Consider the following 253660-nt stretch of genomic DNA (forward strand, 5'->3'; position numbering starts at 1 on the left):
TGAATAAATCCTTCTCAGTTCGCTAGCTCTTGCTTAAAACTTTACATGTGAATTTAATATTCAACCTAGCCATCCTTAAATCCTTAATGTTACACGTTAACCCTTCTGAAATCAGATTGGACATTTTCTTTGCCATATTTTGCTTCTGCCCTATCCTAAACTACAAATAATTTCAATTACTTAACATTTTTCATGAATATCCTTATCGCATGGTTATATTTTTACTATAAGAAACCTTTCATGCGAACTAACCAACTTTTACTCGCATAGAACTCTTATCGCAAACTTAAACTTGAAGGCTTCTTCGCAGACTTCTCTATAAAACACTTGATTCTTCTCGTGAAGACCACCCAAAATGCCTAGTCTAGCACTGTCAAAACTTTCATTTCTTAACTTACTCGAAGACTTTTTCTCTTCTTATCGAACAACTTCTTTCATGAACTACCCACTTAATCACAAAAACGTATACTTAACCATAAAATATTTTATCGCTTAATCTTTTTCGCAGATTTATTCAACTGCCAACTTCTTAATACTTAGCTGAATTTTACTTCCTTACTCAAATTAGAAATGGGTCTCACATGGATACATTAGATGAGAATGAAGTTCATGTTGGTGAAGTTCATGCTGACTTGTGTGATAACATAGGGACCACTTTGGCTTTATGATAAGCATATGAGTCATGTGATTTAAAAGATGTTACTTTTACATGGGAACCAATTGAGATGAACAATGAATCGTTTGATATCCCATAACAAAGTTATGTTCTTACAAAAGATTGCAAAGGAAAAGCTAAAGTTCACTATGACTCCACTAGCTAAAAGTTGAAGGCAAAATTAAGTGATTCGTCTGAAGAAAGCTCTACAAGTGAGGAGTTGGATGTATGACAAATATTCTTTTTGTAGTAAAATAGTCTACAAAAGATGTTCTTTTTGTTAGATGCATTAATAACAAGTGTGGTTTGGAGATTGCAAACAGCAAGATTAAAGGATTCAAATATAGACAAGCAAAATATTGGGTTGTTAGAGAAATAATAAAGTCCAAATTCATGGGAGTTCGTCGCCTATATAAACCACATGATATAATAGAAGACGTGAGGTAAAACTATGGCATAAATACTGATAGAACTAAGTCATGCACAGCGGAAAAAGAATCGAATTTCTACCCTAATTGCCACAATTAACATGTAACCATAAACTAATCAAATTAGGGTTTTAGGAAATATTACCTTTGAAGCTTTCAAAAGGTTTGATATCTTCTTACCAATTCTAACCGAGACCACCACTAGTACTCAACTGCTATCCTCTAGACAAAGAACCGGGTTGTGGGACCCAATTTTGGTGTAGAAAGTAATGGAGATAAAATGGGATTGGAAGGTTTCTTTTTTTTTCTTTTGTTGAGATGATGAAAATGATAAAAGAGGCAAAAGTCCTTCAACATTTGAAAACACCTCTATTTATAACCTAATTACATGCAAAAATGCATGCAATTCATTTGCCAAATCTCAACACCTAATGTTCCACTAACAATTAGTGGAACTTAGTGGGCTAGGTGTCTATATCTCATATAGCCACATATCCCACTAACTTAGTCCAAGGGTAAAATGGTCATTAGATATTTCTAGTCAAAAGTCAAACTTTGACTTTTCTTAGTCAAAAGTCAATATTTTGACTTTTTACCATTTTGTCCGTCTTGACTAATTCCAACCTCCCGAGCATGAATCCGCATTCATTTTTCCAAAATTCAAATCACATTTGAATATAAGGCCGGTCAAAGTTTGACTTTTCAAAGTCAAAAGTCAACATTTTGACTTTTTACTATTTTTGACCAATTCCATCAATTCCGAGCTTCTTAGTATGAATCCGCATTCATACTTATAGTATGTAAAACATAAAGCTCTATTTCTAATTAGAAGACCGACGATTATATCACTATATATGTCGGTTTCTCCTTTCTTCTCTCAATTCGAACAATTCGACTTATTTCATCACACTGTTCTAAGTTTAATCCATATGAGCTAGCAGAGGAACCTAATGGACCTATAGATCATGGGCTCCAACGATTCAAGATTAACTAGCTAAACTCTTTTAAACCGAGTTAATCAACATTCGTTAACTAACGGGTCATTCCACTAAAGTCCCGTAGTTGCACTCCCCTCACTATAGATATATTTGTGTCCATTTGATAAAACCATAATCAGTAAGTTAATCCTTCACAGGTTGCTCGTAACCTTGGCTGGGTCAAAATACCGTTTTACCCCCAAGATTACATCTTGCTCCTTAAGTCCCACTAATCCACTATTGAACAATTGGTTTAAGGTTCAACCTATAAACTTAATCCCTCTCGGGCCAATGAGAGGGTGGGGCCCCTTGTTCAAGACTTGGATTCAGTGCTTAAGAGAACAACCTATCTACTAACCCTAAAGCGGGTAGGAGTGAATTCCATCTTGTACCCTATGTTCCCAGCTATCCACCCGATCTTACCCCTGAAATGGGAGGCTTATTGGACCAACGTTGATGAGCTGCCCTCACCTATGCAAATCTAAGGATAATCTGGTGTGAACAGGAGTTCATAGTTAACTCAGGATTAAGATTAAGTTACCTAGGTCATCAATAATCGAGATAGTAAGTTTTAAACAGTAAACGGTGTTATAACGTAAAAAAGACTAATTCATGGTTCAGTCTTATGTAAACACTTTACATAGGATGCCCCCACTTTCATGTCTCTACATGAACGATTCAGGATCACCTCGTTTGTACTACAAAGTGGGCCGCATCCATAGTTTCTCTAAATAAGGCGCCCAACCTTTATTTCATATACTATAGACTATTTAGGCTATATATACTCGAACTTGATCCACGTTTATGTTTACACATAAAGTTCAAGTTTATTTAAAAAATAGCCTTGGAACTTGATTTATTGGATTTAGGATTATAATATTTAATTTCTCAATAACAACTTTATTGAAACAGAATATGATTACAAACTACGAGTTTTAGGACAAAAAATTCCAACAACTACGAGTTATGAAAAAGCATAGCATGCCAAAGAAAATGAATATAAACGAGTGTGAAGGTCTTCTGAAGAGTCATATAATCTATTGCTTAGGTATGGTGAAACACTCAAACTTACAAATCCAGGTACAATATTTCATATGGAACTTGAAGATGAACATTTATTTAAATATATTTTTATGGTTATTGGTCCATATGTTCGACAATTCTTAAATTGCATTAAACCGATCATAATCATGGATAGAACATTTCTTTATAACAAATAGCAGGTTAGTTGATAGTTATGTTTGCTTAATGGTAACAATCAGATTTATCCTCTTGCTTTTGGAGTAGTTGATAAAGAAATTGATGTCTCAATACAGTAGTTCTTAGAAAAATTGAATGGTGCAATGGGAGAGGTGCCTAATCTAGGCTTCGTGATATATCAAAAAACATGCTTCTCTAAGGGTATTTCATTGGTTTTCCCCTCTGCATTTTGTAGTCTGTCCAACATTTGACTTAAAATTAGATTGGTAAGTATAAGAATGACATGGTAGCTACTTTGTTTTACAATGCATCAAGAACACATATCGGCATTCAACATTTCTAGAAATGTGGAGAAGTATTCTTGCATTTTCTAATGGTTTAGAAAAATATTTAAACGACATTAGAATAGCATTGTGGTCTTGTGTTCATTATTCAGAAAGAAGAAATAACATGATGACAACAAATATAGCGGAGTCCATGAATTATATTCTAAAGAACATAAAATTTTGCATATTGCTTCATACCTTAAACATGTGAGAGCTTTGATACAACGTTGGTTTTGGAAGCGTCAAGAAGGCATTAAAGTGACGTCTACATTGACCAAATGGGTAGATTAGTTCTATAAAAGAAACAAGAATGAACTTTGACAATGAAGGTTAACCTAATTGACTGCTACCAATTCTATATAAAAGAATTAGATATGGAGGAGGTTCGTAAATCTTCATATTCTAGAGTGCACTTGCTAGAAGTTTCAAGCTGAGCAACTACCATTCTCATATGTCATTGTTGTACCAAATGACTACAATATAAAATTTTATAGTTTATGTGTGAATTGTTACACTGATGAATATTTGTTGGTTGTATATTCAATGGTCATCTACCCAATTGGGAATCAGTCACATCGGAAGACAAGTGAACATTGGGTGCATATAACTGTCTTACCTCTAAAAGTAGTCAAAAGTGTTGGTCGATCGAAGAAAAAAAGGGTTTTAAGTGTCGATGAAGCTCTCAAATTGCATAGTGTGATCGATGTAAAGAAATAGGTAACAACATATTAACATGTACCAATCCACTTACATACATCGAGAAGTCGAGCATTCAAGTTGAGTCACTAAATCAGACTCCTGCAACTAGGAGGGAGTTCTTTTGCAAGTAGATTTATAGATTTATATGGTTCTTTAGCTTTTTTTTTCCTGGTCTATAGTCATTAAAAGAACTTTTTTTATTAAAAGAATGTGATTTTTGAAACTAATGTAAAAAATATGGTAGGAGCAAAACTATTAACAAAAATAGTTGTTTTTATATATATCAATAATGTAAAAATGGCAAGGCATGGGGCCCATGTGGACACTTCATTGAAGTCTTAGACGGGGTCCACGACTTCACCCAAAAACACCTATTTTTGTCAATAGTTTTGCTCCTACCATATTTTTGACATTAGTTTCAAAAATCACATTAGTTTTTTTTAAAAAATCTCATTAAAGACAAGTGTCATAAGACACATTTTTTGGATTGAAAGGATTTGAGTTTAAAGAACACGTGGTCTCTTGGATTCAAGTCTTAAAAATTGTTCTGCATTCGTCGTTTCAAATTATCAAGAGGACCAAAATCGTTCTTCTTGACAACCTGCTTACTATAGTTACAACTTCCAATATTAAAATTTATACCACAATTTAAACAAATACCTTTGCATCTCGAATCACACATCACATTCATAGTAATTTCTAGATGCAAGATGTCTGATGTTCTTTGATATATCTATCTCTGTGTCCACAACAAGTTTTTGACTTAGTATAATGGAGAATTTGAGAAAATGCATTCAATAGCATGTTCACAACACCTGCAATATAAAGTGAGTAGCATGTCATGAACTTCATGCATTGATAATAACATAAGCGGTATAGTTCAACTTTGTAAGCATAGAACCATCATGTTACCATATATGATTTTTGTCTATTTTGTTTTCTTTTTTTCCATGATGAACTACTTGAACATGCTAAACAAAGAAGTAAATTGATGTTGAGGTGTAAGAGGAGAAATTAGAAAAAGCAAATATTTCATCTCAGATGTGAGAACAACCAAAACAACTAGGCTTGTATACAATTGATAAACAAAACTATTGAAATCAATTAAGAGACAATCTAATGCAGACATTGAGTAGCTTGAGTAGGTAGTAATAGTACGGTTACTTTTTTCTAAGTTAGTTATAATAAACACTTTGAACCTTGTTCTTTTGTTTAAAAAAGATTTCTTGTGTGTCGATAATCCACATATCCTAGCAAAGAATCCAATACTATTTAACAAATATCGCATCAACTCTTGAATCAGTAATAATATGCTTCTCATCTCTTCAGTACTTATAAGCGACATAAGCAAATTCCATACTTTGACTTGACAACTTACCAAATCCAAGCATAATAGAACCCAATGATTATCATAGACATTTAATGGAGGTAAACGTAATTAACACTTGTTCAATGATCTTGAAAGTCATCTTTCGAGTCGAAGACATAATCAACCAATCGATACTCTTCCTTCCAATCAAATGGGCAATTCTTTTTAATACATTTTTTGTATTCAATCGCAACTAAAATTGGCTACGCAAGAAAAAATATATATGTATATATATTTATGTCATACCAAAAATCAAGAAAAACATTCAAATGCAAAAAATATATATCATAATAACATAAATAATAAGAAATGCTCTTACCTCATCTGCCAACCTCGGTGACACATAAACAAGTCTCTAAAAAACATCTTTTATTTTTTTCCATAAAATGTGTCACGCACCTCATTATTTGTACTCTTGTCAGTAATCCAAGCTCTAAGTCTATCTAAATTGTGTTAGTATTTTGTGCATGATATCATTAACAAATAGTTGAGACTAAGAGGTAGTGAAGGTTAATATCATAGATCGTTTAGTTAGAGTTGTGAATGAGGTTGAGAGGTAAACACTTGCACACTTCCTACGTACAGGTCGAACATATGGTTGTTGATTGAAAAATGGTTATATCTCTGTGTCGTCTGAATTCAAATAAGTAACAATTTTTTTCTAGCTTTCTCAACCTAAATCTCATCGTCAACTACGTCTATTGACTTCTCAAAACCAATTTGAACCTTCTTTTCTGACACGTCATTGACTTATTTAACTCAATATGAACCTCACTGTTGAATGCATTCATTTATAGCTCATCACCCATCTTCACTTCATTATTTGAGTCATCCTCCTTCGACATTCTCAACCAGGGGTACCAACTGTGTCAACCTCTTGGTTCTCAGCATCAACTTATTCATTTTGCATTATATGATCTACCATGCCTTCAAACCCCGTGCAGACTCCTTCATTAACATGTATTAGTAAGAATAATGATAGAAACTAAACCATCAAAATTAGCGAGAACATGGAACTACGTAAGAGTAATTACCAAGTATTAGACAACTAAACTCGATACAAAGATCAAAAGAATATTAATAGTTTTTAAAAGTAAGACTTTGATTCGTAACATTTTTCTATGCTCAATGTGTTTGAAAATTGTGGACACCATGCCTTCAATTTTGCAATATATGATTTTAGACATGTAAGTTGATTTTCAACAACTATTACTCAATCCTCAAAATTCCTAATAGCCTCTTTCAACTTAGAGTTTGACTTACATTTCCTTTTTTTTTTTTAAGTCACCTATTTCATTTCTAATTTCTCCTACTCTTTTTTAACCACCATTCTTCATATCAACAATGTTAAATGAGTTGGATTCGTCAAAAAGTTTGTCTGAATTAATTCGCAATTGTTCCTCTTTAGGTATCATCTCAATGACCCCTTAATTATTAATTTATAAAAGAAAAAGCAAGTGTATTTAGGACAAACAAAAAGGTACAAAGTCAAGCTATCCTCAAGTTAGTTACTAATGTTTGCTGCTTACCATTGGTGAGTCAAACACCTAGCTTTATATAGTATGTGACTTCAGTAATTGTTGGCACACTCATCTCAACCTACGTGGTATGACATGATCGTTTACTTTCGCTACACCACATCCAATGATAGTTGGTATAAACTTATATATCCAAACTTATTTCACATTTGACAAACAAAACAAAATGGTGTAGTTTAACAAATGCCCCAAAATATATATGCATAAATTAGAAGTAGAAAGTAGTATACTTGTAATGCATACGAAAATCTCGTTATAATATATCTCATCTCAGTAAACTTCCTTCTTTTTCTTAGCATGTTGCATGTCCAAGGCTCTTTTTAAGCCACTAAGTGTGCGTCCGAACACAATCCCACCTAAATCACAATATCAAATTTGTCTCAATCATCATCAATTTTTTAAAAAAAGTTTGCTCCACTCTAGTTTTTCTATCTTTTTCGAATAAAGATAGCTCTGTAAAATATACCAAAGCTGATTTTTTTAGTTCGAGATTGAAAATTTTGAATCAACCCAATCCAACATGAATTAATAATAATAATAATAATAATAATATAATTATGATACTAATAATAATAACAAAAATTTGGACCCACCTAACATTCATTTTTCTAATTTTTTTTAACTCACATTTTTTCTTAATCACCTAATTTTGGATGAAGAACAGGGGTAAAAGAAAATGTAGCTTCCTTTTATGTGTTTTTCAATAGAAGAATAAGAAAAAGATTATTTAGAACAAAAATCATTTTTTAAAATGGCTAAAAATTCAAAATTTTAGTTTTTAAAAAAAATTTAAAATCATACTTACACCTCAAAATGACATAAATTCTTTAACAACCAAAACTAATTTCAAAATATTGTCACATTTAGTATTAATTCTCCTTACAGTAACTAATTGATTTAATTACTTTAACCAAATTACCCACGAAAATTGGGCCATAAATAAATAATATTTTTGTTATGAAAAATATGTCTAATCACAAAATTAAAAAATTAGTCCAACAATAATATAGCAATTTACATTAATATTAAAAATGGTCAAAGAAAATTAGCTATCTATAAAAATTATTAAAAAAAAATAATGTTAAAATAGGGAATATTATTTTATCAAATATATGTATGTATATATTATCAATACATATATGTATATTTGTATGCATATTATATGTATATGTTTATATATTATATATATCTTATACATATCTATTATTTTGTGTTGAAATTTATATCATAAAATATGTATTTGATAATTTAAAATTATATTGTATTCTAAAAAATGATTATTGATATTAAATCAAACCTCATAGTATTTACATCACATGTAGACGCTATGCCCTCAAAGAGTGAGTGAAATGTGAAGTGTTAATCAAATTAAAAGTTTTAATATGCATTTTACATGTTTGTTATTTTCAAAAAGAAAACACCAGTGGTAGTGTTTGATTTATGTTTTTAATGAGATTACATAAATTGAATCAACTTTGTTGAATTATTCTATTTAATTTTAGAGCATGTTAATTTCTAAATTATTTAAAATTACTAGAGTAAAATAGCTTATATATTTTCGTGTAAGTTTAATTTGTAGCATGTCTCATTTTCTATCATATAAGTATGTATATTATATACATATACATACGTATGTATGTAACGATATATAATGTTGCTTGCATCTAAGTTTTTAACCCAAAATAATTAAGAATATAACAAAAGAATTAATAAATTATACAAATAGCAAAATTAAAAGAAAAAATTACTCTTACAATTTTAAAATAACTCATTCAACACTTAATCTTTTCCGTTTTACATTTAATTTGGTTTTTTTTATCTTCATTTAGATGTATCTACACCATTTATGATTTCTTAATTTAATCGTTTACGATCTTTTTCATTTTTGTCATAGTAAATGTAAGATATTTATCACTCCTAAACTTTACTTTTTAAAGGTCATTTGGGATGAAGAAAGGAAAGGTATAAAAAATGTTCGAGTTCTTTCCTTATTTGGTCCACGGATTACGGGAAGGAAAGTAATTATTCTTAATCCTTTTATTCATTCTCTTTCTCAATTTATTCTCCCATTTTTCTTACTTAATTCTTTCATTTCCCAACGTAATCCTTCTATTTCTTCTTCTCTTTCTTGTTCTATTAATTAATTTTTCTCTATTCCAAACATATTAAGCGTCTCTCTCTTCTCATTCCTCATTTATTTCTTTTTCTCTCCAAATTAATCCCCTTATTTCTACTTATTCTCAAATAAATTAATTATCTTTTTTTTTTCTTTACTTTCGCAAACAAATCATTAATTTCTTTTGTTGATGTGTAATTTTTTTCTCATCTTGCATTTAAATTGATTTTTTTGTTTTTTTTTTCATTTAAATAAATGTTCGTATTGAGTGTTTTGGTATATCAGCACTATCTTTTTATCTCTTATAAATTGTTAGAGTTAGCTTGTTGAGTTGACATGTTATATTCTCGTTTCATATTAAGTTGTAACCCTATTAAAATATATTTAATATTTTCTGTGAAATGTGTATAAAGAAAAAAGCTATGAGCAATAGATTGGGATAAACGATAAACTATTCTTTGTATTATTAATTTATATGAGCGATATTGTTCTATCACTGATAAACTATTATTAGATCTTAAGTATGATTGAAATGTCTATCAGTACTAGGATATGGACAATTTTTACAATTATTTAATTGTTACACTTGTAACGACCCAACTTTTTTAAGTAAGTCGAAGTCATTAATTTCAAATAAAGACCTGAGTTTACACAAAATCTCAATCTCAAATAATTTCAAAGTCTCAAAGAAAACAAAAATTTATATTTGGGCCCTATTTAAAATAGCCAACACTTTCAAGAAATGTTTACTAATTCGTGAATACAGTTCAACTATAAAATTTTCTAAACAATCTCAAGTAAGAAAACAAAACACGAGAAACAAAACATTAAGCGGAAGCAAATTAAAATAACCCCTATGGCAATCACGTTTCCTTCCTGCCCCTCGTCGGTTTGCCACCTTTATTACCTTTGCCTGAAAATTAAACATAAGAAAGGTGAGTATAAAAATACCAAGTAAGAGACCCTCTACTGGTCCCGTCAGGGGAAAATAAATTGTTAAGATTCTATTGGGACACCCTGTACAGTCGCAGTCTTGTGATCTCGTAGGATGCACATTTCAGTCTAACGCCCCGAGGGACGTACATTTCAGTCTAGTGTTCTGCAGAAACACATATCAGTCTAATGCTCCCGAAGGTGCAGAATAATTGGTGATCCCGTGGGACACCTACAAGGCACACATCCCAATAAAAGCTAACAATTTTTCCCCTCAGTCCATTCTAAACATCTTAACAGTCACTCACAGATCAATTAAACATTCTCATCACGTAAACTCCTTATTTAACCTCAAACAGTCGTCTTACTCTAATTTAGCCCAAGGTCAGTAAAAAAAACATATCATTACATCAGTTAACAAGTTAAACAATCATAACCTCCTCCTCAGTCACCAAGGGCACAACCATGACGTTTCTTCCGTTCACAAGCACACAACATAACAGTAGATTATACATTCAGTCTAGACAACAATCAATCTACTAATCAAATCCACACTTTATATAAGCAACATCTACGAGATTCAGTCGTTTCCACATCCTTATCTTTGTACATATACATAACCAGACAGTCACAACATATACTCAACCATAGTCCACATCAATCCATGCACATATATATATATTAATTTCTCCCAGTCAAACACAGCAAACATACATCATAACTGTCGTCCCTACTCACTTCACATATAATGTTTCGATCCGTACAGTCAATACATCTTAATTAGTCAATATATCTTAATTTTGTTGTTGAGTCCAGTAGAAAATCCCTTACCTCAAGGTTGCTCAATTTCTTAAACAAACTATATCCCACGAAAGATACGAAGTATTGGCGAGCCAAACTCCAAAATTCACAATTTCGGTTATGAACACGAGGGACCCAATGTCACTTCCAACACCTTCAAGAACAGTATTAACCAAACGTTTCATTTGATATTTTATCTTAACAATCCATCAAACAGAAACTATCAATTTTACTTATCAGAGAACTCACAACAAAAACGGCGGCAGCGACGATCGAACCTAACAACGAAGATCGTACAAACAGATTAGAGTGTACGTCGGTTGTGAATTGCGGCTGGAAGAAGAGGAAACGCGCGGCTGGAAGAAAACGGGAGGAAGAAGGAAGGAAAAAAAATTATTTTTCTTTTCTTTTATTTAAATTAAATAATAAAACTAAAATAAATAAATAAATATATATATATATATATATATATATATATATATATATATATATATAATTATATTATCACATTTTCAAATCTTCTTTCTCCCCCTTCAACATATTTTCTTCAAAAAATAAATCTTGTACAAATCGAAAAATTTTCTTAAGATAAATTACCTTCGAGTTTTGAGCGTTACAACACTGCTATTAATATTTACCAAATATTGAAGATAATGAAGAAATTAAACAAAATGATGACAATAAATGTGAAAGTAATGTGAAAAATAGTGCATGACACATAATAAACTAAAAGTATTATAAAAATCACATTTGTTGTTTTGCAATATCTGCATATGTATAAATTCTAATTCAATATCATTTTTCAATTTTAATAAAACTCAAAAGTAATAAAGAATATTGAAAATATTAAGTTAAAGATACATAAACCAAGAAAAATAATGCTTCAAAATAAACAAGACATTCTCATAGTTTGACTTGCAAATTTCTCAATATTTAAATTTAAGGATATTTGTGATACAGTTCACATTAGCATTGTCGTACATTAGATTAAACATTATGAATTATGTTTATTTATGTTCTTAAATCGTTTTGACTAATTATTCGATGTTAAAATTTAACAACGATAGACTCAACAGTGACATTATTCTTTTATATGTAGTTTATTTACTATATTAATAGAGAAAAATGTTAAATTATCAGTTGAATAATTGCAGATTATTTATTACTGTGTTCGGATTGAAATGTTAACATATCACATGAATCACAAGTTTGACAAATTAGAATCAATCAGTGTATCCTTGTAACGACCCAACTTTTCTGGGTAAGTCGAGGTCGTTAATTTTTGACAAAAGACTTTGGTTGATACAAATTGAAACATAAGTCAATTTAAAAACAAAACATGTCAGGCCTGATTTTCAAATATTCAAGAAAACTTAACAATAACACTATTTACAAATAAAAGTTTGTAAACTAAGTTTTAGTACATCTTAAACCTTAAAAGAAATCATAAGCAGAAGCAAAATAACACATTCCCTATGGCAATCACGCTTCCTTCCTGCCCCTCGCCGGTTTGCCACCTTTATTTCCTTTGCCTGAAAATTAAACATAAGAAGGGTGAGTATAACAATACTCAGTAAGAGACCCTCTACTGGTCTCTTCAGGGGAAAATAAATTGTTAAAGTTCTATTGGGACACCCTGTACAGTCGCAGTCTTGTGATCCCGTAGGATACACATTTCAGTCTAACGCCCCGAGGGACGTACATATCAGTCTGACGCCCCGAGGGACGTACATATCAGTCTAACGCCCCGAGGGACGTACATATCAGTCAAGTGTTCTGCAGAAACACATATCAGTCAAATGCTCCCGAAGGTGCAAAATAAATTGGTGATCCCGTGGGACACCTACAAGGTAAACATCCCAATACAACCTAACAATTTATCCCCTCATTCCATTCAACCCATCTTTCAGTTACTTCAAATCACAAAGTCCTTTCTTTCAACATCCTAACAGTCAACTTATTTTACTACAATCATATGTCTGTCAATAAAATGCTAATACATCAGTCAATCCACTATACAGTCAAGTCAATACACCCCTCAGTTTACCAGCACAAACCACAGTTCAGTATAATCCACATCCAACCGAAACAAATTCACTAGTTCACATCCAATCTTTATACAGCACAATCTAATAATATCATCATGTACACATAAGCATAATTTCAGTCATTCACATGTATACTTTCGGCAATCCACATCAATTTATATATATATGTTTCCAGTCAAATACAACATACACTAAACATTTAGTCTGCAATCAAACATGTACATCTTAATCATCATCCATACAGTCCAACACAACTCAAAAACTTTAGGTGAGTCCAGTAGAAAGTCCCTTACCTCGAGTTTACGTAAAGTTCTTCAATCGTACTAAATCCAATAAATTAAATTCCAAGTAGAATGAGGCAACAATTCCAATGAAGTTCACTTCGAAACTTAAATATCCAAGCACACCTCTCCAATATCACCTTAAAATCAAGCAATACCCAAATCAATTAATCAATTTCAAAACTTACGCTAGCCAAGAACAATACTACTAAATCCACAATTCCTCCTTACCAATGAAATCACAACATAGCTTTGACGATTGACGACAGAACAGAATCAGCGACAATCGAATGAAACTGATGCGTGCAAAACAGATATGCACTACAATAAAGATGGACGTCGGACCCGCGACTGGAAAACGAGGAGTTGCACAATAGATGAGGACTTCACAATGCACAACTGTTGGATGCTACACGGCTCGTATCTGAACGATAAGCGTCGGCAAAACAATTGGGACGGGGCTACCGGTGGGGACCCGGCGTTGCAGATCTGGACAACGGCGCGGAGAGACACGGCGGTTACAGGTTCACGCGGCGGCCTTGGCTTCGACGGAGACAGAGACAATTGGGACGGGGCACGGCGGCGCCAGAAAAATGAAGGAGAAGGGAGAGAGAAGATGGTCGGCGGCGGTTGCTGCGAACGGGAAGGAGAATGGATAAGGCGGCGGTTGCTGCAAACGGGAAGGAGAACGCACGGGGAGGAAGGAGAAGAGAGAAAAGAAAAGAAAAAGAAAAGAAAAGAAAAGAAAAAAAAAGGTATATATATATGAAGAGAGAAAAGAAAAGAAAAAGAAAAGAAAAGAAAAAAAAAAGGTATATATATATATATATTTTTACCTTTGGGACTTTACAATCCTATTGGGCAAATGTAATAATAATTGAATGCACAGAGAAAATCAAGGAAAAAATTGAGAAGTTTGAGGCAAAAAATATAGTGAGAATCAAATAAACAATTGTGAGAAAGTGAAGTGATATTAGAGAATAAAAATGATTGTGGTGAAGATGTAAAAACGGTTGCAATATACAAGTTGTCTTCGAAATTTCAATGTAAAATGAAAACGTTTATGAAATATATAAAAAATTGTTATAATTATAAATTATCATATATCTAACAATGCTTTAAAAACTTCTTAATATTTTATCTAAAAATTGTTATCTGATATAGTTTGATAAATTCTTAAACATATATGAATAGAGATATAAAAATATATACTAATGTATATACTATATATAACATATATGCGCATTATATACTCTTTATTGAAATATATACAGTCTATTTTATCTAAGATATATATGATCTATATATATTCGATTAAATATATACAGTCTCATCCAAATAGAGTTGTATTGAAAAAAACTTTATAAATATTCATATAACAATATTTACAAGTTATTACTCTTTCCTATCAATATTTATGAATATTGAATTAGTAGTGTTTTCTCCCTCTCAACTTATCTTCATTCCTTGTCTACTTCTCTTTAATTTCTTCTCAACACTCACTTCATCTTCTCCTTAACTCGTTTAATCTTTTTCAATTTTCAAACAAAATCATCTAATTTTAAAATATTGTCACATTTAGTATTAATTCTCCTTACAGTAACTAATTGATTTAATTACTTTAACCAAATTACCCACGAAAATTGGGCCATAAATAAATAATATTTTTGTTATGAAAAATATGTCTAATCACAAAATTAAAAAAATTAGTTCAACAATAATATAGCAATTTACATTAATATTAAAAATGGTAAAAGAAAATTAGCTATCTATAAAAATTATTACAAAAAAATAATGTTAAAATAGGGAATATTATTTTATCAAATATATGTATGTATATATTATCAATACATATATGTATATTTGTATGCATATTATATGTATATGTTTATATATTATATATATCTTATATATATCTATATATATATATCTATTATTTTGTGTTGAAATTTATATGATAAAATATGTATTTGATAATTTAAAATTATATTGTATTCTAAAAAATGATTATTGATATTGAATCAAACCTCGTAGTATTTACATCACATGTAGACGCTATGCCCTCAAAGAGTGAGTGAAATGTGAAGTGTTAATCAAATTAAAAGTTTTAATATGCATTTTACATGTTTGTTATTTTCAAAAAGAAAACACCAGTGGTAGTGTTTGATTTATGTTTTTAATGAGATTACATAAATTGAATCAACTTTGTTGAATTATTCTATTTAATTTTTAGAGCATGTTAATTTGTAAATTATTTAAAATTACTAGAGTAAAATAGCTTATATATTTTCGTGTAAGTTTAATTTGTAGCATGTCTCATTTTCTATCATATAAGTATGTATATTATATACATATACATACGTATGTATGTAACGATATATAATGTTGCTTGCATCTAAGTTTTTAACCAAAAATAATTAAGAATATAACAAAAGAATTAATAAATTATACAAATAGCAAAATTAAAAGAAAAAATTACTCTTACAATTTTAAAATAATTCATTCAACACTTAATCTTTTCCGCTTTACATTTAATTTGGTTTTTTTTATCTTCATTTAGATGTATCTACACCATTTATGATTTCTTAATGTAATCGTTTACGATCTTTTTCATTTTTGTCATAGTAAATGTAAGATATTTATCACTCCTAAACTTTACTTTTTAAAGGTCATTTGGGATGAAGAAAGGAAAGGTATAAAAAATGTTCGAGTTCTTTCCTTATTTGGTCCACGGATTACGGGAAGGAAAGTAATTATTCTTAATCCTTTTATTCATTCTCTTTCTCAATCTCAAATAATTTCAAAGTCTCAAAGAAAACAAAAATTTATATTTGGGCCCTATTTAAAATAGCCAACACTTTCAAGAAATGTTTACTAATTCGTGAATACAGTTCAACTATAAAATTTTCTAAACAATCTCAAGTACGAAAACAAAACACGAGAAACAAAACATTAAGCGGAAGCAAATTAAAATAACCCTATGGCAATCACGTTTCCTTCCTGCCCCTCGTCGGTTTGCCACCTTTATTACCTTTGCCTGAAAATTAAACATAAGAAGGGTGAGTATAAAAATACCCAGTAAGAGACCCTCTACTGGTCCCGTCAGGAGAAAATAAATTGTTAAGATTCTATTGGGACACCCTGTACAGTCGCAGTCTTGTGATCCCTTAGGATGCACATTTCAGTCTAACGCCCCGAGGGACGTACATTTCAGTCTAGTGTTCTGCAGAAACACATATCAGTCTAATGCTCCCGAAGGTGCAGAATAATTGGTGATCCCGTGGGACACCTACAAGGCACACATCCCAATAAAAGCTAACAATTTTTCCCCTCAGTCCATTCTAAACATCTTAACAGTCACTCACAGATCAATTAAACATTCTCATCACGTAAACTCCTTATTTAACCTCAAACAGTCGTCTTACTCTAATTTAGCCCAATGTCAGTAAAAATGTTCGAGTTCTTCCCCTTCTCCCCAGCCGCAACTGCCGCGCCTCTTCTCCTTCCTCCCGTACGCCGCGACGACTCCACCGTCTCCTTCTCCCTTCCCTTCCGTTTCCTTCCCGCTGCAGCCCAGCCGCAGCCAGCCGTCTTTCTCTTCCGTTTTCTTCCCGCCGCAGCCCAGCCGTAGCCCGCGATCTGCCGTCTCCATCTCTGGTTCGCGAAGCAACTTTGCAGCAGTCGTCCCGCGCACCGATCTGCCGTCTCCATTACCGGTTCTGTCTTCGTCGAAGCCCGAGCCGCCGTGTGAACCAGTAACCGCCACGTTCGCCGCTCACAACCGCCGTGAAGCCAGCCGGGCAACCTTCGTTCCTTAAACGTCAAGAATTTAAAATTTTAAAATTCAAGAAGCGTATGAATTCGACATGCTTGACGTTTCTTAAACGTCAAGAATTTAAAATTTTACTTGACGTTTTTAAAAACGTCAAGAAATTTATAAAATATTCTTGACGGTTTTAAAACGTCAAGACTATTGTAAAATTTGCTTAACGTTTTTAAAACGTCAAGAACCGTTATATATATATTTTGTTTTTTTATTTTATATAAATATATATATATATATATATATATATATTATTTATATTTAATTTAAATAAAAAGAAAAGAAAAAGGAAAAAGAAATTTATGGATCCTCATCATCGTCCTCTCTCTCCCTCGCGCGCCGCGACCCCCCCCCCCCCTTCCTTCTCTTTTCCCTTCTCCTTTCCCTTCTCCTTTCCTTCTCTTTTCTCTTTTCCTTCCGCCGTTCCCTTCCGTCTTTCTTTCCGCCGCAGCCCAGCCGCCCCATCCTTCCCCTTCTCTCCGTTCGCCAAGCAAAACCGCCACCGACCGACCTCCATTCCTCTTCTCCTTCCCGTTCGCAGCCCCGCCGCAAACCGTCGCCTCACTTCCCTTCCATTTTCTTCTTCCGTTCGCAGCCCTGCCGCAACCCTTCCCTTCCATTTTCCTCTTCTCTTCAGTTCGCAAAGCAGCCGTACACGTCCAGATCTGCCGCCGTCCAGATCTGCACCGCAAGACCGCCCGTTGCCCTTCCGCCGCTGCCCGGTCCAGATCTGCACCATTTTCGCGTCTTGTTCTGTCTCCGTCGAAGCCGAGCCACCGTGTGAAGCAGTAACCGCCACGTCTGCCGCTCACAACCGCCGTCCACCGATCCCTTCTCCTCCGTTGTCTGCACTGCCGCGCCGGAAGCCTGGTTTCAGCCAGCCTCTGTCGTCGTTGAGACGTGCCTTTTCACTTTACGATCAGATCAATCTCATCGACAATGTCCCTAAAGATCAGCTTCGTTTTCAACGGTACTGCCCTAACTTCTCCTTTTTGTCTTTTGCATCGATTTCTTTCCTCAATTTTATATCTTTGACTCTTTTATGCGGGGATTTAAGGTATACTGAGACGGGGTTCACTGTGAATGGAGTGGATTATGAGGGCAGCTTGCTTTGTGTTGGGAATTTGTTGATGTCTTGGACTCCTAAGAAATTTTCGGAAATTACGTCTGATAGGTTTGCTTTTCTTGTTCCTAACTTACAATACTCAATTTACTTCCTTTGTTCTTTTTGGTGATTGAAAATGAATGAAATGATGGAAGTTCACGTGGGTGTTCAAACTTCTATCTTAAGTGATTGAAGATAGTTGATGTATATTTATTTTCTCAAAAGTCACATTTTTTGCAAGTTTGGTTTACTTTGGATTTATTAAAGATAATACCAGTTCACTTATTGATTCCATTCATTCCCGAAAAAATTCTTTAAAATAATTTAGTTTAACACCAAGAATCGCTTTGAGGATTTATCTCCTTAAGGGTTGTCGGAACCATATACTGAACATCTACAATACGTTTGATCATAGTTAACTTTACAATGATCTAGTTGATAGTCTTCCTATTTGTTGAGCTTCTCTTTTAGATTGAAGGAAAGGGAAAGACTTGGCTAGGTTGTGGCAAGCAAACTTCTTCGCTATTATGTGGAGAAATTTAGAGGGGAGGATAGGGAGTTAGAGAGTTTTTTTGGAAAAAAAAAAAAAAAGAGACGGGACTTTACATTAAGAGAATGAAAAAAAAGACCAATGTTCAAAGAAGTGAAAAAGAGCAACATAGCACAAAAAAAAGACATAGGAACATAATGCAAAAAGTAAGCTAGAGAGGTGATAAGGATAATTAGTATATTTTAGTTAATTGGTTAATTGTCTTATTTTCCTGTAAGGCTATAGATAGCCAATTTAGAGTGTATTTGAACCTCTTGAATATCTTTCCAATATAGAACGTTGTTCTTGGAGAGCTTTTTCTCATCTCTAAGGAATGAGATTTCTCTTGTTCCAGAATGGATTTGGCATGGTACTCCAACCTGCTGCATCAAGAGGTTTAATTATTCAGTTTGGGCATTGATCACTAGGACTTTTTGTAATTGTGATAATGATCTTGTTCTTTTTTATTAGATTGTTTTATGTGATTAGTCATTGACTCCTTTTTATGAGTATTACGTCTTTTTTTTGTTTTTCTTATTGCAATTGAGAATTTAGCCATTGTGCTTACTCTTTATGGAGTATCTAAAGACAAGAAATCGACACTCCAATGCTATGAAAATTTTCCTATAAGGTAACATTTATAGTCTCATGTTCATTTGGTATGTTATTTTATTTGCTTACTTTGTAATACTATTCTATTTTAGAGCTATTTAGTCAATTGATTGTAAATTCTGACTACAGCTGATGATATGTGGGGAAGATATTCATAGTTCATCTTTATTGGCGATGATTGCATAATACAAACTGTTTAACTCTAAGGATTACAAATTGTCGTACATGTATTGTCGTAGGCTGTTTTGTTCTAAGGACTAGGAACAACCCAAGAAGTTGTTCAATTTGCAGTGGCCATTTGGTTGGACGTTCTTCTTCTCCTTGATCTCTTTCTCCTCTTCTTAGGAACTTCATTTTCATTATCAGATTTGAAGAGGGACCACCATGAGTGGGGTAGTAAAATGAATAGAGAATGGGACAGTGAGCTGGGTATGTTTTTGGTATGTGTATTCTAGAGAGAAAGAGTGAGCTGGGTATGTTTTTGGTATGTGTATTCTAGAGAGAAAGAGTAGCAGTATGTTTTTGTTTGCTGTGTTTGCCTAATATAGTCCTCATGGTCTTCTCTTTTCATTTCATGGAATCAAGTGTTGAAGTTCTTGTTTGTGTTCTGTATTTTGTTGAGACGTTGATTTAGTTATTCATTGACTGTACGTATGTGTTATGGATTCTTTGTAGGTTCAACTGGAGTCGACAAGTTCATGAGTTTTGTTTCAAATATCATTTCCAGAAACGAACATTCTCGGTTGGTCCAGTCAAATATATTCGAATGCTATTTAAGATATTTTTTGATTAAGGGTTAGTATTTCGTACATGTGGATTACTGAAACTTGTATTAAGATGTACAAATATTATAAATCGTATTATAGTGTATATATATTAAAGTGTTGGCTATTTTCTTGTACATTGGTGTGAAACTTGTATAATTTCAAATTTGTCATTCTCAGCTACATTATTGTCATTCTAATGGTTCGTGTAATGGTGGAGCTGCATGGAGAACAGAATAAAACTATAGGAAATTGAGAAATGTGATAGTTAATAGTTGTTGTAAATTGGAGAACGATGACAGTTATTTAACAAAATAAATTGTCACGATTGCTCTATATGTGACAGGAATAACATGTCGTCATAAGATAAACAATGACAATTTTTTTAAAAAAAAAACTGTCACGATTGCATTATATTTGACTGGAAAAAAAATGTCGTCAATGGCAAAACAATGACATTTAATGTTATCGAAAAACTGTCACGATTGCACAATCGTTGACTGGAAAAAAATGTCGTCAATAACTAAACAATGACATTTTTACAAAAAAAAAAAAAAAAAAACTGTCGCGAAAAACATATTCATGACAATTAATACATGTCACGATAATAGAATTCGTGACAATTATTTAACTGTCGTTAATAAAGAAATGATGATAGTTATTGAATGTCATAAAATAAATTATGATAGTTATTGAATGTCGTTGAATGTTGATTAACGACATTTATTTCATGTCATAAAACAACCTATTGCGACAGTTTTCAAAAACTGTCGTCGAAGGCCTTTCTATGACTCCCGCTTCTATGACTGAAAATAACTGTCGCGAAATCCGTTCGCGACAGTAAATAACTGTCGTCGTAGCCCACTTTTGTACTAGTGTAAAAATCACATTTGTTGTTTTGCAATATCTGCATATGTATAAATTCTAATTCAATATCATTTTTCAATTTTAATAAAACTCAAAAGTAATAAAGAATATTGAAAATATTAAGTTAAAGATACATAAACCAAGAAAAATAATGCTTCAAAATAAACAAGACATTCTCATAGTTTGACTTGCAAATTTCTCAATATTTAAATTTAAGGATATTTGTGATACAGTTCACATTAGCATTGTCGTACATTAGATTAAACATTATGAATTATGTTTATTTATGTTCTTAAATCGTTTTGACTAATTATTCGATGTTAAAATTTAACAACGATAGACTCAACAGTGACATTATTCTTTTATATGTAGTTTATTTACTATATTAATAGAGAAAAATGTTAAATTATCAGTTGAATAATTGCAGATTATTTATTACTGTGTTCGGATTGAAATGTTAACATATTACATGAATCACAAGTTTGACAAATTAGAATCAATCAGTGTATCCTATTGGGCAAATGTAATAATAATTGAATGCACAGAGAAAATCAAGGAAAAAATTGAGAAGTTTGAGGCAAAAAATATAGTGAGAATCAAATAAAGAATTGTGAGAAAGTGAAGTGATATTAGAGAATAAAAATGATTGTGGTGAAGATGTATAAAACGGTTGCAATATACAAGTTGTCTTCGAAATTTCAATGTAAAATGAAAGCGTTTATGAAATATATAAAAAATTGTTATAATTATAAATTATCATATATCTAACAATGCTTTAAAAACTTCTTAATATTTTATCTAAAAATTGTTATCTGATATAGTTTGATAAATTCTTAAACATATATGAATAGAGATATAAAAATATATACTAATGTATATACTATATATAACATATATGCGCATTATATACTCTTTATTGAAATATATACAGTCTATTTTATCTAAGATATATATAGTCTATATATATTCGATTAAATATATACAGTCTCATCCAAATAGAATTGTATTGAAGAAAACTTTATAAATATTCATATAACAATATTTACAAGTTATTACTCTTTCCTATCAATATTTATGAATATTGAATTAGTAGTGTTTTCTCCCTCTCAACTTATCTTCATTCCTTGTCTACTTCTCTTTAATTTCTTCTCAACACTCACTTCATCTTCTCCTTAACTCGTTTAATCTTTTTCAATTTTCAAACAAAATCATCTAATTTTAAAATATTGTCACATTTAGTATTAATTCTCCTTACAGTAACTAATTGATTTAATTACTTTAACCAAATTACCCACGAAAATTGGGCCATAAATAAATAATATTTTTGTTATGAAAAATATGTCTAATCACAAAATTAAAAAATTAGTCCAACAATAATATAGCAATTTACATTAATATTAAAAATGGTCAAAGAAAATTAGCTATCTATAAAAATTATTACAAAAAAATAATGTTAAAATAGGGAATATTATTTTATCAAATATATGTATGTATATATTATCAATACATATATGTATATTTGTATGCATATTATATGTATATGTTTATATATTATATATATCTTATATATATCTATTATTTTGTGTTGAAATTTATATCATAAAATATGTATTTGATAATTTAAAATTATATTGTATTCTAAAAAATGATTATTGATATTAAATCAAACCTCATAGTATTTACATCACATGTAGACGCTATGCCCTCAAAGAGTGAGTGAAATGTGAAGTGTTAATCAAATTAAAAGTTTTAATATGCATTTTACATGTTTGTTATTTTCAAAAAGAAAACACCAGTGGTAGTGTTTGATTTATGTTTTTAATGAGATTACATAAATTGAATCAACTTTGTTGAATTATTCTATTTAATTTTAGAGCATGTTAATTTCTAAATTATTTAAAATTACTAGAGTAAAATAGCTTATATATTTTCGTGTAAGTTTAATTTGTAGCATGTCTCATTTTCTATCATATAAGTATGTATATTATATACATATACATACGTATGTATGTAACGATATATAATGTTGCTTGCATCTAAGTTTTTAACCCAAAATAATTAAGAATATAACAAAAGAATTAATAAATTATACAAATAGCAAAATTAAAAGAAAAAATTACTCTTACAATTTTAAAATAATTCATTCAACACTTAATCTTTTCCGCTTTACATTTAATTTGGTTTTTTTTATCTTCATTTAGATGTATCTACACCATTTATGATTTCTTAATTTAATCGTTTACGATCTTTTTCATTTTTGTCATAGTAAATGTAAGATATTTATCACTCCTAAACTTTACTTTTTAAAGGTCATTTGGGATGAAGAAAGGAAAGGTATAAAAAATGTTCGAGTTCTTTCCTTATTTGGTCCACGGATTACGGGAAGGAAAGTAATTATTCTTAATCCTTTTATTCATTCTCTTTCCCAATCTCAAATAATTTCAAAGTCTCAAAGAAAACAAAAATTTATATTTGGGCCCTATTTAAAATAGCCAACACTTTCAAGAAATGTTTACTAATTCGTGAATACAGTTCAACTATAAAATTTTCTAAACAATCTCAAGTACGAAAACAAAACACGAGAAACAAAACATTAAGCGGAAGCAAATTAAAATAACCCCTATGGCAATCACGTTTCCTTCATGCCCCTCGTCGGTTTGCCACCTTTATTACCTTTGCCTGAAAATTAAACATAAGAAGGGTGAGTATAAAAATACCCAGTAAGAGACCCTCTACTGGTCCCGTCAGGGGAAAATAAATTGTTAAGATTGTATTGGGACACCCTGTACAGTCGCAGTCTTGTGATCCCGTAGGATGCACATTTCAGTCTAACGCCCCGAGGGACGTACATTTCAGTCTAGTGTTCTGCAGAAACACATATCAGTCTAATGCTCCCGAAGGTGCAGAATAATTGGTGATCCCGTGGGACACCTACAAGGCACACATCCCAATAAAAGCTAACAATTTTTCCCCTCAGTCCATTCTAAACATCTTAACAGTCACTCACAGATCAATTAAACATTCTCATCACGTAAACTCCTTATTTAACCTCAAACAGTCGTCTTACTCTAATTTAGCCCAAGGTCAGTAAAAAAAATGTAACGCCCCAAACTTGAAGGTAAATTATTTTGAGAGAATTATTTCGATTTGTTCAAGATTTTTTGTTTAAATATGTTGAAGGGGAGAAAGAAGATTTGAAAATGTATTAATATAATTAAATATATATATGTATTTAATTCTATTTTTATTATTATATATATTTTACATTTTATTAAATAAAAGAAAAGAAAATGAAAAAAAAATTTACTTTCTTCTTCCTCCCGTACGCCCATCCCTTCCGTTCTCTCCGTTCGCGCAGCAACCGCCGCCGGCCATCTCCGTTCCTCTTCTCCTTCCGTTCGTGCCCAGCCGCAGCCCAGTCGCCGATCCTTTCCCTTCCGTTTCCTTCCCGCCGCAGCCTAGCCGCAGCCAGCCGCCGGTCCCTTCCTTCCATTTTCTTCTTCCGTCTGCAGCCCCGCCGCGAAGCAAGACCGTGCCGCTGCCAGTCCAGATCTACGTTGCAGTCGTCCTGCGCGCCGATCTGCCGTCTCCATCTCCGTTCGCGAAGCAAAACCGTCGCCGCTTGCCGAACCCAACCGCCACCCTCTCTTTTCTCCTTCGGATCGAAACCGCCGTCCATCTGCATCGCAACCGCCGCTCTTAACCGTCGGCCGGTTCGTGAAGCCAGCCGCGCAACCTTCGTTCCAACCGCTGCACTGCCGCGCGATTCTCCAGCCACGTCTTCTTTAGCCGACCGCTGACCGACCTACACTTAGGATTTTGCTGCGAGTCGACAGTCGTGCGTTGAGGTGTTGGGAGTAACCTTGGGCTCCCTTAAATTCACAACAAATTTGTGAATTGTTGATGGTTCAGTTCGCCAGTATTTCGGTAAGTTGTGGAATTTACATATTGAGTAATTTGAAAGGTTGAAACTATTTAGAACGATGTTGATTTTATGATTGATTATGTTTAAGATTTGATTCATTGGATTTAGTAGATTGAAGAATTTGCATAGAAATCGAGGTAAGGGATTTTCTACTGGACTCACCTAAAGTTTTTGAGTTGTGTTGGACTGTATGGATGATGATTAAGATGTACATGTTTGATTGCAGACTAAATGTTTAGTGTATGTTGTATTTGACTGGAAACATATATATATACATTGATGTGTGAATTGACGTGGATTGCCGAAAGTATACATGTGAATGACTGAAATTATGCATATGTGTACATGATGATATTAATAGATTGTGCTGTATAAAGATTTGGATGTGAACTAGTGAATTTGTTTCGGTTGGATGTGGATTATACTGAACTGTGGTTTGTGCTGGTGAACTGAGGGGTGTATTGACTGTATAGTTTGATTGACTGACGTATTAGTATATTATTGACAGACATATGACTAAAGTGAGATAAGTTGACTGTTAGGACGTCGAGAGAAAGAACTTTATGTTTTGAAGTAACTGAAAGATGGATTGAATGGAATGAGGGGATAAATTGTTAGGTTGTATTGGGATGTTTACCTTGTAGGTGTCCCACGGGATCACCAATTTATTTTGCACCTTCGGGAGCATTTGACTGATATGTGTTTCTGCAGAACACTAGACTGATATGAACGTCCCTCGGGGCGTTAGACTGATATGTACGTCCCTCGGGGCGTTAGACTGATATGTATGTCCCTCGGGGCGTTAGACTGATATGTACGTCCCTCGGGGCGTTAGACTGATATGTACGTCCCTCGGGGCGTTAGACTGAGATGTGTATCCTACGGGATCACAAGACTGTGACTGTACAGGGTGTCCCAATAGAACTTTAACAATTTATTTTCCCCTGACGAGACCAGTAGAGGGTCTGTTACTGAGTATTGTTATACTCACCCTTCTTATGTTTAATTTTCAGGCAAAGGAAATAAAGGTGGCAAACCGGCGAGGGGCAGGAAGGAAGCGTGATGCCATAGGAAACGTGTTTTTGCTTCCGCTTATGAGTTCTTGTGAGGTTTAAAATGAATTGAAATTTAGTTTACAAACGTTTGTTGTAAATAGTATTATTTTATGTTTTCTTGAATATTTGAAAATCAGGCCTGACATAAATTGTTTTTAAATTGACTTATGTTTCATTTTGTATCAACCAAAGTCTTTTGTCAAAAATTAACGACCTCGACTTACCTAGAAAAGTTGGGTCGTTACACAAAACATATCATTACATCAGTTAACAAGTTAAACAATCATAACCTCCTCCTCAGTCACCAAGGACACAACCATGACGTTTCTTCCGTTCACAAGCACACAACATAACAGTAGATTATACATTCAGTCTAGACAACAATCAATCTACTAATCAAATCCACACTTTATATAAGCAACATCTACGAGATTCAGCCGTTTCCACATCCTTATCTTTGTACATATACATAACCAGACAGTCACAACATATACTCAACCATAGTCCACATCAATCCATGCACATATATATATATATTAATTTCTCCCAGTCAAACACAGCAAACATACATCATAACTGTCGTCCCTACTCACTTCACATATAATGTTTCGATCCATACAGTCAATACATCTTAATTAGTCAATATATCTTAATTTTGTTGTTGAGTCCAGTAGAAAATCCCTTACCTCAAGGTTGCTCAATTTCTTAAACAAACTATATCCCACAAAAGATACGAAGTATTGGCGAGCCAAACTCCAAAATTCACAATTTCGGTTATGAACACGAGGGACCCAATGTCACTTCCAACACCTTCAAGAACAGTATTAACCAAACGTTTCATTTGATATTTTATCTTAACAATCCATCAAACAGAAACTATCAATTTTACTTATCAGAGAACTCACAACAAAAACGGCGGCAGCGACGATCGAACCTAACAACGAAGATCGTACAAACAGATTAGAGTGTACGTCGGTTGTGAATTGCGGCTGGAAGAAGAGGAAACGCGCGGCTGGAAGAAAACGGGAGGAAGAAGGAAGGAAAAAAAATTATTTTTCTTTTCTTTTATTTAAATTAAATAATAAAACTAAAATATAAATAAATAAATAAATATATATATATATATATATATAATTATATTATCACATTTTCAAATCTTCTTTCTCCCCCTTCAACATATTTTCTTCAAAAAATAAATCTTGTACAAATCGAAAAATTTTCTTAAGATAAATTACCTTCGAGTTTTGAGCGTTACAACACTGCTATTAATATTTACCAAATATTGAAGATAATGAAGAAATTAAACAAAATGATGACAATAAATGTGAAAGTAATGTGAAAAATAGTGCATGACACATAATAAACTAAAAGTATTATAAAAATCACATTTGTTGTTTTGCAATATCTGCATATGTATAAATTCTAATTCAATATCATTTTTCAATTTTAATAAAACTCAAAAGTAATAAAGAATATTGAAAATATTAAGTTAAAGATACATAAACCAAGAAAAATAATGCTTCAAAATAAACAAGACATTCTCATAGTTTGACTTGCAAATTTCTCAATATTTAAATTTAAGGATATTTGTGATACAGTTCACATTAGCATTGTCGTACATTAGATTAAACATTATGAATTATGTTTATTTATGTTCTTAAATCGTTTTGACTAATTATTCGATGTTAAAATTTAACAACGATAGACTCAACAGTGACATTATTCTTTTATATGTAGTTTATTTACTATATTAATAGAGAAAAATGTTAAATTATCAGTTGAATAATTGCAGATTATTTATTACTGTGTTCGGATTGAAATGTTAACATATTACATGAATCACAAGTTTGACAAATTAGAATCAATCAGTGTATCCTATTGGGCAAATGTAATAATAATTGAATGCACAGAGAAAATCAAGGAAAAAATTGAGAAGTTTGAGGCAAAAAATATAGTGAGAATCAAATAAAGAATTGTGAGAAAGTGAAGTGATATTAGAGAATAAAAATGATTGTGGTGAAGATGTAAAAAACGGTTGCAATATACAAGTTGTCTTCGAAATTTCAATGTAAAATGAAAGCGTTTATGAAATATATAAAAAATTGTTATAATTATAAATTATCATATATCTAACAATGCTTTAAAAACTTCTTAATATTTTATCTAAAAATTGTTATATGATATAGTTTGATAAATTCTTAAACATATATGAATAGAGATATAAAAATATATACTAATGTATACACTATATATAACATATATGCGCATTATATACTCTTTATTGAAATATATACAGTCTATTTTATCTAAGATATATATGATCTATATATATTCGATTAAATATATACAGTCTCATCCAAATAGAATTGTATTGAAAAAAACTTTATAAATATTCATATAACAATATTTACAAGTTATTACTCTTTCCTATCAATATTTATGAATATTGAATTAGTAGTGTTTTCTCCCTCTCAACTTATCTTCATTCCTTGTCTACTTCTCTTTAATTTCTTCTCAACACTCACTTCATCTTCTCCTTAACTCGTTTAATCTTTTTCAATTTTCAAACAAAATCATCTAATTTTAAAATATTGTCACATTTAGTATTAATTCTCCTTACAGTAACTAATTGATTTAATTACTTTAACCAAATTATCCACGAAAATTGGGCCATAAATAAATAATATTTTTGTTATGAAAAATATGTCTAATCACAAAATTAAAAAATTAGTACAACAATAATATAGCAATTTACATTAATATTAAAAATGGTCAAAGAAAATTAGCTATCTATAAAAATTATTACAAAAAAATAATGTTAAAATAGGGAATATTATTTTATCAAATATATGTATGTATATATTATCAATACATATATGTATATTTGTATGCATATTGTATGTATATGTTTATATATTATATATATCTTATATATATCTATATATCTATATCTATTATTTTGTGTTGAAATTTATATCATAAAATATGTATTTGATAATTTAAAATTATACTGTATTCTAAAAAATGATTATTGATATCGAATCAAACCTCATAGTATTTACATCACATGTAGACGCTATGCCCTCAAAGAGTGAGTGAAATGTGAAGTGTTAATCAAATTAAAAGTTTTAATATGCATTTTACATGTTTGTTATTTTCAAAAAGAAAACACCAGTGGTAGTGTTTGATTTATGTTTTTAATGAGATTACATAAATTGAATCAACTTTGTTGAATTATTCTATTTAATTTTAGAGCATGTTAATTTCTAAATTATTTAAAATTACTAGAGTAAAATAGCTTATATATTTTCGTGTAAGTTTAATTTGTAGCATGTCTCATTTTCTATCATATAAGTATGTATATTATATACATATACATACGTATGTATGTAACGATATATAATATTGCTTGCATCTAAGTTTTTAACCCAAAATAATTAAGAATATAACAAAAGAATTAATAAATTATACAAATAGCAAAATTAAAAGAAAAAATTACTCTTACAATTTTAAAATAATTCATTCAACACTTAATCTTTTCCGCTTTACATTTAATTTGGTTTTTTTATCTTCATTTAGATGTATCTACACCATTTATGATTTCTTAATTTAATCGTTTACGATCTTTTTCATTTTTGTCATAGTAAATGTAAGATATTTATCACTCCTAAACTTTACTTTTTAAAGGTCATTTGGGATGAAGAAAGGAAAGGTATAAAAAATGTTCGAGTTCTTTCCTTCTTTGGTCCACGGATTACGGGAAGGAAAGTAATTATTCTTAATCCTTTTATTCATTCTCTTTCTCAATTTATTCTCCCATTTTTCTTACTTAATTCTTTCATTTCCCAACGTAATCCTTCTATTTCTTCTTCTCTTTCTTGTTCTATTAATTAATTTTTCTCTATTCCAAACAAATTAAGCGTCTCTCTCTTCTCATTCCTCATTTATTTCTTTTTCTCTCCAAATTAATCCCCTTATTTCTACTTATTCTCAAATAAATTAATTATCTTTTTTTTTTCTTTACTTTCGCAAACAAATCATTAATTTCTTTTGTTGATGTGTAATTTTTTTCTCATCTTGCATTTAAATTGATTTTTTGTTTTTTTTTCATTTAAATAAATGTTCGTATTGAGTGTTTTGGTATATCAGCACTATCTTTTTATCTCTTATAAATTGTTAGAGTTAGCTTGTTGAGTTGACATGTTATATTCTCGTTTCATATTAAGTTGTAACCCTATTAAAATATATTTAATATTTTCTGTGAAATGTGTATAAAGAAAAAAGCTATGAGCAATAGATTTGGATAAACGATAAACTATTCTTTGTATTATTAATTTATATGAGCGATATTGTTCTATCACTGATAAACTATTATTAGATCTTAAGTATGATTGAAATGTCTATCAGTACTAGGATATGGACAATTTTTACAATTATTTAATTGTTACACTTGTAACGACCCAACTTTTCTAAGTAAGTCGGAGTCATTAATTTCAAATAAAGACCTGAGTTTACACAAAATCTCAATCTCAAATAATTTCAAAGTCTCAAAGAAAACAAAAATTTATATTTGGGCCCTATTTAAAATAGCCAACACTTTCAAGAAATGTTTACTAATTCGTGAATACAGTTCAACTATAAAATTTTCTAAACAATCTCAAGTACGAAAACAAAACACGAGAAACAAAACATTAAGCGGAAGCAAATTAAAATAACCCCTATGGCAATCATGTTTCCTTCCTTGTAGGTTGTTGAGTTTATGTAGACACACATATCGTATAAACTTATATCAAAACCCAGCCTAGATATAAAATCATGAAATCTTCTATACTAGCAGCTAGGTGATTGCTTCAGTCCATAAATTGACTTCTTTAGTAAGGTTTAGAGCTCTTCCTTACCTTGAACCTCAAAACCTTTGGGTTAAACCATGCAAATAGTTTCATTTAGATAGCCATGAAGAAAGGTCGTCTTTACATCAAGTTGGTCTAACTCTAGATTATTTTGAGTAACTAGGGATAGTTGAAGTCTAATAGAGGTTTGTTTAACAACCGGTCAGAAAATTTTAAAATAGTTTATATCTTCCCTTTAAGTGAAACCCTTAGCTACTAGTCTTGCCTTGAACCTTGATTATGAGTTCTTGGTGACTCCCTCCTTGAGTTTATAGATCTAATTAGATGATATTGGTTTGCATCCCTCAGGCAGAGAGGCAAGAGTCTATGTATCATTCACTTTTAGTGAATTTATTTCTTTATTCATAGCTTCAATCCACTGTCTAGCATCATTACTGTTTACAACTTCCTCAAAAGAACTAGGTTCATTGTCATTAGGAGCTACAATAGCGTTTAGAACAAAACTTATATAGTTAGTTTCAACATACCTAGTTGGAGGAACAATTATCCTTCTTTGTCTGTCTCTTGCTAGGGAGTATTGGCTCAAGTCAAGTTGTTCTTCAACTATTTCAGTTTGTTCTCCACATATGTTCTCTACTTGTTCTTGATCAATAACAGTAGTTTCCTCAGTAGACTGAGCACTGTTTCTAGTATTCTCCACCTCAATCTGAGTAGTATAGGTTTCTGTGGCATTATGATTTCCTTCAATATTACCTTTTCCTTGCATAAACATCTTGGTTTCTCTGAAATGAACATCCCTATTGATTATAAACTTCTTGTTGGTGGGGTGCCACAAGTTAAAACTCTTTACCCCTTCTGTGAAGTCAACAAACATACACTTAATACCTCTAGCTTTTAGTTTCCCTTGGTTTTGATTGACATACCCTACACATCCAAACAACTTGAGATCATTTAGATTTGGTGAGTGTTTGGACCATTTCTCCTCAGGTGTTAAGAGTCCTAAGGAGGTATGAGGGCTTCTATTCAGTGTGAACACAACATAGACAGCAACTTCAGCCCAAAACTTTTCATCTAAGATGGCATATAATAGTAGGCATCTTACCCTTTCCATTATAGTTCTGTTATGTCTTTCTGCCACCCCATTTTGTTGAGGTGTGTATCTCACTGTTTTGTGTCTTTTGATTCCATTTTACCTGCAAAAAATAGTGAACATCTCTCCACAAAACTTCAAATTATTGTTAGTTATAAGGTACTTAATTTCTTTATCAGTTTGTTTTTCTATCATCAAATTCCATTCTTTAAATTTTTCAAAAACTTGGTATTTTTTTTTAGAAAATAAATCCAACTTTTTCTAGAAAAATCATCAGTAAAGAATAAGAAGTACCTTGAGCCACTTAGACTTGGAGTTGAGGTTGGACCCTATAGATCTGAATGGATGTAGTCTAGAATTTCTTTAGTTGTGTGTTGTGCTTTGGTGAAGCTTTCTTTCCTTGCTTTGTCTGGCATACAATGTTCATAGAAAGATAACTTACTACATATATCTTGAGGTAGAATGCCTTATTTAGATAGAACCTCAAGTCCCTTCTGGCTTATATGAGAGAGTCTTTTATCATTTGCTAAAATAGCATTTGTTTCCTCTATCATTTCAACCCCTTTTATTATAAAAAGGTCATTTATCTTTTCCCCAACCAATACTTCTTTAGAGCCCATAAAAACTTGGAAAACTCCACATTTTCCTTTGTATTCACACCCTAAAGAGTCTAGCATTCCTAGGGAGATTAAATTTCTTTTAAGGTGAAGAACATGTCTTACATTTCTAAGAAGTTTCACAGTCCCATCTTTTAGTTTCATGGTGACTAGTCCAATTCTTGCAATGTTACAAGCATTATTATTCCCCATAAATATAGACTCTTTGCTGATTATTGAACCATACTCTAAAAGGTGTCATATGGTAGGTGCAACCGGAATTTAGGACCCAATCATGCTTTTCAAATGGGTTAACATGATTGACTTGGTCTAAGGTTGATGCTAAGGCATCAGTATAGGCATATGAACTTTCTACTATGGAGCCTTCAAGTTGCTTTCCCTTTGAGTCATTTTCTTTTTCTTGATTCTTTTTCTTGAGAAAAAACACTCGTGGATCAGGTGTTCCTTCTTTTTACAATACTTACATTTATTTTTTTGTTTGACTTTCTTTTCTTCATTTGAAAAAGATTTGCTACTATTTTTACCCTGATTAATTTGATATTTTCCTTTGACAAATAAATCATCTCCACTGTGATGCTCTTTTTGAGATTACTGTATTTTCAATTCTCTAGTTCTTAGGGCTAATATTATAGCATCTGTTTTAACTGAGTCTCTGTCATACTTTAGTGCATTTTTCACCTCTTTGTATGCCTCAGGTACAGAATTTAGGAGAACAAATGCCTCATTATCATCTATGAGTTTGTCTTCAAGACTTTTAAACTCTGAAACTACGTACTTCTCATCTAAGTTGTCTGTTAAATTATTTGAAGGGTCCATCTTGTATGTGAAGAATTTCTCCCTCATATACATTTTGTTTGGGAGATCTTTAATGGCATATAAATTTTCTAATTTCTTCCAAATTTTATGTGCGGTATCTTCTTCTAATATTTGCCTTATTACGTTGTCACTAAGATTTAGTATTAGAGTGTACCATAGACATTTAACTCCATTTTTTCCTTTTGTATTGTTGTGAGTGTTGTTGGAAGTTCTTAATGATCTAAAAGGGATTTGTGAGTCTTTTGTTGTCCTAGCAAGGCCTTGATTTTTGCCTTCCATAAGACAGCCTCCATTGCCATCGAACTTCTTGATTTCTACACTTGCCACTGCCATTATTCAAGTTTGCTTTGCTTTAACTCCTCCAAGATTCAGTTTCTTAAAATCAAGATTTGCTTTGATATCAATTGTTGGGCCTTATTATTTCTAATTTTACTTTGGGCCTTATTTCGAGTGCAGGATGCTTTCGGATGCTTGGAGGAGAAGGTGTCACGTCTTTGCAGTATGATCGTACATGCGTGTGGAGGTAAATTTTGTTTATCCCTGCACGTTAGTGAGAAAGGAAAATACGAAAAGAAAAAGATAGAGGAATTACTTTACCGTTACTTTTTCTTTCGTCTTCTTCGTTCTCTATCTTTACAAACAAAACCCTAATGAATTTCTTTCCTATGGTTTTGATTGAGTATATGGTGCTCACAGGGATATGAAGATGAAAGGAGAAGAAGAAAGATGCTACAAGGTTTTTACGTGGTTCGGCCAAAATTGAAGCCTACGTCCACGATGAAGGATCCTTTCTTTATATTGAAGATGAGTACATTAGTTCTTTCTTTTTCTTTTTCTCTTTGTGTGCTTTCTTGTAGATGAAAGAGTATGTCTAAAAAAAATCAGTTAATTTTTTAATACACTTATATAATTATAGGTGTTTACAATGACATAAAAAATTAGGGAAAGTTGAATAACTAATGCGGTTGGAATTTAGTTTCTTTAGAAACTCCGTGCAACTTTGGGAAGCTTTGAAAGTTGAGCTCACTGCTCTAATTCAAAATCGTGGGTCTGATTATCCTATTTGGAAACCAAATTTAGATGGCCTTTTTTATGTTGCTTCTATTAAAAAGTCTACACTTTCGATTAACCCAAGTGACATTTATAGCACGAATCCTATCATCTTCAAGAGCCCCTGAAAATCTGGCATTCCAAAAAATGTAAGTTTTTTATTTAGTCACTTATACATGAATGTTCCAAAAAAAAATATATATATATATACCTCCTAGCTGGTATCTCAACCCTACTTGGTTCTATTTACAAAAGTCATGCGGAATAGACTTGGACCACCTCTTCATTACTTGTCCAACATCCTAAGATCTTTGGAAAAAGGTTGTTAATTTGTTGAATTGGAGCCATAACTTTTCTAATGTTGCTTCTCTTTGCAAGGACTTATGTAGCATCAATTTAAAAAATAGAAAAGGGACTATTGCCTTCAACACCATTGTTGTTACTTTGTGGATTATTTGGCTCGAAAGAAACAACAGGATCTTCAAGGGCTTGGAACAAAACACTATTGAGATTTGGGATGATTTACAAGCTCTCATGGGTTTTTAGAGTAGCAGATCGAAGCTCTTTACTAATTATAGTGCTAGTTCTATTGCTTTGAATATCAATGCTTTTGTATAACTCTATCATTGGGCTTATCACTGACCATGTACTCTCCTGACTTCCTGTATTATTTTCTTATCTTTAATGAAATGGGAGTGATGAGGGTGTTATGGAGTGTCCATCTAATAGAGATGTCCGGATACACTTTAACTGACCCCACATATCTTTTATATATATATAAAAGAAAAAACTACTTGTAAAAGTCAATACTAGTTAGCTTCCAAAGTTTCTTCATTCTAACATCATAAATGTCTTGGGAATTTAGAGTAGGTCAAGAACAATTTGGATTAGCTATTAAAAATTAGCGGCAGATGTAAGTAGGTGCAATGTGAAAGTTTCAAGAATGAAGGTGTTTTGGTGGACAAATCAACCTCATATCCATTTCCAAATACCAAGTATTGTTTTTGTATTTTGTTTGAACATTCAATGTGCTATGTGTACTTTTCTATTTTACATATATAGTTATAAAGTTGGGGACATAACAAATATGAATAGTTATATTATCCTACCCGATGGTGGAATTGTAATGATAAAATAATTTATAATTGACAAATACATAGTTTTTATTTGATTTAGTTTTGCACTTTAGATGGTGGGTGAAAGAGACACCAAAACATAATTATCTACCTTTTATTTTTCATGGGATACTCTAGATTAATATTTACTTATTGCTACACTAATTTTTTCATATTGCTATACTTGTTTCTTTTCTTTTTCCTTAATAGTTGAATTCTTTTGAACACGTATGTGTAACGACTTAGGTATTTATGATCATGTTAAAATTATTTGTTCAACTTTATTAATTTTGTGAGAACTAAAAGTTATTTTATCACACAATATTTCAGCTTTCATATTTGAAAATTTTATGTATATATGTTTTTTATATAACCTTTTAGGATTATATTTAATGGAATGGTTAAGATTTTTATTTTTTATTTTTTTAAAAGCTAGTAAAATTAAAAGTATTTGTTGTTTCTTTTTAATTATAGTGATATAATCTTTAGTTGTTAGGATTTGAATATTAGATACAGTTTGTTTGAATTGGTTGGGGGTATTTTGGTCAATCATTTAAAATTTATTTTGACATTTTTATAATTTTAAAACCAAATATTTTATTTTGTCATCTTCTATTAACTCTAGAATTAATATACTTTTAAATAGATTTTTATTTAAGTTTGACTTAACTTTTGTCATCTTTTATTTATAGGGGTTTACAATGACATAAAAAACTATGATGTATAACTTTCCATTTCGTGGTTTGCTCACTGTAGAAAGAATGATACTTGATATAATTAACTGTCTTGTATGACAATTTTATTTCTATATATATATATAAAAAAAGAAAAAAAAAACCCTAAATAATTAAGTAATACAAACAAGTGTTAGTTGGAATATGTGGGTGTGTTAGAGGAAATGAGAGTTGCATAAAGAAGTTGATTCCAAGTATCAGGAAGGCCAGCAATACACCAATGTGTGCAATCCATTCCCCTGAAGCCATTGTAGGAGCTTGGATGTGCATCTTTTCTAAGTTGAGAAAGTGTTGTTATGTTAAGTACTTGAATTGGCTTTGAAACTTCACTCAACACTTTTTCAAGTGTCAACGATGCTGCTGGCAAACCACCTGGGTATGTTGATCCATTTATTGGAGATGTTTCTTTAAAGCAGTTTCTTACTCCTGGCTCATTCCACTCATTGCCACTGCCCAAACAAACAAAAAATTGTTAGTTTTGAAAAATAAAACATTTAATTAATAACATTTTTGCTATGTCTCCCAATCCAAATCCAACTCTCTTGAAGTTTCAATTTAGTTCTGATATTATTGTATTCAATCCTCTCAAATTCATCTTAACATTACTAAATGTTGATATGTTGATAGTTTTACTAAATGTTGATAGTTTTGATCTTACCAATAGGGTTTCTCTTCAAAACATACGTGTATACATTATTTTATGTGTCTTTTTTTTTCTTTTACAATAATTAGGGCTGGAGTGTCAATTATTATTGAGTCAATTTCACTTACACGTGACATGTAAAAATTTAAGCTAACAAAAATAATATATCGAAAACGATAGATATTAAACCAAAAATTTTAAATTATAAGAGTAACCAAGTCAAAACTCTCAAGGGAAAAAAGTTTTAACATTTTGACAACAAATTATCCAAAAAAAACATGCATATGTCACATTTTTTAAGCTACCAAAATAACAAAAAAGAGAAGAAAAGTAATCATAAGAACAAGTAAGAACAATAAAATGAGAAAAGAAATTGAAAAGAAATATATATATATATATTTACTTGTAATGAGATGGAGAAATTCCTTGGAAGAAGACTTTGGTTTTGTTTGTATCAACTTGTGAATCAACCCAATTTGCCCATGTTTGTAATCCATGTCTAAAAGCTTCCATCCTATCCATATCCTTCACTCTTTCGTTGCCAACTTGAATGTAATCCCATCTACACATTTTTTAAAAGAGAAGACAAAATATAGCCATAATTAGGTTAAGATAGAGTCTAAAGACGATTAAAAAACTAAAGTTTTAAAACCCTAAACGAGAGTAGTGAGAGGTTTACTTACGGTTGACCAGATCCTTTGCGGTACCACCAAAGCCAAGTATTGAAAATTAAAACATCCATTTCCTTCCATATATCTCCACTTTTCATTGAATCAAGCTTCAAAACTCTTCCAACGCCTTCTTCTTCTTCAATATCAACCAAGTAATGACTTAGAAATAGCATCACTGAAGTCCCGTATTCCTGAAAAATTAAATCAAAGCTTTCTCTCATATCCTATATACAATTTGTTTTTAGTTTTAGAGATCTCACCAGTAGAATATACCTAAAATGAGTTGTTATGTTTATCATCTGTGTATTCTAGTTCTATGAATTTTAATAAAGATAGGATTTGTCAAAATCTTAATAGACGCGTAATTAAAAGTTTAGTTGTATTGACATAAAGCTAAAGGAAGCCATCAAATCCCCCACCATAGTAAATATAAGAAATAGCTAGAAAGGGATGCAGTAAATTAAACTAACCTTGAATTGAATAGTACGAAAGGTGTCATTGGATTGTTGAATAATGGTGGAATTAGGAAGTGCAGCATGAAGCAAACATGCAAGTGATTCCCATTGGTTTATGCTTATTGAATCTCCAATAAACATTATCTTCTTCCCTCTAAATCTCTCTAACAAATCTTCTCCATCAAATCTGTGCTTCATTTTTTTTTTGCATTTCAACACAACATCATTACTACTTAACATCATTAACACTATATATATAATACATAATATGCATATAAATTCATCATCTTTTCATAATTTCTTACCAACATTATTGCTTTATTTAAAGAAAAACCATAAGTTTTAGGTGATGATATTCCATAAGTCTCTTATTTTTTTAAAACGAAATATAGGTTTAATTTTAAAATTTTTTTAAAAAAAAACTACTTTTTTTTCTTGATATTTAACTAAATTTAAATATATTTTAAGATAGGTGAACACTATATTAAAATTAATAATTGAGAGGAGAATTAAAAAATATTAAATAAAATTATTGTCTGAGTTTAAAATTTTAGACCCGTTTGGTAATTTATTTTCTTTCGTTTTTGGTTTTTAAAGGTTTATTTTTTCCACCTTTCATGTCATAATTTGTATCTTTTTAAGCACAATAGTTGCATTTTTAGCTACATTTTTAGTCAAATTTAAAAAACAATTATAAATTTTCAAAAAGCTATGCTTTTAGTTTCCAAATTTTGGCATGAATTTATTTAAACCATTGAAAAAGGAAAGTAGATAACATAGGAAGATCTCCCTTGAGTAAGAGTAGTGTCCATATCGTATAGATTTAATTTAGAAAATAAAAAACAAAACCAAAATAAAATGGTTATTAAACTGGGTGAGTTATTGTTAATATAGGATTTTAGAAAATTAGCTTTTTTTTCTTTTGTTGGAGTATTCTGAATTCTTAAAGGTTAAAAAATTATTATACAGACTACAACAAAAGTAAAAACAAAAAATAAAAGTCTAATGAAATTCGCTCTAATGATTTTATAAATAAAAGACATAATTAGTGATATATATAATTCTTTTTCTTAGAAAACAACAAGTGAGATATAATGAAAACATTTTCAAAATATGATATTATTTTAATTTTTTAAATATGATAATATGTAATTTTGATTTTATGGATGTTTTTAAATATTTCTAAGAAAAAATGAATTCTGCCATTCGAAATTATCGAAACCCTAAACCACAGCGCACCCATATAATAAATCAATGTAATAATACTATTTGAAAAAAATAAAGTAATATTTGATGATAATATTCAACTCGATTACGCTTTTTTAAAAAACAAAATTGTTTACTATTATTAATGACTTTATTAAAAATGATTGTTTAAATCTATTTTCTTTTTCTTTTATGAAAATCATGTCATGACGTGTTATTATAATAATTTCAATTATATATTATTTAGTTAAGACTTCCAAGTAATAATAATAATAAAGTTTAAAAATCTCCAACTTTTTTAAAATTCTTTTATAGGCAGAATTATTTAAACTTATCAAATTTATATTAATAATTTAATCCACTACTAAAATATTAATAGAAAAAAAAATTCCTATATACCCTAAAAAATTCCTTCAAAATCTCCTAACTTTTCTCAAAATTTCTTTTACGATAAAGAATTATTTAAACCTATCAAATTTATAATAATAATTTAATCGATACTATAAAATTGTAGAAATTTTAATTCCATAGAAAACAAGTATCCAATTTTATCATTGTAACAACTCAATATGTCTCCATCCATAGCAATGGATCTTAACAATACTCCTATTTCTACATTCATAACAAATTTCATTGGATATCTTAACAATAATTTCACGATCTAAAAAGAAAAGTGAACTAAATTGTTGCAACTTTCAAAATAAAGATACAAACATTTTTCCTCTTAGAAACTAATTCCAAATACAAGCAGTAAATTAGTTTATTAATTCCCAAAAAGAATTAGGGACTTTTAAATCATCAATAAAAGTATAAACATTTTCATGACAAAATCTTTCACGTTAAGCAAATAATATAAACATTATGTAGTAAATAAACCGTTCATACCTATTCATTCATTCATCCTCAACTCCATCTCACCTTGTTGGTGTAAACCAAATGAAACAAGTCTATTTCTCGAAAAGTTAATTTTACAAAAGAAAAAGAAATCCAATAAAAGTCCTTTTGAAATACACTTAAAAAACAACACTAAAAATGACTAAAGTACCCTCAATAAATTTGAAATGGTAGATAGAGAGAGAGAGAGAGAGAGAGAGAGAGAGAAAGAGAGAACCTGGGGAGATCACAGTGCAATGGCTGCCATCTGAAGTGAAGATAAAGACGATCTGGACGCCCATATTTGATACAATCAAATTCCTTCCTTATGAATGGACACTCCGATGAGTTATACATCGGATACGAAGAATCCAATTCCCATTTTCCACTGTATATATCGCATTCGGTCTCTCCATTTCCATTTCCAATTCCAAATCCCATCGTAATAAATCCAATCAACAAAATCACCGCTCTTATTCTCTTCCCCATTTGAAACACCTTCATTACAAACTCAAAAACACACAGAGGAAGTGAAATACGGGGGAGGTTTTTGTGAGGAAGAAGAAGATGAAAACAGGGTAGATTTAACAAAAACTCGCTCTTAAAAACAACTTAGATTTTGGTTTTTCTTTCTATTTACTCTCAAGACATTAATACCATTCCCTTCTTTTCTTCAAAAAAAAAAAAAGAAAAAAATCTTTATTTCTTTATTTCTTTATTGTTATTATTATTATTATTATTTGTTTCCCATTTGTTCAAGTAAACCGACTTGGTTGGTTACGCTCTGCCTTTTATTTTTCTTCTTTTTTTTGGTTTGTGTAAATGTGTTTTTCTAATATTGTTTTCTCCCTTGGGATTTTTTTAAAATAGCCAATTTTGTTTTCTAAAGATTTTTAACGTAGGAATTTAAATATTCATAAATTATTAAATCTCAACCATTTATGACTATTTTAATTTTGTACTATCCACCTTTTTAACAAATCTTAAATCTTAATAAATACATTGATTGATTGTGATTTTAAACTTGTTAAATTTCTGTTTGGTCCTTCTACTTTAAAATTTGTTCATTTTGTTCCTGTTTTAACTTCAATGCTTAGTAAATTTTAAATTTAGTCTCTTCAAGTTAACTTTGATTGAAATTGATTAAATAATAGTAATAATTTTCATGTAAAGAAGGATGTGAATAATTTTTTAAAATTTATAGTGACGATGTTAATAAAAATAAAAATTAATGAAAAAATTTAACAATTGAATTAAATTTATAATTTATTGAAAGTAAATAAAATTGGATATATGGACTAAAACTGTAAAGCATAGGACCAAATTGTTATTCTAAATTATTTTGACATGTTTTGAATTATGCATTTAATCACTCAATCAATTCAATATCCAAGGCTTGAGTCTACACTTTAAAATGCAATATTCGTAGTATTAAAAATTGATTTTTAAAAGCAATATAATTTCACAAACATGCAATAACATTAAATAAATTGTTACACATTAATGATTTGAAACTAAGGTGTAATTTTGATATTGATGAGATATATATTTCTTCCAATGAAACGTAAGATTAAAATCTCTTATACCTCATTTTTATTTTCTAGATATTTTCAGTGTTGTTGTATCACTTTTAGGTAAATATTTCTAACCAACAGTTGATGTAATGTCAAACTTTCACTTCAAATATTTAAACTATGGTTAATTATGCTGTTTGATTTTGTACTCTGCTATTAAATTTTTGTTCAATTTTAAGTTCAAACCTACATAAAAAAAAGTGAAGGAAATATTGAAAAAAAAATGATAAACTATGAAATTTCAATCCTATAAATAAAAATTACTAATTGTTTTTAAATTTTATTTTAGATTCAACTGAAATTATCTTGAAGAGATGTAGTCTGTGTTGACTCTTTTGTTTCCTATTTTGGTCATATTTATGAACCTAACAAAAGTATTCTAAAATGTTCTAATCAAAACCCTAAAAGATAAAGGTTGTTGAAATTAGTCCAACAATAAGTTTCGTTTTTTTTTTAAATATTAAATGATAGAGCTGTGTTTTGTATTTTAGAAATATTATAAGAGAATATAAATGAAAAAATGATTGAAAAATATACTAAAATTTCAATCTATAGATTCTAAACAACAATAAATATAAACTTTAGCTATAATCCATAAATGTTTTAATTAATTTTGTTATAATTGGTATTATGTACTTTTTTTTTTTCTCCAAGTAATGTAATGTTTTGTAATAGAAAAAACATTAATTATTATTTATTCGACCAAAATCGAAAAGTGAATTCATTAAAATAATTGAACAAATGAGCATATTACTTCTTGAAGAGAAACCCTATTGGTAACATCATATGTATTCCAGCCCTAAAAATTGCTTTTTCTTTTCTAATTTTTTTCCCCTTTGTAGTAAAGTCAAATAAAAGCAACTTTAATTCATGATAACTTTATCATTCAAAAATGATTCAAAGTAGTTTCTTGAAACAAAATTTGAAAATAATAAACAAACGGTTTGTTTGAAAAAAAAAAAAAAACAAACTCCTTCTTTAAAAAGTTATTTTTAAATACAACTTGGGTAGAGGATTTGAACTCGATATCTATTGTCCTTGAGAGCATCAAATGTATCGACAAAAAAACAAAAAAACAAATTCAATATCTACTATTATTTTCTTTAGAAAGATATATCAAATTATGTTTTAAAATTAAGGTATGATGTAATCAAATTATACCTCGCTTAAGTATACACCATCTCGTTTTCTATACTAACTTAATTATCTAATATTTGTACATTATCTAAATCATACAAAGCTAATAATCCAAATTAATATATGGTAGAAGACTTAATTCACCCGTCAAACAATATATTAAAATGCAATCTAGAATACTTTTGATGGCTATTTGACGTACACATTACTCAATAGGATTCTAACCTTAGAATTAACTACAAACTACATATGTTTGAATTTATATATATACATAATTGAAACAAATTATTCAAAATGCTAGAGTTTAATACTTTCCTCATTTTTCTTTATGGGGTTTGAATTATATATAGTAAGAAAAATTTAAATGGTAATGATTAGTTTTTTTAAAAAAGGAAGGCTTAGTTGTTAGTGACGGATGTGCACGTGCGTGACACATGGATTACCATATTAGTGCTGCACTTCATGTTCTTTTTTCCAATAATAATAATTTTAGTCAACACAAAATGAAATAACAAAATTATGTATGTCACCACTTTAATTTCATATTACTATAGACTTTTAATTATGGTATGTTAATTGGAATTTAGAGTATGACAAAGATAAATTAGTAATCTAGTTTTAAATGGTATGTAGTTCTAAATTTGACTAATTTAGTTTTTGGAAAATACTTTCTAAAGTAAATAGAAGATTTGAAATTACTTTGAATTTCAATTCAAAATCATTCATTTCTCCTAGAAAAAAAGTAGTTCAATTCAATTCGGAGCCAATTACGAATTACTTGAATTTCTCAAAAACCATGAGGTCCAAACAGGCCTCTAATTACAAATTTAATTAGTAAATTTAAATCATAATTAAGTGTCCATTTGATAATGGTTTTCTTTTTCTTTTTGAAATTTATATTAATTGCTTACAGTTTATTTGTTACGTTTTTCGAACAAAGGTTTGAATTCTTAGTTAGATTTTCCTTTTTTAAAAAAATGCTTTATATATATATAAATTTTAAAATTTTGGCTGATCTTTTTTAAAACATTTTTAATAGTAATAAGTAATAATACAATGAAACTTATACCTCAAATTAGTGTTTCTACGCTTAATTTTTCGATAAAAAATTTAAAAACTATCATATCTAACCTAAAATTTGTAAAATTAAATGAAACATGGTAAAATCAACCTATATATATATATATATATATAATATAACAAAATTTGAGAGATAGACATTCATAAACTTTCATATCTATTAATTTATATGAATGACAATGAAAAAAATTGATATAAATCTACTGGCATTTATCAATTTGTGTTTTATTCCGTAAATATTTGGTTAATTTTTATTCCTTTTTACAAATCTCCTCAACTATATCCAATTTAGTTTCCACACTTAAGCTTTTTTTAATCAACTCTTAAATTTTCAGCTTAACAGATGGACCTTCTTTTAACTCGGTTTGACTTAATACATTATCACATTTATATGATTAGAACAATCTAAGAATTCACTAGTAGAGATGTTCATTTTTTCTGCGAAAATCAGTCTTTGGGAGAACGGAGATTTCGTGCTTAGTGGCGAATGGGAGACGAGAGGAGAGGAAGTGGAAAGACGAAGTTTCGATCAAGAGATGAATTATGTTTGAATTATTATATTGTTGTTGTTATCAATGTTATAAGTTTTTTTTTGTTGTTAGCTGATCAACTGGATCAATTGAATATTTAAATTTATATCGTGTATAAATATTTTATAAGATTAGAACTTTGAATAATTTGTTAGTAATTATATTAATTATATTAATAAAAGTGAGAAATTTAACAGTTTAATTATAAGTTTTCGATAGTTGTTGGTTTCCATTAATTGGTTTTTTAAAAAAGAAATGAATTCTTTCTCCCATCTCTAACTTCTCAAGTGAAGAATTTTAGAAGGAAGAAGAATAAAATAGGTGTGGGTCTGTTGCTATGTCCAACCCATCTATTATTGAACATCTCTAAACATCACAAATTGTTGCAAACTAAATAAACTACTATTGTGCATGTAACAAAAATTGAAGAAATAAAGAACTAAATTAGATAAGAGCTACACATAAACTCCAACCCCTTTAAAATGATTTAATTAAACTTTAATGAATTGTATAATCTTACAAAAAAAAATTATTATATGAGAATTCAAAATGGAGACTATTAGTGCATTAAATCAGTTGTCTAACTAATTAAATCTTTGGGAAGACAACAAAACAAAAGTGAGGTTGAAGTCTCCTTTGAGATTGTGTTGTATTGCGTGCATGTGTTATTTCTTGTATGTTCATTGTTCTCGTTCTTGTAATTTTGTGGCTCACAGTTTGCTTAGATAAAATTTTTTGGACGTATTCTATTGAATTGTGGACATAGTTTTTTCTTTGTATATGATCGAATATAATGCATTTCATTGCTCAAATTCAGATCAAATAATAAACTGAACTATCTACAAGAGTTAGTCTTAGTAGCATAAGATCGAAGTCGAACATAGAGAGCACAAATAATTTCTCAAGTAAATAATTTACAACTATATATACGAAGCAACCGATGGAATGCTTGTAATTGTTTTGTTGCAAAGGAATAAAAAATTATGACAAAATTAAATTGAGTTGAATTCAATCATAATAGAGGTGTCTTAGATTAACCTAACCCGATCTCGTTTAGTTAGTGTATTCAACCATATGTTTCTCATCATTAAACGGAAGTAATTGTTACACCTAACCAAATCTACTGAAAAAGTCAATCAATTTGTTCTAATCAACTCATTAATACAAATTCAACCAATGAAAAGCATGCATACTCAATTAGTATAAACTACACGAAGTTCTAGGCAAGCAAAAGGTTGAACTCACCCATTTTAGCTAAATTTCGCTATTATCACTTGGATCCACCCTTGGTGTGCTCAAATCCTACTAAATGTGCTAGTGCAAATTGCTATTCTTTTAGCCATTGATCATTTCAGATTAATTTTAATTAATTAATGTTTTGATAGTAATAAATATAATTTTTTTTATATACAATTTTATTACGAAGAGTTGTTAAAAATAACAAATTTGATAAAATATTTATAAACTATAATAAAATTTTAAATTCCGTCGATAACAAACCTTTGATAGACATTAATATCCATCTACCAGCTACATTGATAGTCAATAATAGAAATCTATCCGTTTCTATTTTTGATAGAATCCAAAAAATTTCTATAGCTTGTAAATATTTTAATTTATTTTGCTATTTTAAAAAATGGTCATTTTATTATTTTGAATACTCTATAAGATAGAGCTCAGAACAATGATTATGATACCTCTTGAATCACCAAAATCGGAGTTTAAACGAAAAAAATATTAACAAAAAGATATCTGAGATGGTGATGTGGCGGTCAAATAATCAAATATAACCAATTAGAGAAAGAGGGACGAGTAACAGATATGACTTTTGTTTTATTTTATTGACTTTGAAAAAGGAAATAAATTTAAATTATTATTTATGTATACAACGACTAGTTCTTTAAAAAGATTGGTGAACTTGAGCTTTAAAATAAATTATTTTTAAAATGATATATTATTATATTATTGTATGTGGGTGTGTCTAATGACTAGAGTTTAAATCTCAACAATTTTATTTTATTTTACTTACCTCTAACCAAAAAATAATTGTGGATTTTAATAATTTCCTCCTTTTTAAATACTTCATTTTTTTTTCAAATTTTTAAGAACTTAATTTAACTTTGTAATTCTTATTGTATCGTAGTGTGAGGATTAATGGTTGTGAACGACTTTTTAGGGAGTTTTCTTTTTATGTGATTTAAAGCTTCAACATATTGTGATGGTCGGATCCTAACCCATAGAAAGGATTAGGTTTGTTCTTAAACTCGAAAAAGAAGCTAATAACGGTTCAATTCTTATTTGTGAAAGAGGCAAAAAAAGGTTTTTAATCAAAATCTCCAGCAGTGCTTGGAAAAGTGGATGTAGGTCGAGTTTGACTGAACCACTATGAAATTGTGGTGTCTTCTTTTCTAACTCTTTTCTAATTATCTTTTTCATTTAATTTTGGTTGCATATTTTTGTTGGTTGGAGATTGATTCTATAATTTATTATACATATTTTTTTTTTATCAATTTTGTGTAAACTTTAGTTTCATTATTATACAATAAAACTCTAACATTGTATATAACAATAAGTGCCAAGATATTTGAACTAGATGATTTTACAAATTAAACTTAGATAAAGAATCACATACCTTGATCCATGAATGGTCTTCTAAAAGATTGTGTTTCTCTCATTTGGTCTCTCTTAACCTAATTAATTTTCTTGATAGGAAGAGTTGGATATACACCGTATTTAATTAGGGCATTATCTTTTTATGTAATAGGCCTAATAAAATAATGGCTCCAAAAATATAAAATGACCTATAATGCGCTACATTAATGATAATATTATATTTAAAATAAATCTAACATCTTGTTATTTAACATAAATTAGCTAAAGTTTTGTATTTAATTCAAAAATTATCTAATTAATTTAGTTTGGACATATTTATTAAAAAGTTTAATTAAACCCTATTCACCCCTCTAGAGTTGCCATATTGATCCAACATTGAATATAAAATCTAAGAACAATTCAAAATTAAGCGGGATTCGATAACACGTTTTCAGTACTATCAAACACTGTATAAAAGGAGTTGTTCTTTAGTTTTCAAATTATCTCAATTTGAAATGTGTTAATTAAGTTTAATATACTAGCTCAATTGTGTTAATGATACAATGCTACGAGAGAGTCTGCGATCGTAATAATTTTTCAAATAGTACAATTATTTTTATTGAATGGTTGGATTTTCTCATGCTAATTCTTGTGTTTCCTATCTTATGACTTTCTTTGTTAGTTTATTTGTTTATTGTGTGGTAGTAATGGAAGGTTTTTCCAACAAGTAACATTAAAGCTTGAGGGTTTTGTAGTTTCTTAAATTTCTGAGTATGCACAGTGTTTGTTGCATTGTATAAATTTTGGGATCATGAAAGAATTCTTGAAATTCTTCGTAGACAAATTTAGTTATTCTCACTAAATACTAAACCTTAAATCTTAAACCAAGAAGCTTGAAGAAGAAAAAGTATCTCAATGTTTGTACATGATCAAGAAGCAAAACACACTAGGATTGGTAGAAGTTACAAAAACTCATATCAATCTAGCGTTATTCTCAATGCATGACATCGTCTAGAGATGATTTGAGTGAAGATAAATGATGAAGATATGACACTAAAATGCATCTTGTCACTTCCCCTCTTTATGAATACTTGAAGCAAATCTTGATGTTAAGAAAGAGAAAACTTTAAGTTTTGTTAAAGGTACTAATCAACTTTTATCGATGGAAAGAAGAATGAAGAGTGAAGGTGGTATTTGTTAAGTTTTAATAAAATGTTAGAAATGTAGTTGTTTTACGAGCTTCAAAACAATGTAAAATAAGTTTTGAGTTTTGAGTTTCAATTGAAACATATTAAGCGTGGAAATACTAATGCAGTGATATAATACTTTGAAAGAGTGCTATTATAATTGGGGTCAAAATAACTTTTCACATAGTAAAATTTTTCTTTGTAGTCTTTCCTTTAGTTATTCCACGTCTTTTTCTCAATCTTATTATTTTTGTTAATTAGTATAAAAGAAATCACTCATATATAAAAATATTGTTACATAAAAAGAAAATGAAAATGAATTTGTATTCACATAGGTATGTGTGTTTTGCCATTTTGAAGATAAATAGCAAGGGGAGCACACTATTAATTGAAGACCACCGTGTAAAGAACAACTTCAGAAAGGTAAAAAATAGATTTGTTCCAATCAACAATATGGCCTAAAACTATGATACATTAAAATATGAATGAAAAAAAGAATGTTGGTACAACATTAGCTCCACCTATCTTTTTGCAACTCTTTTTATTGCCCAATTACAGTTTCTCAATTTTTTTTGTTGGGTATAATTGGAGTGTGTTGCAGAAAGACGGGTACAACCAAGAATACACTCAAGTATTGCTCTTAAATTATACCAAAATAAAAACACTAAAAATGGATGTAATTGATTGATCATTGTTTATAGAATGACCATTGTTGTTGTTGTTGAACCACCAAGGTGGAGGCTTTAAAATGTGAATCAGCAGAGGCAAGCATGTCTCCAATGATCCCAAGTTCAGGAAACTCATTCCATTCCATCAAACCTGAAGTTTGTGGTGAATCAATTCCTTCTCTTCTTCCAACTATGATAAGATCATATTCATCACCAATAGATCTTATTATTGTTGCTGTCTCTGATCCCTCATCCGCTCTCCTTTCCACATATCTGAAAGGTTCGCCCCCTACAAAACTATGCTTCACGTCGTTCAACAGTTCCGTGTCAAGAACCATCTCCCAATGGCTTATGCTCTCATCTTCTGCAATTAACCGTATCACTGTGAGTTGAGCACTACTCACCTCTTTAACCATGCGTCTAGCAAACGAAAATGCTTCCCTGTCGTCTTGACCACCAAGAAAAACCATTGCAACTTGTAATAACGATGCACAAGAACCTCCAAACGAACGATAGCTCGAAAGATGGCCACGGTCAATGAGGATTCCCACTGAGCACGGTGCTCGCTCAAGGACTTGGCAATTTAATGCCCTTATTGTGCTATCCTCTGAATCCACGAATCCTTCTCTTGTCCATCTTCGATGAAATGGAAGAATTATAATGGAAGTGAGCTTGTTAACCGCTACGGTGCAGATGTCGTCGTGCATTAGTTTCATCGGAGCAATTGCTGTGAATACCTCAATCGATACAACACCTTCGTTCCTCATTTCGTACTTGCGAAGCATTTGAATAATACTATCTGAGACCATCACTTCGGATGAACTTTTTTGTTCATGAAGCTCATGTGTGATGAAAACCGGCGTAGCTCGACCAACCAATTCTACAAGGTGAAGAGCATAAAGAGAAATAGGAGACTCCTCGGTTGGGCATGATGCATCGAGAAGGTTAAGCAAAACAGGAAGACCATCCTGCGTATGAATGCATCCTAGTATGCTCAACTCAGCATCAGGCTTCAAATTGAGAATGTTCTTTTTCTGGTAGTGAGAATATTTTCTTGAAGGATCATAGAACCATTTCACGACCATCGGCATCAGTATCGAGAAAATCAAAATATCAGCAATTAACACTGCAAAAGTCTGCTCATATAATAACTGCAAATTTCACACCAAAAGGACCAAAAGTTACTTATAAATCTAATGTTATATATAAATATATATATATATCTAATGTTATGTAAACCCTTACATTGCTGTCATAAAAGTAAGAGCAAGCAGCAAGCTCTACAATGCCTTTGCTACACATTATGAGGCCAAATGCCAAGGCATCATGAGAAGACATCTTGAAATATAGAGCAGTACCAACAGAAACAGCCAATTTTCCAATACTGGATATAAAGATCACAATAATAGAATGGATCAAAAATTCTCCATCGTAGTAAAGGAATGAAAGATCAACCTTCATCACAGAAATAGTGACAAAGAGCGGAACGAAAACCGATGTAATAATGCTATCCAGTTTCTTCACTAGACTGGCTCCTAAAGGTGGTCCTTCAGGCACAGTCAAACCCAAGATAAATGGTCCTGAATAAACGGTTCGTCCCATAATGTTAGAAGTTACACTAGATACAAGCACCAATAGAATGATGATGCATATGTATCCATCCGGCACAGGCCTCCCACTTGGTGTAGACCTAACAATCCAGAGCATCGCAGGACGAAACAAAAACACAATAAGGACCAACGATCCAATCGCCATAGCAAAAGTCATCAAGCCATTCAAAGCACCCTGGCTTCGAACATTTTCAATAACAGTAATTATCAAGGAGAAACTCAGACCCACCAAATCAGCTACAATTGTAGTAGAAAGTACCAAACGACCAACTTCAGAATTCAGAATTTTGAGATGGTCAAGAAGGCAAACCATAACAGCAAATGAAGTGTATGATTGGTGTGCGGCTATAAACTCCATGTCAGCCGTTCCATGTGTCTTACTAAATCTTGATAAACCAAATGCTGTCAACGAAGCCAAGTATTGCAGGAATAACTATTGATAAAATACCACCTATCAAAGATTGCCTTCCTGATCTTTTAACCACACTTAAATCCATCCTAACTCCAATAAGAAACACAAAAAGTGTGTACCCAAATCCTGCCAGCAAACCCACTATTTCTTGTGATGCAGTGGCAAATACACCATCTTTGAAGTTGTCAAATGACTCAAAACTTCCCCTCCATGATGATCCAAGTATCAAGCCAGTCTGTGGCGAAGCACCAACAAAAGAAGCAGAGAAAAGACAAGCTAAATCATCATCACATTCGAAACCTCAGCTTAAAATATTACTTCTCTATACATTCAATGATCTTCACTTATCATGAATAAACTCAAACATTAATCTAAGTTACAAGTTATTATCTATATTATATTTAATAATTTTGATGCAATCTGAGTGTTTTCCAATTTTAACTTTTTTTTTTTTTTATCATAGGGGTATTTTTGTCATTTTACTATGATATGATATAAGATGTGGCATTAAGATTTTGATCAGGAGATTATTTAAAGTCTTCCATTAAGTTGTTTGATATAAAATGATAAATTGAATAAGCCTTTGGGCTTTTCCTTTTAAGCTAAGCTAGAATAGCTTCTTAAATTTCATCAATCATCCTTTCTTGTAAGTTGTATCGTTGTTTGGAATTCGTGTGAAACCAATTTTTAAAGTGAAAATGAAATAAGTGGTTTCTCGTACGAAAAGGGTTTCTAATTCCAATTCGTTAGCATAATTTTGATATCCTACCATGGTGTAACATAATATATATGTTCCAAGTGGAAAAGGCAATACACATATTTATAATTGAAAGCAAAAGAGACCAGATCATTAAATAAGGAAATCTAAAAGACAAAATCAAAAGAAGAAGACAATAAGAAGTAAAAAGAATAGAAAAAGAGGAAGAGAGAGACTTACAATTATTTGAGAGACAAAAAGAGGGAGACCAAAGAGGCGAAGGAAGGAATGGAGGATGATATTGACAAAGAAAATAAGCAGCATTTGAAACTCCAACAATGGAAGAGGAGAAAACCTAAGTTTACGAGCAGCCCCAAAAACAAATTCCCAAATGCCATCGGAATTAATCTTGGGAGGCGTATTCAAGCAAAGGGTTAGGAAACTCCCATGATCTGAACCAAAAACATCATTGTAAATGGTGACATTGGAAGCCATTGCTTTGTTTTAGGAAAAGGGAAATTTGTTGGGAAGAGCTGAAAGAGCTTATGGGTGTGGATAAAGAAATGTGTGGATTTTATAAAGAAGAAGAGATGAAAAATAAAAGTATGAGAAATATGAAGAAGAAAGAAAGAGTTTTTTGAAAAGTGGTTGGAGTTTGAGGCAACAGAATTGAACTAACAAATAATGGGTTCTTGTTGCTAACCATGTTTGTTAGCATTCAAAGCTCTTCTCATACTGTTTTTTTTTTTCATTTTAAAAAGAAAATCTTTGCTTATATTTAGCAAATTTTTTAAACCTTACCCTCACAGTTTACAACAAAATTCAAACTCCCACTCTTTACCAAATTCTTCATCTTTATCATTTTTAATCCTTTTATTTTATTTTTTAAAATTTCACTTACCTTACCTACCTTGCTTATTTTTGTTCTACTTAATATAACAAAAAAAATTAAAACTTTTGTACCCATAGTTTTTATGATTTGTTTGGATTAAGTTACAAAATTTGATCAATTTGAAATTGGAATAGTATTTTATTTGCTTACAACAAACAGAAGTGAATTACAATTTAAAGAAATGAACATATGTCCAACATCTTAGGAGATATTTAGTCTATTAGAATCAAAGTTATTACTTGGTTTGTGAATTAATCACTAATGAGGCCCTTTAATGGAAAATCTAAAGTGTTTCTCTATTAACCCACTTCATTATGTTTGTATATAGCCATTTGATCTACTTTTTCTCTTTCTCTCTCTTTGTTACATCCAACTCTAGATTATGTTTATCAAATTGAGAATTTGTAGGGATAACTAGCTTTAACTAGTTCATAAATTTAGAAATTTGTTTAAAGAAAATGTACGGCTATCATAATGTTTTGCTTTAGTATTCAAATACTCAACAAACAGAGAAGTTACTCAAAATCGTTGCAACAACTTACACTCTTACCTCCTTTCCTTCTTACCTCCTTCTCTCATTATTTCCTTTCTATAAAAATTTAAAATGTCAATTACAATGACATACTCTCTTGATGTCTATATCTATATTTTAGATATAGATGACCTTATTGAACATAGGATAAAATTAAAGAAGTAGCAAATTCAATTATAGTTAGAAATCTCAAACAAATTAGTTTTATTCGGGCGAAAATGAATTTATTTTACATATGTTTTATAATTACATTTCGCTCCTAATTCTCAAGGTTCTTTTGAGCTCAACTTTGATGCATGTTTCTAAACAGCGATGTTTGGGATTGACACCATTATTTAGAACTTGAATGTTGATATGTAATGCCTACCTTAGAAAATTACTCCTTTGGCAGGTTTTGTTAAGCTTGCCAAGGCCATCAAGGGCCTTTGTAGAGGTCTTGAGGCTAATATATTCCTGTTTTGAGTAGAAACTAATTCTCTTATTATTTGTAAGTTCTCTTCTTATTTGTAAGTTTCTTTTGTTGGAAATTCCAGTTCTGCTAACGAGATCATCCAAGCTTTCATATACTCTATTCCTCATCTCTTCCACAGTAGGTGATGAGCTAGCCACTCATGCTCAAACCTTTGGTTTTTTGACTCTCACTTGAAAACAATCCTCCTTGGACAGATTTTTCCCTTCATTTCGACTCATTTTGTTTAAGTTACCATTTGCTACCATTGTGCCAAAAGAAAATTACAATATCTTCAATGTAAGTCTCTAATTCTCCATTTTCAAATGTAAATTTGGTCGAAAGTCACAAAGTTTTGGTTTGATTACCATCATGTTTTCAAGGTTTCAAAATAGTTTAAATTTTAAAAGCAATTTACCATTTCGAAAGAAAAATAACTTCGAGTAAAATGTGATTTTAGTCATTAGGGCGATTCAAGTTTGAGAGCATGAGAGTACGAGAGTATCATTGGAGAATAAATTTTTCATGAGTAAAACTAATATGTTATATATATCCTTAGGATATCAGTAGAGATGTGAATTGAAAAATGAAAAAATGAAGAAAAGAAAAATGTTTATGAAATTAGCTGAGGGTTTGAAGGTTTTACTAATACACCTTCATCACAAGCACACACATGAACAAGTGACACCATAGCTTAAATTATAATTTACAGACATCAGACATTACTCAACTGTTTTCCTCTTTCATGCCCTTTGAATCAAACACACACAATGACAAACTCTCAAACCTTGCAGTTCACCAACAGGGATGTATGGAAGCAAAGAAAATTTCCCTGCCACTCATTCTTCATCTTTAAAACCATCGTCAACGAATACTTCTGTGTCAAGAAACTGACAATTTTCTAACACACTCAAGTATTTTTCATACTCCTATTACACATCATAATTAGTTCATCTTGCCTCTCTAACATCCTAAACATACAAGCAAGTTGTTGCTGTTGATCATCTGCTACAAACCTTATTCTAGAATCACTATATATATAGTTTTTTTTTTTTTTTTTTTTTGCCTTTTTGAAGTTTTAGTTTCATTAGTCAAACAAAGTTAAAACAAATGAACTTGGTAAGATGGTGTTTGGAGGTTTACCTCTTCTACTACCATCAAAAACAAGCTTGGATGCGTTTGGCAGGAGTAAAAGCTCCCGAAGCATTATTCCGAAGATGGATTTCGTAGCGAGATGTTGGCATGACTGATTCGAAAGCCTCAACCAGAAGTGCCACCTTCTTCTTTTTAGCTGGTGCAAGTTTGGTGACGGTTCGTTGAAGTGCATAATCAACCATCCATTCTTCTGCATTTTTCCTGTCATCAATCAGCTGATGCTTGAGATCCACCTTTTCGCCTTCCGGGTCTGGCACCATAGGCAAGTAATTTGGTTCTCGTGGATTGAAGTCCCGATCTTCTGATTCATCTCCTAATCTCCTGCATTTTGCATTCACTTCCCAATTCTTGGTTGAGAGATCAAGTTCTTGGCTGGATTCGGCTGCGTTATGGGATACTTTTGATGCTTTTAGTAATGAACGTGCTCTATCTTTTCCTTCCACAATGTCGACCGGCACGATGCTACTATCATTCATAGAAGTTTCTTCTATCTTCAGATCACTGGGCTCCTCATTACCTGTCATTTCTAAGACTATCGAAGATTCAGTTTCATCTTCTTCACCAACAGAATTACTGTTTCCAGTAGCAGAGATTTCTTGGAATTGTCCATCAGAATTTTCGGCCTCAATAGCAACCTCATCTCCATGGCTTGAATCATCAAGCTGTTTATTGCTTTCCATTTGATTATCAATATCGGCATCTAGTAATTTCTCTTGCAAGACAAGATCATTGTTGGGGAGCTGGTAATCCAACAGCAAAACTTCTTCATCAGAAACTCTATCAACTTGAAGATCTTGTCCTTCCTCCTCTTTATCTGAAGCTTCCTGTGTTACAAAGGGAGTTTCTTCAACCTCAGCTTCCAGTTCATAATTCAAAATCATCTCCAGATATTCAATTTCATCTCTTTCAGAAACAGCTTGTGTAGCATTCTTCTCATCATATTCATCCTCTAAATAAGAAAGTTGATCAAAGCTTAAGCTCTCCGACACTTGGCTAGCCCCTTCCACCTCCCAATCCGGATGGCGATTCAAGTCGGAATCCTCAATATAGAACTGTTCTTCAAAGTTCCCACTATTTTTATTTACAAAGCCAACAGATCCAGCAAGTTCTCCATTCTGCAAATGAGCCACTTCTGATAAATCCTCAGTTACAGCATTTGATTGATCTTCAACCTCATCCAAACCATCATTTTCCATGCTCAAAAACTGTTGCTCCTCCCATTTTTCCATTTCGGAATCCGTCGAAGCAGCATCATCCTCATACTCATCCCCATGGAAGAAGGTTCCTTCAGTCACTTCTTCACCTACACCAACCTCATACTCCATGGATCCATCAGATATGTTCTCTGCAACTGGTTTATTGTCCTCTTCATTGCTCGATTTCATTTCATATTCCACGGTAGAAGAAGAAACACCAGCACGATCTCCACTCGTTACCCTATCTTGATTAATTGATCCAGCATCATCAACCTTATTTTCAGCATAAACTTCAATGAAAAAGTCCAACCCACCGTCATTTTCCAAATCCTCTGGGACCATTTTTTCTTCATCTAGCACTTTCCCACCAGCATCATCAACTCCTTTCACTCCAAGACCAGAAGGCTCAACTTTTAGATTCTTCAACAAACGTCTCCTTGCAGACAAGAAACACTTCAAAGGAGGCAGAGGAGCATGTCTATGACCATTAAGCGAACAGTAAGTATAGGGACAGACTTTCATGGCTGATGTTCCTTCATACTCAGTTGCTCCAGGGCTCAGCATGAGGTATGCTGGAAACTTAGAATCCTTGAGAGTGGAAGAACATGTAGCTCTATGAGAATCCATGTCTGCACACAGAGCCACTCTTGAAGACTTCTTAAAACTTGGTGCCTTCTTCAAAGTTCTAACCAGTTTCATACTGGAGGATTTTGTCAAACTCTTAGTGGGCTTAAGGCCAGTAACAGACCCATGAGTAGAATTCTCTGAATTCCTTCTTCTGGGTTTCTTACTATCACCACAAATTCGAGAATTCCGAGAACTCACCTGAGAAACCTCTTTCCTTGCATCAAAACAGCTTGTGGATTTCATGTAATTAGGCGAGCCATCGCTGGTTCTAATCACGGATGCTTGATTTTGCTTCTGTTTGATTTCCAAAACATTAGAAGAATTGGGTGGTGGTTTACCGGGCAGAGAGATATTCTTCCTAATCGGCGATGAAGTTAAACTGATCTCGAATTCAGAAAGCTGAATAGCTCGTGATGTCTTCATCATCTTCTTCAAATCAGCTGCTCTGTTTTTACAATCTGGGTTCTGAGAAGAAGAACAAGATGAACTAGTTTTGAAACTCGCAACTCTCTTCTCCCCTTTAACACCACCACCACCACCACTTTGAACTCCAAATTTGTTCGCTACAATTCTCTGAACCATCTTCTGAAATGGGTTTTGATTCGAAAACAGGGGAATATTTCAATCTCTAGAAGAAACCCAATAAGCTTTTTGAAAAGTTAAATGAAATGAAAGAAAAGTCGGAGAGGAAGAAGATTCGTGAAAACCAAAGCGAACCAAAAGGATTCTTTTCTAATTGGAGATGCTTTGGGAGAACAGTGGGATGGAATTTCTTTGTCGATGATGATTTATGAGAACAAAATTTGAAAGTTTCTTTTATTTTTAATTTTTGTTTCTATTGAATTGAATTTATATTATTGGATTTGTGGTCGTGGGATTTGACCTCTCTTATAGCTTTGTTCTTCATTTTCTTCTTCTTCTTCTTGTCTTTTAAGTAATTCAACTCGTTCTCATCGGTTAGGCCATTCTTTTCTTTTCTTTGCTCCTACATATACCGCCATCCATTTTAATAATCATACCACCTTTTGTTTTTCTTTACATATTATATCAGACTCCTATTTTCTATTCATAATCTAATTACTATTTCTACTCATGATATTGGTACAAATTTTACTATTAAATTAATTGTTTTTCTACCTATTATGAGGTTTAATTTTCAAAATAACTTAATATAACTCTACTTCAGTTATGTTCCTTTGATTCACTCAATAGATAAAGACATGATTATCATCTCAAATCTTATAATCTTATATGGTTTGATCACTCCCTCCATAATTTGTTTGACATCAAAAAGAAAATAGATCAATTGTATTTATGTTCATGATCTCGTATTTGTTAGAACTCTAAAATATGCATAATTCACATTTTTTTCTTTTTCGTTAGTAGACCAGAGATTCAAATTGATAGTGCTAATTTTCTTTCAAATATGAAAAAATGAAGAAACCAATTTTCAATCTATATTATTTAACCTTTCCCTCCATGACAATTAATTCTATAGGTTGTGTATTTACTTTAATTTTTAATTGTTTTGGAAGCTGATCTTTTTTATATAATATGTTGATTAGAGGTCATATCTAACTAAAACCATTCATTAGATGAAATAAATATAATATATATATAATATAATATATATATTTGGAGAGCTAATCCTTAGAAACAAATTTCATAAATAAATAAAATATGAAGGGTAAATAAAACATTCCATTTTTTTGTTTAATGAATAAATAAGAAAACATAAAAGGAAAATAGAGTGTTTAAAAGAAAATGAATAAAAAGAGAATTAATTTTGGTTGAATTTCCATTTTGGAGTCATAATTTTCCACAACAAAAAGAATTTTAAAAAAATAATAAGTATAATAAGTATAGTTTTAGAAAGGGTAGAAGAGTAATTTGAGATAATAGGGTGTTGGCATACTTTTACTTTGATACGTAATATTCATAATTGGACTGTTGACGGAGAGGAGAAATGGGCGGTGCCGCTCTTTTACAAAAGATGGAAAGTGGTCGGCTTTAGTGGGCTGCTTGTGGGCCTCTGGTCCATTAACACACGCTCCCCTCCTCCTCCTCCTCTCTTCTTTCAAAATTATTCATTTTTCATTATTATTATTAAATATTCTTTTATGCTTACTTTATTTACATCTCTTTTTTCTTTACTTTTCTTTTCTTTTTATAAAAAAAAAAGAAAGAAAAGCATATTGTTATTATTATTATTTCTCTCCTTTTTATTTAATCTCAAATTCTAATCAAGGATTAGTCAACTTTGAGTAGCGTAATATGAAAGAGACAAATCTCCTATTCTAACCTTATTTTTTACATTTTTATATTTATACAACTATTATTATATATGCATATATAAACCAACCAATTAATTAATACATGTATTACATATCCTCTACAACATTAACATTAAATTAGTTTAAATATTTTTTTTTTTTTTTGGCAAACGTCCTGGTTTATGAAAGTATGCGTTTACGATATTATTGGTAGAAAATATTGAAAATATAAATTTAAAACTAAGTGATTCGAAAAAAACTTAACTATATTTTATGATTTTAAATATGTGTTTGATAGCTCTAAAACAAATTCTAATTTAAACCAATGTTTAGATGTGTTTAATCTTATATATTTATAAATAATAAAACTAATTTTTATTTATTTATTTAGATTTAGTTGACAATAAATTATTATTAATCAATTTATATTTAAATTTTAGTTAAATTATAAATTTAATAGGAGAAAGTGCTATTCACCCGATAAAATTTATTATATATATATATATATATATATATAATTCTTATGGTTTAAAAAAAACTTTTGATAAATAGTCCCTACTGATTAGACTGTTTTGTATGATTTTATTAAATCAAACGACAAGAATAAAATTTATAATTTAACTTAAAATATTTATATATATTATTATTTAATAATATTTTATAATTTATAATCCATTTCATAATACATGTTATAGTAAAATAATTGAGTTTATAATATAATATATTGTATTTTATATGTATTTAATAAAATGCATTTTAAAATAGTATATTTCAAATTCTAGTTACCTTGGAATCTTAATTTTTTTTTTCACAATATTGAATGTTTGGATTACAAAGTCTCGCCAATTTTCATAAACATAATTCAAATTGTCGATCAAAAGTGAATTTGAAAACATAAAATAGAATCTGAATTCTCTGTCAAACAAAATCTTAATTTCTCAAATATCATTGGTTAGCCTAATGGTAAATAAATAATATGTGTGTTTAATTTGAAAGATTTATTGATATGATTTAAAACAGACAGTTATATCTTTGTTTGTTTCACAGAATTTCGTTTTTTAAAATCTAAAATATTAATATTTAGAAAACTGATTTTTTTATACTCTATAAAATAGAGGTATTCTTAGATGATCAACATAACTATAGCTTAATTAATTTATAAATTAATATAAACTATCTGCTATTATTAATTTAAATTAATTATTATATAAATATATTCTTAATAAATTGCAACTAATTGTACTAAATATTTTATGTTATCTTAACTATGTAATATAATTATTATTAACATTTTAATTAATTTATATTACTTTTTTTCTTACTTTTAGTTAAAATGTAATTTTTTATTTTATTAAGCAACTAATTGACATTATTTAATTCATCTACAGCATTTAGTTAAGTAATTAATTAATTTTACTTTTTACAAATTATTGAATTCAACCAAAATAATTAACTTTCAAACATCAATTATCGGACACATCCAAACATAGATATTATTTATTTTTTTTAAAAAAAATGTATTATAATACAATTGAGTTGGAAATTTAAATCTAGAAAGAACCTCTTGTCCTACGTAAATATTCTAAACATTCAAATTCAATATATTTAATTTCTATACCATTATATTGTGATCACCTAAGAGATAACTAATATTGAATCTATGGTGACAACCTCTACCTCAGATTTAATATCTTACGAGCTTTTTAAACACTTAAATATTGTAAGGTCAAATAGGTTATTTCATGAAAATTAGTCATTAGGTTCAAGTAAGTTAGCTTGAACATTCACGAATATCAAAAAAGAAATTAGTTTTGGAAGTTTAATGAATAATGATTTAATATATATAGTTTACAATTTGAAATGATTAAGCGGTTGTTGTAACAGTTTTAATGAAAAATAGGGGTCAATTTGTATTGTGTAGCTACTTAGTCATTATAGTTCATAAATAGATTTGATTTCCAATTAGTTTATTAATGTAGACGTAAATGTTTAAAGATTAAATTGTGATAAATTGATTAAATATACACAAAGTTGGCCAAATTAAAAAGAGTTAGATTTGTAATTTTAGTAGAAAGAGAAGTTGATTATTGGTGCAAAGATGTGGATGATTTCACTAACTTAAGTGGTGGGGGTGCAAAAGAAAAGGAAGTTTAACGAAGAGAACAGGAAGAGGTTTGTGCCAAAAGTAATTATGTTGTTTGTGAATTCCACATTATTGTGTTTTTCCTCATCATTGTTCTTCATTCACATGAACACTCCAAAAAGTACCACAAAAGGCCAAAACCATTTCAATACATTTTCCTTTCTTTTTTATTTTTTAAATTTCAAATTTGAAAACATAAACTAATTATGGAGCTGCACTACTAATTTATTTCATTATCTGATTGGATACTTGAATCTTTTTTTATCTGTAAAATATTGCATTTCTTAATAACCTTATCATTATAAGCAAGCATGAGAATATGAAATTGATCAAATTGTTATATATATATATATATTTGGTGCAAGATTTTTTTGTTTTCGAATTTAGTTAAAAATTCAAAGAAAATACAAACCATTTTAAAGAAATGTGAAAAAAAAAAAAAGAAAACTTAATTTTCAAAAACCTAACATCAGAAACAAAAGGGTAGACAATCAAGACTTAAAAATTTTCAACTTTTAAGGACTTATAACAGTAGACTTATATTTAAAAGAAAAAAAAGTTAAAATAGGAAACAAACACAAACATTAGAATTTATAGTATAAATTTGTAATTAAAAAAGAAAGGAATGAAATAAGTAAAGTAATTCAAAAACCAAATAAACATAAGCATCAAAGTTTGTTTGCTAAACTTGTGATTAAGAAAGAAAAAAAGAGAAGAAACCATTCATAAAATTTTAATTTCATGTCTAAAAGGATAATAAAGAATTTAAATTAGATCAGGCTTTTGCGTAAAATAATATATAATCAAATTATTTATATGAAAAAAATAAAAACATATACTTAGTTGTGTAATTTGATTTTTGAATCTAAGATTAAGTTCGGTTTGATAATCGTTTCGACTTTTTTGTTTTTGTTTTGAAAATTAAGCATATCTTATCTACATTTTCTACCATAATTACAATAATTTACAATTTTTTTAAATACAATGATTGAATTTTTAGATAAATTGAAAAAAATACGTAAAATTTAATTTTTTTTAGTTTTCAAATTTTGGTTTGGTTTTTTAAACTGTTGATAGAATATAGATAACAAATAAGAGAGTTGAAGGTAAAAGTAACGTTGATAGGCTTAATTTTTAAAATAAAGATTTTCACATAATACTTAAATTAACTATGAAATTTCGTAAATGTTCTAAATTAAAATGTATTTTTTAAAATAAGAATACGTATATTTTTTTGAACAATTAAAACCTTATCATCATTATAATTATAACCTTATCATCATTATTAATGATACATAATATTCCAAATTAAATTTAAATTATCTCTTTATTCAGGTTACATTCCACTTATTATGATTTTGAATGTGTACCTTTATTCTAGAAATAAATTAGAAATATTTCTTAATTAAGTATAAAGTAAGATATTTTGTAATATAGAATAATATACTAATTAATTATAATTGTATAATCGTATAAAATAAATTTTTTTAATTTCTTATATGTAAACATACATAATTCTCGTTTCAATTTATTTTAAAATATATATTTATTTAGTAAATATCATTGCTGCAGAAAACTATAAAATTCTTACATACTTATTATCATTTTATAAATTTTTTAAACTAACAATATATAATTTAATATACTAGTAAAATATAATAGTTGTTTAGTGTGATTTATATATATATATATATTCTCATATTATTGTCCACTTTGCCATTTATCTCTTGTTTTTATTATTGTCCACTTTGATAATTGACGTTAAATTTTAGTATCTAATTAAAAGTAATCATGAATAGTTTTTTAATTAATTTTAATATCGATAAAAAATTAGTAAAAATAATTTTATTTTAGAAACATTTTTAAATATATCAAAATAAACTAAAATATTTTTAAAATATAACAAAATTTTAGATTCTACGTAGACACTAATAGACATATCAGTATCTTATATTACGGATAGAAATTGATAAAAATATATTAGTATCCATCAATGTCATTATTGATAGAATTTAAAATTTTATTACGTTTTGTAAATATTTTTTCTTATTTTAAATTAAATACTAGAAATTAACACCAAAGATTAAAAATGAGTATTTAATTGAAACCAACTGTTATGAAGGTAAACTCTGTAATTGTAAAAATGTAAAAATTTGAAATTTATGGGCCAAATAAAAGGTATGCCAAAAATCTTAAAACCAAAAATTAAAATTAATTTTAAGGTTAGTTATATTTCTAAAGTATTAATTGGGTTAGATGTTTGCATTGAAAGTTTGACTTATACCCAAACTAATTGTGCTTAGTTTTTTTTGTTTGTTTAGTCCTAATTTAACATTTTTATGTGTTTTATTGTTATAGTTTCTATTACTTTCTATAAACAAACAAACAAAAAGAAAAAAAATTTGGCTTGTCCTTATCATTATTTTTTAAAATAGTTTATTTTAGTTCCCCATATAATCTATGTGCTCTAATTTTATTTATTTATTATGTGATCTTGATTGACAATTTTCCTAATATTTGATAATCAAAATAGTTGAACCTAATCATTGACAAGTGAAGTATTCATATACCAACTAATTGATGATCCATATCTGATTGCTTTACACAATTGGCTTTTGATATTCTATCTCTAAAATTTTAAATAACAATATTACTATTATTATTATTATTATTATATAAACGTCATTTCATTTCTTTTTATAATTAAGGTCCACTTGAGTCATTTAGAAAAGATATATATATATATCAATCGAACCATCACCACTAAAATATACAAATCACTCATTTGCATCTTGCTTCCCTACTTTTATAAAGCAAATTATGTGCTTTTGGTTCATTTAGGAAGTACCAACAAATCAACTCTTTTAACAAATTGGTTGAGTTTTTTTGTTTACAATATTGTTTTTCTATTTCATCTTTAATATACCATCATAGATTAAACCATCAATAGAGTTTACAACAATCTTTTAATGGTGTTCTTTATTTGTAATGTTTAATTTTTATGCCTCAATTTTAGTTTTAACTCTTTTTTTCTTCTTGAGTTTGCCATATATACTCATGTGTTTGACTCATATGATTCAACTAAATCTTAAACACCGTCTTCATTGTTAATAGGTATTGCAAGTTTTCTTCATGTGATGTGTAGGGATGGTAGAGTTGGCGCTAGTTAAGGCTTTATAAACTTTTTTTGCAAGCATGCTATTATGTTCGTTTAAAAAGGTTTAAACAGTTTTATGTTTAGGACTTTGAGTCCCATTTCATTTAAGTTTGTGAGTCACATTTCATCTTATCAAAATATTTAAATTTATCTCTCCACATTAAATTTCTTTCAATACTTTTTTCAACAAGATCAAACCTTCAATTATTTTGATGTTGATAGCATAAACACTTGTCAGATTGAACATCTTACTTCAAGATTGATAGTACAAACATTATGCAAGTTGAGCTAGACCCATTTGTCAATAAATCTTAAAATTAGTCTTTATTATTAGTTTGAAATAAATTGATGTCGAGTTTGGTTAAATGATATTTATAATTTCCATACAAGGGAAGACACAATGTGAATGTGTTCTCGAGCGTCACATAAAGACTGCATTTTTTAAATTGTTTTAAATGATAAAACCGCTAAATATCTACAAATATAACAAAATATCATTATCTATTAGTGGTGGTAGCCATTGACATCTCTACGATGATGTTTTGGTACATTATAAATATTTTGATTCATTTTGTTATATTGTCAAACAACCACTTTTAAGAAAAAGCAAACAGTAAACAAAATCTATTAAAGTTACACTTAGGTCATCGTAGGTCACAACAAAATAGAATGGAACACTAACCAAAAACTAAAACTATAGTTCCTCATAAAAAAAAGTATATATTAAATGTCATCGAGGACTTACATGAAACACTTGATTAGTATTTTTCTTTATAAATATAAAGAAACAAAAGTGTTACATATTAAAATACTATCAATCCCACTTTAGATTCAAAACTTTGTTTCATTACTATAGATCTATAAATCTTATCATGGTACAAAGATTGATTTAGAACTTTCATATTATGGTAGGAACCCTAATGTCCCTACTTTATTTAAAGAGGAAAATCTTTAAAAGCAAACAGAGACAGCAAAGAACATGAAAGTTTACCAACTCCTCCATGTGCTTAATGAGATATATAATCAAAAAAAGGCCCAAAAAGGGACAGTTTCTGGACTCTTTATGATATAATGCGCACCTTAAATCTGAAAGAGGTTATCAAAATTTTGTTTCTAGCATTCTCAATCCAAAGCTTCAACAATATAAATACATTAAGACAATTTATAATTCATAAAAAGGAATTCCATTAAATATCTGTAAAGTAATGCCTAATATAAGATTAGTTCCTTATTCAAATGGCATAGCAGACCTGGAAATGAGAAATCTGAACAAAAAAGAAAGTTGAAGCTGAATTACAAGTATAATATGCAGCCAAAAAACAGTTTGGTGTAGGCCTAATATACAGCTGAAAAGTCTCATCTATCATTGACATCTCAACAAGACTCATTTTGTTCCTGAAGATATTGAACCAATCATAGAGAGCATAAACTTTTCCACCACAGTAGCGCAAGAACTAATGAAAAGAAGCTATTTCAGATACAAATCATATACAGAATTATATAGTTATTTTGTAGTGTTATGATTTAAATGTACAAAAGAATATATAGATGACAGGGTCCTATCCATTTCACATGATCTATTATAATATGAAGGAAATATGAGAGGGCCTTATCAACTCAAAACTCCAAACCAGGTCCATCTTCTTGGAGGTTCTGAATGTGATATGTTGAACAGAAAACAGGAAGTAAGCAAAATAGGGGGAAAATACATATTATAAGACAACTCGAGTTCGGAGAATTCTCCGGCTAAATCAATATGTGGGAGTGAGATTCAAATCTTTAACCTTCTGGTTGAGAAATCAAGGATGTTTGTAATACTATAGCATGTTTTAGTTGGCAATTGAATTGGTACTCTTTAGACTTGCATCATCCATTTTATACTTTTTCTACCTAACTTGGCTGAAAGGTCACAAGGTCCCAAGGTCCCGCATCTCCAATTCAAAAAGATGCCCCACAAGGGCTTATTAACTAACTATTATGGATAATGAAATTGATAAAGTATTGACACTATAAAGAGAGGATGGGATGGCATTGATTAAGAATAAGATGGTGAGACCATAGTCGTACTTAATCCAGTTACTATAGCAGGACGAGGTAGATCTAAGAGGTAGAGACAATTTTCATTAATCACTCACATTTAAATACAGTATGTTTATTTAATCAGTTACTAGCACAGAACAACAGATGTATATACCAGCACCAACAGTATGACAGATATGTAAAATCTTCGATTTGAAGTAAATAGCTAAGTTGATTGGCAGCTAATTACCCAGTTGCAACCCTTTGGTGATGCTGCCATTTTCATTGACTGCTACCTCAATTCTGCAAGAAGCTTTGAACTTCAAAAATAACAAATACTCTGACATTACAATTGAAGGATACCAATCCCATTGTATTATGTTATGTGTGTTAATGTATGATGATTTTATTTTCTGCTGTACAACATAAAAGAATGCCTCTATATACAAATGGGATTGATCCCCATATATTTTGTTATGAATCCTCTATTGTACTGGGTGATTTTATATTCTCTTTTGTACAGCAGCAAATAGCACCAGAAGAATCGGAGAAAGAAGAAAAATGACATAGGGAAGAGATTGATTAAGTACACCTTCCCCAATCCCGGACTCGTCAGCAGAGTAGTTAAGCTTGTTATCAAGAAAAGCTTCAAAATAGTTCCGGTAGCTGCTGTCATTTGAAAGAAAGGATGAGCTTGTCGTTACCTTCATCATTTCCATTGCCTGTACATGGGAAAAGGTCCAAAGCCATAAACATCCAACAGAAAGAATCCCATAAGATAATAGTAATGAAGTTACAAGATATACTTCAAACTTTGAACCATTAATTAATTTATTAGTATAAGTGTTGTTGATTAATTGAAGAACTAATTGTTTTATGTTTAACTTTGTTGGTGATATATAATTAAATTTGCCTTCAACCACCAGCTTAAGCTTTTGGATAAATTGGTGGTTTAATATGGTATCAGAACAAGTAGTCCAGGAAGGTCCTCTGTTCAAGCCCCGGCATTGTCGTTTCCTCCCCAATTAAAATCGATTTCCACTGGTTGGGCCTTTCAAATATTTCAAGCCCACAAGTGATGTGAGTGTTGGTGATATATAACTAAATTTGCCTCCAACCACCAGCTTAAGCTTTTGGATGAATTGATGGTTCAATAAACATCATACTAAACAAGTTTATCTACAAAACAGTCAATAGTTACCTGGAAACTAAACATGAACTGCCTTGCTTTCTTGCTTACTCGAGGATTTGGATGAGACTTAAGCTTCTCATACATTTCTCGAGCCACATCTGGCCTGTTAAGAATGCTAATTGTGATATCATGAACCAATAAAAAAAAAGAAAAAACTAATTTATCCAACTCTTTCTCAGTTTTCTATACTCGTTTCCCTCCTTTCTTTGATATCGCCGTTTATCTAACTCCTATTTAGATGTTTATATTGTTCCACTAAGAAATTTTAATTATATTTTGAGTAACTTCATATTCATACTTGCATTGATTTTATTTTATTTTTTCCATTTAGCAAATGGATAAAATAATACACTAATAATAATTTATACTCAAATCTTATCTTCACTTAGCTTTTAACTTTGAAACTTTTTGAAAGGACACATTCTTAATTGATTTGATGAGGATTTAAAGCATATTAGGATGTGATTTAGTTTATGTTTCTTGATTTTAGATTCGTAAACTCAAATGGACTTGTAAACTTAAAAAGAGAGAGAAAAACGGCATTTAGTTTCTAAAGCTACTACCGAACACATTTGAGAATACCAAAAAATATGATACAGAACTCTATTATAAGTGAATCCCTATTTCCAAAACTTTCGTTTTCATATCACTTACAAAATGCACCCTTACTTTCACAAAAACTTCTGAAAAATAATTCAAAATGTAAAGTTGATGAACCACATTACATAAACAATTATTCATGTTAAAGAACATTTACTTGATCTTGACTTATCTTTTCTAGTCAAGATCTGATCTTGACTTAAAAGCTTAGCTATTATACGTGAAAAAAATAGATTATCTTTTCTAGTTATGAAGTTTTAAAGCTTGCTGGAGATAAAGGGCTTTGTTGATAGTCTATAGGCCCAAGCGTATTTTAGTATTTTACTTTATCCTATGTTCATTTCCTTTTTTGTATTAGGACTTGCTAAAGCCTAAGTTGACTTCTTTTGTAATTTTTAGGGTGTGTGAAAATAATAAAATGTGACTCTATTGTGGTTTTTTCCCCACTACAGGGTTTTCCACGTAAACCTATAGTTCACTTTTTTACCTTTTAACAAAGCTAATTTGAAGGCCATGAACGTACCTACTAAGGGAATCTTGACAGATAGACCACTGCAAAGCAGCAAGTCCATGAAGCTCACTCTGCATAAACATTATTTTCAAGTAAACAAAAATAATCAGAGAAGAAAGCAACAAAGCACGAGAATAGTTATCCAGTTTGTATACTTCTATTTAATTTTAACATCAAACCAACATCTTGAGGGAAAGACCCATCAATATATTAGACCCATCAATATCTTAAGGGGTCAGTCTAGACTCTAGAAACCTTAATAATCTGCAATAAAACAATACCACACTGGATTGAGACCCCTGTGTGAAGATATTGTTCGTTTATATAGGAGAATCTAGGAAGACAGCCAGATGGTTGACTGAGAAAAAACCAGGTTTTTGCTAGGAAATCTATTGTATATGTTTATTCCTCGGTAGTTAGTTAGTTGGTCTGAATAAAATATATTTTGTTGAAAGGCACTTGAGAGAAATGTGGATGGGAGAGAATTAGACATCTCAAATTGACTGTGTAACTTAGTGTGCTGCCTAGGCACTCTTTTCTCTCTGTTTTAAATAAATGAAAGTCTCCAATACCCATTTGCAAGTTAAGGAAACGAAAATTGATTACGGCACATTATGCAAGGCGTGTATAGATATTTGAGTCAGTTCAATATTGCATTCTGCCAAATCTATTCTTCTAAGCTGTTCATTAAACTCAAGGTACAAAAGACCTACCTGGAAATTTACTTTTTCCATAATTGTCTCGTAATATGGTAAGGCTTCCTTAAGTTTTCCATCATTCATCAATGAATCGCCTTCCTCTAGTGCCTGCAATTATGAGATGCTGATAAGAATATGTTTAACTTTAGAAGTAGGGAGAGAACTTCCATATGCAAATAATGCACAAATTACTTTGTGAATTGCATTATTTAAGCTTGGAGAATAGTCTGAAAAATCAAATTACAAATTTGATATAGGAAGGCCACAACATTGAAAAAAGGTTGTTTATTCGTGTGAAGACATAACAAATAAAAGTTAATAATGTTTGTTTTTAACTAAGCTCACCATTTCACATTCGGACTTCAGTTTCGCATCTATGGTCAAGCCAAATTTTTTCTTATATGCAGCAATCAGTTCTTTTGTGCGTGCTTCCTTCACAGCTTTTTCTTCATCTGTTTCAAGCACATCTCCAGGGCGTATAGTTCTTCCACCTCCAAACTGAATAAGAAAGAAAATAATTCTAAAAAATGTGTTGTGAGAATAGAATACTAAATAGGGATACATAGAAAATATAAGGCATAGTAGCTTTTAGCTAGGGTTGGCTTGGTTATAAATAGAGGGACTTGGGTACCTTTGAGGTGGGGAAATTATTTTGGAGTTTGTCCAAGGTGGGATAGCCCTCTTGAAAGGTTATTGATATTGCAATATATTCATATTTTTGTTTCCTTTTATAGGAACTTAATGTATGCCCCCATAAATGAGGCCTTAAGTATGATATCGAAATACCATTCGTCTAAAAATGTATCAGTGAAATTTACCAGAATCTAATTGCACCATTATTGACGAATTTCCTTTCAAGGAGCTTTCACCGGCCATCATTGATGAAGTAAATATGCCAATGAACGAAGTCGCTGTTTTGTTAGTACTTGTTGAATTGTTGAATGTGTAGTACTTTCTGTATCGAGATAGTATGTATATGCTGCACCCACATTGCTCACTCATTATCAAGTCGTCCAGCATATATGATGAAGTACATTTTTTAGTTAATATTTTCTAATTGCGAACAATGGTACTCTATTATTGTTCTTGATAAACCAACTTATGAGTTATGGCCACACTCCATCTTCAGGTGTAACACACCTTCACACATTATGATATTCCAAAATAATCAAAGAGGGAAATAGCACTTTCTCCATCATGTGAGAGTACTAGTGAAGGTAATCTTTGTTGTCAAAAGGTTAACATGTATTCAGGAACTTCAAGTGATATATGAAGCCATCTGATGCAATGCACAATCTGTCACACATTTTATATAGTCCTCAATTCCTTGTATACAAACACTAGCTTACCTTTCAGACAAAGATGAAAAAGGTTTTGCATGGACAAATTAGTTCATGAACTTAGGCTCCCTACTTGGATTAACACATCATTTGTTAAGAAAAAAAAGGACGTAAGCACATTCTATTTTCCACAAGAAAATCAACAAATGGGGGACAATGGATTCTTTCTCACCAAAAACACTATAAAAGCAGATGTCTTACCGTCTTTGAAATGTTGCCAGGTCTAGGAAAGACACCCCATGTAGAAACCTTGGGCTTGTAAAAATCAGAATCATCCTCCTGAGTTGGTTTAATTTCGGATACTGTTGCATCGTCAAACTTGCTTGAATCACCTACAATTATTTCCACTTCAGGCAAGTCTTCTACAGAAAAGGGGTCTGAAATTGGAACCAATCCAGCTGGTAATCCCCTGCTCTTTTTCTTATCCGCAAAGCCAAGCCCAATAAAATCAATGCTTGAGATAGAAAGCTCTCCCTTTTTATCACCCTTTTGTTTATTTCCCAAATTTCCCCCATCTCTGTCGTTCAATCCTGAAGATCACTTTCACCATTAATATCAACTCAAGTTACTTACGGAACTCTTTCCTTATCATTGTGCACATGAAAAAGAATAGAAGACCATCATAAGATCATAAAGAGAACATAGACCAAACCAAGGAATTAACAACTCAGAACTAAATAATCCATCTTTTGAATTGCATAAAAACAAAAATAAAATCACAACCTATCAGTTGGTTGAGGTTCAGTTCAGACACCATGGCTGTATTTGTCTGTTAATTACGTGAGCTTCCTAACGCCAATAGATTTACTAGTCCAATCAGGTATACAAAGTAAGGCTATTGAAACCCAATTCTCAAACTATGCATATTCAAATAACAACATAAATCCAAACTTTCTTTAAACATTTGGACCATTTTTTGACCATTTCTTGATTTGTGTTTGTCATCCTTGCATAAGGATCATGATAATCTTCTTTGTATCATTCCAATTTAATCGGATGTCCTCGAACCGGCAACATAAATCCAAAATTTTTAAACATTTTCCTCCCTACATCTCTAGATATAATACATCAACTACACAAATCAAATTTCTATAATAAAGCGTTCAATTTCAAGTTCAGAACAACAACTTATCTCGCACCATACATAGGTAGCAACCATACCGCACTACAATTTTGAACTGAATCAGAATAATTCCAACACTCAATCAAATCAACATTAACAAAATTTACCTTCATTGGTGTTGATTACCCCACCCTTCGTGCCATCAGTTACAACCTTCGCCTCCCCCTTCACTTCATTAGCACTCTCTACCGCAACTCTAACCCCACCCTGCATTTTCCTCTGCTCGTCAGCGCCATCGAAACTCAATACACCCGATTTACCAGTTTGGACAGAGTTGCCTTCAGAACCCACACCGGGTTTCAGCTCAACATTCAAATTGGAGCCCGATTTAGACAATTTCTTGTAGGCCTTGGCTCGCTCGAATGCGAGCTTGACAGGGTCGAGAGGAGGCGGTGCAGCATCAGAGACAGTTTCAGGTGAATTTGGTGGAGGAGTTTCAGGATTTGGTGGGTTTGGGGATGATGAGAACTTCAAAGATTTGGAGGGAAATGGTTTGTTGGAGGAGATTCTGGAGATGAAGAGGGAATGTTTTGTAGAAGAGATGATGGGGTTGAGAGAAGAGAGACATGAGGAAGAAACAGAGGCCATTGCATTGATATTTAGCCAATTTGGAGATTTATGGTTTCAACTTTCCATTTGGTTGGAACTTGAAAGAAGAAAATTTTGTGTATAATTACAAATAAAAATAAATATCTTTAACAAAAATGTTGTAAATACAACAAATAAAGGAAGGAAATATCTCAAATAAAAAATCAAAATTAAGCATTTAGCATGATATATGTGTTCATCAATGAACTTACATAGTAAAAATTTTAGAAAGGAACAAAGCCACCTATTAAATATTCTAATGCAATTTCGTTAACTACACGTACGGAAAGATATATTTCGATCTCAAGTTATTAACGAAGAAATTCTTGGTTTTGAAGAATGTATCTTGCTAATAATATAAGACCAAATATTACACTTTTAATAAATTTGTTAGCTAGATACAATTTTTCAACAAAAAGACATCGGAATAGAATTCATAACTTCATTATCTCCAAGGAACAATGGATATGTGTTTGTTTTATTCAAATAAATTAAATTTTGATCAAATTAGTTACATAGATTTTTTATATTTATTTGATCCACACAAAACTAGATCTCAAACAAATTGTCTCTTCACATGTGGAAGAATTGTTATATAATGGAAATCACCGTAATACTCACTTTCTCAAATCATACTAAAATTCTTGCAATTCATAAGGTAAGTCGAGAATGTGTTTGGTTAATATCAATAACTCAGAACATTCAAGGAACATGTGACTTGTTTTCTAGTAATATTCTTTCAACGATATTATATGAAGACAACACAGTATGTATAGCCCAATCAAAGGAGAATATATTAAAGGAAATAAAACCAAACAACTCTCACCAAAGTTTTTCTATACTCGTGATCTTTAAAGAAAAAGACACAATAAATTTGTTTGAATGATACCTAGAGAGACTTCTTTACAAAATCATTACCTACAACCAACTTTGAAAAATTGGTGTGCAACATTGGAATATAGCGACTTCAAATGATATTTCCATGAGAGGGAGCAAAAATTAGATTATATGAAATATGTATCATTTTTTTCGGTTTTTCTAAGGTTTCAAGAAGCTCAAATATGATGGGCATCTAAAGAGAGTATTATAAATATTAATTAGAATATTAATTATGAAATCTAATGAATAAGGAATGGTTGAAAATCTTTTAGCAATTTTTAGGGAAAATCTTTCTTAAACATCTTTTATGAATTAAATAAATAAATGTTAATTAATTTGATTTAAATACTAAATCCAAAAATTTGTTATGAATTATAGACATATATTTAGGAGATATTGGGGAAATCTTGTCAATCCCGAAAATATCATTGTTAATATTTTCCAATACTGATTGTAGTTTGCAAATACACTATATGTGATATTTGGCCGCATTATTTGCATGCAAATATATTGTATGTGTAAAACATGTATTATCCTACATACATGTATAAACGAGCAAACAAAATTTCTGATACATTGTGGGTAGGTTGTTGTGTATTTACTTCGTTGTTCAAACACGGTGTATTTCTGACCGACCTAGCAGGTACAAAATCAACAACCACAATAAAATCATTGTCAGGAAATTTCGACATAATCGACATAAGCCAATACATGTTTTTGTCTTCAACAATCCAAATAAAGTTTGAACTATTGCATCCATCTCATTAAAGAGTAATGCGACACACAGAAAGACCTAAAGATGAAAAAAGTATATCTTGAATGCACTATACGAATACTTGTAATGAAGATGAGCATGGAACGAATACATCAACCACACAGTAGTCAATGTATCGAAAAGATTCCATTCATCTACCATAAAAAAGAGTTTTCACACGTTGCATTGTCATTAGAAGAAACGATAGAGGATAAAGGTAAAGGAATTAAAAGACAAACGAACAGTAAAGTCAACAGCTACCGTGAAAAATTTTCAAAACAGGCGTACGATAAATGCGAAATTATTCACCAAACTGAAAATAAATTCATGTGAATACTGTTGTACCTCAAAATAAAAGTCTAATTAAAAAACTATGTACTGTAAATGATCCAATTAAATAATTTTAGATAAAAATCATATTATTCTCACGGATTTTTTGGAATATTGACATTTGAACAATATTTTCGAGTGTTTTGGTGGTTTTAAATCAAACTTTTAAATAATAGTAAATAATATCTATGAAAAATATATCTTATTTAACGATAGTTCTATAAAAGGATTGATTATATTAACATTTATTTCCGTTAAATAATGTCAATTCATTATTATTAATATGACCAATCCATTTATGGAATATTCGTTACATGCATAATTACAGGGATGATACACTTTTAATATGAAGTTGCTATTATATCAAATGCATAATTTTAGATAAATATATAATTTTAAATTCAAATTTTGGAGATGTTGCAACTAAACTTTTAAAATCAAATGATAAAATAAATATTTATTACAATATACATAATTAAAAAACAATTAAGGATAAATATGAAAAATTGTGAATTTGTATGATATCTTCAGATATTGTTAAGAATAAATTATATAATGAATTGTTATATGAAAAATTATATATTTATAAGATATAATAACATGTTATTAAGAACTAAGCAAATGTTATGAAACGTATGCTAACGAATAATATTATCAATAATTTTATGGTGTGAATTAAATAGTGTGAAATAAACAGATATTATTTAAAATAATTGGATTTAAAGTGTACAAAACTGTTATAAATCGAAACCATGAATCTAGCCATCAATCTAGAAAATAAATATCTATTTAATATTATTATATTATAAAATTGAATATATGCAAATACACTATAATTGTAATTCTCTATTATATTTCATTATTTTACTCTACACAAATACACTGTAAGTGAAAAAAAAAAGAGTTTAAGTAGTCCAAGGAGTAAAATCGATTGAAGAATTGTAAATACATATATATATAGCTCAGACGATTTTGCTAAAAATCAAATTATTTTGAGAATTTGCTATTTTCCAAATTGTACTCTTAAACGGGTTTAAGTCTATTTCTTGGCACAACTGAACTTTAATCGAAATTTTGATATTCAATTGGATAAAAAAATAATTAATTTAATCCAACGGTCAATACGAGAACATTTGACATCATTCAGATTCGTCAATTTATATCTTCGATTTAACTTTTAGACCTGCGTAAACTTTTACTTATTAGTCTAAAATTTAATTATTTATAATCTTGTCATTATTTTAATAAACGATAACCTTTGATTTTTCATTAAAAACTATTATCCCTATCTGTTTCCTTAATTTGTTTTCATATATATATATATATATGTGTGTTGGTGATAACGTTTAATGAGTAAACATAGTATGGACAATTAATGTTAATGCAGTATTAGAAAATGTTGAAGAAAATATGGATGAAATTCTTTTTATATAGTTTATACTTTAGAAAAACTAACCGACGCATGTTGAAATCCAAAAAAATGAACACTCCCAAGAAGAGACACGTTCAAAGGCTTTAAAATAACACAAATTTCATATTTTGCCTCAAAATTTAGAATAGATTTTATAATGCCTTGTTAACATAGCCATCCTTATTGTATCTTAGTTAGACCCTACACCTAAAACATATATACACACACTTCCCTATACATTGGTTAGCCTTTTCTATATATTTTGTTGGACACTATTAATAACTCTACAGTGATAGATACGACACTGTTTACCGTGTTTATAATTTATATTGAAGTTGATAATACAAATTTTATGAAAATTAAGATAACGTACACATTGTTGCAAACTAAAAAGTGGGTGTAGAGTAAAAGATGAGTAAATAAAATATCCAATAAGGTGGCGTGGACATCATAAGTTCAAATCATGTGCAAACTGGCGTTTCCTGCCATTTAGACAAAACGCACAAATAAAACACACATTTTGTTCACTTTGCATTTCTCTAAAGAACAGCAAGTAAAACAAAAACAAATACAGAGCAACAATGGCTACTCCTCCAATTTCTTCTCTCATTTCTCAAAGGTGATTTCTTTATCTTTTATTTGATTCATCTTTCTGGCTTTTAACCTCTCTTACTGTGGATTTGGATCTGCCCTTTCTCTTCTTTTACTTCCATAAATTTATTACCCTTTTTTGGATTCTTAAACTTTTATGCCAAACAGTTCATTTTTTAGTTCAAAAAAGGGTAGATGGGCTCTCTTTCTGATTGAACTCACTGTTTGTTTTTATGGGTTTTTTTGTTTCTAGATTTTTTTTGGTTCTTAGTTGCTATTTTTGAGTGATTTTGGTTCTTTCAGAGTGGATAAATCTGTATTAAAGGATAGTTTTTTTTACAAAAAAAAAAAATTATTATTATTATAGGATGTTGCTGGAATGTTTTAAATCATGGCAGGTGGGGAAAAATTAGCTAAAAATAGAATATTTATCAAACTAACCTTTCAAATGTTTTTTTGAAATTTAGTTTTCTAGTCATTTTCTTAATTTGTATTGCTGTTGAACATTTGTGAATAACAATCCGAGAGAGAAAAAAGTTGTATCAGTTGAAGTATTGATATGATTAAATTTACCCTAACTATAAGCTTAGCTGGGAGATCTTGTTTCAAACTGAGTTATGTAATTAGTATTAACTTTTTGGGTCCAATTGCGATTTAGCGATATGAAAATATAATAAAAATGAGTTTTTTTTTTTTCCTGTTCTTAAAACATGCTTAGTTTGTTAATTGTGCCAAATAAAATGAAGTTCTAGCTGTTGGCTGGATTTGGAACCCTCAATTGCTTTTGTTTGGTTCTGCTTATTTCACACCTGAAAAATCAGAGCAAAAGGAAGTATTTTAACAATTAGCACTATGGTTAGTTTTGGATTACATCGTATTAAATGAGGAAAAGAAAAGATTGGTCCCCTTGCAGTATGTTTTGGACTATGATTAAGGTGTTGGTTGAGAATAAACAGAGGATTTCTCAGCAAAATCTTGATGGAAATGAGGTTGATTATGATTTCATTGATGCGTTGATACATTCGATTTTCAATTACCTTTCCATTGGTTATGACCAAGTTTGATATAAACTCTTGATTGATGCTTCCCACTTTCAGGTTATTAGGGAAAGTGGCATTGGTCACTGGTGGAGCCTCTGGCATTGGAGAGGGCATTGTGCGCCTCTTCCACAGACATGGTGCAAAGGTTTTTTTTGTCGATGTGCAGGACGAGCTCGGTTATCGTCTCCAAGAAAGCCTCGGCGGTGACAAAGACTCAAACATTTTTTATTCTCACTGTGATGTCACTGTGGAAGACGACGTTCGTCGTGCAGTTGACTTGACAGTGACTAAATTTGGTACACTTGACATAATGGTGAACAATGCTGGGATCTCAGGCACGCCCTCATCTGATATTCGCAACGTCGATGTATCGGAGTTCGAGAAGGTGTTTGATATAAATGTGAAGGGTGTTTTCATGGGAATGAAGTATGCTGCCAGTGTAATGATTCCGCGCAAGCAAGGATCGATCATATCACTCGGCAGTGTTGGTAGCGTCATAGGAGGAATAGGGCCACATCATTACATAAGCTCGAAGCACGCCGTAGTGGGGCTTACAAGAAGCATTGCAGCGGAGCTTGGGCAACATGGAATTCGTGTAAACTGTGTCTCTCCTTACGCGGTTCCAACGAACTTGGCTGTAGCTCACTTGCCTGAAGATGAGAGAACTGAGGATATGTTTACAGGTTTTCGTGAGTTTGCCAAAAAGAATGCAAATTTGCAGGGAGTGGAACTTACAGTTGAAGATGTTGCAAATGCTGTCTTGTTCTTGGCTAGCGAGGATGCTCGATACATCAGTGGAGACAATCTCCTCGTCGATGGTGGCTTCACTCGTGTAAATCACTCGTTTCGCGTTTTCAGATGATTGACATAGCGGTCTTCAACATTCGAAAATAATAAAAGGATGACTTGAAAGAAATGAGTCTATACCATATATGGGGACTCTCTATACTTATTAAGATATGTTTACGATCCACATTCAAGTCAAGAAGCGTGTAAACTAGCCGTATAAGAATAGTTTTGAATATTTAATAAACACATATCCATCGTTTCTGCTTCATTTAATGTTATAAGCTTACATTATTGTTTCTATATATGTATATATTCCTTACTTTGTAACTTCATATTTTAAACAATTTTATTATGCAATGTGTTCTTCTCTGAGATGTGATCATAGTGAAGTGTTAAATTATTAGGAGATAATTCATTATTCAAAAGGATACTCTGGTGATTGATTGAAAGTTTAAGTGCATATGTATTTCTATATTAGTTTTATAATGATTAATTATTTTAGTACAACCAGAATTGGAATTCGGACCTAAATGAAAGATGATATTTCCATTGAAAAATATAGGAGTTATTTTTTTCATAGATATATACCACTTTTTGTTATTATAATCTTAAATTGTCCAAGAAAATGTGGATAATAAGTTACCATTGCATGTGATTTAACCTTATTCTCATTTGCATGGACTAAATATGTAAGTTTGTGGCTGTCAACTATATATATTACTTCTTAAATGAACAAAATATTGGAATCTAGGTAGCTAGTTTCCATGCAAAGTGATGGATATGTAATGACAATTGGAGAGGTATGATGGCATTAGATGTGGTGTGTAATGTAAAACAAAGATAAACAAAGATTTGGAATGCTGAATAATATATGTTTGTGCCTTTGTGTGGTAACTCTAAGCTTGTTAAGGTAGGTGAGGTGCACCACCAAACTCACGTTTTTGTCCTGACAGATAGCCATTTGTTTCACTTCAAACATCCCACCACTTTTTCATATCTCTATATAAGGTAGGACTCCAAATAAATTGATTGCTCATTTCTTTCATGCAAATCATTTTTCCGTTTTCGACCGACAACCTACGCTACCCAACCCATATTATATGGACTGGGTTGAGTTAGTTTAAAATATGGGTTGGGTTAGCTTAAAAGTTTTGAATTTTACATATTGGATTAGGTCTCGAGTTGAAGGTTGAAAAATTCAGTTCAACCCTATATTATTTATTATTTTTTATTTATTTAATAAAAATAATGTTAGGAGTATTTTGTTGAACGATCGTGTAGAAAATTAAATGATCGTATAGAAAATTGGCCGATCGTGTAAGAAGTAACAATCGTTTGAAGGTAGAAAGCTAAAATGATCGCGTAAGAGGGTAAACGATCATTTAGAAAGTCAAACAATCGTTGGGTTGGAAATGAGAGAAAAAAAAAACAATACGACCTGATAATCCAACCCAACTCAACCCGTAGAATATGGGTTGGGTTGAAAAATTAATATGGGTTATTTGGGTTGTCAATCTAACCAACCCGAAAATATGGGTTGGATTGAGAATGTGAGAATGTCTCCCAACCCAATTCAACCCGTTTACATTCATAATTCTCACTATGTTATTTTAGTTTAATTTTATGACTTTTAGTTTTTTTGTATCTACGTTTTTGGAAAATTGCAATGAGTAGCACTTTGATTATGCTATTTTGCAAGGATATCGTCATTGTTTGATATTTTGCAAACATGGCAAAAAAAATTTAAAAAAATTATAATTTTTTTTCATATTTCACTAAACAATCGAGAGAGAGAGAGAAGAGACGACCGACGAATGGACACACAACAATCGATGAAGGTGAAGCGGTGGACGATGAGAGATGGTGTGGAACAGTGTTAGTTGGTGGAGTACATACATTGGAGGAAAGAAAGATAGAGAGAAAGAGATAAAAGTTGTGAATGACAATCGTTGTCTAATGATCAACAATTGAACATGCGGCCATGGACGGAGTTAATCGACAAGGAGTATTTAGAGCAATGTTTGGGCAATTGGTGTGGAGGAATGCTAGTGTGAAAGAGTGATGCAAAGAAGAAGAACTCAAATCAGAACTCGAAGTTTTTCTTTAATCTAAGTAAATGAAAGGTTACGAATAGTAGTGTATCAAAACATACATCAATAGCATATTAAAGGTATCAAATGTAAGTGTATAATGTGTACATCAGTGGTGTATCATGGGATATGATGCGTGACTAATGCATCAGATGTCATACTTATTTTTTTATTTTAAATTGTGGATTTGACTTGCTTTGTTGCTATTTTTTGCAAAACAAAAACGTTTGGACTACAAAACTAACATTAATAACTTTTTAATTGGTTTCATTTTATAATTTTAAACAATTTACCATAGTTTTGTTATATTTATAAATATTTTGGTTCAACTTGTTATATTTTTTAAAAGAATCCTCGTTTAACTATGATTCTAATGTAACAATCTTCTCAACATTTTCATGATAAAGCTTTAGAATTTGGTCGTTTCTCCTCTCAATTTGATATCGTATTTTCTCCAAATATGAGTAACAAACATGCCTCAACTAATTAAAAATACTTTTATACTTTTCTCATTACACTTTAATTTAATTTCGAAAAAAAAAAAAGTACATTTTCCATAGTTGGTTCCTAAGGTTCAGCATTTAGGTCTAATTTCTATTTGGTCCAGGAGGTTTCAAATGTTACAAACTTATATATTTTTAAGTAATAACTTGATTTCAATTTAATCCCAAGCTCTATTTCATTTTACCACCTAGGTTTCATGATTGTCATTTTTTAACTCGGTTTAGTGAAAAATCAAAAATGAAAATGTAAATCTTGAAATCTAACACCAAATTTAAATAAAATTCAATTGTGAAGAATGAAATTATAACATCTTAAAATAAGAACCAAATAGAAATTAGATCCAAAATTGATGACATTTTCCTCTTAATTTTTTTTATTTTTTTTCATAACTTAAATTTCAAATGAAGAAGGGCTAACAAAATAAATAGCAATTTTAAAACTTTCATTTTGAAAAATAGCAAGATGTATTTAGATTAAGAGAATTAGCAAAACTAATTACTGATTATTAGATTACAAAAATACCCCCAAATAGTATTTACAATTAATTGATTCTGATTCCAGAAATACATATATTTTAAAATTGTAAGAACCTACACTTTATTTTAAAAAAAAAAAAAAAAGATTCAACTCCCTAAAAAGAAACACACAAACCACATATGAAACTTTCCATTGAAAATTAAGATTGATTGACAAAAGAAATAATAATAATTATGAATACAATATAAACCTTCCAAACTAAAATTGATTTGACATAAAAAGAAAATTAATTAAAATTTAGAACCTTAGGGATCTTGTTGTCATGCCTGAGATTGAGCTCTACAACAAAATAACACAACTTTATAGATTTGCTGCAAAAGTTGGAAAATGGTAAATTAATAATTCATTATTTAATAATAGTTAATTTCCAGAACAAGGTTCCAAAATAATGTGTTACAAATTTAAAAATTTATGGAATTTATCTTCTTTTTTTTAATTACAAGTTTACCCTTTTATATTATCGTCTTTCTCCTCTTATGCGATATGCTTTTTTTTCTTCATTTTTTTTTCATTGTCTTTTTCTCTTGTTCCTAATTTTTGTAACTATTTCCATTTTCACTTCTTTTATATGCATTTTTTATTTTCTTTTTCTTTTTACCGTCTTTTTCTCTATTTTTTTTGTAATTTTTTAATATTTTTTCAAACTATTATTTGGTTCAAGATTGTGTGTCAAATATAGATCGTAAAAAAATGATACTGTACAAAATAACTCCATCTAAATGGTGTCTCACATATAAACAATCGTGTACAAAAAAAATATTAAAAAAAGTTGAGATTTCGCTATCTTAATTTAAATGATGAAATCTAAACCATTGCATACAAATGGCTATTCATATCTAAATGATTGTTTTGGACTCTGAGTCGATTAATCAGACATTTTTTGAATTTTTAATCGAGAACATGTGGTCTTTTTCCCCTTTCAAAATTGTTGTTGTAAATATTTTGTCGTTCTATTTTTTAAAAAACTCCTTTAATAATTATCAACGGTTGAGAAGATCTCCCATATAAACATGATAACAAACTATATTTTGGTTAGTTTCTTTAAAAAATCCTACCTAAAAAGTATTTAGTTGCAAAAATGTTGTTGAGAGATATTTTAGGAAAAAATTGACTACTATGATAAACAAAATCTCCATAAAATCACTCAAAAAAATTCTTTTACAATGGATTGAGAAAAATCACTCAAAAAAAACTATTGCAACTTGAACTCTTAGTCAATCCTATTTTGAGGCCTTCCTCTTTACATCATCAACAAAATCGGAGATCAACCAAAAATGTAGTGGAGAAGACAAAGTTGTTTGAGAAATTCAGCGAACATTAAAAAAAAATTGTATACAAGGCATTTTAAGGAAAATAAAACTCCAAGACAAATAGTATAGAGGTTGTTTGCTATTTTTCTTATAAAATTTCATGTTTGTTATTCTCTCAAATGATGGTATAGTTACTGCTGTAAACCTAAATATCCCAAAATTAGCCAAGAACCAAACCAAACGCATCATATATGCACAGATAATAAATGTATGGACAAAAAAATAAAATCATTAACAATCTGAACACCGTACACTATGATGAAATTTGCAAAGAATCAAGTGCACGCCTCTTCAGACTTCTACAATCATTGTGTCAAAAACAAAAATTGCCTTTCTAATTCAACTAAAATCTATAAATAATCTAAGAGACAAAATTTTGGTATCCCAAACCACCCGAAGAAAATATAAACTTTAATACAAATTTTATAAGAAAAAAGAAGAAAAATGTGATGATGCAAAAGTAGTAATAAAATAATAGATTACAATCTGCGTTTTTTAAACACCAAGGAAGTCACGTTTCTTGGTTGTTTTCATATATGGTCGAATCACCCATTCATTCTGAGCTTCCGTTTGGTCCACAGTTCCTAACTTTATCTGCCATAAAATCCACCAAACAAACCAAAATTTAAATTTAGATACACAACATAATATTGCTTACCACCTGGAAACAATACTGAGATACAACAAAATTGCAGACCACGTTCTCTTGGACTCCGGTCAGCCAAGGTAGTTAAGTTAAAAAGATATATAAATATAGAATAAAGGGAATGAGTGATGGGAATAAGTTATATATATACTTTATCCTAATCTGAATTTTATAATTTTGTTGGATCACTTTGTACAAGGTTAGCCTTTAATTATTAGGACAAGGATCTTCTAGACACGGTTGAAAGTTAAGAAACCTATTGAACACAAAAACATACTAGAGAACAACTACCAAGTGGACAAAAAACTAAAAAGTTAGAGACTAAATTGTAATATAATCCATTATTTTTCGACAAAGATTTCAGTTATTATTGGAAAAGACATTCCAGATAACATCAACACAATCTCGAAATACAACAATTTTTTTCTTTGGTAAGATTGTTGACAACGTCTGAAATTCAAAATGATAACAAATGAACTCCAAACAAAAACTTCTGATGGCCACAAATTAAATATTTCTACGAACTGCAAAAGGATGAACGAAAATATTATCATCAAAGTTTTATAAACAGAGTATTGATTTTTCTTGAAAAGTATCTCGTCCTCCGTCAAATTATGTTTCAATCCAATACAATTGTACTAGTTTCTTCTAAAATAAAATAAGTTGTATTTGAGCAACTTTAATTTTCTTTTTCTAAAGCCTCGGTTATTATGATGATAATTTCCAACTTCTGACAACCTTAAAACTTGAAATTTACTCTCAAACACTCCAGAGAGAATTTGGATGATAATATATGCAAGACCATGGCTGCTTATTAATTAGTCTGTTGTCAGCTACTTTCTACAGGATCAAAATAAAACGAAACACCTAGATTGACTATTTAACTTTGTTTATTGAAATGCTTTCTCCAGTATCAAGAACGTATATATGAAATCCGTCAAAGCAATGAACCGAATCACAAAATAGGTACCTGGTACAGTCGCAATTCAAACCGTGGACCAATCTCCTTCAGCTCAATTGATTTGGCACCTCCATGCTTCTCATAAATATGATGCCTATAGTTTTTTTAATTCAAATGACCAAAGAAAACAGGCACAAATTAGCAAAGAGCTACTTACCACTGAAGAAACACAACTTCAAATATATGTGCATGCCTTCTTCAATGTTTAGACCAACAGAATGAAGTGAACCTTTTCCTTCGTGAGGACATTTAAAAGATCCCAATTGAGTCTTTGGAGCGCTAAGTTTAGTTTTGGAGTCCGGAGTTAATATTGAAGTTATGAAGTTCGTGTTTGAGTTGTAAGATAGAGTTCCTTGATAAATATACAAACTTCAATGATAAACACTATCGATGTTGAGTTATTTAACACCGACTTATGAAAGTCGAGGACCAAACACCCCCCTAAATGAAAATTTGACAGCAATGAAATAGAAGAGATTTTTTTTTGTTCACTTGATAAATTGCTGAACTTTCATCGAGAGAAAAGATGAAATAATATATGAAGAAGATTTTCCAAAACAAAAGAGCAAAGTACCATAGCAAATTGAAGGTGCTATAAGGCCACTTCATCTCTACCAATCTTAAAAGGCTCAACACTTATCAACTGGCTTAGAATATCCACAACCAATAAGAACAAAAACAAAGACAAAGACAAAGGATCACCCCATCTAAGGCCCTTCGATGCTTGAATCGCCCCTTTTGGGACTACTCCATTGATGAGAATAGCTTAACGTTTCTAACGCATCCCGACATCCACATTCTCCATTTATAACCAAGTCTTTCTTCATCATCACTCTATCCAAAAAGTCCCAGTCCACATGATCCTACGCTTACTCAAAGTCAAGCTTTAACGTAACACCCTCCAAGTCAATGGAGTAGTCGATGGCAACACTTTCACTAGAATCTTAATCACATTATCCTTTTTAGAAATCAAACAAACAAAGGTTTCAACCACCGATTTGTTCAAGATCCCTCTTTCAAAAAATTCCTTAAAAACTCCCTCCAAGTCACCTTTGATTAGATCCCAATTCTACTGAAAAAGGCCATAGAAAACCTGTTAGCTCCAGGAGCGTTGTTGCCATTGCAACTTAAGACAATCTTCTTGATCTCCTCAATCGTAAAAGGGACCACTAACACATCTTCCCTCGACAAAATAGGGCTCCAATCAATACCCTCTACAAATGGATTCTCCGTCACCTTAGGGCTATAAAGAGTAAAGAAAAATTTTAAAATTTCCCCCTCAATTTCCTCTCTATCACTGGTACAAACCCCATTATCCAAAAACAGATACCCAATATGGTTCTTCTTTCTTCTTAACCATCCTATGGAAGAAACTCGTATTACAATCCCCTCCCTTGGCCCACTTAATTTTACACTTTTGAAACCAGCTCACATTAGCCTTTCCAATCACCTCTTCAAGGCTCCTTTTTAAACTAAATCTCTCCTCAATGAGGCCATTTTCAAGATACTTACCCGGACGGGGTCAATGAGCGATCATAAAGGCTCATGGCCTAGGTTGGCGACCTCCATTGCACTTCGAAGGGGTGCCCGTCTAAGGTCTGCCCAAAGGGGCAGAGCATACGTCATTATTTGTGGCAGTGGGGGCCTGCGTGCGCGGCCCCTTTCAAATAAAAATAAAAAAATGAGGCCATTTTCAAGCAGATCATCCAACTCAAAATTGTCAATTTCGTCAATCCCAGCAACAATCTCCTTTTTAACCCCAATATCCCAAAACATCTCTTTGTTCCAAGCTCTCAGCTGGCTTTAAGAAATCTCAGCTTTTCCTTGAATCTAAAACCCTCCCACATACCTTGGATAATAGTGTTCCACCAAGAAGCGATATTCGCTTTAAGGAGGGAATCAAGCCACATGTTTTCAAACCTGAAGGGAACCAGACCCCAATTCAACCTCCCATTAGTCAAAATAAAGGGCTAGTGATCCGAAGTGATTCTAGACCCTCTAACATGCCTAGGGTTCCCAAGTCTGAGATCCACGCTTCTGACATAAGCACACTATCAATCCTTGAGGTAGCACTACAATTGGCCCAGGAAAATTTACCCCCAATGAGAGGAGGATCAAACAAACCACTATCATCAATAAAGTTGTTAAAACATCTCATAGATCTGGCGATTCTCCCCCTCGAAGCTTTCTCTTCAGGAGAACGGACCACATTAAAATCCCCCACCACACACCATCTCGCCCCACAATATCTGAAAAGATCTCCTAGTTCTTCCCAAAATAAATTCCTACCTCTCATCCTTAGGGGACAATACACCCTGTAACTCAAAACTCATGACCCTCACCATCCAGAAAAGCCACAGTAGTGGAATGCCTGTCATGGATCACTTCAAAAGCAACACAATCTCGAATTCCACAACATGAGAATGCCACCAAACAAACCTTCAGCATCAAGAACCTCCTACTCTTCCAAATACTAGTTATCCTTTTACAGAAACCACTTCTTTTGGTTTCCATCAGAAAAACAATGTCTGAATCCTCTTGTCTAAGCACCTCCTTAACAAGGCTTCTTTTAGACTGACCCTCCAACCCCCTAACATGCAAAGATACAATTTTTAACATAACGACCTAGACGACCTTGCCTCCTTTAAGGCTTTCTTGCCCCCACAATTTACAGAGCTATCCAGTTTCTTTAACTCTCTAGATAAGCTGTCACTACCTCCCTTACGTTTCAACTTAACCCCTCCAACCTCCACAACCTGATCGCTACCTCTCTTATCATTTTATCCAGTTTCTTTAGTCTCCACTCTCTTAGTACCCGCTGAACCCATAACCTCCCATCTCTCATCGTTTTTAACTTCACCAACCAAGGCCCCCTTGAGATTCAAAGAGGGTGGAATGGCCAAAAAGAAGCCCCTCACAGCCAACGTTGGTAAGAGACTCTTCGCCGCCACTTGAATCGAATCCCCTCGCTTGGACCACATGATTAAGCAACGACCACTTTTCTTCTAGAGAATAGATCAGCGCAAGCGGTAAGGCACAACCCGAAAAACCTTGAATTGAATACTCCTTTTTTTTTTTTTTAAAGGAGACAAGCTTCTTTATTATTAATAAACTCAATGTACAAGAGAACTATACAATGAGAATAATATGGAAGCCAAGAATTGAGGGAGAGAAAGAGAGAAATGATCAGTAGGTGCACTTGGACATCTCAACTAGGTTGACACCCCCATAGCACCCTCATCATATCCAAAATACAAAGAAAAGACCAAAATACAAGAACAATACTAAGGTCATGAAAAGACCAAAGTAACCATCAAAAAAATCTACAAAAGCTACCTATGGAAGACTAAAAGCAAGGTTGAAAGGAAAAACAAAACGGCAGAAATACATATAAAATCCATCCAAACTACAGAAGCACTAATTCTGAACTGGCAATTGGGGAAAACTACATTGAGTCTCATCAGATGAAGGCGGTCCAATTGAGGCAAATGTCTTGAATGGAGTAATCTTTAAATTCTGCATTTGAAGAACACCAAGCTGCTGCATTTCTTTTAGAAATCTCTACGATGTCAGCCCAATTCCTTTTTTTATCATGGAAGGTGCGTTGGTTACGTTCAAACCAAATCTCAGCTAGAATCGCTTTTTATCAAATTAACCCAAATTAGAAAATGTTTTTTTGATAGATAAGGACCCCTCAGTAATTGGCGCACATTGGCGCTAAACGAACCATCAAAGACCCAAACTGATTTGAGCATAGAAAATATGCTAAACCAACAATTTGATGAGAAAGGACAGAAAATGAATAGGTGAACTAATAGCTCACTGTTTTCCAAGCAAAGGGGGCACACTGAAGGCAGCAAACACGTATTGGGAAGCTTCCTTTGCATAGTCTCGGAACAGTTTAAACCTTGAAAAGAATAAGGATACACAAAATGACCAACACCCCCACCCCAGTTGCTAGAACCCGGATACACAAAATAAATGGTAAAAAACTGTCTTCTTCGGGCCCTAAATTCATTTTCCAATCTGATTCCCCAATGCTCATCTTCTTTCTTAAATGGTAAGAAATGGCCCTACATGTTGATGGATTAAGTTAGAATCCATCGGTTTCCTTAAATCATCCCCTTGGGTCTCACATCTATGAACCGGTGACCCTCTTTTAATAATTCCTTTGCACAACCTTGATTTCTTAAGAGGACCCAAAGAAATCTGGTCCACTTCCTCCCGTCCCTTTCTCAAATCTACCGGCCCATCACATATCTTTCCCACCTCCCAACTCAACAAAATCAATGGGCTTTACCTTTCCTTTCTCAAATCCCCTGTGAGCTTTCTTATCCACCAGCCCATCACACTCCACTGAATCAAAATCTTCACGTGATGTTCTTTCTCCTTCTTTTTCTGACCCAAGGACAGACTAAAGGATCAAGGGACAGCTATGTTTGTACCATCCTCTGACCTAATCTGACTTTCTTTTTCTTCTTCTCCTAGGTCGACAAGAAATCTCACCAGAAAGAAGAAGTCCCAATGGTTGACAATGCATCCCACCAAAATAAAACCATCTTCTTTGACCTCCGCCCTGAAACTCACTTCCTTAAGCCCAGTTGGACTCCAGTGGATACACATCTTCACGGCACGACCCCCACACCAAGACACTAGGGAAGGATTATCTCCTTTGTTCTCAAAAAAGGGAGGGACGTCTAACGCCGCGACTGAACCTCCCCTAAATTCCTGCTTTCTCTGCCCTTCAATAACACGAAAATCCCAAGTTGAAACAAAAAATCTTGATTTTGAAGCAATGACTCGAGTCGAATCAACTCCTTCGCCTCTAAAACTAAGCCACAAATCCCCGCAGCCAGATTTGTGCAAAAGACCTTGAAACCACAACAAATATATGGAGGTTTTTCAAAAAGTTGCTTTAAAACTCCCCAATCAGTCGAGGCCTTGAATTTTTTTATAATAATCATAGCCTGGCATTTAAATGAAAAGTCCATCACTTTTTCCTTTTACCACTTTTACCTCTTGTCCTTCACTCTGGAAGTTTCTTGTGTATGATTGCCCACCTTTTTTTTCTGTTACCCTTCACTTTGACAATCCAAGCCTAAGAGCCCTCTTTTTCTTTCCTGATTGAGTCCTTTGAATTTGGGATTCATTGCTAGCCTTCTGAGAACCTAAATTTGCACCTAGAAGGAACGCCGAGATCTCCTTTGCTAATGAGCGCCAACCACTTCCTCTGCTACCTTCCGAAATGAAAATTCTCAATTTTCTACCTTTAAAATATTCAAGTGAAATAATAGCAAATCTACCTCTGTTATTCTCTAGCACCTGAAAATAGTCTATGGCTAAGCTTAACTTTCTTCTTCCCAAAATCAGATAGAGTGACTCGCGTCCACGGCTGCCTTCAAACAGTCCCTTACCCACACTGCAGTTCCCCCATCCAGCTCCAACTTACCGAATTTTCAACCATTCCTTTTCTCAATATGAATCTTCCTATCAATCCCTGCAGAACCGACCCTAAATTCTTTTCTATCTAGCGTAAACTTTCCCATCTCCCAGCAAACTCACTTTTTATTTTGCATAAAGAGATTCTGATTCTCCTTGTCTTTTTCAATACGTGAAGAAGATGATATAAAACTATAACCCACAACAAAGGGAGAGACTATAAAAGGGTTTCCAATCAAATAAAAAAGACCCGAAGGATAATTCCAAGGCTTCATCCACAAATGACACTGAGAATTTGAAACTAGGAGACAACTCTGCTCCCTCTGAAAAGGCTGTAGGTTCAATTTTGCCAAATAAGGAATTTGCGGGATTAGATACTTTCTTCTTTCTTCTCTAAAGTGGCTTAGTTCCACGTCAAGGTTTCTGCCTATAAGTAAACTAATAATTCAATTTAATTAATATAATTATGATTGATTCAATGATTTTTTTCTAATCAATGACAATCAACTATTGTCTTTATCAAATAATTTAGATTAAACAATATAAAATATAACTTGCAAATAAAAGCATATAAATTTGCTAACATTTTATTTTCAAGAAAGTAAACGAAACTTATAGTAAAATAGATATTAAATATCGATACGAAAATAATGTACTTATTTTGGTGAATATAGCTAAATCACAACAATTTAATATTATTTTACCAAACACTAAACACTGATTTACTTTATGTCATAACTTGTCTTTCTAAAAGTACTGCAATCCAAAACTAAGGCCAAGTATCACCATCACGTTCATCATCACCAATTTAATATTCTCTAGGGAAAAACTTTAGTCAACCAACCTGAATGAAATATAGTCAGACTGATTAGCAAAAGTAACCACACGTTTGGTATCTGGCTTCGGCACAGGAAATAGATGCTTTAAGATATTGGCCGTCCTTTCACCCAACTATCAAGAATAGAACAATTAAATATATTAGAAACATAATTAAAAAATGCAATTTAGAGAAGACACTGAATAACAATTTATCTTTACCTAAGTAATTGCTCTAAAGGAAAAACAATCTTTGCATAATGGTAGAACGAGAGAAATGTAGGCATTTATGTCCTTAACATGCAACCACATACACATGGGAAATGGTGGAAAATAGAAATAGAACATATGGCAGAATCTTATGTGGGAAGGGAAAAGTAAACAATAAAACATCCATATTGGAGAAAATCCAAGGAGTTTAGCTAACAAAATGATGATAAGATTAAGACACAATAGCACCAGCATGTCAATAATAGCAATATTAAGAAAATTGTGACTCTGAAAGGTAGACGTTATTTACTTTGAAAAAATTAACTTGGAGGTTAGAAGAAAGAATGGCTGATAATAATGTACACCAGAAAGTTTTCATTTTCAAGTTCAGTCTCTTTCATTTTATGAAATATAAATTCGGCAGTCTAACATCATTCAATGTTGAAGCCCAGTACAAATATCAAAATAAAGAACACATCGTTGAAAGTGGCAAAGACTCATGAAATGTCAAATGACAACGTGATGTTGTATCATTCAAAACATGTCTCTTACCTTCGTGGTAAAATTGTTCAAAATTATGTGCGGATAGGCCTCAGGCATTGTTCCCATAGTCTTTTTGTCCCTGATTTCATGTCTTGTAACCTCAATTGGAAAAGATGGTTAGTCTACTAGCCCAATGTGCAGCCACCTAGTGCCAAAAACCATTAATTTTGAAAAATGAATTCCAAAAGAACACTTACCACATTCAACAATCCAAAATAGGCAGTTGGACCAAATGGAAGATGGCTGATAATTAAACCATCTGGCACACCACGATGTTCATGAACTAAAATAACATCTGTAAATTCATGAGCACGGCAGGTCTCTATAATCTCTGAGATCACCTAAGAAACAACAAACCATTTTAATCAAACAAAAGGTCTACAAATGATGAGAATGAGATAAGTATACCACCACCAACAACACATTCTACTTCCGCTTCTCTATAAGATTGTCTTAAAATGCACCTTAACTACAGACTTTAAATGCACCTTAACTACACAAGTGGAAATATAGGGTATTCTTCCATATTTTCTGATTTTGCAAGTCATTGGTATAATATTTAGTTTCTATAATCTTTTAAATGGAAAAAATATAGTATTAGCAACTCTTTATGGGCCTGCCTGGACCAATTGTAAGTCCTATTGTAAATACATAAACAAGGAGAGGCGGGATTTGAATTGCACACTAGGGAAGCTGCTTGCTGGACTATCTTTTGTAATGGTTTTTGTTCTTCCATACTGATTTTAAACTGTCGACCGTGTAATTAAGTATCAACAATCAAATAACAAATTATACCTAAGTCAAAGAAAGCTCCAATGACACAAGACTTTCTCAATTGGCTTCAAAGAATGACAAGTTCCAACTCGAAATCAATGGCTAAATGGTAAACAAACTGATGGTAGAAAACCAAATGAGGTAGCCAAAATTAATACTAACCTGACCACCACGATTCATTCGTTGTGCATTGGGAAAAACAATTTTTAGTTCCTGTGTACAGATTCCCGATAAAACTCTGGTTAAGGCCAAAAACTATACGCTTGAATCTATCAACTAGAGAAGTAACAAAGGAGAAAAGGATAGGTATACCAACCTTTGCAAACTGTGTCAAAGGTGCACTTGGATCCCGAGATGTAGTTATCAAAATTTTAGGATCAACTTCTGAAGCATTTGCATACTCATCATCAATGTGTGTCCTTGGAACTGTATTTGATACATACAAAGAGGCAAGAGACAGCCGTACATTAGCAAAAAAATTTAGAAACCAACTTGCACTTACAATTAACATTAAGAATCAAGAGTTCTGTTAATAATTGGGACAGCATAAAATAAAGAGGCCTTTGAATAGAGATTCAAAAAGACCAAGATAAGCAATTTGCAAAAACATCACTGACCATTTTACTTTGATGTTTCTCCTCCACCTCCATGGTAAGAGAATAAAAAACCATATTAAAATAAAGGTCAACTTACAAATTTGGTACTGAACTTTCAAGCATGTGTCTATTGGTTTTTTAGCTTTCAATTTTGCACCCAACAAATATCAATCATTAACTCCAATGATCTTACTTGAACAGAATTAGTTCTTTAGGTTGTACAAGTGTGTCCTTGAGGTTTTTTTTAGAAAAAAACCATTAACTCAATGATTGTGCAACACACTAATTGTATTGATTAGAAATTATGTAGCGTAACTGGGAAACTGAAGCATACAGCGAAAATGAGATGGGCTACAGAAGGCTTTCTAATAGACACATTTAGACTTCGGTGCCTCACATGGCCACTCGGTAGCCCAAAAATTATCTTCACTTCCAAAATAGTGTACCCATTAATCATGTAACAGATATCTAGCTTCTTCACAATCCCTCTATTTAACTTCAAAAACCCCACTCTTCCTCAAGAAAAAGTATGTGCTTTGCACACTACCTTACCCAAATATTATTACTCCTAGGACACCAAAACATACGAAAACACCAAAGATAGTTAATATGCAATATCAATTGCCTTTCAAGAGAGCTATATCTCTCCCACAATCATTACACACTTGAAACTGACTTACAAACTATGACCTCCCCTACAAACCCTGACTCCTATTTATAAGCAAACTGCCTCTATATGCCCATCTCCGCATCTTGCTGCTACATGTGTCATAATCATTCAGAATATGCCGTGCATCTCTTTACGCATTGTCCATTTGCTTCACAGTTTTGGCATACCATGTTCTAGGCCTTTGGTTGGTTAACTGTTTTTGCTTCAAATATGCTTGACAACCTTGCTTCTTTGTTGGTTGGTCATCCTTTTCATGGCACTAAAAGGACTATTTGGTTGGCTATTGTTCGTGTTTTTTTCTGAAATTTGTGGAGCAAACGTAATAACATCTTTTCAGAGATAATTCTTCTAGTTTTAACCTTTTTTAGATTTTACTCTTTCTACAGCTTTGTATTGGTGCAAAATTAAGCCTCCTTTTAATCATTTGAGCCTTTCTTACTTGGTTTCCAATTGGAAAAAATTATCTTAATAACCTTTAGGTGTTTGGGGGTTCTCCCAATTTTATTTCATCAATGAAATGTTTCTTCTCTAGAAAAACAAATAAATAAATAATCAAACTGTCTCTAACAAACTATCATCATATGCTCACTTGGCTACTATTCCCAAAACAGCCCTTCTTAGTACCCTCACAGTTTTTTCAGCTTAATTACCCAGATCCTTCTTCGTTCTTCCCTCCTACTTTCCTCTTAAAAGTATCCAACGTCTCTCAAAAACTCTCCATCCACCCTTAATGAAATGACCTTGTTATAGCCATAATGCATCTAACCACCGGTTATGCTCTAAGATTTTTTCAACCAAAAGGATCCTTATTTAAACCTTCCATTTTTGTAGGCTTATCGTTCAATGGGCATTGGTGTGGTTATGCTCTTTTCCAAGTATGTTCCATCCAAAGAAACTGATACCGTCTCAACTTGATGAAAGTTAGTATTCATAAAAATAAAATTAATAAGATATTACCCATCAATTGAGACACCTACTTAAGAATTAATTTTTTACAAGTTTCCTTGACACCCAAATATTGTATGGTCAGGCAGGTTGTGCTGTAAAGATTAGTCGAGGTACGCATAAGCTGGCACGAACACTCACAAATATAAAAAAACACAAAAGAATTTGCCCCTGGATGAAAAACAAGTTTTTCTCTTTTCTTGTATCTTCTAATTAAATAAAATAAAAATAAAAAATTCCATAACTTACCATCTAAGCTAGTGAAGACTTTTTTTTTTTTTTTTGCATACTATGACTGAAAAAGCTCTCATGTGAACTCGTAAGATTGAACTCCATTTTCACAAAGAAATGTTTAAAACTTGTAAGGGATAGAAAGAAGGTAAAAAGAACGATCATAAACCACTGGTATTGTGTTGGAGAATGAGGATCAAGATCCCATATAAGCCATTAAGTTGAAGATGCCAATCTCGTTCATTTTCTTCATTAAATGATGCAAATACTTTGGAGAAGGCAGGGAACAGCAAAAGATGTTAATCGTCCATATTAAGTTGAAGAATAGTTAGAGAAAATTACCTGCTGTGAGTTCATCCTCAAGTTCAATTTCTTTACGAAGTGCTGCCTCCTCATTTCGAAGTTCAGTAGGAAAGGGTTTTCCCTCTGCAGTAAAAAAAAATCACAGAATATTGAGCTTAAAGTTCATAATTGCAAAATTAGGAGCTTTGAGCCAGTTGAAAAAAAAGCCACATGCATATTTTCAAATTCCTCATGTTACTTCCGATTCAATCTTTTTTTGGTTTCCACCAATTGAGCATTCCTTCTAACCATTTTCGTAAGTATCATATCTTCAATATAGAGGTTAAATGAAAAGTTAATAGCAACTCTTTTTATTAGTAGTTGGTTATTTCATCCTCCAATTTCGTATCCTCCTTTTTTATTGATCAATGCTATTTCATCCACTTGAGGGAGGAACACAATCAAGCAAAGAGAGTGTAATACCTTCCAAGGCTTCTCTAATCTTCCGCTTTTTCTCATATAGCAAACGCTCCTTGCCTTCTAAACTCTTTCTGTACAAATACTCCCTCCTCAGCCGAATGTTTCTTCGCAACATTGCTTTGAACTATTAGCCAAACCCCAACCGAGAGTCTTCACATAAATAAACCAAAAACAAAATAACTTCAAAAAAAAGCATACATCAACTAGATAATCATGGATTTAATCACACTCATGTGCACTTATTTAAGTTGCATTGAAAAGAAGAACACAAAGAAAGACGGCTGCCAGATGCAACACTGAACCGGGGACAGACAGCAGCTATTTTTATTTGTTCATTGCATTTTGCTGTTTTTTATACTGCAAATCCTTTCAAATACAGCTTTTCGATTATTCTCATACTGAACAAAACTATAGGTGAGTTCTGTTTTGCTCAGTTAATCTCTTAAACTTAAATTAGACTGGTTGAACATCGATTTTCTTCTTCGGAGATGAAAAGAATAAACCAACGAAATCCAAAAAAAAAAAAAAAAAACAAAACGATGGGAACCTGAAAAATGAGCGGCGGAAGCGCTATCTCAACAACGGCACGGGTTAGGGGATGAATACTGTTTCGGAGAAAAAGAGAAGAAAGATGAGTGGATGTGTTTGCTCGAGAAGGCGAGAGAGTATGAGAGGGAGTGACGGCGGAAGGCTGAGAATACAGCGTGCAGTGGCGGAGCAGGGCTCAAGTGGCTGCTGGTGTATAGGGTTTTAGGGAAGAAGAAGGGCTTACGATCGTTGAGGGAAGGACAGTTTCAGCTAACTTGACAACCATGGAAAATAAATTTTCTATTTTTCAATTTAGATATATATTCTTCTATTTTCAAATTGGATCAAAATATTTATAATAATTTTATTTTTTAAATATTAGAAATAATTGTTTTGAATGGTTAAATCATTGTTAATATTTACAAATATAATCAAATGTTGGTCCATCTAAGATATTAGTGTACTATATTAAAAGCTACCGACGATCAAACTTAGATCCTGTGTGTGGTAATCAAACCCACGATCACATGGTTTAAAGTGATGCACTATACCACCGAGCTAACACAACCCGGTAGCCTAGCTCATGTTTTTTTTTTCAATCTTTGTCACTTTACTCTTTCACGAATCTGAATGCTATGTAGAAAAAAGCCAAGGCTTTGAGGAGCGTCGCCGTAGTATGTAGCAATTACTTGGGGATCGTAATTCTAACATTTTCGTGTTATCCACTCGATGAAAACTAACAAAACGACATTTGAAAAGCTATGCTATCGATTTGTATAAAAACAAAAAATTATAAAGATAGACGCTGTGCATGGGAACCACGTGATTTATAGTCTCACACTCTACCATTGTGCCAATAATGCACCAAGACGTGTGTCCCAATCTTTATCATTTTACTTTACACGAATTCAGATGTTTTGCATAAAAGTTAAGGCTTCGAATAGTGTGATAATATGTAACAATCACTCAGGGATCTTAATTCTAAAGTTTTCAAGTTGTCCACACAATGAAAACTAACAAACCACCATATGAATTTTGACCGCTTCTCTACCATGGGATAAATTGACAAGTCGTAGGGAAATTTCATCAAAAGAAAGAAGTTGTTTTTCTTAAGAAATTGAAATACAACATGTAACTCAACGATATTGAAGAGATGGAATCACTTTGTCTAGGAAATGGGCTTTTATGTTTTATTACAGCATGTGGTGAATTAGTTATAAGGACCCACTCTAACGTCGGCTTCAAATCTGCTACAAGCCCGATGCAAAAAGTCTCATATTAGTTTTGGCATGATCGAGATCGAGCGTTCTTAAGTCACTTTTGGAAAGTGTTATTTTCAATGCACCCAACTAAAAAGGAGAATGACATCTCACGCACAAATGGATGGGCAATCAGAGGTCATTAACAAATGCTTGGAACTACACTTAAGGTGTTTTTGTCCTCAGAAACCACATGCATGTTGTGATAATATTTTGTGGGCCGAGTATTGGTACAACACAATATTAATAAATATTAAAAAGAACTTTACGAAACGAAAAGTGATGAAATTATATTAACCTTTATTTTAGAGGTGACAAAAAAATTTGAATTCAAATAGTCATTACTATATATATTATGAATTGTAGAAATGAATTGTTAATTAATTGATTTGAAACCTAAAAATTTGAAAACCCTGTATAAATTGCAGGCATAAATGTAGGGGATGTTGATGTAATCTTATATAGTCCGAAAATAAAAAATTATTTGATGTAATCTCATATAGTCCGAAAATAAAAAATTATTTAATATTTTTCAAAATTGATGGTTTTTTGCAAATACACTATATCTGTAATATCATGTATCATTTTTTACCTATACAAATATATTGTATCTAGCGTAAAATAATTTTCGTATATAAAGAGGTATAATTGGTAAAAAAGAAGTCTACAACCCCAGTTTTGCTATAAATCTTGATATTTTTTAAATTTACTATTTTCCAGTTTGTTATCTAATTTTTTGCCATTATCACACATATCTCTAAAACATAAGAGCTTGTTTGCCCACAAATTACCTAATAGTACATAGCCCACTCCACGTTTGGCCTAAGGAGTTGCTAGATTAGTGGATTAAGATTAAAAACACTTGTTTCACTCCTCCCCAACTCCACCGCACTGTTCATCTCCATGGCCTTTCTCCTTCTCCTTCACATATTATGTCACACCCCAAACCGTACTGCAACCAAAACGTCAAAGTAGTGGGAATAGGATGCGAGTTAGTTACAACCTTGAAATTTTCTTATCGCATATCTTATTCTCAACTCCTTTTAAACTATTAACAACACTCAAAACACAACAGTGAACAATGTAACGCCAAACACAATAAATACAAATCAAAACGTATATTTTATTAATAACATGTGTTTCATACATTATTACAATACTTTGACCAAATAACCACTGCTTAACCATTTTCAAAACGCTTTGAATCACCTCGCCGCAAATTCTTCAACCTTCTTCTCTACTTGGCCTAAACAATCTTCTTCAACCTTCTTCAACCAGTTTCAAAATTATTGGAATTGCTTTCAGCGGGAAAAGGGAAAGTCGTCGTAGAAATAGCACAATCAAGCAATCCAGTTCAAGACACCGATGATCTCATTTATCCCCTAGGATTTATATCATGCCACATGAATGTTCCACAGACTCAAACCACTCAACACTATGTTGCTATGAATCCTCTTTTTGTTGTTTCACCTCTTGTCCCATATATAAAACAATTGGAAGCTCAAACTAAAATTCAAGACATGAGACAAAATGAGAACACTCCGGTTAAGCAAAAACTAGATGATTTGGAAGAAAGATTGCGAGCAATTGAAGGGACTGACGTTTATGGAAATATAGATGCAACACAGTTGTGCTTAATGTCAGGTTTAATCATTCCAACAAAGTTTAAGTTCCAGAATTTGACAAATATGATGGATGGTATTCAATGAGTCATCTTATAATGTATTGTAGAAAGATGGCAGTGCATATTGGTAATAATAAATTGTTGATCCATTGTTTTCAAGACAGTTTGACGAGTCCAACTACTCGATGGTACATTCAATTAGATAATGCACACATTCATGTTTGGAAGGATTTAGCTAATGCATTTCTAAAAGAATACAAACACAATATTGATATGGCTCCAGATCGTTTAGACCTGCAACAGATGGAGAAGAAGATTTCAGAAAGGTTTAAAGAATATGCTTAACGATGGAGAGATATGGCCGTAAAGGTTCAGCCACCTTTAACAGACAAAGAAATGACGTCTATGTTTATGAATACTTTGCGGGCTCCTTTCTATGATCAAATGATTGGTAATGCTACAACCAATTTTTCTGACATTATTGTTATGGGTGAAAGAATTGAATATGAGATAAAGCATGGGAGGTTAGCAGAGGCTTCAACTGAGTATGGGAGATTAAAGAAAGGAACAACATATAAGAAGAAAGAAGGCGACGTCCATACAATTGGTTTTCCTAATTCAGGAAACCACCAATCGATTTTTGGTCAAAGAAAACATGACCAAAATTTTCCTTCATATATAAGCAATGTTTCTCATATCCCTTATAACAACTATGTATCAACTCACTTTTTCTCTAGAGCCTCAAAACCTGTTAATTCAAACTCTTATCGATCATTTGTACAAGGTCAAGGTAGCAAGACCAAGTCAGATACATGGCGATTTGATCCAATTTTCATGACATATACAAAACTTTTACCTCAGCTAATTCAAAATTGACAGTTAGCTCATGTCCCAATAAATTCAATACAACCTCCTTATCCAAAATGGTATGATTCAAATGCTCGATGTGATTATTATGCTGGAGAAGTGGGACACTCAACTGAAAATTGTTTGGCTCTAAAAAGGAAGGTGCAATCTTTAATTAATGTTGGATGGTCAAGCTTTAAAAGCTGGTGAAAAGCTGGATGTCAACAACAATCTACTGCCTAATCATGAAAATTCAAAAGTGAACGTTGTAGATTATTTTGTTGAAAAGTCTAAAAATGAAGCTCATGAGATAGTGATGCCTATGGAAACACTTTTTGAAGCAAGATATGTTAGTTCGGAATATTTGAACCCCAGTAAGATACGAAGGGTACGATGAAAGCATACATTGTATATTCCATCAAGGAGTTGCAGACCATGTTATCCAATAATGTTGTAAATTTAGATATAAGTACAACAACTTATGGATTCAAAGATACTCACGGTATGCTAAAAAGGACAAGAGAAAAATGAGATGAGAGACAATAAAATATGTGCATTAATGGATGAAGTTGCAAAAAAGAAAAATTCCCTTTTACCAAGGCCTTTGACAGTCTTTTATCAAAAAAGTCGTTATGAGTCAACTTCTTGCAATCCTAAACAACTCACGATCCAAGTATCGAGTCCTTTCAAATTTAAGGATCTAAAAGCAGTGCCATGGCGGTATGATTGTCAAGTCATTACAGATCCTCCAGTTGATAATATTACAGGAATTAGTAGGATAACTCGAAGTGGAAGATGTAACCGACCAAATAATTTAACAACTCCTTGAGGTAGTTTGACATTGGGGCAAGGGAGAAAAAATGAGAAAATAAATGTGAATGAACATGACAAAAAGCAGGATGTATAGATGCCTATCATAAAAGTGTAGAATACAAGAAGCCTGTTACAGATGAGGATGCAAACAAATTCTTGAAAATAGTAAAACAAAGTGACTATAAGATTATAGAGCAAATGTATCATACTCCAGCTCAAAGTTCTTTATTATCTTTGTTTTTGAATTAAGAGCCTCATCGCAAAGTGCTATTAGATATTTTGAACAAGGTATATTTTGAATATGAAATTTCAGTGAAAAAGTTTAGCGAAATTATTGGAAACATTACGTCTTCAAATTTCATAGTCTTCACGGATGATGAAATTCCTCCCGAAGGTTTAGTCCATATAAAAACACTGCATATTCAGGTGAAGTGCAAAGACTACGTCATAGCAAGAGTTTTAATGGATAATGGTTCAACTCTTAATATAATGCCTTAATCTACACTATTGAAGCTTACAGTTTATATGTCATACATAAAATCAAGTACTATGGTTGTGAGAACTTTCAATGGGTCGCGTAGAGAAGTAATTGGTGACATTGAATTGTCAATCAAAATTGGCCTATGTACTTTAATATAGTATTTCAAGTAATGAAAATAACATCTACTTATAGTTTTTTGTTAGGACGCCATTGGATTCACTCTGCAAGAGTGGTACCATCCACGTTGCATCAAAAATTGAAATTTATTGTTCGGAGTAAGATGATTTGTTTGATGGGAGTGGAAGATTTCCTGATAACAAAATCAGTATCAACCTCATATGTCGAGGCAGCAGAGGAAGCATTAGAGTGTTCTTTTCGCTCTTTTGAAATTGATCATGCAACTATAATAAAAGCAGCTGCAAATGAAGTAATAAAGTTACACAAGCCTAAAGTGAAAGTTATGACCACTAGGGTGATGAGAGGTGGAGGATATTCTTTGAATCAAAGCTTAGAAGCACTTCTAAACACACCAAGCAACGATGAAAGATTTGGTTTGGGCTATATGTCATCCGTATATGATAAGATTAGGCTTCAAGAAGGAAAGAACAAAAAGCGTTCGACAAAGCAAGAGATGAGAGAGTTTGATTCAAGTCTAAAATTTATACGAGCATTATATGATACTTTCAAGAGTGCTAGTATAAGTTACTCATCACATGACTCTGATTCAAATGATTGTTTATAAACGAAGATGAAGAGTTTATCAATTGCAGTAGTAGCACAAGAAGCATCATTTGAAGGCGAAACAATTTATGCATGTCCACCTGATTTCGAGTTTAACAAATTGGGATATTGTAGAACTACCTACATTTTCAAGAGAATTTCAAGAGTAACGATTAAACTGTTGTCAAATTTCTTTAATTTTTGAGTGGCTCTCCACTATATTTTGTTTGCTTTACAATATGAATGTTTTTTTTTTTTGTTATTTAATGAAATTTTGGTATTTTCCTTTCATTTTTTTTCTAATTTTTTCTTCTCTCTACTTTCTTTCTTACATTTTGCAAATTAAACACAAAAGTCCAAACATTTTCATAGACAACATTCATAAGAATGAATATTTTAATAATTCTAGTTCTACCCTTGATACCTTAATATACACCATGGAATCTACCTTAATATACACCATGGAATCTAACTGAGAAAGGGACGATGAATATATCGGGGAATATCTTCAGAATTGTGAAGAATGGTAGAAGAAGATAAGGTTCTAGGTCCTCACCAAGAGCCAGTTTAAGTAATCAATTTGGGTTCTCAAGAGGAATCCAAAGAGGTAAAAATTGGTACATCAATGACCAGTGAAACTCGAAAAAAATGATCAATTTGTTACGTGGTACTCATATATTTTTGGTTGGAGTTATCATGATATGTAAATTCAATTTTAAAATAATTATCACGATTTGATGGGATGATAAACTTTAGAATCAAAGTGTGCGGTTTCAAATCAAAATTTAAATCCAATTTTTAAATAATTATTTTGGAATATAGATAAAGGATATCTGAAATCGATTTTAGAGATATCAACTAAATAGCACAATTTTAGGGAGTGAAAAACTTTTTAATAAAATAATAGGATACAGGTGAATCGTACAATTTTAGGAGGGGATTATAACATTTTAAATTTAATTTGTTATTACCTTAAATGCACGATTTTAGGGCATGATACCATTCTTAAATTCAAATTGAAAAAAAGAAGGTAAAGAGATAATTATTCCATACATTTGGCACAATAATTTTTTTATATTATTATTATTAACCGTATGTTGATATATAAATAATACAAAATGTTTAACTCATGTATTTTACCATTATTTTAGGCATATGATATAATATTTGAATTCAAAATATTATGAAATATAATGAATCTTATTAATTGAAATCATTTTTACCATTTTTTTAAGGAAAAATTGTTATTGAAGCCTAAGTCTTATTAATTAAAGGAATAAATGTTAATTAATTTGATTTAAATACTAAAATCTATTGTGAATTATATGCATATATTAGTGGATACCGAGAAAATCGTATATTCTTGAAAATATCATTACTTAAAATTTTCAACACTGATTGTACTTTGCAAATAGTATTTGTGAGTGTGTGATATCTCGTCTCACTTTTGCACCATACAAATAAACGATAAAAAAAATGTATTTTCTATATAGGGGTAAAAAAATTAAAAAAAAAATAGTAACCACCAATTTTACCAAAAATCTTATTAATTTTTAAATTTACTGTTTCTCCCTTTTTTATCATACTAAATCTCGTCATATTCACGGTTATTTCTACAGCGTATAAGAGCATAATCTTCTCGAAACACATGTTATCATACCAAAAAAAATGATCGCAATCATTTTCTTCCCCCAAATGGCCGAAGTTGTCTTTCTTTTGTAGTTTTTGTAATTAATTTTTTCTTCTTTTTGAGTCATTTGGCTTTGAATATAACTCTCTTTATTTTTTTTTCCATGGGACATAGCTTTCTCCAGTTTGGAGTAATTGACAAAATAAGGTGGAAATCTTTTTTGAATATGAAATTGAACTTTTGCAGTTCAGCAATTAATTGCCTTTTAGGCGATGGGGAGTTGTGATGGAGGAGGAGGAGGAGGAGGAGGAGATCTGCGGAAGCAAATGACAGAGCTGAGCAAAACCCTTAAAGAAGGAGAAAGGATTCTAGCACCAACTAGGCGACCCGATGGTACTCTTCGAAAACCCATTCGGATTAGGGCTGGCTATGTTCCACAAGAAGAAGTCGCCATTTACCAGTCCAAAGGGGCTCTGGTACACATTATCTTATTTCCATCTTTTCCTGCACTCTCTTCTTTTTCCTTTCTTTTGTATTGAGATTTAGTTTGTTTGCCCTTTGTGCTTTGCTCATGAAAATTCATACTACGAAAATGAAATCGTCCTTTGAGCTGCTGTTGTGTTATTTTTTACTTTTGTGTGTCGTGAAGGACGAAGCGAAGGGCAAAGCAGAGTGCAATACAGTCGCCAATGACATTAAGCAATCATTTCATTTGAGGGAACACACAAAAGTAAAATCAAATATGTATGTACGTGAATCGTGATGGAATAGTACTGTGAAAAACGAAAATTATGAGATAAATGGAAGTTAAAAGTCCTTTTACGAAAATATTACCTCACACATGGGTAGGAGGATTCTGAACCCATGATTTCTTAGAGAAAGTAGAGAGTGATTTAAAGTTTGAGCTATTGCTGATGCTGGTGTAACAATTGCCTTTTTAACAATTTAATCAAAGATATGAGCATTTTTATGCCATAAATTTCTTGTATCTTTAATGAAAAAAGGAGATTTAGAGATTGTACATGCCTCTTGTTGACTCAACTAACTTAAGTCTACAATCACATATCTTGAGCTGCCTATTGTTAATCAGGCACCCTCGATAGGAGGCCTTACAGGACTCATCGGAATCCTTGCATCATCCACAATTCGATATACAAATTGAAATGAGGCAAATCACCCTCATTGTTGTGCCTAGGTTGCTCTCATTGACATTTTGTTTTTTTGCTTAAATTTAATCTTGGAGTGTGATCCTTTGTGCAGTCTTTGGGGAAGAGAAACAATAGGACCTTTAGACAAGTTGAGAGGGACTCTAACAACATATGGCCCCTCAATATGCTCAATGTTTATCTTAGAATGCTGCGTCACCTCTTTTTTTAATAATTACTTGTTAGATTTCGTTCTTCTTGATTGGATCCCTTTCCCTTGTAGGGCTACTTGAGAAACCAAACCAACAGTTTTTGGGCCAATTTTTTTTCTCCGGTAAAATGAAGATGATTGGCTGATACAATTCTAAACAAAAGAGATTTTAACATATGTTCTGGAAAATTGATGATTCGAGTGAAAGACATCAAATTCATTCTATTATTTTTCTGCTAGAAGTTGAATTCCTATACTAGTGTATCCTGAAGTACTTTTTCTTTGTGTTACAGTGGAAAAAGGAGATGGCATCCCACGACGAACCTCCTGGCTATGATCCTCCGACAACAGATGTAAAAACCAAGACCAAGTCAGCTAAGCGAAATGAGAGAAAGAAAGAGAAGCGACTGCAGGTTTGTCTTCCCCTTTGCTGGGATGGACATTTTATGTTTTTGATGACAGTTTATATATTGTGGGGATTTCTTTTGAAGAGCTTAATGGGAGTTAATTTTTTGTTTCTTTTCCCTGGGTGATATGGTCAACTGAATCTTTGAATCTCAGGTGTGTGTCATTAAATAGTCAGATGGTGAAACTCATTCAAATGACATATGGCTGTGATGATTAGGCTCAAGTAAACTGTGGCAACTTCTGTGAATAGAGTTTTCAGAAATTGAGTCGAGTTTTCGCATATAGTCTAAAGGTTCTAGAGTTTAATTTTAGACCTACAATGTAACTTGTGATAGTTTTCATATAGGATTCTTTAAGTTGTCCCATGAACAATTTTGTTGGGAGGACCACAAATTGAAGATTGCCATTAATGTCCATATGCGATAAAATGTAATATAAGAAACTAATTTTTTTTTTTTTTTATCTCTTATCTAGTTTCAACCATGGTTGTGACTTTTATTCTCCCATTATCCCTTGGCGAATAAGATCACCCGTAATCAAATCAGCATGCTTTTCTATCTGAATAGTTGGTGTAGCCTAAGTGACTAAAGGAGAGTGCTTTCCAATAAGTCTATCTCAAATCTTTATTATGAATCAAAATTGTAACGAATATATGGGAGCAATCGGTGAACAAAGGAAAGTATTAAAAATGATGAAAAGATACTAATGGGATTAATCAAGGGTAATATTTAATCAACCACTAGTCCTACTACATCAATAATTGGAAAGATATTTTATCTGCATCTTTGGATTTTACCATATACAACTTAACCTTGTTATTTTTTGAAAGGCATCTTATAATATAATAACTCACGCGTTGAGTTTATATTTTTATATTTGTGCTGGCTCTAACTTGACCATGATTTAGAGTTTAAGGATAGCTGTTTATTTATTTTCTAACAAAAAGCTGTTCTTTTCTTCACTTTCCTTTTTCTACAGGCAGCTCATGAAAAGGACAAAGTCTTGGAACAAGTGGTTGTTGAAGAGATCACTGAACCAAAGGAAGCATACGTAGCTAATAGGTTGGAACCCATTCAGTCATTAAGTTCCCAGATGAATGAACTTGCTGTTTCTACCAATCTGAAAGTTGAAAGCCCTTCTTCTGAGCCAATTGATGATCCACAGTTGCCTTCCAGTGACCTTGACAAGAGAATTAGAGCAACTAAAAAGAAGGTGAGAACAAATTTTCCATGGTAAACTCTTGCTAATCATATTTGCTTCAAAGTTTCGTGGAAATTTGTCAATCCATTGCATGCAAATATATGTTTTATAATATTTGAATTATGTTCAAAGTTTAAATGTCTTGATTTCCTTAAAAAAGTGTCGTGTATATTAGGTTTAATAGAATGCATCCAGTCAACAGTTTTCTATGAATCATATCACAATACTGATTTCAGAGCTAATATCATACTCTTTGAACAACTTTTTGCGTAGATGTACCTGATCTAGTTAGTTATTTTATGATATTTAAGTTTCTCAAGGGGACATGACTTGATAAAGGGCTAAGAGGTCATGAGTTCAATCTATAGTGGCCATCTCCCTAGGATTTGATATATTATGAGTTTCATTGATACCTAAATATTGTAAGGTCTTGTGAGTTTCCTTCTACACGTTTCTTAGTGATTTCTCTCATAACAATTGAAGAGATGGAAACACAAGTCCATGACGAATGATTAGGTTTCCAAAATCCAACATTGAGAAATCTTGAAATTCTTTCTCATCCCTTCCTAGTTTGTATCAGTATTAGTTCTAGTATTACAAAGAATAGTACAGGAGGAATATATTATATAACTGCCAGATTAGTTACGGCCCCAGACTAGAGTTGGGGTTTGGGATAACTTTTCAGACAGTTATTGTAGATGAGTCTGGTGGTTGTTTGTTGTTTGTAGAGATGTAGAAGTTCAGCTTTTTTATATGGAACAAAAGCTCTGATTTCTTTAAAAGAAAGTGCTCCCTCTAAAGGCACATTATGTTATAATTGACTAAGTTACTTTTATTGATGTAATAAAGAACCATGAAAAATCTGAGTTCAAAATCTTAAGGATGTCTGCATTCCAACATTTTCACTTAGCTTAATGGATATTCCTCCTAGTCCCAGCATAGTTAGGAAGAAATCTAGTTGTAAGATTCAAAAGCCTATAATGTTCATTGTAGTTGATGCAAGTACAACTTGTTTAAAAAATTCATCTGGTCTTGCAATATTAGTACTCAGTGCCAAAGCTTATAAACTTTTGTTTGATAGATAAAAAATATCAATAGCAATCTAAGCTACCATCTTCTTACTCGACTGATTATGTAAACTTCTTTTAATGAATTATGGGTAGCTTTGTTGAGAGCTGGAGACTTGAGTTGTTTTCTTAACATCTGCAAGTTTGTTTAGTCCATCTAACGCATCACAACATCTTTTTGATAATTTTCGTTGCATCGTTCTCTTGTTTGGATTTGCAGATTCGAATGGCAGAAGCTCAGTTGCAAAAAACACCACTTCAAGATATGAAGCCAGAGCAGGCGAACAAGTTATCGAAACTAGAAACTTGGCGCTCCGAACTAATGCTTCTAGAAGAACAAAGGGTAAACCTAAATTCTTCATCATGAATGAGAATGGCTGCATGCAGCATTATTGTTCACTTTTATTTATCCTTTATGATGAGAGAAAAAGGCACCAGGATTGCTGCAACCAAAAGGATTTCGACTTGCACCTTCAAAAGTCTAATCATCTGTAAAACTCTACTCGTGTGTAAGCATTTTATTCAAACGCTTTTTAGCAACCGCATGAACTGTAGATAGTTTTAGAGACATTGATTTTCTTTTGCCTCTGACATGATTTATTTATGTGATTTCCAATCATAACGATGAACCAATACTTTGGCTTATCAAATTTAGAAAAATATTAATGAATTTTATTTTATTATTTTATTTCTCTTTCTTTTTTTTGTTTTGAAGAACAAATTAATTTTACATTTGAAGAACTATGGCCATTTTGCAATTTGAAATTTGAGTTTCCATTGTTCTTATAGATGTTAAACAAAAATAAAAACTAATTTTCCTTTTAATATCATTGTTGGTTAGAACTAGAAGACTTTCATCAGTGTGTGTAGTGTGTAAACATGAAAGTATTTCGAAACTCTTCTTTATATGCAGCTTTGTCAATTAATAAGTAAAGTTGGAAACAATCCCTTGCATTGCATTGGTGGGATTGGAAAATAGCTCAATATTTAGTTACACAAAGATCACCTCAAAATTGCAAGAAAGATTTAGACCAAACACCTAAATCTACCCAAAATTTTCACAAATGTACTCAATTATGATTTATTTTCTCGATTAGATTTTCTTAAATTTGTAAGACAATTATAACCCTATAATAATTATTAATTATATATAATTTTTAAATTTAAATCAAAATAATTTTCTTATTTATATTAGACTAAATTAATTTATAATTAATTATTAATTATATATAATTTTTAATTTAAATTAAAATAATTTCCTTATTTATATTATACTAAATTAATTAGGTAAATATAACTTTTTTTTCTTGCCTGGTAAATAATGTATAAATTTAATAATGAAATTAATTAGAAATATTTTATTAATTCAATATAAAATCATTTTTTTTCAACGGGGAAAAAATTAATGATTAAACATAACATTATACCATTTTTCATCAACCAGAAAGATTTTAAGTAAAAAAGTGTGACGTTGGCGAGTTTTTTTATAAATAAATTTATGTCGTTTCTTCCATCAATTTCGTTGTTATCAATATCGTTCTTCATTTTGGTTCTTCAGTTTTGTTCAAAATTTCGTTTTATTGACAACTTTTGATTAGTTGACTTCCTCAATTACTTTCGTGTTTTTCAAATTACTATCAATTACTTTCGTTTTCATTTTCTTCAAATTTCGTACTTTACTTAGATGATCCTTACACATATATACCACATCATATATACAATATGACATATATAATTATGTACAGTAAGAAATTCGAATTTTTTCTTATTTTCATCGAACAGAATTTGTGTTTAAATTATATGTTTATATAATAAATATTACTAAAACACACATACATAGTTATCCTTTATAAATGTATTTGATTTTTTTTATGAATGTATTTTAATAATTGGTAATATATAAGGGTTATAGTATGTGATTTAGTATATATACCTCATGTTATATACACTAATATTTTATACATTCCTACATATTGTGTGTTAAATTATATGTTTACAGGTTTAAAAAAGTTTCCAAAACATCTCATTCCTTTTTATTATTTTAAATATTGTATTAAACTAATATATCTATAATTAATAAACTTTTATTTAACTTGACTTTGCATTGGGATATGAGTCTTAATCATAGTATATTTATGTTTTTTCAATAATTATATTTTAGAATGTGTCATTTATACTAGTGGGGCATTTAAGTCCTATTTTAAAATGTGTCATTTATTCTAGTCAGGGCATTTAAGTCCTACTTGTGACAATTTTTTATTCCGTTTTTTCGTTTTTGTCATTTTTATAACTAAAATAAAGTTGTGCTATTTTTATAGAGTATTTTTTTTTTTTTGTTTTTTTACTATTTATCTAGTTGCTCCAAATAAGTCAATTTATGGTTTAAAATCACCCATTTAAATGGGAATATAGACCCAACCATTGAGAAAGTGCATAGATTCATTGACATGATCTAAAAAAATAACGACACAATTCTCATACCACTTTTAGTAGATTATCTGGTCAAGCGTTCAAAACATTCTTACACTTCGATCCAAAAATGTGAGTATTAGAAATACTCATAGCTCCACGATTAGGAAAATGTGAGTATTAGAAATACTCATAGCTCCATGATTAGGTCAGTGACATGATCTTTGTTGTTGATATTTTGTGAGTTAAAATGACTTGTGTTTGGAGGTAATTGAGCATAACAAGAAATACAAACATTTAGAGCAAATGATGACATATGGTTGCGATGATTAGGCTCAAGTAAATTGTGGCAACTTCTGGATAGAATTTTCAGAAATTGAGTTGAGTTTTCACATATAGTCTAAAGGTTCTAGAGTTTAATTTTAGACCTACAATCTAACTTGTGATAGTTTTTATATAGGATTTTCTAAGAGCAAATGGTGACATGTGGTTGCGAAAAGTTTAAAATTAAATTTAATTCGTTCACTTTTCGCGACGTTTGGCAGGGTAACATCGGAAAAAGTGAACGGGTTAAATTTAATTTTAGATTTTTCGCGCCGTCTTGTTTCTCTACGTCGCGGAAAGTCCCTTTTCACGACGTAACATTGTATGCATCGTAGAAAGTCAACACATTAAATTTAATTTTAGAATTTTCGAGACATAACATTTCGTGCGTCAACGAAAGGTGATCAACGGCGACGCACCTTTCGCCAACGTTGTTTCTAGCGTCATAATTGTCCTGATTTCTTGTAGTAGTGATTGGAGGCCTAGCAATACCACCATGGAGAAGAGCCACCTTGTCCTCAAGGAGAAAGTTTGGGTAATGGTTAGTAAGCATAGCGTAGGATTCCCATGTTGCTTCATGGCTTGGTTGATCCTTCCATTGAAGGAGATATTCCCAATCTTGTTAAGCATCGGTCCAATGAATTTGGGTCACGTTTTCAGGTTCCAAAACAAACTTCATTTGATTATTAAGCATGATTATTTCTGGTTGGATTGTATGTTTATCTCTCAGCGCCTTCTTAAGTTGTGAAGCGTGGAAAACCGGGTGGATTTTGGCGGTTTCCAGTAGGTCCATAAAATAGGCCACCTCCCCCACTCCACCCAATACCATGTAGGGCCTAAAATATTTGGGAGATAACTTTTCACATTGCTGTCTCTAGGGCTGTAATTTCAAATATACCCAATCGTCAATGTCAAAAGCCACGTCCCTACGATGAACATCGACAAACTTTTTCATTTGCTCTTGGGCATGTCTCAAATGACCCTTTAAGGTAGTTAGCACTTTGTCTCGAGCTTGCAACTGATATTCCACCGAATCATTCGGTGTGGTACCCGCTTGGCCAAAAGAAATTATAGGTGGCGTTTGCTATCCATAAACTACAACATAAGGAGTGTTATTATAATACATAATACATATTTTTCATATTTCTAATAACAATTTGAAGTTAGATTTTATAACATCTAATAAAGTCGTCAATTTGAATTCTTTTAAACAATATAATAAGAAATTTTGAGATCAATCACAAATTGCCACATCATTTATTAAGTTAACGTTGAAAAGTACAAATAATTAAATTTGGGACTAATTAAAATTAACATGTGCCCCAAATGGAAAAACATAAATTGACCATTCTAATAATGTCACATGTTTTCATCTTAATCGTAGGATTAAGTTAATCATTTTGATTCAATTAAATATTATTTACTTGGACTAAGTTCAATTAAGCAAAAAAAAAAAAAAAAGCTTAAATGAGCCCAAATACTAAATATAACCTAAATCCATATGGTTGAGCCCATGGGTTTGGTCCATGGACCAACTAGGTTCAAGCCCATAAAACCCACAAGTGAACTCTATAAATAGAGGAATTCTTCTCATTTGTAGGGGTTGGAAAATTTTGACTCTAGAAGGTCTAGAGAGAATTCTCCCAAGAGCTAAAAGACTCTCTAACTCCTGAAGTCGACCATCCTCAAAGATACAAGCTTTCTTCCAAGGCTCCAACCTCAAGAGCATCACGTGCTCCGCTTTCTCCAAATCAAGCGCAAGCATCCAGTCGAGAGAGAATCAGATGATCAAATTCTAGAGATTGAACTACATCGCAACAAAATCAACAAAGATACAACATCAGCCCAAAAAGAAATTGGAAAATTCATTTGAAACATTAAGAGTCTAGTGGTTTAAAAAAGATGACGATTCTTTCATTTTGCAAACCCACAAACTTCATGAAATTAATAAATAGAAGTGTGAAAGTAACATAGACATGAATATATAAGCTAAAGCAGAGGCATGACTATTATACTTGACTACCATTACATAACACTCAAAGAAATGGTAATTTTCTTTTTCATTTAATGTGTAATTTGACATAATAGTAATAGTAATAGTAATTCCTCTTTCAAACAACCACTTTTGTTTCAACAAAGAGGACAAGATCCCTAAATCGTTAGCAATTAAGATGCAAAAAATAAGGTAGTTAAGATGCAGAAAATAAGAAAACACCCAAATCACTACAATGCATAACAAATCTATCACACAAGCACAAAGATAAATATGAGAGTATTAGTTGAAACTTAGCAAACACAAACAGGACAAGCTATTATTTAACGTACTAGTTTAAATATATATCTAAACTAAACTAAACTACACAAGTATTTCAAACAGGCAAAACTAAAATTAGGTTTATAGAAACAATGCGTTCTCATCCTTTCTCCTAAGGAATGCTATTCATTATGATTTTATCTTTTGAGTTTTAAAATATGCTATTTATTATTCATATCTTTTCTCGTGCTATCTAGAAGCTAACCAAACAACATAGAGGAAGTACATTTGTATCACTAATCAATATTTGAAATGATGAAGCAGATTAAATAATACAGAATTCAGGAAGTAGAACTTGCCTAGCTAGTTGACTTCAGCTGCTCCCTGAGTTCCTTGAACTTGAGGTTTCTCATGTTCTCAACAGTGAATACAAAAACTGAGTTGTAATTTTCCACAGTCTGCCTGATCGATTCCACCATTGATTTCTTGTGGTCCCTTCCTTTTCTTCTTTGTTTTTGATAAAGTAACTGCATTTATCACACGAACAATTAGATAGAAGACTTAAAACACTCATTTGCATCGGACTAAGCTCATATTTTTCCTCTTTCTTTGTAAGTTAAAAACCACATGAGTTTGACACTGATTACTACCACCACAAGTCATTTAACTTCTTCAACTGCCTCATACTTTTCACAAGAAACCGCGTCATACAAATTAACCTATAATAAAGCTATCCAAATTTCAAATCCCATCTGATTGGTTTCTGAAATCAGTAACTCTCATGGAAGGAAAAACTTGGACAGATTGATGCAGAAATTGAGAAATGAAAGTTTGAAAAAGATTCTTACATCTTTGTCTATTAGAAAAAAAAATTGATTTCTTACAGTAGAATCGTTGTTCCCTGCCATTCTCGAAACAACCTGAATAGCCATGTTAAGAACACTGAGCCCTGCACTGAAGTTGAAAGATGGGGAGAAACAACACGTCGAAACAAATGAAGGTTAAACCAAAAGGATTGAACTATAGTTTCCAAAGTTTTCATTTCTCTTATATTCATGTAATAGTAATAGTAATAGTAATAGTAATAGTAATTCCTCTTTCAAACAACCACTTTTGTTTCAACAAAGAGGACAAGGCTTATGATCCCTAAATTGTTAGCAGTATTGCTATTTGGAGAAAATGTTAAAGTTAAACAGCTGACAATACCTTCCAGCTCCTACCACTACTATCTTTTGGTTAACAAAATCACTCAATGGTCGCCCTTGAGCTCTCACAGTTCCCAATAGTCCAACAAAAGCAACACCAGCGGTTCCCTTTATGAAATGAAATAAACGAAAATGAATGTCCTTTTAAGTAATTATCAACTGCATGAATACAACATCAACTACTCACTTGTATCTCATCGTTGAACATGCAGAACCTCTTACGATAATGTTGTAATGTTTCAAAAGCCCATTTCATTTGAAAATCCTCAAACTGGCATCATTCAAAATCAAATTGCGAGATTACGATACTGATTACTGGCAGTGAACACGTTAAAAATTTGATATCTTAACCAATAAACCTGAACAATAGCTTTAGGCCAACATGTATGCACGACTTCCATAAATTCATCAACAATTGATAGATACTCTTCTCCCTCCAATCTAGGTATTCCTATTCTCTGAACTCCAAGGTCACCGAGGCCAAGAATACGACTTCCATCTGTCAAGACAATCATGTCAACCTGTAGTTGGAAGAAGAAAATACAATGAACTTCAAATATGGTGTTGCTCGAAATTAAAAGGGATTTTCATTTTTATTTTGCTCAAAATTAATGCTCTTGAGCTTTTAATGTCCCGAGGAATGTGAAAGTTTCCCAATATATCGTGTATGGAATTTTAAACTTTTCAAAGAAAACAAGGGTGATCAACATACAAAAGTCTCCCGTGGATAGAAAATTAATCAAACAAAAATTTGATTGTTCTGTAGCAGTTTGACTTTGTTGTCAAGGAAATTAAGAGTGGTTAGAAGGCGAGGGAGTGACTTTGAGTGGTGGCAATTAGACAGCCAAGCAACTACACTCAAAGTTGCAGGTCGAATAAGAGGCAGGAAGAAACAAAGAAGAAGAAGAAAAGTTTTCGATCTATCAAACGTGATCAACATACAATAGAAAGCCTTTTAAATTATCCAAATATCTTTTGAAGTAATTTTAACATTTTCAAAATAATTCTTAATCATGCTCTAAATATGGAATGAATTATCTAAATCACTCTTAACTAATTATACAAATTCCACAACACATAGATCACATGCTTCTCAAGAACCCACAAAATTATTCAATGCAGCATTTCATCAAACAACTGGTGGATGGGGACAACAAAAACAAGTGTTTAACAAAATTATCTTAGAAACAAACACATTAATATTACTTGAAGATGGAACTCCAATTGAACAGCCTTGAAAAAGTGATGGAAAAACAAACAGAACATAAAGATTGTGGGACTCCTCAACTCCAATAAATCTTGCAATGGAAAAATGGGTTAGAAGAAGGTGGAAAAGCATATTAGAGGATGATGATAATGAAAATGGGTAGTAATGTTTTTCAGTAGCTATCTTTTTCTTCTTTTTCTTTTTTTCATGTTGTTGATGGTTGTTCTTGATTGTCTTTATCTTTTTTTTCTTTTTTTTTTCTTTTTTGCTTTTGGGAAAAAACAGTTTGTTGACTAAAAGGTGATGATGCTAGTGAGGGAATTTATTAAAGTAATGAATACTTTTTGGAGGACTTAAACAAGTAAAAGGACGAAATGTATAATTAGTTAGAGGAGGACTTAAACAAGTAAAAGGACCAAAGGAAGTAAGCTCAAGCAACAAATTTTCTGTTAAGTAAGCATAAATATTAACTAGAGGCTTAAATAAAATATTTCACCACCATCACCACCAAAACAACAATAACAAAAACAAAAAGCCCAGATATATCGTCATTGACAACAAAAACAGAGCAATATAAGCACAATAAACACAGCTGTCATAACCGATGCTGCATACAGTAAAAAGGCTGCAAAATAAAAGTCAAAGTTATTACCAATATGTTGTTAAATCAAATGAAAACCTGAGAACCATATATGGGGTACAAAATTATAGATTATGAATGAAAAATTTAAAACATATCATTTACAGAGTACCAAGTAACTGATTCCATGAATTTTCCATTTCTCAATCAATGCTGGAACTTTTCTATAACAAGATGACTCCTTGAGTTGTAGTCTTTACCACCCCAGAAGAAATATCTAAACAGCTTCTCCGTACTTTTAATCACACTGTAAGGAGCTTTGATGAGGGAAAGGAAATGCAAAGGCAACCCATTGAGCAACAGAGCAATCAATGATTACTAGCCACCTTTTGAAAGAAACAAATTCTTCCATTTAGCAATCTTACTTCTAATTTTGTCGACATCCCAGAAAGCCAGAAACCAATGCTTACCACCCAAAGGAAAGTCTAGTGAGTTAAAGGTGAGAAGTTCCATCTTACAGCCCAATTCAACCGCAAGCCTAAACACTGATAGACCTCCTATCTTATATCAATATAGTAGAAGAGAGAAGAAAAAGAATTAATACGTGAGAAGCACATGTGAGTTAGTTAGTAGAAGGGAAGGAGAGACTAGTATAAATAGATGAAATAGAAAGGCGGGAAAGTTAGTTAGAGATTCAAGTAAAGAGTACATTTCTATTCTACCTTGAAAGATAGGTTGCAGAAGGTATGAGTGTTAGCTTGTATTCGGGAATTCATTCCTTAACTACTATCAATAAAATTCTTATGTTAATACCAATTGGAGTTCCATCAAATTTGTATTAGAGAACGTTGAGATCCAAGGAAGAAGAGAAAGGATGGAGCAGACGCGAGGCAACGAAAGGATGGAAGTATTTGAGAAGGAGATTAGCAAACTACCTGCGATAGAGAAGACTCTAGCTGAGTTATCGAAGAACATAGAGAGACAGAATCAAGTCATGCTGCGAATCATGGAATCAGCAGCACAAAATCGAACAACGATGAATGAGAAACTAACCGAATTGTTGATGCGAAACTATTCGGCGAAGAGCACAAACAAAGACGAAGGATCTTCAAGGAGGGAAGACGAAGTTAAAAAAAGCGAAAAGAAGACAGTCGAAGAGAATAATAACGATCGCCACAAATTCAAGAAAGTAGAAATGCCGATTTTCAACGGAGACAATCCTGATTCTTGGTTATTTCGCGCAGAAAGGTATTTTTAAATTGATAAACTAACTTAATCGGAAAGAATGACAATAGAAACTATTAGTTTCGAAGGAGCAGCGTTGAATTGGTATCGATCTCAAGAAGAACGCGAGAAGTTTGTCGACTGGCGAATATGAAGGAGAGATTGCTAGTTCGATTTCGATCCGAGAGAGAAGGATCATTGTATGGTCATTTCTTACGCATACAATAGAAGACAACGGTGGAGGAGTATTGAAACTTGTTCGATAAGTGGGTAGCACCTTTGTTGGACTTACCGGAGAAGGTGGTGGAAGAAACCTTCATGTCTAGGCTGAAACCGTGGATTCAAGAAAAAATGGATTTTTGTGAACCCAAGGAACTTGCACATATGATGAGGATAGCGCAGAAGGTGGAGAGTCGAGAAGATATTCACCGAGAAGCTAACTTACCTGGATATTCCGAAGGAAGAGTAACCAATTCATATGGTGGAGCTAAATCGAATATGAGTGCGAATGCAAGTTCTGGTGAAGGAAAAGGAGGAACGAGGTGGCCAATGAGAACGATTACATTGCAGAGGTCAACGACAGAAGGAGTTCGGAAGGAAGGACCAACAAGGCGCTTGTCTGATGCAGAGTTCCAATCGCGAAGGGAGAAGGGCTTGTGCTTTCTCTGTAATGAGAAGTATTCTCATGATCATAAGTGTAAAGCCAAGGAACAAAGAGAATTAAGAATGATTATGGTTACGAAGGAAGGAGAGGAATTCAATATTGAGGAAGGAGGAGGGAATGAACAGAGTGAATTGAATACTATTGAAGTAGTGGAGGAAAGCCATGCAGTGGTCGAATTGTCTATAAATTCAGTGGTAGGCCTATCTAACCCGAGAACGATGAAGGTGAACGGATGGCTGCAAGGAAAGGAAGTCATAATCCTAGTAGATCGAGGAGCTACGCATAATTTAATTTCAGAAAAACTAGTGAAAGAATTGCAGCTGAATACGAAAGATACATCTAATTATGCTGTTATCTTGGGCTTGGGTACGACAATCAAGGGGAAGGGTGTTTGTGAAGCTGTGGAACTAATGATAGGGGACTGGAGAGTAATAGATGAATTTTTACCGTTAGAATTGGGAGGTGTGGATGTTATCCTAGGAATGCAGTGGCTGTATTCTTTAGGCATAACTGAAGTGTTGACAATGGAGGAATCTATATCAGTGATACTTAAAAAGTTTGAGGATGTTTTTGAATGGCCAGAAACATTACCCCCTCTAAATATGGAATGAATTATCTATCCAACTACAACAAAAGTTTTTCTAAATCACTCTAACTAATTATACAAATTCCACAACACATAGATCACATGCTTCCCAAGAACCCACAAAATTATTCAATGCGACATTTCATCAAACAACTGGCGGATGGGGACAACAAAAACAAGTGTTTAACAAAATTATCTTAGAAACAAACACATTAATATTACCTGAAGATGGAACTCCAATTGAACAGCCTTGAAAAAGTGATGGAAAAACAAACAGAACATAAAGATTGTGGGACTCCTCAACTCCAATAAATCCTGCAATGGAAAAATGGGTTAGAAGAAGGTGGAAAAGCATATTAGAGGATGATGATAATGAAAATGGGTAGTAATGTTTTTCAGTAGCTATCTTTTTTTTCTCTTTTTCTTTTTCATGTAGTTGATGGTTGTTCTTGATTGTCTTTATCTTTTTTTGTTTTTCTTTTTTGCTTTTGGGAAAAAATAGTTTGTTGACTAAGAGGTGATGATGCTGGTGAGAGAATTTATTAAAGTAATGAATACTTTTTGAAGGACTTAAACAAGTAAAAGGACAAAATGTATAATTAGTTAGAGGAGGACTTAAACAAGTAAAACGACCAAATGAAGCAAGCTCAAGCAACAAATTTTATGTTAAGTAAGCATAAATATTAACTAGAGGCTTAAATAAAATATTTCACCACCACCACCACCACAGCAACAAAAAAACCCAGATATATCGCCATTGACAACAGAAACTGATCAATATAAGCACAATACATTACAAGGAAAATATGGAGATAAATGACATGAAGATTTCCCTTTCACTTACAAAGAGGATCATTAAGTAACTTCTCGTTGTTAGTACCAATATCTAGCATTACTGGATGAATCTGTCAATTAAACAAGAGTAAACTTAATGAAATTCAGAAAGTGGAGTTAAGAAAAGTTGCTAAAAAAATGTCACCATTAAATGATATTAGTATTCTTAGATAATCTACAAATTTCATGAAGAAAAGACTGCAGACTTGAGAGTTACCCCACAATCAGGAATACTTGCTGGAACGGGAAAAAGATATCGGCAAAATTCTAAACACGGCACACTAAAACTCTCACTCTCCTGGTTCAGGCCTAAAATCACATGTACATGTCAATGCTGATAGTGCCTCTTTCACTGAAACAAACCAAATTTCAGTACCAATTAAGATTCAGAAAATAAGGTATTTAAGATGCAGAAAATAAGGAAACACCCCACATCACTATAGTGCATACCAAATCTATCATATAAGCACAAAGATAAATACTGAGAGTATTAGTTGAAACTTAGCAAAAACAAAAAGGACATAAGCTTATTCTCAAAATTCAGAATCTCACGTCATAAACCCGAGCTTAGTCCTCAAGGGTTGACAGTCATGCCTTTTATGCAAGATCTAAGAAGCTATGATGCTCGTTATTGTAATGAAAAACTTTTGAAATTTTTTTAAATTTGGACAAAATTTGAAATTCCCCAAGTTTAGACTAAACAAGCGAGCTATTATCCACCATTCGCTTAAAAAATTTCTTGGAAGTAGCCCAATATGAGAAGATAAAATAATATGAATGTAGGCTATCCTATAAACAATTAAAATAATAGCCACAACTGATTGGAATCAAGTTGGATAAACAACCATTGGATGAAGGGGCCTTGAGCTTGTCTAAAAAAAACATACTCTTTGAGGGTTTATGCCAGCAACAGCAACATACATATCCAGATTTCCTGTAGGTATTCCTATTCCCTGAACTCTAAGGTCATCGAGGCCAAGAATACAACTTCCATCTGTTAAGGCAATCATGTCAACCTGTAGTTGGAAGAAGAAAATACAATGAACTTAAAAATATATATATATCTATAAAGTATAACAATTATCCCATTGCTGAAAGAAATAATATTTGTTATGCTATGTATATAATTCACAAATTAATAGACCATCTTCTCAATGTACAAATTGTGTGAAGCTAAGGTCTCTTAAACAACTTAAAGAGGATTGAAGAAGAGTACCAGAAGTTTTTCATTAGCCTCAATCCAGGAAATAAATGAAGCATCAAGCTTGTCTAATAAACTGAACTGGGTCCTCAATATGTAACACAAATTACACAAAAATCTAGGGAGGGGGGATATGATTTAGATACGTAAAATACTTAGAGGTTTGAGAGAGAATCAAAATAACTTATTGCATTCACTAAAGAAATACATATACAAGATGTTCTTGTAAACTTAATCCTCAATTTATCCAAGACCTAATTAGAATGGTTAATTGATTCAATAGATGTTCTTGTAAAAGAACCAAACTGGAAGTTTTTCAACAAATATGCGAGTGGTGATACCGGAACAACATAGCTATCAAAAAGTGAAGTTTCTACTCATTTTTTATGCGTTGTTTCTGATGTATATTGCATATGTTTTTTTTTTTTTTAGTTCCTAATTGTCTCACTGTTTTACATTTTACATTTGCAAGTCTCTCTTTTCTTTCTTTGGTACATACAATGTGGTAACTAGGTCTTCCTCGATCCAGTGGGGTAACCTTTCTATGGTTCTAGACTTAGTTTCTAAGTTTGACTTCTCCCTTCGGAGTGACAACAAGCCTCGTTTTCCCCCATACTATGGAACGGGGAGGATTCCTCCTCTTTTCAAAGCCCTCGTCAAACTCAATGCTAAGTTTGGCTGCGTCCTTCGGAGTGACAACAAGCCTCGTTTTCCCCTAGTGTGGAACGGGGAGGATTCCTCCTCTTTTCAAAGCCCTCATCAAACTCGGTGCTATGTCTAGAACGCTAAGAGTAGGTGGTCTGGTTTTGGTTAGGCCAAAAGTGAAGTTTCCTCTCATTTTTTATGGCCTTTTTCTGATGTATATTGCATATGTTTTTTGTTTTTTTAGCTCTTAGTTGTTTCACTATTTTACGTTTTACGTTTGCAAGTCTCTCTTTTCTTTTTTTGGTATGCAATGTGGTAACTGGGTCTTGCTAGAACCGGTGGGCTAACCTTTTTATGGTTGTACACTTAGTTTCTAAGTTTGACTACTCCCTTCGAAGTGACAACAAGTTTTGTTAATGCCCACCATTTTCTAAAGGGATTTAGTTCATTGTGGCTAGACAAGAGGTTCCTAACTCATGTTTGACAAGACAAATTTGTTAAAACCATCTCAATTTCTAAAGAGTACCTCCTATCCTTTTTTAACTCTATCTAGGTTAGGTTTGGACTAAGCGCATCATAGGTAAGTCAGGCAAAGCAACAAAGGAAAACAAAGCTAGAAAAGTATCCATACTTATTTATTATATACATGCAATCAAGCATTCATAACACACATACCATTTTCTCAATCATGCATTCACATCTCAATAAGATATCGCTAAAAAGGGGCTTAAACCAAAAAAGGCGGCAACTTATTCTCAAATTTCAGCACATATAATCATCAACATTCAGAATTTTACATCATAAACCCATGCTTAGTGGTCAAGGGTTGCCAATCATGTTTTGTTTAGGGTTTAGGGTTTAGGGTTCTTGTTTTGTTTTTATCGGCTCTTATGTTGGGTGAAAAACTCTAAGAACTTGCCGGTTTTGCTTTCTACTTGACCTAACAATCGTATTTTGCTTTCAAACAATCTTGTACAAATGTGTATGGCCAAAAGAGGGATTTAAAATTAATATAAAAAAGGTAGTAGAATATGGCAAAAAAGGGGGATTAAAATCGAGATAAAAAACGGGTAGAAAATGGTAAGACGCAGTGAAAGATGTCTTGGGTCAAGGATGAAAAAAGTAAGAAAAAACGAAGATAATCCAATCATTGTCGATGATTCTGAGGTATATTTAAGATTAATTGATATAATCTGTTACTTTATTGACAAATGCAAATATATTCTAAGTATATTGTATTCATCTATATCATAGGATGAAAAGGGATCATGTTCTAAACAAACTTATGAAGAAAATCAAATGGAATTCAAACCTTTACAAACAGTGTACCCAGGGGAGGATGAATATGATATAACATGACCAAATGGCACTCAAGTTGTTCTGTACGATGAAAACTTAGCAAGTATAAGAAAAACAAAGGTAGAAACGTCAGTTCAAAATATGGAAGCACAAGGAAAAGAGGTTAGTTTAATTGTTTTATATTATAAACATAATGTTAAAGAGTTTAGTTAATATATATGTATATAATAACTGCGTGTATTATTTTGCTCAAAGTTTTCATTACCATGCCTTGTTTTAAAAGTTTGTCACTCATGGGGCTTTATAGCTCATCCTTTTAATGTTTAATTCCCTTAAGTAGAGGTCGTAGTTTCAACACCTGTTAAAGCTCTGCCTACTCTGCTAGAAGTTTGATTAGATTTTGTACGACTCATTCCATGCTTGCATAATAATTTGTAATTAAACTAAAAGAACACTTAGTTGCCATTGTCTGTAATAGATTAGTACGAGGGTTTGAGATTGTTGAGTTTTGTTTAAGTTTTGTTTTAGCTGGAATCTCTAAATCTTTTTTTTTTTTTTGTCTATATAAGATTATTGAACAAGTTGTCCATGAAGGGATAAAAGCCCTTGGCAGCATAAGATTTTACAGAACCATTCATCAATTTAATTTGAGAATCTCAAAATACTAGTATATTGGCAAAATAATATAGAAACAAAATTTCTTATTAAGACTTAAAGGTATAACATTAGAGAAAGCAAATTTTACTTGTTTGACAACTCTGAATCTACAAAATAAATCTTCAAATTGGACACCATTGGTCGGATACCTTCCTATAGTCTGGGATGAGATTGGTTTGTGGAAACCAATTGGGATAAAAAAGTTTAGAGATTTTTTAGAGAAACCCTTTTGTAGAAAAGCAAAATTTGTAGTTAAAGAAAAACTATTTTCTTCAACGTATTTATAACTCTCTTTCCTTCATGGAGTATAAAAATTAGTAGGAGTAGGAGAGAATCATAGGATTCTATTAATTTAATAGAAATTTCAAATCTACTAATATATTAACTATTAATCAATTAGTTAATAATTAATTAAATTATATTTAATTAATATTTCATTTAAATTTTATTTAATAAATATCTCTCCAATATCTTATAGTTTTATATGAATTTAATTAAATAAAATAAAACTAAACTATTAATTAATTCTTCAATTAATTAATAGCTAAATTAAATATCTTATATTTAACTTAAACTAAATTTGAATCATATTCAAATATAAGTTTCTCTCATAACCAATAATTTTAATATGAATCCAATTCACATTAAATTAATATTTGAACTCATTCAAATATTTTATCTCTCATAAATTAATTTTGAATCATATTCAAAATTAAATTTGTATAACAAAGTTTGATAAACTTTATATTATAATGTATCACTATCATTAAACTAATTTCCAAAATAATTTTGAACATTTCAAATTACAACAAATATAGATAAATTTAATTACCCTTTACGAGGTAGGAAGTGGACTTAATGGACTTACATATTAGAAGCTACAACAATCTGAGATTAATTGGCTAAACTTATTAACCATATTAATCGATATTCATTAACTGTATGTACACTCTACTAAAAACTCACAGCTGAACTCTTCTCACTATAGACATATTTCTGTGTCCACATATATACACAAATAACAGTAAGTTAGTATTTCACGAGTGTTAGTAACACCAGCTGGGTCAAATTACCATTTTACCCATAGGTTACCTCTAATTCTTAAATACTAGTGGTCATCTAATGAACAACCTGTTTATGGTCCTACCAATAAATAGAAATTCTCTCGTATCATATAGAGCTATGACCCTTTGTTCAAGTCCTAGATACACCATTTAAGGGAACACTCATCTACTTACCCTAAAGTAGGGAATTAGTGAATTTCATCTTGTATAATTATGTTCCTAGCTCTCCACTCGGTCTTGTCCCCAAAATGATAAGCTTATTGGGTCGACGATATGACCACTCACTCGTACAAATCAAATGACAATTCATCTCAAACATGAGTTCATAATACACTCAGAATTAAGACTTAGTTATCTAGGTCATCCTAATAAAATAGAAACCTAACTAGTTAACGGAGTTACATCTAATGGTTACTATTTTGAGGTTCAGTCTTATGCAAACTCATTGCATAGAATACCCTCAATTGCATGTCAACTACATAAACACGTTGGATCATTGTGTTTGTATCAAATAAAAAGTGAGTCGTATCCATAGTGTTACCAAGATAAGATACCCAACCTTATCCTTATACTATAGACCTTTTAAGTTGATCTCGAACATTGATCTGTGTATGTCTCTACATAATGTTCAAGACTCATCAAACAACTTAGGATGTTAGTTTATTGGATTTGAGCTATTAAGACAAAAATAATAATATGATCAATAACATTTATTGAAATTATAAAAATAACACTTTATTAATAACGGTGAATGGATTATATTTACAATCTACGAGTTTTATGACATAAATCTAAATGGTCCAAAGGTTGGGTAAATCTGAAGATGTTTTCTAGTTTTGTTAGTTGTCTTTCTTTTTAAGTCATAAAGGTTGAGTGTGACATTTCAGCATTTTCATATGCAAACCTACCAGAGCTGAAAATATTCAAAATGTACTATAGGGGAGGTATACCAGTTGAATCCCTGTCCAAGCATTAGTTGTACTATTTGCAAGCAACCCTTTTTTCTTGCAACTGACAATCTTTAATGCTTATTATAACATATATTTCAATGTATTTCTCTCATTCTCGTGTTTTATAAACAAATTTTGTAAAAGATTTAAATTGTTGTTTTCAAGTATAGACAATTTTTTTTTGCATTTTGATAACCATTGCAAAATCCAGAAGACAATTTCTTTTTGCATTTTGATAACCATTTGAGATATTTCAATTTCCATAAGTCTCAGTATGATAACCATTGCAACGTATGTCTTAAAACTTAATAGATTTCTCTTTAATTGATAAAGAACAATGCAATATCAATTGCAAATTTTGTTTCTCTAGGCAAAATAATATTTTTGTTTCTAAATCCTTCAATTAGGTTTGCAAAATCTAATACTGTGTTGACTTTTGCTTCCAACATCAATTTGAGAAAATATTTTTTAATTATCAGTATTGTGTGCGTAGTTACATTGTTTACCTAACACATATATTTATTGCTCGTTTTTTAAGTTATTCATCATAAAAAAAAACTATCCATCTTCTTCATTAAACAAAATAATTATAGTGTGAGAAACAAAGCCTTAGAAAATAAAAATAGAAATGAGAGATAAAAAAAACAATAATTATGATTTTATAATAATTTAAAAAAAAAACACTTGCGTATTTTATCAAATATGTCAATTTTCTTCTCAAGAGATTAAAAAATCTACCGAATCCAAATTTGTCATACTAGATGACCAAATATATATATTAATTTGATATGCAAAATCTAATTTTACATTTTTTTTCTTTCCTTGTAGAACTTTTTTTTAAAAATTAGTATTATCATCACCGTGTGGTTATTTTTAAAATTTAGATAATTATAATGACCAACCACGAAAGATGATAGAAGCACGTGTGGATATAAATCCCATCCTTTAGCAGAAAAATGATAGAAGCACGTGTGGAAAATGTGTTATAAAAAAGAAGGAAAAATAAAAACACAAAAATATGATATTAAAACTAAAAAATATATAATATATAAATAAAATAAAAGTTAAGAAATTAAAAGTCTATATATAAATGCTCTAAAAGTTTCCACTATATCTATTCATATACAGTTTGAACATATAGCAATGTAAATGAAGATGTGGAGGTCTATACATCACAAAATAGTTTAAATTGATACGGTTATGATATTAGAACTTTAGCAGGAAACCCTACGCCCATCATTTTCATCTTTTGTCTTATTCTTCACGCCGGCCGTCTCTCCCCGGCTCAGACCGTCGGCGGCCACGCCGTCTCCTTGTGCTCGTGCCCCCGCTGCCGCTCTTTCTAGCAAATTGCACTAACTTTCCACTTCATTGTTGCCGGTATTCTTTCAAACTCTATCTGTGTATTTCTTCTCAGCAACTCAACTTAAGATTTGTCTAATGAAAGAAAGCAGGAGTTGCAATAATTTCAAAACAACCTCAACATGTTTATAGTTGTAGATTTTTTCTTTTTGATAGGAACACGAAGTTCATAGCTGTAGATTATAGGTGGGTTGGATGAGTTTTAAATTAAAATTGTGGTACCGAGTAAGACAAGAAGCTTCTTGTGCAAATTGAAGTTCTCCCCGACTTATATGGGCATAAATATCAAAGAGAGCCACTGCTGGTTCAACATTAGTACCATATCTTTCTCTTTTCTCGTTCAAACTCTTTGTTTCTCCTTGTACGTGTGTTCCTTTCCCTTTTCATTATCTTACTTGTTTGTAATCTCCTCATGCTTTTAATTACTTGTCTTCTCAAAAAGTCTAATTGCTTCATTCTTTTGGAAGAATTATATGTCATAATGATGGTTAGAACTTAGAATTTTGTGTTTGGTCTTTATGGACGGTTTTAATTTGAGATTTGCTTGTTAGTTGATTGAGTGATACAATTGCGAGTTTTGCTGTTGTGATTTTCAGCTGTGCTCCAAAGTGTGTTAAAAGAATTTGGAAAATAAGAAGGAAAGTAGTCATGTGATCAACTTTAATTACAAGGGCTTTTGTAGCTCTCTTTGCCCTCTTATTAAATTTATTTCCTATTTAAAAGGAAGGTTAAAATCAACTTTCTTCTCTTGGGATTTTGTTAATGTCCTACAACTTATTTACTATTCCTGGATGCTCGGGCTTCCTTTGGATTAACAAAAAGTAAATATTGCCTATTAGCGTCAAGACTAATGATTCTGGGAGTCAAATAACTTGAACTTGTCTGGACTGAAACTGGTGAAATTTTGATCAGTGGACGTCAATGACCTGAGACGACTATTTTTAGAATTTTTGTTACATGTACGGACTTTTCTTTTTTTTCTTCTTTGGGATTATTTCTTCAAAGTAGTAAGAGGGTACAGGCATACAACAAATGTTTTATATGGTTTCCAGCTCTATATTCATGTAAATTCCTTGTGCAGGCAGTGACACATTAGGTCAGATGGATAACAATAATGTTTTAGAATCTGTGCGCGCTGCAGTTTTTAAGGAATCAGAGGATCTTGAGGGTAAAAGCATCAAAATTGAGGGATATGACTTCAATCAAGGATTAAACTACTCCAACCTTATCAGGTCTATGATCTCTACTGGATTTCAAGCCTCCAATTTGGGAGATGCCATAGAAGTCGTCAATCAAATGGTGAGCTTTTATCTAAAACAGATGTTCTGTTATTTTACTTCGCTGGATGTTCATAACATATATATTCATCCCAGCTTCCTTTTTTTTAGCATGAATGGTTTACTTTTGAGAAATAATACTGAATTGAATTGAAGCTAGATTGGAGGCTTGCTGATGAGAAGGTGACCGAAGATTGTTCTGAGGAGGAGAAGGATCCAATCTTTAGGGAGTCGACGAGGTGCAAGGTGTTTCTTGGTTTCACTTCCAATCTAATTTCTTCTGGTGTTAGAGACACAATTCGTTATCTTGTTGAACACCATATGGTGAGTTAGACCTGAGTTCTCATTTTGATCAATTGAGTGTTTGTCTTGTTAAAAATGCTTTCAGTCTAGTATAACTGGATTAGTTAAACAACTGCTATTCTAGATGCTAACAACTTATTTGGGAGTTGAATTCAGTATATTTTTATATATTTTTTTAAACAAAGAAATTCAGGGTACTCGTGTTTGGATATTCATTTTTTAAAGATTTTTCTCATGTTTTCCTTTCGCATGTAAATTGATGACTTGATTTTAACAAATGAAATAAACTTCATGTAACAATCACTGGCTTGTGGATAATAATTTTAAATTAGTATTCACAACACCACTATCTTTACAATTTAAAGCCGCCTTGGAAACTCACGGATATTAAAGAAAAAAACAGTTCATGAAAAAGTTCTAAAAAGCAAAAGCAAAAAATTGCATTGGAAACTATTCGCCAAACAAACCCTAAGTATGATCTTTATGTTGTGATATAATTTAGCTGAACCAAGCAATATGCTAATCACAGTAAAGAAATATATACTCCATTGAGTAACTGTTAAGAATGAATAGAGGTTTTCCTAATCCAATGATTCATGACGAAGTACAGTTATAGGAGAATCAAGAATGTGGGAGGATGTTGAATGCTTAACCTAAATAATTAGTTTGGTAGAAACTTGAGCTAATCAATTTAGTTTCTTTGGCATTAGAACTTCAGATACGAGTGTATTTCATGTGTTAACCTCGGGTAATATATACGTTTTTTTTGCTCCCTTTTACCTTATCTTAATGGTCCAGGTTGATGTAATTGTCACTACAACTGGTGGTATTGAAGAAGATCTTATAAAATGTCTTGCTCCCACATATAAAGGTGACTTTTCTCTTCCTGGAGCATTTCTTCGATCAAAAGGGCTGAATCGCATTGGTAACTTATTAGTTCCTAATGATAACTACTGCAAATTTGAGGATTGGGTAATCCCAATTTTGGATCAGATGTTGAAGGAACAACGTGAAGAGGTACTTACTTCCAATCACAGTAGAGTTACTTACTCAGAGATTAGATTAATGTTTTTCCCTTTAAATTTTCCCTTGTTTTCTCATTCATTTTGTTTGGTCTCAATAGAATGTACTATGGACTCCATCCAAGGTAATCCGACGCTTGGGAAGAGAAATAAATGACAAGAGTTCGTATCTTTATTGGGCCTACAAGGTAAAAGTTAATAGAATCCTTCTACCCATTCTCATGTTCGTCAGTGTCATTTAACCAGTGGCTACCAAATTTAGATTTCGTTGTGCCTCCAGATCATAACTATATTTTATTATTATTTAGAATCTTACAATTGTAAAGATGCAGATCTGGTTTGGTTAGATGGAGATTTGGAAACTGACTAACTGGATCTAGTATTATTTTTAACGTTTTATTGGTTTCTGCCAAATTTTTTATTCTGGTATTACATTTGCCTTTATGAACTCTCATGGAACAAGTTAATTTTTTTCTTTTTTCACATATGCTGGACCTGGAGATTTCTCATCCTCTTCTTTTTGATTAACAATAGACTTGATGTATTGTGGTGTTTGGTAAGAGACATCCGTCAACCCTGAAAAAGTAAGCAGGATTGCTATAATGATTTTACATAGTTTACTTATGATGGCATTACTTCCTTTTTGCGATTTCATTTATTTACTGAGTATATTATTTTCTTTAAATAATTTTTCATATGTGAGCTTTCAAATTTGAAAATTTTCATTTTCTTAAATTTTTGAAGAGCTTTCATAGTTTACTTATAATGTCAAGAACTTTATTGGGCTCAGACAGCTACATTTTGGATTATGGATTTGTAGAAGTTTTGCACGTTAATTTTCTTGTTCTGCCACATTTTGAATTAAGTTGTGTAGTTTTGCTAGTCTATTTCTTGTCCTGCTTTTTCATTCGTAATTTAAAACAAATGCATTTGATATTCTGCAGAACAATATTCCAGTCTTCTGTCCAGGATTAACTGATGGCTCATTGGGAGATATGTTGTACTTCCACTCTTTTCGTAATCCTGGATTGATTATTGACATCATTCAAGGTCGCCTTTTGCTATTGTTATTATATTTTACTGTCATTGTGTGGTGATGAGTGTGAGTGGCTAGTATTTGATTATTTGGAACGGATATTTGTTTGTTGGGATGTTTTTTTTTTGTGTGCTATCATATTTCCTTCTTCTATCCTCGGCTGACTTACCCAAAAATTTGGACAGATATTAGGGCCGTGAATGGTGAAGCTATTCATGCAAGTCCAAGGAAGACTGGGATGATAATTCTTGGTGGGGGACTCCCGAAACATCATATTTGCAATGCCAATATGATGCGTAACGGTGCAGACTATGCTCTCTTCATCAACACCGCTCAAGAGTTTGATGGAAGTGACTCAGGAGCCCGCCCCGATGAGGCTGTCTCCTGGGGCAAAATTCGAGGTTCGGCCAAGACTGTCAAGGTCCTGCCCATTCATCCCTTCATTTCAATTTCACTCTAAAGTGTCCTCGATTGGTTGCAACGCTTTACACTTCATCAAAGTCAAGATTCTAATTGATTTCTTTGTTGGCAAACCAGGTACATTGCGATGCAACAATTGCCTTCCCGTTGCTCGTAGCAGAAACATTTGCCTTAAGAAGAGAGAAGAAGAAGGAGAAGGAGGTCAGTGTTGGAGTCCCAGAGAGCTGATTGGTATAATAAAATGAATATTGATTTGTTGATCCTTAAAATTGGATTATGGTGTGCTGTGAACTTACGCTTTAAAACACATTAACTTATTGAAAATCTGGGGAGATTCTAGCCCAGAAATACCACCTGTGTGGAGATGTTATTTCTATGAAATGGAGTATTGTTTAACTATGAATTTGTAGAATAAAATTTAATTGTGTATTAGAAATCCATTTTATTTTACCCCATTCTCTTAACATGAGAATAGAATCCACCTTTCTTGTAAAAAAGAAACAAAAGCCTACCTCACATTTTTAGAATGTATGTCATTGTTTGGTCTAGAACTGAAAACAGACTGTTATAAGTGTTTAATTTTGAAAACAAGACACAGTTTATTTATAATATAAATAAATAATAGATATGTTTATTTATTATAAAATATTTAGGGAAATTACGTCAAACATAAAAACATTTTAAAAAGTAGCTCATGACATTTATTTTCTTTTGCAAATTGCGAATATGATAAAATTAATGATGTCAAACGATAATGATAAAATTATCGGTTTTTAAATTTATTATTTTTGCAATTTAAAAAATGTAATGACATGGACATTATTATCATTTTTTTTATATTTTTGCGTCACAAATATTTATTTACTAATTTAAATTTTATTTTTTAAAAATTATAAAAAATATAGCAAAATTGACCAAATATTTATCCATGTAAAAATTAAGTATAATGAATGTTTGTGTTTTAGTGATTTTTTCTATAAAATGTAAATAGTTTGTGTTTTCTTTATTGTTTTAGAAAAAACCATTTATTTTTTGAATTTTTTGTTTTATAATTTTTCTAAAAATATGCATCAAAATCGAAATTTCTGTAAAATTAATACTTCGATATATTCATCAATATCGATATTTTACACTTTGGTTAAAACATAAAATTCCACAAAATCTCATAAAATTTCAAAAAATATATATCTTTAAAATATACTAAAACAATAATCAGTCAAATAAAAAAAATCCCACATCGTCAAATCTATCAAACTATCACTATGTATAAATATATTTTTTATTTGATAATTAACTGTAATACAACAATAACTATTGAAATTTATTGTATTCGTGGTCTATCATTATGTATTAATAGTTTAATAAATTTAAAACTTTGATTTTTAAATTTATAAAAAAAAAAAAACTTTTTTAAGTTCAAGATTAAATATGAAACTTTTCAAAAGTTAGGAAGTATTTTTTAAACAAAATTTTAACGGTTTCCATCTAAAACTAATAGTAAAGATATTTTATAACCATTTTTTTAATGTTTAAGGATATTTTTTACACAAACTACACCGTTTAGGGACATTTTTTATAATTTAGCTATATATATATTTATGTATTTATATACTCATTGTGTAGTTGTCTAATATGCAGGGGTTTGTTAGCCCCATTGGTTTGATTCTGCCGTGTGAACAAAGAACAAAGAATAAAGCTAAAAAGGTGAAAGTTGAGGGGATCGAATCAAAGTGTTCTTATGGGAGAATATAATTCATTACTTTTGTGCACTATTTGAAATTCCATAGCCCCTAGACAACATTGTGTTTAGATAATATGGAATATATATATACACATTTGTTGCAAGTGAAGCTGATACTATGCTTCCTTCCATGGGTACTATTTCAAAATAGTGGTGTCTTCAAATTGAAGCGTAGGACCAACGTTAGAATATATATATATATATATTTCTTTCCCCCATTTTTCAAAAAACAATATTCATAAAAAATCGAACGATGTCTAAGACAACAAGTAGATTATAATAATATGTGTTTGGTGTGTAGAGTCTTATAGTATGAGTTATTATAATATGTATTTGACGTGTATACTATTATAGTACGTATTATTATAATCATAGAACTCAAAAGAACACAACCATAATTATGTATGAGCTCAAAATTTTTGAGAATTCATAAGTGAAGCAAAAAAAGTATTCAAATGTTTGGATTTGTGCCCTAGAGTCAACTAATTTATTAGTTGATTAATTTAATTGTTAATAATGCAATATTGTATTATCTGTTAACCGACAAAAATTAAACGTTATTATATGCAGTTGATATATAATGTGGATCATGTTCGAGAGGCAATCTAAAGGTCTATAGTATATTGATAAAATTGGTTGTTTTATCTTGGTGATACCATGATTTATAACCTACTTTGTAATAGTTACAAACGTTTTGATCCAAATCGTTCATGTGAAAATATATGAGTTGGGGTATACTAAATAAAGGGTTTGTATAAGACCATACTGCAAAATGTTTAATCTATCTTTGTAAATTTTGTTGAGGATTTTTTAAAAGAATAATAAAAAAAGACTAACTATTTACACTTCATCACAAAAAATCATATGCAATTTGTTCTTAATCTTGAGTGTTTTATGAACTCTTGTTTGTGGCATAGGTGAGAGCAGTATTCGTTGTCAACTCAATTGACTAAATAGAGAGTTGAAAATATAAATTCACTACATGAACTTTGTTCATTGCACAAAGAAAAATAGATGAGTAGTTCCCTTAAGTGAGGGTTAGATTATATAAACAAACTGTCCATTAAAGAAATCAATAGTTCCCTTAAGATGGTACCTCATTCAACCAATCTTGGATTGAATACTTGTTTGAGCTTAATGGACTCTAATACCATATTTGATAGTATATGAGATTTTATCTCAAAATCAATTGACAATGAGAAGAGTAGCTCATCTGATATAAAAAGTGTGATTTCCGTTTGATTTTTCAAATTGATTATCAACATCTCAAAGTTAACAACTTGTGAATGAACGACTTGTCTATACCGATGATATTCATGGACACAAATCATTTTACAATGCATAAGACAACTATGGGTATATTTGTATGTCCTATACATAATGAATGAAAGTTGATCTAATTAATTAATATTTGATCGTTAAAGTTTATAATCTATGGGTCTATGAGATCCTCTTGTTAGCCCACTAAATGAACAAGAATACTAAATGAACAAGAATCAATTAATGATTGAAAGAGAAATTTGAAGGGAAAATATTAATTGCATTGGATACAAGTAATTATTTATTATAAAATTTATTTGAATAATATTCAAATTACAACTCTGTAATAAGAAGAATTAATTTATTTCAACATGCTACAATTAATTAATTAATTCCAATGATCTATATAAATAAATAAATAATTTAGTTGGAAGAAGATTGTAACACTAATTTATTTGAATAAATATTCAAATAATTAATTAGGCATGTAATTAAGAGACATTTTCAAATACATTAAAATGAATCAAAATATAACAAAGTTTCAAATCTATTCGTGTTTGGCTTCTATCCGTGTCTATTAGTGACATTGATAAACATTCAAAAGTCTAAAATTTTCATATATTTTGTAAATACTCTCAACAGTTTTGTTATTTACCGTACTTATTATAAATTAAATTATTTAATTTAAATAAAATTTTAATTAAATAATTAGAGAAAAATAATTAATTTGAATTAAAATAATTAATCAATTATTTGATTTGAATAAAATTCAAAATAAACTGTTTGTAGGAAATAATTAAATAGTTAATTAAAAAAATTGTACATAGGAGAGCCCTCCTTAAACACTCTACAAGATTACTTTAAAACTCTTTCTCCAAATTGTTCAAAAAAGATAAATCTTTCAAGTTTTTTAATTTTTCGGAGAAGTTACCCAAACTGGATTCGAAAAACGATCGAGGAATTTAGTATAAGTCTAGGAGAGCGCCCTTCTCAACTTATGCTATTTAATGTGTGTATATATATATATAACAAATTATCAGTATTTTTAGCGAGCGTAGTGGTAAAATTGTCTTTCAACCCCTCTAGACTTAAGTTTAAACTCCACTACTTACCTCCAATTTCAAAAAGTTGTCATCCAATATAATAATTGGGAAGAACAAAGGTTAAAGGGAGGGACCAACAAACATCCCTCGATAGCATTACAACATTGTCGAGAAATCTTTGGTTCCAAATAATGTGAGTCAATCCCTTTCTATTCTTCCTACCCGACAATGTAGCGATGCTACTAACAACGACAACTATGTTTTTCAGTGCAATAATGAGAGGAACATTGTGACTCAAGCTTCATAGGGTAATTTTATCTATTCTTTGACTCGAAGTTACTTATCATTTTGAGTGATTCCTTAAGTCTATTATTTCACTCTAACACTTGATTGTGCATTCTTTATTCTTAAAACCTATAAAAACAACCAAATAAGCACATAAAACATTGAAATAAGACCATAAGATAATTCGTTTGAAGTGCTATCAAATTGTCTAGTCCAACTTCATGTTTTTTAAGCAATTGTTTAAATAGAAGCTAATTAGAAGATAAAAACTTGAAACATGTATGCAAGTTTATATTAAAGTAAGCAATATTCACAAAGTTTACAAAACTTTTAGGAAAAGATTATGCAAGTTTATATTAAAGTAAGAAATATTCTCATAGTTAAGTTTACAAAACTTATAGAAAAAGATTTAAGTGAAATGTGATATAATTGACGGGAAAAATTGATCAATAATTTAGAGACTCAAAATTAACGTAGTTCAATAAAAAAAACATAGCAAAATAGAAAGTTTATTTTGGATAAGTGATAAATTTATTTTTAAATGAATAAAATAGCAAAACACAAATATGTGTAAAAAAATTATTGATATATATTATAAATTTATCCAATTAAATTAAATTTTTAATTAATTGTTTGAAATAGGGAGAATCTGAGAACGTGATAATAAAATATTTTCATTATTGATAGTTAAGATTAATTCTCAGAAAATACACCGTGCTCGTGTATATTCAATAAATTACAAAATTTTAAGAAAAAATGGGTTCGAACCCATTGCCCCCAAAATCCACCAAAGTCCAAGTTCAACCCAAAATAGGCAAAGAAGAGAGAAAGGGCCAAAGAAGAGACAAAGAACTGAAGAACATCTCAACTCCGGCTTCCAGTTCAAGAACGAAGCCTAGATTCCATTGCTGCAGCTCGCACTATAGTTTCCTTCTAATCTCTTCATCTCTGTAGCTCGCGACAACCCTCTTTTCCCCATTTCATTCTTCCGTGTTCTCTGTAAGTCTACGCGTTACCAATTTTCCTCCCTTATGTATATTCTCTAGGTTGAGCCTTTCCTCTCTTTTCTGTTCAGGATTATGCCAGACGTGCAAGCCATTGTGAATGATTTCGTTATCAAGCTTATGAAGCGGTTAGTTCTCTGGAATTGTTGATATTTCTGGAAATTGAGTTGTACCCTGCGTGTTTTTTGAATATATATATATATTTTTTAAAGTTCAGTTTGCGATGATTTTGTGGCAGGAAAATTGAGGGTTCCTTGGCCACAGCGAAGCATACGGCTGAATTGCTTCGTTCTGTCATTTCGGCGCAGCGAATACCCTACACGAATCAGGCGGCTGCTTTGATTGATGCTGTTAAAGCTGTTGGCGAGCAGCTGATTGCTGCGAATCCTGTTGGTAGATATATTTGATTTATTAGTTTTGTTTAGTATAGCTTAAAACCCAATCCGTCAGTTTGGGAGTTTACCCTTTACAAAATTCAACGTGTTTCCATAGCTGCTTCTTATTCAGTCTGAAAATGAGTCGTTAATCACCTATCAATTATCATTATTTGGCCATGCCCATGTTACTGTATACACTGTCCGTACACGGTCTATAGCCTTAGTCTTCCCGTCTTAAATCTACTAATTTATTAGCTTTTCACGGGCATTTAAAGATATGTTGATGTACAACTGCAGAGCTTGCTGTGGGCAATATTGTGAGGCGTGTTTTGCACATTATTAGGGAGGAGGATCTCTCTCTCACCACAGCTTCTATTGCTGGGTTAAGCTTATCAGCAGTTAGTGATGATGAAGATGACATTGAAAAAGATGATCGCCCTGTCCTCTCAGCTGCTGCTGTTGCTGCTGCTGCAAGAAGCACTTTGCGGCCACCTTCCTTGCAAACTCTTCTTGAAGATGTTCCTAACCAAACATCGGTTCATCAAACTTCATCATCTGGAGGTGATTCAGAAGGAAAAAGCAAATGTGAGCTTCCTTGTTATATGGTGATTAGTGTTTATTTACAATTACTTAATTAGATTTATGTGGTGCTTGATGGCATTTGATTGTGATGTCTAAAGCATTTACTGATTCGTTTGATAAAAATTGATTACAGGGTTGTAATAGAGGGTGTTGTTAGATGTTTGTGTAGGTGCTCTTGAATCCTCCCTTTCATGGCAGGAGGATTGGCTTTTTTTTCCTTTGGGTGGGCGTGGGAGGTGTTGGCTTTTAAGGAACGTGGGGTTAGTGGTTGGGGGAAGATATTTGGGATTTGATTAGATTAAATTCGTCTTTACGAGCATTTGTGAATAGGGTATTTTATAATTATCAGGTTAGTATCATTCTTTGGAGCATTTTTTTGGTATCCTTTCATTTTAATTGGTTAACGCTTGGTTTCTTATTAGAAAAAATTCATTTTAGGATAATCCATGCATAATATATATGTTTTTTGAGGTTCAACAATGTTGGAAGTGGAGTGGGAACCTAACCTCAATCTCTAGGATTGTAATTGGTGTCTTTATCCATTGAGCTAAGCTTAGATTGACATTTAATGTATGCATGCTACAATATTATCTTGTTGTCGTATATATAGATAAAGTTCAATTTGTTGTTTTAGTTTGCTGAACATATTATTGTAACAACATATTCGCTTCCTATTTTTTGTCTTTTAGAAGGTTTCGAAATCATTTGGAAATCTAAGTGTTTGTTTGATTTTGGATTTCTTTGACAAATAATCATTTTTCCCTTAATGAGTGGAAAAAACAAAGAATATAAGATAGAGGCATAAAAAAGACCCACAAAAGAAGATTTGGTTTGAAGTCATCACTGCTCTTCTTGAGAGCCATTCCTCTCGAGAGAGAGGAGAGATGTGAGGGTTTGGAGTCCTCCTTTGGAGGGATTCTCGTGTAAGTCTTTCTTTCAGTGTCTGGTTAACCCTACCTTCATGGGAGAGTTGGTGTTTTCTTTGGTTTGGAGGATTAAGGTCCCTAGAAAGGTCAGGTTCTTTTCTTAGTAGGTTCTTCACGACGGCCTCAATACATTGGATAGGTTGTCTAGGATTTTGACTCGTTAGTTGGTCCTTTCTGTTGCTTTCTGTGTTGGAAGGTAGATGAGGACTTGGATCACTTTATTTGGCATTGTGAGTTGGCGAGTCGCATGTGGGATGATTTTCTTCATACTTTTGGCTTGTTTTATGCTCGCCATAGAGATGTTAGAGGGACTTGGATCACTTTATTTGGCATTGTGAGTTCCTCCTCAATCCGCCTTGTGGGGAAAGAGGTTGATTTCTTTGTCATGCTTGTGTTTGTTCCATCTTGTGTGTTTTGTGGGTTGAGAGGAGTAGGGAGGGTGCTTAGGGGAGTTGAAAGGGGGAGTGGGGAGATTTGGTCGGTTACTCAGTTTCATGTTTCTTTTTGGGCTTCGATTTTGAAAGCTTTTTGTAATGACATGATTTGTATAGTTGGGCTCCCTTCCTGTTATTTGTGGGCCTGATTTTTTGTGCGCTTGTGTATTCTTTCATTTTTTTCTCAATGAAAGCCGTTTATTTCAATAAAAAGAGTGTACCAGAAGATCTAACGAAGAATTATGAAAAGCCTTCGTGACTGATCTCAAAGAGAAACATTGAATCTAACTAGGGATCAAAGATCTCACAGGTCCATCTCCATTGTAAAGATTCTATTGTCCATTTTCCACCATAAGCCTTGCAATATAGCACAACCCCGGCTTGCCACAAAATCCCCCTTTCTTGCAAAAAGGTAGATGGAGGAAGAACTCTTAATCTAACAAAGGATCAAACATCTCACGGGTCCATCTCCACTGTAAAGATTCAATTGTTCATTTTCCACCATAGATCTTGTTAAAGAGAGTGTAACAAAAGACCTAATGAATAATTATAAAAAGCCTTCGTGACTGATCTCGAAGAGAAACATTGAATCTAACAGAGGATCAAACATCTCACGGGTCCATCTCCACTGTAAACATTCGATTGTTACTTTTCCACCATAAGCCTCACAATACAGCACAAGCCGAACTTGCCACAAAATCCCCCTGCTTGCAAAAAGGTGGATGGAGGAAGAACTCTTAATCATTTCCTTGTAGTCTATGGGAGTGGCCATATGAAAACCAAGTGCTATAAAAATACATCCAAACTGATTTCGAGAAATCACAATTCCGTAGGATATGATCTAAGACTTTCTTGACCTTCTAACAAAGAATGCAACAAAACAACTCAATTAGAGAGTCAAATTCCTTGTAAGCCGATCAAGCGTGTTAGCATGTTCGTGGGTTACCCATAAATAACTTCATAGTTTTTTTTAGATTTTCACCTTCCAAAAAGATGAGAAAACAAATTCACAGAGGGTGGAAGGGTCGAGCAAACTATGAAAGAACCTACAAGAAACACTTCTAGTAGGATCAGGGCACTAAGTACGAATCCCTCCTCCAGGGTCTAAACTCAAACTCCCCAATAAAGAAAGGAGATCCATCACATTCATTGTTTCCCTTCAACAAAAGATTGTTATTAGACATTTTGTCAATTTGTTGTTGGCTTCTTCAACCTCCAATGGAATGGTATATTTTAACTTTTATGCCGTAAAGTTTTTCATCCTTTTCTCAATTCATCAATTATTCTATGGGGAACAACCGAAGGGGCTGTTTGGGGGGCTTGATATGAGATGAGATGAGTTGAGTTTTAAACCCAACTCAGTGTTTGGGGCCCCAAGTTTCTACCTCACCGATTTATTATATCCACTCACCATGACTTGAAAACAGTGATTTAATATCGCCAACTTGCACGCTTCCTTCTGGCCGTCTTTTACTCTTCCCTCACAACATTTCTTGTCCCTCTCATCTCTCTCAAACTCTAGCAGCTCCTTCCCTTCAAACCATCAAATTTTCCTTTTTCAAAGCTTTCTCCATTTGGATTTTCATCTTTGATCTTCCATGGAAGTGTTTTTCCGTCACTTTGTTTTTAGATTTCACGTTTTACCTCGATTATTTTCTTCTAAGATTTGTTGATGTTCAAAGAAAAGTGCAATAACCTCAGTGCCAACAATGAAGGTATTGATTGCTTGGTTAGTACGAGCTTTATGCATGGAATCAAATGAAATCAGTATTGGCCTTACAAGCCGCCTTGCAGATCTCAGCTCCGCCTTGTAAGCCAAATTGGGTGATAAATTAATGAATGTGACTATTTTTCTTTTTGCTTAAATAGGCTCCCATTGCTTCGATTCCTAGTGAAACACAAAACAAATTTCTTCAACTTCTGCAATTTGGGTTCTTTCTGAAAACAAACAAAAAAACAGAGCAAGGGTTTTTGAGTTAAATTTGTAGAAATGGTGGAAATCTTTAAAAGATGTTTGAAAAATATGAGAAATGAACAAAACCCAAAAGGGGAATGGGCATTGGAAAGCGATTGAAGAAAGAAAATGATGGAGAAATAATAATATGTTGGGTTTAGGCTAAATAGAAAGGGAAGAAGGGAGAGACTAGTAGTAATGAGGTGGAAACTGTGGATGAATTGAATTGGTAGGGAGAAACCTATGCTTAAAATGGAGCAGAGCAGAATATGTGTGGTTATTACGATTGGGAGTATTTTTTTTTATCCCAATACAAAACCATTTTTAAATGGCTAATGTGAAAAAGGAATCAAAATTATGCTCCTTTTTAGTTGATACTAGTTTTTTTTTTTTTTTTTAAGAAATAGAAATTTTGTAGACCATTTTAGTGTACTTAAAAAAGGAGAAAATTGTACTTCATATTTTATTCAAACATAAGATATGTAGAACTACTGAATAAAGAAGTTTTTTTTTTTAAATAGTGGTTATAAAACTTGCACCAAATACCCTGACATATGAACTTAACCTTGCACCCTAAACACAGACATATAAATTCAAACAAAACAACTATACACTCCCAAACACAAACATATGGAATCCACATACATATGAACTCTCCAGAAATATAAACTCCAGACATTCTATATCAACTGAGCTCCCCAAACAACCCCTAAGTGTTTATTTGAGAGGGTTGGTGGATGGGAGACAAACCTTTAAGTGACAAATTTCCTAGTCTTTACTTTTTTTTTTAATAAGAAGTTGCATTATGTGGCTTCGATGCTGTTTTCACTTAACCTTCTTTGATTTCTTGGGATTTTGATGCCCTTTGTTTGATAGAGAGACAGTCAAGATGGCTTAGCTCCTTTTTATCCTTTGTGACTGCATGATCCTTCCTGTGAGGAAGGATGTTAGGTTGTTATCCCTCAATCTTGTTAGGTGTTTCTCTAGCCATTCTTTAGTCTTTTCCCCTTTGTGGATGATAAAAGTTTCCAAAGGGGTCAAGATTTTTCCTGGCAGAGTTTACTTGGAGAATCAACACCCTTGATTGTGTCCTAAGAGATTCCTATTTTCTTTTCCTTCCACAATGATGCATTATCTGCAGGAGGCATCAAAAGGATCTGAGTCATTTGCTATGGGAGTGCCAGTGTGTAAAGTACCTTTGCGATCGGTGGCAGAGATCTTTTGGGTTTAGTGAGGCTCACAATAGAGGATGAGTGTTCTTTGTTGGAAGAGTCAGTTTTGCACTCTTCCTTTAGGGAGAAGTATATGGGGTTGTGAAAAGCAAGATTCCTTGATATTTAGTGAGTATTTTGTTGGAGCGTAATAGTAAAAGTTTTAGAAACCTAGAGAAGTTTGGGAGTTGATGTGGTTTAATGCTTTCTTTTGGATTGGGTCTTTTATGTAGTTAGTGTTGGACTCCTATTTTGGTTTAGGCATGAAAACTCATTTGTTGCGAGTTGAAATTTATAGATATATTTTTGTGTTGATATCATTGGCATGTTCTGCTTCTATCTCCCAGAGCAAATTGGTATTTGAAACCCGTTTTGGTTGTGATGCCTATATGTGAATATTTAAAGGTCTAGTTGTATAGATGTCAAATATGATTATGGATCATGATTGATGAGGATTAATTTACTTTCTAATAAGTTCTTATCCAAAAGAATTTACTTTCTAATAAGTATAAGGATGGTGAGATTATGGAAGCAGTAGGAGTCGCCTCTTCAGGGAACTAGTGATTACAAACAAGGGAACCCAGCACCCAGGGATCTTTACTACTGGAACTTATTCACCCCCATCTTTGTTTATTTCCCTTTCTCTCTTGATTTTTGTTGTAGTGTCCTTGATGATTTTAATTGCTTTCAACTTCTCTTGAACAAAAATCTACCCAGAAATGTGCATGTATGTTTCAACTTTTTTTTTTCTTAATCCATTCATGTGTTCATTTTCTATGTGGAGTTGTTCTCTGTTCATTTAATTGTTTATTTTATATGTATATATATATATATATTTTATAACAAGAACCAACTTTCCCTTAAATTAACGAAAATGAATAAATGTTCAAGGGATACAAACTCCCAAAGACGTGAAAAATGAAAAAAAAAATATAAAATACAAGCAATAAGTACAAGCATGTAAAGAGTAGCTAGGAAAATAGATAAACATTTAAAGAACAAAAAACTTTCCCAGTATCTTCGTTTGAATGACTTAGAAGCTTTGCTAATGAATGGTGAAACTATGAATAAGGCATTAACATTTTCTATTTGGAATGCAAGTCTGCTCTTTTCCAACAAGTTGTTCTCATTGACAGCTGCTGATAAAAGTTCAAGGAGTCGGAAACTCAAGCATGATGTAATTGAAGCTGTTAATGAGCTTATTCAGGATATCGCAACTTGTCATGAACAGATTGCTGAGCAAGCAGTGGAGCACATTCATCAAAAGTATTTCTCACCTTAACTAATTCTAATAATCTAAGCTTTTTATTATTTATTATTATTGTTTTTGTATCCTTGAACATCATTTTGATCTGATTCTGAGCCATCTATGACTTACTGAAGCAATAAAGGGTTATTAACTTTGGAGTAGATTTAATGTTATATTATTTTATCCTACTCAAGATGTACTTATGCAAATGCCTTCATCTGTTGTCTTCATGTGCTCTATTTCCTTTTTGGTAAGATGGTGTATTGCTGCCTCTCGTTGGAGGGGATGATTGCGGGTTTCCTCACTAATTTAAAAAGTTTTCTATTCTTTTCAAAAAATGGGAAACCAAATGGTGAAACCGAGGTTTTTTGAGAGATTAAACAAGTAGAATATGCTCCCATCTCCTCTTTATCCTACCGAAAAATTAATTTAATAGATTCTTTGGAGAGATCCACATGAGCTTACAGAATGAGCATTCACTAGACAACCAAAGATTGATTGAAGCTGCCCCTACCTTATCTTTAAAACTCTAAAAAGGCCCGTCACTTATTTTGTGCCTTCTTGGCTTAGGCTTTCAAATGAGCTGACTTTATGGCCTTGTCACCTGCGTCTATGCTCAACTAGTTAAAGCAATTGTGCAAAAGATTAGATTCAAAGCCCCTCTTTTTGCTCAACTCAAAAATAGATTTCTTATGAGAGGTTTATTATTAGTTGATTATGGGTGGGAAAAGCAGCCTATTAGAAAAAAAACTCTTTGATCTTCCACCTCTAAGGATAATTCCTCAAACTTTTGAGAATTATTATCTTCGAATTATTATTGGGGTTAAATGTGAATACAAACAAGTAAAGGTATTGAGTATTAATTATGAAGCTATTCAAGTTCAAGAGCGGGCTTCAACTGTGGGGGTATGGTTTTGACTCTTGGTTTGACCCAGACTTTTGCCTTCCTTTAAATGCTCCCAAAGAACATCCAGTGTTGGATTCCAATGAGAATGACTCTAATTATTCAAAGCAAGTTGTTAATCTGGAAAATGTACACTCTCTCTCAAGGGTGGTTAGCTCTTACTCGAGCTTCTCACTCAACCTTTCTTCTTATCCCAACTTTTTCATGCCAAAAAGATGTCCCTTATCAGTGTAGAATCTATGAGATATTTTTACTGGTAAGGGCACGATAAGGAAGGAGGTTCCTACCTAGGTTAGGTGGTACATGGTCAGGTAACCCATTTCTTTTGGTGCTTTTGATCTTGGAAACCTCTGAATTGTCTTAACGTCTATGGCGATTTTCTTGTGAGAAGTTCTTCAGTGGAGGAATGTGGTGGCTGCTAAATGTAGAGTCTTCAAAGATGATAATTGGTTGAATAATCAAATGGCTGTCAAAGGCTTTCAAGGTTCTTGGAAAGAATTTGAATGGTGGCATACATGGTGCACCTACCATTTACCTCAGGGACTCACCTAGTATTCCAGGCTTCCCAATGCAAGGCTTGGAAACTTGCTGCCTAACCACTTACCTGCTCAAAGATTCTAAGCTTGAACTTTTCGTCACATGGTTTGGAGGTTTTGATTTAGTGTGCTGGACAGAAACTTGAGGAATCTCATCAATAATTTTTCCCTGCTTCACACCATGTGAGCAACGTGAAAGTTTGGTGGGTGGTAGGGAATGGTAGAAACCTCAGAACATGGATGCGTCATTTGTTAGGAGGAAGGATGAAGGAGGAGGACTGGGTAGGGTGTTGTAATGGTGTATGGATAAATATAGGGCTTTTATTGTGTGAAATGTTGAGGTTGTGGGCCTGAGGGATTATATAGTAGGAAGAGCGAGTAACTTGTTAGGCATTCAACATTTTGTTGATCTTGTTCAGATGTTCATCTTTTTTCTTGTCATTATAATTATTATTTTTTGAAAATTTGGGAACAATCAAATTAATAAGAACTAACATCCATAGAAGGGTTACACAAAGCATTATCACCCTCAATCTCCATGCAGCACACACAATCACATTTGAAAATTACATCTCTAAAGCCCATTCTCCCCACCATTAGAGGCAAAATTAGCCAAAGTATGAGCAACATGACAAGATCGAGATATGCTCGTGTTTGGATTCCTAATCCTAGTCAGGAATTTTCTTGTAATTGTTGTTTGGGCTGTTGGTGGATTCCGTTTCCCCTAAGGAGTTGGTCTTTGATGTGGTTTTGGAGAGCTAAGGTTCCGAAGAAAGTTTCTTTATCTAGCAGGTCCTGCTTGGCCGGGTTTATACTGTTGATAGGCTTGTCAAGAGGAGGAGTTCGCTTGTCGGGCCTTTTTGTTGTTTCTTGTGTCAGATGGTGGAGGAAGATCTTGATCACCGTTTTTGGGATTGTCATTTTGCGAGGTCTGTGTGGTGCGCCTTCCTTTGAGAGTTCGATGTTAGCTTTGTCGGTTCGAGGAGCGTTAGAGCGACGATTGAGGAGTTCCTTCACCATCTGCCTTTCAGTGAGAAGGGGGAGCTTTTTATGGCGTGCTGAGGTTTTCGCTATTATTTGGGATATTTGGTACAAGAGGAATGATAGAGTGTTTAGGGGTAGAGAGAGGGGGCATAGCGAGTTTTGGTCATTGATTAGATATCTCACGTGTCTCTTTGGGCTTCGGTTTCGAAGAACTTTTGTAAGTATTCTATAGTCAACATTTTACATAGTGAGTTTTGGTCGTTGATTAATGAAAGTGGTTGTTTTCCTAAAAAAACAAAGATCGAGATATAAAAGAAACACTAACAATTTTTGTTCGTTGCATCCAGTCCCTATTTTCATCCAAGATAATTCCAATTGACGAATGATTGAGGAGATTGTTATTAATTGCATTAACCAAAATTGCAGAATCTGATTCAATTTGAATATTTGAAAACTCCATCTTCACGACCTTTTTAATCCCAAATAGAAGGCCTAAGGCTTTGGCAGCAAGCACATCACAATGTATCCTTCAGGCATCAGCGGCAGCCAACAACATCGACCCCTAAAAATCACGCACCACCATCCCAACACCCATCCGACTATCATACATAACTGAGGCATCCACATTGAGCTTCACTTTCCCACTTTCAGGCACAAACCATCAGATCCCCCACCCTTTCCAACTGATGTTCGGTAACAGCGTCACCTTCCACCACTTGTCGCACCTCACTCCCATTTCGTTGGTCCCATAAACACCAACACCCAACACAGAAAGTTTGTCTCCTCCATCGACAGATCTGCCACCCTGCAACACAACTCTTGAAAAGAAATATTTCTGAACTCCACAAAGAGACGATAGGTTCAGACTTCCCCATAATTTCTTAACTTGCTTGCATCTCCAAAAGGTATGTTCGCATGTATCATTCTCCTTTCGACACACATACTCCAACGACAACACTCAATTCTCTTCTTGTTATTATTTAATCAGCTTTATTTTGTATTATATTGAATAAGGTTGTATTTGATTTACTTGCATCATTCTCTGTTTCTGGCTTCAATATGAAATATGCAATTAAAATATAAGAGGTTTTTCATTTTATGGAATTCCGTTTTGAAATTTCTCTTTATGAATTTACCTCAATATCCTCACATATATTAAATGCCAAAAACTTTCAGCGAGGTAATATTGACTTTGGGGAGTTCCAGAACAGTGTTGGAATTTCTTTGTGCTGCTAAGGAGAAGAAAAGGTCCTTCCGGGTGTTTGTTGCTGAGGGTGCTCCAAGGTCTGAGCTAATAGCTAAAGCTAGCTGTCTGTTATGGCACAGATTTATATTTGTGAAATATTAATAAAACTATAAAAGATTTAAGGGTATATTTGAAACTTGAAAGTGATTTTAAAATAACTAAAAACAATATTGTTATGGGGGCTCTTCAAATATAGAAAAGTTGACCAAACTTTTTACAAGTTATAGCAAAATTTTCTACATTCTTTACAACACTATTTAAAAAATTTACTACATCTCTAACAACATTGCAAAAAAAGTTATACTTTCCTTATAACGTTGCAAAATTTTCTACATTCCTTGCAACAACGTTTTTAGTGATGATAACAGATTGAAGTTTACACTAATAGACACAGATAGAAATCTATCTTTGATACTATAGTGATAGAAACTAATATAAGTCTATCACAGTGGTTCTATTGATAGAGATTGATAGATGTTTTCTTTTTTGCTATTTTTGTAAATTGTTTGACATCTGTTTTTATCTATGAAAATTTCTCTTTTGTTATTTTTAAAATCAATTTGAAATTTGTTTTTATTTATTCAATCAATACAATGAAAATCATATTTAAAAGTTGATTTATAATGATTAAAGGCATGTATTGAAGTGATTTTTAATATGGGAAAAGTGATTTTAACCATTTAAAATCATATCTAGACATGTCAATTGCCATAAATGCACCGTAGTTTTTGGTTATATTACTCTTAGATATTTTTGGTTCACTATGCCTCATGTTTCTTCTGAATGGTTCAACAGATATCAGGGTCATCTTCTTGCTAAGGAGTTGGTTACAAGAGGTTTACAGACCACACTTATTACTGATTCTGCAGTTTTTGCCATGATTTCACGGGTGAATATGGTAGGTGGTCGCTGCATATTTTGTGTACACATATGAATGCATTTTATTTAAACCTATGCATAAAGTGGGATTGACATGACAACTGATGAGATAGCATCAAATTCATACCTGTTCTGCAAGGTAATAGTTGGAGCTCATGCTGTCATGGCAAATGGTGGTGTCATGGCACCAGTTGGATTGAATATGGTGGCCCTTGCAGCTAAAAGGCATGCTGTTCCTTTTGTTGTGCTAGCTGGAAGTCACAAGGTGCTGTTTCTTTTCACGTAAATTTATCTCTATTATAATTCTATCCAAAATTGTAGGAAATAACTTGTATTATTTTTCTTAATGTCTGTTATTTATTTGACAGTTATGCCCTCTGTATCCTCACAATCCCGAAGTTCTACTCAATGAACTGAGGTCACCGTCAGAGCTACTGGACTTTGGTGAATTTTCAGATTGCATGGACTTTGGAACTTGCACTGGTTCTCCTCTTCTCCATGTAGTCAATCCTACGTTTGACTATGTGCCACCCTCGCTTGTTAGTTTATTTATTACTGACACGTAAGTGCCACCCTCTTCTCCATGTAGTTACAAATTTTTTTTTTTTGTGCTGTTGAATTTCATTCCCTTACCTTCAACTCCTGGATAAAAAGGAATTGTATGGGAATAATGCTTGGTGTTTCTTAATTTTTTCAAAGATGCAATTTCTACATTTTAAAGCAAGATACTTCGGCTTGATTTTCTATTAAACATTTGGATTTCAAATAATGATTATTTTCCTAGGGAAAAAAATATTTTGGCTGCTGTTTCTCATTTTTACTCCGTGTCACTTTGACAGTGGTGGCCATAACTCATCATACATGTATCGGCTTATTGCTGATTATTATTCAGCTGATGATTTGGTAATTAAAAGGTCTTCTACAGGCAGCTGACAGCTCCCTTCTTATTCAACATATAATTGGTAAGTTTTTTTTAAATCAGTTGTATTGCTCCTTTAATCTATCCATACCATATCGATGACAAATGGCAGAAAATTCATTAAATCAAGTAAATGTCCAATAACACCCTCTAACAGCGATTGCTTTTCTCCATATAGAAGAAGAAAATAGCTTAACCTCATATTTTAATTTCAAAGCTGCAATCAGTTTAATGATTGCATATTGATATTGGAATTGGGATCTGGAGAATGTGACTTTTTTTTCTCTTATTTTCATACTCAATGACTTATTGTCTTTCAATCAGAAATAACTCAATTCTAATATTAGTAAAGACCCCCATTGACCGGTTCATCTTGGAGTAATCTTTCCATTTTGGATATCGTTCACTTTCATGATTCTTTTGTCACTTTTCATAAATGTCAACGAACTCTTTCAGTTGTCAATCGTTTCAGGGTTGCAGTTAGCAAAACAAGTGAGCTGTTGAGGAGAATCATAAATTATAGCCTTAACCATGTAGAACACATCATTCTAGCTTCAAGAAAAGGGAAAGAAAAAGAAGAGAAACATTCAAAGTTGACTGAACGAAGCTAAGGTTTCGGCAATTTTGTGTTTATTGCAGAGTTTTCTAGCTGGGCTGAAGGTGTGGGTGTGGAAACAATGGAAATTGATGGTGTTTTTTCTTCTTTTTTTTTTTTTAAATTTTATTATTATTATTTTTAGTTGTTTGCTTTGCTGCCTCAGGCCAGAATTGTTTCTGCAGATGACTGCCAGAATCAATGAAATCACAGATAAATCAACATCTTTTTAGCAGTTTGCACAACAAACTTTGGTCATCTGTGTCCTATGATACTTTTTTCCATCTTTTATCCCAATATTCATTCCATGTTGAGAGTTCTTGTAGAAATGAGTTTTAGATAGGCAATATCACTATGATAATTCCATACATAGTTTTGATGCCTCATTCTTCATAAATCAGCTTTTGTTTTGAACTTTTGGACCTTATCTTTGTCTAATGAGTTTGGAAACCTTCAGTTATTTGATTGTTTTTTTCTAGGTTTAAATATTACTTTCATTCTTATACTTTTGCTTTTGGTTGATTTTGATTCTTATACTTTCCATGTGTATTTTTTTTTCTTATACTTTGAATTTTAGTTTATTTTGATTCTTATACTTTCCATGTGTATTTTTTTTTCTTATACTTCGAATTTTAGTTTATTTTGATTCTTATACTTTCCATGTGTATTTTTTTTTCTTATACTTTGAATTTTAGTTTATCTTGATTCTTATAGTTTCAATGTGTCATTCTTCGTATTCCTTGATTATTTAACTTTAGTTGTTTATTTATTTTATATATTATTATATTATATTATATTTTCTCCATATTATTTTACTACATTTTAGAACTATTTCTTTTGGTATTTGTTCTTTTATCATTAATTCTAAAAATATTTATAAATATGGCAAAATATCACAATTTATTTACCACGATCGACTACTATCTGTATCTGTCATAATACACATATAAAAATAGTACTCATAATACACATAGATAAAAACAGTAGTCTCATAATACACAGATAAAAACAGTAGTTTGGCGTATTATTGTATTATTTATCTTGATTTTTGGTAATCAATCATAGATTGATTGTGATACTTTTGTAAATATTTTGGTTCATTTTGCTATATTTAAAAATAACTTAAGTATTATTACATAATACTTTTGTAAATATTTTGGTTCATTTTACTATATTTAAAAATAACTTAAGTATTATTACATGCCTCGTAGAATATACAAATAAATTTTGATGTAAAATTAGCAATAATAAAATGTTCAAATGTTTAAATTATTACATGCATGGTAGAATAGTCAATAAATGTACAATTGTTTCTACTGTTCAAATGTTCAAATTTTGTATGTGTTTTTTTTTTACTCAGACCGATTTTGTTCAAATGTTCCAATTTTGTATGTGTTTTTTTTTTTACTCAGACCGATTTGTCTTAAATAATGTTGACATGAATATTAATACTAATTATTTTCAAAGATAAAATTATTGAAAATATTTTTAAATATGGTAAAATGTCAAGAAAATATTTTTAAATATGGCAAAATGTCAAGTCTAAGTAATAGACAATGTTTGATGATAGTAGTTTATCAATATATCTATTATTATCTATAACACTTTGTCATATTATTTATAAATATTTTGATTTATTTTATTATATTTGGAAGCAACTTTTAAATTTAGTTTAATTATAATATATATATATATATATATATTGTAAATTTCGTGGTCTAAAATATTAGAGCGAATTTAGATCATAAACGGAAAATTTTAAATTTCAAAATTCAAATAGAATGCATAAATAATAGTTGGGATTAGAAAACAGGGACTTGAAACTGAAATAAATCATTTTTCAAAAGTTCTCTCCCTAAATTTTGACTTTAAAATAAGAATTGATTTTACATTATTTACTGATGTAATTTTAAGGAAATTTTATTGATAGATTAATTGTAATAACGTTGAGTCCTGAACGTGATTGCAATCATATTATTTACCTAAAATAATAAATTAAAATATAAAAATATTATCTTTTAGGATCCTCGAAAATAAGTAAACAACATGAAAAATAATCAAATGAGACCTACAATTTATATTGGCATGGGTGTATTATTAGGTATGGATTGAACCAATTTGGAATGAGGAAAAACTTAGAGTTGACCACAACAATTCATAGTCTTACTATTCCCATTTAAATGAAGTCATTGGTATAATTAAAGTTTTCTTAAACATTAAATACTTTTCTAATACGTAAGATGGAAAAATAATAATAGATACATCAATAAGTGCATTACTTGTACTATAATAAAAAAAAGTGGACAGATTGACATTACATTTTTGGACACTTTTATCTACTCTTTAATATACTGTTTTACAAAAATAAACTGTTGAACAATAATTCATTTAAAAACATGTCATTCAATAATAATTATAAATAGAAAATAATAAGTATAGAGTCATTGGAAAGGTAACATTTCTCTCATGATTTATTTTTTAAAAAAACTTAATAAAGATTTTTTGTTAGAAATTTTAAAAATGTAAAACTATATAGATGTAAATAGATAAACAATTAAAAACTTTTATCAAAACATATTTGTATTAGTTTTCGATTATTGATAGATATTTATAAATTTTTATTAGCATTTATTAATGAAAAATTTGTAGATGCTAAAACATTTCTGGACGTATGTTTTAGGTGGTGGAGAAGGTAGAAAATTTTATTATAAGTTATAAATAATTTGATTCAATTTTCTACTGAAACTAATAAAGTTTATTTATTTATTTTAATTTGATTTAAACCTGTGGAAAGTTCTCATATTTGATTATAACTAGTCAATAAACTCAATCGTTTTTATTAAAATTATATATATAATGATTGTGTAGCTTGTAATACATAAAACATAATAGAAATGAGGTATTTATAAACTTATTCTCCCTCACATGTCGAAGGTTATAAGTGATATCAACAGTCGCAACAATGTCACATACCCTTCAAGGTTGGAGGATAGTAGGCGATATTTGACATTATTATTTCTTGTTTAGTATAGCGGCGACGTGTCGACCCAAGCCTTGAGACTCTAACCTTTCTCTTTTTGGATGTGAACTCTCTCGTGCCTCCTTTAATTTTATGATACTCTGTGGGCATTGGGTGGTAACAATCAACATACCTAACTAATGCTTAAGTTTTGAAATAATTAAATGTATTTAATCGACTTTTAAATAGACATTCAAAATGTGATAAGGTAATTCTAATCCTCAATCCAAAGATCCAAACTATTAACGTAGCAAGAACCTTTGAAATAAAAAACTAACACTTCCTTATACTAATTTAGATCAACCAAGAGAAAGTTAGAATTAGATTATCTCGAAGCAAGATTTGGAAATCTTGTTCTAAATTGAGCCACTCCATGATCAAACTTAATCAATGTTAGATTGAATGACTCACATGCATTCTATCACAAGAAATACAAATTGCATTCATCAAAAGTCTTGTTCCTACAAATGAAACGATAAAGACATTATATATATAGATTTGTAGAGATTCTATCCTAATTAATGAAAAATACCAAAAAGTCGTTAAAAACATTAACTAATCTTTTTATCTTCCAACAACTAATTTTCAACCACTATTTTTAATACTAAGCTATTACTGGTAGTTATCCTAACTTGTTAAATTAAAACAAATAGAAATACAATAAAAATGTGATATTAAGAAAGTCACGAGGTTTACAAAATGTTGGGTTCATGGAAGCTTAATGTCTACCTCATAGACTACTTCAATCGAGATAAAAAAATTGACCTTCAAAACTCCAAATGGTCATGTATCTCCTGTATTAATATGTGGCACATAAAATTCACGGTGAACCGACCCTATTCATTCTTGTACATGAAGAATGAATGATTGTTGAATTTTTGATGTCTTAGGTCTTGTGATTATTCCTTCTGAAACGAGTGGAACGTCATGATTCTCATCAAAAGGGCTCACGTATCGATGAAGGACGATATATGAATTTATAATTATAATAATATAGTATAGATTGCCTAAAGAAAAGAGTCCATTCTCCATTGGACTTACAAAATCAATATTATTGTTCTAATCAGTTAGTATATTTCATTTATACACTGTTCACATGATAAATAAACTTTATATTATATGATAATCAACTGCAAACTTTCAGAAATCTATTACATGAAGCAAAAAAATTTGTAGCCTAATTTGTACTTCCAAAATTCCCACCAAAATTTCAAGTAATATATAAGTTAATTTTGAAATTTCACCCATGTTTGAAATTTGTCTCTTAAATGAAGACAATTTTGAGATTTAAACCGTCTCTCTCTAAATTCCGAACATATATTATTATTAGCTGAGTTAAGCTTCTTTTAGCATAAACAACATGGTTGTATTAATTACAAATATATACTAATAATTGTATCAATTTAAAATTCAATTACATCATGTTTTGAATTAGCATTGTAAAAGATTTATAATTTTATCAATTAAAACTTTAAACTTTTATGAACAAGTTAGATTGGACTTTTAGTTAGAATTTTTGTTAAGTGAGTCAATTCGTCAATTCAAACTATTTGTTTGGTTAATTTTACATTTCAAGAAGCACATATGTGTAAAATTGATGCATTGACGATTTCATATAAAATAGGGTCTTTAACTAATATAGCCTAAAATAGTATACCACATTACAAAATTAACCTACATTTCTTAAAATTTTCAGGAATGTCATAAATTGCTTAATATTTTACACAAATATAAGGCCTAAATAACCAACGTAACTAATCTTTATTATTAATAATAAATTAAAAATAGAAAATGAAAAAGAAGAGTGGATGATGATTAATATTTGTATTTGTTAGATATTTTATGTAAATATGATAAATGATTAATTTTGTTATGGTAATATTATAACAATGATTTTTCCTTAATTATTTTTATTTTGGTGATTTTGTTCAAACAAATCTTTCCTCTCGATCTCTCCCTAACTTTTCAATCTCTCTCTCCATCCATTATTTTTTTTTTCATTTTTCATTGTTTTCATATATTATATCCAATTATATTATATATTGAATAATATGGTGTATATTTTATGAACGAAAAGTTATTATATCAATTTGTCTATAAAATGTGGATTAACAGGAGAGAAATCAGGGATGTGGGTTACGATTTAGAAAATTTTAAAAAATAAAGTAAAAGTTTCATTATTCGAATACGTTAAATATTAATTCTTCACAAAAGACGTCGAATAATAGAAGATTGGGGGAAGTATAAGCGGTGAAGAAGAAGAACATCGACGGCTAACTGGTACAGTGATCTTTCGAGAAAAAAATTGACAAAAATTTAAGGTTAATAAGAATTTATATTTCATATTTGAAATACATTATGGGTATATTGAGTATATTGAAGATAACATTATTTATGTATTATACCATAGTATATACGAATGACGAGACCTTTAATAAAATTTTTATTTAATATGCTACAAAACGGAAGAATAACAATTTTTTTTTAAAAAAAATAATTATGTTACGAAACAAAAGAAGAAAGAATATAAAAAACAAAAAATAAAAAAAGAAAAAAGACTAATCATATATTATGTAGCCAATTGAACCAAAGAAGAAAACAATTTTTTGAAATACAAATAAAAAAAGAAAACGGACGTGGAAATTGATAATAGTGAGAAAAAAGTTTTTAGTTTGGAAATGAAATTGAAAATAATTATTTTGTAGTATAACTAAACATATTATTACCAAATAAGATAATTATAATTTGTACCATATATTAATTTAGTGCAAAGGTAATAAATATTTTATTAATAAATACAAATATGTATATATTAATAATTAAGAAAGTTATAATATAAATAAGAAAATAATTTAATAAATTATATATAATTAATAATTATGATAAAGCTATAATTGTCCTAAAAATATAGAAAAACCTAATCAAATAAATAATCATAATTTAGGACACTTGTGAAATTTTCTAGTAAATTTAGGCATTTTGCCCAAATCTTTCTATAAAATATTACTAAAGAGTCTAAATCAATTCAGTGGTTATAATTTAAGAATTTAATTAACAAAATGATTAGTATACAATTACTAGTTTAATATTTTCTTCGATACAATTACAAAATTATAAATGCATACTTTTTAGATATAGAAAAATGTGAATCAAATTATTTACAAGCTATAATAATATTTTTCTATATTTTTTAGGGTTTAAAGCTTCTACCAATATAAAAACCGATGCAAGTCTGCTGGTAGAAGTTTGCTAACTAACGATAAAAACTTATAAAAATCTATCATTGATACTATCAGTGATTGGAACTAATACATGACAAAGGTTGATAGAAATCTATTAGTATGTATTAAGGGTCGTTTGGATTGTAAGTATTGTTTCATGAGTATAAATTAATATTATATATTTTGAATTTGATTGTCTAAGGTAAAAAAAGTAGACTTCAATCATATGTAACTTAGAAATGAATTAAATTTAACATAAATTAATTTATTGTTATATTAATTACATTTTAATTAAACATAATTAAATTAATTACTAAAAGTTAGTTAAATTAATATAATTAATTAAAATATTAATAATTAGCAATAATAAGTTATATTAAATAGTTAAGATACATAATATATTGATGGTGAAAATGCTACTTAGAAATTTATTAGGCTTAAATAATATATTTATATTATAATAATTTAATTAAAATGAATAATAAAAAATAATTGATAATGATAGTTTATCAATTAAGCTATTCTTTAAAATAATATGGATATTAAATATATTTGAAATTTGATTGAAAAAAAATATCTTAAAAAAACTTTTTAACGTTTTTCTTTTGGAAAAGGGTATTTTTCACTTAAGTTTATTTGGTTCGTGAGCTTTACAAATAGACTACGATTTTATTCTCTGAATTTTGTGAAATAGATTAAAGAGATTTTTTAAAAATAATAATTTTATAAAATATTTAGAACCTATAGCAAATATATCGTATGAACCACAGTTATAGCTTGTAAATAATAATCTATTAATTTTATTGTTTGTGATTGCATTAACTAATTTATTATTATTATTATGTTAATAGATACTAAATAATAAAATTATTAATTAAAAAAAGAAAAAAAAACCACTTATCTCTCCTCCTCCTCATCTTCTTCTTCGCCGAAAAATCCCTCTCTCATCGTCTTCCTCCAACTTCCCTCCATCAATTAACTGAACTAAATCTCTTTCAAGTTTTAAGTGATAATGAATTAATTTGACACTAATTACTTCCAAGAAATTACATTGAATTAAATACATACTGACATGCATATGGCATCACTCTGGCAATCTTACTACTGCCAAATTGCAGCAGGTTTTTATCTTTTTTTGTATTGTATATGCCTTGATGGAGATTTTTCTATGCAATTCTTATATGGGTGTGTATATATGACAATGAAATATAGTTTTCTTTTTTTCCATTTTACATTTCAAAGATTTGAGTCTATATATCAATGTTAGAGTATGACATTCCAATGAAGTTATCAACCATATTGTACATCTTGAAAGATTACTTAAATCAAGCTTGCTTCATGATGTTTTTGTAGAAGGAAATTTTTTTGTTTCTCGTCATCTTTGTCTTCAGATGCCTTTGACAAGGTTCTCCTGAAGGAAGTTGGATTGATGGAGATGACGAAACTGAAAGAGATTTTTGGAAGAAGAGGAAAGAAGATAATGAGAAATAAGTTGAGTTTTTGTTTTTATTATTTATTATTCATTAAAAAGTTAACAAAAACAAGAACAGATCGTAAAATGACTCCTAATGATCATCTAAACCTATTTCTCAAAACTTGGAGGCTAACAAAATCCATTTTCAAAACTTAGATTGACATTTTTCTATGAGCATTTTTTAAAAAAGAAATTGAAAACTAAATATGTAAAAAAAAAAACAAAATAACAAGATTTCAAAAGGGAAATTTGATTGGTTGGGGGAGAAAAAGTTGAAAAAAAATGATTACTTGTTCTTGAAATTTCAAAATATTGAAGGAGTATTGTATTAATGGAGGAAGGTCCCACTGACTTTTTTCAAAAACTTTGTTTTCTTGTACTCTTTCTTCAGAAATTCCTCTCTCTATAATCCCATCCTTTGTCACTGTCTCTCTCAACGGCGTCATTTTGAAATTTTCCCTGTCGTTGAGCTGCAATAACCCTTCACTTTTTGGCGTTTGTATTTCCTCCATGCGGTTGTTGAGTTTCTCCTTTCATTCTCACCAAAACCTTACTCTTTTTCAAGCTTTCCCTGCTTCTCAATCACTGTTTCCTCGCGATTTTAGGTATAATTCGATCTCTTTTTCTTTTCCCTTCAATTTCAAGTCTTGTTGTTCATCATCCCATTTCTCCGATTCTGTTAATTTTTCTTCCTGATGCAAGATTTGATAGAATTTGAAGTTTGTGGAAATGTTCAAGGCTGTTTAAATCTTAGATCCATGGTGGGTTTCTTTGAATTTCAAGATGGACTTTCTTTTTCTCTTTGTTGCTGTTCTTTTTTTTTAAAAAAAAAATAATTATGTTCAAATTATGCAATTAGTGATGATTTTATCATTGAATCCATGTGCTTATCGCCGTCCTTTGTCTCGTTTCATGACGTGCAAATTTATGGATTCCATTAATTAAATACTGATTTCAACCTCGGATTCTTTTTTTGGAATTCTCTTCATACTTATTCTGTTTGTTTTGCATGTTATTGTTTGTTGTACTCTCTACATGGCAGTTCTGAATTCATTTTTTTAAAGAGAAGATTGATTCTGAGACCACTTGTTGTGTTTATGTTCAGGTAGAAGTATAAAACTGGTCTCTTAAGAATGGCATCTGGAAGTCCTTATTTTGATGATTTGCGGAGCAAACCAGAGGTTATTGATCCTCCTCAGAATGAAGATATGATGGATATCAGAGAAACCGTGGACCATCCAATTCAAAATGAACTTAAACCGAACGTTGCTGTTTCCAGCAGTGTTCGTGAGCTTTTGGAATGTCCAGTGTGTTTGAATGCAATGTACCCTCCAATACATCAGGTTTGGTCACGAATTGTTTAGTTCATCTTTATTTGATGTGGTTAACTATGCAGACTGATGATGCTTACTCAACTTTTGTGTTGATGTAGTTGTTGGATTCTATGATTGTGGAGGTTTAGCGTTTAGTGAAAGAAGAATGAGTTGTGTGAAATGCTTCTTTTTGGAATTTATTATCATTTTCCTGTGCATTTTGGTCTTTCTAAGTTTTGTACATTTCAAAAGAGATTTGTTTAAGCTCAGGGTAATAGCATTTTCTTTAATGGTGTTCCTTTTTGTTTCTGCAGTGTTCAAATGGCCACACATTGTGCTCTGGTTGCAAGCCTCGGGTGCATAATCGCTGCCCTACGTGTAGGCATGAACTTGGCAATATTAGATGCCTTGCATTGGAGAAGGTGGCGGCATCTCTAGAACTTCCGTGTAAATATCATACCTATGGTTGCATTGGCATATATCCATATTACAGCAAGGTCAAACATGAATCCCAATGCGTTTATAGACCATATAGCTGTCCATATGCTGGTTCCGAATGTTCAATCGTCGGTGACATACCCTATTTGGTGGCCCACCTGAAAGATGATCATAAGGTAGACATGCATAGTGGAAGCACATTCAACCATCGTTACGTAAAATCAAATCCTCAAGAAGTTGAAAATGCAACATGGATGCTAACGGTAATTTTCCTCACAGACCACACTGCCCGCCACATTCCTTACAGGAATATCTCATTGCCATTTCTTATGCACATCTTGAGCATTAGAACTAAGTTAGAATCCTAAATTTTAGGCCCTATACGATAACCATTTTGTTTTTGAAATTAAGTCTATAGACACTACTACCTCCAAATTTCTTCATTTGTTATCTATATTTTCTATCTATTTAAAAAACCAAACCAAAATTTGAAACTAAAAAAACGTATCTTTTAGAAACTTGTTTTTGTTTTTGGAATTTGGCTAAGAATTTAATTGTTACTTAAGGTGATGCAAATCATGGTAAGAGATGGAGAGGAAATGACTTAATTTAAATATATATATATTACCAAACGGTACCTCAGTGATTTGGCATTGCCACAAAACATTGCATTTCTTTGGATAACCCCTGTTCATGGAAGTGGGATATCCTTTGGTCTTGCAATCAGATAATGTTCTGATTTTGTGGATACATCAGAAATTGGGCAGAAGAAATGCTCGATTTGGTCTTGCAATCAGAAAATGTACTCTTGTAGACTTAAGCTACTTCCGAAATATTTCCTTCATCAATTAAATCTTTCTTATTAAAAGAAAATGATATTTCTGAAATGCTACATCAGAGATTTTGCCAGTTTAAACATCTAGGATGGTCATTGTTCTTGTTCTGCAACCTAAGCTTATATTAGATTTAAATTCTTGATTGTGGGATGAGTCTGATTTAAAATTTCTTATCTCAGGTCTTCAGTTGCTTTGGTCAGTACTTTTGTTTGCATTTCGAAGCTTTCCAGCTTGGGATGGCTCCAGTATACATAGCTTTTTTACGGTTCATGGGCGACGATAATGATGCAAAGAACTACAGCTATAGTCTTGAGGTAGGTGGAAATGGGAGGAAGATGGTATGGCAAGGGGTGCCCAGAAGCATCAGGGACAGCCATCGGAAAGTTCGGGACAGTTTCGATGGGCTCATTATCCAACGCAACATGGCTCTCTTCTTCTCCGGTGGGGATAGGAAGGAACTAAAGCTTAGGGTGACGGGTAGAATTTGGAAAGAACAGTGATAATGGTAGAAATTGCTCTGAATAGGAATTATCACTTCAAATCCTATCATCTTTTGGCCAGTAGGTTTGGTTGCCATTTTGTAGAGTAGGTGAGGCAAAATCATGTGCTTCTGTTTTTAATTAAGATGCAAACACTCTTTGCTCTTGCATGAAACCATGATTTATAAGAACTCTCCCCCATAATTGTCAATGCAGAACTTACTCCTCATATCTCCTTGTTGACACTATCAACAGCATCAGTTATCTCATTCTTAGAGACGCAGCCATGGCTCCATATAATTGTTCTGTGATTGGACAATTTATAAAATTTGTGAAATGATAATTATTTGGTTTAGGTTTGTAAATGACAAGACATTTTATGATCTGACAAGTTGGTGATTTTGAAAAAAGTAGGTCCAATTTTTAAAATTTGCGCGTGGTCCCTTGACTTTGAGATTATTTTGTATCTCAAGTTCAAAATTAATGCCTAAAATTATTGATAAACCTTGATTTTGCCACTGCAAAAATGTTTTTTCTTTTCTTTTTTTGATTCTTTACACTGGCAGTCTGACACAACTGAACTATCTTCAGTTTGGATCAATTATTTGAACCTCGTCCATTTCAAAGTTTCAACCTTTTGGCATAAAGCCAAATGTCAATTTTCAATTTGGACAGTTGTGTGTGTGCATAGATATGCATGAGTATGATGACAGAATATGCTTATTGAATAAATTTGGAATTGATTTCGTAAATAATGGGATAGACAACAAGAAGAAGAAAAAAAAGAGAAAAAAAGGAAGTCCTGATAAAATATACTCATGCTGGTAATGCCACTTTCTTTTGCCTAGCTGTCTATATGATTTATCTATTATATTGTGCAAAATCATTTTACATTTATTCAACATAATATGCCTTCAAGTCAACACTTGGTTTTACATTTTTCGATTAACTGAAAGTACATAGAATCATAAAATTTTATAACTTGTCCAAATATTAATTGAAACTAGGAATGGGATGGACATCCATTGATCTAAGTTGAATTTGATATTTTTGGAGGTGATAACTTGCAGTGCAAGAAAGAATCTATCCCTGCTTAGATTGACATTCTCAATGAAGAAATTATTTTGTTGTAAAAATTATCAATAGCACTTTCTTTTTGTCATATCTCACGAGAGAACAAATTGCTGTAGCAATTTTGGCATCTTCTCCCTCCATGATCCAGAAAGATGTTTTTTTGGAGGGTATTCTATTTCCACTATTCATGTGTTGGTTTGTTTGCCCTCAAGAGAAAGAAGAAAGAAAAAGAAAACCTGAAAATTTTGAAACAGAATAGATACTCAAATTTAAACAACTCAACCTCGTGGGTAAAAGAGAAATCTGCTAAACTATTTTCATTGTCATGATTAACCCAAAAGGCTACATAGAAAGATAGTCACATAACAATGCTCATTCATAGGTGTTGTAAGTGAAAAACCTTAAACTTATTATTTTTTCTTCTTATTCCTAAACTGGAAGTAAGTTTACAATCATTTGAAAGCTGACTCAGTAGAGCTTTCTCTTAAATAGGATATCTCCTCCAAATCCCTGCAAGCAAAAGCATGTAGGGAAAAGCAGCAAAAAGGAAAAACAGAAGAGAGAAGAGAAACTGGCATTCATTGGATTTTGTTACTAAAGCTAATTTAATTGAAAAACTGTTCTAACTTCTAAGAAGTCTTGGATAAATATGCATTCCATCCTTGCAAACGATACTCTCGAGCTGCCTCTGCAGGATTTGCTGCCTTTATTATCCCACGCCCCACTATTATGATATCACTTCCTCTATCGTATACAACCTGCACACGACATCATTTCCCAAGTTCAGTTGATGTTATGGCCATCTAACCCAATTACATTGTTGAGTTATTTGTGTACTACTGGGGCTCTATTTGGTTGTTGAAATTTGTGTTTGCTTCCTTACAACTTTTGCATGAGTTTTATCTTTCTTAATTAAAGATTTGAAGTGTTCTAAATTTCAAAAAAAAAAAAAAGGAACCATGTTCTAAATTTTACTTTTTCTTTCTAATGGTTTTCATATATTTCCTATGTAAGCATTCAACTTCTTTGCCGATTTCTAGATACAAAAACAAGTTTTAAAATTTTTTTTTTCGCTTTTTAAAATTTGGCTTTTGAATTTGAAAACAATCCTAAAATATAGACAACGTAGAAACCTATAAATGGGAGTGATGTCCCCTATAGGCTTGATTTCAAAATCAAATGATCAAATGGTTACTAAACAAGGCTTTTAAAAAATTGAAAAGTAAATAAATAATTGGTATGGTTTTTTAAAACACTCCTAAAAGGTTAATAACAAAGAAAAGAAATCAATAGGTAAACGCGGAAGTAGAGTTTATAAACTTGATTTTTAAAAACAAATATGCATGATGATGTCTCTCTTTAATCATATAAATAACAAAAAGAAAACAAGAAATATCAGAACTTCAGCAGTTTTTCATTTCCCCTCTCTACAGACTACGACTTCCCTATATCAGCAAACTGATTAGTGAGATTAGAAAAGATGACACCATGTACAATTCTATATTCGATAACCAAATACATGCATAATAATGGCGTACAGAAGATGCAGAAAAAATATTGGAGAAAACTTACAGAATATGGGGTATTGTATTGCTGTCCAAGATTGTCTCCACCCTTAACCATTTGGACACCGGGAGTGGCATGAATAAATGTTGGATTTCCAGGCGCACCTGGCCAGGATGCTGGATTAACCGAAATGAAGCCAATGACGAAATCCGAATGTTCTTCTGCAATTTTAACAGCTGCAGATGTATAGTCTCCCGTGGCAAGATTTCCAGCTGAGCTCATTTCAGCTAGCAGTAAAAGACCCCTACCTTGAGGCAGCCCCTACACCATCCACATTGACAAAGAAGTACGGTTAAATCGCTAATGAAGAAAGCATTTATCTAGAATACTTTTAGCAAATAGCAGTTTTAAATGAAATGCTTGTATAATTTCATCTAAGAAACCACTGTTTTAATGTCTTTTAAAAGTTCGATTGAACTTGAATAGATCTTATGAACATGGCTTGAACTATCGTGGATTAACCTAGTGATAAATAAAAGGCACGAGTTTGATAATGTGGCTTCTCTCGAGTTTAGTCAAGGTGTGCATAAGTTGGTCCGAAGACCCACGAATATTAAAAACAAAAGAGAAAAAACACTGCTTAAGCTATCATTGAGTATTCCTGCGTACCTTTAATTTCAATCCATCTACGATTCCAGGACCAGAGATAATGTGAGCATTGACTATATCAGCCCAGTCTAATATATGAAAAATACCCCTGCATTTGCAAAATACAAGATTTCAAAACCTCCCAGGGATTGCTGAAATCAAAAGAAAAGGAAATAAGGGACAGCAAAGCTAGTTTTGAAAGTTGAGGCCCACCCTTCATACTGCATTGTCACTGTATTTCCAATGTCTGCAAATTTGCGATCTTCAAAGATTAAGAAGTTGTATTTCTCAGCAATCTGCATCTCAATGAGATAATGTAAGCAAACATTAGCAGTTTTTCTCAAAAACCAACATGCACCACGCCACAACAAAAATTCAAAGAAAAAATAACAAAAAACAATAGACACAATTTACAAGATCGATCTCTGATTTTTGTTGAGATAAGAGACAGAAGGCCAGTAATAATTTCCTTTGGAAGTTTGAATACAAGAGCCATCAAACCTAACCGTACCTCCACATCTCCCTCAAAAGGCCTCCAAATTATGAGGAAAATAGGATTTAAGTAACATAATGTTGGTAATGAAAATCTGGTAGTGATGTGAAAACAGAGTACCAACTTATTACTTAAGAAGTTCACAAGGTTAACGATACTCTTGTTATCATCATTACCGTCCACCAACAAGCATGAACTGCTAACCTGTGTTCTAAGATATTGCAAACATCTAGAAGCAAGGTTTCAAAAAGATATTGAGGCTTACACTTTTTTGCAAAATTCTAAGTCTTCGTTGAACCATAAGAGGCTTACACCTCTAGTAAAAGAAGCTTACGCCTTTGAAAAATCTTTGCACCTCAGACTAATGATTAGATAATAATAGTGATTTAGCATTTTAAAACATATTAAGTTTCGAGTTGTGACAGATTTGAATTAGGACTACTCTTAATGTTGTGACTTAAAAACATTGAAGACAATTTTTAGTGTGGATTGAATTCAATCATGTCTAGCAGTACCATTTTTAGTTTTTTTTTTTTTTTTTCTATTCACTAATTCGGACTTCCGCCTCATATCACCTTGAGCAAATGCCTCACCTTTTCAAAAGGAAAAGCCTCAAGACCACTTAAACATTTTAAAACATTGTCGAGAAGAACTGAAGAAGCACGATTAAAGAAAGAAAGCAATGAAGTTTGTAGAAGAAACATACCGAGCGAAGTTTGGAACCGAAGTCTGGGGTGAAATCTGGCAGTATATCCACATGAGTTTTCAGCAAGCAAATCTCTGGCCCGATCTGATTGAAACAAATGGTTGTTAATTAAAACCCAATTCATTTACATATTTCTTGATGATTTCGTTAACTTTTTTAATATGAGTGTCAATGAGCAAATAGAAGAAAATTCAGAAATTCGACAAGTTCTTACTTTCTCGGCGATGTCGAGCAGCTCTGAAGCGGTGCCAACATCGGCAGCTACGCACAAATTGCTTTCCTTCTCGATCATCACCTCGAACAGTCTCTTCCCCATTGGATTCTTCGCTATCTTCACTCTTTCTTGAAAGGAAATGGCCTTAACTCTAACAGGCTTCTCAATTTTGGGCACCGCAACCTTCCGATTATCCTCCAAGAATTTCGCCACCACCCCTTCCATTTCTTCTCCAACCTTCCCTTTCTCCTTCAAGATTCTCACCATCTCACTCAACTTAATCATCGAATGCAATTTAATCCCATTTTCCTCCAAATTCTCCCGCCCACCCTGCTCTCTATCAAGCAACACAACAGCATCACTCACCTTCAGTCCCGCCGCTCGAAGTGGCGCAGCAGTTTCCAAAACTGAAGCACCACTCGTCACCAAATCCTCAATAATCAAACATATTTGATCAGCCTGATAATGACCCTCGATGGCTTTAGCAGTGCCGTAATCCTTAATCTCCTTGCGCCGCATAACCATGGGAACGTGGTTAGAAACAGAGATGCAAGTGGCAATAGGAAGGGCGGTGTAAGGAACACCGCAAACAAGGTCGTAGGAGGTGGATGAGGGGAGAGAAGAGATTAGGGTTTTGGAGATTTGGGAGAGAAGAGAAGGATATGAGACAATAACACGAAGATCAATGTATATTGGAGAGTATATACCGGACTTGAGCTTGAAGTTGCCGAATTTAACAGCGGAGATTTCGTGAAGTTGAAGAATCAAGGACTCCATTGCTGGTGAAACAGATGTTGATGACATTGGCTGGGAGCTTCGACTGTGTATCAATGGCGGACAGTGCTTGTGGAGAAGCTTTGGAGGGAATTTATGGAGCTCGGCTGCTTCAGCTTTCGGCTACTGTGGGATTGCCACTTGCTACTTTCTAGTCCGAAAAAGTAACCTAAAAATTCAAACTTTATCTCTTTTTTTTTCTTGCCATTTTTGTTTGGGAAATTACCAAAAACAGGTCAAAAATAGGGTGGAAAAAGTGTCTGACTATTGATGGTAAAAAAAGTTAAAAAAAAAGTTGAAATTTAGATAAATTTGGAATAAAATGACGAAAATACTCTTATTTAATTTTACTTCACATTTACTCTCTCTTCCAACCTCCACGTAGTGTATGTAAAAAAAAAAACTCATTTGCGTTATTCTCTTCTCTCAAAAGTTTGTCAACTTTATTCTTTACTTCGATATCGTTCATCTCGCAAACATCTTGCAGATTCTTAAATTCAAATGTTTAATCTGAAATAAAATGAAATTCAAATGTTAAAAGTCATCCTAAATCAATTCATTTTAGATTAAACATTTGAATTTAAGAACCTGCGAGATGTTTGCGAGATAAAATAATAATAACAATAACTTGCTAACATTCTTTGAAACATCTCTAAATCAACTTGAAACAATTAAAAATTATATATGATTTATACTTTTAAGATGCAAATATATATACATATAACACAAAACGATTCAGATTAAAAAAAAAAAAAATTAAAACAAACCACAGTGCGTGAGATGTTCGCCGGAGTAGAGGATGGACGACACCGGACTAAAGCGAAAAGTTGACAAACTTTTGAGAGAAGAGAATAACTGCAAATGAGTTTTTTTTTTTTTTTTTCCTATACGTACTCTACATTGAAGAGAGAGGTTGGCAAAGATGAAAGTAAAATTAAATAAGGGTATTTTCATCATTTCACTCCAAATTTGTCCTAAATCTCAACTTTTTTTACCATCAATCCCAAAACTCTTTTTCTACCCCATTTTTGGCCTATTTTTTACAATTTTCCTTTTTCTTTCTAATTTTTATAAATATAACATACCACTAAAATAAATTTAAAATATTTATAAAATCGTATATCATTCCCTAAACATCATCGGTTATATCTTCTCGAATTTGTGTAACATATTTTTAGATGTGTTATGTGTTTTAGAAAAACATGTTAATAAATTATAGATTTTGAGTTTAATTTCTATTTGATGTCCAGATTTCAAAATGGAATGTCTAAAATTTAAATAATTTTTGAATTTGGTACTTGAGATAACTTAACAAATAACAAACACTAATACTTTGATTAATATGATTACTATAACTAAAATATATTGATGTTGATGTTGATGTTGGGAGGGAGAAGATATATAGTAAACAAACATCCAAAGTAAGGAGGAAGAGATGTGAAAGGGATTTGGATACAATCAGCACCCCTTCCTTCTCTGTTTTGCTCTTAAGCTTCCAAAAAGGACAATTTGTAGAGACTAAAGAATAAAGATGATTGAGGCTCACTGTAAGCACACCAATCCTATACGGAGATAGAAAACCATTTTTTTAGAACAATACTCTCTTCCTTTTTCAACCTTGGATTCCAAAAAGTCTTTTGAGTTTCCTTTTCTTTTATTATTACTTTTTATTGAATATTTTTCTTAAATAATATTATTAAAATTTTATCGATTCCAAAACACAACTACCCAATACAAACTAAATTCAAAACTTAAAAGATCACAAAATATGCTCTTTTCTTTCTTATCCTACATCAAATTTCATTATAGAATCATGAAAAATTGTTGACACTCCTTCTCATTATCCTTTAAGTAAATCTATAATACGTTTAAATTACTAATAAATTTTTGAAACTACCAAATTTTAATAAATTATCCACCTTTCTACCCCAAGTATTTATTTTTGCTTCAACATTTTCTTTGTTTCTTGAGTAAAAGCAGTTTGGCATAGTAATGACCAATGTAATATTTATTAGAGGATTATAAATTTGGATTTAGGGTTTAGGGGAGAGGTTTAGCATTTTAGTGGATTTATGATTTGAGGTTTAGAGTTTTCAACCATTTTTTTTTTAATTTTATTTATGATAAGAAAGGTTGTATTTACTAACTCATGCTAAATTTTATTATGGTAAATGAAAAATGAAAACATATATATGCTATTTTTTCTTTTTTAAGAAAAAGAAGACCATCATCCTAAATTAATAAAACAAAAACAAAATGAAAATCCATTTACAAACATACCAAGCTAGAATATAATGGTTTCTTAACTAAAAATGGTTAATTATAAAGTAGAAAATAATGTATTTCTCAATTCAAACTTTGAGCATACTATGTGCATTATATATTAAAGAATAAAATTTGAAATTATTAATCTAATTAGAAGGACTTGTGTAATAAATTGTCCAAATGGTGAATTTCTTTCAAATTTATTTTTTGAGTTCTTATGCACTTTGAAATGCAACCTTACTCGTTTGTGATGATAATTAATGTTTTATCATAGATTTATGGGTGATAATTTTATTGGTAAATATGTTGTAATTTATTCCTAAAATTGATAGTTTGCAATTTAAAATTATATTCTATTTAATAAAATGAAATTGAGTATTATAATATTGAATCCAATAAATTAAGATTCCAAGGCTATCTTGAGTAAACTTAAACATTATGCAGAGACATAAACAATGATCAAGTTCGAGTATATAACTTAAACGATTCATAATATATGAATAAGGTTGGGCGTCATATTGTAAGAACACTATGGATGCAGTTCGAATTGTAGTTAGTACAAACGATGTGATCCTAAATTGTTCATTGTAGGGACATGAAAGTGGAAGCATCCTAAATTGAGTTAACTATGAACTTATAGAATTACTTTTAGATCTGCATAGGTGAAGGCAACTCATCAACACTAGCTCAATAAGCCTTACATTTAAGGGATATAAAGATTGGATGGGTAACTGGGAACATAAGATACAAGACATAATTCACTCTAACCAACTTCAGGGTTAGTAGATAGGTTGTTCCTATAATTAAGTTCATGTCTTAACCTTACCCTCTCATTAGCCCAACAGTGATTCAGTTTAGGGTATTTAACTCATATAACCTAAATTGTTATATGATATTACATGAAGAACCTAAATTACTAATAAATTTCACAAAAGTCCTAAATGGACTAGTATATTACATAAATGTAGAACTGAAATTACTTTAATACTAATTTCTATTATTTAATTGATTTATAACAAATATCTAAATGAAAAAAATTATGGGATATAGTTTTGGAAAGAAGTGGGGCCCAAATTAATTTAATATCAATTTCTATTATTTAATTGATTTATAACAAATATCTAAATGGAAAAAAAATGGTCGTATACGGTTTTGGAAAGAAATGAGGCTCAAATTAATTTAATATCAATTTCTATTATTTAATTGATTTATAACAAATATCTAAATGGAAAAAATCATGGGATACGGTTTTGGAAAGAAGTGAAAAACCTTTCATGTTTTCCTTCTACGAAAACGGTTGTCTACTCCTTCCAACGTGGATTACGGTTTTTACTTTGAAATTTTAGAGAGTTCGAAGGTGAAGAAGAAGACATTCGACGGCCGACAAATACAAAACTTCTATATGTCATCCTATCAAAAAAAAAAAAAAAAAAAAAGAACTATATGTCAGTATATAGTATTATTGTATATAATATGAGGTATATATATACTAAAACATAGAACATAACGATTATAGATTGCAGATATATTAAAGTATAATTTAATCAAATACATTTATAAAGGAAAAATATGTATTTAGATCATGTCGGTTACTACTGTTTTAGTAATATTTACTATATAAATAAAAAAAAATTAAACACAAATTTCGTAGGAATTATGTATAAGGTATTATTGTATATAATATGAGGTATATATATACTAAATAACATATATAAATTCATTGTATATTTTATTAGTGAATGGTTCTTATATCAATTTGTTTATGTATTTTATTTAAATATTCATAACTTACGTAGTAAATAATATGTTATGTTTGAAATAATATTGATTATGTATTAAAGTTATTTATGTCTACAGAAACATGAATGATAAATAATTATGATGAGTATATGTAATATATGTTATTAAAACTTTAGTTGTTTTCTAATATATGTAATGTTGAGGGAAATTGAATATGATTGTAATGTAGGGACTTTGATGAAAGAATTGAAAATCTAGGGAATTGTATAAGAAGAAAATGAATTATTCAGTAACGTATGTGTAATAAATATATAAAAGATAGGGAATATATAATCTGTGTATATATTGGTATATATACGCACTAAGAAAAATGAATTACTCAGTAACATATATGTAAGAAATATAATCTATGTTAAATGCAGTAAGAAAAAAATACAGAACATAAGAAAAATGTGTATGTATTATTGAATATATACAGTGATATATATATGTAACAAATCACAAAACATAAATGAATTATTCAGTAACATATATGTAAGAAATATAAAAAATATAATGAATGTATTTATAATCTGTGTATGTGTATATATACGCACTAAGAAAAATCACAGAATATGAAAAAGAATATATATATGTATTATTGAATATATGAAGTAGTATATATGTTACAAATCACATAACATAAATTTATTATTTAGTGGTATATCATAATATATACGAATGACGAGACATTTAATAAAAATTATATGTAGAACATGACAAGAAGATAAACTAAACAATAAAAAATTAAACATAATAGAAGGAACATGACCGAAATATATATTACGAAATGAAAAAAGAAAGAACAAATTTTTGAAGAAAAAAATATATGCCACGAAACGAAAGAAGAAAGAATACATATGTCATATCGTATATAAAATGAAATTTTAAAATAAACTAAAGAACCAAATTGAAGAACAATATTGATAACGAAATTGATGGAAGAAACTATCAAAACTGAATTATGAAAAAGAAGAAATTCTCCCCGGCATCAAAATTGAATTATGAAAAAGAAGAAATTCTCGTCGGCGTCGGAATTTTTATCTTAGAGTGTTCAAGAGTGATACAAATAATGATATAATGTTATTTTTAATCATTAAACAATTCCATAATAAAAAACATTTCATTTTATATTGAATTAATAAAATACTTCTATTTAATTTCTATAACAAATTTATACCTAGGAAAAATGAGGAAGTTGTGATTTACATAATTAATTTAGTATAATACAAATAAAGAAATCATTTGAACTTAATTTTAAAAATTATCTATAATTAAAAATTATTATAAAGTTATAAATTTCTTAAAAATTTAGAAAAACCTAATCAAGAAAATAAATCATAATTTAGGACATTTGTCAAAATTTCTAGTAAATTTAGGCCTTTTGTTTAAATCTTTCTTCGATTTATAGGTTGGACCCTAAACAACATGTAGAGTATTAACTAAATCATGGTTATATCAGGTGGACATAAATATATCTATAGCGAGGGGAATACAACTACTGGGCTTTTGAAATGACCCGTTAGTGGAATGAAGTTGATTAGCTTGGTCTAAAAGAGTTTAGTCAATTAATCTCGGATCGCTGGAGCCCAAAGAATAAACTTAGAACAATATGATGAAATAATTTGAATTGTTTGAACTAGGTAAAGAGAGATAAACATATAAATATACGTGATGTAGTCGTTGATTATCAGTTAGAGATATAGCATTTATGTTTAAATGTGATTTAAATATAAAAATAGGAATGCAGATTCATACTCGAAAAGCACGAAAATGATGAAAATAATCAAAGTTGTAAAAAGTCAAAAGTTGACTAATGACTAAAAAGTCAAACTTTGATTTTAATTAGAATTTTCATGTTAATTTAGTGCAATTAGAGTAAATTTTGATCCGGTTTCTACTATACATGATTAAAAACCATAAGATGGTTTGTTGAATTCATTGTAAAGCCAAGGTAATTGCTCGTTATTAAATAGTATTTTTGAAATAAAATTGTTAAATAGGTTAAGATATATATCCTAAAGTTAAAAAGTTGAATGTTTGAATCTGTATATGTGGTTATTAACACACTCACACGTCAATTGAGCTATATTTGAGAAAATTGGCAAAAGTAATCAATCTCAGACAAGATTGAGTATCGAGATTTTCCTAAGATATTAAAATTTCTCAACTTATCGACCACCGATATACAATTAGACCGAGATTCTACCATTTTTCAAATCTAATTTATTTTTTAATCTTTTCAAAAAAATTATCAAAATCTTCCACCAAATCACTAGTTAACTAGTTAACTAATGTTCAGGTTGTCAACTTATTATCCAAAAAATGCATGGATCCATAGGAAGTCTCGTTCTTCATCCACGAGGTTAAGGTTTACGCGCAACAGTTAGAAGATATCTCTTATATCCATGCTCTCACCATTGAAATAATGTTTTTGGCTCACTCTTTAACCCCTGAAGCCGATGGCTGAGGAAGTGTATTTCTCTTTTCTCTTTTCTCTTTTCTCTTTTCTCTTTATTCTATTCTATTCCTTACTGTGAGTGTGGTTGGATTTGCTTGATGTGATACTTAATTAAAAATATATTTTTAATAAGTTGTTTATTCCTAAGAGAAAAAAAGAAAAAAGAAAAAGAGAATCCATTAAGAACTAGATAGTGGACAAATGTTAGTGCCTTACCACGAATTAAAAAGATCTTTATTTGAATGACTGAGGGAAGAAGCTTTTGAATTTATTCCAAATGAAAAAGAAAAGGGAAACTATTTGTGTCATCTCAATGCAATCCCTACATGTTTCCCATTTCCAACCCCTTTTCATTTACAATGTCAAAATACCAATTAATTCAATGTATAATTGAAATTTTCCTTATTTTATATTGGGTCTCACCAATGTAATTATGATAATTATAATAAAAAAAGAGACTTCCATTTTTGCCAATATAATTTCTAAAAACAGTTTTTATTTTAGTTTCTTTACGATAACTAAATTTTAATTTTTTTTTTAGTATTTAGTATTTAGCTTCTTCGGTTAAAAATACCCCTAAGAAGTGGTGGAGGAGATCCGAGGCAACTTTCTTTAAAAAAAATTCAAATACTTAATAAACACCACCCAAATGATTATCAAGTGAGGCTTTAGTTTTAAAAGTTGAAGATTATGATACATTACTACATTTTTTTTTTGTGATATTTAAATGCTAAACTTAAAATATTTACCTTCTCTTACCAAGATCATAGTCACCCAATTCTTATTTTATATATATGACATATTATACAGAAAAGTCTATAGCTTTGGTTTCAAGTTGTCCCATAAATGCTTGTATTTTCTACTCTTATAAACATCCTGTTGTAAATTATGAAAGATATTTGTATATTGTATAACTTTTTATATGAATTTTGTAATACTAAATTTAGGACTTATTAGAATATATTGAACATCTATTGATGTGTATTATTGTTAAATTTGTTATATGTTGTGTGTGTGTATATATATATATTTATATGAAAATACCCCAGGTTTAAAAATATATTTAAAAAAGAATTTTTTTTATTGAATGCGTGTGGTACTTATCTGTTGTGTTTAAATAAACCAACCTCTGACCTTTTTTTGTTAATTATAATTTTATTTTAAAAAGAAAATTGTTAATAATTTTATTTTGAACTAATTATTTGTTAATGATTTACATTTTGAACTAATCTAAAAAGAAAATTTGATCTCTCTCTTTCTGGAATCACTCGCATCATGTCCATTTCATATACCACCATGAAACTATGTTGACTCCAACGGAAACGGATGCATTTTTGATGAATTTTCTTTCGAAATTCGTCACACCCATTTTTCTTTTCTCCTCAATTCAATCTTTTTCCCCAACGGACCCAATATTTTGAGCAATCAAAGAAAATCGTATTTTCTTAATAGCGTTTTCTCTTTGATTTGCCGTTTTTTTTCTCTTTTTTTCTGATTTTTTTCCACCCAATTTCGTTGAAGATGGATACGTTTTGCTGTTTTCGTCAATTCTTCCAAAAAAATTCGTTTATCAATGGATTTCTAAATCACATTTTCTTAATAGCGTTTTCTCTTTGATTTGCCGTTTTTTTTTTCTGATTTTTTTCCACCCAATTTCGTTGAAGATGGATACGTTTTGCCGTTTTCGTCAATTCTTCGAAAAAAATTCGTTTATCAATGGATTTCTAGGCGTTTGTATTTGCCATCATCAGATTTTCCTTTAAATTCATTAAACTATTGCCTCCTCCCTTTTTTGATTTCTTGTTGTACGGTAAGCATCGATTTTGGTGTTTCTCAGCTTGTTTGTTTATTATGTTTTTGATTTGGTTGTTAATGCGTTCTGATGATTTTGTTTTCATGCACAGAAGAAGGCATGGGGAGAATAATGTTAATCTAGGATATATTCATTTGATTCGTCACTTTGTAAACCTGTAAGAACGATTTTCTATTCATTATGTTCTCTAAAACTTCAATGAGTGGATGAGTTAAGAGAATGGATGTTTGCAGATTTCCTCATTCTTTCATGATTTGTGTGCACATTATTTGACGCTGGAAATGTCAACCCAGCAGCAGAATTCTGATTCAAACGGCGTTTCAGGTATTTATCATCTCTGTAAATGATTATCCAAAGGCTTAGTGTACAGATAAAGATTTGAATATCAATTCTCACTTGAGCAATTAATTATCCAATGGTCCAGTAGGAAGTTACGGGCTTTACAGCAGCCAAATGGCCAGTGAGATGGGTTTGATAGTGTTAATTAAGTTAGTTAATTACTCACTTATAGGATTTCTTTTCCTTTCAAAAGAGCAGCTGTCTCTATAATGGCATCAGTTTTTAAAGGATTTTTATGTCATTCCTCTAGGTCTTATTATTTAGAATTGGAGCCCCCTTTTGTGTTCTTAGCTTTGAGGCTTCTTTTGTTGGATTGTTCTTTTTGTATGTTCTCTTGTTTGTTTGTGTATCCTTTCATTTTCTCAACGACAGTTTGTTGCTATAAAAAAGTCTAAATATTAGGAAGATTTAGATACATTATGAGAAGCTATTTGAACAATCTAGATCCTATTGACATATTCCATCCTCAAGATCATGTGTTCATAGTCAATATGGAAAAATAATTAGTTGCTATTCAAAGTGAGTTGGTTGGTTTTCAAGGTTATCTTCAATGGAAGATTTTTTATTGTCTAGATACTGCTTGGAAGTTATATTGTAAGTGGAACAATATATCACTAGAGATACAGCTCGTTCTTGTATGGAAAGGTGGAGAATGGGTGGAGAGGTCGATCTAGTGTGATTGAATGGAAGATCGAATTGTTCCTTCAATACTTGAAATGTATGGTATTCTTCTCATCATTTCAATTGTTGAATGATATAATATTAAATTTACGTTCACCCACTAACTTAAGCTTTTGGGTCAATCAGTGATTTAAAATGGTTTTAGAGTAGGTGGTCCACAAAGGTCTTGTGTTCAAGCCCTTACATCGTGGTTTCCTTTCCAATTAAAATTGATTCCCACTTATGGTGCATTTTTCATGTTTCTAACTCATAACTGAGGGGGTGTTAAATGATATAATATTAAATTTGTCTTCACCCACTAGATTAAGCTTTTGGATCAATCAATGATTTAAGAGTAATCTTTCCTATGAGCTAGAAAATTCATACGACCCGCTGATCCAACCTTAACTTGGGATATTACAAAGTCAGTTCATTGAAGAATTTGTTAAAATACTTCCTCTTTTATGCAAGTGTCGTGATGAACATGTAATAACTACAATGTTTAATAGGTAACATGAGCATCAACACTAAAGATATTTATTTCTTCCTCTGAGTTTGGAGGTTCAAATTCTTACCCACATTTGTTGTTTTAATTATTTTCATAGTAATTAAGTCATAGATGATTTTGATTTTTTTTTTTAAATTATTGAGATGAAAATTATGATGTGTTACATGAGTTATCTTCCCCATTTTTGAGGTTGAAGAACTGTTTTGGGTGTATTAGGTCTCTTATAGACTCAGAAAATTACTGGGATTTGAATGCAGTTGTCCCATTTGATTATGTTTTGGAAATGTCTCACTTTAGGAAGTAAAATACCTATTCGAATGCGTTTTTAACAAAAATAGAACTATTTGTATGATTGTGTATTTTTTGTTCCTATTTTTGTTGTGGAGGTTGGAAATAAGGGTGTAGACATAATCATCTCAAATGTATAGGATTAGCATTTACTACATGAGTTCCCTCTTCAACATACAGAAATTTTTACTGTAGCATTATGGATAAATGATTATTTGTCTTGACTCTTGACTGTTAACTGTAGCATTATGCATAAATAACTACCTGTTCTCTGCTATCTAAATTCTTGTGTTATGGCTCATACGCCTTGAAAAAAGTTTGAATGTATCTATTACTGTTGTTACGATACGATCTATGGAGAGCTCTGCTCATGCATCTCCATTGCATTGAAATTTTCTTGACTAAACTCAAATGTGACAGGTGCCTGTCTGTTTGATCTCCTGTTTCCAGATTCAGAAATGCAAGGCTGGGACTGGAGTCGGATGCCCTCTGGTATTAGATCTTTAATTCTCAATATCTTTATAACTTGGTAGTAGCACTTATTAAGAAATATTTTTGAAAGAGGATGAAGCCAAATCTAGGAGGAAGTATTAATTGTAGTAAATGTAATGTCTAGTCAAACTACTGAGCCGAGATTATTGATCACTAGAAAAACTCAACTTCAGGAGATAGATCACTGAGTTAGAAATCTTTAAGTTTAGTAAATGATCTTTTTCTGTAGATTTGGTAACAACATAATACTTAGTTGAACTGTCAAATCTTCCACTCTTTTTCATTACTTCAATTCTCTGTGATCTCTTGTATTCAGATTCAGAAACACAACGCTGGAATTGGAAGAAGGACCAACGGCTTTCTGGTATTATATCTTTAATTCTTAATATCTTTATAACTGTAATAGCACTTATTGTGGAATATTATTGAAGTAGATGGAGCAAGATCTAGATCCTATACAAGTTGTAATTGTAGAGAATGTAAAATACAGTTAACCTGCTGGCTGTTGATTCTTTGACCAGTAATAATTCTTCCATTCTGAAAAAGTACTTAGAGATTATTTAATTAGTGAACCGGGGATCATTTTCAACTTCAACAAAAAAATCTGTACAGAAGTTTGGGTGCTTTAGAGGTTGTGTGGGAGTAAGAAACAAAAGGAACAATAGGGCTCCAATCAAAGTACTATTATATATATATGATCATCGTCTGTCTTTTGATTTAAATGTGATTTATTATTTGGCTGCTTTTACAAACAGCTTGAAAAAATAAAAAAAAAATAAAAAAAATAGAAAGCTGTTAAAAAAAATCATTACAAAGCAGTCTTTAGAAACAAACTAAAAAAAGAAGGAAAGCCTTCTATCATTCTCTTAGTTTCCTTTTGTATGAGTGCTTTTGTTGAGGATGTCAAAAGAAATTAATACAATCGAGTCAGTTCAGATTAGCTTCGAGGTATTAAAGCAGCCAAATCCTGGACTATGTATGACCGTCTTCTTTTTTCATAATTTTATAATAAATCAAGCCTTCATTGAGAAAAACAATGGACGGATACACAAGCCTACCATAAAGAAGAAGAAGAAGAAGACAAAAGGGCTTCAATCAGGTCGCAGAAGCTTAGAATGAAACGTAGAAGCTAACAATGGACCAAATATTACTCAAAGTCATATCTCGATCCCCAAAGATTCGATCATTTCTCTCAATCTAAGAGTCCACAAAATTGCACACACCCCTGCTTGTCACAAAAAAATCCCCTCTACCAAAAAGGCTAGTGGAGAGAGATCCTTGATTGTCTATCTGCAATCTTGAAAAGCATTGAAGTAATATCCAAACACCTCAAAGAAACAACTCCACATAGCACTGGCTAAATCACACTCCAAACGAAGATAGCAGGTCCTCTATCACCTCCTACAAAGAATACAACAGGATGACTCAACTACCACAGACCCCTTAGCCAAGGTAGTAACCCTTTCATGCAAAAACTGCCAAACAAAGAACTTGACCTTTATGAAAATCTTAACCTTCCATGCAGAGGAAACAACTGAAACATTCAACAAGGGTATGGACCAAACACCTAAAGAGAGAATTACAATAGAAGCGTTCAGATGTACCAGGGGTCCAAGAATGAACATCCTTCCAACAGGGTTAAGGGGAAACTCCCCCAACAAAGATAACAAGTCCAAGATATTTGTTGTTTCCCTGTTGGTCAACAGATGAAAAAAAAAGTGAAAAAAAGGCAGATTCTTAGAATGAAAAGGAATCAAAGCCATTAGGTGTAACATTGACAAGGACAACTAATATAACTGGGAAACAAGGAGCAAGTGGGTCTACTCCCCAACCACTTATCCTCCCAAAAGTAAGTATACCCTTCCATATCTGTTACCCACCGGCCACCAAATTATGGACAAACTGAGATAAGGAATAAACATCTATTGAAATATCTTACCACGAGTTTTGGAAGAATCTCTAACCACCACTGACTGTTCAAAACGATGCAGACCATGCTTGCTAATAGTAATCTTCTGCCATAAGGTATCGGAATCATGATGGAATCACCACTACTATTTAGTCGGAAGGGCTTGACTCCTCACCCCCTCATACTGTCCACACTTAAACCACCTAGGTCCAGTGGTAGAAGGTTCAGAGGTAGAACCTTTCCCCTTCTTAACCCCTCTTGGGGAAGTAATTTATTTTTATTTTTTCAAGGGTTTTTCAAACTGCACTAAGAATCTTAAAATGGGACAAGAAATCCATCAAAGTGCAACTTAGAATTGATTATGTTATGATAAACCTACCACCCATTAAAAATTCTCTTTCTCTAAGAAGCAAGTTTCTTATGAACCTCATTAAAGACAAGGTCCGGCCATAATGCAAGACTCTTAGGATTATGCCCTGGAGGATTATGAATGCCTAATTTTCCCAACACCTTGGGACTGGTTGAGGAGTGTAGACGGGTTTGGAAAACCTGGGACCCTGGGTAATTGATATACTTTGAAGTTGAAAAATATTACGTCATACATCAAAATCTAGAATGAGAAAATGATTGGTTGTTTGCTTTCTAAAATGTAGACTTTTGAAGATGAAGTCGGATAGATTTTTTGAAAGAAGTGAGTGGCCTGATGGACTATCAAAAAGTTTCCTGAATTGTGTGGTCGTTAGAAGGGTCTATTTTTTTTCCTACTAGATCTGCCTTCCAGATTCTGGCCAGATATGGTTTTCATCTATGTCTGCCCCAAGGATGGCAAGACTTTAGCAAACAAGATTTGGAAGAATAAATGTCCAAATATGGTGAAAGCTCTTCATTCTTTGGCCTACAAAAGCTTAAACATGGATGACATATTGCAAAGAAAGTTCAGTGGCTGGTCTGTCTCTCCCTCTGAGTGCAAATCTTGCTTAAATGGAGAGTCGATTGACCATTTGTTCCTCCATTGAGAGTGTCTCGGTTGTGGAATTTTGTTGTGGGGCTTTTAGGCATTTAATTTTATTTTAGTTTAAATTAAGTTTGAGTATATTTTGTTTTTATCCAATTCTAATCCCTCCTGCATCACTTGTTTCTACTTTATTGGGTGTTGCAATGATTTTTCATTGATAACGAAACAATCATTTATATTAATTTTTATGTTCTTTGGAATGGTTTATGTTTATTTGTCTTATATCTTTGCTCGACATGGTAGAAGAAGCCCTATGATTTATATTAATGCGTGTTGCCATCAATCAGGCCCCCAGAAAAGGTTGGAAGATCTGTTGCAGCAATCTGGTAATATGTTTTGTGCAGATTGCGGATCACCGGATCCAAAATGGGTGTAAGTCTAAACATTCTATTTAATAGCCAGTTTTTTTAGTTATTTATTCATACAAGTTGCAAATTGACTCTCTTTCTCCTTTCGGTACTGATTGAATTGTAATGTGGTGTGTGGGAAATGTGATGAAAATTTTAAAAGCTCAGTGCTATTGAATTGTTCAAGGGAGAAGGTCCATTCCTTAGACTCAAATTTCTTCTGACATTAATAAAACAGTTTTTTCTGTTTTGTTTCTTTTTCTTTTGTCCCCCTTTCGTATGCACCCATGGTGAAGCTTTTCTCTCTCGAGAGTACCTCCCTCTTATTAGTTATCCAGAGGTTGAACGGATGGATTAAACTTCAGCCAACTAACCAGTTTCATATATAGCAGGCCTCTTTTCCTCCCTTTTATGGGGCACATGGAGGGAAAAGGGGTAGAGAGGTGCAGCATGATTGTGTTGAGGTCTTTATTCTGATCGCTTTTAGAAGTAACAAATGGGTTTTATTAGAGAATTGGATCTTAATCTACTTGGGCAAACCATTGAATCTCTTTAGGCCACTTATATTACTCCCAAGTCTCTTTGGTGCGTATAAATTACAAAAGGTGTTACTTTTATCACCTTGGTAGGTGGTTTCTATGTCACACAAAATGAAAAAACTGTGACCTTTGATATCTTGTTAGAATTAGTGGGCTTAAGCACAAGGGTAGATTTTTCCTAATATTCTTTCATTTTTTACAATAAGCTCTTGTTGTCTTTTTATTATTCCCCATTTGTATCTTTTGTGATTATTAGAAAATAATAAGAGAAAACAATACCGTGGTTTTTCTCTCTGAACTATTTTTTTGTCGTTACTTTCAATATGGTATTAAAGCGGGATAACGATGAAACCCTAAACGACACCACTCTTGATGGAACCTGAATAGAGGAGACTGCCAGAATCGTCGTCGATATTCGCATTGCCATTGTCGCTGCTATGGACTCTGCCATGGACGCGAGAATTGCCGCCATGATGAAGGACTTCTTCCACCGCCTTCATAGCACGTCGATAGGCTCAGATCCTTAGCCACATGCGCCGTTGACCTCTTTTGTTGCCTTTAACCAATCGCAATCGTCCATACACGCATCGATCTTTTGTCCTCAACCAGCCGCGAATGTTCACCAGCCTCTGATATGCTTTGTCCAGCCGCAACCATTTCCTATCCGACCTCAACTATCGTTCAATGCCCAACCATCAGTCCTTGTCCAGCTGCAAACCCTAGACCTAGTTGCCGCAAACCCAAGATCTATCACTAATTCTGTCACTATTCAGTTGCATCCTACCACTTTGCCGCAAACCCTAGATCTATCCAACCCTGCAGCATTCAAAATCCTACACCACTACTCGATCGGATACTATACCTCTCCGGAAACTCTACCCAATTGTCAGCTCGGTGTTGGTAATCCTCATGCCTAGTCGAAATTTGAGGTTGGTGAATCGTCGGCTCAGTCCAAACCTCATGCGCAAGGCTTTTCTCAAGGTACCGCCAAACAACAATTGGACATGCTTCGACAGTAGATTGCGGCATTCGAGGCAATGTTAGGGGCTCCTACAAACACTCCTAGTCATGACGTTCCTACAACCTTACCAATGTATTCCGAGAATCTGGTAACTTTGTTGCCTAATTTGTCCTCTTCTTATGTGTCTAATACATTGGCATAGTCTATAGGATTTTTTTCAAGGGAGAAATTGAATGGCTAGAACTATTTCTCGTGGTCCCAATCTTTGAAAATGATCCTGGAGGGACCCCAAAAATTTGGTTTTTTGATAGGGGAGATACCTTGTCCTCCACCAAAAGATCCCCAGGAACACTACTGGAAAGGGGAGGATGCTCTTATTTGGGTCACGTTAATCAACAGTATGGATTCAAAGATTGGCAAAGCCCTTGCTATATATTGCGACTGCTAAGGACATTTGGGATACAACTCAAAAATTGTATTCAAAGCGTCATAATGTCTCTCGGCTCTACACACTACGAAAACAAGTCCATGAATGCAAGCAGGGGACAATGGATGTAACATCCTATTTTAACAAACCTTATCTGATTTGACAGGAAATGGATTTTTGCAGAGAAATGGCTTGGGACTGTCCCAATGATGGCACAAGATATTCTAGAACTAAAGAGACTAATAGAATATATGACTACCTGATAACCTCCTTGATGGTTTCAATTTGAAGTTTGATAGTCTGTGGGCATATACTGGGCCAGAGACCTATTCCTTCCCTAATGGAGGTTTGTTATGAAGTTTTCCTTTAGGAGGACCGCACAAGCGCCATGAATATTCCAACCACCCTTGCAATTGATTTTGTTGCCTTCAGTGCAAGGTTCTCTACTTGTGGCAGTGAGAAGCACAGTGGCAAAGCGGTCCCTATCTTGAGCATTGCAAAAAATAGTGGCACACCAAGGAACAATGTTAGAAATTACATGGTCGTCCCTCAAGAGGTAAGAAACAACCTTCCAACGACAAACTAAATTCAAGGCGGGCCTATGTGGGTGAGTTTGCTGCACGTTCTCAACCACCTGTGAACTAAAACGATCCTAGTCCGACCACACTATGAGCTATTGCCCAATCAGGTATGCCTCAGTCCCTCAGTCCCTCAGTCTTATTAGTATTGATGGGAAGAACCCCTAGATTCTAGACTCTAGCACCACAGATCATCTGACAAGTTTCTTCGAGCATTTTGTGTCATAATTTCCTTGTGCTTATGATGAAAAAAATCAGAATTGTCGATGGCTCCTTGGCCTCCGTTGTTAGGAAGGGACAAAGTTTTCCCTTTGAAGGGCTGTCCTTACCTTATGTGATGCATTTGTCTAAAATATCTTATAATTTGTTGTCTATAAGGAAGATTACCCGCGAGTTGAACTGTAAAGCGACCTTCTTATCCGATTCTGTTTCTTTTCAGGACTTGAGCTCGGGGAAGATGATCGGCACTGCCTGGAACAGTAAGGGACTCTACCTCCTTGACGATGATGCTTCCATCAGTAGAACCTCTAGGACTAGTCTTTTATCTTCGTACTTTACTACTTCTGAAAAAGACTGCATGTTGTGCCATTTCCGTTTGGGCCACTCCAATTTTCAATATATGAAACATTTATTTCCTCACCTCTTCTCCAATGTTAATGTCTCTACCTTATCTTGTGATGTGTGTATGGGCAAAACAACGCCAGACCTCCTTTCCCTCACAACCATACAAACCAACCCAACCTCCTTTGATGTGTGTGGGGACTGTCCAAGGTTACTACTACCTCTGAAAAACGTTGGTTTGTGACCTTCATTGATGACCATACTCGTCTTACCTGAGTCATTCTCATCTCTGACAAATTCGAGGTCACCTCCACTTTCTGGGACTTCTATCACATCGTAGAAACACAGTTCAATGCAAAATTGCAATTCTACGGAGTGACAATGATTGTGAGTTTCAAAACCATTCCCTTAACGAGTTTCTGTCTCTAAAGGTTGTTCACCAAAGCTCCTATGCTTACACACCCCGGCAGGGTTTCCAAGAGAAAGAATCGTTACCTTCTGGAAGTAGCTTGTTCCCTCATGTTGTCTACTTCTTTTCCCTCCTATCTGTGGGGCGATGTTCTTACCGCAACTCATGTTATTAACCGAATGCCCTCCCGTGTCCTCCACCTCCAGACCCACTCGAAAGTCTCAAAGATTCTTATCCCTCTACCCGTCTTATCCTTGATGTTCCCCTCTGTGTGTTCAGGTGTATTGCATACGTTCATAACCATGACCCTAACCAGACCAAGTTCACTCCTCGGGCTCAGGCGTGTGTGTTTGTTGGGTATTCTCTTCGTTAAAAGGGCTATAAAAGTTCCTATCCTACATCCCACAAGTACTTCATCTCCATGGATGTCACCTTCCTTGAGAATCATCCTTTCTTTCCCGTTAGCCCTTCAAGGGGAGACTGTGACTTAAGAGCCTAACTGGGTGGGTCCCTTAAAGTCTACCGGTTCTACTCTTGTCACCTTACCCTTAGTTGATCTTAAACCCCATAACATGGTCTTACCTACAAACCAAGTTTCCCAGATAACCTACCATAGGAGTAATCTCATAAAGGAAGTTGGGTCCCCTACTGCTCAACCAGCTCCGATCCAAGATTTCGAACATCACAAGATCAAGGTTTGACTAATTCTAATGGTTCATATGTTGATAGTAAAATGGCTAAGAATGGCAAGTCCAATACAACTATTCCTGAAGAAATGGGTGAAAAAAGAAATGTTGAAAAGGACAATATTGATGAGATTGAGGTCATGGCAGAAATGACGGGTGATAAGGCTAAACCGGACCATTCAAGTAATCTAGATGAGTATGATCCTTCTCTTGACATCCTTATTGCGTTGAGGAAAGGTACCAGGTCCTGCCCAAACTCTCCTTCTGTAACTATTTTTCCTATGAGAACCTATCACAGTTCAGAGCCTTTACAACCAGTCTTGACTCTACCATGATACCTAAAAATATCGACATCAGTTTAGAGTGTCTCGAGTGAAAAACTGCAGTTAAGGAAGAGATTAGAGCTCTTGAAAGAACAAGACCTAAGAGATTTGTACTATCTCTAAGGGACATAAAACTGTGGGATGTAAATGGATGTTCACACTCAAGTACAAGGCAGATGGAACTCTTGATAGGCACAAGGCCAAGTTAGTTGCAAAAGAGTTTACTCAGACCTATGGAGTTGATTACTCCACAAATTTTTCCCCAGTTACAAAATTAAACACTGTTAGAGTCCTGTTATCTGTTGTTGTGTATAAAGACGGGCTCCTATATCAGTTAGATGTTAAGAATGCGTTCTTGAATGGAGACTTAGAATTAGAAGTTTATATGAGCCCACCTTCAAGGTTTGAAGTTCAATTTGATCATTGGGTTTGCAAACTTCAGAAATCCTTGTATGAGCTAAAATCAGTCACCGAGAGCATGGTTTTATAGGTTTACTACCTTTGTCAAGTCCCAAGAGTACAACCAGGAGCACTCTTATCACAATTTATTTATGAAAGCCTCCAAGGCTGGGAAGATCGTCGTGTTGATTGTCTATGTTGATGACATTGTATTATCTAGGAATGACATCGTTGAGATCATCCAACTGAAAAAGAAGATGGGTAATGAGTTTGAAATTAAAAACTTGGAAAATCTGAAGTATTTCCTTGGGATTGAGGTAGCTGGATCAAAAGATGGTATCTCTGTATCTCAAAGAAAGTACACTTGATTTGCTGACTGAAACAAGCATGCTGATATGTCGTCTTGTTGATACCCACATTGAGTTAAACTGTAAACTGGGAAATTTAGGTTATAAAGTTCTAGTTGACAAAGAAAAATATCAATGCCTTGTGGGAAAGTTGATCTACTTGTCTCACACTAGACCGGATATATCCTATGTTGTGTGTTGTTAGCCAGTTCATACAGGCCCCTATGAGAAACACATGGAAGGTGTTAATAGAATTCTAAGGTACTTAAAACAACTCCTGGTAGGGTTGATGTTCAGAAGGACCGACAAAAGATGTACTGAGGCTTATATTGATTCTGATTGGATAGGGTCTATGGTTGACCATCCATCTTTGGCTATTGTACCTTTATGTGGGGCAATCTCGTAACTAAGAGGAGTAAGAAGCAAGGAGTTGTAGCCAGAAGCAGTGTTGAAGCAGAGTACAGGACTGTGAGTTTGGGATATGTGAGGAGATTTGACTACAGAAGGTTTTATCTTACCTTCATCAGAACTATGAGGTGCCAATGAAATTATTTTGTGATAATAAGGCGACTATTAGAATCGTTAACAATCCAGTTCAACATGATATAACTAAACATGTGAAGATTGATAGACACTTTATTAAATAAAAATTGGACAATGGTAGCATATGCATGCCTTACATTCCCTTGAGTCAACAAATTGTTGATATTCTCACCAAAGGGCTTCTCGGACAGACTTTTTTTGTATTTACGTTCCAACTTGAGAGGGAGTGTTAGAATTAGTGGGCTTGCTCAAGGGTAGATTTGCCTTAATATTCTTTCCTTTTTTGCAACAAGCTCTTATTGTCTTTTATTATTCTCCAATCGTATCTTTTGTGAACATTAGAAAATAATAAGAGAACAATACTGTGGTTCTTCTTCCTACACTAGGGTTTTTTCACGTAAGCTTGTGTTATTTTCGAATATCTACTGACACTTCTTCTTAGCATACGTTTCAATATTGAGAGTTTAGTATTTTGTTCTTAACCTCTGTTTTATGGATGCAGATCGTTAAATTTGGGAGTGTTTATTTGTATTAAGTGCTCTGGAGTACACAGAAGTCTTGGAGTTCATGTCTCTAAGGTTTTTCTTCTTTTTTTTTATTGTGGCTTTTTTATTCTCATAATAGCAAACACATAAAGTACATCTCGACCAGGCTGCTTCGTGACATGGTTGCTTTAGATAAGCTTTACTTGTTACAAATAATTTATGGCACTGGACTTCATCATAAAGCAGGTCAGCATATCAGCATTGCTGAAGAACATTTGTCAAAGAGTTCTAGTTGTTTCTCCTAAAGAAATTGCTTTTAGAGTTTGGCTAAGAATTCAAATGGTTGTTAATCGGGTCTGCAGTAATTTCTGTTAACTGTTTTCATATTGATTTTGAATTTCAATACTGAAGGTTCCATCTCATGCAACGCATTTATGATTTAAATTTATCAAAAATAAATGCCAGGTTTTCTCAGTGAAACTAGATAATTGGACGGATGAGCAAGTCGATACTTTCATGAGCATGGGGGGAAATACAGATATAAACAGGAAGTTTGAAGCTGGCATCATCGATTTGAACCGAAAACCAAAACCAGATTCTTGTATAGAGGAGCGCTTTGATTTTATAAGGTATTGCTAGCACTTGCATTTAATGTATCAAGGAATTTGAAATATTGAGATCATTCTATTAAAGAATCACATTTCTTGTAAATTCAGGAGAAAGTATGAACTGCTACAATTTTATAACGCCAGTAGTAGTCAAAATTCTAGTGATAACAACTCACTTAGTAAAAGAAGTTCATCATGCTCCCAAAGTAGTAACTCTTCAAGCAAGAATGGTAGCCACGACAAAAGACACTATGAGAAACAAGCTACTAGGCATCGCGTTGGCCATGCATTTCGTAACAGTCGAGGAAGAAGAGATGGTGACCACAACCACAGGAATTTCGAGAGGAGCAGCCCTCCAGTCTCAAGACAAGCATCGGTAATAACTGCTTTTTCCATTACTCGATTATGGATTTTTCTTATTAATGATTTTATTTCCTTAAGTATTTAAGTTATCCGAGTATGGTAGAGATCAAACACTCCATTTCATTTTGGAATTTTTGGTTACTGTTGTTGAGAAAATGAAATTGATAGATAAAAATAAATGTTGCGGAAGCAAATCAATGCCTCCATCTTTGTTAAACACAAAGAAAAGAAAATAAAAAGTGAGTGTAATCTAATGAAAGAATGAACTTTTTATTGAAGTAGAAAATGTTAGGGAATGAACCTAATTAATTCTAATGGCTTACGAATTACGATTTAAAACAACATTAAAAATAGAAACTCTAACTTAAATCTTATATCTAATATCATTTTTAGATATTAAACTAAAAATTAAATTTAAGAAACTTAAAGCCAACTAGACCGATACATAACTAGGGAAGACTTGAAGTCTCAGCGACTACCATTCTTCTACCAATTTAAGATATTGGAAGCAAACTTCTTTGAGGACCAAATTGAGGATTACATAATATAATAGGGATCATATGATTTATTGATCCATAAAAATATGTTTGTTTAAGTTGTGCGCAATACATTCAAGATGAGGGACTGAATGTGCCCACTTACAAGTTCTACTCAGTTCAAAATGGCCTGATTAGCCAACTCATTTAAATCCATACCATGACACGTCCTCCATCAACAAAAAGATGAAAAGTTATAGGTGGAACTTTGAGCTTGCAGTAGCAGTCTAGTTTATGTTGGAGTCTTGAAGATTAGACTGAAACCCTAAGGGCTAAGAGGATGCACGTTGGAAATAAAAGCAAAGCAACTGTTATGGGTTAAATTTTTTTCGTTTGACATGGATGTTGGATCTTATTACATCAGATGTAATGATTGTAGGCAGGTATGGTTGAATTTGTTGGCTTGGTTAAGGTCAATGTGGTTAAAGGGAGAAACCTAGCTGTCCGAGACGTGGTGACCAGCGATCCCTATGTAATTCTCTCGTTAGGGCATCAAGTGAGCCTCTCTTATATACCTTTGTTGTGAAGATTGGTATCAGCTACTTTGTTATTTGGCATTGCTAATATTGTTGTATGTTGCAGTCTGTGAGGACTCGTGTCATAAAGAACAACCTAAACCCAGTTTGGAATGAGAGCCTAATGTTGTCGATTCCCGAGCATATCCCTCCACTAAAAGTGGTAAGCAACAACATGTTTTTGGCAAATGTTAGAACCTCATGGAACGAGACCGTGATTTCAATACCTAAATCAAAATTTGAGTACTGTTTTGTAGAAAGTAAAGTCTCTTATTCCAAATTCACCACTGTTTTTTTCACTGAAAGTGTCTCATCATGGACCCTATTGCATACTCTTGTGAATTTAAGCTTCTGACTGCATTTGATCATATACAGTTAGTAAGATGCCAAAAAAGAAAAAGGTACCAAACAATATATTATGCAAACTTCATCAACGAACCTCTTGTATGATCATGTTCTTAGGCTTCTGATTGTACTAAATCTCTTATAAGATGCCAAATGATGATTTCTGCAGCTTCATTAAAAGAACCTCTTGTATGATCATATGTTCTAAAGCTTTTGATTGTATTAGATGATCATTTACAAAGTTAGTAAGATACAAATGATGAATTCTGCAGCTTGTCTATGATAAGGACACATTTACAACTGATGATTTTATGGGTGAAGCTGAAATCGACATTCAACCATTGGTCTCAGCAACCAAGGCGTATGAGAAGTCCACAATTGATGAATCAATGCAGTTGGGAAAATGGGTGGCAAGTAATGACAATACCTTGGTAAAAGATGGAATCATTAACCTTGTAGATGGAAAGGTCAGACAGGACATATCTCTTAGATTGCAGAATGTGGAAAGAGGTGTCCTTGAGATTGAACTAGAATGCATTCCTCTTACACAATAGCTGCTGTTGCCATGGTGAAGTTATTGAAAATCATATCATTTTAGTTCCAAAAGAACTTTTTTTTTTATTAAGTCAATTAATTTGTTGGCTATGATGGAGGGCACCTTCAAATGGGTTTTTCATAGCAAGGGAAAAAAAGGAGATAATGTTCCATATGTAGCTGTTGTATATTATTGATATTTTGTGATGTGTAAATAAGATGTGGAATATATGATAGATTAATCTGGCCCTTGTATGTGTATGCCTTGTTTGCTTATTCATTTATCTTTACAAATTAAGAAAAAGGAACAAGAGATCTCTTGACTACTTAATGTAGTTTAGTAGTACAAGAGTGGTTGCAATTATTTGGACTCAAATAATTTGGTCTCAAATAATTTGGTCTCAAATAATTTGGTCTTTGTTTCTTAGTTTTATAAAATCTCTAGCAATAAGGGAATTGTTAAGGCATTTGGTTATCTATCTATTGGTTGATATTATTGTATCCTTGTGATCATCCTTCACTAATTTTGATCGGGATTTTAAAAAGTAGTTGCTAATACTTCATGGGGGGACTTTATCAAAAATAATGTTCCATCCAAGAATATCATTCTGGTACTCAAAGTTTGGGTTATTCAAAATTTAGTATTTGTGCCTACTAACTCTTAAAAATAGTCTTTGTTAGTTTAATGTTTGTTTTTTCTGATTAACAAAAACTTTATTAAATTTATTTATCAATTGGTAGAAAAAATATTTGCATGAAAATTGTTTTTTTACTATTCTCACTGTTTAATTCCGATTACAATAGAATAAAATTTAAAGTAGGGAGACTAAAATGGTATTTAAACAGCCATGCTGTTTGTTGTAAAAGATGCTAGAGCTTAATATCCAATCTTTGGATTACTAGGAAATGAGATGTTTTAACTTACTCCTTACCTAAAATCAGAAAGAAAGCAAATTAGAAGCTAAGAGATCTGGTAGTTGTGGGACCTTGATTTATATGTAAAGATCTTTATCAACTTAAAAACTATACTTATGATTCTATTTCAATCCTAAAAGCACAATCAAGGTCTAAAATGATATTCAAATCAAATAATTGATCAAGTATAGCAAGTTCCTATTCATCAATATCCTTGGCAAAAATAACTACATTGTTTACCTACTACCAAGTGAACACTCAGTTCATCATAGTTGTGAGATAGAAATCAATCTACGCCTAAAAATGAGAAAAGTATGGTTCTCAAGAGTCCTCATCTATAAGGTAATGTAAATCGCTAATCTCAACTCTCTAGAAAGCTGTTCCCTAGCAAATAGCAGATCTTAGAGCATGATACCAACAAGGCTGTTTCAGACTGTATGCTTTCTCTTACGGCCTTGGACGGGATCTGTTCTATAGGTTTCACCACTCACACAGTTATGTCCTTGACATTGTCTTCGGTGTGGAACAAAAATTATCACCATACTGAGGAAAGGGAGTCAAGCAAACACTCCTATACTTGCATTTTACCAAAATTTTGAGATAAAAGAACAAAATCCATGTTCAATCATGACAATGAATTTACCTGGCTGTTTCTTCAATCACTAAGCAATGTCCTTCAAAGATCTATGAATTGCAGCTCCAGTGGTGAAACAGGGCTGAAAAATTGCCAACTTGAATCATGAAACGCACCAAAATAATCATCTGAAACTGTCTTGATTTTGATCTCCCGTATGAACTTTCTTGAGGCCAAGATGAACTTCGATGAATCAACAACGGGTGAGTTTTTGAATTCAGATACAAACTGTTCATAAATCTCAAAGCTATTCCCAAACAACACAATATGATTCAACAGCCCAACCTTCCAATTTTCCTGTAAAAGATTGTTGTACAACTCTGCTTCACAATGGGGCATGAAGAACATTGTTGGCTTCTCTGCACATCGTCTTCCTTGTTCATTAAATGATAGAACAGAACAACCAAAGGATTCCATTAATCGACATTCAGTTGCAGAAAGAATTGGATCAAACACCTCCAAACTTTCAATCCAACTAAATTTTCTCTTCAACAATATTGCAAGACTAAGCTGCAATCGAGGATTTTCATAATTCTCAATGCTTCCTACGCCATAGACAACCATCCCCATCTTTGACTCCGAGCCCAAAACCCTATTTAACGATTCCAAGAATGGCATTGTTTCAAGCTCCTCAACAAGAGTTTGATAAAATTGGGAATTCTCAAGTTTTTTTATACAGATTTCCATCTTCTGCAACAGTTTCGATTCTCTAATTGTATCATTGGCCTGATCAGTGGGAGACCAAGTCCGTTGATCTTCTCGAATCCTGAGCTTCGGAAAAGTTTTCTTCTGCTTGCCACGACGAGGAAGAACAACCGTCCAGTCCCCACTATTTGACTGATCTGGAATGGAGACAGTTTTTGCCGACGCTGCCATCCCGTCGAGACGATACAGCTTCTCGTTCCTAACCTAGAGTTATCAAGAAAGCAACATGAAAATTCCGCATTAAATCAAAAGATTCAGCGCCATCAAAGTACTGCTGAACATTTAACGGAAGATTTAGAGTAAACTAGGTTAAGATTCAATCGAAGGATGGCCAAATTGAATGGCGAGCACGGAATTGTATGTAACGAAATAAGTGAGAAGGTGAAGAAAATCCAGTGGAATGAAATCGAAGTCAGTAACCAAAAACACATGAACAGAACAAGTTTGAGTGGGAGCCAATGGAGAATGAATTAAAATGGATTTTGATTCACAGACCTGATTGGTTTTCGATTGTTCTCTTTTCGTGGATGCAAAAGGCAGCGGATTTGATTCCACTGATAGTTCATTGGTTGTACGTCAGTCTGCTCGTACGAAAGGGGCGTGCTCACGGCTTGAGCTCAAGGGGCGTGCTGCTCGTGGCTCGGGCGAAAGGGGCTTGAGCCGCGCCCTTCACCCCTAGCTGTGAACCGTAAGCCGAGCCTCTTGGAATCGGCTCACGGGCGAAAGGGATCGGCTCACAGCTTGAGCTCAAGTGGCGTGCTGATCGTGGCTCGGGCGAAAGGGCTTGAGCCGCGCCTTCAGCTAGATGTGAGCCGCGCCTTCAGCTAGATGTGAGCCGCGCCTTCAGCTAGATGTGAGCCGTGCTAAGCCACTTAGAATCGGCTCACGGCTTAAACTCAAGCGGCGTGCTAAGCCATTTATGTAAATTTGTGCTTCCCTTGCATTATCTCATGAATCTTCTATTGTATATTAAGATTTCTATATATCTGGAGTATGTATTATATGTTTATTAAATAGAAAAATATATGGTTAGTGTTCTCAAGAAAAACATCAACTATAGCAATAACATTTTCCATGTAATTTAACTCTTGGCTTTTTAACATTAATTATCAACTTTTTAGTTCTAATTATATAGTGAATAACTTGCTTATCAGGGGTGACCATCGGTCGGTCGGAGTTAATTTTTTTAACAAAACTGTCATTGAATCGGCCATGATCGATTTAATAAATGTTCAAACCGGCCTCGATATCAATGAGTAAAGTCGATCGGTCAGTCGATTTTTGTTGGATCGGTTCGGTTTAACACCTAAATACTTTTGAAAAATTATCGATTTAAAACTTTTCGAAACCGACCCCAACTGACCTTCTCGTGGCATAAAATGATATTGGTTGAGAGTTTTATACTTTTACTTAGTAAAAAATGGTCAATTGTGTACATATCTTGTGTAAACAATGTTTTGTTTAGTTACTATAGTTAAAGATTGATTGTTAGTTGTTGTAGTTAAAGATTGTTTAGTTAGACTTAGTAACCTTCTTTGTATTAAATGTTCCTTATGAATAAGGCTCTTCCCTCTCATTGAGAGGTGAAATACTATTCATACGAAAATCCCTTTGGTAGTTTATACCAAATTGGTATTAAAGCATCTATGTGAATCCATCCGATAGCAGATGAGCAACCTACTCAAAACCAAGAGCGAATGTAACCCTGTCCTCTCTTCAAGAACCACCTTGAGACGCTTGTTGTGCATGGAAGTTTTGGTGAAGAGAATTGAAAGGGCACTTCAAGAGGTCCTATAAAGACAAGATGTGACAGCTCCTCCTCAAGAAATTCATGAAGAACAACTATAGATGGTTAAGCAATGGGGAAAACATGGTATTCATGGAGTTGGACAACAAAGGTTGGGAAATCCATCAAGAAGAAAGATACAAAGTTTAAGATCGAAGAAGGTCCAATCAAGATTTTCAAGAACTTCTTCCTCCAAGATTTGAAGAATGCAACCAAGAATTCCAAGATTTGAGTTCTTTAGATGATGAGGAGCAAGAAAGAGAGAACGATGGCTATGGGAGGAGATTCCAAGCTCATTATGGAGAAAGGAGAGAAGGACTAACTAAATAAGATGAAGATATTACCTAGCTAATTACAAGAGAAATATTGAGATTTTTCTAGATTGGCTAAAGAATATCGAGAACTTCTTCAACTATATGAATGCTTCTAAAAGAAAGAAGGTCCACTTAGTAGTGATAAAACTAAAGGTCGACGCTTCAGCATGGTGGGAGCAAGTCGAGGTGAATATAAGGAGAAATAGTAAAAGACCGATCATTGCGTGGGAGAAAATGAGCAACTTATGAAGGCAAGATTTTTCCCTCTCGAAAGGGAGGTTGTGTTGGAATTTATGTCCTAAAACACTAGTTTGTAATCATATTCTATTCAATGAAGTCGTTATTAATACTTTAATCTTAAAGCCAATAAACTAAGGACTGGAGGCAAATTAAGTAAACTTGAACTTTATGTAGAGACATAAACGTGGATCAAGTTCGGGTATACATAGTCTAAATAGTCTATCGTATACGAATACAGTTGGACACCTTATTCTGGGAACACTATGGATGTGGTCCGCTTTGTAGTTAGTATAAACGATGTGATCCTAAATCGTTCATGTAGAGACATGAAAGTGGGGGCATTCTATGTAAAGATTTTACATAAGACTAGAACCATGAAATAGTCACATTTAAGTTATAACACCGTTAACTTTGTAAAACTGACTATTTTGTTTATAGATATCAAGTGTAACTTAATCTTAATCATGAGCTAACTATGAACAAGTTCACACAAGATTATCCTTAGATCTGCATAGGTGAGGGCAGCTCATTAGTGCTGGCTCAATAACCCTTCCATTTCAGGGGTAAGATTGTGTGAATAGCTGGGAACATAAGGTGCAAAACGAAATTCACTCCTACCCACTTTAGGGTTAATAGATAGGTTGTTCCCTTAATGACTGAATCCAGGTCTTGAACAAGAGGCCTCACCTCCGAGAGGGATTCAGTTTAATAGTTGGACCTTAAACCAATTGTTCAATAGTGGATTAGTGGGACTTAAGGAGCAAGATATAATCTCAGAGGTAAAACAGTACTTTGACACAACTAAGGTTATGAACAACCTGTGAATGATTAACTTACTTATCATGGTTATATCACATGTGGACACAAATATATCTATAGTGAGGGAAGTGCAACTACGAAACATTAGTGGAATGACTCATTAGTTAAAACGAAACTTGATTAACTCAATCTAAAGAGTTTAGCCAGTTAATCTTGGATCATTGGAGTCCATGATCTATAGGTCAAAGGTTCCCCTATTAGCTCACAATGAATCAACTTAGAACATTATGATGAAACAATTTGAATTGTTCGAATTAAGTAAAGAGAGAGAAATCGACAAATATATTTGATAAAGTCATCGAATATAAGTTAAAAAGATAGAGCTTTATGTTTAAATGTGATTTAAGATATGAATACAGATTCAACTCATAATTGATAGAAATGGTCAAAGTTCTAAAAAGTTAAAGTGTTGACTTTTGACTTTGAAAAATCAAATTTTGACCGATTTTATATTTAATGTGATTTGAATTTTGGAAAAATGAATATGGAAGCTGAGGTCAAAATTAGTCAAGCCGAATAAAATGGTAAATATTTAAAAAGTTGACTTTTGACTTTTAAATGTCAAATTATCATATTATCCTTGGACTATATTGTTGAGATTTGATAAATACATTGCATGTAAATAGCAAGTTACTTCATGCATATGAGACACCTAGCTGGTGATATGCCAAGTGTGAAGAGTAAGAAGCTCACTACATGCAATTTTGCACGTAGTTTGCTTATAAAAAGAGTGGATTATTGCAAATGAAAGAGAGTTAGTTTTTTGAGGTGAAATTGATTTTGTAATTTGGAATTGAAAAATTAAACAAAAAACTCTTTTTCTCTCCACAAGATCTCCAAGCTAAGTTCTTCCTCATAAATCTATTACTCTCTCTATTTTCTCCACCATTTGAGACCCACAACTCAGCTTTAAGTCCGTAGAATAGCGGGTCAATAATAGTAGTAGTCCCGATTTCAAGTGTGTGATGAGATTACGACAATGGAAAAGCATCAAATGTGAGTTTTCTATTAACCCTATCTTTGTTTCAATTAAGGTTGTAATGAATGTTAATCACTAAAGTGTTTAGTTGCAATTAGAGTAAAATTCGATATTTATTATGTTGTGCATGTCTCTCATTTTCATCTTGTGGTATCAGAGTATGCTTAATTTTACTCAATTGCATATGGTGGGTTTGTCAATTTATTAGATAAATTGTTTATTGAACTAAAATGGATATAGTGTGGTTTTGGCAAAATAAATTAAACTTGTTGTTTGTAATAATTATTGTAAATAGTATATTTTATGGTTTAATTTATTATTGCAAAGAGTAGGTAATTTTTAGGGAGTCATTAGAATTGAAATTAGGGTGTAATTTCATACCGAGTGAGAGAAGTAAAAAAATTGAAGAAAAATGGAGGACAGACCCGAGAAAGCCCCCTCAGACCCGGAGGCCGACATCCGACCCGGTTCGCGGCTGCACGCCCAGGCCGGCCTACTCCGCGCGTCCGCCCGGCCCATTTTGCGTGCGGCCCAAGCCCGCGCGCCTCATCCGCATCCTTTGCGCTACACCCGGTTTGCGACCGCTCCGACCCGTTCTGCTCCCCGCGTTTGCGCGGCCCATTTTTTCGTGCGGCCCAGTGACCGCCCGCTTTACCCAACCCGGTTTTTATTTGACCCGCGCCTGATGGTATTGCTCGTTGGTTTGGGCCGGTTCAAGGGTTATTGAGTCGGTTCAGTGCATTTTTGGTGGTTTTCTAACTGGTTAGAGTTTTTGAGGAGCTTTGATATATTTTACCAAATTATTAACGTAATAATTTAGTCCTTAGCTTAATTTAAGAGCCAAAATGGTGAATTATTAATGTAATAATTTAATTTAGGAGTCAAAATCTGTTTATTTTAAGATGTCTAATTAATTATGCATTAGATGTATGTTTTAATTATTTTTTTAAATTGTATGTACATAAAGTATGTCATATAGATTTAAAATTTCACCATAAATTAATTAACATGTTCATGCATTGAAAGTATGCTATAATTGTTATAATATATATAGTATGTATGTCGATTAATTAATTAATTTAATTTAATGCGATTTAATTAAATTAATTAATTGTTGATTAATAAACATATTAATTAATTGTTTAATTAATTAATTAATTAATGATTTATTTGACTTAATTAAATGTGATTTAATTAAAAAATAAAATAAATTGAAATCTATATTAATTATGATATATAATTATTATATATTGTTTGATGTTTTTTTGTAGTATAGCTACTTCTTTTATAAGTGTTATAAAATGAATTAAAATTTTAAATTCTATAGCAAACTTGCATGCTCATCTAGGTTAAATATATCTACTTCTTTCGTAAAATTAGATCAATATCTTTTAAAACTGGTTACGAGAGCCTCACCTGATTAGATCTTGTCCACAAGTTGGATAAAATGACTAAGGTTTGATGGTTTACAAAACACTTTCTACCTAGAGATCATAATTAGTTCTTGAGCTAGTTAAACTAGTTTTATGAGCATGTATGAGATATGTTAGGTAAAAGAACTAGTTTATGACCTAGACATCGTAGGTTAAAATCCGATATAATGGTTATGCTCGGATGTTTCACCTAGACTAAAGATTTGTTTAAGTTAGCCTAAATAAAACCCTAAAATAGTAAGATACCCTTAAAATCGTTACAGAATACTTTAACTAGAGAGAAGTAGTGTACTTTTAAGCTTTAACGTCCCTAAGAGTTTACATTGTGAGGTCTATGTAGGGTTTTGGACCGTGCATAGGAGTGAACTCCCTTTGGAGAGTGTTTGCAATGGATCAATATCAAAGTGAATAGGGGAAGTAGTTCATAGTAAGTGGGTGAGAGATATGTGACAACACATCCTATGATCTCTTCCATTGGGTCACACTGTAAGATTCCTATAATGTGCCTGCTTGTTTGCCCTGGAGCGACGTTCCCTTCGGAAGGCTATATTATAGAATTTGGAACACCATGAACTTCATATATGGATAGGGTCTCTTTGATCAATTTTCATGTTGACTTTTCACTTTTGGGAGCATAATCATTCTTATCTCTAGGATCCAAAAATGGAGGGTTACACTTACAAGAATTACTAAGTTGTTAGTAAATTCTAACCAAACAAGCGATAACTAAGTGCTATAAGCAATATGAGATATTCGGAAGTTAGCATTTTGGCAAGATTGTCCTGGTTCAAAGGAGAAACAATCGATTACCCATCGGTAGAGGTTATTTTAAACCTTTAAAATATTGTTGCAAAACTTTATGGGCACAATATTAGTATTTCCTAAACTAGATTGGCTTCTTAAGTAATTATAATTTCTAAATGAATATGTTTATCTTTTCAGCATGAATACCTATATAGTTCAACTTTTAGTTTTCAAAAAACTTAACGGTGATAATTATGCAGCATGAAAATCTTAATTGAACACAATACTAGTAATTGATGATATAAGATTTGCCTTAACTAAGGAATGTCCTCAAACCCCGACTCCAAATTCTAATTGAACTGTTCGAGAAGCATATGATCGATGGGTCAAAGCTAATGAGAAAACTCGTGTCTACATTCTTACCAGCATGGCTGATGTTTTGGCAAAGAAACATGAGTCATTAGCCTCGGCTAAAGAAATTATGGACTCTTTGGGAAAAATGTTTGGGCAATTGTCATACTCCCTAAGACATGAGGAAATTAAACACATTTCTCAAACCGAATGAAGGAGGGGACCTCTGTTAGAGAACATGTCCTAGACATGATGATGCACTTCAACATCGCTAATGTGAATGGTGGACCCATTGATGAGGCTAATCGAGTTAGCTTTATCTTACAATCGCTTCTGAAGAGTTTCATACCATTTCAAACAAATGGGTCACTAAATAAGATAGAGTTCAACCTAACAATCCTTCTCAATAAGCTTCAAAGGCTCCAAACTCTTATTTTGAGTAAGGGAAAAGAAGTGGAAGCAAATGTTGCTACCACCCAAAAGAAGTTTTTTAAAGCATCGTCCTCTAAAAGCAAAGGAGGACCTTCTAAACCTAAAGCTCAAATGAAGAAGGGAAAGGGGAAGACTGCCAAGACTGGCAAGGGAAAGAAAGATGCAGATTAAAAATGTTTCCAATGCAACCAGGATGAGATTTGGAAAAGGAATTGCCCGAAATACCTTGTTGAGAAGAAAGCAGTTCAGCACAAGGTAAATACGATTTATTAGTTGTTGAAACATGCTTAGTCGAATATGATACTTCAACTTGGATACTAGATTCCTGAGCTACTAATCGGATTTGCTTCTTATTTTAGAAAACTAGTTCTTGGAAGAGGCTTGTAGAATACGAGATTCCTCTCAAGGTTGGAACGGGAGGGATAGTCTTGGTTCAAGCAGTGAGAGACTTAAAGTTATTTTTTGAAAATATCTACTACTTAAAAATGTTTTGTATGTACCACAAATGAAGAGGAACTTGATATCTATCTCTTGCATTTTGGATCATATGTATGAAATATCTTTTGAAATTAATGAAGCGTTCATTTTTAGTAAAGGTATTCAAATATGTTCTGCTACACTGAAAACGACTTATATAAGTTAAGACCATTTAGAGCAAACTTTGTCTTAAATACTAAAATGTTTATAGAATAGTCGAAACTTAGAATAAAAGAAAAAAAGTTTTTTCTAACGCCTATTTATGGCACTTAAGACTTGGTCACATAAATCTCAATAGAATTGGAAGATTAGTTAAGAGTGAAGTTCTAAATTAGTTAGAAGATAACTCCCTACCTCCATGTGAATCTTGTTTTGAAGGAAAAATGACTAAGAGATCTTTTAGTGAAAAAGGTTTCAGAGCTAAAGTACCTTTAGAGCTTGTAAATTCAAACCTCTGTGGACCAATGAATGTCAAAGCTCAAAGACGGTACAAATATTTCATTAGTTTCATTGATGATTATTGAACTTATGGTCATGTTTACCTAATGCATCATAAGTCCGATTCTCTTCAAAAAGTTCAAAAAATATAAGGCTGAAGTTGAGAATGAATTAGGTAAAACAATAAAGATACTTCGATCAGATCAAGGTGGAGAGTACATGGACTTATGATTCCAATACTATTTGATGGAAGATGAAATCCAGTCACAACTCTCTGCACCTAGTACACCTTAGTAGAACGGTGCATCAGAAAGAAGAAATTGAACTTTGTTGGACATGGTTCGCTCTATGATGAGCTTTGCTCAGTTGCAAGATTCTTTTTGGGAACATGCTTTAGAGATAGTTGTCTATATTTTGAATAATGTTCCCTCTAAAAGTGTTTCAGAAACACTTTTGAGCTTTGAAAATGATGTAAAGGAAGTTTATGTCACTTTAGAATTTGGGGATGCCCAACACATGTGTTGGTACATAATCCTAAGAAATTGGAACATCGTTCAAAATTATGCCTATTCGTGGGTTATCCAAAGGTGTCGACCATCTCCAAATCTGGATAACCTAAAGTTTGGATAACCAAAATCTAAAGTTTCGATAACCTACGAATATGCATAATTTTGAAGGATGTTCTAATTTCTTAAGATTTTGTACCAACACATGTGTCAGGCATCCTCAAATTCTAAAGTGACATAAACTTCCTTTATGCCCTTTTCAAAGCCCATAAGGTGTTTTTGAAACACTTTTAGAGGGAACATTATTCAAAATATAGACAGTTATCTCTAAAGCATGTTCCCAAAAATAATCTTGCAACTGAGCAAAGCTCATCACAGAGTGAACCATGTCCAACAAGGTTCAGTTTCTTTTTTCCGATACACTGTTCTGTTGTGGTGTATTAGGTGAAAAAAGTTGTAACTGGATTTTATGTTCTATCAAATAGTCTTGGAATTGCAAGTCCATGCACTCTCCACCTCGATTTGATCGAAGTATCTTTATTGTTTTACCTAATTCATTCTCAACTTCAACCTTATATTCTTTGAACTTTTCAAGAGGATCAGACTTGTGATGCATTAGGTAAACATGACCATACCTTGAATAATCATCAATAAAACTAATGAAATATTTGTACCCTCCTCGAGCTTTGACATTCATTGGTGCACATAAGTCTGAATGTACAAGCTCTAAATGTACTTCGACTCTGAGACCTTTTCCACTAAAAGATCTTTTGGTCATTTTTTCTTCAAGACAAGATTCATATAGAGGTAGAGAGTTACTTCTAACTGATTTAGAAATCCACTCTTAACTAATCTCTCAATTCTATTGAGATTTATGTGATCAAGTCTTAAGTGCCATAATAGGCATTAGAAGTAACCTTTTGCCTTTTATTTTGAGTTTCGACTGTTCTAAACAATTTAATATTTAAGGAAAAGTTTGCTCTAGTTGGTTTTAACTTATATAAGTTGTTTTCAAGTATAGCAGAGCATATTCGAATATTTTTATTGAAAATGAACATTTCATTAATTTCAAAAGATATTTCATACATATGTTTCAAAATGCAAGAGATAGATATCAAGTTCCTCTCATTTGAGGTACATACAAAACATTTTTAAGTAGTAGATATCTATCTTCAAAAAATAACTTCAAGTCTCCCACTGCTTCAGCCAAGACTACCTCTCCCGTTCCAACCATGAGAGTAATCTCGTGTTCTGCAAGCCTCTTCCAAGAACTAGTTTCCTAAAACGGAAGCAAATACGATTAGTGGCTCCTAAATCTAGTATCCAGGTTGAAATATCATATTCAACTAAGCATGTTTCAACAACTAGTAAATCGTATTTACCTTGTGCTGCTTTTTCTTTGCTTTCTTCTCAGCAAGGTATTTCGAGTAATTCCTTTTCCAATGTCCATCTTGGTTGCAGTTGTAACATTTTCCTTTATTTTTACCTTTCTTTCCCTTGCGAGTTTTGGGAGTCTTCCCCTTTCCTTTCTTCTTCATTTGAGCCTTAGGTTTAAAGGGTCCACTTGTGCTTTTAGAGGACGATCCTCTAAAAAACTTCTTTTGGGTGGTAGCAACATTTGCTTCCACTTCTTTTTCCTTACCCAAAGTAAGAGTTTGGAACCTTTGAAGCTCATTGAGAAGAGTGGTTAGGTTGAACTCTGTTTTATTTAATGACGCGTTTGTCTGAAATGGTATGAAACTCTTCGGAAGAGATTGTAAGATAAAGTTAACTCGATTAGCCTCATCAATGGGTCCACCGTTCACATCAGCTATGTTGAAGTGCATCATCATGTCTAGGACATGTTCTCTAACAGAGGTCCTCTACTTCATTTGCTTGGTGTAAATATGTACAATTGCCTCGTGTCTTAGGAAGTACGATGGTTGCCCAAACATTTCCTTCAACTAGTCCATGATTTCATTAGTCTTGGCTAAGGACTCATGTTTCTTTGCCAAAACATCAATCATGCTGATAAGAATGTAGACACGACTTTTCTCATTAGCTTTGACCCATTTATCATATGCTTTCCAAACAGTTCAGTTAGCATTTGGAGCTGGGGTTTGAGGACATTCCTTAGTTAATACGAATCTTATATCATCAATTACTAGTATTGTATTCAATTGAGGTTTTTATGCCGTATAATTATCTTCGTTAAGTTTCTCGGAAGCTAAAACTTGAATTATAGAGCTATTCATGCTAAAAAAATAAACATATTCATCTAGAAACTATGACCACTAAAGAAGCTAATCTAGTTTAGCAAATACTAATAATGTACCCATCATTATAAAGTTTTGCAACGATATTCCAAAGGTTTAAAATAACCTCCACCGAAGGGTAGTCGATTGTTCCTCCTTTGAACCAAGACAGTCTTGACCAAATGCTAACTCCTGAATATCTCATATTCCAATAGCTTTTAGTTATCATTATTTCGGTCGAGAATATACTAACAACTTAGTAATTCTTGTAAGTGTAATCCTCCATTTTCAAATCTCAGAGACAAGAATCATTATGCTCCCGAAAGTGGTAAGTCAATATTAAAACTAATCAAGGAGACCCTATCCACATTCAGAGTTCATGGTGTTCTGAATCCTATAGCACAACCTTTCGAAAGGAACGTCGCTTCAGGGAAGACAAGCAAGCGCATTATAGAAATCTCATGGTGTGACCCAAAGGAAGAGATCGTAGGATGTGTTGTCACATATCCCTCACACATTTACTATGCACTACTTCCTCTATTCACCTTGATATTGATCCATGCAAACACTCTCCGAAGGCAGTCTGCTTCTATACACGACCCAAAACCCTACATGGACCTCACGATGTGAACTCTTAGGAATGCTAGAGCTTAAAAGTACACTACTTCTCTTTAACTGAAGTGTTCTGTAACGGTTTTAAAGGTAGAACAATGTCAAAGGTCTCGAAAGTTCACATCTAACTACTGGGTGGTCTCATTTTGAGCAATATTAAAGTTTTTTGTCCACAAAAGCCGGACGATGATGCCCCAGACTCACTTTTTTAACTTTGTACCAAAATTTCGAAAAAAATATCAATGTTATAGCCTAGAAAGAAGCTACCCAACTTAGAACAATGTCAAAGGTCTTGAAAGTTCGCATCTAGCTACTGGGTGATCTAATTTAGAGTAATACTAAAGCTTTTTGCCCACAAAAGCTGGACGATGATGCCCCATACTCACTTTTTTATATTCACCCTGAAACGTAGAAAAAATTATCAATGTTATAGCCTAGATAGAAGCTACCCCACTTAGAACAATGTCAAAGGTTTCGAAAGTTCGCATCTAACTATTGGGTGGTCTCATTTTGAGTAATATTAAAGTTTTTTGCTCACAAAAGCCGAACGGTGATGCCCCAGACTCAGTTTTTTAGCTCCATTCCGAAACATCGAAAAGAGGGCCAATGCTACAACCTAGAAAGAAGCTACCCAACCTACAACAATGCCAAAGGTCTCGAAAGTTCGTATCTAACTACTGGGTGGTCTTGTTTTGAGTAGTATTAAAGTTTTTTGCCCACAAAAGCCAAATGGTGAGGCCTCAGACTCAGTTTTTTAGCTCCGTCCTAAAACGTTGAAAAAGAGACAATGATATAACCTAGAAAGAAGCTACCAAACTTAGAAGAATGTCAAAGGTCTCGAAAGTTTGCACCTAACTATTGGGTGGTATCATTTTGAGTAATATTAAAGTCTGCCCACAAAAGTCAAACGGTTATGCCTCAGACTCAGTTCTTTAGCTTTGTCCCGAAACGTCGAGAAAAGGGCCAATGATATAGCCTAGAAAGAAGTTACCCAACTTAGCACAATGTCAAATGTCACAAAAATTCGCATCTAACTACTTGGTGGACTCATTTTGAGTAATATTAAAGTTTTTACCCACAAAAGCCGAACGATGATGCCCCATACTAAGTTCTTTAGCTCCTTCGCAAAACGTCAATGATATAGCCTAGAAAGAAGCTACCCAACTTAGAACAATGTGAAAGGTCTCGAAAGTTCACACCTAACTACTGGGTGGTCTCGTTTTGAGTAATACTAAAGTTTTTTGCTCACAAAATTCGAATGGTGATTCCCCAGACTCAGTTTTTTAGCTCCGTCCCGAAAAGTCAAAAAATGGTCAATGCAACAGCCTAGAAAGAAGCTACCTAACTTAGAACAATGTCAAAGGTCTTGAAAGTTTACATTTAACTGCTGGGTGGTCTCGTTTTGAGTAGTATTCAAGTTTTTTGCCCACAAAAGCCGAACGGCGATGCCCCAGACTCAATTCTTTAGCTCCGTCTCGAAACGTCGAAAGAGCTAGGCCAATGATATAGCCTAGAAAGTAGCTACCCAACTTAAAACAATGTCAAAGGTCTCGAAAGCTCGCATCTAACTATTGAGTGGTCTTATTTTGAATAATATTAAAATTTTTTGCCCACAAAAGTTGAACGGTGATGCCTCAGACTCAGTTTTTTAGTTCCATCCTGAAATATCGAAAAAATGATCAATGTTATAGCCTAGAAAGAGGCTACCCAACTTAGAACATTGTCAATGGTCTCGAAAGCTCGCATCTAACTATTAGGTGGTCTCATTTTGAGTAATATTAAAGTTTTTTGCCCACAAAAGCCGAACGGTGATGCTCCAGACTCAGTTTTTGAGCTCTGTTCCAAAACATCGAAAAAAGGGTCAATGCTATAGTCTAGAAAGAAGCTACCCAACTTAGAACAATGTCAAAGGTCACGAAAGTTCACACCTAACTACTGGGTGGTCTCATTTTGAGTAATATTAAAGTTTTTTGTCCACCAAAGCCGAACGGTGATGCCCCAGACTCAATTTTTTAGCTTCGTCCTGAAACGTCGGAAAAATGGTCAATGTTATAGCCTAGAAAGAAACTACCCAACTTAGAACAATGTCAAAGGTCCCGAAAGTTCGCATCTAACCACTGGGTGGTCTCATTTTTTACTACTTTAGGATTTTATTTAGACTAACTTAAACAAATCCTAAGTCTAGGTGAAACATCTGAACATAACCATTATATCATACTTTTATCTACGATGTCTAGGTTATTAAACTAGTTTTATTACCTCACATCTCTCACACATGTTCACAAAAGTAGGTTAATTAGGCTAAAGAACTTATTACGATCTCCAGATAGAAGGTGTTTCGCAAACCGTCAACTTTAGAACCTCCAAACTTAGTCAACTTATATGACTTGTTGAGAAGATCTAATTAGGTGAGCTTTTGGTAACTAGTTTTACAAGATATCGACCTAATTCTACAAAAAAATGTAGATATGTTTAACCTACGTTAGCATGCAATTTATCTTTGTTATAGATTTTAAAAGTCTAATTCATTTTATAACACTTATAAAAGAACTAGGATAAACTATAACAAACAACAACAAACAATATATAACAATTCTATAAGGAAATTAATTAATATGGATTTAAATTTATTTAACTTTTAATTAAATCATATTTAATTAAGTTAAATAAATCAATAATTAATTTAATTAAATCACATTTAATTAAAATTAATTTAATTAATTTCCATATTAATTAATGAACATGCATATTATACATTATAACAATTATAACACACTTTCAATGCATGAACATGTTAACTTATGATGGGATTTTAAATTTATATGACATACTCTATGCACATGCAATATAAACGAATAATTAAAACATACAACATATGCATACTTAATTAAACACCCTAAAATCGACTGGTTTTGACTCTTAAATCTAGCTAAGAACTAAATTATTACATTAATAATTTGGTGAAGTACATTAAGGGTCCTGAAAAAAACTTGAACCGACGGAAAAAACCACCAAAGCTTCACTGAACCGACCCAAAAACCCTTGAACCAGCCCAAACCGTCAGGTTAGACCATTAGACACATGGGTTAGAAGAATTGGGTCAAACACGGGTTTGGTGCAGACTCGAGAAACAGGCCCAACCGTGGGCTATTTGCGAGATGGGCCACGCGAGAAAGGGGTCGTCTGAGGCGAACGCGTGAGGCTAGGCGGGCGCGATGCGAGGAGGACCCAAGCTAGATTCCACATGACATGCGATGGAGCAACCACGTCACATGTGGGTCTTTGGTCAGACGCATCGAGTTTTCGGGTATGGAACCTTTGATTTGGGTTTGTCTTCTTCTTCTTTTTAATCAAATTTTTAGTTTTTCTCTCACCCATTGATGAAATTACATCCGAATTTCAACTCTAAATACTCTATAAAAATCACAAACCCTTTGCAATAATAAATTAAGCCACAAACTGGGCTAATTATTATAAACAACAAACTTAATTTATTTTGCCAAAACCATAATATATCTATTTTAGTTCATCACACAGTTTATCTAATAAATTGACAAATCCACCATATGCAATTGAGTAAAATTAAGCTTGCTCTGATACCACATGATAGAAACGATAGACATGCGTAGCGAAATAAGGATCAAACTTTACTCTAACTGCATCTAAACACTTTAGTAATTAACATGCATAATAACCCTAATATAAACAAAGATGAGATTAATAGAAAAAACTTATATTTGAAGCTTTTCTTCTCTTGTATTCTCTTCACAAATTTAAAGTCGGGACTACCACTAGTGTTGACCTGCTATTCTCCGGACTTGGAATCGAGTTGTGAGACTCAAAAGTGGTAGAAGAAAAAATAGAGAGAGTTGATATCCTTTTTTTGGAGGAACCTAAGTATTAGATCCTTTTGTTGTTGAGAGTAAAAGAAGTTCTTGGATATTTTGTGTAATTCCCAATTACAAAAATTAAATCTTACCTTTTCAAAACAGAGAGTCCATTCATCTTTGCAATAAACCACTTTGCAAGCACTTACATGCAAGAGCTTCCATATCTTATTACTTGGCATTCTTAGTGGGGTAGGTAGCTTGTATGCAATAAGCCACTTGCATGTCACATGCAAGTGATAAGCTTGCCAAATCTCAACAAGTGTTAATATTTAAATTAGTCTAAGGGCAATATGATAATTTAACATTTAAATCAAATTCAAAATTTGACTTTTCAAGTCTAAAGTCAACATTTTGACTTTTTATCATTTTATCCGTCTTGACTAATTTTGATCTTCCAAGCATGAATCTGCATTCATTTTTCTAAAATTCAAATCACATTTGAATATAAAGTCAATCAAAGTTTGACTTTTCAAAGTCAAAAGTCAACATTTGACTTTTCACAACTTTGGCCATTTTCATCAATTTCGAGCATCCGAATATGAATCCGTCTTGACTAATATAGTTATCGATTAAATCACATTCAAACATGAAGCTCTATCTTAAGCTTATAATCGATAACTATATCAAATATATTCGTCGGTTTCTCTCTTTTTACCTAATTCAAACAATTCAAATTATTCTATCATAATGTTCTAAATTGATTCCTTGTGAGCTAGCGGGAGAACCTAATGTACGTATAGATTATGGACTCCAACAATCTGAGATTAACTTATCAAACTCTTTTAGACCGAGTTAATCAACCTTTGTTAACTAACAAGTCATTCCACTAAAGTCTCGTAGTTGCACTCCCCTCACTATAAATATATTTGTGTCCAAGTGATATAACTAGGGTAAGTAAGTTAATCCTTCACGGGTTGTTCATAATCTCAATTGGGTCAAAGTATCGTTTTACCTCCAAGACTACATTTTGCTCCTTAAGTTCCACGGATCCACTATTAAACAATTGGTTTAAGGTTCAATCTTTAAACGGAATCCCTCTCGAACCAATGAGAGGGTGAGGCTCCTTGTTCAATACTTGGATTCAATTCTCAAGGAAATAACCTATCTACTGCCCTAATACGGGTAGGAGAGAATTTTATTTTGCACCCTATGTCCCAAGCTATCCACCCAGTCTTACCCTTAAAATTGGAGGTTGATTGGACCAAAGCCATTAAGTTGCCATCACCTATGCAAATCTAAGGATAATTCCGTGTGAACAGAAGTTTATAGTTAGCTTAGGATTAAGATTAAGTTACATTGGATATCTATTAACGAAATAGTCAATTTTATTAAAGTCAATGGTGTTATAACCTAAAGGCGACTATTTTATAGTTCCAGTCTTATGTAAACTTTTTACATAGGATGCCTCCATTTCCATATCTCTACATGAACGATTCAAGATCACATCATTTTGTACTAACTACAAAGCGGGCCACATCCATAGTGTCCCTAGAATAAGGTGTCCAACCGTATTTGTACACTATAGACTATTTAGGCTATATACTCAAAACTTGATCTACGTTTATGTCTCTACATAGAGTTTAAGTTTATTCAATAATAGCCTCGGGACCTTAGTTTATTGGCTTTAAGATTATAGTATCAATAGAATATGATTTACAAATTACGAGTTTTAGGACATAAATTCCAACAACATGGTCCTCTCCCAAACTGAATTTTCCTTCAATAATATAAAGGAAAAAACCACCGACAAATGCTTATTTGAAGTTATCTACACTAAAGGTCCTAAACTCACTTTTAATATAGCTAACTTACCTACTGGTATGGATAGATACAAAATGAAACATAAGAGATAATGACAGAATTTCATAACCACTTAATAAAATATACAACATCATATAAAGATGAGAAGAGAAGTTCACTTCCAAGTAGGAGATCTTGTTATGACATACTTGAGAGAGAGAAAATCCCAGCTAGAACTTATGGAACGCTGAAGGATAAGAAGATTGGCCCTTGCAAAGTTATAATAAAATATGATCCTAATGGCTACGAAATTAAAGTACTGGAAGAACTGAATATCAACCCAGATTTTAATGTGACTGACTTAAAGGAATATCACACCCCAGTTGATTCCAAGCTTGCTAACCCAGCTTGAGGACAAGCCTAGTTTTAGGGAGGTGAATTATGGTGTAAACAAAGTTGTATTGTTTAGTTACTATTGTTAAAAGATTGATTGTTAGTTGTTGTAGTTAAAGATTGTTTAGTTAGGTACTTTTTGTATTTAATATTCCTTGTAAATAAAGCTCTTCCCTCTCAATGAAGGGTAGAGTACTATTCATACAAAAATTTCTTCGATAATTTATATCGGTTTTACTCTATTAGATAGTCCTAAATGAATAAACGGTTTATGAAGGTCCTTCTAGTCTCAAAAAGGAAGTTTTACTAGTTTTGGTTAACTTTATGAACTTTTGCAAGAAATTTCAACTGCTTCGAGGAAATTGACGTGACGTGCTTGCATTGCCTAAGCTGATGTGTCAGCTTCAGAATCCTAAAATAGGAAATGGCACCTAATCATTGGTTAAAATGACATGAGTTGGAGAGGTTAGAATATCTACTTAGCTCACGAAGTGGTGTGAATAGGTTGAGGAAGTTGCTTTGCTCGACCTTTCGTAAGAGTTGCTTTGTGTAGTTGTCTTTCGAGAACGAAGAATGCAGTGGAAGAAAGTAGCTAACCCTCATAGAATACGACTCGTATAGTCATCATAAGACTAATAGAGGGTAGAAAAAGGGCGAACTAGAAAGAATGAGATATGTCTATTGAAGTTGAGGCAAGGGTGCTCAGTCTTCCAGTTGTTATTCTCATGGTCCAAAGTTACTTTTCATTGTCAAATTCGCTTGGCAAATGCACTATGCAGAATTTTCAATCTCCTCTCAATCGATTGGCACCTATAAAAGGAGAGGAAGCCTTCTTGTTCAAGCATTCACAATCATCCACGATCCTTATCACTCCAATAGAGAACTCACTGTTCAACCCATAAATTCTTCAGGAATAAAATTTCTTCTAAAGAAACCTAGGTTTAGATCATCTCTACCTCGTGAGGGTGACTGTAGATTAACGATTTGACCTTGGAAAAAGAGAATCTAACCTAGAAAGTGTTAAAGAGTGTGAGATTGATTGAAAGAAGTTTTGTTCATCACATTTCCAACAACTACTTTGATTTCTTTTGTTATGTTTTCGTTATTTTATTCTTTGAACCTTTATCTTGTAAGCTTGATTTATGAGCTAATAATTCGTGTTCATTCATCTTTAATCATGAACTAAATTATTTATGAGGTTCAGTAATATGGATACCCTGAACGGTTATGGTTTGAGTGACATATGCTTCCTATCACTTGATTAGAACATTTTGTTTTGTTTAATTTATATATATAAAAAATTGTTAAGTTGACTGACGACATAATTTAGTAATTTAGTGAAGTTCTAATAATAACAATGTTAGGATATAAAAGGATGCCACAAAGAAACATAGGACTAAAGATGAGAAAAATAAAATTGGCACATCATCTCAACAACAAAACGCCATATATAAAAAAATCTACATGAAAATAACCTAAAATCCAACTAACCATAGAAACTAGGCATTAGCTAATTAGAGCTCCTAAAGAAACTTGATACAAGATTGAACATGAGAGTTTTCTGTCTATGACTAAGTCATTATTTGGTATGATGCGATGGATTATTCATGACACATTGCTCAGAAGGTTAAAACATCGTAACACCCCTATTTATCTATTATTGTTTGATGTTTAAATTTGAATTTAGCATATTCACCGCCTACCCACACTTTTCGTTACCAATTGTCAAATTAATCACATTGCATTTAGAAAGAATTATAACTTAACTAGTTACATAGAATCTCATGGAATTCTCTTATTACTTCAATTGTTGCTGTTAGACCTTATTGATCTTCATTGTAATTGTTCATATGCAATTGATCAGTCATCTATAATTGTAATTTAAATTTTACTTGGGGTTCGTTTGGAACGACTTAAAGAAAAAAAAAATTATATTTTCCAAAATTCATTTTTTTTAATAAAAACTCTTTAAAATAAAAACACATATATGTTCAACAATTCTTTCTCAAGAGTGTTTTTGTCCCTAAGTTTGTTTGATTTATTATATTCTAATATTGTTTTTGTTAATGTCAAATGCTATAAAGGAATTAGTCGATGGTGGTTATTGGAGTTTGTGGATGGTGATCGCCAGAGATGGCAAATCAGAGGTTTCTTATTACCGTCACTATAAATGACGACTAGGGTTAAAGGAACCAGAAGTGGCAAACGAAGGTTCGACAATGGTAATGTTCTTCAAAAGTTGCCTATCAGTAGTAGTTGAATGTTGTGATCGAAGTTGGTTGATAGGTGGTGGTTGAAGTTTGTGACGTTGATGATTGGAATTTTTCATACAACTTAGAGAGATTGACTATATTAAACCCTAATTTTTTTTATATATAAAAGATGATTTCGAACGTTTATTTTAAAGATGTTTTTAAACATAGCAAAATGAGTTAACTTATTTACAAATATAGCAAAATTTTATAGATTGCAATAAGTTCAAATAGACATTTATTAACGAGGAATTGTTAGCACAAAAAATGAAGCTATTTACAAAATAGGATTTGATGAATTTTGTTACATTTTGTAAAGAATTTTAATATTTTGCTATTTTTTAAAATGTCACTTTATTAATCTATAGATGCTTATCTAAATCTACCAAGTCTGTCCCAAATTAAAATTTTGATATATTTGTAAATATTTTTAGCAGTTTTGTTATTTAAAATATTTTTTTTTATTTTAATCGACTTGTTTCAAAAAAACAATTAATTATAATTGGGAGATAGTTGCAAATTTAGCAATTAAATTCAAATTAATTAAGTATATAGTACAATTTTAAAAAATTTGCAAATATAACAAAATTTGTCAAATTCTATCAATGATATAAGTCTATCACTGATAGACCATGTTATAAATATTGGTCTATCACTGATATACCATATGAAGTCAATCTGCGATATAAGTCTATCAGTGATAGTTTTGCTATATTTGCAATTTTTTTTAAATGTTGTTATATTTTTAATTATTATTGCTAAAATAGTCATCCATTGAAATTTGCCTAATAAATAAGTGATAGACTAATATTTACAACATGATCTAATTAGTCAATCATTGATAGACTTTCACAAATAATTGAGATGTTATTATATACTTTACTATTTTCAATCTCATTTTTCTTTAATATACATTTTAATTTGATATAAACACTGAAATTATTTCAAAACGACTAATTTTCTAAATTAATTATGTGAAAGGAAATTTCCTAACCTACCTTTGATAACCATTCTTTTTTTAGTTTAACATAATTTAGTACAGTTCTCTTGATATTTTTTTCTTACTATTCTTCTATTTTCTATCCTTTGAGTTCATCTTCAGTTGAACTTCCATGCCAATGTTTTTCTTCTCAATTCTCTATAGTCTATAGATTCATGGATTGTACTTGTTGTTCAACGCCTTTGACTCTGTTTTGATTCCAAGAGCTTGGTTTCGAATTTTTCATTGTCCATTTATGGATTGAATGATACAGTTGATTTTCTATTGTTTTCAGGTAAAAAGTTGAATTTGAAGACGTAAAAGAAGCTTCGAAGAGCTTCGAAGATCTTGGTTGACTGCTCTGTGGCGGTCAAATACGTATTTAAATTGCATTTCTGCGCCCTGGATTACGCGGTTCTTGATCGGTGTCAATGATTTTCTTTTGATTCTCGAATTTCACACACATGTCGATTTGTTTGGGTTTTCGCTCAATGATAGCTGGAGTATGAATAAGCGAAATCGCTTTTCGATTTCGCTTCGCGAAAACTTTCTAAGTTTGGGATTTTTGTTTTTTGTTTTTATTTTTCCCCTAGAAAAAACTGATTGAATTCAATTTACAAACAATCTATTTAAATCCCGAAACTCAAATTCCGATTCCGTAAGTTCGAAAGAAGAAAATGGTTGATACAATCGACAGAAATAGCCAAACAAATGGCTCAATTCAGAACTCGAACGCTACAATGGAGGAGAAGCTTGACGATCTTCGTCGTCTATTTGGAAAATCAGATGGGGATCCACTGAGAATTGTGGGTGTTGGAGCTGGTGCTTGGGGCAGTGTCTTCATTGCCATGCTGCAAGAGAGCTATGGTCATTTGAGAGAGAAAGTTCTGATTAGGATATGGAGAAGACATGGACGAACAGTTGATAGAGCAACTGCTGAGCATTTATTTGAAGTGATAAATTCAAGGGAAGATGTGTTGAGAAGATTGATCAGGCGATGTGCATATTTGAAATACGTAGAAGCTAGATTAGGTGACAGAATTTTGTATGCAGATGAGATATTGAAAGATGGGTTCTGCTTGAATATGATTGATACGCCTCTCTGTCCTTTGAAGGTTGTCACCAATTTGCAGGAAGCTGTGTGGGATGCTGACATTGTGGTGAATGGCTTGCCTTCGACCGACACCCGCCAAGTGTTCCACGAAATGAGAAGGTATTGGAAAGAGAGATTAACTATGCCTGTTATCATTTCTTTGTCAAAGGGTGTGGAGGCTGAATTGGAGCCTCAACCACGGATAATAACTCCTACACAGATTATTAACAGCGCAAGTAAGATTGCTTCCTCTTGGTATAGTTTATATTACTTGGTAGTGAAAAAAACTATGTTAACGGCAATAATTTGAAATTTCTAAAGTGTAGTGATAACTTAACACGGGGTGGTATTGGACTAAGATATCGAGTTTCAATTCTTATCATATTTCATTATTTTCTTTCCAAAGTTGTATGGAATTGTGCAACTGTAGCCTGTCTAACTTATTGGTTTGAAGGCTTCTTCTGTTCAACGGTGATTAATCATCAAATTTGTTAAGGAAATGGATCTTTGCTGCCCCATCTGGAAGTTACTATATATTATCAAGTTAATCGAGTTTTGTCTCAGGTGGAATAGGAAATATGAAAAAAAATGAAAAACTATTAATGTGCTGAACTGGAAGAAACTAGAATGTAAATTCATTGCCTGAAACTATTTTCTTGTGTCTGAGTTGAATCAAATAGTATGGGTTTCTATTCCTTATATCTTGTAGTTTCAACGGCTTATTTCCTGCTTATTGAGTCACTTGCACTGCCTAGGTACAATCTTGGATAGTTTAAATATTTTGAGTCTTTGTAACTAAAAGATCACATTGGGAGGGGGGAAATTTTGTTTTTTTCCTTATTTTTCCCCCCTTCTTTTGTTTACATGTGTGGATGTTAGGATACTAACAATAATTTAGACCGAAAGGACTGTATAAATGGCTTAAACAGAGGCGGTACTCTGGTTTACTTTATTTATATATAAAGCCAAATGATCCAGATTCACAAGATGAAAAGAAATAACAAGAAACAACAAGGAAAAATGCAGAAAAGATCATACCAGCCTCTTGGTTTTAAGAGACCCTGGTGGCTGCTGTAGCCCTACCTCCTAAAAGATAAAAATACCCTAGCTACTCCAACCTAATAATCCTATTTATAGACTCACATATTCCTCAGCCCAGTGGGCCCTACCACTCAGAACGTCCTTCCAATCATTTCTCCATAATAATTCCCTGTGCAGTTACTTTTCTACCCTTCCTCCTATAAGTATGGATAATTGGGGGTCTTACAGTGGACAAGTGAGAACATACATTGTTGCCCCTTTAGTTGTGTCATTATTGTTATCTTAGATTCTACAAGAATCCTAAAAATTGTCAGAAGTCTAAGACCTATATTATTGATTTGCAGCTGGAGTTCCTTTGGAGAATATTCTTTATCTTGGAGGACCCAATATTGCCTCGGAGATTTACAATAGGGAATATGCCAATGCTCGCATTTGTGGATCTGAAAAGTGGAGAAAATCCTTGGCAAAATTTTTGAGGCAGCCCCATTTCATTGTGTGGGACAATGGCGACCTTGTTACTCATGAAGTAATGGGCGGATTAAAGAATGTCTACGCCATTGGAGCTGGTAACACTCATTTCCTATTCGTTTATTAAATGTCTTAAACAATTTGGTACAGCCACAGGAGACATGTTTATATAGTTTTGTCTTTTCATTCTGTATCTTGGCTGCAGCATTTGATGCTTAATCTAGTTCTTAGAAATGTTTGGCTTAAATTAGTTCGAGATCTCAAGTTACAATTAGGATAACAATTACTATTGCATTGCATATATTGAGATCACTTTAAACGTTTTTGAATGAAGGGTTCAACTCGGTTTCTTTTTTTAATAATTTACTGTAATTGTCATTGATGGTTTATGTGATAGGAAACTTGAAGAATGTTCAAGGTATGTGGATCATTTTAAAAAACCCTTCACATTATGGTGAAACTTCACCTGTTTATTAGAATACAAACGTTTCCTTCTACTTCTTTCCCTTGCTTGATTACTGTGATTAACGTTTTATTAACTACATTCTTATGCTGCATGGACAGAAAGACTATATTTAGATAGTATATGATTAAATTTACCCTTAATCTTAAGCTTTCGGATCATTTGGTGATTTAAGATTGCATTGGAGCTGAAGTCAAAGAGATTTTGTGTTCAACTCCTACAATGTTATTTCCTCCACAGTTAAAATCATTTTCCAATATGTCCATAAGTGAAGGAGAGTGTTAGATGATATATAATTAAATTTACTCTCACCCACAAGCTTTAAGATTTCGGGTCAATTGATGATTTAAAATTATCATAAAAGGGATTGATCATCATTGCCTCTGTGGCTTAACACAGTAAATTTTCATTTCTTCAACAGGAATGGTGGCAGCTTTGACAAAAGAGAGTGCCACCAGCAAAGCAGTATACTTTGCACACTGTACCTCGGAAATGATCCTTATTACTCATCTATTGGCTGAAGAACCAGAGAAATTGGCCGGACCATTACTGGCCGACACTTATGTTACTCTTTTGAAAGGCCGTAATGCGTGGTATGGGCAAAAATTAGCTGAAGGAGAGCTGAGCCTCGAAATGGGTGATAGCATTAAAGGCAAGGGTATGATTCAGGTACGTTATTTATAAGTGAGATAGAAGTCCTAACACCATTTTTGGTATATGTTACAATTTCCTGAAATGGTTAGAATAGACAAAAGTACTTTAAACACTATCGGTAATCTCTATGACTTCCTTCCAAGTATCATTATTCCCCTCTCAACCCAATGATCATAGCGACCCAATCCACGGCGACTATTGGCCCTCAAGAGTTCCCTTGGTTTGTACAAGCCTGAAGTTGAATTATTTTCCTTTGGACTGCTGTAGCTTGTGATACTAAAAAATGTTTCGTCTCCTTATTTTGGTGCAGATCACAGTTTCTTTCTAGTTATTATAGCCTAGCTTATTTAATCTCCAATTAAAGAGCTCCTCTGTAATGCACCAATAGGTATTGGAGTTGTATCTCTTTTATTACATCTTTGAATGAAATTGTTTCTTATTGAGTGTCCTGCGCCGATCTGGAGCAGAGGGAGCTTCTATGATTGGGCTTCTTTGACTCGATCATGCATGCATGTTTTATAGCATGGCAGCAGCATAATCTTGAGAGAGTAGGTTTGGTAACGCAAAAATAGGGAGTAATACTTTGCCAGATTCAGATTGGGGTGTTCATGGTTGGGGAATGAGTTAATTAATTGACGTTGATTTGAGTTAATAAATCAAAAACTAGTTTTGAAAGAATCGTGTACCAACCATCCCATTCCTAAATTGAACCAAAACCAACCTCAAAATCCCATTAGGATTCCATGGGGTTATCTTTGTCTTTCTTTTGTTATCAGTTATTTAACGCCCAAGATATATATGTAGTGAATTTGACCGAGTGAGATCATTATGGCAGGGAGTTTCTGCTGTGAAAGCATTTTATGAATTGCTCAGTCAGTCCAGCCTGAGTGTTCTACACCCTGAAGATAACAAACCTGTTGCTCCAGTTAAGCTTTGCCCAATTCTAAAGATGCTCTACAATATACTAATAACGAGGTACGAATAGATTCATTTCATTTTCTTTTGTCTATTTGTATTTTGTTGCAGTTGTACAAAAGGTATGGAAGAAGCCTCATACCAAAGCCTGATAACTTTACCTTCATTCTTGCAATATTTAGGGAGTTTTCGTCAGAGGCCATTCTTCAAGCCCTGAGGGACGAAACGATAACGGATCCTCGTGATCGTATCAAGATTGCACAAACTCATGTTTTCTATAAGCCATCGCTTCTTGGACAGCAGCGTTAACGGTCATCAACAACCACTCCTTGTATGTACACAGCCTTGTTTGAATGTAGGATTTAATCGAAGTGAGCATTTGTTTTGTGTATTTTTCTTTCTATAGGCATTTTTGTAGGGTTCGTTTTTACCCTTTTTGTATATGGTGATGAAGGTTGCGGTCGGTATTAAATTGCCAATCTGGAATGTTAAGCCAAATGTAACGAGGGTTTCTTCTAGTTATTCATGTTTTCTTCTCTTTTTATTTGTTTCTCTTTCTAATATGAAATTTGTATTTCATTATTTCAAAAACTTCCCACAGGAAGAAAATAGTTCATATTCTGAAAAACCACCCAATTATAGAAATAAACCGAAGTATTATTAAATATAATTCAAAAAAAAAAAAAAAATTGTATGAGTGATTTTGTTATATTTTTTCTTTGAAATTATCAAAAATGTCAATATCCATCCGTGATAGACTACGATATACTTCTATCATATAGAAAATAATAGACTTTTATTGTAGTTTAAAAATTCGGTGATATCGTAGTCTATCACTAATAGACATTAACATTATTTTGTTATATTTGTAAAAAAATTTATTTAATTTGCTATATTTGAAAACCATCCTTTAATTATTAACCTAAAATCGTTACTCATTACCATTACAAATCACATAATTATCATAATATTGTTCCATGGTTGATAGTAACGAGAGTTTTTATTTTCATTATTTGTTAACAACTATAGAGATATTAGTTGTAAGGGTTGTTTTGGTTTATATTTACAAATATAGAAAATCTTAGTGTCAATTAATAATAAATATCGATAACAATTGAATTATTGGGAGTTGTAAATTTAACCATTTGATGCAAAATAATTAGGTATATAATAACATTTTAGAAAAATTATAAATATAGTAAAATTTGTCAAATTCTATTAGTGATAGAAGTCTATCTCCATGTTGTAAATATTTGTCTATTATTGATAGATCATACACATCTATAAGTGATATAAGTCTATCAGTTATAATTTTGCTATATTTATAATTTTTTTTAAATGTTGTTATATCTTTAAATATTATTTCTAATTATCCTAAACTATTATCATTATCATGAATCATACACGAACAATTAAATTTTATTACATTTGATTATCCTAGTTTAAAGTTGGAATGGATAAAAGAGGGTGGCTTTAATAATTTAATTTTTAAAAATGAAAAGGAAGAAGAAGGAAAAAATACGACGCCGTTTAACAGTGAGTTGGTTCGGATCACAACGAAAGAACAAACCCCGACCGGTAAATGAAAGGGCGGATCATAATTTCGAAAACAAACATACGGAAGAGACGAAGGAGAGAGAAACAAAAATGTCACTTGTAGACTACGCTTCATCGGACGAAGACGTGCCGGCGGCGGTGGAGGAGGAGGAGAAGGATAATCGTAATCAGTCGGAAAACCACATCATTACAGAGCCTCACCTCCCCAAGCACGAGCCGAGGCCTCAATCTCCTCCCCTCAACCAGTAATTTTTTTACCATTTCTTTAGATTTTTTAACCCTCAAGCCGAAGAGTTCCAATTCGGATTGCTTTTTCTCTATTCCAATCGATTTTCCATCATTTTCCTCTTCTAATTTTTTCATAGCCAAATACGTTTAATCTTCGGTGTTAATTACTACTTGTTCATCCCGAAAAATCGAAGGTTTTATACTACTTCTCCTTAATTTTGTATTGTATCTTTTTTAGGGTTGTTGTTATTAGCTAAACTGGGAGGAAGGGAGATTGTTGAGTGGTTCTTTAAATATTAGCGATATTGTGCTTGTACTATTGAGTTGCTCTCTCCTTTTAGGGAATGCCTTAGCTGCTGATTCGATTGCCATGACCTTGGAACAAAATATTTGCTGTTTTTAGGTTTGGATTGTGTTAGGTCAGGTTTAATTTATTTCCTTATGATTGGCTCTGTACTCTGTAGGCCCATTGTTAAGCCAAATCAACAGTTTGAAACTAATGAGGAGTCTTCTTCTGTGCCTTGGGTTGGGCTTCCTGATGCTTCTTTACTCTTGAATTCTCCAACATCTTCTAGTCTTTTTAGTGGTAGCGATCACTCGTCTCGAGTAGCAGCGGCTATGGCTGCCAATGCATCTCGCAAGAGAGAAACAAATGTTTTAGGATCTTCTCTTCCTAGGAGTAAATTTCCAAGATCGAGCTTGCCTCACTCTAAGAATGTTCCGGATACTTCAGGGGCTTTGTTGGTTCCACCTCAGCTTACTGGAAGGTTTGTTCTAATGCATTTCCAGTTTCCCCTTATTTTCCTTTTGTTTATGCTGGTTTTTGCTTTCATTTTTTTACACTGTTCCTTGAATAATAAAATAATTGGTTTGATGCATTTACATATATATATATATAATTTCTGCAGTCCGCTCTAGGTGATGAAAATCAAATCATTTCAAAATCTTTGTACATACTAATGAGTACATTGGCATAGGTAGAGTAGATTCATAAGGTACTTGTATCCTTGTGAGGTGATAGATTGAAAAAAGTTCCAATTCATTCCTCAGCTAGAAAACACAATGAATAAATAAATCATTTCATTATAGCGTATAGGACTATTAAGTATGCATGTGTGTATTCTTCTAGCCCTAAAAAATTGTAATAAGTTTATGCCCCTCCACCGACCTCTCTCTGGAGTCGTATGAAAAGCTCTGATTCTAAGTTCAGTAGACATGATCATAATAGCAATGTATTACTTACTACTAAGTTTGGTATAAGATAAGCATGGTTTGTGGACTTCTGGCTATGAATAGTCTGTAAGCCTATTTATTGTTTTTAATGAATATTAGTGTTTGAAATTTTGTTAATAAACTTGGTTCTAGTTATATTCTATGAAAGTAAATGCAGAACTATGGCTGTTGATAAACATCATTTGCTGCCTTGCAAGAACTCTGAAAATCTGATTTACTATTGCTTAAAAGTAACCGTAACTGCTTTAAGATACATTCACTGGTTTAAGTCAGAAGGAAATTTGACAATTAAACAGCGCTATGATATCACCTTAAGAAGCAAACACTAGTAGTGTGAAAACTCAAGCTCAAGCTCGCGCGTTTTTTATTCAGTTTAGAAGTTTGAAATATATGATTTTAGGTGAATTCCTATTGCAATTTTGCACCTAAAATTTATTATTTTATTTATTCTGATAGCTATTCTGCATCTTTGGCAGGAGTAACATTGTCACCGAAGATATAAGCAAGCTGTTCGTGAAGAAGTCAGCCAAACCACCCTTGTAATGGTTATTGTCCTTTTCGTTAACTTTCAGATTGATTGGTGTATTGCAGTTGTACAATGTGAAGAATAGTGTACTGATGTTTACTTACAGATAATGCAATGGCCGAAGTTCAGGGATTGCAATGATTTGTGGATTGTGTGCGGTACGTGAACCTTTTCCCCCTCCAGTAGTAATTAATGGGGCACACTTTTGCTCACTACTTTCTTGTTTCTCGTTAATACACACACACACACACATTGCTACCTACATAGACTAAACTTATAATTTAATGAACAAGAATCTACTATTGAGTTTGGGAAGTTGATCAAGTTAGAAGGATGTAATAATAATATGAGAAATGAGTAGATTATGAGTTGGAATTAGAAAGCATGAGTAAAGGCATTGTATGAGCAAGGACGTGCTTAGGTTTATATTGGTAATAGATTTGATTCGTTGCATGAGATGATGAATTTTATAAATAATCAAGCTAATAGATTAACTGAGGCTAAGGAGTGTTACCACTTGCCATTATCGAATGATCACTTTAAAAGCACTAAAATTTTTTAAGTTACACTTGAAATGTTCAAATAATGTTGAAATTACAAAACAACCTTCAAATTTGAAGTTTCTCTTTAACTTTTAACGCTCCATTTGTTTCACAAGAATTGTCACTAGACTTCAATTGGCTTTATTACATAAGATTTTCAATACTCTCTAAACTTATGGGATTTTTTTACTTCACGAATGAATGAAGCTGAATTAATTAATAAATTAATAACAATTAATCATTATTGTTGATTTTAATTAATTATTGAATATATATATATTATTGATATTTTATGTTATGTAAAACTATTTAATATAAGATTTTGTAATTAATTATTAGTATTTTAATTCAATTATGGTTATTTAATTTATGATTATATTACTTCGTTTTCTTCCATTTCATTAAATAATTATTTAGTTTTGAATTATATTTTAAAATTGATACATTAAATCTCATGCATATCCAAATAAAGACATTAATTATCCAAATCATTTAAAGTACATACATTTAATACTTACTCTTAAAACAATATCTGCAGGTAATTGCACAAAGTTATGATTAAAACTACTTGAGATACTAAGTCACGAGTCTTTAAATTAAGATCATCTAAATAAAAAGAGTTTAATACATATACACACACGTATATTACTTTTAACTAGTGTTGTCATTCAATAGAGTAGGCATCTCAAACTCAAAACAACGTGAATATCTATCTTAACATGAAATGAAGGTACACATCCATTATATAAAATATAAGTTTTGAGATGAAAGTACACATCCATTATATAAAATATAAGTTTGTCAACCAATTCAGATGATGAATCAATTTGAAGTGCTTTTTTAGTTCGAAGTTGTTCGTAGGCTCAATACTTGTAAGAAAATTATTAGAACACATCCACACAATGAGACTTTCTAAACTATTGAGTTGAATAATATAATTCAAGATTATTAGAACACATCAACACAGACTTTTCTTTTTCTCAGATAGAAACCCAAGATTTTGAAACCTACAATTTAGATATATGTGTAGTAGAATCAATGGAATGGAGAGTTACCCAGATAAACACATTTAGATTAAAACTTGGCCAAAATACGTTTCGACATTTCCAAATTATGAAAGTTGACAAGGACAGACAATAGTATCAAAACCCTCTAAATTGACTGATTCTATCAAGCATTATTCATTCAACATTTGTAGTATTCATGTGGACAACAATTTAACATTTATAATACTGTATCAATATCATATCTATCCCGTCTATTAAAAATCTTGATGAATATCTAGTGTAACAATGAAGTGTTGCAATGCAAAATATAAAACAAGCATTGTTTAGTCTTAAAAAGAAGACAAAAACCCTTTGAGGTAAATAATTAATATTCAGAGTAAAAATGAGAGGCTTAGGCTTACCAAGAAAAGTAGAATGTAACACACAAGAGAAATGAAAACTCAGCCAAATCTTGTTTCCTTTGCCCATTTATATGTCAGTTTATTTGGCGAAAGTTTGTTGCTGACATGGGGGAATACAACAAAGTCTGTTCCCTGAAATGGTTTTAAAACCATTAAACTGCAATTCTCTATCTGAATTCTTAACTACTACAAAAGCTAGCAAGGATGATGAATGCCGAGTATCCAAAAGCTAGCACAAGGATGAGATCAAAACCATCCTTGGCTGAACAAATTCAATGAATGACGAGTAAAAAACAGGAAACAAAAACCGAATGGAAAAGGGTCCATCCATTCTATAAAGATATTCTTCAGGCTTTGAGGACTGTAAGCAGCATCATTCTAAAAGGTTATGTTTATTCAATTTCCTATGAAGAGGTTTCTCCTCAACTCGTAAAAAACAACAAAACTCCGGTTGGTCTATCATGCATCAAGTCAACCTCACGCCTTTGCAAGCTCAGCTGCAGCGGGTGCAGGGGCAGCAGCGGGTGCTGGGCCACCAGTAGTAGGTCTGGTCGAAAGAAAATGACAATGTTAGTGACAGCTTTCAAATGAAAGAAGGAAAATTCAAGAAGGTTTAGCCATTGGGTTGAACTTACAGTCCAACAAATACTTTGAAGGCATCATAGATACCCCATTGAGCACCAGTAAGAGTTCCAATCATCACAATACGGAGAGGTAGCCCACGGGTGAAGAGACCCCATAATCCGAGCTTCTTGACAGCCTATATGACAAAAAACCAGAAGTTAAAAAACAACTAATGGAACGAGAACGAAGTTGGGCTCAGGCAGCAGCACTCACATCACCAACAGTTGCTCCTTTGGCGTTGTTGAGGAACGACACAAGATTATCAGCAGGATGAGACACGATAGCACAGAAAACACCAGCCACATATCCACCAGCAAAACTAACACCAAGCTGGAGAGATTTGCTGCACTGGTCCTTTGGTGTGGGAATCGCATACTTGTATAGCATCTCAACTATTGTCTCAAAGGATGCAAACTTCATCATCGTGTCTGAAAGAAAAGCACCAGTCATTCAAAATAGCCATATAAAACAAAGCAGCCGCAGGACAAATTAAAATCACAGCTTGTGAATAAAGAAAACACCAAAAGAAAGAAGAACAAAACACAGAATACTAGGAAATTCAGCAAACAACAAATCCATGTCACAAATTTAGGCTTTCAAATCATTCAGAGCCAAATTCAATTTAATGGACCTTTTAGAAGGGTACTTTGTACAAGGTGAGATAAAATAAGAAATTTGAGCAAGTATTCAATCATTGCAATTAGAAAATTTCCAAAATCAACTCTAAAAGGAACCTTCGTTTTCAAGTCCACTTCCTACATGCCAAACTTTAATCAGTATTAACATGACATCAAAACAAATGAGAAAGGCAAGAACTATTCTACACCACGAAGGAGAAGAAAGTTATTAATGCTGAAGGGAAGGGAAATCGTCATATTGACAAGTTGTCATTGAACAAAACAATCAGACACATGATCTAATAGTTCGGGTAGAGGTGATGAATTCTTATATCTTGTCCATAAAAATAGAGCAATCAGACCAATAACTGAAATTAAAGTTAAAGAATATCTCCACAAATAAATATTCTTAAATTCTCCACTTTAAGATACAAAAGGAGATACAACACAAAACTCTTAGTCATACAAATATCACTATCAAACAACAAGAAATACCATGGAATGCTAACTGCAACTAGGCGTACAGTACAACAGGCAATGCATATAAGTCATGTATATTCACAACCAAGCATCTATCAAACCAGTAACAATTTCCTAAGCATCAACGAATGAAAAAGATTGCCAACTATACCCATGGCCCCCACCAATTAAAACATTGAAACAAGGTCAACCAAATAAAAATTCATACATTTCGTCACAGGAATGAGGAAACCAAATAATTAAATAGCTGATGTGAAAGATGCTCTGAATACAATAAAGTCAAAATAGAGAATGAAATAGTCCATGCTTCATTTTAAAGAAAATGGCAAGACGGTACTTCTTTTCAATATTCCCTAGAAAATCTGAAGTTCTTTCGTATGGCTGGGGGATAAACAATTCTTGCATTCCAGAGTTCGTTATCACTTTAATTACAAATAATATTCAAGGGTAACATAAACATCAAAGCTAACAATAAAATAAATATACCCGCAACGTCATTAGTGTCCGTTGTGGGAATCAAATTACCAAGTAATAAATTGAAAGCAAGTAAAAAAGCTAGTTTCTCATGAAATAAATGGGAAGAAGATATTAGAATTTCATAGTAGAAAATATGTGACAAAAAAGAATAAGCACCAATAAACAATAAATTTTATAAAGGTTTATAAATATCAAAATCAGTAAACAAGTTAACGTTTACATCAGGAATCCAGCGTAGGGGCACAAATATTACCTCGTAAAATCTTGAATTACAGGAAAGTGCTTGTAATAATAACGAAGTATACCGATTGTAAAATATCAGTCACCACAATTCAAAGTATCATTCTATATATGTGTGATAGTGTGAGAGAACATGATCATTTAATTCAAAAAAAAAAAAAAAAAAAAAACAAGCAGGCTACAGATCATAATTGTTTTATGTTAACTTACATGGAATCTGTCGTCCCCAGAGTGGAACAATACCCTTGTACAACCTGCAATCACAAACGAGTTTTAACCCATTAATCCATTAAAATACTCAGAAATCTTCCCACCTGTCACTTAGAAAATGAGTGGATGAATAATTTAAAGTACATACCCAAGAGTTCCTTCAGATCTGACGAACTTGGGAAGTCCATCAGCTAGACCTCTAGCAAAACCAGGCTGCGTTTGAACACGAACCTTCACTGCTTCAAAAGGGCAAAGAGCAATATCAGCAATCACCTCAGCAGATGCAGAACCGGCAAGGTAGATCAAGGTCTTGTACTTAGCAGCGTACTCAGGTCCAGCAATATCAGAGTAATACTTCTTAAAGAACTCGTAGAATCCAAACTTGCAAGCACCCTGTGCACTGTATCCAAGAAGGGTAGGCACCCAACCCCTGAAGAAACCCCTCACACCCTGCTCCTTGAGCAAAATTCCAAAACCAGATGAAATACTTTTGTATTTCGCAGGATCAATCTGAAGAAACACAAAACCGTCGTTAACTTCCTAATATCAAAATCCAACAGAAGAGTAAACCTAAATACATCAACCAAAGTTTTAGATCCGATCCATACAAAATTCAACAACCACATCCAAAAAAAAAAAAAACCCAACATACAAACTAGAAATCTCATAACAAGGCGAGAAAATCACAGATCTGAACGAGAGAAGAAGGACGAAGATTTAAAAAATCCGAGAGAGAGAAAGGTAAGCAGAAATGTAAACAAAACGAACCTGCATATTACATTTAACCAAATCAAGAGGAGTAACAGTCATATGCGTAAGACCACAGCTGAGAATTCCACCAAAAGTACACGCAGTGTAGAAGGCCGGAGAGTACATCTCGATCTTCTTGGAAGGCTCAGTGGGGGAAGGAATAACAAAGCTCTTAGGAGAAGAAGAGGAAACGGAATCGAGAGTGGGTGAAGACTGAAGCATCTTCATGAGAGGAAGGGTTCGAGTGGAAGAAGGGGAAGAGTAAAGGAAGCTGGGGATCAGAGATTGGCGAGAGGGTTTATCAGAGAGCGCCATGGGAGATGAGATTAAGAGAAGAAGGAAGTGAAAGTGGCAAGAATGGAGGAAGAAGAAGAAGAAGAAGCAACCCTAGAAAGAGAAACCTCTCTCCCAATCTCTCAACGCCAAATTTGTAAGACTTTCTTCTGTAATGGTAACGGAGAAATGAAGGATTTCGATTTGTAGTTGCTTTTATAGTCAACGGGTAGGTATGACTCTGCCCGAACTGCCCCCCTTTTTTTCCTTTTGAAGGATTGAAACAATCAACGGTTGAGATTTGAGTGTAGAATGCGTTAATCTTACATGTGCTTGGCGCCGTAAGTGTAATTAATTCATGTACTAAATCAAATATAATTCCTTCTTCTTCTAATCAAATTGTAAGTTTAACTTAAATGTATGACATTTACGCTTCCTTCCATCATTTCTTAGGTTTATTTTAGAAGAAACTTCTTTAAATCAAATTAAGTTGTTTGTTAGTTAAATTTCAATTTTAAATGTAATTATTACAAAATAGGGATGGAATCAAAAGTTTAACCTTTGTCTCGAGAGTAAATCTGAAAAGTTCCTCTACCAATCTTTTCAAACGGATTTGTTTTAAATTATTCAATAACCAAAATTACCTATAATGATTTTAAACTCATAATCCATTTTAAAGCCATCACTTATTTTTTTAATAGAAAAAATAATTACAATTTAGGTTATATAAATTAACCATTAAAATTTTGCCTCTATAGTTTAATAAATAAAATGAGAAACAAATTTTGAGAAAAGTAAAAAAAGGTTAGACCTCACAATTGACCTTTCAAAAGGAATATCAAAATAAAATAGTCTTTGTTATTAATGAGAAGGGAATATTCCTCTTTTTTTCCTTATTTAAATTCTTTTTTATTTTCTTTTTTAATTTTTTTATTTGAAAAGTGCCCTTTCTTATATTCTTTTAAAATATGCTTTAAATAATTAAATTTTACATTATGTTTGCCTAGAAATTAACAAATTTCCACTGAAAAATAATTACATAACACAATAAAATAATTTATGAATTTTAAACCAACAAATAGCATCTATAATTTAAATTCACCAAAAAAAATTATACATTATCCATCATTTCTAATTTGTAAAACAACAGTTAATAAAACTATAGTTTATACAATATATATAATTTATATTTTTAAGAAAACAATGACTTTTTTTCCCATAAAAAATAGTAATGATTTAGATCACTGATTACACAAATTAGTTTTAGTTCATAAAATGATTATATCTCAATTAGAGAAAAATGATGCCTATGAAAAACACAAAAAATAAGAAGAGAAAAAAAAACAATTAAAAGAAATTGGAGTTGATTGAATCAAATTTTGAAAAAGGTAAGTTCATCTTTTTTGTTTAAGATTTTCAAATGAATAGATGATTTTAGAATTTTAGGTGAAACTTGGAATTGAGAATGTTGTGTGTCAAAAAGTTTAGATCTTAACTACGTTCTTTTTAGGTCGCTATCACACAATCTTATGTTCTAAATTTCATCCGAAAATTTTAAAGAATGTCTACTCAAAACGTTTCAACTTTTAAACAAAAAGAATGCATATATCAATACATGAACAAAGAAAGACAAGCAAAAAACACATTTTAGTTTCCAAAGTTAAAAGTTAATGTTTATTTGATTCATAAAATTTTAAAACAAACACTTTAGTTTATGTATCCTCCTTTAGTTTTGACGCCACTCTTCTTCAACCTCCCATCACTGTAGTGCACAAAGAGATGAACAAAAAAGTGATATGTGAATGAGTAAACAAAGGTGAGAATGGCGGAAGAATAGGAGGTAAAGTTAGAATGGACACAATGTTGCACACACCCATGTAAACTTGAACATAAAATGGCCCAAAAAGGTAAAGCAATGATGGTCGGGTAGGGAGTAGGGAGGGTTCGGGTGGGGGGCCGGAGACTACAAGAAAAGGTTGGACGATGGGTCAGTGGTCAATGGTTGGCCGCAACCAGAAGGGAAAATTAATGATGGGCTCTCTCCTGCCCTAACATCAGAAGATCAAGACGTCCATTTATGTTATATTAACTTTTAATTGTTTGTTATAAACTTATAAGAGTTAGTAGTTAAGTCAAATAATGAACACGAATTTGGGAAACGCATGCATTATTCTTCACCAAAACTAACTTTACACGCTCCCCAAGGAAGACTCACCTAATTCTTGTCTTACCTCATGTGAACCCATATTCCATTATCACTTCCTTTACCCAAATATATATGTACATATACAAAAATTATTAATGTTAAATATATATATATATATTTACAAAAGTTTGATTTCTTCACAAATATAATAGATCGACAAAATATTTACGTTGTATAGAACAATTTTGGAAATAAAAAAATTTCACATACCCATAATAAAAAATAAAAAAATGTCCCAATCAACATGCGATTCATTGACTACACGTGCGCATAGCTCTTCTTCTAAACGGTCATGATGTGTGATCATGTAGAAAATGATACACGATCATGTAGATAGTATCAGCATCGGTCACACACGCACGTGTAATTCTTCTTTTAAACAATCATGATACACAATCATTTAGAAAATGATACACGATCATTCAGACATCGATACACTTTTGTGAACCAAGATAGTTTTAAATATTGGTACACGATTGTGTGTCAATATCTATACGATCGCGTACCTAATCTAAACGATCGTGTATCAATATAATTTATATTTAATACAAGATTATGTATCAATATCGTGTACCAAAATCTTTTATGTTTGGTATACAATCGTTTAGATTTGAAAGATGAAATATATGAATGATGACAAAGAAGAAAGAAATTTTAGAAGGGAAAATGAATAAATCACGAACAAGAAGAAATGATAATATGGAGAAGAAGAAGTGATAATATGAAGAGAAGATGAATAAATTGCAATGAAAAAAAAGGTGAAAAATAACAGCAATATTCAAGGAAAAACCTGAAAATTATGAAAATATCATAGGTTTTTTTTTATTTTGTTACACATATGGTAGATATATTAATGTTTTGTTATATTTATAAAATTTAACATTTAAAAAGTATTACATGTCACTAAAAAAATTAATGGTCTCTTAAAATTTGAATTTAAAGAGTAGCTTGAGAACTAAAATATAATCACGAGTATTGAAAATGAGAAAGGTGTTATAATGGGTATCACCCATTTTGACAAAACAAAAAATGATCATAAAGCATAAAACGATAAAAAAATCTGGTTTAATAACAATTTTGACTTGAAACACTCAATTAAAAAAAAATTATTACATTCCATTCCATTTCAATGCAATTATGGGTGTCCAAACATCTATTATTTCCTACTTAGTTTATGAACTTAAGCTTTGTTATTTACTCCAAATTTCAAATTTATTTAATATCTAACATTTGAAATCGTTTATTTAATATCTAAGATTTGAATTTTATCATTTATTTAATATCTATCATTTCAATTTGATTTTAAAGTTAATCAGATGGTTTCACAAATAAATTATATTCATATACAAGCTACGTATATTTTCATGAGATAATTGCATGTATAACAATCATTTTGCATATATAATTTTTTAAATATAGCAAATATAGTATTTTTCAAGTAAGTAGATTTTTGTTGTTGCAATAATTAATTATAAACCAATTAGAAACAGGAAAATTTTAAAATATAATAAAAATAAACTAAATATTTATAAATATAGTAAAATTTGAGTAAAACATGGATAGTCCCGTTGATATCTATCGCTATATAACTTTTATTTTAAAAAAATTGAAGATTAAATGTCACATTTTAACCAAGTAAAAACTAAACTCAAATCTAAAATAGGGTCCTATTCTTTTTAGATGACAAAATAGGAAATAAATACAGGTTTTAGAGACCAAACATATATTCTACTTTATTAACAATCCTTACCCTTTTTAACATTGGTTATACTGTATTGTTTGTCAAAACACCATAGTAACAAGATAACAAGATAACGTATGTATCTCAAAATAAATAAATAAACACTTAGATCTTAAGAAAATTCATACCAAATTAACTCCTAAACAGATTGTCACCCATAGATTGAACAATACCTTTTACGGTCAATTTGCTATTTTTGACAATTTTCCTTAAGAACTAACAGGAATAATAACAAAATTTAAAGATTCATAAATGATTGAAAGTTATAACTAATGCACGTATTAATTTATTTATTAGTTCATGTAGATATATAATCTGAAGAGATAAACTAGGACATAACAATGCACATAAAACATTTAAGAAACTCTAGTGTACAACATGAAACATAAATCCTACCTTGAATTAGTTAAAATACTACACTATTAGCTTAGCAGCACAGTTTATCTAATCAAAACCGATGGAAGAGACTACCTCGAGTTGCCCGATTTCGACTATAATATTTTTATACCGATTGCTGCAGTTGGCTCCTTCCTTGTATGGTAGAGAAAAACAAAGCTTATTGAGAACGGAAAAATGGGCTACAATGCTTACGCGGTGTTGCTAGCTCAGACTGAACCATTTTGAGATGTGCATCCTTCTGTATTTAATTTCATTCCATCTATCTCAAAAAAGGCCGAATGCAGGGCCCGAACACATTGCTCTGCTTCGTTGTCGTTTACAATCAATGAGATATTGACCTATCCCAGTGAATAACAAAATGAATCAGCTATGTATAAACACATCAAAATACTAGAAAACAGTTAAACCCTTCACTCATTCTTCAAGATTTTAAATAATAGAATTTCATTATTATTTGTGACAGTGATCGAGTCATCCACACCGTCTCAGGCTTCAATTTTTGTGTAACGTCCTGAAGAATTTCGTTTATATGTATTTTCTTAATATAGACAAATGAAAATAATATAAGCATTTCCAAGAAAGGAGCAATTGCAAGGATAGGGCCATGGGAGCAACAGCACTGCAATGATTTCTGTACACATTATCTTGTTACGGTTCTCCCTATAATGGCATTTCTTATTAGGCCCCAGAAAACCAAGCTCATTTAATCACAACCATGAAAAAATCGAGATTCATCCCTCATCCATGTAAGATTGGAGTTTCAAAGAGACAACCAGGACCCGAGTACTTCTTGAGGGTAACTTCGAGGTAATCATGACGATATTATTTCAAGTATGAATACTAATGTAGACAGACACCTTAAGGTAACTTCGTGGATGTTTGGGAGTTTGTTATTTTGAAATTGTTCAAATTACTTTTGTTAGGTACAAAATCACTTCATGACATGCCTTTAATCAGTTGAATAACTTTTCAAAAGAAATTTTCATATAATCAAAATTGATATTGATGGACTAAAGGCATGTTTCAGAGTAATTTTGGAAATATTAAAAGTGATTTAACCATTTCAGAATTAGGGTGTATTTGGTAGAGACTTCTGGCTATGCCAAAATCACTATTCACTAGGTGTGATCGTCGGTCAATCGGAGTAGGTCTTTTTGACAAAAGCAAAAAACCGACCCTACACCGACTGACCAGAGTTGTTTTAGTAAAGTGTCAAACTGACCTCAACATCGACGGGTAATTGTCGGTCGGGTCAGTTTAACACTTAAAGATATTTTTTGAAAATTCTCGATTTGAAACTTTTCGAAACCAACCTCGATCAACCCCTCTCGTTTACCGACCGACTGATTTTGGTTTCGGCTCGATTTTTCGATCTATCATGCTCACCCCTACTATTCACTAGCCAAAATTATTTTTGCACAAAAGTATGTATTTAGCAACCTAAAGAAAGTGATTTTTTAAAAAAAGAAATCACTCAAAATTGATCACTCCTCTAGTGAGGTGGAAAAGTGATTAACTGGGAATTACTACCTTATTTCAGTTTTTCAAATACCCAAAATACCATTTTTAATGTAATTTGATAGTTTTAAAACCAGTTAATGATTGAAAATCAATTTTATGAGCTTGTTACTGTTTAGAAATCAATTTTAAAAAATCAATTCTACCTAAATCTTCTTTTTAAATCACTACCCACCTATCACTCCCAACCCACTCTTACTCTAAATGATTTATATGCATGAGAACAGATTATCAATGTGAGGTATGCAAAGAAGAAGAAACCTTGGAAGCACCCTGGGATATCATTTGAACATTTACTCCATTGGTACGAAGAACGTGAAATGCCTGCCAAAAAGTTATGCATTAGAAACAAGCAACAAAATGATGCTTGGTAACTCAAAATCATACAGGTAGATAATATTCGAAATTACTGGGATGAATTCTTATTATAATTATCTAGGAAGCACATATACGTCTAGACACACTTTAAACACGTCTGAAAGGTGAATTAAATGCTTTTTTTCGAAGGTAAAGCTAGATGCAGCACCTTTTCCAGTATCAGTGATGACCTTTGAACATTTCCAATGAGAGAAATAATCGATCTATGCTGAAGCAGTTTCACAACAGCAATTTTCTCGAGTTCTTCAACCACATGATCAAGCTCCTGCCAATATAGGATATAAATGTAAAGTCAATCAGCTGTCAATAGAAAGTCTTCTGAGATTATTTTGATTGTTGAACATAAATGAGAAGTGCAGAGTTTAAGTAACAAAACTAGTATGATAAAAGATTCATACTAACACATGTTACAGTATTTTCAGAATGATAGAAAATACAATAACTCTCACAATCATCTTTAGACATTGTCCAAGTGAAGTGTGAGCACATAAATAAAAAAAGTATCTATAATGATAATTTGTGAAAAAACAGAGCCAGATCAAGTCTAATTATAAGTTAAGAATATGCAGTACCTGAAAGAAGTAAAAACATACAACAACATGATTTCATAGTTCTAAACTAAAACAAGAACATACAGAAGATTAAGTGAAAACAAATAAATATTTTAAATACAATTTTTTTAAAACTGAAAACAAAAAGAGAACAAACAAAATTGCTTACATCTCTAGTTCTCTCAAATGAAACAGAGAAGAGAACCCGGATTTTCTAGGAAGAAACAAAGGAAAATAAAATCTGAGATAGACAGACAAACAGAAAGCAACAGTTCAAAACAAGAGAGATAGCAACAGTTAAAAAAGTGGGAAAGCAAAACTAAGATCAAGAATAAACAGAGTGCATATAGTTCATACGCTTGCCTGCTGAATGAGCTCTCTGCTCCAAAGCTTTGATGGATCCAAGGTCAACGATAAACTAACTTCGCTAGTAGCAACCACATCAACTGATATGCCCAAATCCTCAAAGATCGCAAACACCTGTACTTGAAACAAGACCCACACACACCAGGAGAAAATTAGCAATAATGCAATCAACGCACTTGGAAAATAATTAATCTCCTCCTCACCCTGGCAAGAAAACCATATTGACCGAGCATGCGGGTGCTGACAATATCCAACATGGTCACATTGCGTTTCAGAACAATACTTGTTAGCACTGCCTGCATGAAAAGTTACAGCTTGTTTTAATACTATACACGCTCTATTTTTTTCCTTTAATAAGAAAGGACTATACAAGCTTTAGTTTTTTCTTTTTCAAGAGATCTAAGTGAAACGAACCTTGCTCATATCTCTGTTCCGGGTGATGAGAGTACCTGGAGCTTGAGGATTATACGAGTTTTTCACCCGAACAGGAATATCACCCTCCCTAGCTGGTCGCATCGATTGTGGATGCAGGACCTACATAAAGTAAACCCCCCCAAGAAAAATGTTTAACCAAAAGAAGACCAAAGCTGGTGATCAACCTACAATTTATGCACCTTAAGTATACTATACCACTTCAATCAGACGTCTATATTCTGAATAATCAAATAAGGGACAGTAATAAATTTCATAACAGAACAAAAATTGGATCCTTCATGTATTAATTCATAAATGTGTAAGAGCCGCTGAATAAAGACAATTAAAGTTTGAGGAATGGTGGGAGTAGAATTATAGTGCCGCGTGAAAAGCAATATATAGTCTGCACATTTAAAGAGCCAGATATATTAGAAGTGTGCTCCAACTAAACTAACAAAGACAAATGACATTTTAAACTTCAGGGCTAAGTCAACAATTACGTAGTTGACACACCAAGTCAAATGCAAGTGATCACCTGAGCTCCAAAATAAGCAAGTTCAGCTGCCTCGTCAAAAGTCAAAAAGGGAACAGGTTCTGCACCTGAATGTATATTAGGGTCACAAGTCAAAACACCATCAACATCTTTCCACACCTGCAAGGCACAGCGTTAACTTATATTACGGATCTGAAAATAGAAATAATAAGTAAATAAATAAATACCTACAGACTAGAAGCACCTTTCTAAACAAATAATAAATATTTAGCTCAAGACAGGAAACAGCATTCCAAAACATATTTAGTAAGATGCTTCAACCTGAATCTCCCGCAATCCAAGAGCTTTTCCGATGGTTGTAGCAGTCAAATCACTACCACCTCTTCCCAATGTAGTTACTGCACATGATCTCCAGCCCTTAAATTGAAAAGAAAAACGACTACATTATAAGTTTTTTTTCTAGAAAAGAAAGAGATTCTCGTGATTGCAACTTTTTTTTGAATAGAAATGAATGCAGTATCTTTAACACTCAAAAAGATCCAATCCTTCAAAATGGACGAACAACAAAGCAAAATGGCTAAATGAAAGACCTTTCCAAGAAAGCCAGTAACAATAGGAATAGCAGGATCAGAGTTCCAATCACCAAGTAGCCTTTTTGCGACAGCGGGATAGGTTGCTTCCAAAATGTCAGCATTTGTGAAGTCATCTGTGGTGATAAATCCTATTTCAAATGCATCATACTGCAAAAGCAGACATTTTCACAAGTTTTTGTCATTGTAAGATGTAAATGGCCATCAATAACAGAATACTGGAAAGCATTTTTTCCCTTTTCTTTTTTTCTCTTTGTTATTTTTCTCTTTATTTGGTTATCAGTGAGTTTTAGAGTTAGCTTACCTACATCTCAACTATTGTGATAATTGAGACCATTATAAATTTCTGAGAGCATATTAAATTTTAAGGTGAAAATGGAATAAAATGTCTTCCACATGAGTTTAGGTTTATCTTGTATATTAAAAATAAAAATATATAATTACCCCCTCAAAATAATAACTGCGACTTGTTAGAGGGTTTAATGAAAGCCAACATCTTCATGACGCAATCTTGTATTAGATGGTCAAACCATAGTTGTTTGCCAGATGTTTAAAAGCTTTCCTTCCCATTTCTTTTCTTCTCTTTTCTTTTTAACCTAAAATTCAGCATATCCTCCTAGTTCAGGCTTCATAATTGTGGCTCAGACTAATGTATGAAAGTTATTGATGATGGGCAAAGTTATACCCAAAAAGAAAACGTAATTATCCCTTATTGACCCTCCTGCCTCCGGTAGGGGTTGGATTACTAAAGAGAAAATGACAACAAACCAATCCCTACTTTAGTAATCCAATACCTACAGGAAATAGTTAAAGTAACATGAAAATACTGTCTTTTCTGTTAATTTATACCGAACACTAAAGGTTAAACATGCATGGAATCACTTGAATAAATTTGAGTCTACAGAACAGGTTAGATGTGTCAAATACATTCAACAGTAAAAGGAACAGAAACATACTTGACGCGCTTTGACACCAATCCTAATTAAATAGGCTGCAAAAATCCTTGTAGACATGCACTCCCCAAAGGAAACTAAGTAATCTCTGGTTCGAAGAGTCAATTCTTTCATCATAGCAATTCCCTTGAGAAGTTGCTCCAATTCATCAAGGTGATCTACAACGTAATAACACAATATAATTGTATATAACAAATATGATCATGGTATAACAGCTGTAAAATTTTAAAGAATAAATGTCATAGCATTCGCAATGTTTATGCAATTTTATGATTTTTGATCCTGATATCAATAGAAACTAATATGTAGAAACTGCTCTAGACTGTTGCAAAGGAACATGAAAAGGGAAATAAATTTAAGCCATCAGATGAAGATATTCCTTTCCAATATAAAGGTATTTTACATCATCTTGCCCATATATCCCAGCATATTCTAAGGGCAGCAGAATATCACAAACAAGGTGCCGAATGCAAATATTTAAACACGGCAGACAAATCAAGAAATGCTACAGAACTAAACTTAATACTTTCATCACTACCACCTTGACAGGACAATTGTAGATAACCACGGTGTGCTGCAATAGATAATATTGTTGTTTTTTGTCACTAGATTGTAGGATAAAAATACAGCTACCTAATTAAGAAATTTCCATATAAACCACAGTCTCTGCATCTTAATGCAGGGGGCTCAAGAAGACTCTCCACAAGCATAAAAAGAAGTTGAACAACTACTTCAGTTACTCTTTCTCTTAAAAATATCGGTTATTCTTTCAGACAATGAGTTGATGTTTGCTAGTTGATGCTCAACAATGCACGGTAATTCAATGAATTATGAATAAGATCCTCAGTATATTAATATTAAATATTTCTATACCAAGAATATAAAAGGAGAAATAGGAACAGTCCCCTCATTCTCAGTTATAATCATCATTAGTTGATCTGCTCAATCTTCTGGCCTAAATCACATCTTGTTGTACAAGGAAATATCTTATTCATTCCTCATTCCCAAGGATTGTAACCTTTTTCACTTTATATATTCCTCCACTTTTTCTTATGGATTTACACCAGCCTAAATTTTAATTCTTATTCCAAAAAACAACAAACAGAATCAATAACAGAGTATCAAACTGGAGGAGAAAAGAGAGGCAGCAAGTATAGGGACTTTTAAACCAACAAGTTTCAAGCACAAAATAAAGCTTACTTGCAATAATAGACCTGTCGACACCAAGCTCGTCTGCAGTCCTATAAACAACATGGCAACACTCTGTGAGTATGGTTTACAACATTATTCAGAAGGGGTTTGAAGGACTAGAATATCTTACTTGAGATGCAACTCTTTTATGAATTTCATCTCATCAATATCCGATGCATTAGTAACACCACAGCTAACAGCCTTTTCTCCAGCCTATTAAAATATCAGGGGACTTTGTATCAATAATCTACCCAATGGACATGTTTTTTTTTTTTAATATATGTGACTGTCTGGGCTAGCTTACCGCCCCTCAACTAATCTCACCAGGGACAACCTGCCTTACCATACAACATTTGAGGATCAAGGTAACTGGTAGGAAAACCCAGTGGACATGTACTAAAGGAGAATAAAATGCATTTTTCCAGAAATAATAAGCAGCGAAATGGAAAAGGAAACACGTACCAGCAAAAGTTTATTGGTTGTCTTTCCCATGGCCGAGAGAACAATCACTGGCCGCTCCTCAGGGAAGCTGCGTATAAGTTCAGCAACCTCCATCATTCTCTCTGCAGAAGCCACTGATGAACCACCAAACTTCATGACACAAGTAAACTGTTGCTCATTATCACCAGAACTTCTAGATTCAGTAACTTTTCTATCAAGCACATCAGCGACATTCCTTTCGCATCTGACTCGCAAACCAACACGTCTACAAGATAATCTTTTGCCATTCGTGTACAGTCCAGCAGTTTGCGCAATGGACGACACAAAATGAAGCTGAGGAGACAATAAAGATTGGCAACGCGTAGAGGCAGGACAAATAGTTGCGCCTCCAAGAAGATTTAACGCGCCTTCCATGAGTTATTTCGACGAATAATAAAATAATTACAAAACTTCAAACAGAATAAATCTCCGAAAAACCTTGAATAAAACTGAAATATCGATTGAAATGCTTCAAAAAAGCAGCTCGATCTGTGGAATCCACAAAGAAAACAGTGAGTTAGAAGAATATCCGGAAGCCCAAAACTGAACCAGGAGGCATTAATAGCCACCTTAACACACACTCATATTTCCATCATTTTCAAAACGCGCTTCATTATAAGAAATGAAATAAACGCTGTTGTGAAGAAACAGAAAGTAGCGATGTTGTCAAGAAAATGAAGGAAAATAGTCCATTGTTCTTGAGAAGAAGCAAACATTTGGAAGAGTATTGCTGAAAACAGAAAAATTAAGAAGTGTACCTGAAGGAGCGAGGTCCGAAGATTGAGTAGGGGAAATTGTTCCAATAGGTAAGAGAGAGTAAGGAGAAAGTGAAAAGAAAAAGCTTCTCGTATTCCCAGGGAAAAATGGTCGGAGTAGTCCGGTATACGGCTCCGAAGACTGAAGGGAATGCGAGAGCGACACAGAAAGCCAGTGGGCGGCGCCCCGTTACAATTTTAAGAATAAATAAGTTTGTCCACAAAACATACTAATAAATAAAGGTCAGAGATTTTCGTCAAACCCTATAAACGTAATTTCGTAACTTCATTATTAAAAAAAATATATATGTATGAATTTCATTTGTTTTAAAAAATTAATAATATATTCCTATATTTACAAAAGTAGTCATAGGATCAAAAGTACCTTTGAAAAATCTTAGGCAAAAGTGAGGTATGGAGATTTTGTGGTAATACTCTACAAAGAAAATGTAAGTTTGTTTGCTTAGGGTAAAAGAGTTTTTGAGAATGAATTTTCATTAAACCAATTATGATAAAAACTTCTTAAAAATAAAATTATGGGCATGCATGTGTATTTGGTAATTTTTTTTTGTTTAAGTGTTTAAGTTTGTTTGCTTGTTTTTGTTTTATAGTAAGAGTGTTTTTATTCATTTCAAATTAAAATATAACAATTTGTTCACGAAGGTCATTGTTAGAGTTGGCCAATGGTGCTCGAAAGTGGTCGGCAACCGTTGCTAGAAAATGGTGAACAAAGGTTAGTGATAGCGGTCACTAGAAGTTGCCAACAACAAACAATGAAAAATGAAAAACAAGCATTGAATGTTTGTTGACAACTGTTATCATAAGTTAGTTGTCGATAGTCTACAAAAAATACTAGTTAGAGTCTAGAGATAGTGGTCGATGCTGGCCAACACATATCACTATAAAATGATGATGGGAGGTCGAAAGTTGGTTACCAATAGTCAACGAAAAATGGTAATGGAAAGCTGGTCACTAATGAAGGTCAAAGATAGTGGTCGTAGGAAAGCGGTGGTTAGAGGTGGCCAGTGGCCAACAAGTGTTGCCAAAAAAACGTAGTACAAACTTGGTCGACAACGATCATAAAAAAACTATCACTGAGTTGCCAAGTGCAATCACCATAAAATGATAGTAGAAAGTTGGACAAGGACAGATGTTGAAAAGCGATTGTCAGATGTTAGCCAACAACGATGACTATGAAAATGGTAATCGAAAGTTGATCATCGTTGGTTACCAAAAAAACAATCATTGAAAAATTATGACAAAAGGATTGGCTCACGACGGTCGCCAAATACAGTGATCAAATATTGGTCAACGACGATCCTCATATATGGTGATCAAAGTTTTTTCAAACAAATTAGGAGCGATTAATCATTAAACACTAAAAAATCATTTTTCTAAAATTTGATTTGAAGTGTTTATTCTAAACCAATTTATTTTATAAACTTATTTTTTCAAAATACGTTTAAAGTGGTTGAACCCTAAACGTTTTGTAAACTTACTTTGTGCGTGTAACTAAACACGTGCATCTTGAAGCCAAAAGGGGTTAAGTCGTATACAATCACACAATCTACGTTGACGGATAGTTAGGGTATGAATGTATTATAGCCTTATATGGTGTTTGGAGCAAACGGTAGAATTGTGAAGTTGAAAGAGTTAGTGAAAGAGAAATGCAATAATAGCTCCTTCAAGCATTCCTATATACAAATGAAAAAGAATAAAAATAGTAAAATGTTGAATTCCATTTCTCATTGATGCGGTTCTTTAGGAAGTGAAAAGTGCGCATGTTATGTATAGATTTCCAATGGAAACACATTCTTTGCTGCTCTTTCCAAAATCAGTTGAAAACTAAATAATGGTGATTTTATCTCTGATTTTGATCAAATTTATGAAAAAACAAAAATTTATTTTGTAGGTTGTGGTCACCACACCCCAAGTGCATCCTAGCCACAACTTGCATTTTTGCATTTAAACACTTTATCATTGCATCTTTGACACACTTTTACAGCACATGCACAAGAATAACATCTTTTTGTACCCACTTTACGTTATTTCACTAATCGCCATCAAATCCCTCTCATACCCTATCGGATATGAACATATTTTTACTTAATAACTTAGGCTTTTGATGCTAAGAAATTCGCCTAAATATATAGAATTATCAATTGTTCAACCGATATATTCAAAATATAAACTATACGTAACTTTTTGTTATACTTACGAAAGTTGGATGTTATTTTGATAGCACCTAAGTCACATTTAATTTGTTAGTACACCAATTGTTTAACATATGTGTATAATATATTTTGAATATCAATTGAGGTAATAAAACATATTTAAATAAAAAAACATATATCTTACACATCTTGCTCTTCATATAATTTTAAAATGATATATTGGACGTATCATTAGTATATTATAATTATGCAACATAAGATGCAAAATGAAATTCAGTCCAATTTGCTTCTATGGATAGTCGAGAGGTTGTTCACTTAAGTGATAGACTTTAGATCTTGAACAAGGGGCTTCACTTCACTCTCTCATTGACCCGAGAGGTATTCAATTTAATGGATGGTTAAACCAAGCATTCAAATTGTTGGAGTTCGTGATTTGTAGGTCTATTAGATCTCTCTACTACCTCATTATGAAATTAAACTTGATTGAGAATTTTGAATCGTGCAAATTAATTTAGAAAGTATATTGTTAGAAATATTTGATATAATTAACTATCACAAATTGAAAGAGAAGTTATATTTAAAAATTTTCGAATAAGGATTCATACTAAGTCGATTATATTAATTGAGATTTGTGATTAAAATAACAATTAATCAATAAATTATTATTTAACTATTTAATTAAACGTGACATTTTTTAAAATAGTAAAATAAATTAAAATATTTTCAAACTATAACAAAATTTTGGATTCTATCACTATAGCAAATCAATGACTATAACTGATAGAATTTGCTATAAGTTATAAACATTTTGTAAAATTTGCTATTTTTGAAAATTCTCTGATTAAAACTGGTTTCGTCGTATTAACGAGGTTAATTGGAAAATCATTTAAATTAAATAGGAAAGTTAGAAAATCAAATTAGAAAAGTCAAAAGGTTAAGTTTAGTAAAGCTAGTGGATTTCTTCAAACTTAGGTGGATTAGTGACCAAGGTGCTTTCTTATGTGTTGTTAAGCTCAATACTTCCACAAACCCTATTATTGACAAGCACAAGATTAAAATGGCAATTGTTTATGCTAAAGTTTTGCATGTAATTTGACTATTTATACTTGAATTTTAATGTGATTAAATTAAAGTTAGATGAACATCAACCATTTGCTAAATATTACTTTCTGTTCTTACCATTCTCTCTACTTAAAACTCATCGATCACTAAATTGGTCCCACAACTCACTTCTAACACGAAAATAGTTAAGAAGATCTTGGTGGGTTGTTTACAGCTTGTTGATGATCAGTTTGGACAATAAATTTGTTGTTAATTTAAGCATATAAAGGTTAGTGCATTGAACTCTATTTTTGGAGTTTTGACAAAGTATGTTTAGTCCTTTAAATTATGCACTTGGGAGGATATTATGACCTACTAGTTTATGTTAAATGTTTTACTCTTTCGTGAGTTGAATTCTTAGTTAAATTTTGAAAAGTATTAAGTTTTTAAAGAGATGTTCTTTTTTAAATTATGGATTGGTTTTTAAATCATTTGTGGAAAGTATATAACAAATAAAAAAATTGAAGGTGAAAGCAATATCTCTTGGCTTAGTTTTCAAAAACAAAAACAAAAAACAAAATGGTTGTCAAACAGAGTCTTATGTTTCATAGCTTTTAATCGAGGAAAATATATTTTTGGTTCTCACGTTTTGAGTAGAGATGTCCATTTAATCCCAAGGTCAAGACGGGTCGGGAATCCCCAAATACACAGGAAATGGAGAAGGGAGTGGGAAAAAAATTTCCTCGTTGGCAACACGAGACCGAGGACGGGATGTAAAAAGGTGCCTGGACCCGAATTTCAAATGGTGAAGTGAGTTGTTATAATTCGCTCTATGTTGCACATCAATTATAGAACAACTATTAAGACCTACAATTAATTACAATAATATTATTTAAAATTCCTATTTGTCATTGTGTTTATTATTTCCTACTTATCCCTTTTTTTTCTCTTTGTTGTGATATTTATCATTTCCTATACAAACTAAAATACTATATTCACCTCAAACACAATTTATTATAACTTATACCAAAATATTATATACCGCAAATATAAACTATAATAACCAACTCAAAGTCCTAAACGGCCGCAAAGTTTCAAAATGTTAGGAATCATTTGGTCCACTAATAACTCAACTTTACTAGTAAGTGTAACATATTTAATGAGTAACTCTCTCTTTCTATTTTTTTATATCTAAAACATTTACCAAATAACTCAATCTTACAACTTTACATCCCAAGCACAAAGTTATTAACTTAAACACATACTAACCTTCGTACTTATTTACTCTACTCAGTGGACCAAATGCTCGTTTTACATTTTTAATTTTTAAGTTTTGAGTTTGATTTAATTTTATCATCCAACTTTATCTCGAGGTTTTAACATTCACACTTTAAATTTTAGGTTTTTTTTTACTAAATACATACTTTTTGTATTTTAAAATCCACTCCATTATTTTAAATTAATTAATAAACATTAACTTAATGTCAAATACAAAAGTTGGTGGACTAAGTTAAAAAAAAAAATTGAAAGATGAAAGTATCACATTCTAGGACAGAGATGAATTAAATATTTATACATGCTTGGTGGTAAATGCTATCAAAATTTTATTAATAAAAGTTACTTTTTATATTTAATTTATGAAATTAATGGTAAGAATCTTACCTATTTTAATAGATTAATTAACTAAATAGAAAATGTTCTTTAATGTAACTGATAAGAATTAATTAATGGAGAATCATATAATAATGTTAACTATAAATATTAACCATGTATAATAAAGATTAGCCAACTACTACTTTTAATGACTGTCCCATTAAGTGTAACTCAGTATCGAATTATTTTAATTAATTAAGCTCAACTTTAGTAATTATGAAATTAAATTTAAATGGTACTTTCTATCTTATTCTATATATTTGGAAAATATAATCAATTTTAATAATATAAAATTTTAGTGTTCTGGTAAATACTAGAGGATAGTTGATGTTTTATCGAATAATTAAAAAAAAATCACAGTTTTTTAGATTTTGATCGTCACATTCTCAATTCATATACAATTTTTTGGTGCCTCAAGTTTGGGATATATTGTGATTCATTTAGGTGTTTTATTTTCTCTTCCTTCCAATTATTGGAGGTTTTATGATTCATCGTGGTAATAATTGTTTACAATTTTGTAATTTAAATAAGTGTTGTACTTATTTTATTTTATCTTGTCACGGATGTTAAACATCAATATGTCAGTTATATTTTATTTTATTCTACTCAATGTCCTTCTTATTTGCTTTAAGATAATTTCAATTTAAAAAATAAATAAATGATAGGAGATGTGAGAGATTTAGGTTTAACTAATTGTTAATTATATTTATATGATATAAAGATTTATAAAATAAATTAGCAAGATTTTTAAATTATTTATTAATTTAATTAATACCATGAATTCAGAGTCTAATCATTTAAATATAAAAAGTCATGTTATCATTTGATTGAAATGTTAATGAAATTCAAACAAAATAATTTTTTTTCAAAAATTTAAACTAAAATAGAATAAGATGGAAAGTTTAAGAATTTTAATAAAATTTTAATCTAAATATAATTAAATATGGTAAGAAAAAATAATTTAATAAACAATAGAGTTATGTACAACGTAAAAAAGAAAAGTAAATATATATAAATAATAAGGTTTAATGAGAAACAAATCTTTTCTAGGAAATTAATTTAATTAGTCTTAGTCAACTAATTAATTAAATACTTACGAGGTTGTTTTATAAATGAAACATTTTTAAATAAGACAGCATAAATTAAAATATTTATGAAGTTAAAGAAACTTTTAAATTTTACGCGTGACCCTCTATCAATTAATATTAAAATCACCTATAGATATCTATAGACGTTGATCAATGTATGTTGGCGTGGAGTTTGTCATTTATAACTACTTTTCTTTATAAAATTAAATTAAATATATATTTTAATGAAATATTATTGAGTTATTTTAATTAAACTAGTAACAATGCATATGAAATGTCAATATTTTATTAAAAATTTAAAATAATTTTTAAAACAAAAATTATAACATTTATTTTTTATATATATATTTATAACCTACTTTTATTTTTATATAGTTGTCTAGAGTTAAAAAATATCATAAAAATTGTGCTAATAAATTATTTGTTTCATATTAGGGATTGTAATATACACATTAAATCAACATTTTAAAGGATATTTCAAATATATATATATGTGGTATTTTTCATTATGTTCTTATTAAATTATATTTCTTTTATAAAATATTTTATGCATAGTACAAATATAATATTTTTTACCTAGTATAAATACAAAGTAAAGTAGTAAATTATTAGAATGATAAATTTTTAAATGAAAAAAAAGTTTGTTGGAAGCATTTGTGTGTAACTTTTACCATTGTTAATAATTTTTTTTATACTAATAACTATAAATTATAAATTATCTATTTTTTTTATAGACAACCCAACCAGTATAAAATACAATAAAAAGTATCCAAGATTCACACCTTCATCTTGCTTGTACGTGACCCGATGTTTCAATGGTGTGACCTCAAACATTCTCATATTTATATATCATTATCCATTATCGCATGCTTGAGATAATTATATTTCTCAATTAGCCTAATGAGTTTTATATAATGAATTAAATTTGTAGAGTGAGAAGAGACGTAAGATGTAATATTTTCTTTATTTATTATTGGTGTGAAGTGTTAATTGTAGTTAGTGGATGATTTTGTAACAATAAAAAAAATGAAAATCATTCTTAAAAAGAATGAATGAAAATCTAGAAAGGTAAAGGTTTTTGAAATTAAAAAGAATAGAGTGTAATTAATATTTAATTAATGTATTTAGATTTTATTTGTTAATTAACTTATGATGTGACTTTATAAATTTATTTTGAATTTTTATTTAACAAATTTTTAAAATTGACAAAGTTACCCTTAATGTTTTAAGTATTTTAAAATCTAGGAAGTTAAAAGGTTTTTTGAAATTAAAAAAATAAATAAAATGTAACTAATATCTAATTAATGTATTTAAATTTTAATTGTTAATTAACTTAACAACTCATGTGACTTTATAATTTTCTTAAATTTTTATTTAACAAATTTTTTAAATTGACAACATTACCATTAATTATACTTAGAATTATTTAAATGAAATGGATAAAATGGAAATAAAAAGTTTCTGTTTAGACTATTTTATAGATAGTATAGATATAGATAGACGTACATAATTCAATTAATTATTTTTAGTAAACTAATATCAATTAGTTTTAATTAATTAACTACATTCAAAATAAAAAGTAATCAAATAAGATTATAAGAAAAAGAAACTCACAATACATCAAGAATCTTCGAGAATACAATATAAAATAATATTCAACTTTAAAACCTCATTCTATTTCTAACCCTCTATTTCTCTCCCAAAATCTCACTATCTCAAATAAAAACTAAATTCAAAACAGAGACCATTTAACAAACCTCAACTTTTTTTCTCCCCTTCCTCTCCACTAACCAATTATAAAGAGAAAAAAATCTAATATTATCCTGATACATATACATACTATTTTTATATATTATTTGACATGCTTTTATATAATTTAAGTTAAAATATCATTTTAGTCTTTATAAAACCGTTTGATTTTACTTTCTTTACTTTCAAAAATCAAATTTTAGTTCTTATTAGAGAATAAGCAAGCGTAGGTGGGTTAAGTTGAGTTGGATTGGTTTCATTTGAAAAATATGGCTCGATAGGATTAGAAAAGGATTTGGTTGAGTGACATATGTTGTAATTTGTTTGAAGTGTTTAGTCATTTTGAGAAGCGTGTCATTTTCGGGTTCTGTGGGCCGCAGCAAAAACCATTATTCTGTGGTTGTCTTCTTGGTTGGCGTCCCAAACAAGGGTAATCTAGTAATTCAATACTTTCATTTTCCTTTTTCTAAAACCAGCCAATTTAAATATCCAATTCATTTACAATTTAGGTAGGTGGGTTTTATTTCATTACCTTCTTTGTTTGCAAATATAATGGAATATAAGCTCCACTTCTTAGTCTAGAGTCAATACTCCAAATCTGATTAAGTAGTAATTGATACTCAATTAAATTGTAATTGAAAATGATGTGAAAATGTCACGATTACAATTATTATTATCAATTAAATATAAGTAGTAAAGATAATGATAAAGATAAAAAGACAAAATAAGTTAGTAAAATATTTTGGAAAATCTGATAAAAGACAATTTAATTATGCTTACGATTTGAAACTTAATCTAGCGATAAATTATTTTTATGATTATTACTTTTCATTGTTTGGTAAACATGGAGTTACTTACTTTTGCAAAAGTTTTTTTTTTTTCTTTAGGAAGATTGCACATAAGTATTTATAGTTAGCTATAAAAATAGTATTTATAAAAAATTACTCGTGTTCCAATTGTTATTAATATAATTATTTTGTATTGCGTTTTCAGTAAAAAATATGTTGTTTTCTAAAAAGAAAACATTTATCAAGTTTTGGATGTTTGTTTAATAATGGTGAGAGTGATGCTTTAAACTTTTGATTATATGCTTATGCGAACTCACATATTTTCATTTTTTTAATTAAAATTTATCAAATTAGTTTTCTTTTTCAAAAATAAAATATGAAGAGCAAATAAACATGTTCTTTACTTTTGTTATAACTATTGAACATGAACTAGTTTACACGGTAAAATGTACTTTCGAGTCCGGGTGATCATTGGTCGGGTAGAGACGGTTTTGTACAAAAATTGCTATCGAAACCTACTCAGTTGGTTTACTAGAAGAGAAACCGACCACCAGTCAACATCAGTTTGAAAATGTAATACAAACACACCATTAGTGAGGTTTTAAGAAAACATTTTTGAAATACTTCTCTTTATATTATAAACATTTTAATTCAAACCGGCTCATCGTCTATTTCACAAATGCATTAAAACCTAAAAACTCAACAAATGCATTAAAACGTAAAAACTCAACAAATGCATTAAAATGTAAAAACTCATTAGTCTCTATGTTCTTTCACCAAGGAACTTGAATCAATTTCCTACGTTAAGACTCATCATTCTTGCATTTAGACAACTATAAACAGCATCTGGGAATATCCTAACTTCCTCTTCGTTGCTTAGGTCGAAGTGCAATACACCTCTTTTATGTATTGTCCCGCCTCATTTTACCATGGAAGTCTTTTCTACATGACCGTCTCTACTCTTTATGTGCATATAATAGTTAGCTCAATAACAAAAACAGAACTAAAAGTTTGAACACAATTTCATATTTACTTAAATGCAAAGACTTTACTTAAATCACACGTATGCTTTTGTTTAAAATAATTATTTACAAACATTCTGAAATACAAAGAAAGATTTAAAACAAATATTTTTGAAATTCACTCACAAAAACTTGGTTATCTCTTCTCGTAAAATGCCTAGCTTCACTTCTTCTTCTTCTTCTCTCATAGAAGCAACCCAACAGAGTAACACTTCACTCCACAAATTCTCATAGAAAACTTCTTAACATTATGTTGTCTTCCTCTATTTATACTAGTCCTAAAGTGGATTAGTCATCTTTAATCTTTTAACAACTCGCCAGCTTCTGCTCTCAGTGGTACACTTGTAAACTTCATGTTTAGCTTAAACTTCTACACATGTTCCATTAAGTATTTTTAGAAAATCTCTTAAAAGTTTCCTTACTCTTCATCGTCTAGTCTTCAGTTCTGCTCTTAGGTTTCCTCGTATTCTCTTTGTCTCGCGAAGAACTTCAAACGCCTAACGCCACTTATATGCCAAAAGTCCTATTGCATCACCTTATTTCCTTGTGAACAAACCGGTTTCTTATCGCCTAGTTCTACTTAAAATGCCTTCTTCAAATACTTAAACAAATTTTGCCCTTTCTATTTTAGGTACGGATATCACAAGATGTAAAATCACAGAGATAATCTCAATGTTTTCCAACTGAGATGAAGAACAAAAGGCTTTAAAGATTGAGTTCTCGAGCTAATTCCAGTGCTACTGGGCTTTCAGTTTTAATTATATATATATATATATATATATATATATATATATATATAATTTTTTTAAATTTTGGTCGGGTTTGGTCGACGATGATACAAATTTGATTGGGTTGGTTCAGTTTTTTAAAAACCTCTTAAATTGACAACTAACTGCTTTTTCATAAAAATTGACCGTCGATTACGATTCGTTAGATTTTGATCATTCTAATAGATTTTTTGAATACTGATACTGACCCCTACTTTCGACAAATAATGCATCATCGGTGAAATGATTGAGAAAAACCTGTCGAGAGAAGAACTCCCAATGGACTAAAGGGGACCATCAAGAGTTCTTGCTAACATATGCTTATAAAAATTATTTAGAGAACTTCAGACACTTATTTCTAACGTTGATCTACTCTGTTCATCCTTAAAAAAGAAAAAAAAATCGATCAACTTGTAAATCAAGCAAAAAGTTATTGTATATATTATTTAGTTAAAGAGTTATGATTACTTATTACAGGCTCACACATGCTTATACGAGTTGAAAAGGCTTATTAGAATCCAATAAGTTTATGAATGGATTGTATACTTATGTGATAAAATCTAAAGCTTAAACTAGTCAAAAACAACTTCAATCAATTCAAGAATAAAAAAAAAAAAAAAAAAAAAGCAAAAAAAAGTAACAAAACTCCTCGACTAAATCATATAAGAATTTAAATGTTAAAGCATATAATTAATCTCACCGCTTTCCAAATCAAAGGTCAATCTCTTCAAAGCAACTTCAATCAACGAAACACATAGCTAACCAACTTCAATCCAAGATATATATCACATTCTAAATCCAAGATAAAACAACTCCAATTATATATGTCACAATAAATTGGTACAAAGAAGCCAAAAATAGGAGAAAACCCCTAAGACAAAATAACTCCAAAAATCAAGTCTAGCAAAATAAAAAATTAAATCAAAGTCTCCTCAAAACAACTTCAATCAACTCAATCATACATTAAGCAACTTCAATCCAAACCAAGGGAGGAAAATTATTTTAATCTCAAATTATCATATAATCGATTGCTGTAAACCGTGTGCAAAACAAGAGCAAAGACTTTTACCAATGAAAAGAGGAAAAGATTTGCAAAATGGGGAGGAAAGAACGATTTTTGTATTGTGAGAGACTATCCATGGCGATGTTGAACAATAAAAAGAGTGCGACGGTCAGAGGCAACGTCGAACAACAGAGGAGTGACAGAAATGAACAAAATCAATATGAGTTTACGTCGTGACGAAAGAAGAGAAATATTTTCAGATCTGCAAAAATTGCCGATTGTAAACGCCCCGATGCCTTAACTAGTCGCTGGGTGTTACCTCGAAACTCTTGGCTCGTTACTTTAAGGTGTCAAAAGTTCTTTTAGTTTTTTAGATTTTGTTTCCCAACTCTCAATATGTATATACTATGTAAGGAGTTGTGGCTTACTTGCGACATTGTATGTTGTTCGTTAGGAGATACCATCTCTTTCGACATCTTATCTTCTGACAACTATTTTAAATGTCAGGAGATTCATAAATTCTTGTAGTGACTTTTACTTGTATGAGCGTGATTAGGCTCGTAGAGATGTAACATCACATTTTAAACAATGAAGATATATTTGAACCAGTAGTTAGGTATTGCTTTATTACAATTATTTTGAATCAAAGTTAGTTTACGAGACGAAATAATGTATCGTTTCATGTATTGGTGTGACATGCATATATGAAATATGTAAGAGATACATAATTTTAGAATGAAACACGTTTAAGGAACGACATGATCAGTTACACCTTTTGTTCTTTTAAAATTTTCATAAATTCTTATTTTGCTTTTCTATAAATAAATTTCATAAATTCTAATTAATAAGAGAATATGTAAGGATAATATTATTTCATAATTTACGTAAATGTAACAAAACTAAAAAGTATTTACAGTACGTGTAACAAAAATAAAAGCCTACGAAGCTACTATTGTACTTTCATAAATTTCATATTTGTCCATGAATATTAGGGGACATTCGTCACTCTATTTTCTTTTTATTTTTTGCGATTTATGCATCTTCTTTACAATTTATTCATCTCCTCTAGTTTTTCTTTCTTTTCTTTTTAAACGATTTATTCTTATATTTATCTCATATTTCATCTCCATCATTTTCGACAAGATGCTTTGAAGCTATTTCATGATCGTTTCAATATTCTTCTTCATTTTTCTCATATTCGAGAATATCAAGATCGTTTAAATATCATTTTAAATGATAAACGCGATTATTTACCTTAGCCTATAGATCGTTAGATTTTGAAGTTTTTCAAATTCATTTATATTGGAGCACACGATCACTTATCATAACCAACACGATCGTTTACCATAATTATCACGATCGTTTACTATAGTCAACATGATGGTCTACCATGGTCAACACGATCATTTAAAGTATATTATTTCACTATACAATCGTCTATGATTGCAATACATCTTAAACGATCATGTAGTTGTGGTGAACGATTCTGTATATGGATTCGACAATTGTTTAGATTATATTATACACGATTATTTACCAATATGAAAACAATCATATACCCAAGATTGTGTACCGAGATCATTTAAATTTGGTATAAGATTGTTTGTAGTTGTACAAGATCATGTTACAAAAAACGTTTACCAAGATCTAATTAAACATATATCAATATATAATTAACGATCATGTACCAACCTTTTCGTGCGTGTATATGGTCGATTAATTGATTTCATATTGTGAGCTTTTTCCATTTTCAAACTTGTTCTTAATATTTTCACCTTTCGTTATATTTTTTTAGAAAACTACTATTTATGATGTTATATTTTAAAAAATTAAATAAAACTATAGATTTCATTAGATAAATATCATTCTTCCACTAACCCATATTGTATTAGTTGAGGTAAGTTAGTTTTAGAAAAATAAAACCAACCTTTAAACTATATATATAATAAATTTAAGAAAATTATAAAAAATAGAACATTTGTCACAAAAAAAAGTTTTATTCTTTTAAGAAAATTCCTATAATTTTTTCCCACTTCTAGAAAAAAGAACTTAATATAATATTATTTTTAAGATAGTTTTAAAATTATAAAGATGGCTTTTGACCCTGTGAAATTACTTTTAAAATGCTTTTCCAACCTCACAATTATTATCATTGTTATTATAAATGAAAAATAATTAAAATTATTTATAAATATAACAAAATATCATATTAGAAAAAATATTTAAATATTACAAATATATATATATATATATATATATATATATATATATATATATATATATATATATATATAATGTTTGTTGTTTGTTAAAATATAAATGTACAGTTGGTGAGAAAGATGGGATTCTGGTTAATAAATAATGGATTTATTTTTTAAAAATAAAAAAATAAGAATGGATTTAGTTTAAACAAAAACAAAGCTAAATCTTATTTCAAAAGTATAAATAATAATAATAATAATAATAATAATAATAATAATAATGAAAAATAAAAGGTTTAGAAAAGTTAAAGATGTTATATGAGAATGAGACCACTTTATTTTCTTTATTATTTAACAATTATTTATTCTATTTTTCAGGCCACTTGACCGACACTTCCTTATTCATTTTACAGTGTGGGACTCTTTCTTCTTCTTTTTCTCTCTCTTTATTTTACAAATACCTAAAAATCTAATTATATTATTAAACTTTCAAATAATAAATCCAGCCTTTAAAACTACATATGATTTTTCCAATTCTCTTTTCTTCTTAATATAAATCAGATGTAATAAAATCCTTTTATGAAGAAATTGGACCATCAAACCAAGTTAACCCACCATACTCAAAACAATATAATAAGATAGGTGTAGCATACATGCTACTACTCTAGGGTGTAAACAAAGACCATGTGCCAATATTCCATTTGTCCATGTGACAATCATTGCTTAGTGTCCAAATGAGATAATTTTTTAAGTACTAGGATAGATAAGCATGCATCCACAAATATCGTATGAGGTCCCAATGGCATCTCAAATAATCGGTGGAGATAGTATGTATTAATATATCATTAGAAATTTTTCGTCTTCAAATGTGTATGTGTTACATCTTAGTTACCAAAATCCTCGTAAATAAGAGAAAATTTCAAAGAAGGTAGTGAAGTATTGCAACCTTATAAATTCTTTTACACATGTTGCGTGGATATTGTTGAAAAATTAAAGATTATTGAAAAAAATTTGTTAAATAAAATATTTACAAAATATAGTAAAAAGCTTAAATGACGCGAGATATCTCATTCAACAATGAGAATAATGCTTAAGATGTGACCTTTTTATTTTTGCTTTCTACTTCATTCACTTATCAACTATATTCACACGCACAAATAAATATTCTCATTGTTAAACTTTTTTATTCATTCACTTAATTTTTTGTTTTTCTCTACAATTACAAAGTTTATTTTTTTATTCTATTTTTACTTTCTAAATTTAAATTTCTATATTTGGATGATTAAACTTTATATTCATTATATTACTTATTTGATAAATAACCAATAAATATTCCATAAATATTTTATGTCAAACATAAACATAATCAATACGTTTATCAAATAAATCAAAAAACTAATTTTGTTAAATTTGTTTCTCCAAAACTCAAATCTCTACTCTCCACTTTTTACTATTTTTTTCTCAAACTGGAATTTTGAAACAAAGGAGAAGAAGATTGACAAGAATAATAATAAAAAAATACAACTCATATATAAAATAAAGTCAATAAAATTGGTGATAAATATTCCAACAATGAAGTACAACTCCCCTTGAAATATCTTAAAATTTAGGCATTAAAAATTTGTATGCGGATGAAATTGCATCTAGCATGAGTTGAGAACGCAAAATACAATGTCAATGTGCCAAAATCTTGAAAGCGAAGGCAAAGACAAAACGTCCATTTACCATTTTGGCTATAATTAAAAATTAAAACCTAAAATTTTAAGAAGTGATTATCTTATTTGGTAGTTTACTCATTCATATGTAGAAGCTTTCAGCGAGTAGTTAACAAACTCCTAACGACAAATTTCAAAATATACTATTTCTAAAAGTTTAGATACTAAATTAAAACATATATTTTTAAAAGTTTAGAGACCAGAATAAAATCATAAATAAATTTTAGGACCAAAATAAGATTTAAATATTGTTAATACATTAGCTAAATTTGAGAATTAAAAATGAAAAAAAAAAAAAACAACCAAATTGAGATTAACTTCAAATGTTAGATATGAGTCGATTTATCATTTGTGAAAAGGGTTATTTTGTATCTCAAGTCTTACCCAATTAACATCTAAATTTTCATAGTTGTATTTGTTTATTTTTTAAAACGTGGAAATTTTTTAATTCCATATAATTATAATAAAATTTATGTTAATTAAGATGGACACGTCACTTTTTCTTCGCTAGAAGTTAGAGATTCAATTCTCTTCTCTTTCTGTAATTGTTATACTAAAAAATGTTATAGTTACACTTAACATTTTTATATAACTTGAATGAATGGTATAAAAATAACATTTAAAAAGTATAAAAATCAAATACCAAATTAATATTTTTAATTTTTAGAATGATTTTGAACCTAAAATCAAAAGATTTTCAAAATTATTTATGGACAAAAGCTAGAGTTAAGATAACAAATCATTTATGAACATAGACTATACTTAATATTAATAGTTGTTGAGTATAATTCTATATATATATAACATACAAAAGTGTGCAAGGCAAAAAAAGCAACTTAAAAGGCAAACCATCCATTCTTTCATCTCACCATGGAAGCATATATATACAAAGTAGTGATCAACAGTAATAAGCAAAAGATCAACTAACTTCATTATTGTACCCAAAGATAAAAATAGATGTTGACATATTATCTGTTAGTTGATATAGATATAAATTGAGAGGTACTATATATGTATATATCAACTTAAAATGTGTTCCACTCACTCTTTCATTCAAATTTTTGGTCCATTCATTTAATTCCTATTGTAGAGGCCTACTACTTTAATGTCATTTCTTGTCAAATCATTCTCTTACACATATTATACATAAAGTCACTCATCAATCCAGCAAAAGAATAACTAAACTCTATTATGGTGTGGTTAGTTATGAAAAAAATGTGTGTCCACCTATAGGTGTTCATATAATTATAGGATTGTGAATCCAATTGGACTTCACTTCATGTTTGGGCCGATAACTAAATTAAACCCTAATCAAAGACTTAAACAACGATATGATTCCTGAAGTCCTCCATGTTCCTCAAGGAACTCCTCGTTTACCTCGTTCTCTCTTACTCCCTATTCTTGGATGACTTATTATCTTTTATCCATTGTTATTTCCAACGTTTTACCCAAATACCCATTTCTATTAAGTATGAATGAGAAAGACACTTAATCATTAACCCATTAATCTCTATAACTATATTACATCCCATTTTAAGTTTTGGTGTAACTGTTTAGGTTTTTCATGCAATTCTCTTTGCGAGATATATATCACACGAATTGCTTTGTGAGTGATACATAATCACAAGAAGGAAGACCAACAAAAATGTACGATTCATTCATTGAGAACAAAAGTGAAATATGAAAAACATAAATACATCTTATTTCACAAAGACTTTTACTGTTTTTAAGTCTTCCCTGTAACCCCATACAAAACTCGGCTAGACTTTATATGCTTGCGAGAAGACAATGTCCGCTACCAAAAATTGATGATGCGGGTTGAAGATGGCACGTCAGGCGTGATAAAGGATGGATGTTCCTCGCTACCTAGGGGGAATAAGATCAAAACAATGGATAAATTAGACAAAAATGTCTAGTGAAGTGGAATCCTTTTCGCCAAACACTTTAATTGAGTAAAACAAAGTAATTGTGCAAAACATGCAATGAAGAAATTCATGGGATTCAATGCCAAAATTTAACTTTTAATGTTTGGCGATTGAATAATTCGTTCTCCCCAATCCGTACATGAAAGTTCTTCCCATTCCGTACATGAAAATTTTAAGGGATGCTTATTTTTACATATTTCACATCGCAGAAATGGCTTGCACGTTTAAATAATTTCTTGTACTCTTTTCGCTCAAACTCAAGCGTTCACCACACTCTTTTGTTGGATTGTTGTTTCAGGAAGCTATCTCAATGCGATAATAATTTCTCATAAAGTCTACAACGTCTAATGTGTCTTCCAATGTCAGATCACACAGCAAGTAAAGGACATTCCATACTAGGTCACACAGTAAGTATGAGGCATCCTATCTATATCACACATCAATAATAAGACATTCTATCCCATATCAAAGTACATGGATAAAGTATTACTATCGTGTAGGGTACTAAGGAATATCTTGATGTATCATCATAACTCATTCAAGTTTTACTACAAAGATGACACTTTTTTTTTTTTTATTATTTACAAGGAAATTCATTTCAAGAGTTAATAAAGATTTACAATAAATGATATGTATTTCGTAGCCCAACTTTATAATAGAAAAGCTTATAGTGTAAGGTTTGAAATTCGAAAACATAGAAACCTTAGAATTTGGTTAGAAACCATAGTTCTTACAAACATATTTGAGATAATTCACTCACCATATCAACTCGTTTCCTTGGGAAATCCTTGACTTCGAAGTCCCCATGGCGTCCCTCACAAATCACAATCCTTTTTCCGAATGAAATTGATGGTGAACCAGTGATTTGAGATTTCTTCAAATTATAACAACATTGGAAATGTGTAGGATTAAGGAATGATTTAAAATGGTGGCTATCTATCAAAAACACAAGTTTTGTAACTTGTGCTTTGAAATTAATTCCGTAATATCCAAAATAAACATAAGCTGCTAATACATTTCGTCTCATGGAACA

General features: G+C 32.0%; 20 protein-coding genes, 3 long non-coding RNA genes, 2 other non-coding genes and 1 pseudogene across 54 annotated transcripts; 12 read left to right on the top strand and 14 right to left on the bottom strand.

Moving 5' to 3' along the window:
* Window positions 1-11065: 11065 nt before the first annotated feature.
* Window positions 11066-11411, bottom strand: LOC116404050. The gene is made up of 2 exons (XR_004216979.1): window positions 11292-11411; window positions 11066-11196 (listed from the first exon to the last, which is right to left on the bottom strand). It is a non-coding gene; the product is annotated as an uncharacterized LOC116404050 (long non-coding RNA).
* Window positions 11412-17496: 6085 nt separating this feature from the next.
* On the top strand, window positions 17497-18429 carry LOC116403937 (extensin-like). The gene is made up of 2 exons (XM_031885881.1): window positions 17497-18164; window positions 18252-18429. Exons 1-2 carry the CDS (start codon window positions 17497-17499, stop codon window positions 18427-18429), a joined length of 846 nt encoding a protein of 281 aa, XP_031741741.1.
* Window positions 18430-18475: 46 nt separating this feature from the next.
* On the top strand, window positions 18476-20387 carry LOC116403699. Its single transcript, XR_004216515.1, has 2 exons — window positions 18476-19459; window positions 19570-20387. It is a non-coding gene; the product is annotated as an uncharacterized LOC116403699 (long non-coding RNA).
* A 3118-nt stretch (window positions 20388-23505) lies between these two features.
* Window positions 23506-24509, bottom strand: LOC116403746. Its single transcript, XR_004216579.1, has 2 exons — window positions 24379-24509; window positions 23506-23750 (listed from the first exon to the last, which is right to left on the bottom strand). It is a non-coding gene; the product is annotated as an uncharacterized LOC116403746 (long non-coding RNA).
* Window positions 24510-36306: 11797 nt separating this feature from the next.
* Window positions 36307-40802, bottom strand: LOC101214809 (protein trichome birefringence-like 38). The gene is made up of 5 exons (XM_031886134.1): window positions 40410-40802; window positions 38108-38279; window positions 37650-37828; window positions 37370-37528; window positions 36307-36772 (listed from the first exon to the last, which is right to left on the bottom strand). The coding sequence occupies exons 1-5, from the start codon at window positions 40673-40675 to the stop codon at window positions 36457-36459; spliced, it is 1092 nt and encodes a 363-aa protein (XP_031741994.1). The 5' UTR covers window positions 40676-40802; the 3' UTR covers window positions 36307-36456.
* A 7853-nt stretch (window positions 40803-48655) lies between these two features.
* Window positions 48656-50935, bottom strand: LOC116403800 (cation/H(+) antiporter 4-like). Its single transcript, XM_031885363.1, has 2 exons — window positions 50185-50935; window positions 48656-50090 (listed from the first exon to the last, which is right to left on the bottom strand). The coding sequence occupies exons 1-2, from the start codon at window positions 50905-50907 to the stop codon at window positions 48960-48962; spliced, it is 1854 nt and encodes a 617-aa protein (XP_031741223.1). The 5' UTR covers window positions 50908-50935; the 3' UTR covers window positions 48656-48959.
* On the bottom strand, window positions 50930-52338 carry LOC116403938 (cation/H(+) antiporter 8-like). The gene is made up of 2 exons (XM_031885882.1): window positions 51899-52338; window positions 50930-51196 (listed from the first exon to the last, which is right to left on the bottom strand). Exons 1-2 carry the CDS (start codon window positions 52151-52153, stop codon window positions 50930-50932), a joined length of 522 nt encoding a protein of 173 aa, XP_031741742.1. The 5' UTR covers window positions 52154-52338.
* A 1787-nt stretch (window positions 52339-54125) lies between these two features.
* On the bottom strand, window positions 54126-57462 carry LOC101218934 (calmodulin binding protein PICBP). Its single transcript, XM_004143698.3, has one exon. It carries the CDS (start codon window positions 57088-57090, stop codon window positions 54688-54690), a length of 2403 nt encoding a protein of 800 aa, XP_004143746.1. The 5' UTR covers window positions 57091-57462; the 3' UTR covers window positions 54126-54687.
* Window positions 57463-66414: 8952 nt separating this feature from the next.
* Window positions 66415-72216, bottom strand: LOC101215292. The gene is made up of 7 exons (XM_004143767.3): window positions 71672-72216; window positions 70643-70971; window positions 69447-69599; window positions 69117-69209; window positions 68416-68474; window positions 67302-67395; window positions 66415-66822 (listed from the first exon to the last, which is right to left on the bottom strand). The coding sequence occupies exons 1-7, from the start codon at window positions 72150-72152 to the stop codon at window positions 66604-66606; spliced, it is 1428 nt and encodes a 475-aa protein (XP_004143815.1). The 5' UTR covers window positions 72153-72216; the 3' UTR covers window positions 66415-66603.
* LOC116404192 lies at window positions 71351-71456 on the bottom strand. Its single transcript, XR_004217129.1, has one exon. It is a non-coding gene; the product is annotated as a U6 spliceosomal RNA (small nuclear RNA).
* Window positions 72217-75990: 3774 nt separating the features above from the next.
* LOC101219413 (xanthoxin dehydrogenase) lies at window positions 75991-78273 on the top strand. 2 transcript variants are annotated; one of them, XM_011656956.2, is made up of 2 exons: window positions 75991-76145; window positions 77215-78273. In XM_011656956.2, the coding sequence occupies exons 1-2, from the start codon at window positions 76108-76110 to the stop codon at window positions 78017-78019; spliced, it is 843 nt and encodes a 280-aa protein (XP_011655258.1). In that variant the 5' UTR covers window positions 75991-76107; the 3' UTR covers window positions 78020-78273. The 2 variants fall into 2 exon arrangements, with proteins under 2 accessions (XP_011655258.1, XP_031742249.1); XM_031886389.1 differs by lacking the exon at window positions 75991-76145 and adding an exon at window positions 76182-77106.
* A 4323-nt stretch (window positions 78274-82596) lies between these two features.
* On the bottom strand, window positions 82597-95800 carry LOC101219175 (U3 small nucleolar ribonucleoprotein protein IMP4). The gene is made up of 10 exons (XM_004143699.3): window positions 95528-95800; window positions 94984-95130; window positions 94561-94644; window positions 92093-92202; window positions 91939-91989; window positions 91200-91343; window positions 91012-91101; window positions 90278-90384; window positions 84004-84088; window positions 82597-82981 (listed from the first exon to the last, which is right to left on the bottom strand). Exons 2-10 carry the CDS (start codon window positions 95093-95095, stop codon window positions 82883-82885), a joined length of 882 nt encoding a protein of 293 aa, XP_004143747.1. The 5' UTR covers window positions 95096-95130; window positions 95528-95800; the 3' UTR covers window positions 82597-82882.
* LOC116404181 lies at window positions 85499-85658 on the top strand. The gene has a single exon (XR_004217118.1). It is a non-coding gene; the product is annotated as a U1 spliceosomal RNA (small nuclear RNA).
* A 7041-nt stretch (window positions 95801-102841) lies between the features above and the next one.
* Window positions 102842-107600, top strand: LOC101219649 (partner of Y14 and mago). 3 transcript variants are annotated; one of them, XM_031885005.1, is made up of 5 exons: window positions 102842-102955; window positions 103128-103357; window positions 104531-104650; window positions 105624-105857; window positions 107133-107600. In XM_031885005.1, exons 2-5 carry the CDS (start codon window positions 103154-103156, stop codon window positions 107277-107279), a joined length of 705 nt encoding a protein of 234 aa, XP_031740865.1. In that variant the 5' UTR covers window positions 102842-102955; window positions 103128-103153; the 3' UTR covers window positions 107280-107600. The 3 variants fall into 3 exon arrangements, with proteins under 3 accessions (XP_031740865.1, XP_004143749.3, XP_031740866.1); XM_004143701.3 differs by having other exon boundaries at window positions 102863-102978; XM_031885006.1 differs by lacking the exon at window positions 102842-102955 and having other exon boundaries at window positions 103032-103357.
* A 3490-nt stretch (window positions 107601-111090) lies between these two features.
* LOC116403799 (NAD-dependent malic enzyme 59 kDa isoform, mitochondrial-like) lies at window positions 111091-117841 on the bottom strand. Of its 2 annotated transcripts, none has more exons than XM_031885362.1 (6): window positions 117588-117841; window positions 113464-113625; window positions 113292-113375; window positions 113106-113212; window positions 112784-112853; window positions 111091-112426 (listed from the first exon to the last, which is right to left on the bottom strand). In XM_031885362.1, exons 1-6 carry the CDS (start codon window positions 117645-117647, stop codon window positions 112259-112261), a joined length of 651 nt encoding a protein of 216 aa, XP_031741222.1. In that variant the 5' UTR covers window positions 117648-117841; the 3' UTR covers window positions 111091-112258. The 2 variants fall into 2 exon arrangements, with proteins under 2 accessions (XP_031741222.1, XP_031741221.1); XM_031885361.1 differs by having other exon boundaries at window positions 112748-112853.
* Window positions 117842-125133: 7292 nt separating this feature from the next.
* Window positions 125134-129885, top strand: LOC101220126 (deoxyhypusine synthase). Of its 4 annotated transcripts, XM_031886237.1 has the most exons (9): window positions 125134-125395; window positions 125534-125738; window positions 126459-126676; window positions 126811-126978; window positions 127756-127974; window positions 128081-128167; window positions 128924-129029; window positions 129201-129436; window positions 129553-129885. In XM_031886237.1, the coding sequence occupies exons 3-9, from the start codon at window positions 126479-126481 to the stop codon at window positions 129661-129663; spliced, it is 1125 nt and encodes a 374-aa protein (XP_031742097.1). In that variant the 5' UTR covers window positions 125134-125395; window positions 125534-125738; window positions 126459-126478; the 3' UTR covers window positions 129664-129885. The 4 variants fall into 4 exon arrangements, with proteins under 4 accessions (XP_031742097.1, XP_011655260.1, XP_011655261.1 ...); XM_011656958.2 differs by lacking the exon at window positions 125534-125738; XM_011656959.2 differs by lacking the exon at window positions 125534-125738 and having other exon boundaries at window positions 125139-125395; window positions 126519-126676.
* A 4619-nt stretch (window positions 129886-134504) lies between these two features.
* Window positions 134505-148024, top strand: LOC101220366 (translation initiation factor eIF-2B subunit beta). Of its 3 annotated transcripts, XR_004216915.1 has the most exons (12): window positions 134505-134763; window positions 134840-134896; window positions 135007-135161; window positions 135443-135730; window positions 141389-141518; window positions 145102-145209; window positions 145967-146069; window positions 146190-146315; window positions 146419-146612; window positions 146890-147012; window positions 147426-147629; window positions 147731-148024. XR_004216915.1 is itself a non-coding variant. In XM_011656960.2 (11 exons), the coding sequence occupies exons 2-10, from the start codon at window positions 134844-134846 to the stop codon at window positions 146981-146983; spliced, it is 1251 nt and encodes a 416-aa protein (XP_011655262.1). In that variant the 5' UTR covers window positions 134505-134763; window positions 134840-134843; the 3' UTR covers window positions 146984-147012; window positions 147426-148024. The 3 variants fall into 3 exon arrangements, 2 of the variants coding, with proteins under 2 accessions (XP_011655262.1, XP_004143752.1); XM_011656960.2 differs by having other exon boundaries at window positions 147426-148024; XM_004143704.3 differs by having other exon boundaries at window positions 147442-148024.
* Window positions 148025-155658: 7634 nt separating this feature from the next.
* Window positions 155659-158613, top strand: LOC101220834 (E3 ubiquitin-protein ligase DIS1). 3 transcript variants are annotated; one of them, XM_031885702.1, is made up of 5 exons: window positions 155659-155883; window positions 155981-156039; window positions 156384-156621; window positions 156906-157292; window positions 158045-158613. In XM_031885702.1, the coding sequence occupies exons 3-5, from the start codon at window positions 156412-156414 to the stop codon at window positions 158363-158365; spliced, it is 918 nt and encodes a 305-aa protein (XP_031741562.1). In that variant the 5' UTR covers window positions 155659-155883; window positions 155981-156039; window positions 156384-156411; the 3' UTR covers window positions 158366-158613. The 3 variants fall into 3 exon arrangements, with proteins under 3 accessions (XP_031741562.1, XP_031741563.1, XP_004143754.1); XM_031885703.1 differs by having other exon boundaries at window positions 155990-156039; XM_004143706.3 differs by lacking the exon at window positions 155981-156039 and having other exon boundaries at window positions 155660-155883.
* A 1092-nt stretch (window positions 158614-159705) lies between these two features.
* LOC101220596 (uridine 5'-monophosphate synthase) lies at window positions 159706-163915 on the bottom strand. Its single transcript, XM_004143705.3, has 6 exons — window positions 162986-163915; window positions 162772-162855; window positions 161786-161868; window positions 161594-161681; window positions 160991-161245; window positions 159706-160176 (listed from the first exon to the last, which is right to left on the bottom strand). The coding sequence occupies exons 1-6, from the start codon at window positions 163787-163789 to the stop codon at window positions 160048-160050; spliced, it is 1443 nt and encodes a 480-aa protein (XP_004143753.1). The 5' UTR covers window positions 163790-163915; the 3' UTR covers window positions 159706-160047.
* Window positions 163916-167187: 3272 nt separating this feature from the next.
* LOC101221068 (protein SENSITIVITY TO RED LIGHT REDUCED 1) lies at window positions 167188-189639 on the bottom strand. 11 transcript variants are annotated; one of them, XR_004216542.1, is made up of 3 exons: window positions 188353-189579; window positions 175969-176056; window positions 175029-175765 (listed from the first exon to the last, which is right to left on the bottom strand). XR_004216542.1 is itself a non-coding variant. In XM_031885229.1 (2 exons), the coding sequence occupies exon 1, from the start codon at window positions 189217-189219 to the stop codon at window positions 188386-188388; it is 834 nt and encodes a 277-aa protein (XP_031741089.1). In that variant the 5' UTR covers window positions 189220-189579; the 3' UTR covers window positions 167188-167434; window positions 188353-188385. The 11 variants fall into 11 exon arrangements, 8 of the variants coding, with proteins under 8 accessions (XP_031741089.1, XP_031741084.1, XP_031741088.1 ...); XR_004216540.1 differs by lacking the exons at window positions 175029-175765; window positions 175969-176056 and adding exons at window positions 185311-186270; window positions 186355-186423; XR_004216541.1 differs by lacking the exons at window positions 175029-175765; window positions 175969-176056 and adding exons at window positions 185311-186270; window positions 186355-186429.
* Window positions 171492-187055, top strand: LOC101215531 (probable ADP-ribosylation factor GTPase-activating protein AGD11). 3 transcript variants are annotated; one of them, XM_011656964.2, is made up of 12 exons: window positions 171495-172074; window positions 172169-172234; window positions 172311-172401; window positions 174293-174364; window positions 174681-174728; window positions 177576-177660; window positions 183911-183986; window positions 184359-184522; window positions 184610-184877; window positions 185780-185896; window positions 185983-186078; window positions 186533-187055. In XM_011656964.2, the coding sequence occupies exons 3-12, from the start codon at window positions 172359-172361 to the stop codon at window positions 186812-186814; spliced, it is 1251 nt and encodes a 416-aa protein (XP_011655266.1). In that variant the 5' UTR covers window positions 171495-172074; window positions 172169-172234; window positions 172311-172358; the 3' UTR covers window positions 186815-187055. The 3 variants fall into 3 exon arrangements, with proteins under 3 accessions (XP_031741081.1, XP_011655266.1, XP_031741080.1); XM_031885220.1 differs by having other exon boundaries at window positions 174323-174364; XM_031885221.1 differs by lacking the exons at window positions 185780-185896; window positions 185983-186078 and having other exon boundaries at window positions 171492-172074.
* A 5923-nt stretch (window positions 189640-195562) lies between the features above and the next one.
* LOC116403939 lies at window positions 195563-196317 on the top strand (annotated as a pseudogene).
* Window positions 196318-209755: 13438 nt separating this feature from the next.
* Window positions 209756-214845, top strand: LOC101221307 (probable glycerol-3-phosphate dehydrogenase [NAD(+)] 1, cytosolic). Of its 2 annotated transcripts, XM_004143708.3 has the most exons (5): window positions 209757-210996; window positions 212146-212367; window positions 213154-213401; window positions 214222-214361; window positions 214484-214845. In XM_004143708.3, the coding sequence occupies exons 1-5, from the start codon at window positions 210345-210347 to the stop codon at window positions 214608-214610; spliced, it is 1389 nt and encodes a 462-aa protein (XP_004143756.1). In that variant the 5' UTR covers window positions 209757-210344; the 3' UTR covers window positions 214611-214845. The 2 variants fall into 2 exon arrangements, with proteins under 2 accessions (XP_031741992.1, XP_004143756.1); XM_031886132.1 differs by lacking the exon at window positions 212146-212367 and having other exon boundaries at window positions 209756-210996.
* Window positions 214846-215870: 1025 nt separating this feature from the next.
* On the top strand, window positions 215871-218301 carry LOC101221543. Of its 3 annotated transcripts, none has more exons than XM_004143709.3 (4): window positions 215871-216103; window positions 216551-216853; window positions 217796-217864; window positions 217952-218301. In XM_004143709.3, the coding sequence occupies exons 1-3, from the start codon at window positions 215949-215951 to the stop codon at window positions 217860-217862; spliced, it is 525 nt and encodes a 174-aa protein (XP_004143757.1). In that variant the 5' UTR covers window positions 215871-215948; the 3' UTR covers window positions 217863-217864; window positions 217952-218301. The 3 variants fall into 3 exon arrangements, with proteins under 3 accessions (XP_004143757.1, XP_031740899.1, XP_011655268.1); XM_031885039.1 differs by having other exon boundaries at window positions 217796-217858; window positions 217931-218301; XM_011656966.2 differs by having other exon boundaries at window positions 217796-217858.
* Window positions 218302-219823: 1522 nt separating this feature from the next.
* LOC101221771 (mitochondrial phosphate carrier protein 3, mitochondrial) lies at window positions 219824-223675 on the bottom strand. Its single transcript, XM_004143710.2, has 6 exons — window positions 223212-223675; window positions 222592-222953; window positions 222444-222487; window positions 220633-220847; window positions 220431-220555; window positions 219824-220342 (listed from the first exon to the last, which is right to left on the bottom strand). Exons 1-6 carry the CDS (start codon window positions 223506-223508, stop codon window positions 220273-220275), a joined length of 1113 nt encoding a protein of 370 aa, XP_004143758.1. The 5' UTR covers window positions 223509-223675; the 3' UTR covers window positions 219824-220272.
* A 3991-nt stretch (window positions 223676-227666) lies between these two features.
* On the bottom strand, window positions 227667-235725 carry LOC101222001 (aspartokinase 2, chloroplastic). 4 transcript variants are annotated; one of them, XM_011656967.2, is made up of 15 exons: window positions 235505-235724; window positions 234729-235235; window positions 234397-234479; window positions 234276-234316; window positions 233079-233233; window positions 232123-232272; window positions 231854-231949; window positions 231575-231691; window positions 231040-231159; window positions 230829-230921; window positions 230617-230739; window positions 230429-230473; window positions 229857-229973; window positions 229592-229654; window positions 227667-228150 (listed from the first exon to the last, which is right to left on the bottom strand). In XM_011656967.2, exons 2-15 carry the CDS (start codon window positions 235119-235121, stop codon window positions 228019-228021), a joined length of 1728 nt encoding a protein of 575 aa, XP_011655269.1. In that variant the 5' UTR covers window positions 235122-235235; window positions 235505-235724; the 3' UTR covers window positions 227667-228018. The 4 variants fall into 4 exon arrangements, with proteins under 4 accessions (XP_011655269.1, XP_011655271.1, XP_011655270.1 ...); XM_011656969.2 differs by lacking the exon at window positions 230429-230473 and having other exon boundaries at window positions 230623-230739; XM_011656968.2 differs by lacking the exon at window positions 230429-230473.
* Window positions 235726-253660: the final 17935 nt, after the last annotated feature.

Source organism: Cucumis sativus, chromosome 5 (genome assembly GCF_000004075.3).
Source record: "Cucumis sativus cultivar 9930 chromosome 5, Cucumber_9930_V3, whole genome shotgun sequence".
NCBI classification, from domain to species: Eukaryota; Viridiplantae; Streptophyta; class Magnoliopsida; order Cucurbitales; family Cucurbitaceae; genus Cucumis; species Cucumis sativus.

What these genes read in the sequence shown, in the direction of transcription:
- LOC101220366 (XM_011656960.2), top strand. Translation starts at nt 134,844, where the DNA reads ATGCCAGACGTGCAAGCCATTGTGAATGATTTCGTTATCAAGCTTATG. An exon ending in GTTATCAAGCTTATGAAGCG is followed by an intron (nt 134,897 to 135,006) that starts GTTAGTTCTCTG and finishes ATTTTGTGGCAG; the next exon opens with GAAAATTGAGGGTTCCTTGG. An exon ending in GTTGCTGAGGGTGCTCCAAG is followed by an intron (nt 145,210 to 145,966) that starts GTCTGAGCTAAT and finishes ATGGTTCAACAG; the next exon opens with ATATCAGGGTCATCTTCTTG.
- LOC101221068 (XM_031885229.1), bottom strand. Translation starts at nt 189,219, where the DNA reads ATGGCAGCGTCGGCAAAAACTGTCTCCATTCCAGATCAGTCAAATAGT.
- LOC101219649 (XM_031885005.1), top strand. Translation starts at nt 103,154, where the DNA reads ATGGGGAGTTGTGATGGAGGAGGAGGAGGAGGAGGAGGAGATCTGCGG. An exon ending in ACCAGTCCAAAGGGGCTCTG is followed by an intron (nt 103,358 to 104,530) that starts GTACACATTATC and finishes TTTGTGTTACAG; the next exon opens with TGGAAAAAGGAGATGGCATC. An exon ending in TTAGAGCAACTAAAAAGAAG is followed by an intron (nt 105,858 to 107,132) that starts GTGAGAACAAAT and finishes TTGGATTTGCAG; the next exon opens with ATTCGAATGGCAGAAGCTCA.
- LOC101215292 (XM_004143767.3), bottom strand. Translation starts at nt 72,152, where the DNA reads ATGGCCTCTGTTTCTTCCTCATGTCTCTCTTCTCTCAACCCCATCATC. An exon ending in CTGGCAACATTTCAAAGACG is followed by an intron (nt 69,600 to 70,642) that starts GTAAGACATCTG and finishes TTTCTTATTCAG; the next exon opens with TTTGGAGGTGGAAGAACTAT. An exon ending in TGAAGTCCGAATGTGAAATG is followed by an intron (nt 69,210 to 69,446) that starts GTGAGCTTAGTT and finishes TCATAATTGCAG; the next exon opens with GCACTAGAGGAAGGCGATTC.
- LOC101219175 (XM_004143699.3), bottom strand. Translation starts at nt 95,095, where the DNA reads ATGTTGCGAAGAAACATTCGGCTGAGGAGGGAGTATTTGTACAGAAAG. An exon ending in GATTAGAGAAGCCTTGGAAG is followed by an intron (nt 94,645 to 94,983) that starts GTATTACACTCT and finishes TTTTTACTGCAG; the next exon opens with AGGGAAAACCCTTTCCTACT. An exon ending in TTGAATTGCGACTGTACCAG is followed by an intron (nt 82,982 to 84,003) that starts GTACCTATTTTG and finishes ATTTTATGGCAG; the next exon opens with ATAAAGTTAGGAACTGTGGA.
- LOC101215531 (XM_011656964.2), top strand. Translation starts at nt 172,359, where the DNA reads ATGTCAACCCAGCAGCAGAATTCTGATTCAAACGGCGTTTCAG. An exon ending in GAGCGCTTTGATTTTATAAG is followed by an intron (nt 184,523 to 184,609) that starts GTATTGCTAGCA and finishes TTGTAAATTCAG; the next exon opens with GAGAAAGTATGAACTGCTAC. An exon ending in ATATCCCTCCACTAAAAGTG is followed by an intron (nt 186,079 to 186,532) that starts GTAAGCAACAAC and finishes TGAATTCTGCAG; the next exon opens with CTTGTCTATGATAAGGACAC.
- LOC101220596 (XM_004143705.3), bottom strand. Translation starts at nt 163,789, where the DNA reads ATGTCATCAACATCTGTTTCACCAGCAATGGAGTCCTTGATTCTTCAA. An exon ending in GTGACAATGCAGTATGAAGG is followed by an intron (nt 161,682 to 161,785) that starts GTGGGCCTCAAC and finishes TTGCAAATGCAG; the next exon opens with GGGTATTTTTCATATATTAG. An exon ending in AATACAATACCCCATATTCT is followed by an intron (nt 160,177 to 160,990) that starts GTAAGTTTTCTC and finishes TGTCGTGTGCAG; the next exon opens with GTTGTATACGATAGAGGAAG.
- LOC101221307 (XM_004143708.3), top strand. Translation starts at nt 210,345, where the DNA reads ATGGTTGATACAATCGACAGAAATAGCCAAACAAATGGCTCAATTCAG. An exon ending in ACAGATTATTAACAGCGCAA is followed by an intron (nt 210,997 to 212,145) that starts GTAAGATTGCTT and finishes ATTGATTTGCAG; the next exon opens with CTGGAGTTCCTTTGGAGAAT. An exon ending in TGTCTACGCCATTGGAGCTG is followed by an intron (nt 212,368 to 213,153) that starts GTAACACTCATT and finishes TTTCTTCAACAG; the next exon opens with GAATGGTGGCAGCTTTGACA.
- LOC101219413 (XM_011656956.2), top strand. Translation starts at nt 76,108, where the DNA reads ATGGCTACTCCTCCAATTTCTTCTCTCATTTCTCAAAG. An exon ending in TCTTCTCTCATTTCTCAAAG is followed by an intron (nt 76,146 to 77,214) that starts GTGATTTCTTTA and finishes TCCCACTTTCAG; the next exon opens with GTTATTAGGGAAAGTGGCAT.
- LOC101222001 (XM_011656967.2), bottom strand. Translation starts at nt 235,121, where the DNA reads ATGGAAGGCGCGTTAAATCTTCTTGGAGGCGCAACTATTTGTCCTGCC. An exon ending in TTGCTTATTTTGGAGCTCAG is followed by an intron (nt 231,160 to 231,574) that starts GTGATCACTTGC and finishes TACTTTATGTAG; the next exon opens with GTCCTGCATCCACAATCGAT. An exon ending in AGCTCATTCAGCAGGCAAGC is followed by an intron (nt 230,474 to 230,616) that starts GTATGAACTATA and finishes GTTTCTTCCTAG; the next exon opens with AAAATCCGGGTTCTCTTCTC.
- LOC101218934 (XM_004143698.3), bottom strand. Translation starts at nt 57,090, where the DNA reads ATGGTTCAGAGAATTGTAGCGAACAAATTTGGAGTTCAAAGTGGTGGT.
- LOC101221771 (XM_004143710.2), bottom strand. Translation starts at nt 223,508, where the DNA reads ATGGCGCTCTCTGATAAACCCTCTCGCCAATCTCTGATCCCCAGCTTC. An exon ending in AAGGAGCAACTGTTGGTGAT is followed by an intron (nt 220,556 to 220,632) that starts GTGAGTGCTGCT and finishes TTTGTCATATAG; the next exon opens with GCTGTCAAGAAGCTCGGATT. An exon ending in TTCAAAGTATTTGTTGGACT is followed by an intron (nt 220,343 to 220,430) that starts GTAAGTTCAACC and finishes TCTTTCGACCAG; the next exon opens with ACCTACTACTGGTGGCCCAG.
- LOC101220834 (XM_031885702.1), top strand. Translation starts at nt 156,412, where the DNA reads ATGGCATCTGGAAGTCCTTATTTTGATGATTTGCGGAGCAAACCAGAG. An exon ending in TGTACCCTCCAATACATCAG is followed by an intron (nt 156,622 to 156,905) that starts GTTTGGTCACGA and finishes TTGTTTCTGCAG; the next exon opens with TGTTCAAATGGCCACACATT. An exon ending in ATGCAACATGGATGCTAACG is followed by an intron (nt 157,293 to 158,044) that starts GTAATTTTCCTC and finishes TTCTTATCTCAG; the next exon opens with GTCTTCAGTTGCTTTGGTCA.
- LOC116403938 (XM_031885882.1), bottom strand. Translation starts at nt 52,153, where the DNA reads ATGGCTTCCAATGTCACCATTTACAATGATGTTTTTGGTTCAGATCAT. An exon ending in TTTTTGTCTCTCAAATAATT is followed by an intron (nt 51,197 to 51,898) that starts GTAAGTCTCTCT and finishes GCTTCGCCACAG; the next exon opens with ACTGGCTTGATACTTGGATC.
- LOC116403799 (XM_031885361.1), bottom strand. Translation starts at nt 117,647, where the DNA reads ATGTTCTGTTTGTTTTTCCATCACTTTTTCAAGGCTGTTCAATTGGAG. An exon ending in AATTGGAGTTCCATCTTCAG is followed by an intron (nt 113,626 to 117,587) that starts GTAATATTAATG and finishes TTCCAACTACAG; the next exon opens with GTTGACATGATTGTCTTGAC. An exon ending in GTAGTGGTAGGAGCTGGAAG is followed by an intron (nt 112,854 to 113,105) that starts GTATTGTCAGCT and finishes TTTCAACTTCAG; the next exon opens with TGCAGGGCTCAGTGTTCTTA.
- LOC101214809 (XM_031886134.1), bottom strand. Translation starts at nt 40,675, where the DNA reads ATGAAGGTGTTTCAAATGGGGAAGAGAATAAGAGCGGTGATTTTGTTG. An exon ending in TTCGTACTATTCAATTCAAG is followed by an intron (nt 37,829 to 38,107) that starts GTTAGTTTAATT and finishes TTAATTTTTCAG; the next exon opens with GAATACGGGACTTCAGTGAT. An exon ending in ATTTCTCCATCTCATTACAA is followed by an intron (nt 36,773 to 37,369) that starts GTAAATATATAT and finishes TTGTTTGGGCAG; the next exon opens with TGGCAATGAGTGGAATGAGC.
- LOC101221543 (XM_031885039.1), top strand. Translation starts at nt 215,949, where the DNA reads ATGTCACTTGTAGACTACGCTTCATCGGACGAAGACGTGCCGGCGGCG. An exon ending in CCACCTCAGCTTACTGGAAG is followed by an intron (nt 216,854 to 217,795) that starts GTTTGTTCTAAT and finishes CATCTTTGGCAG; the next exon opens with GAGTAACATTGTCACCGAAG. An exon ending in AAGTCAGCCAAACCACCCTT is followed by an intron (nt 217,859 to 217,930) that starts GTAATGGTTATT and finishes TGTGAAGAATAG; the next exon opens with TGTACTGATGTTTACTTACA.
- LOC116403800 (XM_031885363.1), bottom strand. Translation starts at nt 50,907, where the DNA reads ATGGAGTTTATAGCCGCACACCAATCATACACTTCATTTGCTGTTATG. An exon ending in CTTACTTTTATGACAGCAAT is followed by an intron (nt 50,091 to 50,184) that starts GTAAGGGTTTAC and finishes TGAAATTTGCAG; the next exon opens with TTATTATATGAGCAGACTTT.
- LOC101220126 (XM_031886237.1), top strand. Translation starts at nt 126,479, where the DNA reads ATGGATAACAATAATGTTTTAGAATCTGTGCGCGCTGCAGTTTTTAAG. An exon ending in ATCTTTATTGGGCCTACAAG is followed by an intron (nt 128,168 to 128,923) that starts GTAAAAGTTAAT and finishes GATATTCTGCAG; the next exon opens with AACAATATTCCAGTCTTCTG. An exon ending in GATTATTGACATCATTCAAG is followed by an intron (nt 129,030 to 129,200) that starts GTCGCCTTTTGC and finishes AAATTTGGACAG; the next exon opens with ATATTAGGGCCGTGAATGGT.
- LOC116403937 (XM_031885881.1), top strand. Translation starts at nt 17,497, where the DNA reads ATGGATCCTCATCATCGTCCTCTCTCTCCCTCGCGCGCCGCGACCCCC. An exon ending in GATCAGCTTCGTTTTCAACG is followed by an intron (nt 18,165 to 18,251) that starts GTACTGCCCTAA and finishes CGGGGATTTAAG; the next exon opens with GTATACTGAGACGGGGTTCA.